This window comes from Archocentrus centrarchus, chromosome 17 (assembly GCF_007364275.1).
Source record: "Archocentrus centrarchus isolate MPI-CPG fArcCen1 chromosome 17, fArcCen1, whole genome shotgun sequence".
Taxonomy (NCBI): Eukaryota; Metazoa; Chordata; class Actinopteri; order Cichliformes; family Cichlidae; genus Archocentrus; species Archocentrus centrarchus.
Genome location: NC_044362.1, coordinates 9723189 through 9966981, shown reverse-complemented (window position 1 = coordinate 9966981; position 243793 = coordinate 9723189). Strand labels below are relative to the sequence as shown.

At 41.2% G+C, this 243793-nt stretch overlaps 17 protein-coding genes across 26 annotated transcripts; 11 read left to right on the top strand and 6 right to left on the bottom strand.

Annotated features, from left to right (window-relative positions):
* Window positions 1-1503: 1503 nt before the first annotated feature.
* Window positions 1504-4145, top strand: leprot (leptin receptor overlapping transcript). The gene is made up of 4 exons (XM_030751675.1): window positions 1504-1643; window positions 2001-2076; window positions 2249-2432; window positions 2611-4145. Exons 1-4 carry the CDS (start codon window positions 1628-1630, stop codon window positions 2725-2727), a joined length of 393 nt encoding a protein of 130 aa, XP_030607535.1. The 5' UTR covers window positions 1504-1627; the 3' UTR covers window positions 2728-4145.
* Window positions 4146-7551: 3406 nt separating this feature from the next.
* On the top strand, window positions 7552-58986 carry LOC115796485 (cAMP-specific 3',5'-cyclic phosphodiesterase 4B-like). 4 transcript variants are annotated; one of them, XM_030752910.1, is made up of 18 exons: window positions 7552-7684; window positions 9611-9679; window positions 21669-21810; window positions 27198-27445; window positions 33199-33393; window positions 33499-33535; window positions 33973-34043; window positions 34887-34936; window positions 46130-46242; window positions 52596-52689; window positions 54129-54337; window positions 54443-54541; window positions 55108-55272; window positions 55550-55649; window positions 55788-55942; window positions 56059-56181; window positions 56281-56463; window positions 56558-56929. In XM_030752910.1, the coding sequence occupies exons 3-18, from the start codon at window positions 21769-21771 to the stop codon at window positions 56927-56929; spliced, it is 2256 nt and encodes a 751-aa protein (XP_030608770.1). In that variant the 5' UTR covers window positions 7552-7684; window positions 9611-9679; window positions 21669-21768. The 4 variants fall into 4 exon arrangements, with proteins under 4 accessions (XP_030608770.1, XP_030608771.1, XP_030608772.1 ...); XM_030752911.1 differs by lacking the exons at window positions 7552-7684; window positions 9611-9679 and having other exon boundaries at window positions 21769-21810; window positions 56558-58986; XM_030752912.1 differs by lacking the exons at window positions 7552-7684; window positions 9611-9679; window positions 21669-21810; window positions 27198-27445 and adding an exon at window positions 28708-28898 and having other exon boundaries at window positions 56558-58986.
* A 13121-nt stretch (window positions 58987-72107) lies between these two features.
* fzr1b (fizzy/cell division cycle 20 related 1b) lies at window positions 72108-77828 on the top strand. 2 transcript variants are annotated; one of them, XM_030752126.1, is made up of 14 exons: window positions 72108-72349; window positions 72720-72901; window positions 73021-73122; window positions 73215-73278; window positions 73386-73513; window positions 73867-73949; window positions 74042-74225; window positions 74316-74381; window positions 74475-74577; window positions 74883-75064; window positions 75201-75434; window positions 76488-76592; window positions 76893-76985; window positions 77069-77828. In XM_030752126.1, the coding sequence occupies exons 2-14, from the start codon at window positions 72824-72826 to the stop codon at window positions 77108-77110; spliced, it is 1464 nt and encodes a 487-aa protein (XP_030607986.1). In that variant the 5' UTR covers window positions 72108-72349; window positions 72720-72823; the 3' UTR covers window positions 77111-77828. The 2 variants fall into 2 exon arrangements, with proteins under 2 accessions (XP_030607986.1, XP_030607987.1); XM_030752127.1 differs by lacking the exon at window positions 72108-72349 and adding an exon at window positions 72462-72600.
* A 117-nt stretch (window positions 77829-77945) lies between these two features.
* Window positions 77946-89903, bottom strand: LOC115795964 (importin-13-like). The gene is made up of 21 exons (XM_030752125.1): window positions 89817-89903; window positions 89188-89313; window positions 88392-89032; window positions 88175-88315; window positions 87937-88078; window positions 87694-87860; window positions 87423-87543; window positions 84964-85111; window positions 84592-84773; window positions 84483-84509; window positions 84139-84273; window positions 81428-81574; window positions 81203-81283; window positions 80947-81084; window positions 80741-80837; window positions 80617-80669; window positions 80469-80535; window positions 80265-80323; window positions 80071-80160; window positions 79747-79928; window positions 77946-78123 (listed from the first exon to the last, which is right to left on the bottom strand). Exons 1-21 carry the CDS (start codon window positions 89883-89885, stop codon window positions 78030-78032), a joined length of 2907 nt encoding a protein of 968 aa, XP_030607985.1. The 5' UTR covers window positions 89886-89903; the 3' UTR covers window positions 77946-78029.
* Window positions 89904-90370: 467 nt separating this feature from the next.
* On the top strand, window positions 90371-97239 carry LOC115796152 (mucin-5AC-like). The gene is made up of 5 exons (XM_030752424.1): window positions 90371-90721; window positions 91974-92264; window positions 93907-94182; window positions 94290-94456; window positions 96020-97239. The coding sequence occupies exons 1-5, from the start codon at window positions 90655-90657 to the stop codon at window positions 96062-96064; spliced, it is 846 nt and encodes a 281-aa protein (XP_030608284.1). The 5' UTR covers window positions 90371-90654; the 3' UTR covers window positions 96065-97239.
* Window positions 97240-97440: 201 nt separating this feature from the next.
* On the bottom strand, window positions 97441-99242 carry mgst3a (microsomal glutathione S-transferase 3a). 2 transcript variants are annotated; one of them, XM_030752426.1, is made up of 6 exons: window positions 99125-99242; window positions 98699-98816; window positions 98542-98615; window positions 98370-98427; window positions 98112-98184; window positions 97441-98033 (listed from the first exon to the last, which is right to left on the bottom strand). In XM_030752426.1, exons 2-6 carry the CDS (start codon window positions 98813-98815, stop codon window positions 97885-97887), a joined length of 471 nt encoding a protein of 156 aa, XP_030608286.1. In that variant the 5' UTR covers window position 98816; window positions 99125-99242; the 3' UTR covers window positions 97441-97884. The 2 variants fall into 2 exon arrangements, with proteins under 2 accessions (XP_030608286.1, XP_030608285.1); XM_030752425.1 differs by lacking the exon at window positions 99125-99242 and adding an exon at window positions 98947-99062.
* A 4232-nt stretch (window positions 99243-103474) lies between these two features.
* On the top strand, window positions 103475-110992 carry LOC115796337 (leucine-rich repeat-containing protein 52-like). The gene is made up of 2 exons (XM_030752685.1): window positions 103475-104524; window positions 110396-110992. The coding sequence occupies exons 1-2, from the start codon at window positions 103876-103878 to the stop codon at window positions 110713-110715; spliced, it is 969 nt and encodes a 322-aa protein (XP_030608545.1). The 5' UTR covers window positions 103475-103875; the 3' UTR covers window positions 110716-110992.
* Window positions 110993-119696: 8704 nt separating this feature from the next.
* On the bottom strand, window positions 119697-127859 carry LOC115795204 (protein zyg-11 homolog). 2 transcript variants are annotated; one of them, XM_030751020.1, is made up of 14 exons: window positions 127663-127859; window positions 126959-127124; window positions 125913-126709; window positions 125608-125748; window positions 124029-124205; window positions 123278-123342; window positions 122902-123001; window positions 122605-122655; window positions 122023-122184; window positions 121861-121908; window positions 121506-121706; window positions 121359-121411; window positions 120914-121011; window positions 119697-120710 (listed from the first exon to the last, which is right to left on the bottom strand). In XM_030751020.1, exons 1-14 carry the CDS (start codon window positions 127663-127665, stop codon window positions 120529-120531), a joined length of 2244 nt encoding a protein of 747 aa, XP_030606880.1. In that variant the 5' UTR covers window positions 127666-127859; the 3' UTR covers window positions 119697-120528. The 2 variants fall into 2 exon arrangements, with proteins under 2 accessions (XP_030606880.1, XP_030606881.1); XM_030751021.1 differs by having other exon boundaries at window positions 121605-121706.
* A 2000-nt stretch (window positions 127860-129859) lies between these two features.
* On the top strand, window positions 129860-139043 carry angptl1b (angiopoietin-like 1b). The gene is made up of 5 exons (XM_030750989.1): window positions 129860-130092; window positions 132772-133594; window positions 135378-135571; window positions 136714-136984; window positions 137896-139043. The coding sequence occupies exons 2-5, from the start codon at window positions 132787-132789 to the stop codon at window positions 138081-138083; spliced, it is 1461 nt and encodes a 486-aa protein (XP_030606849.1). The 5' UTR covers window positions 129860-130092; window positions 132772-132786; the 3' UTR covers window positions 138084-139043.
* A 4759-nt stretch (window positions 139044-143802) lies between these two features.
* tada1 (transcriptional adaptor 1) lies at window positions 143803-149032 on the top strand. The gene is made up of 8 exons (XM_030752305.1): window positions 143803-143890; window positions 144972-145063; window positions 145152-145217; window positions 145387-145481; window positions 146004-146216; window positions 146737-146888; window positions 147082-147238; window positions 148007-149032. The coding sequence occupies exons 1-8, from the start codon at window positions 143808-143810 to the stop codon at window positions 148157-148159; spliced, it is 1011 nt and encodes a 336-aa protein (XP_030608165.1). The 5' UTR covers window positions 143803-143807; the 3' UTR covers window positions 148160-149032.
* Window positions 149033-149561: 529 nt separating this feature from the next.
* LOC115796070 (transcription factor AP-1) lies at window positions 149562-151625 on the bottom strand. Its single transcript, XM_030752296.1, has one exon. The coding sequence runs from the start codon at window positions 151261-151263 to the stop codon at window positions 150304-150306; it is 960 nt and encodes a 319-aa protein (XP_030608156.1). The 5' UTR covers window positions 151264-151625; the 3' UTR covers window positions 149562-150303.
* Window positions 151626-155008: 3383 nt separating this feature from the next.
* fggy (FGGY carbohydrate kinase domain containing) lies at window positions 155009-165686 on the top strand. Its single transcript, XM_030752065.1, has 16 exons — window positions 155009-155109; window positions 155417-155615; window positions 157397-157508; window positions 158174-158325; window positions 158536-158624; window positions 158972-159087; window positions 159209-159337; window positions 160349-160452; window positions 160784-160891; window positions 161241-161302; window positions 161618-161780; window positions 162052-162126; window positions 162262-162382; window positions 162614-162708; window positions 165008-165069; window positions 165241-165686. The coding sequence occupies exons 2-16, from the start codon at window positions 155433-155435 to the stop codon at window positions 165320-165322; spliced, it is 1653 nt and encodes a 550-aa protein (XP_030607925.1). The 5' UTR covers window positions 155009-155109; window positions 155417-155432; the 3' UTR covers window positions 165323-165686.
* A 3835-nt stretch (window positions 165687-169521) lies between these two features.
* LOC115795947 (peroxiredoxin-6-like) lies at window positions 169522-173361 on the bottom strand. The gene is given in 7 exon segments (XM_030752102.1): window positions 169522-169944; window positions 170078-170182; window positions 170184-170224; window positions 170346-170493; window positions 172042-172157; window positions 172160-172197; window positions 172719-173361. Coding segments are annotated over 7 exon segments (669 nt in total). The 5' UTR covers window positions 172811-173361; the 3' UTR covers window positions 169522-169815.
* On the top strand, window positions 173189-177808 carry LOC115795946 (phospholipid phosphatase 6-like). The gene is made up of 2 exons (XM_030752101.1): window positions 173189-173692; window positions 176626-177808. Exons 1-2 carry the CDS (start codon window positions 173314-173316, stop codon window positions 177045-177047), a joined length of 801 nt encoding a protein of 266 aa, XP_030607961.1. The 5' UTR covers window positions 173189-173313; the 3' UTR covers window positions 177048-177808.
* A 368-nt stretch (window positions 177809-178176) lies between these two features.
* On the bottom strand, window positions 178177-180750 carry LOC115796219 (myocilin-like). The gene is made up of 3 exons (XM_030752515.1): window positions 180154-180750; window positions 179574-179678; window positions 178177-179458 (listed from the first exon to the last, which is right to left on the bottom strand). Exons 1-3 carry the CDS (start codon window positions 180629-180631, stop codon window positions 178656-178658), a joined length of 1386 nt encoding a protein of 461 aa, XP_030608375.1. The 5' UTR covers window positions 180632-180750; the 3' UTR covers window positions 178177-178655.
* Window positions 180751-192427: 11677 nt separating this feature from the next.
* dnm3b (dynamin 3b) lies at window positions 192428-218379 on the top strand. The gene is made up of 21 exons (XM_030752829.1): window positions 192428-192760; window positions 193242-193565; window positions 195499-195572; window positions 195797-195946; window positions 197212-197415; window positions 199596-199694; window positions 199925-200085; window positions 200451-200593; window positions 200752-200887; window positions 201582-201649; window positions 202347-202485; window positions 202633-202719; window positions 204077-204147; window positions 204356-204410; window positions 205973-206086; window positions 209966-210075; window positions 211993-212107; window positions 212695-212859; window positions 213000-213235; window positions 213337-213510; window positions 216645-218379. Exons 2-21 carry the CDS (start codon window positions 193405-193407, stop codon window positions 216685-216687), a joined length of 2505 nt encoding a protein of 834 aa, XP_030608689.1. The 5' UTR covers window positions 192428-192760; window positions 193242-193404; the 3' UTR covers window positions 216688-218379.
* Window positions 218380-221195: 2816 nt separating this feature from the next.
* Window positions 221196-236054, top strand: LOC115796005 (SUN domain-containing ossification factor). 4 transcript variants are annotated; one of them, XM_030752183.1, is made up of 24 exons: window positions 221196-221450; window positions 224670-224775; window positions 225075-225194; window positions 225487-225707; window positions 225812-225913; window positions 226051-226180; window positions 226272-226389; window positions 226486-226610; window positions 226727-226794; window positions 226888-226995; window positions 227217-227322; window positions 227766-227786; window positions 228252-228307; window positions 229038-229120; window positions 229404-229469; window positions 229583-229648; window positions 230436-230520; window positions 230930-232279; window positions 232388-232475; window positions 233877-233981; window positions 234351-234508; window positions 234755-234849; window positions 235006-235061; window positions 235391-236054. In XM_030752183.1, the coding sequence occupies exons 1-24, from the start codon at window positions 221392-221394 to the stop codon at window positions 235844-235846; spliced, it is 3948 nt and encodes a 1315-aa protein (XP_030608043.1). In that variant the 5' UTR covers window positions 221196-221391; the 3' UTR covers window positions 235847-236054. The 4 variants fall into 4 exon arrangements, with proteins under 4 accessions (XP_030608043.1, XP_030608044.1, XP_030608042.1 ...); XM_030752184.1 differs by having other exon boundaries at window positions 225484-225707; window positions 234758-234849; XM_030752182.1 differs by having other exon boundaries at window positions 225484-225707.
* Window positions 236055-243793: the final 7739 nt, after the last annotated feature.

Here is a 243793-nt window from a genome sequence, read left to right as displayed (position 1 = left end):
TATCTGGTGACTGCACTACATGATTTCCATCTGGACAGCAACAGCATGAGTCCACAAACATCTGGTCCGACTCTGTGATCACTCATGCCCTTTGAAGTCCTGTCCCTTTCTTCTGGTTTCATCTCCATATTACACTGAACCTGAGACACAACAAGAGGAAGGCCGGCTCGGGTTCATCTGAGGTCACCGTGCTGTGAGCTTTGATTTCGCTGACAATTCTCTAACTGTATCATCCTTGTTTTGGACATGTGATGCTGGCAAGACTTCACAAGTTTAAGACATAAATAAGGACTGACACTGCTGAGTCATCAGAATCTGTCAGTTAACAACACAATGTTACATTACAGACTGCAAATGGAGGAGGAAGTAAACTGAGGAGGAAAATAGCCTTTGCCTAAACCTAATCTCAGTAAACAAAATCCCATTCAAAACAGAATGATTACATTTGACCATTTAGATATACTGTAATACAGTGTATAAAATCTTACTAATAATAAAATCTTATTAGGCTGCATTACATCATTCAACATTGATGCCCAAGAAGCACAAAGTATTTTCATGGCTCTCGAGTGAAGTAAAATCTATAACGCAGTATTATATTCAGGGGTGTGTCGAGGGTTGAAATATGATTGGCCCCTCTGGGGCCTTCACACCAATGCCAAAGGACTAGAGTTTTGTTAATCTAGCAATGCCCAGTGCCGTTGGACGCCAGCATGTATAGGACCAGTGATGAAATGCATTTGAGTACATTTGCTCAAGTACTTTACTGAGCTGAAGTTTTAATGTACTTTATATAAGTATATTCATGTTATGCTACTTTCTCCTTTTACTGCAATATACTATGTGCAAATATAGTGCTTTGTACGCCATACTTTCTAAAGCTTTAGTTTCATATTGGTTTTGCATATTTGAAAATATAAATCTACTAGTGTACTCTGAAACAGACTCTATTAAGGTAACGGCACTGTGCAGCTTGATTTGCATTCCCCAGAGAACAACAGAACTGGCAGCTCTGCCACTGGTGCCAAGCTCTGTTCACAGATGATGATGCAAGCATCATAAGGTTTGGCCCGACATCTCCACACTCTGTCACGCCTGTCACATGTGCTCAGCATGAACCTGCTCTCATTTGTGATGAGGAACAGGTTCCACTGATGGGCCTGGCAGTCCTGTTGTTCTTGGGCGAAGGCCAGTTGGGCTGCATGGCACTGTGCTGTGAGCACAGGTCCCATTAAGGATGCTGAGACCTCATACTATGATCATGGAGACTTTGGTCAGAAACATGCACTTGAATCATTTAAAGGAGCAAATACCAACCCTGCTGCATAAATGCATAATTCTGCATAATGGCTGTTTTTAATTTAGGTATATTTTAAAACTGTAACTTTAGCAAGATTATGGCTTTTACTTAATTAAGAGTCTAACTAGTTTCTTCTCCAGTAAAGACGTTCAAACCCCAGACAGCCGCAGAGCTGCTGTAGCTTTAAGGCTGTCACCTGACCAAGAGAAGGAAAACCCGACGGAGGAAGCAGGAAGTTCCTGTACGAAGAAATCGAGCCCGAGCACGTAAACAGAGCACAAAGAGCAGCAATAAACACAAAGACGGGGTTTTCACACGTTAACCGCAATGGCAGGCATTAAAGGTACTTTTATTTAGGCTCTGCTGTGTCAGCCGAGAGTTGAGAATTAAGTGTTTGTGAAGTTAAAAGTTTGTTAGCCGAGTTTTCAACAGTTGCAAAAACCTTTGCTGTATCATATCGAAACTTACATCGATGTCGCAGGTCACTACGATTTGTTGCCAGCGATCTACGTTATCAGCTTAATAACCCGGTGACCTTTAAACAATAAAGTTGTTGCTTTTATTCACTGTATCTTAACTCTTAGTTTAGTGACAACACTATAGCGAATGCTACACGCCCAGCGTATATTTGCTTTTTATCTTGAGTCTCCAACAGCTCTGCCAGTCTGATTAATGTGGAGTTACTGATGTCTCCTTTTAGCACTGGTTGGTTTGTCCTTTAGTGGTGCTATTGGACTGACGTTTCTCCTGCTTGGCTGTGCACTGGAACAGTATGGGTGAGTTCTCCTTGTAAACGTAGACATATATTATTGTATGACATTGGCTTAAAGAAATAAAGAGCTATGAACTACGTCGTTCACAAATACTTTCAAATGAGTACTTCATCAGTTACGTGCACTTTCAAGTTGTGTCACTTCTTCTTTGTGATCATTTCACCATTTTTTGCAGGGTATACTGGCCGATGTTTGTCCTGATTTTCTACGTATTAAGTCCCATCCCGACCTTCATATCCAGACGCCTCAGTGATGACTCAGAATCCAGCAATGCATGCAGAGAGCTGGCCTATTTCTTAACAACTGGCATCGTGGTATCATCATTCGGACTCCCTGTTGTTCTGGCCCGTAATAGCACAGTGAGTTCTCTTGGCTTATTATAAAAGTTTTTGAGTTGATTTCCTCACAGTAACTACAGCAAAACATTTTACTGATCATATTAAATGAACATAAATTGATCCCTGGGTATATGTAATACATGCATTGTGAAAACAAATGTATGACAGTTGAAATCTAATGGCCGTTTCTGTCGTGCAGATCGAGTGGGGTGCCTGTGGATTGGTGATGACGGGAAACGCTGTCATCTTCCTCACCATCTTTGGCTTTTTTGTCGTGTTTGGAGGTGGGGATGACTGGAGCTGGGAGCAGTGGTAAAGTGTTTTTGGAAAGTAGACAGACAGAGATGGGTGGGTGGGAAGGTGGATAGTTGAATGAACAGACTGCAGACTGAGGGGCACATGTGTCCTGCGCTCAATGGGGGATGAAGCTGTAGTGTAGGCAGGAAAATGTCAAATGAAACCAGCGTGTTGTCATGCTGACTTTTATACTTGGGTGGGGATTGGGTTTGGAGATAACTATGTACCCTGTAATGTGCCTTATGTCTGGGATCAGGGAGAAACGGATGTCTGTACCCCTCTTATGCGCCATCAATATCCACATTAACCCATTTTTTTTTCTTTGTCTTGCTTTTGTTTCAGTTGCTAAATCTCCCTGCTCATTGCAGCTATCTGCTGTTTCATTATGCCTCAGTTAATCAATATCCTAAAGGGATCCTAAAGAGTAGCTCTATTGTGATGTATACTCCAAAGCTTACCGCATTATCTGTCCTCATTGTTTAAGGAAGGAGTTACAGCTTGCTTATTATGAGCACTATTTGATGTTTAGGACAGAGCGAGTTATATTAATCCATTGACAGCTAGTTACAGGACTCCTAATCAGGTAAAGATATATTTGCTTTTGTTTTGTTTTGTTGTTGTTTTTCTTTCTCAAGCATTACTTTTTGTTCTGGTGCAATTGTTTACATTTTCACCAAAGATCATTTCTAGACTGCAAAAATGGAGCTTATTCACCACTGATATATATAAATGTAAAATTTGTGCTCACCAGTAACAAGACCTTTAAAAGTGAGCCAAGGCAGATGAAAAACAGCTGTTTGTACGATCAGTCCAGAAAAAGTAGTGCATACATTTTATATTCCTGTACATGACAAAACAATCCATAAGCCTGACAGGATATCATGGTGTTATGGCATCATAAATTCTATTTTTTACATGTTGCATGGTAAATATTGTACGTTTGCTATTTTTGCCAAGTGCACTTTGTCCTAACGGACGACTTCTCTTGCATACTCATTCACAGATGCCTGCCTTAGACAATGTACCTTTCAGAGAGTCTTGGTGTGATTTATGCTTCACCACCAGGGCCCAGTGAAGTCTGTGACTTTAATTTAACATTGCATCCTCACATGTAATGTTGCCAGAGTCAGTAAATGATTAATAATGAGCTTCTGAAGTTTGATCAACCTGTGTCACAAAAACTGTCGCAGAAAACGTTCTGATAAAATCTCTGAGTTCCTAAACATCTGCTGCATGATTGCTTTTCAGGGGGGAAATGTTGTATTGTGTGTATGTAACTGACATGTTCAATTCCATCAACGGGAAACAAGTGTTTTCTCTGTTGTGACTCCTACCGATACTTTAAAGACACTAAGAAGTGCTTAAGAGCTCTGTAAGGGTGTTTTTTATAAGCTCCCATTTGCACTTTTCTAACATTGATTAAAACTCTCTGTGTAGTGAAGCAAATGCCCGGGCTCTGTCTTTCTGTTTACTGATGATGACTTGATGAGAACTTGTTTTTACTTGTGTACATCTCGCCTCTTGCCACTCCTGATGGCCGATGCATCCAATCAGACACCTGCACACTGTTTATACAGCAGAGCAGCAGCATTGGTTGTAGCAAATCTCAGAAAGTGTCTCCCGTGAGACACAAAATGGACAAGAAGCTGTGTGGGTGAGTGTGTTTTGGAATTATTTCCCTCTGGTTAAATTTGACAGAAACACCAAGTGTGAACGGCTGCCTATATTTTGCCTACGAGCTCATAAAAAAACATCTTTCTGCTCTCCTTTCTGTTTTGCTATTTCCAAACACACATGCATTAGTAATGAATGCAGATTGGCAACAACACCAGTTGTGAGCAAACTGCATAACAAAGGAGTGATAAAAGCCAGCATTACCTATTCAGGGTTAAATTGTATGCGATAGAAATCAACCACACAGCTGCACACCACTTGAATGGTTTAATTTCATTCTCTGTTCATGTGTGTCAAGATGCACCGGAGCTGCCTCACCAGTCTGAAATGAATGCATTTCCCCCACAAAACAAAAGGAACGCACACTCTTTGCAGATGAATTATTATTATTTATATGTAAAACATGCTGCCTGTCTCCACTAATTGCCTTTCGTATGAGAAAGGGCACAGCATGTATTGTTTATGGTCTAACGTTCCCACACGCAGGTTTAGTAGCTGTATCAGTGCTGCTGGGGAAAAGGCACTTATGAAAAGCAATAGCACAGTTGTATACGTGCAATGTATAATGTCTTTACTGCATGGAAATCCTTGGTTATGTAAACTTCAAGAAAATGAGCACAGGGTATAGATTATAGCGAAATGCCCCTGAAACTGGCAGAATAGCTGCGCAAAGATCTCAGGCGTGCTGCTGTGTGAAACACGATGAGAAGGCAGAGTCTTATGTGTTGATAGACTCCAGTGATGGAGAGTGTTACCATGATGAATTCAGCCAGCTGTGTGAGACAGTGCCAGCAGGTTGCACTTCTTGGGCACCCTGCAGAGAATTTTTAAGCCCAATTTAGACTGAGTTGGTAAATGAATGAGAAGCAGAGGCCTGAACATGGCTGTAAATCAAAACATGCCTTTTGTTAACATATTTTATGAAGAAAAGCTGTGGATTGATTGGTGAGTACTATTAACTGTTATATTTTGATAGCAGGAAGGACCTAATAGTCCTTCGATTACATGGGTGGGATTATTACCATGTGAATCGTGTCTTCATGCTCCCTAAGCTGACATCTTGATCTGATGTAAGTATCTGCTGAGGGAGACGCTGCTAGAAAGTGCTGAAGTCAGACTATATCTATACTCAACATAATCTCTCTGAAAGTGAGGCATTGAGAAGAAAAGAAAGATGAAGATGAAAAAGTGCCCAGGGACACCCATTCATCTCTCTTTCAGGACAGCTGTTGCCTGGCAACAACCAAGGCATCAAAATTATTCTAAAACACTCCTGAGTCTGCCCTTGAACACTACACAATGCAACACAGTTTTGAGCAACATAACAGTGCAACACACTGTGCAACATGCATACAATGTTTGTTAATGTGTGTTGCTGCAATACATTACACTGCCGCTGTGGTGGGTGGCAATGTCAAAGGCAGCACATTGTATTGTTCAGTGCAGAGACGTCAGCGCAGCAGAGCCTAGTTAAACGATGCAAGACCAAAAAGAACTGCGTAATGCAACAGTACAAAACACCACAGTGCAATGCAGCAAGGGGAAACACAATGCAATCAACAGTGCAGTAACACTACTGAAGATGAGTCTAACTAGAACAGGTGGATATGTATCTAAATACCTACTTTATACTGTAGAACAGTGGTTCTTAAAGTGAGGTCAGCAAAAATAATGATCCATATAGCATAGCAAATGTATATAGAGATTTATTCCCATAAAACAAGGACTTTTTTCCCCAATTACTTCCCTGCATGTGGCCTTTGGGCCAATGAAACTCATGTGATTGTAACATATTATTCAACACAAATCTAAAGTATTTGGTATAAATGCTCCAAATGACAGCTGATGGTGGAATTGTTACTGAGAAAAACTCTTATTCAGTTTTACAATCATGAGGTTGTCCGTGGAAAACTTTGTTCTTGCTCACTGGTCTGTAGAGACGTGATTCTGTTTGTAGAGACTGAATGTAAAAGATGGACATTAGCATTAGCATTTTATTTAGTTAGCATTTTGGCCACCACATGTTTGGGTTTTTTTTGGAGCCAGAAATGACAATATTTGGACAAGAGGATGTAATGCTAAATTCTCAGCTAACTAGCAGGCTTGGTTAGCATTCATAAACTGTATGGGTGCAACACACAAACATTGTGGAGGGATCTAGCTCAGTGAGTCAAACTAGAAAGGTGGCCTTTGGCGGGTCTCTAGCCACATGTCCACTGTATTCAAATATGATGGGGGAACATAGAGGCTTCCACAAACCAGTGCCCGCATCTATGTATTTTTAATGGATTCATTATAACTTCATGAGAATCCATCAATTTGTTGAACAATGTAATTACATACTAATCTATTTATATTTATGAGTAAAATTACTGAGTGTTCCCTCGAACCTTAACAAAGTCCAAACAGGTGAGTCCCTGAGCCTGGTTCTGCCAGAGGTTTATTCCTATTAAAAAGGAGTTTTTCCTTCCTGTTGCCAAGTGCTTGCTCACAGGGGTCATCTGATGGTTGGGGTTTTCTCTATATTACTGCAGGGTCTTTACCTTACAATATAAAGAACCTTGAGGAGACTGTTGTTATGATTTGGCGCTATATAAATAAAATTGAATTGAAAAATTGAATTGTAAACTTCCCTTATTTTCATCTAAACATTTAACTGCTGAAGCTGGGCATTTTAAGCTGGGAGTCTGTGGGGACTGATTCGCTTTTAGAGCAAGCCTCAAGAGTGAATTGGAGAAACTTTTTTTTTTTTTGCTCTTCTGCACTGGCTTCAGTCTATCTTTTATCTGGGGAGAGTGCAGCCATTCCAGCTGGCATGGGCAAAAGTACATCACAGACAGGCCCAGTCCATCACAGTACTACATCTAAATAGAAACTTATTTAGTAATTTTTTTTTCATAAAAATAAACACACTGTGAATAACTTTCACATTAACTCAGTATTTCCGACTGCTATTTAAGAAAACGATCAACATATGAGGCCTGTTAATGAAAGACACAGGGCCGGAGGGAGTTGTAGAACCATTAAACAGTAATCCATATCAAATGAGTGATGCCGGACAGGCAGCAGTAGTGTGGAGGACCAGAGGGCGTGAGCGCTGTGAAGCCATTGGTAAGCGGAAGGATTTGCGTCGTGGATGTTAAAGCCAATCGATGCGCTCTCGAGGTCGTGAAGGGGATCGAGCGCGAATGGCACAAATGGTGCCTCATAAAAGGGTGCGCGTGCCTGGAGAGCGGCGCAGGAACAGTGCGTACCGTGCAGCAGACACGAGCGCGTCTGAAAGCGGATAAAGCCTATCACCGGTAAGAGACCGCGTTTAACCGTTTTCTTATAGACAAACTCTGGATGTTCTTTAGCTTCCAGAGGGGGGAAAAACCTGTACCGACCTTATCATCTGCGCACTCTGATAGCTTTATGTTGTTTCCCCTCTCGAGCACTCAACAGTAGCCAACGCGACATTTTTGAAGTTTTGATAAATTTGCGCTGCATCCCTTGAAAGTATTTACGGGAAAGGATAATGAATTTAGTTATTTCAGACATTTGCAAACACTAATGTTTCGGGACGTTCAGGTGGCAGGTTTCCGTAATTTGAGCGGTACCGAGGCTATTCTCGGTGAAACGGTACTCGGGTTTTTTGAGTTGCACTAAAAGATCTTTTGATTTAGTCGTATCGCGCAGATTTCGTGTCTGTATGCTGGCTCGGTTCCTTATCTCTCTGATGGCTTGTTTTTGTGGGCATCTCCCTTCCTGTTCACAGTCGACTTGTTCAGTTGTTTTGTGTGCGCGTCTCGTTTGAAGCACTTTTACTGAGCGTAACGAAGTCTGCACAGATGTTTTTTTCTTCTTGCAGTATGACGAAGAGGTTAAACAAGGCAAACACATTCAAAGTTAATGATTTCTCACCTATTACAGCCGAGGAAGGAGAAACAAGTGAGTTTGATTTATGTCTGAGTTTGGGACAATTGAGAGAAAGCGAGTATTTGTGTGCTGTAGATGGTGTGATGGAAAGCCTGGATAGACCCGCATTAACACAGTCAGTCCATTTAGCAATGAAGTCAGAGAGGGATGAGGTCAGCCAAAGACGTTAGTTAGGCTCATTATTTTAACATGCTTGATAAATCGAGATCATATTCCGGTAGATTAATGTAAATATAGACCCGCAGGATTCATTGGGAACGACTCCAACAGTTTTCATCATTTTCCTTTGAATTTTTGTTTGTGCTGAACTTTGTGAACTTTAATTAAAGCCACCACTGTTTGTCAGTTTATAAAAGGCCTTCTTACCATCTTTCACAGCACTAAGTGGTGCACAGCAGTAACCTTTGATTGATACATGAATATCCAGCAGTAAAACTAACGCACCACACACGTGCTGTTACAGATGCACTGTGAATGCTATTGTAAGTAGAGCAGAAAATAGACGTCATTTGCACCATTTTATTCATGTCACAATTGTTAACATTGAAATGGACCTTCCAAAGTATTACCCCCCCCCCCCCACACACACACACACACACAAAACATTCGTTCAGCACTATAGCATTCATTCTTCTTTTTAAAAAAAAAAAAAAAAATCACTTTTTAGGACTGTGCTTTGGTTCTGCATCCCACACAGGCTCCCATATTACAGCACAGTAGTGACATTTCAGTGGAATGTCACAGATTGTTGTGTGTTAAATTTCTGAAATTCAGTTGCATTTCCCTTTAAGCCCTGCTAAAAACATTTGTGATGTCCGCTGGGTCATGGGACATGAATTTAACTGGCCACTGGTGCTTTTATTCTCAGGCAGTGCTGAAAAAAGAGGGCATGTACACTCAGTTTTTTTGTTAGACAGGCTGCCAGACTGATGACTCACTTAGTGGTTGCTTGGTTGGTGGTACTGGTGATGATGTTATTATCTCGCCTTTCCTGTCACTGAACAGGGATGTTTGACTGATGTTTGTTATCCTGGGTGGAAACTCCAGCTGATTGAGAACAACAGAAAGCACCGCATGTGTGCGATTGATTGCATAAGTGATGGACTGTGATTGTAATGGCAGTCATATGTTTCAAAATGGTATGATTCCCCTAAGAGATCACAGTAATAGCATGGACCCTTGGTGCTGATCTACAATCAATTGTGTAATTTCAACTTACCAAATAAGCAGTCAGCATTTTTTTCCTTCTCAAAGGTTTCACTGTGAAATGTGATCAGTGCAGCTATAATCCATACATTGTTTCTCTTCAGGTTGACAATTTGCTGACGCGAATTCCTGCTCCCCCTTTCACCGCTGCCTCAAGGAGGACAGCTTCATCTGTAAGTACACCTTTTCAGTCACTGAGAGGAAATATTTCCACTGATTTGTATGTAGAAGAAATCGGTATGGAGTATATTGCAGAGCTGCTTGTTGAAATTGGTGATTGAAATTTATAGCAGGTGCACAATACAGTGCAGTACTGTTAAAAAAAAAAAAGCGAGAGAAGCTCCTCTTATACTGTAAGTATTTGTAGAACTTTACATTTTTAGATTGCATTTGTGTTAGTTATTAATGTGATGTGTGAAATTATTTTTATTGAAAAAATGCATGCCTAATCCATTGCTCAGATTTCCTGCTTTTCTTAAATAATTTCTTAAAGCGTCTTAAATTATGACCTGAATATTCAGGGTTTTAAAATGTTGGCTACACAAATTAAGCAATTTCAATGAATCAGTTTTTAGATTCAGAATCAGCACAGGGCTTTTCCTGCAGCCCCTGCTAAGAAGTTTCAGTACTAAAGGAAAACGATCAATATTTTCTATCATTTTTACCCAGTGTTGTTAATGAGGGTTTCATTCACTCGAATAAATAAAAAATTATAGTATGTGGACAGACAATGCTTATGCGCATAGCTGCCTCTCAAAGGCCAATTCTCAGTCAAGAAAACCCTGAATATGCTAGCAAGCAATTAAAGAACTATTGGATAGTTCTTCCTTAGTTCATGTTGCAGTATAGATATTGGTATAGATACTGATGGGAAAGAGAAAATGATCGGTTTGTGGATCAGTTTCACGAGATAATATTGCAAACCTCTGTGTAAAGAATCTGTTCACTTCAACCAGAGAGGACAGATCAAAGCTTTACAGTGATTCATTTCTGTCTCCAGTGTCATCTGATGGATTTGCAGTTATGTTTACATGGACGTTGCCAATGATGACACTCACCAAAGGCCTGCTCAGTGCCCCCCCGAATCCTGCAAACTATGCCAAGCCTTCTGTTACTGCCTTACTCTCCAAGTCATTTGTTATTTTTCACTCTAAAAGCTTTAGTGTGTGTAGCTGGTACACCAAGTTTCCTCTTGTAAATGGATACTTGATGAAGAGCTGACACTGATGGTACTTCAATCACAATACCTCAGTGGATGTTATTAAAGCGATTTGAATATGATGAGATGATTAGAGCATCAGTGTGTTTTTTTTTCCCCCCAAAACTGGCACTTTCTCATAATTATTGGTGGGTTTGTCAGAAACTCTTAGCAGTGACTCATCCAGAGTCATAACTACCATGTGTCCAGTGTCCAATCCCACCAATTATGTATAATTTTGTTCTTTTTGTCTGAATCCATGACACCTAAGGCTCATGATGAAATAAACATTTTTTCATTTCTTTCATCTAAATATATTATTCTTGATAAATGCTAAAAATCATTCGTGGTAGTCTGCTAGTTAGACATGATAATGACACAAGGGTAATGGTAGGTTTCTTCTTTAAGCCAGGCATTCTTGCGTGAAATAGGAGCCTTTCAGCATTTATGCTTTTAAACCAATTAAATCAGTTTGTGAGACAACAAAGCTTGAAATCAGTCTGCCTCCCCTGTTACTGTTATTTGCAGTGCCAATATAACAAGCACATGCTCTGAGAGGAGAACAATCCTACAAGTAGCAACAGGCTCAGAGAGTCTGGCCTATCCATTCTCTCTCTCTGTGTCTCTGGCTTTCTGTGTCTGTACAGTAGGGCAGTGGGCTCCCTGCATGTGGCCTCCACAGTGACGTCATATTTCAGTTGCCACAAATTGATGTGTTGTTTCTCTCCCTCCTCAACAAACTCCTCTCAGTCTTTACTCGTCTGAAAAGCTCATTTCTGCTTGAATCTGCTTTTTTGCGCTGAATGCAAATGCAAGAAGTTTCCACTGTGACTTAGTTTAGAGTTCTCAGCTGAAAGGAAGAAATCTAAAATGAGAAGAGCTCATAAACGTCCTTTTTTTAAAACCCAAAGCAAATTTAGCTTTTGATTGAATTTTAAAAACTGTGCAAAACTATTAAATAGGTTGTAAATGAGAGGTTTCATAAATGTTTGTAACACATGTAGTTGTGTTATAAATGTAGTAAGCAGATGCAAAGATAATGCACAGTCGTAACCTTTCTTATGACATCTGCTTACAGACACTATCCATTATGGTTCTTTAAGAAACCACTGTTTATGCTACATCTAAGTGTTCATAGGTGGTGGCAACCATCTATGCAGCTCCAGACATCGTTCATCTCAGTATAATAAGAAAGCTAATGCACTTGTTGCATGCATTCACACAGTCTTCCTCAGCACTTTAAATGTGACTGACATCTTTACCAGAGGAACTTACACTCACCTTGAGTACATCTTTCTAGAACCAGGCTGGGCTCCCCTTTTCCTTCAGAACTTCCTTAATTCTTCATGGAATAGATTCAAGAAGGTGTTGGAAGCATTCTTCAGAGATTTTGGTCCATATTGACGTGATAGCGTCACACAGTTGCTGCAGATTTGTCAGCTGCAAGTCCATGATGTGAATTTCCCATTCTACCACATCCTAAAGGTGCTCTGCTAGATTGAGATCTGACTGGGGGTCATTTGAGTCCAGTGAACTCATTGTCATGTTCCAACAACCATGCCACGTTCAAAATCTCTTAAACTACCGTTCGTCCACATTCTGATGCTCACTTTGAACTTCAGCAGGTCGTCTTAGATATTTACGTTAATCAGCAATTGAACAAGCGTACCTAACAAAGTGGCCGGCGAGTGTATATCAAATGCTTCTCTTGTAAAGTGACCCCTGATTTGTCAGTATGATTATTTTCATGCTTAATCAATTGTTTATTTTGTTATCAAAATATTGATTTTTCTCCATGTACTTGTGTTATCCTACCAAATGTCCGAAAAGGATCAGTTTGTTGTTGTTTAAGGTGGAGACGAGCAGCATATTTGCTTGAAAATGACTTAAAAAGAGTAATAGTCTAAATGGTTACAAATTACTTTGAGCTAATCAGTTGCTTAGACTAAACATTTCAACATTGCCCAACTAGAAAATGGCCTCTGGCATATTTGTAATCTATAACAGTGTATGTTTATTCACAGTTGTAGACGTAATTATTTCAATGTGCTTTAAAGCCATAAGTATACACTGTAAACCCAGATTTTGATTCCACTTAAAAATATTGAGTTCATATTGCTTAAAATTACCTAGAATGTGAACATTACTTGTTAATGCTGAGTAGACTGTACCTTTTGATGGTCTATCTTATTGTAATCATGTGTTTGAGTTCAAACAACTTAATATCATCAAGTTCTGCACCTGCTAAAAATCTAGTTTATACCAGTTTTAACAGACTGGATTAATGCGCAGCTGCATGGTGGCATGATGGTTAGCAGCGCTACCTCACAGGTAGCCTACCATCTAGAAGGTCTGGGTTCAATTCTGGCTTGGCCCAGGCCTCTCACTGTTTGGATTAGTTGACATTTGGTGTTTTTGTTCACAACGTTCTCTCGTATAGTTTTTTTTATTGTTCCATGGACAAATGTTATTTGTAAATGTTAATGTACCAGCATTCAGCAGGGCTGAGTTTTATCATGTTTATTTACCAAATTTAAACAGACACAGTTCAGAAACTGTAAAAAATATCTGTGTTACTGGGCGGCATGGTGGCGTGGTGGTTAGCACTGCTGCCTCACAGCTAGAATAGTTATCTGATAGTCTGGGTTCAATTCCACCTTAGCCTGGGACTCTTGCTGTGTGGAGTCTGTATGTTCTCCCTGTGTCTGTATAGGTTTCCTCCCACAATCTGAAGACATGCAGTTACTGGGGTTAAGTTAATTGGTCTCTCTTAAGTGCCCACAGGTGTGAATGGTTGTCTGTGTCAGCCCTGCAACAGGCTGGTGACCTGTACGGGGTGTACCCTGCATCTTACTGCCTTGTCAGCTGGGATAGGCTCCAGCCCCCACCACCCCCACACAACCATGAAAAAGATAGGGGGGGGATTGATTGATCAAAATACATTTTATTTTTTCATGAACTATAAAAGATAAGTTTGGTCAATTAGAACATACAATTTAGTTCAATTGGAAATGGAGTAGTGCTTACTTAACAGGCTGAGTTAAATGAACTGTTTCATTACTTAAAAAATTTAAGGCAACGAGTTACCTTGGTTTTTTAAAGTAGATTATCCGGGTTTACAGTGTAAGGATACCTGCATGAAGTGCAACAACTGCTTTGTGTGTAGAACAAGCCTACACGCGCAGTGTGGGACGGCTGGATAAAATTAGAAAAATAAAACTGCCTAAAACTTGCTGCAACATTCTAGCAAGGATATTTCTTGCCCTGCGGTTCTTAACCTTATATATTTATACAGAATTAACAGATGAACTCTGTGCTGAAGGAGTCTGGCAAATATTGATTGGTATCATATTCTGCACTGTAGGAATTACATTAATATGGATTTTTCTAAACTGGTGCCTGAAGTACTTTTGTGAAAGCAGGAGTTCTTTAATCATATTCAACATTCTGTGATTGTCTGTTCAGTGAAGCCAGTGAGCTTATAAGTAGTTTCTGTACTTTTACTTCAGTTCTCAAGTAGATATTCCAGAAGTTCCAGACAAGAAGCAAGTACTTCTCACTAGAATACATGGTTTTCATTGAAATTCAGTTGGTAATCTTTAGATGCTAAATGTTTGAAGTTAGCCAGGAGATAATATTTGCAGTGGTGATTTGCATTAAGAATAACCACATCTAACTTTTGCTTGCCATTTTCTGCAGCTGCTCCATCTACAAAATGGCTTTTTTAGTGTCACCACAACGTGCACTATTTTCAGGCTTGTGCAAATATAACATAAGTAACCATAAAACTGTGCAAATAAAAGAAGAGAGTTTAGGGACTTTGTGTTCCAGTCGGCCTGATTTCTTTCTTTTTTATTCCTGCCGTCTGTTTGCTGTTAGAAGATTGTCAATAACGATTGCCTTAACCTTCAACTACATATCTGCAGGATTAGACTCGACAAATAAAGTGCGCAAATGCTTTTGAAATGCAGCACACAGTCACTGAAATATTTCATTTTAATCACTATATGATAACATATTGATGTCTTTCAGCTTAAATGACACTGCTGGCGACTTTGGCTTATTTCACTGAGATGAATTTCAGTTCTCTTTTAGTGATTTCAGTCTGCAATTTTAAATGTCAGTAGGAGCAAACATATTTTGGTTATATTTGTGAGGCAATAAAACGAGAGCACACAATCTCCTTTATTTACAGCCTGTGTGTTTAAATTGCTGCTCCCTAGGTTTGAATAAAGTGTATTCAGTAGGGTTTAGATGGCATAGACGTGGGCGGGCATCATAGTCAAACGGAACCTGGTGTCTTGACAGCTGTCTTGTCTTGTGACTAGTGATAACTTCTCCATTTAGCACTCACGCTTTGAGTATTTAAAACCTAAATAAAGATTAATTCACCACAGAATGGATCAAAGCTGCATAATAAGTAGATACCAGGTTCTTCAATTTGTGTTTCTTCTTCCAACAGTAAATCTGAAATCTCTTCACAGCTATCGTTTATGATTCATTACCGATTGTACAAGCCGATTGCATGGCTTCAGAAGTCTGCCTTGTTGGACTAGAAGTAACTGAATGTAATATTAACACAGTTTCACGCAGGATTTCTTTACCCTTCTTTGTTTTGCCACCACAAAAGATACCTTTGTGTGGGTGTCCAGCTGTTTGAAATTTATGACTCACCCTCCACAGATCTCCATTGTTCGTGGATGCTGTGTGACATAGATTAACTGGTCAGATGGGCGAATTTTGTCACTGCTCAATTACAGCCGTGCTGACCTCTGATGTAAAATATGTGTCAGAATTGCAAACGCTAGTGTTTGTGTTTGGATAATGAGCTTCCCATTTACCGTACATGCTATGACAACATTAAGGCAGCAAGCAGGGAAATTTGTGTTTATCACACAAACATTTCAAAGAAAATGTTGAGGTATTGTCTTAGCCTTGGCATCAGCTGCAACGTGTGCGCCACAAAAACTTAAACGTTGGCCATAACTCGAGAACAATGTGACCTAGAATGTTCAAATTCACACCATAGATGCATGTACTAAAAATCACCTGTAATGCAGTTCATCTGCTTTGGAAAATTTATAGTTATAGTTTGAGTAAAAACTTCTTAGGCACTTGTGTTTTATGCAAGAAGTAATTATTGTAAAGACAAGGCCGTCCATGGCCCTACCAAAAACAACATTGGTATTTTCTCCCTAATTCAATGATAACATACGTGTAGCACAATGATCTCTGGTTTGCTCTTCAAATCCATGCCAATCCTTACAATCAGCATCTCGAGTGCTCCCTCATGATCGTGCATTCTGGTAGCTTCTTCATATGAACAACCAATTATTTGTAGAGGTACAGACAGACCCCAGAGGATGACCTTTAGATGAGGCTGTGAGAATGTTTTTTAGTTTTTTCTTCTAGTAAGTGGAGACTGTGTTTGACTGTGTGACTGTTTGAAAGCTCTCTCGGGTTTTATGTTTAAATTCTCAAGTCTCAAAAGGCTTATTCCTTCCTTGGATGTATTGACAGAGCCTTAAGATTTTTCATTAAGACTAATGGCAAGGAAGAACACTTGAAAGTAATATTGCGACAAACATTTTTTTTTAACAAGGTTAAAAAAATGTAAGCCTGAGTAGTCAATTTACTGATCTCCTTAAGATACTGTCTAAAATATCTTCAAGGAGATACAATATTTTGACAAAAGATGACAATAAAAAGCAAAGTATTAGAATTACCATAATTTATCTGGTTTACCTCAGTAAAACAGTTAGTTTATATACATTATACAGCTGCCACGGTGGCCTTAAAATTAAATGAACTGACCTTTGTATTGACCACTGGGAACTAAAAGTACTTAGCCCTAGTAGATTTTGTGATTAGAAGTTCTACTTCTGTTTCAATCCGACATTTAAGCTTCTTTGGTTCAATAATATTTTTTGTTGCTGGAACTCAGCTGTTTTCCTGTTAGCGGTCAGGTTCTTGGAAATGCCACAGCTTTCAAAACAGCCTTTGACGCACAGAAACAAATAATTAAATAGTGGATGCCAGTGGTTCCCTAAGTCAAGAGTGCTGCGGTCCACTTAATAACCCTGAAAATCCCCCGGTCGTGTCCGATAGCACTGGCCTGTGAAATTTTTCCTGGCTAGGAGCCGGTCTTCACTGTCATCAAAATGAAAGAGGAAGTGATGCATTTCCTCAAAAATTTGATTAAAAACAACATAAAAAAAAAACAAACAAAAAAACACAGGCTGTTGGCTATAAATTGCCTATACTACCCAGTCATATGTAAAGTGCTAATGCCATTATGTGACCCACTTGCCACTGGGACACAAACTTCAGTACAAGAGCAGTAAATTTAGGTCAGAGTAATGAGTATTATCACAAACTAACCACCTCCTACCACCAGTTTTAATTCACTTTTTATGCAAACAAATACATTTCTATAAATCTGTAACTATCCACACTTGTGAGTAATTCAAACTGAATTTCTGTTATTACTGCGGGCCCACTTAGGGGAATCACTGGTGTATGCTCTAAATTTACAACAAGTGGTCTCATAGAGGCTGCCAAGTCCCATACTGTTTAAAAATGTATTCCGTTCATCCATCCATCCGTCCGTCCATCCATCATCATCCATCCATCCATCCATCCATCCATCCAGTTCAGGGTTGCAGGGGGAGGGGCTGGAGCCTATCCCAGCTATCACAGGTACACCCTGGACAGGTCACCAGTCTGTCGCAAGGCCAACACAGAGAGACTCACATCTATACAGCTACACTAAATTGAGACCTTTGGGCATATTGTACACTGAGCACATGCTTCTTTGCGTCTCTGAAGGAGTAAGGACACAGTGACCTTTTTTAGACTAGCTTTAAAACTATTGTGGGGTTACAAATATCTGTCATTTCTGGGCTTATATGGCACGATTCTGCATAACCTTTTACCATCTGTTTCCAGTCATTTTTCACTGAAATAGGCTTTGGCTTTCAGGTCTGCACATCCACTGGTGATCTGTAACAGCATGACCTTTAATGATTTGTTTATTAATGATGAAAGAGCATCATGGTGGCTCACCACAATAATTTATATGAAATTTCTGAAATTTTGATAACTGGGACAATTATAGTTTAGCACCTACTTAACAGAAAAAAAAACAAACTTTGCTTTTAGGGGCTAAAATGGTTTTCCATTAAACATTATACCTGCTAGTGAAGTCTCAGTCTTATCTTAATGTCACAATATCAGAATTGTAGTAGTAGAATTACACAATTATAAAAGCCATCCAGCAGTTGAAGGGGTGCAGGAACAAGGACGATATCAATGGAAAAATATTACACAATTCTCAATCCCCAATTTGGACCATGGTACAATCAGTGCAAGCTGTCTAAAAAAAGGTTTGCAACATGAATTTCAGAGTGACAACACAAAGAACTTCCATACCTGACACTTACTACTCTTACTGCCTTTCTTATCATCAAGTTGGGGAGCGCTATCGTGACAGCTACACAAGTTGCCATCTTCCAGTTGTAGTTTGTTCTTCTTCACTGTGTAAGGCTGGGCAAGACTTATACATATAGGTGCACGCTGCTCAGTTAAGTAGCAGAGGGGGTTGTTAATCAGTTTTCAGCTGTTTTGGTGTTAATGAAATTAGTAACAGGTGCAGTAGAGGGGCAACAATGAGACAACCCCCAAATCAGGAATGGTTTTATAGGGGGAGACAATATGTGCCATTGCCAGAAGGTTTGCTGTGTCTACTACCACAGTCTCAAGAGCATGGAGGAGATTCCAGAAGAGGGCCAGTTACTCTAGGAGAGCTGGGCAGGGCTGTAGAAGGGTCTAAAGAAGCCATGGAGAATAGTGGTGAGTCAATGATGGTCTGGGGAGGCATATCCTGGAGGGATCCACAGACCTCTACAGGCTAGGCAACGGCACCCTGACTGCCATTAGGTATCTGGATGAAATCCTTGGACCCACTGTCAGGCCCTGGACTGGTGCAGTGGGTCCTGGGTTCCTCCTGGTGCACAGAAATGCGCGGCCTCATGTGGCGAGAGTATCCAGGCAGTTCATGGAGGATGAAGGAATTGATACCCCTGACTGACCCCCCATGCTCGCATGAACTAAAACCAATAAAACAGTGGTTGCTAAAGTCAAGAGTGCTGTGGCCCATTTAAAAACCAGAAAACCCCCCCCCCCATCTGTCTTCTGAATAGTCATCTGATAGCGGCAGCCGGTAAAATTTTCCTGGCTAGGAGCCTGTATTCACTGTCATCAAAATGAAAGAGGAAGTGATGCATTTCCTTGAAAATTTGATTACAACAACATAAACACCACAGGCTGTTGGCTATAAATTGCTTATACTACCCAGTCATATGTAAAGTTCTAATGTCATATGTGACCCATATGCCACTGGACACATGTCTATACAAGAGCAGTAAATTTAGGTCAGAGTAATGAGTAATGTCACAAGCTAATCACCTTCTAGTTTTAATTGTCTTTTTTATATAAATTAATAATTTATATAAATATGTAACTGCACGCTTGTGAGTAATTTCAAACTGAATTTCTGTTATTACTGCCCCCCCCCCCCCCCCCCCCCCCCCCCCTGCAGTACCTTCGGGCCATGGCCCACACTTTGGGAACCACTGCAGTAGAACATTATGTTTTGGTCCATCTCGTGCTGCCAGGTTGCACCTCAGACTGTCCAGGAGCTCAGTGATGCTCTGCTACAGATCAGGGAGGAATTCCCCCAGAACACCATCATCATCTCATCAGGAGCATCCCCCAGTGTTGTCAGGCATGCTTACAATCATGTAGGGACATATAACTGAGTACCATTTGAGTTGCTGCCATGAACTTTTGGCAAAACGGACTAGCCTGCTGCATAATTTTTCCACTTTGACTTCAGGGTGTCTTTGAATTCAGCCCTCAATTTCGTTACATCACGTGACATGGCATCCTTTCATTCCTAACGCATTACCCAGTCGATATCAATATAGATATCCTGCATGCTTTATTTCCCATTGAGATCTGATGTATTCAAAGTGTTCTTTTTTTTGAGCAGTGTACTTAAAATAAATAAAGATTTATCACATAATAAACGTAAGTGCATTTATCACACCTTCAAATTCTTAAGCTTAGAACCAGAAGCTTCAGAGTAGTGCCAATAATTAGAATGTCCTTAGAGAGGGACAGGTGGACCCTGTTATGACAATAAGGGTCCTCTTTTTTTTTTTTTTATTGAAGTTGTCCTAAAGAACACTTAAAGGCTTTCAGGAGAAAAAGCTTGTGGATGCCTATGAGTCTTGCTGAAGATTTAAAAGGATCTCTAAATTATTTGAATGAGTCATTCCACTTTTCAGAAGAATCATCTAGAAGTGGCGTAGATTCAAACAACTGTCAATTTGTAGTAAAGAAGCAGAGTGCTGTATAAGTGGCAGTCAGTTTTCCATCATAAGAGAGGGAACTTTGAAGTCACTTTAACACCACACATATACTAGTTGATCTTTTTGAGCATCTATTAGCAAGGTTAAATCGCAGTTAGGAAATTCTCCTTTCATGCCATTTAACTTGGCAGCAGCTGGAGAGCACTAAAAGTCTCTCAGCAGTCCTACACAGACATTAACAGAAGGACACAGTGCCAGCCAAATTCAGGTTAATGTGGGTGCAACACTGTGGGGATCAATCATGACATGGAAAATATTGATTTATGCCTGTCACATTGATTAGTCAGTCATTTCTGCCTTGTGGTGATTTTCCACCAGCTGTGATCATTCTATAATTGATGAGTGTGTAGTCACTACATTCAGAGAAGCTGGCAGAGTGAACTGGGTTAAAAGCAAGTAGTCCAAGTGATACTCGCGCCAAAGCTAAAGAAGCTTGACCTTGGCCAGCTCCACCTCTCTGGACCTAATCAAGTGCCACTCCTTTGCTAACAGTAATGCCTGTCTGTTATCAGATAGAGACTTTAACCTAATGGGGAATAAAAGTGTCCATTGTTATGGTTGAGGTCAGAATAATAGGACCTACATAGATGCTGGCATTGCTGGTACACCACCATGTGCACCAATCTTTATTTCAGTTTCAGGGCTTTCTGATAGAAAGTTAGACTGTGGTTCAAACTTTAAGTGATTGTTAACTTGTTTTTTTTTTCTGTTTTGGTTTGTTGGGTTTGGCACAAACACTACTTAATTTGAATTAAATACACCATTTCACACCACATTTCCTTGTATGTGAAAGACTTTATGCCTTCTTACAGTTGCTTTTGTTTACACACTTAATATTTAAGAGGTTTTCCTACACTAGACGCAAGACTGGGAGGGTTGAGATGCTAACATAATGTAGAGCACACAATCCACAAGGGATCAGCACAAAGACGTGATCACATGCAATTCCGTGTCCATCCATCCTATAGTTGCTTCAACGAGGAATGTCACATTCAGTATGATGATGAAAGAAAGGGACCAGGCTTTATTCTTTGAGACCAAGAATGTCTGTAGAAAATTTGATGGCAACACATCATTGCTGAGATACTTCACTGTGGACCACGATGATAGACCAACTCAGTGGCATTGCCTCTCTAAGCCACTCTGCTAGCATAGATGAAAATGTTTCTAAAAGTGATTACAGTGGCTTTGGTATTAACACTGAACATGTGCTAAGCTTTACACTTCTGTTTTACACTTTCCTGCTTGATTTTTACTGCCTTCAAGTTGTGATGCCTTTCATTTTACTGCAGCATATTGTTCAAATGATGGCAATTGTAAAACAAGAAGAAAAGTAATATATTACAGCTCAGTTTCTTTGTATCAAAGTTGTAGCACTCTCTGCATGTACACCGTATAGTCAGCCTAAACTATTCAAGTCTGATGCAAGGCTAAAGCAAGTCTGACATCAACTGCAGACTGATTTACTATGATGGAGGCTATTGTTACTTTAACATTGTTCCCCACACCCTCCCCACTTCCCGTATGCAGGCGTACTGGTGAAGCTGCCCACAGCAGAAGAAGCAGGAACGACCTGCATTTTTGGAGGATCTGACACAGGGACAGAGAGTTTTGCTGAGTATCCCTCAGGATGAAGAAAAGTAGAAGTGCGCATGGAGTAACACCAGGTGATGTAAGTGCTGATTTTTCCCACCAACCATCTGTTAATTCATGAGCCCATCCATACATTCATTACCCTGCTACATGTAATTTCCTTGTATCTGAAATTCTATGTCTCACCTTTAAAGTTTGCAGTTCCACAGTTTTCTACATATTTTGTAATGTTTGATTTCTTTGTGTTTCCTTCTGAATAAACATACATTGAGCTCTAGCAAGAAAACACACAGGTGCAGTATGTCTGTGTGGCGGTCAGTGACTCATAAACAGATGACTGTACTGTACACAACAGACCACTATCTGGCAGAATACACTGCAGAGAGGGAGATGGTGTTTGTGTGTGTGTGTGTGTGGTGTGTGGTGTGTGTGTGTGTGTGTGTGTGTGTGTGTTCATGGTCAGCATGACGTGTGTGCGTGAGAAAGTGAATAAGATGGAGAGTTGAGTTTAGAAGTGAGAGGCAGAGTGGGAAGAGGATGAAGGTGTTAAAGACAGCTCACACTAGGGAAACATTTGGGGCAGAGACCGAATGGAAACCTGGATAAGAGGAGGAAGGACAAGGATCTGACAGAGGCCCATCTGCTTCTCCTCTGTGTCAGTGGTGTTTATTGCTGCGCAGGCAGGCCAGTTCATTTATGTTGACAATGTCCAACAGGAGCACAGAGGCCAAGTAAAATCCTGGATGGTTAAAGTTTTCCTGCTGTGATTGGCCTTCATAACCCTCTATCCTTTACGTATGTAAAAAGTATGATAATGGAACAATATTTAGAAACCTGCCTACTGCAAAACCTGCCCACTCTTTCAGTGTTGCTTGTTTCTTATTTAGCTGAATAGAAATATAGAACATAATGTAGTACAGTCATGTCAGGAAATAGATCATTTTTCATGTTTACTTTCATGCCAGCATTTTTCTCTAACAGTGGACAACATTTTTATATGTTCATAATAGGCCTGTCAAGCCCAGTTTGAACAAACATCTCATTAGACTTAATTTAGGAACAGCCTTTTGCCAAACCTTATTGTTGTCAGTCATTTCTTTCCCTTGCTACAGAAAAAACAAAACAAAAAAATGCACCACTGAATTCAATCAGTGAAACCACTACACCTCGATCATGTGGCTGATTGCAAACACAACAGGCTAAGTGTTGTTGTTTAGCGTTTCCACTGTTATAAATTGATGAAGGAAGTTGATGTTGCCTGCTTAAATACTCACTCACCGTCCACTTTGTTAGGTAGCTGCTTGTGAAGCAAATGTCTCATCAGCCGATCACATGGCAGCAACTCAATGCATTTTGGCATGTAGGCATGGTGAAGACGACCCGCTGAAGTTCAAAGTGAGCATCAGAATGGGGAAGAAAGGTGATTTAAGTGGCTTTGAACGTAGTGGTTGTTGATACCAGAAAGGCTGGTCTTGAGTGTTTCAGAAGCTGCTGATCTACTGACAGAAGTGACAGAAGACCACTTTGAGCTGATAGGAAGGTAAAGTAACTCGTTATTGTATCAGCTTTCCAATAAGCCGGTACTTGGCGCCACATTACCTGAGCTGCTTCTGATGCATGCTCCACGGCTGTGCGCTCAAACACTTGACAAGTCCAAACATCTTTGCCTCAACTTCGTCTTTATTGTTTGTGACAGACAATATGCAGTTCTTGTATCACTAGTTGAGCATTAGTTGTCAATGCTGACATACCTGACACAGACAACACGGTCAAAAACTGTTGTGCTTCCCCAGTATTGCACCTGAATGAATGAACCCCATTCCTGTATAAATGCAGCATCTCTGAATGCACAACATGTTGAACCATGAGGCAAATGGGTTACAATAGCAGAAGACCACACTGGGTGCCACTCCTGTCAACTGATAACAGGAAACTGAGGCTACAATTCACACTGGCTCAACAAAATCAGATAATAGAACCTGAAAAAACGTTGCCTGGCTAACCATGATAACACACCGTATCACAAAGCTCGAATCACCTCAAACTGGTTTCTTGAACCTGAATGAGTTCACTGTATTCAAATGGCCTCCAAAGTCACAACATCTCAGTCCAGTAGAACACATTTGGGATGTGGTGAAACATCAGATTCACATCATGGATGTGCAGCTGACAAATCTGCAATAACCGGGTGATTCTATCATATTAATATGGACCAAAATCTCAGAGGAATGTTTCCAGCACTTTCTCGAATCTGTGCCATCAAAAATTAAGGCAGAAAAAAGGGCTTCCAACCCCGTACTAGTGTGGTGTAGCTAATAAAGTGGCTGGTGGGTATACATCCTACACAGCAACCAGCTGGTGTAGCTGGTATGTGAGAATTTGGCTGTGGCAGTATTTTCACCAGTGCAAAAAAAAAATATTTTAGCCATAATATAATATATCCAAAGTCAACCAAGCTACGTCAGACTAGAATCTGCACTTCTTGGTGTTGCCAGCGGTATTCCCTCCAACTGTAATTTAGATTGGACATTTGTCAGAAAAGTGAAGAACAGACGCTGACACACAAACAAAGATTCCTTTATTTATTCAAGAGGTTTTTTTTGTTGTCTTTCATATGTTTGTTCTAATTCTGTCCGTTTTCAAGCTAAAGGTGTGTTTATTTGTTTCTCAGAAACGATTAATAGGTCATTGAGCTCAAATTTGCTATGCTGTACCATTCGATGGCTCCTACCTTTCTTTCAGATTCTATAGCACTCAAATAATTAAAGCAGATTCTTTTCTCCCCTTTTTTTGCTGCAAGGTTTAATAATTTAGTCACTACATAAAACGATGCTGTTAGAGCTTCACTCCTAAAGCCGACTCTTTTATGATCACCTTCTCCTAAAAGGCTTTTTGGAAGTGCCTCACAGAACACTGGAGTTGTTTCGGCTCTGCAGCTGAGGAAGCCCTTTCATCTTCACGGAGAAAACACCCACTCCACCTCTGTTTGACTCTGCAGCTGCACTACCTTCGTCTCAGATTCATTGCTTTCCCTTTCATCTCAGTGTCTTTCCTTTTATGACCATATTCCAACACATATTACAAATCTATGTTTACTAATCTTTTGAGCCCTTAAATTATCAACATCCTTACCTCGACTCCTGGCTTATACTGTGTATCCAAGGTAAATTGGCAGTTTCCTCTGTCTGATGCCAAGACAAGAGATCAGTGAATTCCATAAAATTACATAGTGAGACATCAGATGCAGTCAATAAACAATTAATAAATGATTTACTCAATAACGCTGGCATATTGACAAGAGACTGTGTAGTTCTCTGTTTGACAAGTGGTTTAGTGAATGGAACAGACCTGGATTGTTTGTCTGGACAGTTTGCCTGATTTAATTATCACCTGTTTTCCTGGGAGAGGAGGAATATATCTTAAAAAGACCGGAGCCATATATCACGCAAATTGCATTGCATAGAATGAGCGGGGGGGAGTCAAGAGCAGCGTGTTTACTGACAGTCAGAAAGGACCGCTGACTCCCACTCTGCCTGTGGTTTCTCCAGCAATCTCGTGTTCACTCTGTCATTCAGAGTCTTTTCCTTTCCTGTTCTCATTTTGTTTGCAGGGTACATCCCTGCTATTACTGTCAGTCACGTTGATTGGAAAGAGGAAATGAAATGACTTCATCCATCTGTCATTTCTCCCTTTAGACAGACAGCGATCTGTCTACACGTCAATGAAATAGTATCTATATTTTTTCCAAGCTCTGTGTGTGTGTGTGTGGCTGCCCTATAGTGCCTCTGATTGGGTTGTGTTTAGGGGGTTAGGTTGATGTGTGACTCATGATGAATGATATTTGGTTGGTTTAGGTGTGAGGAGTGAATCAAAGGTGCAGTAGGGCACGAGCCATTGAGTAAGTAACTTTTCCCCTCGTGCTATTTTAATTTCAACAAATGAATAAGTCTGTATTTTGTTATTTTTTTTCAGCACTCAGTTTTCATATTTCTATACACACAACTGAGCTTGCAGAAGAGGGGATGTGTGCAAAATTAAGTCATTACAGTTTTCAAAATTACAGTTTTCAAAATAGGACCTAGTGTTGCCTTTTCTGCTGGTCACTGGAGCACAACTGCTACACCTTAAGGCTGGACCTCAGTCATTTCTAAACCCTGGTTATGGCCCTGGTTTCATATCAAAATGGCAGCTGTGAAAACAGGTCTGTTTGAAGCCATTTAGAAACATTGTCATCATTACATAGCTTGTCCACTAGAGAGCACTAAGTTCATTTTTTAACTAAAAATGTTCTGTTTGTTCACAGTTCTCTTTAAAAAATAATAAGACTGCTGTTTATATGAAGCACTGATATTAGAAAATACACTGTGGGACAACAAATGAGTATTTGCCTCGAAAATCAGATACTGGTTGGGTTAAAGAGCCTTAGCGTTGGTAAACAGTGGAAGCTTTCAGTCTGGATCACAGCGAGGTCAGATTGCAGCTTCACGCCTTCCTCTTCTCGCACTAGTTGACTTGCTGTCAGCTTCTGTATTTCTCACTCTGCTTGTCTGTCCTGTGGCCACAGACATTAAAAAGAAACAAATACTGATTACCTCAGTCACATTCCAGGAATTCCTCAGTCCCTGTCCCTCGACCGCCCACACCCCCCATTATTTTTGTGCTCCGTATGCTGCCTGAAATCATCTGATGTGTTTAATTTCTTCTTGCATGCTGTGAACATAAACTGTTTGATATATGCAGAATGAGCTCTGGCAGCCTACTTCTGCTTTCTCAGAACCCTGACTTGTTTACAACCCATCATTTCAATGAATCACTCTGGGATCCACACCGGACCTTCACACTAAGGGAGCCACATTAAACATACAATTGATATTCCGCACGGCTTTATAGACGGATCCGCTGGCATCTTTGGTGTCAAGGTCCCAAACATGATCATTATTTATTTATTAATTTATTCGTATTCGTATTCAACGTGTTGGCAATAACCACGACTGGAAGCTTTATGTTTTGCAGTTGACTTAAAACCTGAAGCCTGAATTATCGTGAATTAGGCACAAATGGTCACCTGGGCTCGAGATTTAGTGGTCAGGGGTCACATGACTTCACAAAACACCTGTTTTGGCCACAACTCCTGCTACGTGTGCAAATTATGGCAAAATATAAAACAAAATATTTAATAAAGTAATGACATCTGTGTCCAAAAGGTCAAAAGGTCAGACATGGATGTTAACTGCAGTTTCACTGGCCTGCAGTCTTAATTCTAGTTCCATCCATCCATCCATCTTTGTTTTTTAAAACTAATTCTTTTCCATTGATTTTATTTTATCATCTTATTTGTAGGATTTGTTTTTGTCTCTCACAATCACACTGATAGTCACATTTTATCCATTTAACGTTTTCTCTTCCTTATGCCCTTCATGATTGTTTCATATCAAAGGTAATCATTCATTATCTCCTGTCTGTCAGGAAAATAAGGAGCCCGCTGTAGGACAGTTTTCCACAGGCAACACTCTCGGGGTGGAGGTGTGCAAAGTCCACAGGCGGTTTTCTGGCAATCTGCAGCTGCCTCCGTTGTCATGGCGACAGGCAGAGAAGGAGAGGGAAAGGGGAAGGCCACTCACACCAGAAGAAGATCCTGTGACCTGTACCAGACCCACAAGCCTGCCCATCTTCTCTCTGCCTCGCATCGACATCACGCAGGCTGACCCCGACAGGTGAGGCTCCGATAAACACAGTGATTCAGCACTCACACATTTTAAAAGGCGGCACTGATGCTGAGGGAAATATTATTTCCACATGCTTCTCAGTGTTTCTGCTTGCATTTTCAGATCTATAGTTTTTGCTTTGCTTCAGTAATAGCATGGTATTTTGAGAGCAGCAGCGCAGCTTGTGTGGCGGGTAACAGTGGGAGGCTGGTGTTTCCTCCCATCTAGAGCTGACATTAGGTTTGCAAATAAGCAACAAAGTTTGTATTTATGCATTTATTTCAACAGTCTTCAGCACCTTGGTTTCTTCTTCATTATAGTGATATTTTTAACCCTGTCCCCTTGTGACAGAACACACTTTGCTCATTTCTGAGGTTTCAGAATTTAACTGCAGTATAGTTTTTGGTTCCTAGGCTGAGGAGCAATAACAGACTGCTGGTCTGTGCAAGCATAAATCCATCCACACAGTGATGCAACACTCACACATTCATAGCCCTGGGGGGGGGGCCGGAGCCTGTCCTGGCATAGGGTAGAAGGTGGAGGTACACTTTTGACAGGTCGCTGGTCGATTGCAGGACTAATTGTTGAGACAGACAACAATTCATGCTCACATTCACGCCTGTGGCAAATTTAGTCACCAGTCAAACTAACATGCGTGACTGTGGACTGGGAGAAGCTGAAGGCTGAAGGCGGAGTACCCGGAGAGAACCCATGCAGACACGGGGAGAACACGCAAACACTTTTATGTGGCTGAATGGCAATTTTCCATGTGTATTTGATCAGTACTACACACAGTTCTGGCCTCTCTTCAGAGATCTGTTGTCTTTTGGATTTATTTTATCTGTTGTTCTGTGTATTATCTGTTGCTTTTATCTCTATAACACTTATCCTCTGGCCCAGTGCTTTTTAAAGGCATGGGCAGCATTTATCTGGATTACAGGTCAGGAGCAGGGAAACTTGTGCTCTGTTCATTGCACAACACTGGAGACACTCCATAACCTTTTGCTTTGTTTTTCAGCTACTTTTGAGTAGCCAATCAGCTTGTTGAGGCTTCTGTTCATGTCGATTAGCATTATCAATAATGAGGGATTGTCTGGACAGTATCAACCAATGAAAACTAATGATAAGTTTAGCCATATTTATTTGATTTGGTGGTTGAATATTTTAGTGCAGTATCATGAGTTCAGTCTCAGTGAAGTAAAGTACGCTGCCTTATGCCTTACTGAACTCCGTATTTTATTTAAAGGAAAGGCTTGTCACTGTCCTGCATCATACTTAGTTGTAAGGCGGACTCTGTAATGGAAGATAATGGAGAACTCAAAGGGCTCGGGTTGGGCCAGGCAGACCGTTGCAGTGATGCTTCTGGTAATCCTGGCCAGAAACTCTCACAGAGATCTTCTGGCAAGCAGGCAATGATCAAACGCCTTCATCGATACAGACGCTTCACTGTAGCCAGCGCATGGTAAGGGTTTCTTTTTCAGGAGTGCTTAGGAGAGCAAGAAATAGGTGGAATAGAGGAGTGAAACTCAAGTAGCTGTTCTGAGTTTGCTTTAATTGTCAGCTTTACTGTGTTTTTTAAGAGCTGCAGCAGGTAGTGGTGATGCTGGATTTATTCAGTACCTCATGCAGACCCTTATTTAGCAGCAGTTTATTTCAGGTTGTCAAAAATGTCCCTGCTCCAGGGTGAGTTAGAGCCCAGGAGAGTCAATCTTTTTTTTTCAGATGATTCATTGGTGTGGAAAAATACCCCGGAAAAAGACCCTGGAATAGCACAAAAAAGAATAAAGGCTATTGACAGGAAACAGTCCCCTTTGTGTCATAAATTACATGAAGAGAAGTTTATTTATATAGCCCAAAATCACGAGTTTATCACTGTGAGCTTGCAATAAAACACAGTTACAAAGAATATTTAAACAACACTTCATTAGGGCAAAAGTGTGAGACAAATCAGGAAGGCCAAAACAGGAGAGACTCCTCTCCTGGACCATCGTGAGTGTTGAAATATTCCGATGATGAAATTCACCCTTGGGGCATTATTTCATCACTAATGTTTCAGTTCTTCAAATATTTTAAAAAGTACACGCTGGGCAGAGTAGAGTGCCGGGACTTCTCTTCTGGGATGTACTCACATGGATGTGTGTTCACTGTGGTCACTCCTGTTGTTTTTTATAGACTGCAGCATAATTCTCTCTTCTGTTTCCCTTCTTAAATAAACCCTTCTGTTACTGCCACAATATCTAAATTGGGATTCATCAGAAAACAGGATTTACTTTTCTCAGTCATCCCCTGTGAACACCCGTCTTATCCAGTCCAAAAGAGTTAGCTTTGTATTTCCTCTCGAGAAAGTGTGTCAAAGTGAAAAAAAGCCTGCTGATCATACTTTAGAATAGAATAGAATAGAATAGAATAGAATGCCTTTATTGTCATTATACAGGATGTACAATGAGATTGGAGGGCCACTCCTGTTCAGTGCCATGTAACAGAAAATCAAACTCTCTAAAATGAAAATAAAAATATTATAAAAATATTATAATCTAGTATAATCAATATGATCGAGAGATATACAGAAATAAACAATGTGTAAAATATACAAAAAATAGAATGTATAAAAATATATACATACATACCTACATGGTGCATCTGTACATTGTAAAGAAAGTAAGTGCGTGTATACATATAATAATGAAGATGATGAATATTGCACTTGGTGAATGAATATTGCACTAGTGAATGAATACTGGATTATTACACAATATAGGAGTGATAGATATTGTTCAGTATGAATAATATAATATTGCACAGAGATGTGGGTGTTGCACAGTTACAGTGGGTGAGTGTGTGAGTTCAGGGTGGTGATTGCTCTGGCGAAGAAAACTGTTCCTGAGTCTGTTTGTTCTGGCTTTGATGCACCTGTAGCGCCTGCCAGAGGGCAGCAGGTCAAACAGGTCAAAGCCAGGGTGTGAGCTGTCCTTGATGATGTTCCTGGCTCTGCTGATGCAGCGGGAGGTGTAGATGTCCATCAGGGAGGGGAGAGGGCAGCCAACGATTCTTTGTGCTGTCTTGACTACCCTCTGAAGGCCTGACCCTGTCTGCCTCAGTGCAGCTGCCGTACCATACATACAGATACACCATACAGGTGTATCTGTATGTATGGTACGGCATACACCATACAGATACATCTGATCTAATTTTCCAGAGTTTAGAGTATCATGCACCTCCAGAAAAGCAATTTGACCTTATTTATGATTCACTTCCCCGCTATCACAGTGCTACTTAGTGAGTTATGTCCAGCTGGAACAGACTTATGAGAAAATCTGACATTTTGGTCAGTTCTACCATAAATTATCTTTGAATTTATTGCTAGTCTAGAAGTTACTCCTTCATTTTACTGCTCCGTAATCTCTTGTTTTTAAATGTTATTCAAAGCCTCAGATTGAATATTTCCAGGCTTCTGTGGAAATCCGATCCCACTGTATATATTTAAATAGGAAGGCTTTTAGTTAAAAAGTCCTCTCAGATAATTATAGAAGACTCTGGTTCTATTCAGTCTTCCAAATGTTAAGTCTAATAATACATCATCTTCTATTGGAAGTAGAGCATGGTAATAATGTTGGACATAATGTAGCTTTAATAATGCCTCTTATCCATTTAGCCTGCTAGTTTTCCTCTTTACTTCACAACATGGGAGTTGATGACCACACAGTCACACACAGATGATTTTTCTCATTTGGGAAAATGTATACAGTGTACATTAACTATAATCTCCAAAGTTGGCAAACAAATGAGAATCAGGATTTTCAACGTAATCCCGACGTCCCACTGTAAAGTCTTGTCGACGCTGTGTTTTAATACAGAGGGATAAAGGACAGGCGGTCAGATAAACAGAGCGACTGCTAGTCCTGTTTCCTGCGCTTCAGCCCAGATCTGCTTGCTGGCGTCTGCCAGGCCTACGTTATTCCCGCACGTGGCCTGTTACTGGACAGAGAAAGGGGGGCTGTGAGTGAGTGGATGAGTGAGCGGCCACAGTGTCACTGTTTTTTGTTGCTCGATGTGGAAGTGGAAGAGACGAAGAATGTTTCGAAGGTCTCCTAGGTGCAGAGCTGGGCATTTTGACTTCAGCGAGGAAGTGGTCAGCAGGGCACACCTCTCAGCTCCAAGGTGATGTTTCAGCAGTTTTATCTCCTTTTTCTTTTTTAATTCCTTTTTTTTTTTTTTATTGCAGTGAGTGTTTTATAGTATATGCCTATTTTTTTCTTGCTGCATGTCAATATTTTAGAACAGTAACTTCACTGGTAGGTTTCAACATGATTTCTTTTAACCTTGCTGTACTTTACCTTTACCTCACCTACACTGTACCACACAGTTGTTGAAAGTTCTGCAGTTTGTTGGGACCTAAAGAAATTGTGTTGATAAACTGCAGTTTCCTCCCTGGTTCGCAGAAAGAGATTAGATTGCTTTAGTTAAAATACGTTAATGTTTTGTGAAGCCAAATGATGCAAAAATGCAGCTGGTCGTCCTGCATGTGTGTAATCAGAGTTTTCACATTAATCTGAGCTTCTCTGGCAGAGGTGTGGGGGCCGAGTGTCTCAGTGGGACACGCGCCCAGTTAATCCCACATGTCGGAGAAATTAGAGAGGCGGGCTTTAATGTGGAGCAAAAGCGAAGTGGTGCTTCTAATTCAAGGGGACGAAATAAGATGTCAGTGTGGGTTTAATGTGCTGTATATGCACATTTATTCAGATCCGACTTGTATGAAAATATTGATCGAGTTAAGCTCAGGATTTAAAGAGTTATTTTTCAATTCACGGTTTGTGGCATCTGTTATTCCTGCCAGGCGTTGACAGCTTGACCTTACACCTCTAAACTCCTGTCCATCTGACCCAATCCTCTGGTTACACAATAGCTCATCCTTGTCCTCCTGCACAAACTCCATGGTGACAAACAGATTATATCTCTCTGTGCATCTGTGGTGGTTTGAATCAAACAATTATGGAGAGAGATTGCAGATGTTTACTTTTCTATGTGGATCAAAAAGCATGTTGGTTGGATTTTGCCCTGAACATAAGTTCTCTGCTGTTTCTGTTCATTTTTATTTATTTATTTTTTTACATTTTAAGACATATGAATATATTATTTTGGTATAGGCCACAAATTCTACAATATGGTCAATTTGTTAGACGCCATGTCCAAATACATTCATCTCAAACTCTGAGACAAGGTGCTTAAGATGTAGGTGGATACTCAGTTACAAACAGAGTTAGTAAAAAAAGCAAAAATATGCCTAGAAAATAAGGAGCCGCTCACTCTCGGCATATCATTTCTTCACTACAGAGTTTGAATGGAGCTGTCATGGACAGTGTTCTGGTAAGAAACAAACCAGACCAGCAGGTTACAGTAAAACCAACCCTGCTCGAACAGACAGTAAAGCATACTTAGTTAATGAGTATAATAGTTTTGTTTTTCAGCTGTGGATGAATGGATGAGTAATTATTTTAGGATTTATGCAACCATCTATTTCCTGAATAGGATTTGTCAGCATGTTGTGCAAGCCGGTGCTTAGTGGTAGATTACTGAACTTATTTTCGTCATGATGACGATTTAAAAGTCAATTCAGAATAAGACTGATGATGAATCAGACTTGGTTAGATTAATACTTTAAAAATAATAGGTTTAAGAACTTGTATTAATTTGTTGCTGCATTGTAATATATCAGATTCTGATATATCCCCCCCCCCCAATTGTTGTTTGCTTGCTTCTCTTAGTTTTGAAGGGGAGAATGGCCCATCAGTGTGCTGCAGCCCTTCAGACCCTCAGGCGTCCCCAGGTTCGGGTCTGGTTCTTCATCCCAATCTGGCATGCCACGGCCAGCGCCGAGAGTCCTTCCTGTACCGCTCTGACAGCGACTATGAACTATCACCAAAATCCTTGTCCCGAAATTCTTCCATTGTTGGAGAATTGTGAGTTGTTTTATCACAGCATTGTGACATTACACTCATCCATCAGATGGTTGTTTGTTTGATTGTTTGTGTAATTTTCTTTGCTTTCATTACCTTCAATTTCAGGCATGGAGAAGACTTGATTGTGACACCGTTTGCCCAGGTAAGAGCTTGTCATAGCTCAATAGATCAAGTACAAAGAACACTAGTTAGCTCATTACATAAAACACAATTTCTCCCAGTGGCTTTTGGATGCAAAGCCCCCACAGAGCTATACTGAACTCTTTGCCCCCTGGTGGCCATAAGGTAGTATGCGTGACAAAAGAACAATAATTGTCTACTCGGATTCACCAACTTAGAGATTCATTTAGAGATTCATCTATTGAGGAAAACAAGATAGAAATATTCAGTGTCAGATAAATTTACAGTACTTTGCCACCAGACTAGTCATAAGGTCACAGAATCACACTTCTTTATGCACTTTTTAAACACAAGGTCAAACATCTAAGTCAAGTAACAATAGTTACTCTTCATGTTCTCTATACTATTTTATTTTTGCACGTTCTTTCTCTGGGATCAATCTTTTTATTTTCTCTTTAGGTTCTGGCAAGTCTCCGGACTGTTAGGAACAACTTCACCACCTTGACAAATGTACAATGTGTATCTAATAAGTAAGTGGGCTTATTATCTTCTTGTTTTTATGACCATGTAATGCAGAAGGCCAGGTAAAGTTTCTGTACTGAGAGCTTTTCTGATCCACAATATATTTATTTATTTGTTCAGAAAAATCTGCATGTGGATTTAAATTTCTGGACCAATAAGCCACACCATTACAATCACATGGGGACCTCTGTTTGTGTCCTGTGATGTTTCCTACCACAAAGTAGGCAGCAGATCCTTTGGGTAATGCGGGATGAAGAATTGGTGGCTCTCTTGTTCTCTTGGTTATGTTGGTTGAGACATTCTTCAGCAGCTTTTGGGGTGTGGTGTTGCCAGTGGTGTTGCCACTGTATCAAGATAATCAGTGTTGTTGCTCATCGGTATCTGTTGAGGATGTCCTCCACTTGGGGGCACCAAAGCATCAGAAACATTTGTAATGTTATGGGTTTCTGAAGATGTCTCTCAAATAGAAATTCATGTGCTGGCAACACCAAACTGGACACGGTGACATTTAAATTCTAATTTTTGTTTTTATGAGAGGCACTGACTTAATCTTTTACATGGAAGTGCATGCACGCTTCTTGTGATCACTGAATTGGGTCAGTGGCTGCAGTTGCATCACATTTGTCATTTGTCAAAGATGCACACTGAGTCAATGTGATCTCAGAAAAGAGCGTCACTGTAAGCCTGACACTGGTTCAGGGAATCAAGGGAGCTGTTTTGTGTTTATGCAATGGCAGCATAACATAACATAAACTGTGGCTGAAACCAAATGAGAATAAATAAATAAATAATGGAACCATTTGTCGGGGCTCCCAATTCTTAAAACTTACTGAATTATTTCTGTGTTGCAGGAGGTCTCCTGCTACAAGTCAGCCCCATGTCACCAAAGTGTGTCTGTCGGGTAAGTGATAAGCCTTCCATTAGATAAGAGAAGAAAGGGAAGTTCACAGCCACCCTCATTGTGATGAGTGATTCTAGGAAATGTTGAACGCTGCAGTGTATATACAGTGTTAACTGCCTGTGCTGTTTATACTGTTGCAGATTTGCAATTTCTCAGATTTCAAATTCCAGGTTTTGATGCTTGTGAAAAACAATGCTCATTATCTTTCAAAAAGAAACCGTAATGCATTTGCAGAGATGAGGATTCTTGAGTGGGACTGAAGTCTGCACAGCTGTAAGCAAAAAGTAAAAAAAAAACATTTAAAGGAAGTTTCAAACACATAATATGGATGTGTCATACAGTGGATTACTTATTTCACACCTCTGTAGTGATAAATAGATTGTGCCTTTGCAAACACAGCACACATTTGCATGAGGGACTGTGTCCTCATGTAGATTTCCATATAAAACATTAAATTAGATGCAAGGTTAAAACATTATCTCTGACTCTTTTATCAAATGCAAGCAGCAATCTTTTGAGTTATTCATGAAGGAAAATATAACTTGTTAACACACAAACAATTCCTGTAAGGTGACATTTTAGAGGCACAGAAGGAAAACAAGTGTGAATACCACAGAAACATTTACATGTTACAGGTTCAGAACAGGTAGAATGCAACAAGTGAACAAAAGGAGGAGGGAGGTGTGGGTATTGGCATACCTGTCAAGTTTTTGTATTTAAAATACGGGAAACTAGAGGTCACTATATGACGTCATTACCTAATTTGCATAATTGTTAATTTGGATGTACTGTAGTTGCAATCGAGGCTGCAGGAGCAGAAAAACATCTTTGGAGAGACAAAAAGTGAAGAAAAAAAAAAGCACCATAACTATGTTTAGAACTACAAATAAACTTTATGAAATAACTTAATAACTTTAATGCTTTGCCTAGACCCACATTACATAGATCAATTTTGTCCCGTATTGTTTAATGTTAGAATATCATATTTAACGAAAACACTGTGACTGCTAATTACATTCAACTCTCATCCTTTATCTGGACCACTGTTGCCAACTTGTGTAAGAGAACTCGCTGTCGGCTGTCTCAAAGGTTGATAAAGGCCGAAGCGAGGACCGGGGATGAGAGCGGAGGGAGCGGGTGGGCAGGCTCGGTGTTTAAGTGAGGTTCGGGGGTTGGAGGGTGGAGACAAAGTGAGGTCTGAGCGATGCCAAAGTGTATGAAGGGACACAGTAAGAAGGCTTCATGTCCACAAAACATGGTGACAGCGGAGGATTTCGCTGTCGCTATATCGCTTTATGGGGCAAAAAAAACAAACAAACAAAAAAAAACGTTAAGTTGGCAACACTGAGCCCTAGCGCGGATTCCTTTACTCTACTAAACTAAACCGGAAACACGTCACCGAACTCTGTGAAAAGGGCGCACTGAGGTCCAGTTGTTTTTACGTCGGCACTAACCTAGTGATAGTGACAATTCAGTTTGGAGCGGCACAGAAATGCTTTTAAAAATGAAAATTGAAAACTGAAAATACGGGAAAATAAAAATACGGGATGACGCCGGGACAGAGGGGTAAAATACATACTTGACAGGTATGTATTGGTACTCGCTACACTGGTTCTTCAAGCTCAGTTGACGTCAGCATGGCCTACACATGGGTGCTCTCTACTTCCCATCAGCACAGATGGCCTGTGAGGAGTGTCCCACAGCAGGAAAAAAAAAAACAACACAACTGCGAGTCTCTTATTGTCCTTCCTCCTCCACACTTCTCACAAACCATGACCTCCAAGTAATCAGTGCAGAGTGAAACTATCTCTCTGGTTTCCATCATGACGCATGAGGAAGATAAAATAAGAAAAACAAATTTGAAACCTGAGACAAAGAACTCTTAAGTTTATATGCTGTATTTCTGGTCCTATCATATCACTGCTCTCAACTGTCTATATAGAGAGCATAGAGTACACCTGCCACTAAATAATGATTGTTTAGTTTGTTCAGGACGCAACTACTACAATTAACAATATCACAATGAAAGGTGCCATCATATCCTCCCTTGTGCTGCTTTCTGTCCCATTTTCCTTGACTCTTTGACCGGAAAAGGAGAACAGATTTTTCCTGTTTTGCCTCTCTGTTTTCAGTCAGGCAAAATCCCCAGTAGTGGAAAAGAAAGGGTACCTGCGTCTTTCTGGGCATGAGCTCAGCATAAATGAGTGCGCACTTACACACTCTGAATACCTCTATAAAGGGATTCAGGACGGACACAGCGAGGCTCAATAAAAGTCAAGAGAGAAGACGATGTGGTCGCACATGCACACAGTGGCGTCAAGACGGATCAGGAGGGTTACCAGATTGTTGCTGGGAGTGACGTACGAGAGAATGAAAACACAGTAAAGGTCAGAGAGAGAGAAAGAGATAATAATCTGGCAGTATGGGAGTAGCAGGAGCATATCAAATTGGATGAAATAAACAAAAAGAGCACAACTGTGACCACAGCCAGTGGGTGAAAGGGCTCAGTGAGTAGAAAATAAGAAGCAGGGGGCATACTAAGAATCAGCTCAGCAGCAAATGCGTCACTGCAGGCTGTTTACACTCTTAAACATCTTACTCCAGTAACGTGACAGGATTGAAGTTTTCCTTCATATGAGTTTGCAATTTATGATTCACTAACCAAACTGGCCCCCATCACATGCAGTCTCGTGAGCTCAGCAAGCAACAAAGAGCTCACTCTTCCCCTACTGATTCAGATTACAGGCTTAGCTCTATATCATGCCTGATAAATAGTACTTTTGAGATGTTGCTTGATTATGACGTCTTTGAAAGTCAAGGGCTGGTTAATCTCCAGTGATTATTGCTAGCATTAGCCACAGATGGTATGGATGCTGGGGTTAGTCATTTGTCTGAGAGAGAGATGTAAAATCTCATAATGTACTTATGAGCGAATGTTCACCTAGACTGTCCTTCAGATATCAGAAGGGATCACTGTTCAGGGTGGGCTACCTGTTAGCTTTAGACTGGGCTTGATGAGAGAAAACTATAAATGCATTACTGCTTACTTTGTGATGAAATTCCACTATTTTGCTTGATGTGCACTGTGTGCAAGTTTAGTATTCAACCTAGTAATTTTTACTTGAGTCCCCTCTTTCAAATCAATACTAATCTGGCTTATGCTGGAAGCTAAGACAAATTTTAAAAGGTTTGACAGTTCAGCCAAATGTTAAAGTAGTAAAAAGAAGTGTTACGTATAAGAATAAATGTATTCTCTATTTTCCTAAGACTTGGAAAGAAATATAAATACTCATTTCATATATACAAGTTAAACACACTTTTAAAAAATTAATATAAATATCCATGGAGGGTCACACAGACCTCTACAGACAAGGCAAAGCACCCTGGCTGCCATAAGGTGTCAGGATCAAATCCTTGGACTGTCAGACCCTACGCTGGTGCAGTGGGCCCTGCTTTCCTCCTGGTGCACAACAATGCCCACCCTCATGTGGTGAGAGTATTCAGGCAGTTCCTTGATTGGGGCCTTGACACTGTCAGGCATGCACACAAGCACGTGGGGGACATACAAGCTACTGAGTATCATTCTGAGTTGCTGCCATGAAATTTTGGCAAAATGGACTAGCCTGCTGCATAATTTTTGATTTTTGAGGTGTCTTTGAATTCCACCCTCTCTGTAAGTTGATCATTTTCATTTCCATCAAACCATGTGGCATCCTTTAATTCCTAACAAATTTAACCAATCCATATCAATACAGAGATCCAGCATGATTTATTTTTTGATGTGTTTTCAAAGTGTTTCTTTAATTTTTTTTTTGAGCAGTGTATAACGCCAACATAAGTAACTGGTTAGCTTAGCATAAAAGCCTGACTGTTCACAAAGCTCATAGCTCATTTATTAACATGCTAAATTACAAATTAGCCAGGATGCCATGCTGCAATTTCCTGCTGATAAAAATTAGATCTCTTATAAAGTATTTCATGCTTTTATGTTATTGTTACTTTTTGATACATTGGAGTTTTGTATCAGTTAAACCAGCCAGATGCGTTTTGGGGAGACTTTTTTCAGACAGAGACACTTTAGACCTGTTTCCACTAAAATCTCATAAAGGCATATTTTATTCACAATAGAACCCAGAAAACATACTAAATGTTTAACTGAGAACAGGTACCGTTTCAATTAAAAAAAAAAAAAAAGAGGTAATTTTGAATTTGATCGCAGGAACACATCTCAGAAAAGTTTGGACAGGAACATGTTACCACTGTATAGCATCCCCTCTTCTTTTAACAACGTTAAATGTAAATGTCTGTGAACAGAGGAGAGCAGCTGCGGGACTTTTGGGAGAGCAATGCTGTCCCATTCTTGTCTGAGGATTCTAGCTGCTCACAGGACTGCAGGCAGGCCAGTTCAGCATTTGGACTCTTATACTTTGAAGCTATGCTGTTGTAATATGTGCAGTATGCGGTTTATCATTGTCTTGCTGAAACATGCAAAGCTTATTGCTTAATGAAAAGTTACTGTAACTGGAGTACATAATTTTGAGTACAATATCCTTTAGGATACTGTTACACTGTATTGGACTTTTTTCAGTTTCAGTACCAATTAATGAAGTTTTCGTTTCTGCATTCCATGGCAGAAAACAGTGTAGCACCACTGCGTAATGATTCAACGAAAAGCCATTGGGCCCAAGAGTTAAATAATTAAAATATGCCTTTGTTTTGGGTTGCGTCAGGAAGGGCATCCTGCATACAAACTCTGCCAAATCAAACATGCGGAGCTACCCTCTATAGTGACCTCTTTGTGATGAGGGAAAAGCCAAAAGCAGCTTTTATTTTAAGTAGTTCTGTTTTTCATTTCATTTGTTGTCGCCAAAAAACAAAAAAAAAAAAAAAAGTCTGTCATTGTGAGATGCACATTTCAGGGGCTCAGTAAACCTGTTTCCAAGAATCCGGGGAAATGAATTCAACATAGCAGATGGCTGCATTGAGGCATACACATTCTTTGCTTTGATGGACACGTGACTTTGTGCGTAAACTGCAGGGCGTGGTTCCAGACAATGAGCATTACTCATTCATCTTTTGCCAGTTTTTGTAAACATGTCCAGGAAGATTAGTGATGATAGACCTAACTGAATCTAGTTATTCTGGTCATTTAAAAAGGAAGAATAATTTGTATCATTTACCACTAATTTCCTCTTTGATGAAAAGTTCCCTTTAAACTACAGCGGGAGAGTTGCAGTCAACATGTGCAGTTGTGTGTACAGTCATGGTAAAAGGCAAGTTCAAAAACAACACGGTGCAACGTGACATACAATGCAAATGCACTCAATTAATTGATTATCAGCAAGTGTGGCAGCTCTGTAAAAGCAGAAGTTTTGGCAGTTTGCTGGTCTGGAGTGTTCAGGTGTGTGTTAACACAATGCCAAGGAGAAAAGACATCAGCAATGACCTTAGAGAAACAACTGTTGTTGTCCATCAATCTGGGAAAGGTTATAACAATTTGATGTCCATCATTCTACAGTGGGTAAGATTGTTCACAATAGAACGTCCCAGCGGATTCACTCCAAGGTCAGACCGTGCAACGCTCAGAGAAACTGCAAAATACCCAAGAGCTGCATCTCAGACTTGGCAGGCCTCAGTTAGTTCATGTTCATGTCAGCACAATTAGAAAAAACTGAACAAGTATGGCTTGTTTGGAAGGGTTACCAGGAGAAATCTCACTTCTCTAAAAGAGCATGGCAGCAGGGTTTAGGTTTGCCAAAGTTGCATCTGAACAAACCCCAAGACTTCTGGAACAATGTCCTTTGGACAGACGAGACCAAAGCGGAGATGTTTGGCCATAATGCACAGCACAAACACCTCATACAACTGTCAAGCACGGTGGTGGAGGGATGATGCTTTGGGACCTGGACACCTTGCAGTCATTGAGTCGACCATGAACTCCTCTGTATACCAAAGTATTCTAGAGTCAAATGTGAGGCCATCTGTCTAACAGCTAAAGCTTGGCCAAACTGGGCCATGCAACAGGACAGGGATCCCAAGCACAGCAGAAAATCTAGAACAGAATGGCTGAAGACGAAAAGAATCAAGGTGTTGAAATGGCCCAAATTCCAGACCTCAACCTGACTAAAATGCTGTGGTGGGACCTTAAGAGAGCTGTGCATAAAAAAATGCCTGCAAACCTCAATGAACTGAAGAAATGTTGTAAAGAGGACGGTCCAAAGTTCTTTCTAATGTTCCAAATCAAATTTGCTTTTGCCCTATATAACTGAAAACATACTCGAATTCAGTGAAAGTTGCTGCAGGAGGCTTTTGTTTGTAGACTGCTTGTTGTATGAATTCTGCTGACCAATCATGTTTGAACTTTTGTTGCATGCAGGTAAACGGCTCATGTGCAAAGTAAATAAAGGGTTTAATTTCCAGAGTCACCTGCTATCCTCTGACAGTTTAGTTTTTCATTCAGTTTTTTCTTTGTTTTTAAATGATTTATCTGCCATAGCTGCAGCACTGATAAGGATGTTTTGAACCGATATCCATTATCTGTTACCTGGAAATCCATCTGCAAGTCCTGAGAAGTTGCCCCAGTGAATAAGTTAGCAGATTAACTGATAGATTCTCAGACTGAATCATTCCAAAACCAGTTTGGACGCTGTATAAAATGCAAATGAAAACTTAATGCAATGATTTAAAATGGTGAAAAAACTCCTGGTGAACAGACACACAAATGGATAGCAGAAGAGAAACTCAGCCAGAAGAACTGACCAGTCATTTTCAGTCTGGTCAGTTTGCTTCACTCATGTCTGCAGCAGCTACTCTGGTCCACAGCAGGAATCCATTTCAGGTTTTCCAGGCTCACAGCCAGAGGAGAGGATCCGGAGGGCTGGAAGCGTGCAGCCTGGTTAAGTATTTGAATTATGTCATTGACGTCAGCAGAGTCATAAACCTCCCTGCGGCCCTTCCCTCTAACTGGCCCGTGCCAACACAGCTCCATGGTGCATTGTGAACGAGCAGTCAAACAGGCCCTGATGAGGCTTTTGTGTGTGTATGTGTGTTTTTAAGCCTTTTGTTTTGATAGGCAATGAGGTTATTCCACAGTTGTAAACTGAAGCGACACAATTAGTGAGGCTTGTTTGTGAGAGAAGACCAAGAGTGGTGTGGTTTCGAGGGTTGGACCTTCTCTGATTGTCCACCGCACCTCACTGTCTTTAACCATTGTTACCTTAAAAGGAAAAACACATTCACAGCACTGTATAAAATCATCTCACATAGAGCACACCTTTCAACTCCTTATTCTTGTGACACCAGGGAAGCAATAGGTCTGTACTGTAACTTGTAACAATAGGCAAATAAGCATACTTTTCTGTGGCTCTGACAATTTTTCAAAGTTAGCATGACATTATATATACGCATGCATGCACATGCACTGAAACACTTGGAAAGATACTGAAATACAGAATGACAAACTTGCATATGCTTTTTTTTTTGGACTCCAAGACAGTTTGCACTACTGGGTTTAATTTCTATCGTACATATCACTGATAATCTAAGGACGTGCATTGTATAAAGAAAGTAAAAATACAGAATTTTTCCCAATTTTTAAAAAATTCTTAATATATAACTAATATATATAAATGATAAATTACATTATTTATGAGAGTATCGGTGTGCAAAACCACAATGTTGTTACATTTTAGTCATACAATACATTGTTCAACTCAGAAAATGTTCTGAATTCAAAGCAAATGATTGACACAAAGAGCAAAGGCTTTTGCAAGAGTAATCATGAATTTGCAAAGCGCTCTTTCCACCCTTCTCCCACTTGAACAAACTGACGTACATTGGTGGCGATACAATGGTAAATTATTGACCTGCCTCCTGTCTTAGCTCCACGTGCAACGCCAAATCAATAACAAACCACTGAATATGCGCGTGTTTCTGTGTCAAAGTGTGCATTTCTCCTTTGTGATGTGGTAAGGTCACGATGAGGAATGTGTGTTTGCGTACATGCAGATAGCTCGGATCTGTTTACATTTCTGACATTGGTGTCTTGAGCTGACCATCAGCTTTCTCTTTCCGTACTTGCCACACAAGACAAATTGGTAAATGAACTCAGGGCTTTTCAGCGTCACGATGAAACTGCATTAAAAACACTTTGTCAACCTGTAAAGCCACTCTCATACAGAAGCCCACTCTGGTCTTAATTTTTACCATAAAAGATACTGGAATTTTTTTCAGTGTTGTGCTTCTTAATATTAGTTAATCTAATTCATTCATTCAAATCTGTATACTGTGTTATGCAATAATAATGCTACCCCAACAATGCATGCACAAATATATCTTGAAAAGGGCCATTGTGCCACTTTTATAGTACTGCTACTACTTTTACTTAAGTGCATATTTGATCTGTCCATGGCAATTGTTGGTATGAGTTGAGACAGTGCAATTCTTCAGTCAGACACTGAGGAAAAACAGCTTATGGGGGTAGGTTGAGAACATAGAGAGGTGCAGTGTGAGGGGAATGTAAGTGGAAGGTGTTTTGGCAGAAATGGCGGTTTGGGACCAGCCCTGCTCGTTAGTGTGGTGGATGGCTCTTACAGAAGCTGGTTTGTGGCCCTACAGAGGAGAGATAGAGGGGAAAAAGGGGGAGAGGGGGAAGCAGACGGGGTCTGTCTGCACACTGAGGTCTGTTGTCCTCTTTGCAGCCTCCAGCATATGGCCAAAGCATTAGAAGTCACTAAAAAAAAAATGACATCCACTGAAAAAACAGGCTGGAAAAGTACCTCACACTCTGTCTGGAAGCAGGTTTCTCAGACTGAAAGTGCGTCACGCCACCTTTGACTGGTGACATTGTGAAATGTCAGCCCATTTAGTGCTGTATTTATGATCAACCAAAGGTGATGATGGGTTCAGCACTCCATCTACTCATACCGTGTGTGCGCATAACTTTGTTTTATTTAGAACTTCAGCTCATGCATCATTGTTATATGGCCCAACTAACAGAAGTGTGGCTCCAGATTTTCTAAAAATGTCACTTTTCAGAGATTGTCATTGTTTTAGTGATCTTTCTAGGTCAAAGCATCAGGAAACCAGCAAGCCTTTGTACAATAGTCTAAGTGTTTTACTCTTATAATGTTCTGGAGTCTGTCAGTGATTGAAGCTGCCAGCTTCAAAATGGCCTGAATCCCAATCATACAGACTTCGCCTATGAGCCAGTCCTTTGATGTTTCAAGGTGCCCAGTTAAAATGTCTAATGTCTGCATATGCATGCACCCTCATGTGAAGGAGCGAGGGCAGGATGTGGTCACACCTTCGTGGCAACATGTACTGCCCCTATGGACCAAGACAGCCGCACGCTGATGTATACCCACTGGCTTGTGCATAAGCTTTTTTGATGTTACACTTTCTGCTCTGTCAGTGACTTTTGCATGGATTGCATGCCAGTGGAGCCTGTGAATAAGCTGGTCGAGAAAACTTGGCATCCAGTTATGTCTTGTATTGCAGCCAAGGGTTCTTTGAATTCCCCAACCAGGAACTTAAGGAAATAAAAATTAGTCTAACCTGAGAAATGACACTAGTGGTAGCAGACGTGTAATATAAGGAGCCAGTGGCACGAGTTCCAAAATTCTGTGAGTGAACTTAAACAGCTGAAACTTCACTTTCTTCTGCGATTCAGAAGAATCCTTGTCATCATGTTGTTCTGTTTGCTTTCAAAGGTGAAATATTTCCTTAACTGCGCAACATTGTCTGGGGTTGCATTGAAGTTCTTTGTTCAACACTGGTGGTTCAAAATCTGTATGCCATCACTGCACTTTGAAGTGCTTTGATCCACTATATTGACGTAAATTGGGGAGTAGCACGCTGGCTGTCCTGTTGTGCTAAGCATATGGGGTAAATCTCTTCCATGTGTGAAGCTTTATGAAGTAGAGATCAGTCTTTTCCATAGAAAAAGGAAGGTGGGGAGATCCAGATGTGTCCAGCATTCACTCCCTCCAGCTAGAAATATGTTCAATCATTGGTATATTGCAGAGCGATACTGTTTAATTTGTTTCCTCGTGTTGTAACTTTGCAATGATTTTCTTGTAAACCACTCTTTTCCTTGTAAATACTGTGCGCCTACCACCTGTGAGTCATAGCTGCTAACGACAGAGTTATTTCACCAAATGACAGCTACGAGCAGTCACTCCACCATTCAGTAATTCCACTCCATGTTTTCTGGAAGTTTATGGCCAAAGAGGAAGTGCTTTGGTTTCTTTGGCACACGGTGTGGCCCTATCCTGGACTCCCCCCGATTCAGGGAGTCAAAATTTGCCTCTCGTGTTGCTTGTGCAAATACTAGTTTGATGTTTGATATAATTTTTTTCCTCCCTCAGAGAGGTTCAGAGAGGAGAGAGCCAGTTTGCGAAGCATGGTGGTGTGCTGTGAGCTGCTGCTGCAGATGCAGTTCACCAGAGTTCCTTGAAGTGGTCTGCATATTAGAAAGGAAGTCATTGGGAGTGAAGTGGCTTTGCAGCAGTGACAACATCCTCCTTCTCATGTTGTCTATGAAGTTCTAATGAAGTATCACAGAGATGCATTTGTTTGGATGTAAACACAGTGATGGGGATAAAAACTCAAATTATATGTGTCACTTGCACCAAAAGAAAAATTTTTTTCTTATTTAACTGTACTTGTATGTAAACACCATTTCTGTGTATTCAAAATGAGCAGGGGGTCACAGACACACCAACAGCAGGAGGCAGCAAACTACCTAGTCTGCATGCTACTTTTCCAAATGAGTGGTACTGAGAGGGGGATAAGTTAATGAGAGAGAGAGAATTCGAGCGACGGTGGGGGAACCAGACGCAATGGGAGGGGGTTTGCAGCACGCCCAAGAGGGAGGGAAAGAGGGGGTGCGCAGAGAATGAGGCTACAGACAGACAGAAAGAGAGAGTGAGTCGGCAAACAGACTAAAACCTCTGTTTGTCTGAGAAAACAACTCTCCTGAACTTTTGGAGGTGGTGGAGCAGAACAAGATGAAGGAGCTCTGTGTACACACCTCCTCATCTTCGTCTGCGTCTTCCGGAGGTTCTGCATGCCAGTGCCCCTTACGATCAAGCCACTCTGGGACACTTGGACCGCCACGCATGGTGTCCGGGGGATCGAGTATGGACATGGATCCTCTCAGACCTAATTACATGTCCATGTGTCTCTTGGCAGATGAGTCCTACCAGAAGCTGGCTATGGAGACCATGGAGGAGCTGGACTGGTGTCTGGACCAGTTGGAGACCATCCAGACTTACCGGTCTGTCAGTGACATGGCCTCCAACAAGGTAGGACAGTCTGGGCTATATGTTATTACATGTAATGAAGTTACCTGGATCATCCTACATCTATATGCTGATTTCTTTATTTTTCTTTCTTTATTTATTTTTTGAAAGCTAGTAGCCTGTCCTCTTAGATGAGATATTTAAAAGCACTACAAATTTTTTCTCATTTTTAATAATTCTCTTCAAGGGAAGCATGTAAGAGGGGACCCTGGGGAAAAAACTAGCATCTGGAACATTTTTTGATCAAAGGCCCAGTAGGTCATAAAAATGTTCAAGAGGCCAGTAGATTTTTATAACATCATAAAGCAACAATTCATTTCAAGTGTAAAAACCTGTCATGCATGTAGTACTGTGCTTCTTCCTGTAATCATATTGCACAATAAACTCTTGAATGCGTGCTTCACATCTGTTTTAACCACTGAAATAAAATAATGATCATTAGTCTGCCAAACCATAATTAAAAAGGATTTAAGTTAAACATTATAATTGTAACCTATATCTAATAGTATGCAATGCATAATTATTATAATTACCATCACCGTACATATTCTGTAATGTGCTCGCTGAAGTCATGATACTTGTGATGATGACTTGACTGGCCTATGGTGACCTGGCTGCCTGCATGTATCTGTATATAATTGCTCTTTGTTTCTGTGTGGTTGTGAATTTGCACAGTGTATGCAAAATGTAAAATACTTTTAGCCACACTGACGCATTTGCAAAGCAACAGCTGTTCTGCGGTAGTATATCAGCGTGCATCATCATTTTATGGATCTCTTGATAAAAAAGATAAAAAAAAAGTGTGAATAATATTTGCTTGGTTGCATAACTGCTGTAATGAGCTACCTGTTGCATTTGAATAGCATAATTACTTGTATTCCATAGAAAGGGCCGTGCCACTTGAATATCCTTACCTTGTTCAAACTACCTGAGACACATAGGTTGTTGTACTAATGGGTTGGGCTGATTTTAAACATTACCCAGATGCGTTTTTCATTCGTTTTAGTGCTGTGTTGATATTGGCTCACTTGTAAGCTGTAGCTCTGTGTGAGTTCATTTTGCAGGGCCCTTATTACTCAATGAGTTGCCAAGGCCAATTTGAAAGTACTAAAATTATTCTTCCTTATATTTCTCTTCTTCCACTTGCTACGGAAGAGGTGAGCTCAGATCTATATGTTCCATTATTAATTTCACAATTTAATGCCAGGAAAATAGAAGTGCAGCTAATAATTCTGGAAAGCTAAATGTGATGAAGTTATAGCTACTTCTTCTTTACAAGTGGCCAAGTTGAGCAAATACATTGTTTTTGCCATTTTAGATTAGCATGCTTTAACACAGAAATATTTTCTAATTATCACTGAACGTCAAGTACACTTGTGGCTTATTTAACATGCTCAGAATTTAACCCTTTTAATGGTGCTAAAGGAAAAGAGATTGCTGAGGTCACTTCAACGCATCCTACAGGAAAGCTGAATATCCACAAAAAAATAATTAAATACTAGTATGAATAAACTGATTAAAAAAAAAAAGTCTGTTCTCATCTGCTGGATCACCAGCGTGTTGTTTTAAGTATCTAAAAGTGCCAGCCTTCCAGTTTGGTTTTCCTGAGTTTAAACACACTGTGGTTCTCAAAGACTACACAAAGCAGCATTTATGAAGTAATTACTTCCCTTTGCTTTGATGCACATGAGCGTTTTTCTTTGTGCGCATTTCATTTATACAGAGCTCGACCAAATCGCTATACACTGCACATTATTGCTCAGCCTCCCCGCAGACAGCGGCGACTGTACGGCGACATCAGATTATAAACACCCAGGGTGGTGGTGTCCATTTCCGTCCGTATTCTACACTGTGGTCTGAGGGAGGATTGGGATGGGGAGGGGTGTTGTCAGACCATGATGGGTGACTCTGACCGTGACACCAGTTTCCTGTCTCTGTATTTCCTGCGCCTCCTCTTCTCTGCTCACTTGTTACTCGATGACAATAGTGTTTGAGTCTTAACAGACAGCTACATCCCTGGGTCTGTCAAGACAATGAGAAAAGGGCCCCCTAGGCCTGCAGCAGCGCAGCCGCTTGCTCAGTCAAACTGGGTACAGATTTGTAACAATATGAGTCGGTTCTGTTTTTGGCCAATGCTGTTTTTGAAAGTGCAGCGGGCAACAGTTTTATGATGTTACAGTTTAGTTTCAATGGTGTCCTACTTTGTTGTGCAGTTGTACAGGGATAGAAAGAAGCAATTTATTGGTCAATCAAGTTTTTATTGCAAAATTGGAATCAAATCCAGTGATGCTGTTGCACCATTTGACGCAAGTTTTGACAAAAAGTTTTTTTTATTTGTTTTTTTTTTTTTTTTTCTTCTTCACCAGTAGATGTAATTGAACCCACAATCAAACCCAGGGTGTCTCCCGTTTTGTGCTTCCAAGGGCGCAGGTGTATCCGGGGCTACAAGACCACACACCCTGCTGACCGCCAGCCTGGTTGCTGTGACCTCAGAGTGGGGAGCTACTTCCCTGCCCCTCACTATCATTAGCCTCGCCACACTTCCATGCCGATGCCGGTGACGGCCTTGGACAAACACTGCCATCTGAATCCAGTTAAAGGAGTTTAGTGCTTTTGCGGGTAGCATGCAAGCAAGCCCCCGAGCAGAACACAAGCGAGTAGGAAACTTTAACTCACGTGTGGTCACTTCAACTTTGAAGCGCCGCCGTCTTCATTGGGGAAAGAATGACAAAATTATTGAAACAGATGTAGTGGTGGGTCTGTAGCTGTACCAGGCGCAATGGACATTAAATTATAGTGCTGCGCTCCCATTTGACTGAAAGGGTGGTGAGGAGATCAGACGAGCTGCAGTGGTGATTATGGTGCTTAATCGTAATTAAAAAGTCTTACCTCTGTAATCTTCTGTTCATTCATCTTGGAAAATAAGACAAAACGAGGAGCACGAATAGAAAACATGTTTTCGCTGTAACCCTGTTCTTACCTGCTTCTGATCAGCGCCTTCAAGGAAATGTGTCTCTCTTGTGTTACTAAACAGTGTAAATTTGTTGGACATCATTCAGTCTGTGTTGACACTGTAAACTTATGTGCTCACTCTGGGGTTTGTTCGATTGCAGCGCTGTGGTGTTGCATTGTGGGGTCACGATGTTCCTAAGTAATCCCATTTCTGTCACTTTTGTTTTTTCTTTCATTTGATGTATCAGGAACTTTTACCGTGACAGCTAAACTTGTTATCGGGGACTTTTCTGTGATGAGCTCAGGTATGTTAGTAGTTTGCTGCCTCAGGCTATAGGAGGCACAACGTCTACCAGTAAATGATCTCAGGGAATTACTATATCAAGAAAAAAAAAAGGGAAGTAGGTGGGGACATGCTCGGGCCTGTATGGGAGGGAGGAGCCATCAATCTCCTGTTAGACTTTGTAGGCCAGTCAGTTAAGTCAGCTTTATTGCTATAAGTTTCCTGCCTGACGCCACTTCAGAAAAGAGAATAGAGAGAGGAAGAAGGCTGACTCACAGACACGCTGAGAAGAGTTAATGTGCTCGGACCTTTTTGCAGGATTTCTTTGTGCTGTGTTTGTTTTTTCGCTGAGTGACAATGGGACTATGCTGTTCTGAAAAGCAGAAGAAAAACTTTGAGATGCTTGCGAGTTGGAAAAAGGTGAGTTAGCTTTAGAGAGGCTTATTTTGTGCTGTAGGCGTACAGTATGCCATGTGGAGAAGGTGTTTTATTCAAGAATAGATTGATTGAGCTGAAGTAAGATTAGTTTCTTCTAAAAACATGAATAAATATGGAAATATGTGTTTTGCTTTTTAGTAATTACACTCAAAAATTTCCTGACTTATTTTGTTTTGGCTGTTTTTTTTTTTTGTTTGTTTTTTTCTGTGATTGCGTATTTGAAAAATATTTTTAAACACTTTTTTATCTTAATTTTGTTTAGGTGTTAATAGTATTTTAACTTGCACCCTAACATATTTACATAGCTCTTTTTTTGGCTCAACAGTGGCTCTCGTATGCACTTATTTGAAAATTCAAACTCGTATTTGGCAGTAGCTCATCATTGTGTGAGAGCAAACTGCTTGTTTGTCAGAGTTATGCAACTTCTCTCAGTTTGTCTGAAACTGAGACTCATTTGCTAACGTAAACGGATGTATGAGTTAATGCCGTGCCTTGAGCAATCTGGGTTACTGAGAACACTCGTAGCCTTGTCATCGATTGTATGCTGTTTTAGCTGAACCACATGACCCTCGGTGACTGACATGCAGCTGTGTGCCTGATGCAGTTCCTAGAGGTCACTCAAATCCACACAGCGCTGCATTAAAAAAAATCAATTACAAGCTCCCTTTGAACAGACTAAAGCTGGCTGATTCCAACTTTGATTTTTATGGACTGCCTTTGGCAGTCTGGGTTTTTAGTGCAGCCAATCCTTTGAAAGTGGATTTCAAGTTCCACAGTCAAGTAGATGTTAGTTGTCTGGTTGACAGTTAAAGTATTATATGGCTGTTGAGCCCAGAAAGTCTGGTTCAGTGTGAAGAGAAAAGAACTCATTGTAAGAGTGAATAAAAGGCCTGACAAAAAGCAAAATGACATTATTATTTTTTTTAGTGTTTAGTGAGTACTTTATCAGAAAATGGCTTTGAGTGCACATACTGTTATTGCAGAGTTTTCATAATTAATTTTGGGGGTTTGGGGTAAAAGTCTGTCTTTAGTTGGACATTGTGCTTCATGTTTTTAAAATTTTCTATCTAGAGCATCCCTGCTGTTGTCTTTGTGATAGGTTTGTTTATGTATATGATGCAATGCTGTGTTTTTAAAGTAGGGACCACCGTGATAACAGCGAAGGGACCATGTGATTCTGTTGCCATGGCAGTTGAGTTGCCATGCAGATGGTGGTACACCAATGGGCCGCAGACTGAAAACTCTTTCATCTGCTCGATACTGTGAAAAAAAATGAACACGGACTGAACTCTTTGCATCTGCCTGCTGTTTCACTCGTGTATTTAAAAAATATGCTTAGTTCTGTGTCTGTGTTTGTGTCTGTGTCTCATCATCCATGTGATAAACGCTCTGGTGCTTTGAAGCGTCACGTTGCGCAGTATGCTTTGCATCTGTTCTGCATTACTGTGCAGGGGGAGCATTTTAAGAGGAGAAGGGAGACAGAGGTGGGAGGGGGGGTTTCACAGAGCACAGGAGTGAGAGAGAAATAGCTAGAAATAGAGAGGAAGATGTGGGGGATCCTCCAAGCTCTCATTTTCTGCAGTGCTGTGCATGAGCATCAGTTGTTAGCAAGGGTGGGAGGCAAAAAGAGAGAGAGAGAGAGAGAGGCTCCACCAATCTGTGCCACAGGGAACTCTACAGCTATAGCGCGCCCCCATCTCTTCCTCCTCTCTGCCTTTTTCAGTCCCTCTTTTCCTTTTCTCCCTCTGCTGTGAGAACTGCCTTTCTTTCCTGACTTGCCTAATCTGGGCTTGGAAAGGCTGGATTTCCCCCTGCATGTTTTTTGGATGTAGGCGGGAGGAGATGGCCCTTTGAAGAAAGAGACAGAGGAAGCGACAGCCAGAGAAAAGGAAAGGGAATATTGATTATATCCAGGGGGATTCCATCACTCACGACAGTGGCGCATGATCCTTGATAACAATGGAGGACGCTAGGAGGAGGCTCGTTTGGCTGGGGATGTAGGGCTCCGCCACAGCTCCTCTCCAGAGACTTCGGCTGGGGCGTTTTTACCGTAGTCAACCGTTGGAACGCGGTGATTTGGTGACGCCTTGAGCTTCAGGCTGTAGGGCTGAGCTAAGCCTTGGGGGTCCACTCAGAGAGGAGCACTTACTGCTTCTGCTGAGGGGCTCAGCACTGCTCAGCACCATGCCTGAGGCTAACTACCTGTTCTCTGTGTCCTGGGGATACATTAAGGTGTGTCCCAGAGGAGATTTTCCATAAATGGAACTGTTTCCTTGCATATTGTCTGTTTTCTGTTATTGATGAAGTGCCTGGTTAATTCTGGATGCATTACAACATATTTTTCATCATGCCCGTGCTCAGTGGTTGCATTTATTGAGAAAACTGGCGTCGTTTGTTTCTCTAGAAAATGTGCATAAAGGAATTGTGAAATATGCATACTGTGCATTGCATGAGATTTGCTGAAATATGAAGCAGTCCTGATCAAGGAGACAGGGGAAGAATACACAAACCTAATATGGCGCATTAAATCCAGAGGACATGTTCCCATGGGACATGTTCCAGTGGAAAATAACAGGAAATGCTTTATTCCCCTGCTGAGAAACAACAGTCAGAATCATTTGATGGATGTGTTTTTTTGTATGAATCACATAACCTCATTAATATTTTATCTCTTTACTTCCAGTTCAAGAGGATGCTGAACCGGGAGTTAAGCCACCTGTCTGAGATGAGCCGATCGGGCAACCAAGTGTCAGAGTACATCTCCAACACCTTCCTAGGTGAGCACTGCAGCACATATTTATTCACAAATAGCCACACAGCCCTTGAAGTATGCTTTGCACCATCACAGAATGTGCTGTATGTACAGCTTCAGGGAGGCAGCATCCTTCAGGAATGCTGAAGGAGAGGTTGTGAGGTTACCCAAAGTATGTGCCAAGTAGTGGGGAAACTCTCAGCTGCTCTGCAACACTGCTCTTAAACCAGTCTGATCTGGTCTGAAAGAGAGACAGAGTCCCCTCGCTCTGACTGCAGAGATATGTGAAGGGAGGAGGGAGGGCTTTGTACTCAGGGAAGACTTCCCTCTGGAGAGATTAGGAGCAGTGAGTCGGAGAGAGGGAGGGTGTTTGTGTGCTTACAGTGCCATCAGGTTCAGATAGATGCTGCATTATTCATCAGTGGGACAGCAGTGGTTGCTTGTCTTTTAAAAAGCCTGGCGGCATTTCGTGACTAACAGCCAGCCAGCTCGCCAGCCCTGCAAACCACCCTGCCCCTCAGGTTTTCTACCCTCCCATCTAGCTCACCACCAGCATACAGCCAGACTGCCAGCTTATCAGGGTTCTCTGCCGACTAATGTTCTGGCTCTTAGTAGTAAACACATGCCTGTTTTCCTGCCTTGGAGGAGCAAAACATAAAAAAGAAAGAAATACAAGGTGCTGAATGCATGGGGGGGCTGCCTCTTTTTCTAACAATAGAAGTGGTGCGGTGATAGAAACAAATATGAAAGCTCAGCTCAGTTTATGTTTGAAGGTTTGCGGTTTTATCTGCATTGCAGCTAACACCTGTCAGGTGTAGCGAGATCATTTTCCTGTGCTTTGTGGAGGATGCAGCTGAGATTTTTTTTTTTTTTTTGGTCTCACTGCAGTTGCATGCAGTGCACATGTACAGACTGAGGGAGTCTCACGCACACACACCGTGTGCTTGCGAGAAATGTCACTCAGCTAATAAATGAGTCAGACGCACCCACTGAACCCGCATGCTTGCAGGTCCTTCGTCTAAACATTTCAATTTAGCATGAGCCAACTTTCCATGATTCTTTGTATTGTTATCACCGCATGGCTCAGATTCACAGAATGTGTGGACTATTGGCATATTTGTCTGATTGTCATGAAATCTCATTATTACATCTAGAGCCGTTGTGTCATACATACTCATCTCGTGTGATATTATTTGTTTTTGTTTTTTTGCCTTTACTGCTGTTATTAGTAGTGTGTTTTATTGCAGACGACAGAAATTCTGTTCGCTGTTGTCACATAAGTGTGAGAGGTCAACTATCGCACCATGTTGACTTTGTTTACTCAGTCCAGTAGCAACACAAGTCAGGAGGCTTATCCAGCTGTCCCTTGCAAATGAACTCGTCTGAAAACCACTTTTTAAAATCTTTTTTTTTTTTTTTAATATTCTCTTCTGAATTTTGTGTCTTTAATTCTATTTCCTCCAGACAAGCAGAATGAGCTGGAGCTTCCGTGTCCAGTTCCAAAGTCAAGGGAAAGGAAGAGGAGGCAGGGACAGCAACAGCAGCAGCAGCAACATGGTGGGATGATGACACAGATCAGCGGGGTGAGAAAACTCAGCCATACCTCAAGCATCTCAGGGGGTGCTGGAAATCGCTTTGGGGTCAAGACGGACCAGGAGGAACTGCTGTCAAAGGTAGGTGACACAGATTGATGGAAGAAAACCAAAACAAAACTGAAACTGTGTATGATATCTGTTGTCTCATGTGCTCAAACACTTAAATGTTGTCCTCCTTAACAGGACCTGGAAAACATCAACAAATGGGGACTGAATATTTTCAAAGTGGCCGAGCATTCCCACAATCGACCTCTCACATGCGTCATGTACACCATCTTCCAGGTTTGTCTTCAGCCTCAACTTCCATCCCTTAATCAGGAAAGAGTTCATACAAAGCGTGAAGCCATTCAAGCAAACAGAGCCAATGTCACTGTGTGCATCATGCTCTGTTAGGTTCAGCTGGAGGATCATAATTGCTTTGAAATTGATTTCTTGCTATAACTTATTGTGGCAGGAGGCAAAAGTGTTCATTTTTGAGCCTTTTCTCTATCATAGCTCCAGAGTGCACTCATTTGGGGTGTGCGTGTTTTTTAAAAGTTTTCCTTTTGGTTTAGAAAATTGCTGTGCTGCCCATTACGAACAACCTTTCCTGTTGAGGCCAAAAGATAACTTAAGCTTTATTACAGGTGCACCAGATGCTGCAATCAAAATGTTTTAGTAGCACCTAAATTATGTGCCAGTGCACCTGTTAGTGTGGAGCCCTGCCTAGTTTATGACTACCCATTCAATGAGTCAGAACTGGAACCGTGGTTAGTTTAGATGGGTAGACCATAGAGAAAATAATATCCTGTAACATGTTTAGCCACGAGTTTTATTTTCCTAATGTCCGTCCACACTGTTGCACGCAGGAGCGAGACCTGATGAGGACGTTCAAGATTCCAACGGACACCTTTGTGACGTTCATGCTGACCCTAGAGAGCCACTATCACTCCGACGTGGCGTACCACAACAACCTCCATGCTGCCGATGTAGTCCAGTCCACACACATCCTCCTGTCCACCCCTGCATTAGATGTAAGTCATGCAAAATCTATCTTACCTGATAGTTTTCTGTACTTTTAAGTGTACGGCATTTCCTGTTTAAAATGTGGCACAGTTAAAGTGTGCCGCCACAAGCCGCACCTTTTGCTCAAGCTGTTTATATTGATTTGCTGAGGTGAATAGCATCAGTAGAAAGTGCATACCAGAGAGGATGACACATGCAAGGATTGGCTTCTCAGAATAATACCTTACCTTGTATGGTCACATCTGTTAACTTATTTTTGCTCTACTTCCTTCTCTTCAAACACAGGCGGTCTTCACTGATTTGGAGATCTTGGCAGCCATTTTTGCAGCAGCCATTCATGATGTGGACCACCCAGGAGTCTCCAACCAGTTCCTAATCAATACAAGTAGGTCCAATTTTTGCACTCAGCGTCCATCAAAAAAGTCAACAAGAGTGATTTATTTGGTCTACATTTAGAAAATAGGCACAAATGTTTGCTTGGCTTAATGTTTAAATCTCTCTTCTTGTCATTTGTACATTTTAGACTCTGAGCTTGCTCTGATGTACAATGATGAGTCAGTGCTGGAAAATCACCACCTGGCCGTGGGCTTCAAACTGCTGCAGGAAGACAATTGCGACATCTTTCAAAACCTCACCAAGAAGCAGAGGCAGACGCTCCGGAGGATGGTCATAGAAATGGTGAGGAAATGTCTGCATATCTGTCTCAGGCAGCAAGCTGAGCAGTTTTCACAGCTTTTCTTTTTCTTGCTTTCTAAAATATATTAGATCATTTTTCATGTCTTGCTGTCTTCCAGGTTTTGGCAACCGACATGTCTAAACACATGAGTCTGCTGGCTGATTTGAAAACAATGGTGGAAACCAAGAAGGTCACCAGCTCTGGTGTCCTGATGCTGGACAACTACACAGACAGGATGCAGGTAAGAGGCAGACTAGTATGCACCCATGACACAAACACTGTTATATTTACTGTTGAGGGTGGAAAAAAAAAAGATGCTAAACTCTTGATTTTTCTGCAGGTTCTCCGTAACATGGTTCATTGTGCAGACCTGAGCAACCCTACCAAACATCTGGATCTGTACCGGCAGTGGACTGACAGAATCATGAACGAGTTCTTCCACCAGGGAGACAGAGAGAGGGAGAGGGGGATGGAAATTAGCCCAATGTGTGACAAACACACAGCTTCAGTAGAGAGGACTCAGGTAGAGAACATAGTCATCCAGCTCTCGAAATAAAACGTTAATATTGTGGTTATTTTTCATATTTACTGACATCCTCTCTGTTTGTCTTCTCTAGGTTGGCTTCATTGATTACATAGTCCACCCTCTGTGGGAGACATGGGCTGACCTGGTCCATCCCGATGCCCAAGACATCCTGGATACACTAGAGGACAACAGGAACTGGTACCAAAGCATGATCCCCCAGAGCCCCTCACCTCCTTTCTACACCAGTGATGGAGAAGGAGGACCTCATGGAGAGGTGGAAGGGCGGCCTGTAGCGAGTAAATTCAAGTTTGATCTAACGCTGGATGACCAGGAAGGACAAGGTGAAGACAGTGGGATGATGGACACAGCTGACAGTTGTGACAATGTAACATTACAGCATCATCCTTGTGACGAGGAAGGTGCAGAAATGACGACTTGTGACATCTCCCCGGCGGAAACATAGCCAAACTGGTGGCGTTCTTGGAGTGTAGCAGATTTTTGCTGAATTCATTTTATTGCAGTGGAGCAATCCTGCAATCTGGCTCTTGGGAGCTGCTTGGCGAAGAGGGCCTGACTGAATGTGGGGCACCCCTGCAAACGAGGCTTGGAAACCCTGCGGCAGTTTGTCTTTGAGCCCCCTGGAAGGGAGCTGGAAGAGTGTAGCCTCTGTTCTTTAAAGAAGGGACTACTGTGGGACTGCAGAGGCAGAGCCTAACCTCGGTTCTTTCAGACAAAGAATGTGAAGTGGACGTATGAATCCGTGTACTGGGACAAGTCTAAATTTCAAACTTGCACTTCAGGACATTTTTTATGTTCATTTCGATTCTTTGTATTGTGTCGAGATTGGATACAACCTGATATTATCCGGCCACAGCTACTGGTCAGCAAGTTATTTGTAACCCAGTAGTTTTTTTTTTAACACTTGTCTAAAAAGAGTAGTGTGCCTTTTTTTACAAGTGTGTCTTTTTTGTAAGTGTTTTTATAATTTATTGAACACATTCATGTAGCTGTAAAAATGTGTCAAATTTTCTATAGAAACGGACATAGCTGGTTCACACAGTCTTCCTGATGTTCTGGCAATAGTATAAACTTGTTCTTCACAAATGGATGTGTGTTCAAAAAAAATCAGCTGACTTCCCAGCACAATTTGCACTTTGTGGCACACAGTTAAACAAAGACAGCATCGGTAACTTAAAGGAGACACTGTAAAAAAACATGGCAAGCCAAATAATTTGATTTGATTTTTCCAAATAAGTAATTACATAAGCAATTAAATGACTCAGACTAGATTTTGTAAAAGAGGAAAAACTTTTTTTAAAAATTTTTTTAGTGCAAAAACATAAAACCCTCCAAAGATCCTGTAAGGAAAGCACTTTGTTTGATTCACTGCCTCCCCTCAAAAGTCTGATCACATTCCCAAAGAATAACTGGTGTGACAAGTCAAACTTCCGACCAGAAGTGAGATCGATCCCTCTCATCAAAAGCCAGTTATAGACTAAAATCTCATTAACATCATCCAAGATTAAAGTGGGAAAAAAAAAAAAAATTCATACCCAGGTTTTGTTTAAACCCATCCAGTGTGGAAAAACCGTCTCCGCCCTGTAATTCTCCTTTTCATCACCTCACACACACCTGCTGTGGTTAGCAGTATTCCATTCTCATGAATAGGCTGACTCATTTTGAACTTTGAATGACTTCAAGGTTGAAAGCGCCATTTAAAAAGACACCTGTCACTGACGGAATAATTGAATCTTGTAGTTTTCATTGCTGCACTTTGAATATGTCGACAGTTATGCAGCTGGTTGCTGATCTGTCCAACACTTCCTTAAAGGTACCACATTGTATGGTCATAATAAGAGGAGATCAGTTTCATGTTTCGTAATATGACATTCTCCTCGTGTGTGTGCGTGTGTATGCGTGTGCGTGCGTGCGTGCGTGTGTATGTATTTAAGTGGTCGCAGAGTTGCACAGTCCTGTTGCACCCAGCTGTGTTGTGCTGACCCTTAAGCTGTTTGTAACAGTGTATTTATTACCTTGTATATGTTAATACTGAATTGATAATATTCACTGTATATTTGTTATTTATATGCACTACCACGTGTCAAATCACATTTTGACTGAACTCGTTTGTTGGTCCATCCGTATATAGCAAGGTATATTGCTATGAGACCATAGCATAAAGTTATGCAGGTCAATTTTGACGATTTGCGAAGTATGTTTAGTTTGAAATTCCAGCCAGAAATGTTTGTACAGTGAAAGCCAACAGCGCCTCACACGAGGTGCAGCAGAAGCTTTTTAGTCCTTTTGTTCCTGGTGGATTTATGAAGGCTGGATATTTACTGCAGCATAATGTGTACGGTGACAGGTCATTGTACAGCTATAAGAATATTTGCTGAAATTTATAACATTGTTTCAAATGTATTTTTTCAGTGTTTTCTTCACAGTATACTGTAAAACGGTGTATGTTGTGCTCAGCAAATGTTTTCTATCAGATTATTAAAATGGGCATGTATAACACAATCTTCTTGTCTGAATGTTATTGGATTGCATCAGAGAAGTTTGTTTCAGTGCAATTAAAACCTTGTTAGTTTGGGGAAAGGTTCATTTCAGTTCAAATGTATTTATATAGAGTCACCTAAAGGCACATTATACAGTATAGAAATATGGTACAGTAAAAAATCAAAAATAAAAGAGCATCTTAGAAGTTTCTCAGAAGTAAACATGGGCAGAGGTTCACCAATCTGCAAAAAAATATGTTCTATACATATCCAGATGTATGTTTCAGAGATGGCCTTGCGTATTTCAGCAAGACAATGCTACACTGCATACTGCAGCTATTACAACAGTATGGCTTCATAGCAGAAGGATCTGGCTGCTGAACTGGAGTGCCTACAGTCCAAACCTTTCACCAACTGAAAACATTTAGAGGACCATGAATTAAGAATATGACACATGAGCCCCAGAACATTCCTTTCCCAAAAGCCCGGCAGCTGCTCTCCTCAGTTCTCAGACATTTACAAACTGTTGTTAAAAAAGAAGGGATCCTATACAGTGGTAAACATGGCCCTGTCCAAACTTTTTTGAGATGTGTTTCTTAAAATTGTACTGTTACATCCACTGACTTTTTAGCATAAGTGGGGGCTCATCTGGGATACTTGAATTATGGCTCCATTTAAATTAGAAACCTTTGTAAATGATCCTACGTTAGAGCAGCTTGATGCTTGCTGACTTATGTGCAGATGCTGTTCACTATGATATTCCTGTGTCTAGGTCTCTGATAAAGAAGAAGGAATAAAAAGGGTGACAGGTCAAAAAATAAAAATAAAAAAGGAATAAAAAGGGTGAGCTTTTACCAGCTGCTGTGGGTATTTCTGGACCTGCTGCTCACTTTGAGGCCTCTAATGGGAATGTGTTGAGTACCCCACCGCCGTTAAGCCAGATGAAGAAAAACCAGCTCCTTCACTTCCTCGTATTGAACCACTTTCTATTGATTCTTCCCATTTGTCTAATGTTGAAGTGCACTTAAAGTTTATCCTAGGTTATTGAAACTGAGGCCAAGGAGAGAGCACATAAGGATGAGTTTGAGTGTTCAAGTTAAACTGCTGTAAGCTTGAAGCTATTAGGAGACTGCCATCTTGAGTTGGAGTCCCAGAAGGGTGTCGCTGAGTCCTTTCCTGTGCCTCCTCAGCAAAGTCAAGAAGGTCCCACTGAAGCCTCTGTTGTGTCTCTTCCTTCAGCCTCAGACCCATCAGCGTTCAGTGTTAGTAGAAATATTGCTCTGGTTCCTCCACTTCAGGAAACTGAAGTGGAGGTTTATTTCAATGCTTTTGAATCCATTGCTGCCTTGCATCAGTGCAAGGATGTTTGGTCCCTTCTGTTGCAGTGCAAACTGGTTGGTAAGGCTCAAGAAGCTTGTGCATCTCTCTCAGTTGAAGATAGCCTTGTATATGACAAAGATAAAAGTGCCAACCTCAGAGCCTATGAGTTAGTACCTGAGGCATATAGACAGTGTTTTTGTGATAAAAAGAAAACCTCTTCATAAACATTTGTTGAGTTGGCCACAGAAAAAGGAAGTCTTTGACAGATGGTGTCTAACAAGCAAAGATACTCACACACTATGTGAGGTGTTGCTGTTAGAAGAGTTCAAGAACTGTGTCCCAGAGTGAACTATGTTGTATTTAAAGGTAACCACCCTACAGGAGGCTGCAGTGCTGGCAGAGGAATCTGCCTTAACCCTTAAGAATGTCTTTGTGAGCAAAAGTGATCATCAATCCATGAGAATCTACAGAAAAAAAGAGATTGTTTGTCTCTTGAACGTAAGCAGCACCCTCAACAAACAAAGTAAGTTAAAGTTTTTCTGAGCCCTTGGCTGGGCCAGATGAACCTGATGAGTGCTTTAAACCATTTGTCTTTGATGGATATGTGTCATTGACAGGGCTTGCTGAGTATCAGAAGCCAGTGAAAATACTGAGAGGCACCAGTGGTTCACAGTCATTTATCCTCTCCGATCTTCTGCCCCTCAGCACAGAGACCTCTTGTAATGCAAGCACCATAGTAAGAGGTATAGGGATGGCTTATGTACACTCCATCGTGTTAGTGTTGCATCAAAATTGATTTCTGGGTTCTTTGATGTGGCTGTGCGTCACTCTTTGCCTGTAAAAGGGGTTATTTTTTGGCTGATTCTGTGCTTGCACCTGTTCTGTCAGAGGATAAGCTGCCTCCTGCTGGCCCTTCAGAGCTCACACCCTCTGAACAGAACACTGCTAAAGCTAAAACTGAAAGCCTAGCCCAGAACGTTGATGCTTTAATTGCTCTAATTGTTTTTGCAGAAGCAACAGAAAGAGCAAGTGAGAAAAAGGCACATTCCTTTTTCTTAGAAGATGACTTGCTTATGTGGAAGCAGGTCTCCTGGCCTAGCTTAAGGCAGGAAAGGAAAGACGAGGACTGGGGTGTAGTACGTCAGATGGTAGTTCCTTAGGGGTACAGGCAGCGTGTTGCAGCTAGCCCATGAAAATCCATGGTCTAATCATTTAGCGGTCACAAAAACATATGACCATATCCTCCAATACTTCTTCTGGCTAGGTCTGAAAGCTGAAGTAGCTAGCTTGTATAAAACCTGCAGCATTTACCAAGTTGGTGCCAAGCCCAATCAAGTTGTACCACCTTTTACACTCAAATCCATCCCTGCAGTGGGTGAACCTTTTGAGCATGCGATTGTTGATTGTGAGGGGCCCACTGCCCAAAGCAAAATGCCACTTGCTTCCCTGAGGCAATTCCCCTCCGTTAAATTACTGGTAACCAAGGCTCTGCTGAAATTTTTTACAACGTTTGGAATTCCTGGAGTGGTGCAGACAGATCGAGGTACAGATTTTCAGTCAAGCAGGCATTACAGTCTCTGGACACTATGCATGTCCTCTGTAGTCCATACCATCCACAATTGTAGGGTGCACTAGAGAGGTGGCATGAGACACTAAAAGCAATGATGTGTAAATATTGCCTTGAGACTGAGAAACTGGGATGAAGGTCTGCCTTTCCTTCAATTTGCTGCTCGGGAGGCAAAGCAGGAATCTCTAAGTTTTAGCCCTGCGGTACTGATGTCTGGAGATAGTGTGCGAGGACTGCTGAAAATGTTGAAGGAACAATTGTTGTCTGTTAATACACCTCTTCAAACTAATGTCCTTGATTTTGTCACACAGTTCCAGGAACATTTACATCATGCTTGTTCTTTAGCTTTAGGGTGATATGAAAAGGCTGAGTGACAAAAAAAAGCTGTTCAGCGTTCTCTCCAGCCTGGCGACAAGGTGCTAGAGCTGATGCCCACAACTGGCTCAGCCCAGTCAGCGCAATTTGCTGGCCCATATGTAGTTAAGAGCAAGGTAAATGACCCTGATTATATCATTCACACTCCTGAATGGAGGCATCAGATGCGATTGTGTCATAATAGCATATTGATGCTATTTCACTCCAGTGAAGATGCCCCTGAAGATATCCATCCAAAAGAGAAACCCCTGGAATTCACTCCCCCTGCTTCAGTTTCTCTAGCTTTTTCTAGCTTTTTGCTGGGGGTGGTTTGAAACTGTGTGACACCCAGTAATGTGGTAGGGTGCCAAATTCAGCAATCCTCAATAACCTACCTCTCTTACCTCCTAGTTGGCCAAAAAAGAGGCCAAAAAAGAGGGACTGTGTTGAGGGACATTCCAACCCGTAACGTGTACTCAGATGATGATGTGGTATATTCATCCTGCTCGTCTGACCATATTGCCACTCTTAAGCTCAAAGGTAGATGCAATTTTGACCTATCCTATAACCACCACCAGATGTGAACTTTGGCAGTTTCTAGGTTTGGCTGCGTATTACAGGTGTTTTTGCTGCAATTTCTCATTAATAGCAGCTCCACTCACCCATGTGTGTAGTTCCAGCTGAGCCTTTTGTATGCACTACTGAGTGTCAACATGCTCCTGATGTCACCAGACTCTTCAAGTTGCAGGTGGATGCCAGTGCCACTGGAGCTGGAGCAGTGTTGCTACAAGATGGAGCAGATGGCATCAGCCACCCTGTGTCACATTTCTCAGCTAAGTTTAAACACCACCAGATGAACTGTTCCACCATTGAAAAAGAAACCTTGGCTATGCTCCTTGCCCTGCAACACTTCGAGGTCTATATGGGCTCCAGTGCAGACTCAGTTGCGGTGTATACCGATCATAACCCCCTGAAGTTCCTGAACCGCATATACAATCACAAACAGAGGTTGATGCACTGGGCCTGATTATCCCAAGGGTATATTCTTGATCAAACACAAGAAGGGTACAGATTGCATAATGGTTGATGCATTGTCCAGGGTGTAATGTGCACAATTTTGTTGGACATGATGATATGTTACGTATATACTTTATGGGGTTATAATTTTATTTTATTTTTTTCAGAGCCGCATTTATTCTTATGTGGGAGAGTGTTACATCCACTGACCTTTTGGCCACTTTTCCCAAAGAGAGTTGCGCTCCTCCTCCCTCTTTGCTCCAGGTGTTACCCACATGATTGTGATCATTTGTGAGACTGCACTGGGCTCTGATGTGTGTGGGGTTGTTTCAAGTATGATTGGTAGGGACTCCCTGCCATTTAATTTTTGTAGCATTTTTATCCTGTTTTCTGACCCGCCAGGGAGCTTAGATATTGTCTTTTTGTTTTAATCTAAAGCTCAGTTTTTTGCTTTTTTCTGGAAAGAGTGGGTGGATTTTTGTTTATTATTTTGGCCTTGGAGACTCTGGTGTTGTTTTGCTTTCTTTCTTATTCTCTCATTTCTGTTTTAATGACACATGTGTAAATAAATTATACAGTCATCTTGCCCAGAGACTCAGTTTGTGTTTTGGTCAGCTGGTTCATTGTTACACACCATGTGTTCCCCAGACTTTGCAGGTAGGAGGGTTGTAACGGGTACATTTTGTTGACTTTAAACATTTGATGTCTTTTGTGTTCTATTGTGAATGAAATGTGGGTTTGAGACTTGAAAATCAACTTTTTTGGAATTGGGGTTGCACAAATTTCTGACCAGAAATTCAAGATTGGCCTCCTTAGGCTGCAGGCCACAAGGGTGCAATGGCAGTGCTTCAGTGGGTAACATGCTATCCGCGCCAATGACATATTCCAACAATCGGTGTTTTCAAATCATGCAGTAATGTTAAAAATGAAATATTCATGAGCAAAAACATTAGACTGGTGGAACCTCTGCCAACACCGACAGAAGGAATGAAAGCATTTAGTCACTCAAAGTGAGAAAGCGTTCACATCTGATGCCCTAAATGATTTTTTATCAGTTCATATTCTGAGGAAATGCTGTAAATTGAAAAATTCAGTCTTATATGGTATGGTTACATTTTCCTTTGAAATAAAAGCTATTGTGCACCATTTTTTGTAGTACTTAGAGAGGAGAGTTACGAGAAATTAACAGAGGTCTTCTGTCACCTCATGAAATACCAGTCTTGCTAGAGCCTGCTGGATGTCCGGAAGCCAAATGAATGTTTGGCTTGTTGTCACGCGGCAAAATAAATTTGGAACAAGTCATACTTCTTTGTGATGGTGTTACAGGATCAATAAACGTCCAGAGTCACCAAAAAAAGGCAGCCAATTGTGCTTCACTGAGCTATATTCAAATGCACAGTTCATTTTTAGACAAACATTATCAGGCATTGAAATGATCTGAATCATAGCAAAAATATGCTCAGAGGAAAAACATCTAGAAGTGACAGAAGGAAAACAAACAACTTGATTCAGTCTTCGCTGGTGTCACTTCCCTGTGCTGACACCAGCGACTTCTCTTCCCGCTGATCTGAGGTCAGTGTAGCTTGGAGACCGAGGCGGCAATGTAAACAGGAAGGGTAGAGATAGTGATGCTATGTACTGGGCGCTCAGGGCATTCACTCTCCCATGGTTGTGAACACCTTGACCCAAACAGATAAACATCTGACTACGTGATCCACAGGAGGACATGCTGAGTAAAATGTACATGAAGTCAGAGATTGCTTTGACATAGTTCAGTTTGTGGGCAAGCATCACAAAACAAAGAAGGAAAAAATTAACTAATGACATTTACTGACGTGATCTACTGATAATTTTCATCATTCATGCTATGAATAAGCTGAAAAGGTCTCCTGACAATCTGTAATAATATTATTTATTTACTAAACTTTTAGGGTCTCAATAAACTTACAGTGCCAGTCTGTCTCAGCTCAGTTCCTGACATGACTCTGCTTCCCCTAAAATTCTGCCAGGTATTTTATTGCATTCGTCTGGTCACCAAGGTTTAAAAGGTACTCATTACTTAGCTATGAAAATTACCTGGTTGGACAAAACTGAGAAAGACTGGTCAAGAAGTCCTTTGTTCAGTGCACTATGTACTGTCTCCAAATATACAGCATTAACGAATCACTGGTTACATTTTCACCATGCTCAGAATGTTTCATTTATTTTCTTTGGAGTTTGTGGATGTCTAGATGACACCAGGAAACCTTAAACTATCGTCATCTTCCTTTAGATTCAGCAAAAAAGGAGGCAGCTGTTTATGGTAAACAGGGAGTAGCGTGCCGTGTTCCATGGTGGTGGTCCATACTGCCATAGCAATAGGCAGGGAGTTTGTTTGAAACTCTAACAGAAATCTTGTGGTTTGTTGGTGACTGACGTCAGCACTGGGTGGGTGGTGGTGGAGGGATGAAGGCGGCCTGCTCCGGTCTTTGACAGCAGTGTCTGTGCACTGTCTGGGTTCAGGCTGGGCAGGACGCTCTTACTGCCAGTGGAGCGAGTTGACAGCCACTCAGCGTCCGTTCTCCACTCTAGCAGCCAGGACCTGAAAGGGCCCACGGCCTGGGGCCAAGGCAGAGAGGAAGAGAACCACTTCCAGCAAAACAAACCTGCTCTCTACATATCCACTTTGTAAAAACAAATGCCTTCCTGGAGTTTCTCCTGGCCAGCTGCTGCTTGGTTTTAGTTGGGTTGACAGTAAGAAGTGAAGTCAACTGGGCATTCAGTGGGGGGTGGGTATGGGGTAATATGAGAATGGGGCATTCCAGGATAATTCAATAACTCTCACGGCTTGTGTGTGGATGGCATAGATCATCTCAGAGTGGCTGAGACAGATGGATAAGGAAGTGAGCTCAGAAGGACACTTCTTCTCCACTGCAGAATATGATGAATCTGGAAAAGATCAGATGAGGCAGCTAGCTTCCTCTAAGGCCTCTTGTATGAGCGCGTGCATGTGTGTGTGTGTGCTGTGTGTGTTGTCTTTCATGGATTCTAAAATGCAGGATTAGGACAATAACAGGATGTGTCCTTCCCAGAAAATGTCACAAATCATCCAGTTATCAAACGTGGCGGCAGTCATCGTAGATATGCCATTGTGTCTGTGAGTGTGGCTTTGCCTCTGCATGCAAATGCCTCAGCTACCTTCAGAGACATTAACTGTGTATGGCAGCAGTTATGTAATGCACTAACACATAAAAAATGTCAAAATATACCCCAAATATAAGGACTGTTTCTCTGAACTTTCCATGCATGGGGGGTTGAGAACTCTGAGCAGCACTAATGAGACGTCTCCTTTGAAAACATAGTGATATACGTGACAGTCAGCCGTGCAGAAGAATTACACTAACATGCTAGACGTGTCTTGGTAATTCTTTGTGAAAAAGAAGCACCTGTGAATGATACTTATTACATGAATGTGATTGTAAAGTAACCCTTGCATATTATCTCGCGTATAAGGCTGTCGTTGTCAGATCACATTCAACCCTGATGCATTTAAGGACAAAGCATCGGCCTGACATTTGTGCTGATTCCTCTGGGCCCTTTACCCAGAATGCAGCTTGCCTGGGAATTGCTCGGACATGGGAACGGAACATCCCTGTGGGGAAGGCAGCGGGCACGCGAGAGAACACTGTGAGAAGAGGGGGGAAAAAAAACATACATGCATACTCAAAGATGACACATTTGGTCACAGGCATGTATAAGGACACGGTGAAAACATTCTGACACCGTGAAAAAGTGTGACACTGAACGACAGAAGGAACCCAGTGACCCTGCGGGGGGGAAGACAAGAACCATCGATACTGGTTTTGTGCACACATACACAACAGAGCCCGTCCAAGCTTTTAGACAAACACAATCATTTTTATTCAGCTTAGATGTTTTAATTTCTAAACCATTTTTCTGCCACTGGAGCTAAACCTTGTGCTGCCTTTCTTACCAACTAATCAGCTTTGCTCTGTGAAATGTCGGCTCCATCATACATGGTCTTATCAAGACCAAACTGTAAACCGAATCAAGTTTAATCTGCGTGTTTTTTTTCTGATTTTGTCCAGATCGATAGCTGTCCTTATTTGACTCAAAGACACACACACACACACACACACACACACACACACACACACACACACACACACACACACACACACACACACACAGAAAGGGGGAGGGCATGCAGATCTGTAGCTCTGGTGTGTCAAAGTCAGTGAGTGCGTGGGAGGAAACGTTCAACATGAACTGCAGTGGCAGTCTGCAGTGAAGGGAAAAGAAACAGAAAAAAAAAGAGAAAAATAGTAGGGCCTGTACCACATTGTTTGTTGTGTAGACCCTATTTGAAGATACACAATAACCAGAATGTGTAGAGGTGAGATAATCTGCTACTATTAAAGGTCATTGAGAGCTTTGCCTCAGACTTTTACCTGAATCTGGCTGAGAGTCCCATGTTTTAATGTTTCACGGTTCAAACAGTCCAAACACATGTAAAAAATCACAGAAAATACAGTTCAAATAAGTAAATAATATTGGCTTTGTGTACCTGACTTATCAAACAACATGTGACACTGCCAACATGATTTCAAGATAAGATTGCTGTTTGACGGTAATGCCACGTCGCTGCATTCAACTCATTATGCATCAGCACAAACCTTTCCACAACAACCTTCTCTCTAAAAGCTCTCTGCCTGGAATAATGCTGAGTGTGCTTTCAACGCCTACAGTGTGACAAGTAAACTCTCTCTATTTTTTTTGTTTTTTCAATTTTTCATCATACTGAAACTGTTATATTTCTTGTCATCACACAAGAGATGAGATTAGTCAAAGTCCCATTGTTGTTTTGTTGTGAATTCCAGTAAGGATCTGAGAGCGTCACCGTCTGCACGCGCTGACCCAACTTCCTCTGTGCGCACTCAACAGCAGTGATAAGGCTTCAACTTCCCCCTCCACCCTGACTTGGGCAAACAGCTGCTCTGCACCCCCAGAGTCTGCCCTCCATGTCGGCATCGGGCCTGACTGCACGTTGCTCTGTGTGGACACGATGGAGGATGCAGATAAGACGGACTGTTGTGACTGGGCTGCCTTTAATGTAAAATGTGATCGTGGTTAGACTGGTTCTTGCAAGTAACCCTAGTGTTTGCATCCCTCTGTGCCTGCATGTATGCGCATGTATGGAATGAGTAGCACTGGGTCATGGAAAAGCACTCATATCCTCAACTTAAACAAAACATTATAGGGGTCCAAAAATACGTCATTACATGCATGTGCGAATCAAATCAAAGTACAGAATTATCATCACAATCTCTTTTAAGCATCAAAGTAAAAATACTCTTTCAGTAGAAAATGACGAGGAACTGGTGCCAAAACTGATTGCTGATGTTTGTAGGTGTTTTTTTTTAATGTCTAATTTCCTTGTTCATATTGGTAAATGAGATCTAGTCAGCAGGACTTACAAAGGGGTTATATATAAAATAATCTGTGTATTGTTGTACCTACTCTGTGTTCTCCATTCTAACCAATCCAGTCCTTTTTGGCCACTTAAAACATCTTTACAGAACAGTTTTGCTGTATTTGTTGCATTTTCTGCTGCCCTCTTGGCTCTTTACAAAAGACACATTTAATCTCAATGAGACTTTTTTCCTGGATTGTGACAGAAATGTTCTTTCTGGCTCAAAATGACTTGATATCATTCATGAGAGATATGATTATAACAGATTATAGGTCAAAAAAAGTCATTTACAACAGTTTTAACCACTTTCTGGCAGTTGATGGTTGCTTTTTTTTGGCACCAAGAATCTTTTCTGTTAGATGTGCAGCTTATTTCTACAACATTATACAGTTAGTTCAGTTGTTCCCAGCTTAAGGCTTCTGCACAGGTTCATAAGAGAAATTATAGAATGGGTGAGAAAGATGGAAAATAATGATTTCTCCATCCTAAATGGTACTTCTGAAGCTGTGGGGGGTATCAGGAAAAAAATTAATTGCTTAACAGTTGAGGCTTATAGAAATTAATAAATTGTGAAACAGCTAAATATATTAAATGTATATATTTATTTTAATTGCTGAATGTATATAAAATGCCAAAAAGCAGTGACTACAACATATAGATAAATAACAGAAGATTAAAGCAGTAGATAAATGTTACAATTACTTAGGATATAAGATGTAAATAATTAGCTTGTGCATAAACTCTTGAAATACATAAAACACAATAAAATCTGCCTAATATTGTGTAGGTTCTGTGATGCATTGGCAGCAGATCTTTTGGTTCCTGTGGCTCCTGCCTCAATGGAATTGGTTTGGTTCCAGTGCAACTTGCAGTGCTTGGCTGGATTGGAAAGTAGGGATTTAGGAGCTGAGTCAGCTCTGCTGGGCTTTTGCTTTGTGTTACTTTAGCCGTTCCTGAGACGTTTTTGCAGTGCCTTGTTGAATGCGACTGCTGATGGTGGGCTGCGCAGTAGTCTTGAATAGGTGTATGGGAGTCTGCAACAATGTTTAGGTAGATTATATGTGTCTAACTAAAAATCCACAATCAACTCTAGAACCTAAAGTTTCCCATTAAAATATTGCATTCACTGGAAAGTAGCGGAGCTACTTAGCTAAAAGTAATGGCTGACTGCTACGCTAATCTTTCCATATACAGCTGGAGGAAAAACTTTGTGAACCCTTTGGAATTACAGGAACATAGTCGAGGTCATTGGCACAAATTTCACCTGCTTCCAAGGTGCACAGAGAAGAACATAAAGTCTGAAAAGGTTAAAGCTCTTCATCTCGTAGTCATCATCAGGGATGACCTTCACATATTATGCATCAGCACACAAGTTCAATAACAGAGCACCACTCAGGTTCGGATCTGGAGGCCTTTCTCCCAGCCACACACCTCCAGATTTCACTTGTCATTGCCCTCATGAGCAGTTGAGGTCCCCCAGCAGGGCAATGGGGTCCTCAGATTGAGCACCTTCCAATACCCCACCCCCCCACCCCCACCCCCTTCCCCCCAACACACACACACATACACACACACATACGCACACACACACACTCAGAGACTCCAAGAAGGCCCATTCCTGACTCAAAGGGTGGAGAGAGCAACTCTCTTATCAAAAAGGCAAAAAGTCCAGTGTAGAGGTACCAAACATACAAGTAGACCCACCTCTGCCCACTGCCTCTGATCAGGGGCAACTTGAACAGTTTCAGTCTAGGACACTGGTTCTTGAGGTGTGCAGTGAGGTGAGCCTCATGCACTAACTCTAGTTCTTTCCCTAAATTTTTCTAAATAATGTACCACAGCTGTAAAGTTCTTGCACTTCACTTGACTGTCTCATTTTACTGATATTTTAAAGAAAGATTGTACTTTCCAATTCAAATATACTGGTATGCCATAGTGATTAAAAGACATTCAGGCCCTGAAGTAACAAATCATGATGAGGTTTTGATGTTATTGTGCACAGCCTTTGGGTCTAGATCAGCTTTTGCCCTATCTGTCCACAGGACAGAAGTCTTGTGCATCATCCAGCTGGACTTTTGCAAAACACAAAAATGCCATTTATTAGCATTATTCTTATTCAGTGATTGAGCAAAGATATTAACAAATTGTATTGGTTTGAGATTTGAAACTAAAAAGTACAGTGAAACGGAGCCATGAAAGTGAAGTTTAAGACCTTCAGAATTCAGGGAAACTCAAAAAGGGACTCAGACACAATCTAAAAACAGTGCCTGTGTGGCCCACACCAGATCTGCTGACATGTAAATGAAGACTGAGCGTCTCGCAGTATGTCAGAGGGCAGCTTGGCAGACAGCCTACGTGCAGCTCAGGGTGCAACCAAAGATGCCAATGCCTTGTCTCCACTCTACCATGCCTTGCAGTCTAATTAAAACCCTGACACAATAGTGGGGGCAGCTTTCCTTTCTCTGTTTCTTTTTATGCATTTTAGCTGTTCAGATCAGAAATCTCATATGAAAGAGCCCAGAGAATAGACCTTTGTCTGCCTGTTTAGTTTGCAAAGTGTGCTCCCCAATTTCTATTAAGTAAAGGGTGGAAAATTTTGCTTCACCAAGAACAAAAAGTAAGATCTTTATTCACTTTGAAGTCACACTCACAAGGGGGGGGGGGGGGCCCTAGCCAAGCATATGCTACCAGTACTCTAACAGCCTGACCCAAAAATGTTCGATGACTGCGCAGCTGGTGCACATGAGAGGTGCACTTTAAAAATTGATTTAAAAATGTTGATTTAAAATTTAGATGAGTATCCGGGTGGTCTGGGGAATTATTTCCCCTTGCACACCTCCATCTGGACACAAATATGACATTACATTTTGCATTTTCCTTCCTGATATGTGACCTTACAGCATGTTTGAGTATCAAAGTGGCAGTTTAAAACAAACATACCAACAAAAAAGCAAAAGAAAAGAAAAAAAAAGAAAAGAAAAAATCTTGAAGGTGACAAATATAAAAACTACCATAAACTATTGTTGTTTCATGAAATCAGGAACTATGACCAGGGTATCATATAGAATTTATATTCCAAAACAATTCATGAATATAAAAATCATGTTTACAAGCAGTTGTCATAAAATTAAATCAAGTTAAAAAAGAATGTTTCTCTTGGAATTATGGGTAAAGCATTATATTAATTTACTCATTTAATCACTGTTGTTTTTTTATGTTTTCCCTGTCTTGCAATTCTAGATTAAAACCTTCATCTAAAATTATTAGAAGAAAGAACCTGGGAGAATCACCCGGTGATTTTTTTCACAGTGCAACAGCGACACCCTATGGTCATAATGGCAATCACAGGCTACGCCTCCACAATGCAGTTAGAATGTGTCGCCAGCGGGCGTCACTGTTGAGTTGCACTTCGCTGACTGCACAGACAGCAGAAGTCAACTGAAGTATTTCTTCTACAGCTGATTCGGTCGCCATCTTGCTCACAACATAAACAACACCACCGTGTCCCGTTAGCGTTTGGGTGTACCGCTGTTTTTTTTGTTTTTGTTTTTGTTTTTTGTTTTTAGGAAGAAAACAACAAGTTATCCCGCCGCAGCGCCGATCCTTTCACAGGAAGATGATGTTTGACTTGGCCACCTGAGTCGCCATCAGTCGGTATGACAGTCGTCAGCTGATGAGCGTCGCTTGTAAATTGGTTGTTGTGTGCGCGAGCATGATGCCATGACAACGGTGCGGCTGTCATTAACGCACCCCGGAGCCTTTTTTTTTTTTTTTTTTACCTTGATATCCACCCGCTCCCAGCGAATTATAAACAGCTAATGCAGACTTGGCTTTGCAAACGCGTGTTAAAACCAGATGATCTTAGATGTGCTTACATGATGACTCCAGGCTAACCAGGCCGTTTGGTTTGTGTAGCCCAAAGAGCTGCTTGTGTGTGTGTGTCTTTGGACCGCGCACATTGCGGTCTGAATGGTTTGTGTTGTGAAATAAAGCTGACCCGTTTTTTTTTTTTTTTCCCCCACAGAGATGAGGATCCACTGCGGATTTCCTCACCGAGAGGGAGCGGAGGTTTAGAGGGGGGCAGGGAGAGCAGCAGAGGGGCCTTGCTGCTCGTCAGCCCCCGGAGAAATGGACCAAGAGTACGAAAGACGGCTGCTTAGGCAAATCAACCACCAGAACCTGCCTGCAGAGGCCCGCCTGACCAAGGTGAGGCACAGATATTTAACATGTTTCAGTATTGGTGCAGGCACACGTTACATTTGAGCGTGCTCATATATTGGCACCGATCTTAGTGGACTGCTTACGGTCTGTCTAATTCATCCTAGTGTTTGAGTGCTACCTGCAGTCCTGTCAGTGTGAAGTCAGGTGACCGCTTTATCCCTACTCGAGCTGGAAGCAACTGGAGCATCAACTTCCACTATGCCAATGTGAGAGGTGTTCCCTTTCTTATGCCACAAAAGCAACAGTGACAGCTCAGTAATCGTGGCCACTGGTGACATGCCTTTCCCTTTCTTGACAGGAGAACTGCCGCTCTCCCAGTCAGAACCATAAAGCAAAGGATGCCACTTCAGACTCAAGCAAAGGTCAGAAGGCCTTATATGTATACGTGCTATATCTATCATTTAAAGTCCAGTCTGTGCCTCTAACGTTAGTGTTTTCACCGCCGCTCTCACTGCCACCACCCCTCCAGACGCTGTGGCCTATGCTGCCCTGTTGAGGAACGAGCTGCTCGGGGCCGGGATAGAGACGGTGCCAGACCCTCACACAGAAGACCGGAGGCACGCGGTCCTCTCGCAAGACTCTCACAGTCTTTTTAGGGTAAACAAGAATGAGAGAAAATCACCCTTAAAGTTAATTTAAACTGACTGCTAATACAAAATAACTCAGAGTCTTATGAATAAATAATGCGGAACTACCCAGAAGCTTGTGGTGTGGCCCGTGGATGGTTGTGGTGGAGTATCCGTGACCCACTGTGTGAGATTTATGTCCGTCTCTTGTAAACATTTTGCCACATGTGTCGTGCTTTTATTTTGTAAGAATGGTAAGCATGAACTATAAAACTCTTCACTCCTGTATAACATGACAAATATCTCACCTTCAAGGTGGCCGTGAGTGACAACGACCGCATCAAAACTCGGTGACAGTTTGTTCATTTTGCTTCTTCTCTGCAGTACACTGTCCACACTAAGAGAGTGCCTTTCGATAGCGACAGTGAAGTCTCACCATACTCCCTTTCTCCCCTTAGTAACAAGAGGTATGAAATGTCTCGCACACGCTGCACACTGAGCGGATCAGGTGTTCGAGCCGTGCTTATTTTTGGTTAATGTTCCGTGTTTGTTTCTGTAGTCACAAGCTGCTCCGCTCACCCCGCAAACCAGCCCGAAAGATCTCCAAGATTCCCTTCAAAGTGCTGGATGCTCCGGAGTTGCAGGATGACTTCTACCTCAACCTGGTGGACTGGTCAGCGGGCAACCTGCTGAGTGTCGGCCTGGGAGCCTGCGTCTACCTGTGGAGTGCCTGCACTAGCCAGGTAGACTTAAAGAGGTGCTTGCAGACAAAGAGCAGAGTTCATGTGTATTGCACGGGGGAACTGGAAGTGCTTATTTTTTTGTCTAAACAGGTGACAAGGTTATGCGACCTTTCAGTGGATGGAGACTCTGTTACATCGGTGTGCTGGAATGAGAGGGTGAGCGTGCCATAACTGATTCTGCTGCTTATGTATGACAACATAGAAGGTACAGAGAGAAGGACAATAACATTTGGATTGCTCTGCTTTTAGGGGAGTCTGGTCGCTGTTGGGACCCACAAAGGTTACGTTCAGGTCTGGGACGCAGCAGGAGGGAGGAAGCTGACAAGTTTGGAGGGCCACTCAGCCAGAGTAGGTCAGTCAGAGCAGGAGCGATTGATTGATTTGTGCGTCTCTCACCAAAAAGCCATTTATGCTGCTGTTGTTATTGGTGGTTACAGCAATAACCCTAACTCTAAGCCTTTAAACTCAGGCACAGCTCTCTTTTTATCTGCTGCAGACTTCCACAGCAAAAACCAGTTTCTCAAACTTAATACACATCTTTGTTTTTTCACTTTTCACCAGCATTGATATAGCTGATATCACCTAAGAAATGTAGGATGCATTTTTGGTAGCTGCAGTGAAATAAGAGAACCTCCCCTCCTACCTTCTGTGCCCAAGGTGCCCTGGCGTGGAATGGGGAGCAGCTGTCTTCTGGCAGTCGAGACAGAGTGATCCTACAGCGGGATGTCAGAACACCACCGTCTGCTGAGAGAAGGCTGCAAGGTCACAGACAGGAAGTGTGCGGTCTCAAATGGTCTCCTGATCACCAGCACCTTGCGTCTGGAGGCAACGACAATAAGGTGAGGCAACTAAAACAGCTCATACTTAAGGAACAGGTTAGAATCTAACCTAAAAGTTCAAAGTAAGCCAATTCAGGCTTTATTGATTCTGTTAAAAAAAAACTGTTAAACTAAACATATCCTGCCTTTTGACCAGTTACTGGTGTGGAACAGCTCCAGCCTTCTTCCTGTGCAGCAGTACAGTGACCACCTGGCAGCAGTGAAGGCCATCGCCTGGTCCCCACACCAGCACGGGCTGCTGGCGTCAGGCGGCGGCACGGCCGACCGCTGCCTGCGTTTCTGGAACACGCTGACGGGTCAGGCTCTACAGAGCACAGACACCGGCTCCCAGGTCTGCAACCTGGCCTGGTCCAAACATGCCAACGAACTGGTGAGGAGCTGCACACACTCACTACAAAACACTCTAGGATGCGATGTCTGCGCAGCAGCATCTGGCTATAGATAATATCATCATGCTGTGTAGGCACAGTTTGTGAACACAGTAGCTCAAATATTAAATTAGCGAATTAGATTACATTTGGACAACTTAATATACACCCAGTTACTCGTGTGTGGTACGCCTGTGTTATGTATTCGGTTTAGCTGGAATTGTGACCATGATTTGCTGGTTTATGGTCATTTTTCATACTAGTTAGTGTTGGTTTTGTATTGAATTAAATTATTTTTGAAACAGTCCCTCAACTGTTTATATATGACAAAAAAACTGTATTTAATACAGTTTAATAAAACAATTCCAGCTGAAATCACCATGGGCACATAGTAGTTTATATATTTAATCCCATTTTTGTGGTTATCTCTTCCATGTCTTCAGAGAATTTTGGTTAAAAAAAAAAAAAACAGATTGGCACAAATATTCACTGGGACTCGAGGATGACCTGACTCCCAGGTGGTTACAGCTCCTTTTAAAAGTGTTAAACTGCCTTAAATGCACATTTACTAATAAAAGGCCTAAAAAGTATTAAAAATGTCTTAAATTCTGTTTAGATGACCTGGTTTTAGTCATAATAGAAAAAGAACTTCACACACAGTGCAGATAATTTAGATACATTGGTTACCAGTTGTAGCTCATGCCTTAAAAACACACAGTACAGCCATGTCAGATCTTCAGCTCCTGAAGATGATGAAGAGGAGGGCCTTGCTAGCCAGAATGCTAGTCTGCAAAAATGGAAAGATTTCAACTGTACTTGAAATCATAGTGCTCAGCAATAACGCCATTCCACTCAGGAACATAAGGGAAGATTGTGAGCATACCACATCAGACACTGTGGTGGTGACACTAATCTTTGGTGTTCGCTTATTTCTGCAAAATCTGCACTATATATACAATAAATCAGGACGGACACGGTTTCAAAGCTGCTGCTTGAATGCTCGGCAGAGGCACACCAGTGCGCGATGGTAACTGCAAGTTGTTCTTTGTTTCCAGGTGAGCACACACGGCTACTCTCAGAACCAGATCCTGGTGTGGAAGTATCCATCGCTTACACAGGTGGCCAAGTTGACCGGGCACTCCTACAGAGTCCTGTATTTGGTATGATTGCACGCAATAAATGAATCACAATTTGTGTTCAGTGTTTATGTAACTAGGCAGTGGCACTTTAGTAACATCCACACTTCCAGTGTTTGCACACAATTCCACATGTAGAGGCAGCAATGAGATGCTTGAATTAAGTAAGCAGCAACATACTGAAGTAAAACTATGTAAGAATCATCAGAGGAATGCACTTAAAATGACCTGTTTTGCAGAGTGCACTCTGTCATATTTAATGAACATTTAAGTTATTATTTGATGATTGTGCCACATTCTCCACTCCTGTTTTTCCCCTCCCAGGCTGTGTCACCAGACGGGGAGGCCATCGTTACAGGTGCTGGTGACGAGACACTACGTTTCTGGAACGTCTTCAGTAAGACGCGCTGTACCAAGGTACAGTAAATCAGCAAACAAGTAAAAGACACGTTGATATATTTTAATGTTCTTCACACTGTTTAATGTCTTTCTCTTCTCAGGAGTCAAAGTCAGTACTTAACCTCTTCACAAGAATACGGTAGTAAACGGCCCCGGGTCGGCACTGCCCTCAGAAGAAGCCTACTGGGCTGTGGTTGAAATGCACAGAGTCAACCGACGACACTCAGACTAGCTTCTCTGCACAAACTCTTAGTGCACCAACCTCCACTGCGACAGCAAAAATCCACGTTTTTCTATAAGAGGATGGAGCCAAAACTTCCACAGACAACTGCCATCCCTCACAGTGATGTCACTGATTCTAAAAAAATAACACACACACACACACATAAAAAAGAAACCAAGCAGTCTTTTGTCACAACTCATTGTCTGCTTCTAAAGTTGGTCTTGTTCTTTTTTTCTTTCTATTGTGGAAGTGATTAAGTTGTTTTCTTATCTATCAGCAGAAGTACACCTGTGCAAGAGTTCTAAGCTATGTAATGTAACGTGACATTTTTAAAAGGCTCTCCTTCCTAACAGAGAGAAGAAAAATCCTGGCCGGGGTGGGTGGGTTTCTATATTTTGATAATGTGTGAATGTGATCTACAGCAGTATGCAATAGAAATAAGTGAACAAACACCCGGTTGATCACGCAGCTGCAACAGATTTCCTTTTGTTTATTGTTGTTTTGTCAGTCGTCACAGAGATGAAGCACATGTACGGAACCTTGTGCATTCCTGCATATAGATACAAAAATGCCAACCTGACTCTTATTTCATTTTATCCCGCTTTAGATATTTTATTAAAAAACATGTTGCACAGAGACTCACCTATCTTAACAAAGTGTCCAGTTAATGTGTGTTTGAGAGCTGGTGCAATCTAAGTTTTCTTGTTTTCCAGTCGCATTGCTTAAGTCAGAGGTCTTATTTAGCACCGAGCATTTCTGAAACGGGACGAGCTGAGGGGCTTTCTCAAAGGCTTGGTGAGGAAGAAGAAGCTAGAATACTGCAATGCTGGCAGCTCTGGCTAGTAATCTGAGTATCCGGACCCCTGCAGACCTCGGCAGAGCAAAGCAAACTCCTTCACGATCTCCTTAACACGGCGCTTGTTGGTTTGTTCCCTGGGAGGAGAAAAGAGAAGAGACAGATTTAGAGTTTAAACTGCAACTAAATGATGACAGTGTAGTTTTATATCCTAATTTGGCATAAATAATACATAGAACATGACATGGAAGCACTTTTGTGTCTTGTGCAATCAAACAGTGGGTTTATAATGAAACATTTTCTAGCAAAATAATAGGCAATACATTTAAAAAGTTACTTTATGGAAATTAAGAACAAATTTGTGAGTAAAATGAGATTCCGAAAATAATTCTCGCTGGTGAGCTGAGTCTACCGATGCTGAAAGGTGGGAACCACAACTAGACAATATTCACTGTTAGGAAGCGATTCCCTGGATGCAAAGATCGGCGTGCACATGTGCTTTCGTGCTCAGGAGTTTCAGCTCAAAACACTTTGAGTGTGTTTCAGATATATTTTTTTTCTCTGAAGCCTAGCTTCGATTGGAAAATTGTTTAAAAAAAGACAAAAGTAGCTCCATATTTCATAGCTATAGCATCAACACAAGGGTGTTTGACATGTACAGCATCGCTCACTTATGATGTAATTTGCATAAATGTAAATTTTGCCCTGTCTTATACACCTGCCTGCTTTACAAAAGATTAGATGTTATCTGCAATTTTTACACACTCTCCCATTTTCAGAGACAAAAAATTAACTGGACCACTGACTGCAGTTTCACGGACAGGTGTTGCCCTCATTACTGCATGACAAATGAAGCAGACATCTGAAGTTGATTCAAAGTGTTAAATTTTTTTTTCTTTTTTTTTTTTTTTTTACAGATTTTCACTGTAATTTTAAATATCCAAAGAAATGTCAGTGCAAGTGAGGGAGGACGTTAGGCTGAAAAAGCAAATTAAACCTCTCAGAGAGACAGCACAAACTTAAAAAGAAGGAATGCACCGTCAGCTCAGCAACACCAGAAGGCCTGAAAGAGCACAGAAGACAACTAAAGTGGATGATCGCAAAATTAATTCCATGGTTAACAAAAATCGTATCCAACCAAGTCAAAAACTCTCTCAAGGAGGTGGATATATTGTTATCAAGATCTACAGTCAAGAGACACCTTCGTGAATATAAATACAGAGGATTTACAACACTTAATAACAGGAAGGTCAGATTAGACTTTAAAACATCTGGGGAAAAAATCACTGGACAGATGAAACCAATTTGAGAATTTATATGGTAAGTATCAAAAACAACCATTATATTTAAAATTATGTTAGTTTGTCCCTTTAATTTCAAGCCTCTGAAAATGTGGCATTGTGTGTACAAATGTCTGGAATAAAAAGCTAATGCTAAAATTTGTTAAACCTTTGAATTAAAGCTGAAAGCCTGCACTTCAATCACACCTTCACTGATTTAAAGTCCACTGTGGTGGCGTGCAGAGACAAAACTACAAAAACTGCATTTGTCCAACAAATTGTGGACCAAACTCTATTATTATGCTTAAATCACTAACCCTGAAAAACAGCTACTGTTACTCTACCACTTGGGGCTGTGAAGGGTTTGTTAGAGCATTTCTTTTTAACCAAAAAAAGCCGCCTGCGTGAATGTTAGATGTAAGTGAAAACCAAATAATGAGCCACGAGATGCTAAAAAGAGGAGGTAACTAAGTTCATTACCTTAGAAGCTGCTGACTGAAGGTATGCTTCTGCTCTGCAGTGACCTGGGCTGAGGGAAACCCTGGGGCCTGTAGTGTTTCTTTGAGCCACTGAGACAGCAGGGCTGGACAATACCTGTTCAGATTCAGCAGCACCTCAGAGAAGTGCTCGGTCAGACTGCGGGGAGACTCACCTCCAACCGCCTGAGACAGGAGGCAAAATGTACAATGTGTTGCAATTAAAAGACAAATTCAGTGCCAGAATGAAATAAGAAGAAAAAAAAAAAAAATCAAAGCAAGAGTTTAATAAGTTTAGGTGGGCGCTACGATACTGTTACTGGTTTACCTGTAGAATAGTCTCTGTCAGGAGCTTTCCATCCCTCTGCAACACATCACTGAGTGATGGCACATCTTTACAGCGACTCAAGAACTCCGTCTGCCAGGGATAGAGCAGAAAGGGTTGGCTATGAGGGGAGGAATTCAATTTGGACAAGGAACTTGGTGTAAACTGACACTGTGCACATTTTTATCTCAGCTTACAAAGAATTGGCTCGCAGCTTTTACTGTGGGTGTCTCTGGAAACTTGAGTGACAAAATCCCTGGAGACAAATGGGATAAAAAGATTATTAAATGACTGTTTCCACCAGTGGCTCACACAAAGGCACTTTTTCAAGAAATGTAAAAGCTCATGTAAGATTTGTTTTCATATGTTTGTATATTTCGTGAGTATGCAGTGATACTCACCACAGTAAAACAGTGCTTTAACATCTAACTGCTCAGACTGATACAAATCAGGCTTCCTTTTAAGAATCTAACAGATGAGAAGACACGGGTGTTGTGACTAAACAATGATTCTGTTAGACGCTTGAAAATATGCACAAGTTCCACCAACCTGAGCATGAAGGTCCATAAACGATTCTGCAATATCAGGATGATCCCTTGGACCTGCCAAGTAAAGACACCATGAGAAAAGTTCTGACTGAAAACAGGCGCATTTCCATGCAGCCATTTATTACCTTGCTGAAATATAGTGAGCGTGGTGGATGTTAACACTTCAGTGAGGCTTCTGATGTTAGAGATGAGATGCTCCTCTCCAGCAAATATGTGAACCATCTTTAAAGAAAACACAGAAACAAAGAGACTGACATCTGAGCCTATGAGAGTCCGTATCAAAGTCAGAAGAATAATACTTTAATTCTGGGTCATATATGCGGAGGTGTACCTGACGTGCCAGGTCCAAAGCCGAGGCTTGTGGGAAGGTGCTGTATATCTCCCCCAGCATCTCACTCAGCTGAGCAACCATGGGTCCAAAATCATGTAGGAGGGTTCGAACCGATTTGTCAAAAACCCCACACACTGCCTGGTGGAGGGGTGGGGTGCACAATGGGCATGTGTGAGTCATGAAATACACACACAAAGAAGGAAAGATAATGCACACACACACATATTTACGCAATAGGTAAAAAAAACCTTCCTACCTCTACCACCTCTGAGTCATGGAGCCATTTGCTGAGGATGGTCTGGATCAACGTGAAAACTTGTTGTAGCACAACAACCACCTAAGTTTCAAATGAAAATGATTTTTTTTTTACAGAAATAAAGATTTGAATATAAAAAAAATATAAGCATAAAGAAGAAGTTTTGGATATAAAGTTGGATATTTTGTACCCACAGGCATAGTGGTTGTTTTTCTCTGAACTTACTGGGTTTTGTGCGCTCTGGGGGGATGTGAGTCTGGAACTGGTTGCTCCCTCCAAGCAGTCTGCCTGCCTATTGATGTCCAGAGTGGTAAAGAGACTGGACAGCATCCCCAGGATGTGGATGATGGTCTGTTTATTAGTGGGATTAAGCTGTGGGGAGAGAGGACGTACATGGGTCTGGCATTTAAAGAACAAAACTTAGAAAGCTTACAAATAAAAGACACGTAACTGTCAAGTGTCAGAGTGAATCTGCTGTTACTGTCAAAGCTGTGTTAAGTATCTGAGTCTATGTGAAGAGATTTTTTTAAGACACAAACCCTGATGTTCAGTGGCACCCACTGACAGTGTCAAATTGCTCATTAAAATGCATTTTATCTGTACTCTAACCACTCTGCACTGCACTTACTGCTCTCTACAAAAGAAGTATTATTACTCCTACTAAATGCTTATTGTTAGTAATGTATGTTATATAACAAATAACCATTACCTGTCTGTGAATGTGCACTTTCATAATCGTTTTGTTTGTTTTCCCTGTGCTCTTTTCAGTGGTTTAAACTGGAGGGAGACGTGATTGGAAAAAAAAAAGGCTGATGTCACATGCTTTCATGCAGGATTATGCAACACTGCAATCAAAATGTGATGACAGTTGTGGGGTTTTAATTATAATAAAACACACACACACACACACGCACACACACACACACACACACACACACACATTCCAGGTGATGCAGAACTGCTTTGCTTTTTTTTAAAAATCTTACACTCTGAATGAAGAGCACCAAAAGAGTTTTTTGTTGTTTTGTTTTCCCCATGATTTAAAGAATTAATCAGATTAATCAGACACTAATATTTTATATATTTTACTTTAAATTTTCACCACCATTTAAAGCAGCAAGGTTTAACACAGCAAGGTCATGCAAACAATTTGTGGGCACAAGCAGCTCTACTATAATTATTCATTCAATATTACACTTGAGTTACACTGTAAGAATTTCCCCTGTTAGAATGAATGACTGCTACTGAGATTTGCCAGGTATTAATATACTGTTTATTGTTTGTTAACAGTATAACTAATGTAATCTAAAAATAAAATACAGTTGTCTGCTGTATATAATACAAGTTTTACACTATAACACTGTATTGATCATATACTAAGAGTCCTCATTGTTGGAGTTTGCACCCCATCCTAGTCTTTAGGCACAATGATGTGGACAAAAAGTGCACCTCATGATTCAGTAGCTTCTAGAACCACGTTTAGCAGCAATATCTTCCTGCATGACATTATCAGTTTTTCACATTGTTCTGGAGGATTTTCGGCCCATTCTTCTTTACAGCATTACTTCAGTTCATTGAGGTTTGCAGGCATTTGTTTATGTGCAGCTTTCTCAAGGTCCTGCTGCTTCATTTCAATCAGGTGGAGGTCTGGATTTTGACTGAGCCATTGCAGCACCTTTTTTCAGCCATTCTGTTGTGGATTTACTGCTGTGCTTGGGATCATTGTCCTGCTGTGTGACCCAGTTGAGCCAAGCTTTAGCTGTTGGACAGACGGCCTGACTCTAGAATACTTTGGTATATACAGAGGAGTTCATGGTTGACTCAATGGCTGCAAGGTGTCCAGGTCCTGTGGCTGCAAAACAAGCCCAAATCATCACCCCTCCACCACCGTGCTGACAGTTGATACAGTATGAGGTGTTTGTGCTGATCTGCTGTGTTTGTCTCCAAAGGACATTGTTCCAGAAGTCTTGTGGTTTGCTCAGATGCAACTTGCAGCTGTTCTTTTTACAGAGAAGAGTCTTTCTCCCGGCAACCCTTTCAAACAAGCCATACTTGTATAGTATTTTTCTAATTCTGCTTTTCTAATTTCTAATTTTGCCTTTTCTCTGAGGTCTGATGTTGGGATGAATTTGCTTGGACGTCCACTCCTGGGAAAATTGGCAGCTGTCTTGAATGTTTTCCACTTGTGAATAATTGTTATCACTGAAGAAAGATGGACTCCAAATTGCTTGGAAATGGCCTTATAACCCTTCCCAGATTGTTGGGCAGAAACTATTGCCTCACACTTGCTGATAATCAGTTAATAAAGTTCATTTGATTAGCAGCATCTGGCTACTACTTACCCTCTTAATTCTTATGGCTGAATAAAGATGTATGGCGTTTTTGACTGTATATGGTCATTGTGGTTGTGATAATGACAGCTTATAGCTGAAACCTGCTCATTTTGCCCTTTGATAAACATTTTGAATTTACATTAATAGGTGAATGCTGGTATTTTGTCTGTTCTTATTTTATCAAGACTGGTTTTCCTATAAATGTTTAAAATCCAGAGTTGAATACACTGCAATTTAGTAGCACAGACTTGATTAATCACTGTAGGAGTCTAAACCTTAACGCTGTTTTCAGACACATAAACACCAGAAAACTCAGCCACAAAAATCTTAAAGTCTTAACACAAAATAAAAGTACTTCTAAATTAATGACTTAAACCTAAACATTTACATTCCCTTGAGTCTTTGTGCATGCCAGAAAAAACCCCAACAAACTAATGATGCTGTAAAAAATGTGCAGTAACTTGCTGTTAGGAATTCTTCCCCAAAGGCTTCAACATTTACTACATTCAACTTTATTTCCAAAGAATAGCACATTACAGCATTTCATGTACTTTAACACCAGTTTGCTGTAGTGGATCATTATTTACACGTTTTTACATTTACCTCCTGCTGGGTCAGTGTATCCAGCTGCTGGATGTGAGGCGTGATGAGTGAGTGAAGTCGCCCTAAAATCTCCTCTGATGGCAGGGCGGACAGCAGGAAACCCAAACCCTGCATCAGCCACATGCACTGGCTGCTCTGCACACACACACACACACACACACACACACACACACACACACACACACACACACACACACACACACACACACACACACACACACACACACACACACACACACACACACAGATAACACATATAATAAAGTCTGCCCTCAGACAGGGAGGTATGGCCAGTGTTTTCAAAGTAATATGGGACTGTTGTATGTTTGAGGTTAGTATCTCACCTTGTGGACTTCTTTAACCAGTACATCCTACAAGAAAACAAATCACCACACAGTGTAAAAACACTCATAACCCTGATGATCTGTTGCTGTGCATGCTTTTGTGTCTGACCTGTGACACCGTCAGGATGTCCTGAGCGAAGGGCCCGAGGTCATAGCGGCACTCCCTGCAGATCCTTTTCAGTGTAGACACACTAGACACAGACAGCTCGGGCTTTGCGAGGCCCTGGAGCACCATAGGCAATATGCCACCCAGCATCACCGGGTGGTCAGCCAGCCACTCAGCAAGTGACCCTGCTCAACGAGGAATATTAAATTTACATTTGAGCATGAACTCAAATCCCAACCACAAATGCAAATCTACATCATAAAAGTAACTATCTTGAAAAGGTCTGCTATCATAGATTAAGAAAGAAAATACAACTAAACAGGAATAATTTGCTACAAGGACAATATTAAACAGGTGTCTGAGTGTACACTGTACCTATTGTGTACATCACAGTGTCGGCTAGTAAAATGTTGCTGATGTTGATTCTGGGGATCAGACCGATAAGACCAGGAATAACATCCGAGTAGTTCACATCTATGGTCTCAGCTATGGACTGGAAGCCAAATAACAGCGCCTCAGTGTCCTGAAGATGGAGGAAAACAGAGTTTGGTGTTAGAACAAAAGAATAATGGAATAATAGCTGAATAATTAAAACAGTAACAATAACCTTAATACTCACATTGAGTCAAACATGCCATTTACTTGAATTCTCTGTTGCTTAATGAAGGAGCAGTGCATTGCGCATGTTTAGCTCTGAAGTGTTTAAGTGCCCAGGATAAAAAGGGTGGGCTGTAGGGAAGACCTGGGTTTCTGCTATGCAACATTAACAATGCTACATACGTTACTGTGACTGCTTTATGGTTTTATTTTCTTTTTTAGTGTCAGCACAGTCACATTCTCTATGGGTTGCTTAGTTAAAAACAGCAATTCTTTTGTTTAGGTACTGAGAAAGACTAATGTCTGCCCTTGATGGACCTGGAAATCATTCACTCTTCCCAAAGGTCTTATTTCTGTTCTAATGAGCGAGCAGCAAGCCAATAAAGAGGCTGGTACCACGTCATCACAGTTTAATAGTAGGAGAAATAACAGATTCAAATCACCAAGTATCAATATTGATACTTGGTGATTTGAATCTGTTATTTGTGTTCTAACTCACAACTTAGTTGAAACTCAGAGATCTGCAATAACTGGAGGTTTATTAATACAGGGATGGTGAAACAACTTTTATCAGTCAACTTTCACCAATAAAAAATTATTAATGAGAGTTCTGTTTCCATTAGATGGTCATCCCTCCAATAATAACACACTGCTCAAAAAACCTAAAGGAACACACTTTGAAAACACATCAGATTGTATGGCCCCCACGTGCTTGTATGCATGCCTGGCAGCAGGGCTCCTAATGAGACGATGGATGGTGTGCTGGAGGATCTTCTCCTTGTTCTGGACCAGGGCATCACTGAGCTCCTGGACAGTCTGAGGTGCAACCTGGTGTTGGATGGAGTGAAACATAATGTTCTATTGGATTTAGGTCAGGGAAGCATGGGGGCCAGTCAGTGGTATCAATTCTTTCTTCTTCCAGGAACTGCCTGCATACTTTTGCCACATGAGGTCGGGCATTGTCGTGCACCAGGATGAACCCAAGACCCACTGTGCCAGCATACGGTCTGACAGTGGGTCCAAGGATTTCATCCTGATACCTACTGGCTGTCAGGGTGCTGTTGCCTAGCTTGTAGAGGTCTGTGAAAAACAGGGGCAGCTATTTAGCTGAGCTGATTAGATCAGTTCTTCTGCACAGCACTGGGATCAGCTGGTTTGTTACTGCACTCTAATTTCCAGTAGTTTTCCTGACTTAAATCAGTTAACTTCAGGGTTTCCACAAGGAGGAGAGACAGTAGAGAGGAACTGGGAAAAAGATAAGATCACGCCATGTTTTATTTTATTGCAACCCTGAATGATACCTACTTTACTTACTGGACTCAAGGATGGATAACAACCAATCAGGTAATTGCTATTAAATCATAACATTTACTCATCTTCTTAATAATTTTTTTCAAGCTGTTTTCTTATACATACACATGGATACTGTGGCTCATAACTGTTCATCAGTTTGCGTTTAAACAGCCCTGTCTTTCCAAATCCTCTCCACCTTGATGTAGAGTCTGCTGACATTATTTATGAGGGAGCTACTTTAATGGATGGTATTTTTGCCTCTTGCTTGGGTTGTTAATGCTTTTACACTTGGACTACCCTAAAGCAAGTCATTCACATTCAAAGACTGATTGTGTGTATGGGACACAAAAAAGAGACTCCCACCGAATCTGCAAACTTTCTGAATTAAAAGCTTTTAGAGTTTGAATGTAACTAAATAAATGTCTACACACACACGGTTTTAAATAATCACAAGTAACACTAAATGATGCTTTGTGACCTTTTTATATGGAAACAGTGCTGACTCTTGCAGTCTAAACCTGTTTTCTGGCATTTTAGCCTTACAGACTTATGATGTTGTCAAAAAAATGTCACATTAGCTGTCATACTACCTTAAACTGCTGCCTCCAGCTGTGTAAATCACATTTTCAGATGAGCAGTGTAAGTTGTTTTAAAAAGGATAAAAATAAAATATGCATATGAGTGTACTTTGAACTGTATTTTTACCTTTATTTATTAGATACATACATTATATGTATATGTGTGACTATTTTAGGAGAATGGAACCTGTTGTCTTCTATCTCTGTGGCTTTCTGAAGCATTCGAGCCACATGAGGAACACTAACTTGCATTTTTTTTAAGGTTTGTGTGGTTTTTAACAAGTAAAAGAGAATCACATTCCAGTAAATACAGCTAGAATACGTTTTCACATTAAATAACTGAACGGGAGTTATTCATGACATTACCTGCCACACTGCTGACTGCTGGGGATCCATCAGCAGTCTGCCAAGCCTGTCATAGAGGTTACTGAGCAGCTCTGCCCCCAGCATTTCATACACGTACATCAAAGTGTCAGAGATGTCTACCCTGTAGACCCAAGGAAACATATTTGTAAATTTGCTGTTGCATCAAAGAAAAACCGTCATTGTGTTTGACTGCAGCCACACAGCATAGCTCCTGAGTTGTGTCTGCCTTTAAATTTGAATCAAACTGAAATATTATTAAGACCAGTCTCACCTGTAAATACGAAACTGCTCTTTGTCATCAGATGACCAGGAGGCGTACTCCTCCTGGGATGGATAGTGGGACTTATGAAGCAGCACATCCACCAGTTGGAAGTAAACTGGCCTGTAAACCTGCAGGTAAACAGCCTGCTTCTCCTCCTCAAATGACAAAATGTCATCCTAGAAATGATAACAAGCTGAATTTGTAAAAAAATAGAGTCTTATGGACAACACATTAATACCTCAGTCTCCATACCTGCAGCGTGTACCAGAAGGTGAGTGTAAGGGAACTTGTGGTCTCATTAACTGGGTAGTGTCCAGGGATGCCCGTACAGAACAGAATCATGTTAACCAGAGCTAGATATTCTTGCCAGTGGTCCACCTGTTCCAACAGAACCCTGTCACACACAAACAAGTTTGAGAAATAAAAGGCAAATGACGGAGCCCGCTTACAGGATAGGGTGGTGTGTGTACTTATATGCTTCTATGTGTACCTGGAGTGTGTTTCCCCTAAAGCAACTGCAATTCGACAGATACCATGTGAGGTTTCCATGTTCCCATCTTGAGCTGCTGTCTTCAGCTGGTCATAGAGACCCAGCACCAGAGGCATCAGGCTCAGCAGAGCATTAATGTACCTGCACACAAATGATCTGAGTCATACAGCCATATGCTGGATGTCACCCAAGACCTAATCATCCAGCTGATTCTCACCTTTGGCAGTCAGGCTGTGAGATGGCGTTAACTATCGTCTCCACAGCTGTGTCAAACAGCTCTGGGTTGGACAATGCAGTGAAACAGTCCTGGACCAGTTCCTGGATTTCACCCAGTGGCACATCAAGTGCCACCCAGCTAGACAGACATCGAAGCACCTTCTCCTTCACCTGATTCGATGAGTCCTGGCTCTGCAGGAGCTGTCGCAGCAGAGGACACACTACTGGCCACTCTCCAGCAAGAGCCTCCCTCAGCTGGCCTCGTCGCGCTTGAGCCAGGCGGCCGCTCTGGAACTCCTCCGGAAGCACGGTGAGAAGCTCAAGCAGAGTGAGACAATGTGCGTGGGGGTCCTGGGAGGTCTTTGCTCCAGAGCCATCTTCAGGATCAGGTTTGTGCGGTTGGAACGCCCTCACCATGTCCGCCACCGGCTGAGACCAGGCCTGGGGAATTAGGTTAAGAGCCAAAGAGGCCAGGGCTACACACAGACGAGTCAGCACCATTTTGGGCCCAGAGGAGAACTGCAAGATATGGGTGAGCAGTTGTGTCCTGAGGCTCTCATGCTGGTCTGCGGTGAGGTCGCTCCAGTGACGTGAGATCTTGGTGTGGAGGGTGCTGGCACCAAAAAACTGAACCTCTGGGATCTGCAAAGAGACAGATTCACACACGGCTGCTTTTAGCGCAATATTCAACCAGTCTGTATTAATGGTTATGGTGTCTATGTTTGTCACAGAAAAAGTGGGAAATGTAAAAAAATGCAGTTGTGGAGATGGAGATGAAAAACAAAAAAACTGCAGACCCTGTCAGGGCTGAGCAGAGCCCAGCAGAAGTGCCAAGCCTGTGCAGAGGCCTGGGCCTGGGTCAGCCACTTCTGGGCTGCATTCTTATGCTCCATGTCTGGATCAAAGTACAGCTGGTAGAGAGCCTGGATGGAGAAAGACATACCAATGCAGAGAACAAAGTAAGCAATTAAAGAAGCCAAAGGGATATGGTGGGAATATTTTAGCACTTAAAACTAAATTTTAACTAGCATAACAACATTTACAGCAACCATTAATAATAATTAATAATGCTGGATGACCAATTGTTTGAATTTACAGAAAAATGTGTTGTCACAGCAACTAATCCAAAGCACATGTGTTAGTTATTATTAGGACAACAGGTGCTTATAACAGGCATCATGTTACAAATGGTACAGTTTGCCCAATCTCCCTACAGTGAGCAAACTACAGTTATTTACGTAATAAAACTGTTTTAGTAATCTGATATAAAATCATGTTTATATCAGCAAAATGTGCTGCAGTTCTTCTTCGCGACAAACATACTACTATTCACATTATCTTGCGTGCTTTTGAGGCATCACAGCCTGCAGACATAATTCAAACTCCCCAGTTAAGTGCATGAGTTTCGGCTAATATCCTAACTTACCGACTCCACATTCTCCACCGTTAACTCCAACTCCACCGGGCTGGCTCCCGGGTTGGCTGGAGGCTCCATCTGGCACAGGGAGGTTTCTTACTGTTGCTTCTGAATATCCTTTACAAATCAGAGCCTGATATTTTTTAAATAAATAATTAAAACGGTCACTCGTCGTCCTCCAAAGTGTGTCAGATGACGCTGAGAGAGGACGCAGCGGGTCATTCAGCTGTCCGTACGGCACACATGTGGGCAGTACGCTCAGCCATGACGACACACTGACCTCTGTGGGAATTGAAAAGTGGTTGGCTCACAGCAAACACTGACACACATTCAACTGTTGGTTCCTACAGACTAGTTTTAACAGTGAGCGTACGGTAATAAATAACGCAGTAAAACTTGTCAAAGAGCGCGTTCACTTCAGCGCCTCGCCGCTCTGGACAGGCGCTCCTGACGCACACAACTGCGCCTCTGACGCACTGATGTGTGATTGGTGCAGCAGAGCAAAAGCGACTGCAAACTCACGCGTTTTGGACAGTTCGATTTAGGCACGATTGGTTCTGAAAGGACGAACATGGAGATGAGAGGCGTAGCGTGAGTTTGCGGTGGTTATCAGCGAAACATTTTGCTCTTTAGAATCTGTTTCTTTGTGCTGCCACCCACAGCCGCCCGCATGCAGCCCCACCCCTGCTCCTCTTCTGCCCGACTCCCTCAGGATATTTTTAGAGCCGATGATGTGCCCTGTCAAATCGCGTAACGGAAACAACCCCAGAGCTACGGAACAGAGCTGCTGTGGAGAGGCCCGTTTTATTGTGATCTGCAGGAGGGGAAGCCTGCCGCTGCCGATGAGATGAAATTTGAAATGAATTTGGTGTTTTGCGTGTTGATTGTGCTTACCGGCTCATCGCAGACTAGAGGTAAGGTACCATTCTCTCTCTCTCTCTCTCTCTCTCTCTCTCTCTCTCTCCTCTCTCTCTCTCTCTCTCTCTCTGTATCTTTGGTTTGATGCGAACACTTCTGACATCCTGCTGACGTGAGTTGGATTCATAACTGATTCAACACTTGACCATTTATTGATCTGCTTGAACTAATGGCGAATGTAGCTGCACGTTGTTGGTTGCATTTCGATGTTTGTTAACTTTTTGTATTTGGCTCAGCACCTCAGCAGGATGTGTTCAGATGATTTAGATTTTCTTCTCATCGGCAAGGTGAGCGTCTCTCTCTCTGGGCTTACTCGTTTGATGAGGATGTCTGGATTTCACGCTACAGTGAACCTAATTTGATGCAAAATGGCACCAAATGCACATCAAAAACGGCAAGAAGCTCGAAATTAAAGGAGGGCTGCAGTGTGTTAGTTAACTGACAGATTGGAGTCATTTCCCGTGTAAAAATGCAAAAGAAAATCTGCGATTAGTTTCTTTATATTTTTCCCCGTTTCTTTTTATGATAGGAAACAATATCTCTGTAGTTTGGATACTGGAGCTGCGATTACCCTGCCAGCACTCCTAGGTGGGCTCCATATGGGATAAGCAAGGGCAAACATTATGGGCCCCATAAGGTTTTGTCCGCGGTTTCCATGGTGGCCCTACATGGGTTTGCCCAGATAGATTTTAACCGGCCCTGAATATGTGTTCACTGGAACCCAGACGGTCCATGCATACATGGGCTACGCATGGACCCTGCATGGGCCTCATGTAAGTCAACCGTCTGGGTCCCAGTGAACACATATTCAGGGCCGGTTAAAATCTATCTGGGCAAACCCATGTAGGGCCACCATGGAAACCGCGGACAAAACCTTATGGGGCCCATAATGTTTGCCCTTGCTTATCCCATATGGAGCCCACCTAGGAGTGCTGGCAGGGTATTAACCGATTAATCATCTTTTTACATCTCTTATTATCATAAATAGCTTTGAGCTGATAGAAACATACAAATAAAGCATTAAAAGATGTAACCTTGGCCTTTGGGAAAATGTGAAAATCAATTTTCACTATTTTTGTTAACTGTTTTCTATTTTGTACACCAAGTGATTTTTACATTTTACAGGCAACTTAACTACTGATTAATAAAGACTTTTATATTGTCTATGTGACAAGAATAATCACTAGCCAGGAAAATGTGTTTTAAAGTCTAAGTCTCTTTTACAGGACTTATCTTTTTGTGTTACAGGTCAGAGGAGTACTCTGCCCCCTCTCCTCACACCAGCCGCCTTCCTCAGTCATCCTGGAACCTCAGCATCTTCTAACCTGACAGTGGATCCTGGGAATGAGTTCTCAGAGAGCACACATAATCCTGCAGGCAGGAATGAATCCTCAGCTGAAGCCACAGCCCTCACTGAGACTGGAGGAACAGTCCGTTCAGAGACTCTGACAGATGCAGTGCTTAAAACCCACTTCTCTACAGCAAGCCTTGCAGCACCTACATCTCAGCACACAGACCTTGGCACTCTAACTCCTTCAGGTAATCAGCTTCATATGACTTGTCTTAAAAAGCTGCACCTTTATCATTAGGAACACAGAAATGATGGTCATCATAATTCTATAATGGTGCATCTATAATTTTCCAGTACAGTCTGTTTAATTTGACCAGACTAGAGCCTTAAAATAAAACTTCCCACACACTAAACACTGCCTGTTTGCAAACACAGACTCTCCTCTGAGGCTCAGTCCCTTTGCCAGCAGTGTTCCTGGAACACACTCCTCCCCTGACCCCCACTTGACTGGACTGAGATTGAGAATGTGTGTCGCAACCTCATTTAAGGGATTCCTTTTATAGATCAGATAAATATAACCCCCCTCAGCTGATGCTGTGTCACCTCTTTGAGACACACAGAAATAACATCTACAATAATGATGGAGCACTCTCACTAGTCACTTGCTGACCTGTTGTTGTTATTGCCCTGCCCCAGTACAATTATGTGGAGGTTGTGTGAGTTTTCTCCCTTTGAAAGCAGAAAATATTCCCACTCATTTCCCCCTAATGGCTTCATAATCCAATTAGAACACAAACATTTCTGTCTTTTATGCTTTTTTGTTAACAATATGCGACCTCCTGCATGGAATCGTTGCAGCACATAGTACAGTCTGTCTGTTATGCTGCAGAAATGTAGTCTGATAGTCACACCATGTGCAATGCTGCTTGGACACTTTCAATTCTCAGCCCTCCACTCAGTGTAGCCACATGTGCACAAGGTTAAACGAAATATACACACACTGAGAGAAAGCCATTGTTCCGCATATGTACACTCACCAGACACCTTATTAGGTACACCTGTTCAACTGCTCATTAATGCAAATATCTAATCAGCCAATCACATGGCAGCAACTCAGTGGATTTAGGCATGTAGACATGGTCAGATTTCTTGGCACACTTTGGGCCTACCTGAGTATCATTACTGACTGTGTCCATCCCTTTATGGTCAGCGTGTACCCATCTTCTAATGGTTGCTTCCAGCTCCGGTTTCTTGAACATGACAGTGTATTCACTGTATTTAAACGGCCTCCACAGTCACCAGATCTCAGTCTAGCTGAGCACCTTTGGGATGTGCTGTAACAGGAGATTCACATCATGAATGCGCACCTGACAAATCTGCAGCAACTGTTTGGGATCATTGGGATATATTCCAGTTCTTAAGCAAACAGTAGCTACTTATTAAATGTAGTTCCGTGGCTTTAAGCTGAGACCTCAGAGAGCTTAAAGCTGGTGGAAAGAAGTCTGCGTGGAAACCTATTATTTATCTGATTTAGCCACAAAGCTAGGAAGTTGCACCAGTGAGCGCCTCTGTGTGAGCACTGGTGCTTGAAAACAACGGTCATTAGCTTTGTTTTTAACAGGTTTTTTTTTTAGAAACATCAGGATTTACAGTGTTGAGTTATATTCACAAAGAACAGCACATTAATATGCAAAGTTTTCCTGTAGTTTGTACAGCATTTTGTCACAGTGTGGGACACAGAGGTCGCACAGACATAACAGCAGCAGCTTTAATGTCAGCAGGGCAGTGTGGAGTTACCTCTGGCTGCTGTGAATGCATTTCATTTCCTTTGAAGAATTCTCTGTACTGTTTTGAATTGATACAGCACTGCGCTCACATCCCCCCTTTCAGCTGCTGCAGGGAGCCTTTCATCAGCGCCGACTGTTCAGAGCACCACCCCTCGACACCCTGCAACTACTGAAGGCAAAGCCCCCCTGACCAGCCATTCCCTCCCCACCGTTTCATCTCAGCCAGCCCACACAGTACACAACACAAGCTTCACAGAGTCCACCTCCACCACGCGGCCACACTCTGAATCTCTGAACACAACCACCACATCTCCAGGTGGGGCCCTTAATGGCCCAATGCACGAGAAAGTCCCACCTGAACTTAATGTCGGGGATGAAGGTAAGGTTAGGTTTGGTGTGATGAGGGTGTTGTCTTCAGCGTATTCCTTTAAGTTATTTTGCCTTTAACATGACCTCTTTTCATGCCATAAATTCTGTATTATGTAGATCTCAAGGGGCCGCGGCACCGTTCCAACTCCCCTCTAGACCCTCTGTTGGCTGGTCTGCTGTCAGTGTTTATTGTCACCACAGCTATTGTCTTCGTCGTCCTCTTCCTCAAGTTCCGCCAGCGGAATAACCACCCGGAGTTCCATCGTCTCCAGGACCTGCCCATGGTAAGATACAGTGCAGTACCTTTGGAGGACCATTTTCACTAATTTCTTTTTTCTGTCTTAGAAGTCCCCCGACGTTACCAAATACCAAATCACCACATCATCTATTATGCACCGCTCAAATCTGCAACATTTTTTCAAGCTGTCAAGATGAAATATAACCCTTGAACTTGAGTGTTAAAATATCAACTGCAAGCAGAGACGACATATTGGAACATGACTTGGGCGCTAGCTAATTTCTTGATCAGGTGTTACTCTCAAGATGTGTTCTGGCTGATTAAAAATACAGTAAACCTTAGTAACAGAAACTCTTCACTTCTTTTTCAGGAGATAGATTTTTTTTCAGGTTTATTAGTACACATGAGAAGAAGTGAAATCAGAGGTGAAACAGGCACACGTAAAATAAAATTGCTCTGCAGTTTGCATCATATTATGTTGGCTCTGTACACTCACTAGTTACTTCATTTGTTACACCTGGCTAGTGCAGAGGTGAACCCCGTTTTACATTTCGAACTGCTTTCATTCTGTGTGGTACAGATTCAACAAGGTGCTGGAAACACTCCTCAGAGATTTTAGTTGATTTTGTCATGATAGCATCACACAGTTCCTGCAGATTTGTACCTGTGCATCCATGATGGGAATCTCCTGCTTACCACATCCCAAAGGTGCTCTGTTGAATTGAAATCTAGTGACTGTGGAGGGCATCTGAGTACAGCGAACTGATTGTCATGTTCAAGAAATCAGTTTGAGATTTGATCTTTGTGACATTTTATGTTATCCTGCTGGAAGCAGCCATCAGAAGACGGGTACACTGTGGTCATAAAGGGAGGGACGTGGTCAGCAACAATACCGTGACAACAGTAGGCTGTGACATTGTGCCAAGAAAATTCCCCAACACCACACGCCCAAATTTGTAGCCTCAGTTTCCTGTTCTTAACTGACAGGAGTGGCACTGTGTGTGGTCTTCTGCTGCTGGAGCCCATCTGCTTAAAGGTTTCATATATTGTGCATTCAGAGATGCTCTTCGACATACTCTGGTTTTACGAGCGCTTTATTAGAGTTACTGCTGCCTTCCTGTCAGTTACAGGCAGCCTGGCCATTCTCCTGATCTCTGGCATCAACAAGGCATTTTCAGTTAGACCACTGATGCTCACTGGATATTTACTCTTTTTTCAGACCATTCCCTGTAAAACCTAAAGATGGTTGTGTTGCAAAATTCCATTAGATCAGTACTTTCTAAAATACTTAAACCAACCAGCTTGGCACCAACAACCATGCCTTGGTCAAAGTATTTTAAATCACCTTTCTTCCTGATTCTGATGCTTGGCTTGAACTTCAGCAGGTCGTCTTAAACATGTCAACATGCCTAAATGCACAGAGTTGCTGCAGTGTCATTGGCTGATTAGACATGTCTCCAACAAGCTGTTCAACAGGTGTACCTAATGAAGTGGCCAGTGAGTGCTTATTTTGAATTGTGATCTCAATGCTATTCATGGTAATGCAGTCTCATATTCTAAGCAACTCTCTGGAGTACTGATATTTATTTTTTTTAAATCCCCTTTTCAGGATGATTTGATGGAAGACACACCACTCTCCAGGTACACCTACTGATACAAGCTCCTGTTCTGTCACTTCCACCTCTCAGAGAACGGGAGCAAATCTAACACCAAAGCAGGACCACTTTGGATGTGAGCAAAACTTTTCCCTGGAGGCAGAAGCATCTCTTCTGACGAGTTTCTTTTTGTGACTGAGAGCTTAGTGTTGGTGATTAAAAAAAAAAAAAAGTTAAATCAAGGATTCTTAATGTTTTAAGTGGGAGGTTTCAGAGTCACTTCAAATTTCTTCCACATTCCTTCTAAAGTTTTGGAGACCTTCAGTGTGGTAGGAACTTTTTTTTTCCTCCTCTCCCCCCTCTGAGGGAAATCAACAGCACCTCTGCACCCCTGAAGTATGCACAGCACTTTAATGTGACAATTAGTTACACTGCCCTCTAGGGGACACCTGAGGTAATGTGGCTCAAGGTCACATGAAGTCCTCCATTACACTATGAATAGAATGCCTTTATTTGTCATTATATGGAATGTACAGTGAGATTGGACTAGACAACCTCAGGTTATCTGTCAGTAATTATGACAGTAAGGCACAATGAAGGCTCGTGGGAAAGCTGCTCAAAACAATTATGATCCTTTGGTGACCAAATATTAGTGAAGTGCACTTTCAAACCAAAATGCCCAGTTGCACCATAGACTGTATAGTCTATGGGTTGCACGTGAAGCTAAGGTCTTGCAGAAAGTCTACATAAAAATTAAACAGATTTTACGATTCAAAAGCCATATGTTTAGAAAAACAGACACCAGCTCTGTTACGGTGGAAGCCACTTATTTTTTTTTTCCCCCCCCAAATTGTAATTTAGCCTAAATTACAAATACAGATATTTACTGTTGCAGCTGTTAATGTGCAGATGTGTTATAAAAGTTGTGGTCCGATGGTATAGAAATCTTGAATGTGGTGGTCACTTTTCCTTAATGAATGTTTATTCTGCCAGTGTTTACTGAGAAAATACCCGGCTAAGCTAAAATAATTACTTCAATATCTGTAAATTGTAAAACTCACTATAGGTGTTGTTCACACCCACATGCTTAAAATTGAGACAATAAAGAGCAGCACCGAAGGTGTTTTAAAGGTTCTGTGTTGGTTGGAATCACTAAAGCTCTATGCTTAGTGGGCATTATCAGCAGTAGTAGGTGTGCGAGCTTTTATGCAGTGTCATTGTTAGCTGTATAAATGCCAGTTTCTTGTCACATATGACTAGCTCAAAATTGAGTCTGCCTGTCCAGACAAGTAAGGTGGACTCTGAACAGTTACTCCAGAAAGAAAAACCACTCCCACTGTTAACAGGCCCACATATAAGCCAACACCTGATGAAAGATATTTATGACCAACAGTTAACAAAGGCATCGGTATCATAAGAAACAGGATAGTAGAAGTGGTGATTGGAGGTTTTTAATTATAAAACCAGTACATGACAAACCATTTTCAGTTACTCAGTGTATAAAGTTCTTTTTCAGCTGCACAACTGCATAAACATAAGGCATTTCTTCATCATTAACTCCAAACATGGAAGGTTAATTTCCCCTGGGGAGGTGATTTTTATTATTTTAGAAATTCAAGTGATATAATGAGCTTTGTTTCTAAATCAGGGTGCTGCTAAAAATGATATGAAGACAAACTGACAGCTCCTGCATGTTATAGAGTGCCAATCTGAATGCCCCACATGCAGTAATTCTAAATGAGTTTCTGAAGAACCAGTCAGATCACTTAGCACACCCGGCTTAGCCGGTTATAGATTAGAACACACTGCAAGTCTATGGTTTACACTTTGTATAGTGGTTGACTATAGTGGCCGAGTGAGTCCAGGCTGAAATTTTCCCTTAGAGACCGGGTGCAGGACCAGCATGGAAATGCCTTATCCGCGGGGGGCCCCTCCAGCCCAGCAGATGGCGCCCAAAGTTGACTGTGGTCAACATCATCCCAAGTAAGGCCAGATTTCCAAAAGCTCCCCTCATTCTTTTTTTAGGATCTGATTAAGATGGGAAGAACATTTAGGACCATGTTTTGTTTGTTTTAAGTGACAGACATGGACTGCCTAACACTTTACCTCCTGTAGAGTAGCCATGCGCATAAACCTCTCTGCTGATAATCCACACAACTCCAAGTCCACTGACTAGACGCTGCAAGAGCCACACAAACAAGCACTCAGATATAACAGGACTTGACACAGAGGTTACTCATTGCATACGATAATATAAAATAAAGTGAACATTTTCTGCTAAATTGTGCTGCAGTTACCAAAAATAAATTGTAACAGCTTGTTTGGGAAATGCTGGTTATTTGGTATGCTTATAGAAAAACTTACAGGGGAATGAAAACCGCCAACAGCCAGACAGAAAAGGAAGGTGGGGTAGAGCTCCAGGCTGGTGGGAGGTCACAAAAGCATGTTAATGTTAACCAGCTTTCCTTTTATCTATGAAGAGAGCATGGAGAGACATAAGCCGGTGTGTATGGATTCCATTGTTCTCTATACTTACGTGTTTTGGTGTGCACGCTGGATGCAGTTGAAGATGTTCCCAGTTTCTGGGTCGTCGCTGTACATCTGAGGATACTGCAAAGAATGACAAGGTTATTTACACAGGACAGCACCTTTCAACAGGTGACCTGCACTGGGCTCCATTTTTGAGTACTCACGTGCACATGGTACTTCTTCCGGGCTTTGCCTACTTTAATGGCCAGATGGGTAACCATTATCATACTGGCAACGCCAGTCAGCACCACATATCCATACTCCTTGGAAAGCACAACCATCCTGAAAAAGAGGAAAAGCATTGTAGCTCATTTCGAAAGTACTTCTTACAGCGTTATTTTACTAAGAATGGTAACAAGCGCTTTCTCGGATAAAAGAAAATGTTCTCCCTCTAGAGACCCTCTGTAATCACCCCATTATTATCGTGAACGCCTGAGGAGAAAGTTAGCTGAATAGCCACGGGCGCAGGGAAAGGACGTCTCAAAAACTAAAGGTCAAATGAGGAAACACCAGCAGCGCCATCATTCGTCGGAACAAGCTTGAAAGCGCACATCAAAACTAATAATAAAAACTAACACAGCACAGCGTACCTGAAAGCTGCAATCCAAGCTGTCAGCTGTAACACCAAAAAAAACACCAACCACACTGAAGTTTCCTTCTGAATATATATCCGCGTGCGTACGAGCTTACGTAACACTTACGGAGGGCGTGGCTTATAGCCCAATACAGTTTTATAGCTAATATGTGTTTAAAGGTTACCTGTAGATTCGGAAGCGTAGGCCGAAGCATTATTAAAAAGCATATATTAGCGGAAATAAAGACCCCTCCCACCACCACACAGGCTGCACATTAACCCACCTAAAATTACTCAAGTCTGACCATGTAGGCAAAATACTATATACGTGAACAAGACTTTTTTTTAAGTCTTGTGTGTAGCACTGCTCCACATTTTCTTAAATTGATCTGACATGCGCAGTAGTCCGCAGGTAAGGCACTGATAAGTTGCTCCTCAACAGGAATGACCAGCGTGAATGGACTTTACTATTAGTAACTTACAGATGACTTCACCTCCACTGTTGGCTGTTTTACAAGGGAAACATTGCCTTCCTGTTTTATTTTTTGAAAGCTTGAGGTACTAGTTAATCCAGTTTACGGGCCAATATACGCAGCCTTAACAGGACCTGATGACATTGGAAATATATAGGAGTGTTTTGAGGATTTCTTTCAGTGGCTGGTGCAGGGAGGGACCAAGGACAAGACGGCGGAGTAGGGGCAGGAAATAAGAATGTGTGACCAGAAAGAAATGCAATGTAGAAAAGTAGTGTAGAGACCATTGGAAGGGATTTTCAGGTGCATGTGCAGATATCGTAATACAGACCTCAATAAATGAAAAGTGGCTCTGCAATAGAGCCTCAAAATGGTTTGCTGTGATTTGCAAAGTGGCAAAAACAATTTAGACTTGTTACATAAGTAAAAGCACAATGATTTTCCTTAAGTAAAAGTAGAAAAATTTTAGCATTAAAATATCCTCAAAGGAGACAAAGTGAATGTACTCAGTATGCAGAATCATGTACCTGACTTATTGGATCGTGATTACTAATTTGTTGATTATGCACATCACTTGGAATTTTATTTATTTATTTATTCAACTTTTTGTGAATTGTTTTTCTTTTTGCACTTTTCTTTCTAATTTTCACAAATCCCAAATCTTTTTGAAAGGAAAAGCATAAAGTACAGCTTCTCTGCTCAGAAAAGCAGTGATTTCCTTTAAAGGACACATTCCAAAAAAAGAAAAAAGTGGATTTAAAATTACAATTTGAAGAAAAGATGATATGATAACATAAGGCTAGCCCCCTCCTCTTGAAAAACAGAGTTTGCTCTGGTCATCATGTTAAACACAGTGTCCCTTTATGTGACAACATTTACTGCAGAGTTAATCCCATTCTCACTTGGCATGCCAGACAGAGGTGCAAGCACAGTGTAGTTAATGATGGCCCCATTCGTTTGAAGTGCCTTATATCATCCATGTCAGTGAGCCAGTTCCCAATACCTGATCCAGAGAGCAGGTGTTTTTGGCTGGAGTGCAGCCACATAATCTACCCTGTGGTGAGATGAACAGGGATCTGACACACCAAGGTTTCCTGTATCAAATATCAGGTCATGCTGAGGTATGCAGACCACTTTTAGTGGTGTCATTGGGTCAGGGACATTTAATAATTTATATAACACCTTTACACACAAAGGTCAATGCCCAAAGGCCACAGTGAGTAAGTGACATTTCAACTGCTTTTTGAAAATGTTCAAAGACGGGGCATTGAGGAGCTCAAAGGGGAGCATGTTCCAGAGAGTGGGGGCACAGAAGGCTCTGTCCCAGAAGGACCACAGTCTGGTGAGGGGGGATGGAGAATAAGCCTTTAACAAAGGAACGCAAAGTCTGGGATGGGTGTAGGGGAGGGAGAAGAAGGTCAGATAAGTGCTGGGGAGCAAAGGCATGTAGGGATTTGTAGATGACTTGACCGTGAGCCAGTGGAGCTGCATTGGGGCATGGCGATGTGTTGCGAGGACTTGGTATGGGTTAGAACTCTGAGTTCTGAACATACTGCAGCTTGTACAGGGGTTTGTTAGGTAGACCAAACAGGACACCATTGAAATAGCCAATGCGGGAGGTGATGAAGACATGAATGAGGGCTGTAGAGTCTGAGAGTAAAGGCTGTAGTCTGGAGATGTTCTTTAGGTTGTAGAAGGCAGATTTAGTGATGGCTCCGATCTGTGATGAGAATGAAAGGGTGAAGTCCTGGATGACACACAGGTTGCTGACTTCTGAAGTTGTGAGATGAAGCATCCATCTACATTAAGATGAAGGTCAGCCACTTTCAGGAGCAGTGACATGGGAGCCACAGCAAGACTTCAGTTTTATTGTTGTTCAGTTTGAGAAAGTTGGTTTACATCTAGATTTTGATGTCATCCAGGCAGTCAACAAAGGAAAGAGGGAACTGAGGGCTTGGTGCCTGAGATACAGCCTATGATGGCAGATAATCTAACCAAGGCAGCATGTAAATGATGGAAAGAAGAGGTCCCAGGCCAGTATCCTCGATACATTCGGCAAGGGACTGATTTGTAAAATCTTTATAGATATTGCTGTTATGATAAGATGCCAGTTTAACTATAATTAGATGTTCTAATGAATGTTTATCCGTCTTTGTATGACCTGTAATGAAGGAACACTCAAAATAGATGAACCCACTTGTCAGTTCTTACAACAGAAACAGGTTCAACAGTGTAGATTAACTAAAGATAAATAGGGGGGTTCTTCCAGCTAGACCAAATTGAAAGGATTACAAAAACAGCTTTAAGCTGCAGCTCCTTCTTCCAATGTTTTGTACTTTTCTGCTATGTCACTGTAGATGGTGAAATACATATTGTAGGTAAAACAAAGAGTAAGATAGGCATGTAATGTGCATGACTGTACACGCTGAAGATTCCAAGAAAACAAATGAAGCCAAAGGGATATGTAAGAGCACATATGAAGGTATGGCAGAGATTATACTTTTTCAGGAATAATGTGAAGCCTGTATTTTGAAGTCCGGGTACCAGGTGAGGAACACCCAAACTTGGAATGTGCTTTAAAAATAATGGTTTCTGATATATGAGATGATTAGATTTTTTTTTTAAGTTCTCAAGGTTCTTAATGCCTCAAGACTTTATGTTTCTGTGGCCACAGCATTCCCTCTTATTTCCTATCCTTCATTTTATGCATATTCCCCCAAATTCATATTTGGAAGCTTTGGGATTTTGTCAAGAATTTAACTCTGAGTTTGCACAATGTTTGACTGAACTGGCTGAATTATGGCTGGGGTCCAGTTTATTATACATTTGTGCTTCCTGTATGATCATAAGTAGAGTAGATTAATGTAAACAGCTATTAAAAAAGGGCCTCATGCAATAGTTAGAAATTACACCTACAAAAATAGTGTATACAAAGATCATTACATGGGGGCTGTCTCTAGGAAACATTACCAAGTATTCGTCACTAGATGTCCTCATAAAGTCACTAAATATCCTTGACACGGAAACAGCTGTGTGGATTAAGTTCAGTCCACATGGATGGCAAGCGTGAAAAAGCATTAGGTTATACATAGGCCTCCTGCTCTGACACACCAACGCAGGGTAAAAGGCTTCCACTTTGTTTTGTTGATGTGCGTGAGTGGTCAGCTTTCAGCAGGTTGCTGACTGTCGGTTTGGGGTAGTTCCTTTCACGGACTGTCAGCGGCACATCTGTCCTCCTCCTCCTCCTCCATCATGCTGAGTCTGATTCAGCACTTCAACACCTACACAGAGAACCAAGAATAGAGACAGGGCTCATACTGAGACTAGAGAGAGAGGAGGAAAAACAACTGCTGCCTGAGACCACCTAGTACATTCTCATCTCAGCCCATCATCTGCTGGCTGTATACTGGGGAAAGTTTCATTTGGGTGGGTTGGCTCCCTCTGTGACAGTCACTAACACTGACACTGTTGTCAGTGACCCCACATACAGTGGAAACCCACGAGATGACATCCAGGTGCACCTGATCCCTGTTCCTCTTATGCATACCTGAGACAGGCTGATGAAAAGTAGGCACACTATCATGTCAACAAACAGATCTTTCCATACACACTCTCTTATATAAATGCAGCTTTTACACACAAACCCTCCTGTGGCATGTGAAGATGTAATCACTGCTCCTGTGCCAGCAGCTGAAGCAGTATAGGTCACCTTACACTAGGTGTCAACTGTGCACGGATTATACTTTGCAGGCTTCAATATTTAATGTTAGTCTTGCATTACCTCCACTGCTCAGACCTTCCACTCACGCTCCAGCTCACTCCCAAGCGTGAGATCACTCCGCAGCTCACCCCCCACCCCCACCCCCCTTCCCTCCGCGCATTTCAGTGCGCCCCCTTATTTGGATTCCGTTTCGGAAAGAGAGAGGATGGCAAACATGTAACGGAACGACTGACCGCGACCATCGCGAGCAGCGCAGCATCAAAGGACGGTGTGAGCTTTTACAATGTGCGAACAGCTGTCAGCAAAATACACTCAATAAATCAATGAAATGTGAAACAGCATGAGGGCATCTGGCTGTCAAGTCCAGCACAGCGGATGCGCGTCGGATCCAAAACCAACAGACAGGATGAACTGAGACATTACGCGCAAGAGGTTGCCACGGGCACGTTTAGGTTTGACCTCGGTGGAGATCATTTCTGGGACAAACAGCTTGCACGGTGAGGATGTATCAATGAAGAATGTAACTGCGACTGACTCTGTCCAAACAGGGTTGATGAAGCCCTCGGCGGTGTCATGCGTCTTGCCCCGCAGCCAAGCGCGCAACCCTTGCGACTTATAGTTCTACTCCTCCTCACTACAGGGGTCATCTCATCCCCGGTGCTCTCCACCGGCTGCCCAGACAGGTGCGTGTGTGATGACCAGCTTGTAGTCCAGTGCGCTGGGCAGCACCTGACCACCTTCCCAGTCAACTTGCCGCTGGCCACGCGGCAGCTTATCATCTCCAACAACCGTATCGCGGAGCTGCCGCCTCTCACGCTCAACTACCTCTCCGACCTGGTGTACTTGGACTGCAGCAATAACTCTTTGACGGAGATTTCTGAGTCCACATTTGGGAATCTACGCAAGCTGGCCTACTTGGACCTCTCCTTCAACACCTTGACCCGGATCGAGGACAGGACGTTCGGCCCCTTGGCGAGCTTGGTGATGCTGAGAATGACGGACAACCCAGGACTCTCCGAAATTCACCCGGATGCTTTTGCGGAGAACGCGGCCCTTCAGGTGCTTGATGTGAGCCGAAACAACCTGACGGTCTTCAACCTCACCTCTCTGATTGGGCTGCCCGCCCTGCGCTCTGTGGGGCTCAGTGGGAACCCCTGGAGCTGCGAATGCGACAACGAGGACCTCTGCTTGTGGGTCCATCTTGAGGGCTTCAAGTTTCAAGGTCTTGTCAGTTATCTACTCTATTTTCTAGCGAATCAGCAAAGAATGTCACTTTTGCTTTGGTAAGACGTGAAAAGGCCCCAGAGATCCAGTCATACACAAAAACTGTTAGTCCAATTAATTGTTAGATAATCCTCAGTTACATAAATTGGCCTTTTGCTGGTTCTTTCAGAAACAGACGATATCCACTGAAAAGATGAACAAAGTGTCTGTGCAACACATTTCATACAATAAAACCAGCTTTATTTAATGTTGATAAGAAGCACCTTAGAAATAAGAAAGCAACTTTAGCTGAAAAATCACGGTGACTCTCCCATATAAGTCACAGCAACTGCAACTAATTCTGTTTTAGGTTAAGATCATTTTTACTGTTATTTCATACAGCTATAGTTTAACCTATTATATGGTTCTGGGTAAAAAAAAAATTTAAAAAGCTGCTGAGCCCCCATTGATTTCTCTTTCTTCACATTCTCTGTCAAATGTAATCTGAAGGTAATTTGATAAAATGCTTTGGTGGTACTCATATGGACTTAGTTACTGGCTATTTCAAACAGTAGAACCAAACAGTAGAGTTTCAGGGGTCCTGGAAATCTGTGTGTCTGGAGTTGTTACCAACTTTGCCTGGTTGGTTGGGTAATCCAGCCTTGGTGTCCTCCTGCAAAGTGACAATTCATCAGCTGTGATGTTTTTCTTTATTCACAACTGTACACAATTAAAGTACTTATTCTTTGACAAAAAACATGTTCAAACATGATAGCAAAATGGCAGCAAATGTCTTTCTTTTTGACTCCCTCAAGAAAAGAATGACTCAGTGTCTTTTCAAGCACACGCAGAGGCTTAGCTACTGGATTTCCCTCACACCATGTCACTCCCTGTCATGTCTGCATCTCAGAGCACACGCAACAGAAAATATTCCTGTCATCTCCCACAGGTCCATCATTATTAATGGTAAAGTACAGTGTATATGAAAAAAAAAACATGGTATCTGTGCACACCACATGTGCTATTAGTTTACTAAGCTCGCTCCTTTCTCAGCTTTCAGTGGGATGAGACGCAGGTGACAGCAGTGGAGCGTGGCAGCAATCAGACTATCAAATAACAAAGAGGGTGAAAGAAGATTGTATGCAGGGATCCACCTACTTTGTCTTCTGGTGACTTTTATTCATCAATACCGCTCTGCTTTCTGCAGTTATGAAGGAAACAAGGTGTCATTATTTTAAATCTCAAAATAACTAATCAATCCATAGTCGTGATAAATAGATCATACTTGCACCATCAAATATCGATCCCCTTTGTTTTATTGCTGTCCAGCTGGTAAATGTGTCTGAGATTTGAGTTATTATGCTCATGCATTGGTGTGTCACTATGCAAAAGGGCAGCTGCTATTTATACTGTGACTTACTGTGCAAGAAGCCAGGCGCAATTCTGACACCATAGCTATAATACGACGGCCACACTTACTAAAAAGGCATCCCTCCCTCTCCCACACACACACACACACACACACACTATAGTTCATCATGCTCCCTGTGAAGCTTAGACTGATTCCAAAGCGAGTCCTGCAAGAGCTGTCCTATTTTTCTGCCTCTCGTTGCCTTTTGTCTAGCATAATTTGGAGTTGAGCCTCTTCCAGTGACAGCTGCCAGTGAGAGAGAAGGCGGACACATGGATACAAACATCTACACACAGTCTTTGGTAAACACTACAGAAACTGACACACTAGCGCAGATTACACATTGACTGATTTGTTCACTGAGACATTTAAACACGGACAAAACACACTTGTGTTGCGGGGGGTGAGGTGAGGTGTTTCTGGCTGGACAGACAAACATTTTAGAGACAGTTGTTTTTCAGCTGCAAGCCCTGGCTCCGGAGCCTTGTTGTCTCTCGTCTGGATCTCACCTGGTTCATGCAACACGGCTTGCTTGTCTCCTCGGTTTAGGAAATGCATCAAGCCCAAGCGAGAGACAGGGAGAGAGAGAAAGAGAGAGAGCAAACGAAAGAAATAAAGCCTCAGGAAGGAACCAACAGATTCTCCTCTGTCTCGCCTTCCTGGCTAGATTAGCACTCTCTCAGCTGTTATATAAGCAGAGCGTCTAGAAATAGAGCAGTGTGGATGGGGGAAGGAGAGAGGGAAAGCCCTCTCCTTTGATGTCAGACCCTTTAGGGGTATTGGGGGTGAAGCCATAAGGGTTTCCTTCCTAGCTGTCATCTCCCCCCCCCCCCCCCCCCCCCCCCCCCACACACACACACACACACGTACATCCACAACCGGTAGCAGACTCAGAAGATTGGAAACTTAAATCTCTTGCAGGCGCATACATGTACAGTATGTTAAGAGGGAGTGCACACTGTACATGTTTGTGTCTGCATGGAGGGGTGTCGGAATTGAGCAGCATATTGTGTGAGCAGTGAGAAGCAGCAGCCTCTGAGAGGATCAGAGCCCACTTTGAATTTTCCCTGCTATAAAGCTTAGAGAAGCAGAGCATCCTCGTGTTCTTCAGCTGCATGCTCATTTTTTGATCTTTGAGCCACATAAGAGCTTCGCTGAGAGTGAGAGCAGAGATTTCAACATAGAATGAATAAAATATTAGGAAAGCTTACATTTCAGTCACCCTGTGAAATGGAATTGTCAAGTAATTTGATTGAAAGCAACAGTATGATCCCTGTCACCCTCTGTCAAATCACACCTCCCACCAACCTGAGCCTGTTTTTATGTGTGTTCCCACTGAGCGAGTGAAATAGGTTGAAACAGCTGATAGTAATTGAGTGGGAACATTTGAAACAATTACGCAAAATGATAATTAAGCAGTTGATATGAAAATGAGATAGAAGTGATTAATAAAGCGGTGAATTAGTGTGAATAAATGAATATGCAGGGTAAATGATGAAGGAGCGAAAAGTAAGAAATACATCTGACATATATAAATATGATGATGAACAAGTACAATTGCTAAAAGTAATACATAAATAAACAGCCAATCCATCTTAGGTAATACCTTAATAATAAAAAAATAATCTTAATTGGTCTTAAAATTTGATAAATACAACCTCAACTGAAGAACAACACGTGACCTATTACACTGTGTCATTATTTATTTAACAAAAATTAAGCCAAAATGCAGAAGCAGTGTGTGAAAAACTAAGTACACCCTCACCACTTCCATAGAAATTAAGAGGTTAAGTAGCAGCCAGGTGCTGATAATGAAATGAACTTTATTAAGTGATCATCAGCGTGAGCTCCTCTATAAAAGCAGAAGTTTTTGCAGTTTGCTGGTCCGGATCATTCAGGTGCCAAGGAGGGAAGACATCAGCAGTGACCTTAAAGAAGCAATTGATGTTGCAGCCAGCAGTCTGGAACGGGTTATAAGGCCATTTCCAAACAATTTAAAGTCCAACATTACACAGTAAGAAAGATTTTTCACAAGCGGAAAATATTCAAGACAGCTGTCAATCTTCCCAGGAGTGGATCACAGCAAATTCATCCCAAGTTCAGACCACTCAAACACAGGAGCTACATCTCAGATTCTACAGGCCTCAGTTAGCGTGTTAAAATGTTAAAGTTCATGATGGTACCGTTAGAAAAAACTGAACAAGTATGGCTTGTTTGGAAGGGTTTCCAGGAGAAATCCTCTCGTCTCTAAAAGAACATGGCTTAGGTTTGCATTGCTGCATCTGAACAAACCACAAGATTTCTGGAACAATGTCCTTTGGACAGACAAGACCATAGTGGAGATGTTTGACCTTAAAGTGCAACACCAGGTTTGGTGAAAACCAAATATAGCAGCGCCTCATAAAAACTGTCAAGCACGGTGGTGGAGGGCTGATGATTTGAGTTTCTTTTGCAGTCACAGGATGTGGACACCTTGCAGTCTTTGAGTTTACCAGGAACTCCTCTATATACCAAAGTATTCTAGAGTCAAATTAGAGGGCATCTGTCCAACAGCAAAAGATTGTCATGGACTGGCTTTCCCAGAGCCCGGATCTCAACATTACTGAAGCTGTGTGGGATCATCTCGACAGAGAACGAAACAAAAGGCAGCCAACATCAAAGAGGAGCTTTGAATGTCCTTCAAGAAGGAGAAGAACTATTGCTGAAGACTGCTGAAAGAAATAACAAGAAAGCTGCCTGAGAGAGTTCAGGGTGTGAGAGGATTTATTGAAGCATAAAGGTGTCATACCAAATACTGGCTTTCAAGCATTGAATAAACGTAACTTGTATACTGTACTTCCATGTATGTGCACCTATTTCCCATTTTGGCTCAAGATTTTTGCACAGTACTACAGATAAAATATTTTCTTTACTACCACAATGTACTGTCTGTCATCAGCTATGAAACAATACATAATACAATGTAGTATTTACTAACACTATTTATTGGCAGTATGTGCAGTGAGGTAACTCTGCAGTCAGTGCAGTATCAATGTATAAAATGTTGACATTTTGGATGTGAAAATCCCTATATATATATATATATATATATATATATATATATTCTTTTTTCTGTATTTGTTAGGGTTTTGTATGTGCTAGAGTTCCATAGTGTACATTTCATAGCAAAAAGAGAACGTGTATTTTAAGGATGTTGGTGAGAAAATGGGGCTACTGGAAACTCTTCCCTGTGTAGAAACTTTCAAGTCTTTTTATCTCTCCCAGTGGGAATTCCTCCTAGTACAAAAGCTCTGAAAAAACACAGAAACCAATTAAAAACAGTGGCCTCATGGAGATGCCGCAGACTGCTGTGTTGCACTTTTTATGCTCACAGTAACAAAAGACTCAACCAGCTTTCAGGGTTATTTTCTAAAAAAAAAAGAAAAAAAAAACGTGCCTCTCTTGTGAGCTGCTGCAGTGCTCAAAACCATCATGTGGTGTGTTTAACTTTGGCTTTGAGGCCTTTAAAATTACTGTGCGTCCATCCAGTTTTCTGAAAAAGAAGTGACTCAATATTGTGTTAGGATATATGATTTCAGCAAGGTCTTAGGACTGTAGTTCAGTCATATCCACAGCCTGGTGATGAGAACCCTTTTTATCTCTGGTTTCAAGCAGACACAAAGGCTCAAGTCACTCTCTAATCCCGTGCAGGGAAAAGGAATTTGAATAATTCATCCATAATTTTTTATTGTTAATGTAATGCTGCACCAACAGCAGACTACTGTGGAGGGCAGGAAGCTTTGTAGTTTTCTGATATAAACAGCAGCGTTGTTTTGATCAATTTTTCTGCCTTTTATTTCTGCTGCTTTTTTTTTTTTTTAGCTGTGTGAATGTGAATGAGTTGCAGATATCCTCGTCTCAGGATGCTGCCATTTACAAATGTTGAGCAAAACAAATTGAACTAACATGCTTGAATTATTCAAAAGGATGCTCTTTTAATGCCACATGTACTATTTCATCCTTGCTGAAGTACTTTGCATTATGTCGCAACTCACACATCAAAGGATCCTTTAAATCATATGCTAATTAGATGGAAAGGTTTTACATACTGTGTGTCTGCTGTACGTGAGTATTTAGTTACAAATATTTAATCCTATAGAGAATTCTTGATTTAAAACCAGTTTATCCTGATTTATTGGTGCCACTACAGGACAGCTGTGATCTGTTTATGGTGTTGTTGCTGCACCAACAACCTTTTGTTTTGATATTTGAAAGAAAGAAAAGGAAAGAAGAAAAGAGGATCTTTGCTTTCCTGCATTTCAGTGTTCAAGATTCATTTCTTACAATCCAAAAAAAAACATATATATATATATATATATATATATATATATATATATATATATATATATATATATATATATATATATATATATGCTGATATGCTGGTCTGTCCTATGATTAATCCTCGTTGTTCCTTCTCGGTATGCTTTTGTGTGACAGATGAGGGCCAGACGGTGTGTGGCTCACCTGCTGACACACAGGGCCGTCGTCTTGGGGAGGTGGGCATCCAGCTGCGGACATTATGTCATCAGACACTGGGCTCCTGGGACTACCTTTTCTTTGTTGTCATCGGCTTTGTCATCTTTGCCGCTGGCACAGTGTCGGCCTGGCTGATGGGTGTCATCATGGTGCTCTATGAGCGCTACATCAAGAAGAAAGACGAGCAGCTCGAGATGGACGACGAGGAAGAAAGCGATGAGACAGGCCGCGACAGGAACGGCCATGACAATGGGAATTTAAAAACCTCACATACTGTTTAAAACAAAATCCCACCCCATTCGCCATGGATTCCCACAGTGCCTCCTTTCAGCTTCCGTGACTGCCTGAGAAGTCTAATGAAACTGGGTCCTTATAAAAGGCTCAGATCTGAAAAAGAATGGAGTACAGAATGTGTTTCTATCATTTTTAGCGGGCTTCCACGTGCTGTAACACACGTCGTGGTCGCCGTAGTGGAGGTCCCCAGTGCTTGGGTAACACATAGATTATATATGCAAATTTATGACTACATATTTTGTTAATTTATGTTAGAATACAAAACGCCCACCCTTGCCCCCCCCACCCACCCCCCTCCAAACAACCCATTTCAGCTGGCCTGTTTCATGAACTCCACATGAAAGCTGGATATGGTCACAGAGACATTTTTGATTGGTCTACAATTTTAGATCAGTTTAAAATAAAAGGACTGATTTTAAGGCAAAGAAAATTTTTAAGCTAAAAAGTAAGCTACCCCCAGGTTACCTGTGAACTGCGACCTGCACCATAGTAACACCAGTAGCAGCAGCTGACACAGAGAGAGAGAAAACATGGCTTACAGTTTGTGCTTTGCTGATGATATTGTGAACATTAAGTAGGGAAAGTGTTTTTTGTGACTGTGGTTGCTTCCCCCCCCCCCCCCCCCCCCCCCCCTCTTTTTCCAAATCAGTTTGTCTTTTTTATTGCTACATTTTTCACTGAATATTCACGCAAGATATTCTTGTTGCTTTGTTGCAGTTATTTGTTGCAGTTACTGGATACCAGAATTAAAGATGTTGACCGTTTGCTTGAGGATTTGCAGCTCAGTACGAGTGCACATTAGCATTTTCCCCAAAAAGGCCTTCACCTTTTTAATGACTGGCCTATAGACTACATTGTAGTGATATCATAAAAATAAAACTCATTCTCTTCATGCTGGATGGATTAAAAATCATAATGGTGAGAGTTAAAACTGATATTGAATTGTTTTTTAGGAAAAAAATACAGTTTAGGGCACAGAGAGATCTTGACCACTGTGAAAAATTAACAACACAGACTTTTTTTTTAATAAAAGACAGACATTTGCTGTCGCCATCTCAGTGTTCTGAAACCAGATGTGACAGGGAAGTGCTGGATCTGACTGAGACATGGAGGGGCACTGCACGCTCATACAGCAATGATTTATCACTCGTAAATCAGAGCTCATACTGAAGCATGTCCTTCTTTATTGTCCTTTTTCTTTTGTGGAGATTGTGATATACAGAATGAATATAATGCCATCTTCAATAAGACTTGAAACTAGCATTTGAGACCATACAGTCATTATGAAAATATTAATGAGGTAAATGATAATGGGAGCTGAAGGGCTGTTTTACAATCATTTTTTAAACAGCCGAACTTGTTTTTGCAACCTGAGGAGTTGCCCCCTACTGGCCATTAGAACGAATCCAGTTTAAGGCACTTTCGCATTAGCTTCATTTTTCAGAAACAGAAGTTGCATCTATCTTTTATACACAGTCTATGCAGCAGCAAGACTGAGTGCTGGCGCCTTCAGCACCGACACCTATACATTCATAGGTCTAAATATAACAGGAATCTATATTGAAAGAATCCTACCTAAGACAGTCAAGATAGTATGTGTGGATTCATTCAGACATCTAACTAAAGTCTGACTATTAGATCTAAGTCATAATCAAAATATCCATCCATCCATCCATCATAGGGTGAGAGGCGGGGTACACCCTGGACTGGTTGCCAGTCTATTGCTGGGCTAGCAGAGGGAGGCAGACAACTATTCATGCTCACATTCACACCTACAGCCAATTTAGAATCACAGAATAAACAAATTAAAATCTATTTGCTCAAACTGACCATCAGAGTACAAAAACATTTGCTGTTTCCAGACTTAATACTAAGCTAGGCTAACCATCTGCTGGCTTAATAGTTGGTGAGCAGGTACAAATGTGCCTGCCACTCAAAAAAAAAAACAACAAAAACCCCATAATTTTGTGTTACCACCTTTTTACATGTCTGATTTAAAGCATTTGCTACAAAAAATCCATAAAATCTTTTTTTGAATAAAATATAGACCCTTTTAAAGAGTGCATTTGTGCCTGTATATATGAATAAACAGAGTGCAGGATGTAGCTCTATGTGTGACTTTGCACAGTGAGAGTGTCAGTCTGTGCACCGGTGGGGCATGTTTTTGTACTGATGGTTCATCTTTCCCTCAATTATTAGCCCAGAAATAAACTACAGTGGAGGTATTTGTAATGAGGTTAGACAGTATTTGTGAAGTGGAGAGAGCTGACATGTGCCAACTGCTGAGATCTGTTTTGGCAGTGGGCCCCACTGGATGGCAAGTAAACAGGAGATTTTTACTTCAGCCTCTCTCTGTTGGGTTTGAGTGCAGTGTCCTATCTACTTCTGCATGCACTGTTAATGCACCAGAAAGCCTTACAGGGTATGTATATGTTCATTAAAGAATGAAATAGGGTTTACTGTAACACACAAAATATCCTATTTGTGATCATTTCATTATTTTAATTAGTTGGTAAGTGAATTAATTTTTTAATACTATTTATTGCTAATAAGACAGCAAATCCTGCCAGAACCCCCCCCCACAAAAAAAAAACAAAAAAAACAAAAACAAAAAAACCACAGAATTATTTAAGGCCAAAATGAACATTTGATGTGCTTCAGATTTCAATATGTTCCAATTTGCCATGTCACAATCCTTACATATTTTTAATAGTTATCTGGTATTGCACTCCATTGACCCTGACATGAATATTAATTTAGAAATAATCAGGAGGGGGGAAAAATCCTTGTTTGAACAGAGAAATCAGGCTGCCCATCTGTATGTGTCCTGTTTCTGTACAACCAGCTATGTCCCAGAATGATTCAATTATAAAAGACAAAAATAAAAGTTTCTGAGGGACATGAAAAGGATCAGACCGGCTGCATTTCCCAGTTCTGCAGTTCTTCAGTGTTTAGAGTCAGATGTTTGGCTGTATCCACGTTTAAGTCGCTCTAACATGTATGACATCTCAAAGTAGAAAAAAAGATTTCATGGATGACAGTTTAACAATAAATAAATAAATAAAAATCTGAATTACATCTACCTGCTAGCTTTGGTGCTCTGGTAAAGTCAAAGTCAGCCTGACACGGCAGAATTTGTGCACTAAAAGATGTGAAAGCAAAGCCGTTTTTATGAGCTGGAATTTGGACGATCTGATGCATACCTGTAATGCGATCTGCAGCTACTAGTGAGAAACCTTTTTTCACACATTTACTGGCACCTGCAGTCACACATTGTTGGGATTGGCCCAAAAAGGAAAAAAGCAAAAAAAAAAACCAACAAAAAAACAACAGTAGTGTTTTATCTGATGAAATGAAAGCATAATAATAGCAGAACATTCAGTATTAACATGTTATTTATGGATGCTTGAGTGGCGGTGTCACAGGGATTGTATTTTTCACTGTTATAGGACCTTTGTTACAGCAGGCAGTGTTCGCTGTAAAAACATGAAGGGTTCCCTGTTGCACTCTTTGCATAAATTTGGTGTTAGTAAAAGAAGAGAGCAAGTAAAACCACATATATGACACCCAGAAAAGATTTTATTTTTTTGTTGCTTGTTTTCCCTTTATATAAATATATATATATATATATATATATATATATATATATATATAGCCTGACTCATACTAGTATATATATAACTATGCATGTACCAATCAAAACATAATGGAACTTGTAAGCTGCCTACTTAAGCAGATGCCTGCGAACATTTCAACCCTCCGCTCCTGAGTGCTTCCACGGCTTTGGGTGTAATATTTGCATGGGTTCTGTCAGTAATGCGTTACATAATGTGCATGTCTAGTCAGGTCTGCGTGCTAAACTCTTATATATTCATACATGCATAAACTCAATTATTTTGACTGTGAGACTGTTAGATTCCGCTGCAGCTTAGTGATTAGGCCATGTGATGCCACAGGCAAGGGTGAGGGTGCAGACTGGAAATAGGATAGCTGGTTGCCCCAATTCATGTCAGCATAGTGACACACATGAAATGACAAGGAAAACCCACATCTCCCTTTCCTAATGCAAACGTACATGCTGCAGCTGCTGTTCGCTCACACAAGGTGAGGTTTTGAAAGAAAATAGCCGTCTATTGCACAGCAGGTGAATAAGCTGAATTTCAATTATATTTAAGTGGATGAAGTGAAATGGAACATTCTGCACCCCCCCATGCTTTACAGTCAACCCATATTTAGGTGCATGTATGAATGTGCTTAAGCACACAGAGACAAAAGCATTTGTTCTCCTCAGGGTAGAACAACTCTTATTAACACTTTGGTACTGACAGTGAGCACAACAGTGTCATTTTACATCACAAACATAATTGTTATAATTTTCTTTCTTTCTGATAGTAAAATAGGTAGATAGCTTTCCGTTGTCTATCTGATGAAAAGCCAGCAGCTCATTAGCATAGTATAAAAATAGAGGAAAACAAATAGCCCAGCTCTTGGAAGGAAACTAAACTGGCATAAAATAAAGCTAAAAAATTCAAGTGGGTTCAAAAAGGGCTAGATCAGTTAATTACTTATCTTTGATACGACAACAACGTTTTGGATATCATGCAGTGTTTCTTTTTTCAGATTAAAGCAACACTATGTAACTTTTGCTAAACATATTTGGCCTCTGTTGCCAAATATGGTAATTACAGGATCCTGGTGCATTAAATTCTGCTGGGCTTTTATGCAGAAACAGCATCACAACACAAGCCAGTATGTGAGGGGTACACACCAACTGGCACTGTTGTAACTAAAGTTGTACCAGAACAGGCATTCAAAGTGTAAGAGAAGCGATTCTCCTTATTCAAGGACCATCAAAGGGTTTAAAAGCTGCTATTTTGGTGTAAAATAAGTGTGCAATGCTCCTTTAATCAAAAATATAACATTCACTTGGTGGCTTGGGCTCAGGGACAACTGGCTGTAGCATCACATTAGCATACAAACACAAGTGGCAACAATCTTCTCATCTAACCACTGGCAAAACAGCAAATAGCGAGACAATGTTTCCCAGAATGCTGAACTGTGGCTTTGAAATATTGCAGTATTTAAGGCAACTGTAATGCTGGCCAGTAGATGCTTGTTTTTATGTTCGTATCCCAGCATTCAAAAGCCAAGCTGAAGTAGTGGTCAGGATGTGCTCCAGGACAGAGATGCGCCCAACTGGATATGGTCACATTACAGCTGTGACTGCGAGCCAATTCAGTGAATAGACAAGGAAATGCATACAGCTACTGGACGCAGAAGCTCCCGCAGCCCTGTTTCCTGCTCACATTTTTGCAGCATTGTGTGCAACCACTGAGCTGTAGGCAAACAGGCCAATGTAAAATGCCTGCAGACGGGAGATGTGGCATCAAGTAAGACTGGCTCTAACTGACCGTAATAGCCCTCTGACACATCTACTTATAAACATGCTCACTTACATACAGTCATGCACACACGCAGATAAAATAGGAAAATAATTCTTTAGTTATGGAACAGTGGAATGACACGCTAAACTTGGGGATGAGGGAAATATTTCCATGGAAGGGTGGAAATCTGGTGTCAGTGTTTCAGTTGTTGCGTGAGACTTTCATCATTAATCACTGCTGCATATGGGCGATTAATGTCATCTGAATACAACCTCCCATATAACTGTGCTAATCTAGGACATGCTCTGGGCCTGTAAAGAAAATGCTACAACTTATATTAAGTCAAATGTATTTCTTTTGCTTACATTTGTAAACATGCAGTGGAGTGCTCTTGTTTTATACTCCCATTTTGCTTTGATATTTTTGCTTTGATATTTTGTCATTTAACTTAATTTCTGATGACAATGAAACAAGGAGCAAGGGATCTGCAAAATACCTGTTTTTCACTAGTCTGGCTCCCCCATTTTCTCCATTGTGATCTCAGTACATTATCAATACAAATTATTTGTTGGCTGGGATTCATTGCAAAATAGTGTAATTTTTTGGGAGGATTTTTCTGTTATATACAATATATTTTCTATTGGAGATGATATTGACAGGCTCTACTTAGCCCTCCCCTGGGAAAGCGGCTATTGATTGATGGTAAAGAGTAAACCCCTGCCTCCACTTGGCAAAGAAGAGGATGGTCCTACTGCTGTTACACACTGTATTTCCACACAGGCTCAGAGGCCTGCCAACTCTGTATCCTTCCCCAGCAATAAAAGGTCATTTGAGAGGAGATGGTGTGTCCTTTTGTGCATCACAGTTCTGCCTGGAGAAGTGGTTTTTGTTTTTTTTTTCCTTTTGTTTTGTCTTGTTAGACGTCTCCTCTCCTCCTCTTCTTCTCTTTGAATGTGTTTTCTTCCTCTCTTGCTCTGTGGGTGTAGAAGGCTAGTCGGTGTCCAATTAGCTTCTAAGTCAAAAAAACCTGTAAAGCCAATAGGCACATGTGCACTGTGGAGACTGCTGCACACATGTGAACAGGCACACGCGTGCACACACACACACACACACACACACACACACACACACACACACACACACACGCACAGCTGGAGATGTGTTGCATTTTACATTAGTGCATTCTAGGCACCCGGACCAGTTCACAGTTGTTTTAATCCAATGGAGCTGGCTGCATAAGTGAGATAACGAGATGCTTACTCACACTAAGCTCCAACTCAAAAGCAGCACAATGGTATTTCAGACTGAGACAGGCACTCTGCAAACTGGTCTGCAGTATTTTTTGCACAAGCAACTGTTAAGCATGAAGAGGACTTTAATTTTCATTTGACTGGCTCTATTCCTCTTATCTCTTGCATGTCTCTTTATCCCTCCCTTGCTTTATTTATCTCATAAGATATTTTTGACCACATGGCCAATTTCTGCACCTGTCATTTTCCCTATAGACGTGCCTATTTCTAGCTTTTTGCCAGGCCCCATCCTTCTGTTTTTCTCTAAACAGAATACTTTCTTGCTGAGAGGTAGATGAATATCAGTACCGGCTGGTAAATACCAGCAACAGGTTAGCTTAGCGTTATACAAAAAACTATTAAAAAGTATGTCATATACTGTACACAAACCACTTCTAGCTTTCACACAGTCCTGCAAATTTTATATTTGCTGCAAATTAAATTTTTTTTTGTGACCTTCAGATTTACTTGTACTGTATGTGTGTGTTTTTTCCATTTTCACCATTTAAAATACTGCTTGGAGACCTTTGCACAAGACATTTAAGGGCAGGAACATGGCTGAGTGCAGATTATGTGAGGCTGGAAGTGGAAGCAGTGGAGAGATACCGGGCAGAAGTCTCAGGGGTCAAGTGAGGGCAAAGGAAAAAGGTTGGCATCCCCAACAATGCTTCGTTCCAGTAATTCCAATTGAAAACGGCTTTAATGTGTAATCACAATAAGCAGCTAATCATCTTTAAGTTAAATCAATAACAGATCTGACACCAAACTGAAGTCTTGGGCTCTCCGGAGACACGTGGGACAGTTGTGAAACCCAACACATCCCCATCACCAGACCAGAATAAGATGTAAAAATAAAACACACAAAAAAGAAAACACTTTTTTTTTTTTTTTAACTTTCACCTAATAAAACTAAAACTAACCAACTTAAATACAGAGTGAAATGCAGCCTCGTAACAATGCCAACACTGATTCTAAAAATCCACTGCAACCATATTTGATCCAACACAAATCTCCAAGCACAATATTGCTAAACAGTTTGAGTTTCACGTATTTGATGGCTGCAACTTTCAAAACAAACAAAAAAACCAACAACAACAGACAAACGATTGAGTTTTAACAATGATATACACTCTGATCCAGGAACAGGATTTTCCAGGACAGGATGTGTTGATTTTATGATCTAGTGAATTTGATTATAAAAGTAGGAGGACCAAGGACTACACTACATGGGCCTTTTTTATTTTACTTTTTTTAAATATCAGTTACTCATGATTTGGCAAAACTATTCATATTCACAAGTGGATGTTCTGCTCTGCACTGCCAGACTGGAGCTGTGTCACCAATTAAAAACAGTCCTAGTTTATGGCTGAATGGGTTACAGTTATTGTTTCTGGTTGCAACCTCATGGCTTCTGTTTGCCATGCAAATTTTAAAAAGACACATATTTGAACAGTCACTGAAGTGATGAGCCATGTGATGGCTTTAGACTTTGTCCTTATGGTCGTTTTAAAAGAGAAATCTCAGTCCTAGTGCTTTTACCATCACGTCATGATTTTTGAACACTAATCTCATGGTTTTGAAAGCAGTTTTCAGACTCTTGTACAGTGAGTACACATAGTGAGACATGAACATAACGCATGCTGTTAGATTCCTTCTTTCACATAAAAACTCACATATTCACATATTAAATGAGCATATATTTGTTTTAAATGAAATGTTAACATTTATAATGTTTTCAATTAAATATAGGGTTATATGATTTTTTTTTTTCTTTTTTATTTCCCCTGCTTTGGTCTGTTTGATATCGTCTGTCTGTTTCTTTCCCACATCACTTAAATATTGATAGGCTCTTTAAGCCACAGAAAGAAACTTTAGACCTGCAACAGTGCACACCACCATTGTCCTTCAGCTCAGTTCACTCCCTTTGCTTTACCTCATCACACGCTCTCTCTCCTGTGTAGACATATTACACCAGTGCAAAGTTAAGTTCCAGCACAACTGTAATAAAAACCCTGGAAAGAAGTGCCGGTTTTCCACCCTTCTCATGGCTTGAACTTCACACCATGCTCGCTGTAAGCCCTTTAACTTTTAATCCCACAGGACTGTCACTGTGATGTTAAAGTTTAGAAAGTGTGTCTCTGTTAAATGCTGTCCCTGGATCAGATTTTGTTCCTGTTTTCAAGCATACCGCATAATCTACTACGGGTAAGGTACTGCCTGATTTACAAGATATTCTGTTTAATAAATCCTGCAGGGTTGTTTGGTTTTTTTTAAGAAAAAAAAAAAAAAAACAGGTGAATCAGTGAATCAAGGCAAGCTGACACTTTAAAGTTGAGCAGTCTGGTACAAGTCAAATATTCACGAGCTTTTTAAATTCACTTTTCAAAAGAAATTATTAATAGCACAATTTATAATAGACACTCTAGATGCCTACAAGCAGTTCTGTCTTCCAGCTGTATTACATAAAACATAATGAATTCAGCATCGAGGATAGCAGGGAGGAAGAGAAAGAGACATGGAGAGGGAGCAAGTGAGAGTGAGAAGAAACACAGGGAGAGGACAGAAAAACAGCAGATTTAGACTCCTGGTATCTAGACACTCATTACATATGACCTGGAATCCATACATCTAATGCCTAAATATTTTACACAAATCCATCTTAAGGCCAAAACAGCCCCTAAACTACAGTACTAAAGCACCCCCCAGTGACAGGTTTGGGAATCAAAACTTTTAGTCAATCTTCAGTCTTTAGTTACAGTTTATTTTATCAAGATTATTATATGCTGTTAAATCCGGTATCAATTTTGACTGAAAACAGTGCAGATATTAAGTAGAGCATTTACTACTTTCTGTAAACAACAACTCAATATATGTCAACAATTTAAAACACAGATAACACAAATAACTTTTCACATTAAGCAGTTATACTCTCCATATTATATATATTATATATATATATATATGCACTATGTAGTTTATTTGATTAAACATTAATATAGAGGGTTAGCATCAAGTCTCTGCACCTTAATACTGCATCTGCTTTATGTGCAACCATATATCTAGCATATTTCAGACACAGCTCAAAGATAGAAAATCAAATAAAATCCTTTTTTTTTTTAAACTTCTGTCAAGAGCTTTGAGGTGCTGTCTGATTGTTGAATGCTCCCGCATGAATCTGATGTCGCTCTACCATACTCAAGATGCTGCCTGCTAGTCCTTTAATGTCACTGTGTGTGCTGGGATGTGCAGCCAAAGCTTTCAGAAGTTCAGTCAGGCCTTCCTTCTCCAGCATGCTGCTGTAGTGTGAAGCTGGAAGCATTGAGGAGAGAGGAAGCGATAAAAAGATGAAAGAGGGATAGAGCTCAAGTCCCAACACCACCTGACTATTAAAAAACCAAATAGCCTATAAAATATGATATTTTTGCATAAGTAAAACAATTTTTTTATATCAACTCATCACCCTGATAGTGTAACAACCCTTGGATCTCTACAGCTGTGATTGTGTGTCTTACTGTTTTGAGTGCAGACCAGATGTATGGCCCAGACTGCCCACAGCTGCACACCCGTGGGCTGACAAGGCTGAAGCAGAGGGCAAAATGGACGGAACGACCTGTAATATGATCATCATTAAGTAACCTCGTTTTTGTTTGCGCCAGATGCAATCCAGAGTATGTGCTACAAAAAATGATTCTGAATCACATTTAGGATAAAAACAGTTCAAGTAAATGTCCAAGGAGTTTAAGATCAGACCTGTATTACACTTAATAAATCAGCCAAAAACTGCAACTGCTGAGTGATGCAAAGAGAATTTAACCTGTATAACCTAATTAATGGGAAACTCTTTAAATAAAGTGTTAAGCAACATGTAGCTCACATCTGATGTTAAACTGGGCAGACTTCAATTGGCAAATTTCATTAAAAATAACTCATTCTGTTCTGTCTTTGCTTTCCTCTCACCTGTAAGACACCATTTCTCTCTCGAGATGGGTCCACGTCATTATGGAGTCATGCTGCATGAAAGAAAGACATACTGAAAGAAGCCAAGTGTGGATTTTACATGAAATGCAGCATCCAAAACACACACACACACACACACACACACACCAGCTGCTTCAGTACAGTGCTGCGGAGCTCATCCTCCAGGGTCCAGGCCTCTGGTCTGGAGGCAAGGTGCGCCAGTATCCCCCCTGCGAAGTAACGAACCTCGACATCCACCTGGGGGTCCTGCAGGAGACTGAGGATGTGCTCCAAAAGGTCCTCCTCCATCAGATCAGCCTGCAGCTCCTCCACCTCAGCAATGTTGTTCTGCAATACAGGGAGACAAATTATAGCAGTGACTGCAAAAATACACTATGGCATAGAGACATAAAGGGCAAGCATTATACAGGAACTGCTTTGTGTATGACTGGGATTGCCTACAGATGATTTCATTTATAAGTACAGTATATACAGTACCCACCAGGAGGCCAAGAACTTTGTGCTGAATAGAAGGTTCAGTGCAGTAGGACTGCAATGCAAAAGGAACAGCGTGAGAGGACATATACTCTTATGTTAACGCCTCTCTGTGAGGGTTCTTTTTTGTATCACTGCATCTATCTTTGTATTTTCTGGTCTCCTCTACCTCCAGAACCTCCTCGTACAGCTCCAATCCCTGGCACTCTATGAAATTGCGTGCTGCTACTGGCATCTCATCCGTCAGGTTCCACAGAGCACTCAGGGCAAACTTCAGAGTGGAGTCGACCACTCCAACCATGGCTTTCTGCTGCACAATAGCCAGCAGCTGCTGTTAGAAACAGACAACAAGATGAGAAAAATGACACAGGAAGAGAGAGAAAATGAGAAATGATATATTTTTTTGTAAAATAAATAATAGGAGAAATATTGTAAACATAGCAGGAAATGGATTAACTGGAGAAAATGATTCACATACTAACACGTGGCTTTAGACATAGAACAAAAGAAGATAACTAAGTGTGGAGAGCAGCCTGATTACCTGGACAAGAAGAGGTGACTGAAAGTAGAGTAAGAGCAAACTGAGTGGAGTGCATTAAGTGATTGAATGACACGGACATCAAGTAGAGGGGTGTATGCATTAAGTAATGGAAAATGGACAGGTGAGAAAGATGGTGAGAGAGAGGAAAACAGAGGGAGAGAATTAGAAATAAACCCATGCTAAGCTGGTACCCAGAGAGCATTAATGTACCTTCATTATAAAGATATCCTTGCTGAACTGTGCCATCTCCTCTGTGGACAACTGCACATAAAACAAATAGATAAGTGCTTCTTTTGAGTTTTATCCATTCTTCTAAATGTCAATCTAGAACTAGAGGGCACTTTTATCCCACAGAAAAACTGTCCACATTTAACTGGACTAAATGAAAGCATAAAGCCACCTGTTGAGACAAGTGTCACAGGGTTAGCTCTCAACAGGTAGGATTAAAAGGTGCCGCACTATTTTCCAGCAATGCACTAATGCACAGCGAGTGAGAAAAGTCTTGACCTTGGCCACCAGAATGGAGATGACAGCCACAGCCATCCTCTGTAGGGTCGGATCCTCGTGGCTGCTCAGCCAGTCAATCACCAGCATTGCTGCTAAATACCTAAAGCATGATCACAGTATGGATATAAGGAACACAGTATTACAAAAATATACCAGTGATGCACAGAAAAACCTTGGGAAAAGGTCAGTTCTTCGTTTTAACATCTGGAAGAACTATTTCTCTTGGCAGTTACATTTCAGGACAAAACACAATTCAGCTGGATTCCAATCTGATGGAAAAACACTATAGTGCCACTCTATGAGCACACTGATTATTTTGGCTACCGCCAGACCAGTGGACTCAGAAGTCATATTACGACTGACGGAAAGTACTAACTTGTCAAAAGGAACCTCCTGAAGGATGTAGTCGCTGCAGAGGGCCAGCAGACAGTTCTTTTGCACCTGGAGAGACGGTAACACACCATGAATTTAAGAAAAGTGCGTGTATGCAGTGTTATAGAGCAACTGCAAACACTGTTTAAACATGTCAGGAATTAAGCTGGTGAATGACAGCTCACCTAGAACAAAACCATTCTGTAGCACCTTTTGCTGCATGATATCATCATAATTCTAAAATCTGAAGGTGCTTTCACAACGGATGGGCCATGCACTGAAATCCATTATCTGAAATAATGGATTTCAGTGCATTCATTATCTTCAATGGCTTGCACCACACAGTGACACTCTGCTGCTGCGCCAAATAAAACCCAAGTTCACCACAATGCAAAGGTCAGGAGCTCTCGGGGGTCAAAGCTCAACATGTTTCAGCTTTGGCCCATGCCTGCTGCGATGCACGCTTACCTAGTAGAAATGAGGCATTCACCTGGCACCAGGCAGGGAAGGCAAAATGAGGAAAAGTTGATATCATGAGTCTGAATTATGGAACAAACACACATACACAGGTTTTCATCCAAATAGAGGTGCCTGGTGTATGTTTTAACAGTCAGGGTGCTTCTTGTTTTTAAAACTCCTAAAATACCTAATATTCTCTGACCTCTCTCTTCACCAGGGTGGTGAAGCCAGTGTTGAGTGGAACACATGCCATATCCTGTGTGAAAGCCCTTTGAGCCACTGAGCATACCCCTGACCTGCTGGTGGTTGGGGAATTTCTTCATGGTGTGCAAAAGTTGGGTGACAGTGGAGCTGAGCAAGCTGATGGGCATGGCCTCTGCCAGGTCCTGAGTGGTCAGGTTGAACACACACGCTGTGGCCACCAGGTGGACATGCAGGGAGGTGGGGTGGCTCTGCATCCCACTCACCACCAGCTATAGGATAACAAGACATCCATATATTAGTGGTTCCCAACCTTTTTCCATCTGAAATACACTCACAGCACTGTCAGATGAACTGAAGAAAAAAAAAAAAAAAAAGATCCTAAAAAAGTACCATTTTATGTTCAACTGATCTTATTTTCAACTGAATCTTGATGCCTTTCAGCTTATTTCTCAACTGTAATCAACTAATAATTGTTTCAAGCATCCATAACTATAAGCTCACGTCATCCATGCACCACTACTCTGAGCTTCTACTCAATTTAACAGCTATTCATTTCAATGACACATGTTTAGCTAACAATTTCATTTGCTAACAGTGTTTGCTAACTGTTAGCTATCAAGATTGATTGTTTATCCATACTTTTAATTTTTAATTCACAATTTTAGCTTATACTTTGTTACATTTTATCAAAAATATTTTATGACTCTTAATTCACAACTTTAGCTAGCTCTAAAATTATGAACAGGTAGCTAATAGGAATAGCTACTAGCTACACTATAAGCTAGCAATAAAACTACTAGTCATATTTTAATATTTTACAACTTTGCATTCATAATTTTATATAGCTAATTTATTTAATTCAACTGTTTATTCATGGTTTTATCTTACCATTTCAACTTTTAATTCATAATGTTAGCTCATACTTTAACTGTTACATTTTATCAAAATATTTTACAACTTTTTACTCATAATTTTGGCTGGCTCTCATATTCCAGCTCTTTATCGCTTTGGTTTATCAAAAAATGTCATTTTAACATAATTTTAAAATGCTATATTGAGCATTTAGTTACATTAACTAAATTTAAATCATTTTTAGATTTCTTTTGGCTGATAATTTCTTCTGGTTTCTGTTAGTAAATTTTTCTGCTCAAACTTGTCCAGGTCCACCTAATCTTTTTTTTATTCATTGTATAACAGTTGTGTTAACCTTTCCATGTACTTCCAGAATCTTGCAGAAATACTCCCTGGGGTTCACTGCATTACACAAACATGTGTAAACACTAACGTGCTTCAGAGTTATTAATGATTTGCGACTAATATCCAGTTTGTATGTGGCCTTGTTCAACTCTCAGCTCTGTTTCTCACTGCTAAAAACTACCCACCAATCCAGCTGTACAGTTGGACTGTACCATCTATCATTAAGGCTGTAATTGAAACTGCCTCATAACCTCTTCTATAGCATCTAAGTATAGTAATTAAAACATCAGGGTACTGGAAGTTAAAGCTGTAAAACTGGTAAAGTGGTTTAAAATAGCAGGGAACAAACAATTTCTGGAAAAAAAATTTGATATATATATTTTCTGACCAACAACAACCAACAAATTATCCTGTAGTTCTAGTTAAGATGTGTTGCATAGTAATGCAGTCAGTGTAAAAACCAGACCACAACACCTTCAGCACATCTGGCTGTGGTTTGTCAGTATCGATGGTTAGACTGTAGAGATGGGTGAGGGCCACTCGTATGAAACACTCACGGTCTCTGTACCTTCTGAGTGCCTCACACACCTGGTTCTCATCAGCCTCTCCTGTTACCTGAACACAAATACAGCAGATCAGAAGCTTCACAGAGACAGGAAATGCAGTGAGTACATTCAGAAAGTGTACAAAGACAGCCTCAAGTCAGAGATAAATGAGAAGCTTGCGCAATAATCGAGCTCATATTTCTACCACTGAATTCCCTGGGTAGTAATACTTACTTTTAGGTTTTTCTGTGTAGAAAGGAAGTCACAGGAGCTAACACCAGTGGCTAGCAGGCCCAAGAAGACCAGTCCACTTCTGGACTCCACAAAGGTTCTGAGTGCAGCTTCACTGATTCTCTTCCGCCCAGAGATATCTAAAGAAACTAATAAAGGGAGGACCTGGGGACTCCCCTCCAGAAGCTGCCGTGCTGTCTCATCTCCATCTCTTCCATCACTGTCCACAGCTAAATGGTCACCTGAAAAGTCCAGATGCTTGAGAGCATGAAGATGGCTAAAGACAGAGAGCAACTGAGCAGGGGACATATCCAGCTGCCGCAGTCTGTGGGCAATTAAAGATCTCAGAGTGTTTTTGCACGTGAGAAGGGCAGTAAAGTTTGAAATAGCACTGCAAGAAATATCCAGAGACTCCAGGTGAGGTAGAGTGCAGATATCCTCAAGGATAGCATCATTTAGGTCTGTGTTGGCAAGGTTTAGTGTTCTAAGGCCCCGCAAGGAGCTGAAGCCAACACGGACCCCACCATTTGCCTCCAGAGACTCCCAGTCCAGACGTAAACCACTGAGGGACAACCTCTGCAGGCTGGATCTGCACTCTGCGTTGGAGGCCAAACCTGAGACAACGTCAGCCCCAGTTAGACCCCCAACGACCCAGGAGGCATCTAGCTCCAGGAGCCGGTGAGGGCAGAGGGCCAAGCGGAAAGCTTCTGCAGACACCCGACAGCTCTGGATAGAGGCTCGGCGCAGGCGAAGTTCTTTGCAGTTTCGGAAAATCCCAACACTTGTGTCATTCAGTATCTCTTGCAGGGAGAAGCAAACAGAGGGACATTGTAGAAAAAAAGAAGCATCAGTTTAGACATACTTATGTTTGTGGAGTAGACTTTTCCTACTCTTGCAGTCATGCAAACTGTGAACTACTGAATGAGTTCACCTTGACTTCTTTAAGGCCTTGGAATAAGTTTTCTTTCCTCTAATTTGCCAAACAACTGCTACCACTCAGTAGCAGCAGGAAACTGATGTTTGTGGAGCCGTTTCAGTTTCTGACCTACCTTTAGCTGCCATGTGATTCAGTAGCTGGTCAGCCATCTCCTGCGGGAAGAGCGGGGCCCAGATGAGGCTCATGGAGCCGTCTGCTCGCATGCTGCACAGAGAGTTCAAGCTCCGACACACCTGAGCCAAGCAGAGGTCACAAAGCGTCGAGGGGCCCTCAGCATCCTGCAATAACATCACCATGTATCACTATAATCACATATCATAGAGGAAGTATATGCACATGTGCAGCTCAGTTCAAAAAAGGCTCACTTTACTAAAATTAGAAGAAAAATGTGATTTGTGATTCGACCAAAATACAATCATGATAGTTTTATTATATGCCATCATTCATAATTCTGTGACATAAATGTCTTTTTAAAGAGTTTTTTTTTTTTTTTAATTCTGATTACATTTAAAACATTTATCAAGTACACACAGACCCTCCAGTTGTCTGCATGTTCTTCCTCAGGCCTCAAACAGATCTACAGTGACACAGGATCTCTAACGTTAAGTCTAATTTTATCCGCAACAGCCGCGGCTCCGCTCACGAGCAAACCCTCGCCCCTCGTCACCTACGCCCCGCCGGTTTCTGGAGGGCAAAGTGGACAAAAGGAACTGCTCCTTTAACGCGGAACACAACCGACTGTTTGTGACAGAGTTGAGGTGCACGAAAATGTAACCCTTGCGACAATACATCGAAGGGAAATGGGGTCAAACTCACCATGCCTGAAAGTCCACAGGAAAAATAAAAAGTAACAGAAGTACGTCGTTCAGCTACTTTTTAAATCATTATTACTATGATTATGTATCAGATTCTTCCGTTTAAACGAACTGCGAATAATCAAATGTTTCTCTGTTTTGATTAAAGCTGCTAAAGTTTATCGTCGGACGTCAACCTTAAGTGTCAACTGTCACTGTCCGGCTTGTGATTGGTCAGTCCACGTAACGTCACCAAGGGCTTGACTCTGTATGTGATTGCGGGAGATTAATTACAAGCTTAGAGGAGTGTCCTTGAAAGTAGTGCAGGTGGAACTTTGACTGGATAGATACAAAACAGATCTATCTATCTATCTACAGTATCCTTGCACATGCAACACACACACCAATTACTACTAGTTTTGCTGATTTTTTTTCTTTTGTTTTGTTTCTGTCAGTGCTTTGTCTTCACACTTTGTCCTGTTGTGTGTTTGGTGTCACATTCCACAGCAAGAGAATTAAAAGTACAAAAAATTATTAACTTATTGAATAAATATTATATGGTACATATAATTATAAAATGCTGTCTTTTTGTTTGTATCTTTTTTGTTATTGTTTTCTTCAATCTGTCTGTGTACTTTTTTCACTGCTTTTTGCTGTGTTTCTGCATTCATGCACCTTCAAATACAAAAACAGCATCTGCAAAGGTGGAACTGGGTGGTAGTAAAGTGATTCAGCCACAAGGAGGGGCTCACAGTGAGAGGTGGATTTCATGTTTAACCAGAGTGACAGCTTTACTTCTGAAGTCAAACGTGAAGTTTCAAACACATAAATTATCCATAAATACAAAGGACCAAACCTCAGAGGAAGAGGGAAATTCTAAGGAACGTTTTCCTGCAAGAACGAAGTATGTATGTATGTGTGTGTGTGTGTATATACATGGTGGTGTTTACACACTGTATATTTTTAAATTCTGAGGTCACTCTTGCTTCAACTGTAACTTAAAGATGACATTTTACAGGTAAATGTTTTGCTTATTGACAAATGATTTCAAACTTATGAGCAAATTTAGAATATCAGTTCTGTTCTTATCCATTAGTCTTATCACAGATTTTTGATTTACTCACAAAAAACACTTCACAGAAAATACTACTACAGATCATTTATCCTCACAGACAGATAATCTAACATTTCTAACCATCTGTTGTGTTATTTTGGCAGATGATGCTGTACATACCTGCTCAGAACTCTGGCATTACCAAAAAAAAGAAAACAACTTATTTGGAAATTAAAGATTTACAAATTAAACATAAATGCTAGTCCTTTTCACAGAACTGTATTTAAAAAATGTTTTTAAAAATAAACTTTTTAAAAATTCTTATTTGCTGTAATTTTTCAGTTGGAGGCCCTTATTATAAATAACCCACCACGGTGAGACACACTCTGTCAATCACGCATAAGCAAATACATACCCTCACATGTGTGTGCGTCATACACGAGCACCCACACACTGAAACGCGTTCATACACACATTTCTACAATATGAATCCTGTCTTGATTGCTCAGAAGCAAAACTGTCCTCCCACACGCTGAAGTATGCCTCCCTACACAGAGAATCCCCATGCTTCAAAGCCTGTGCTTCCTCCCCAGTCCAAAACATTTAGCAGAGGGGCATTCTTTTTTTTGACTGCAAAGCCTGCCTGTGCATATTATCCTCATAACCAAATAAGCACAGCTGCCAATAGCTCTTGGATTGCCGCTAGAGAAACACACATCCCATATGGGGAGTAAACACAAGAGAAACGCTCACATCCAAAAACAGACCTCCTATTCTTATGTTAGAGCTACTGGATCGCCAGAATCACTCAGTCATTAGATTCGTGCTGATAGGAAACAGATTTGTGTGCAGTGTGAGAAGTAGTTAAGTGAATGAAACTGACAGATGAATGTGTGAGTGAGAGGGAGAAAGAAAAAGGCCATCAACTTATAAGCCTGACTGATGTGTTGCGTGTGTAGGAGACAGACTAACCCCGTAAACAAGATCTTATTAGGATTTAAAAGATGACAGGAAGACTAGTAGTTCACTAGTCACTGACTGGCAGCCAACTGGATTCATCACTTGTGGTGAAACTTTATATTAGGAGGAGTCTTACTTCTCAAACTGACATCAGAGGAGGAAGGCAGGGCCAAGCCTCTGCTCAGACTACAGGCAAAACCACACCATCAGCCCCTCTCGTTCTCTATATGGACCACCCTCCACTGTTCTCTTCCAGTTGACAGTTTTTGCTGGTGCCATAGCATAGCGTGCAGGCCATTAATCTCAATGAGAGCAAAGGCAGAGGGAGACAGAGAGTGAGGAGATGGGAATGGAGAAGCAGCAGAGGAGGCACAACTGAGACACCAAGCTGGGTTCTACCAGCAGCTCTTGGACCACAGATTGATCTCACCGACACAGGTTAGAGTTGTGCTTGTTTTTAGTTCTGTGAGTAGCTTATGAAATTTCAGAAATTGATGTCACAGCATTTATGTTTTTGAACTATGTGCACATTATTGAATCCTTAGGTCTTTTATGACTGCAAAATATGGAATTTTATGCAGTGTTCTCAGTATTAAATCAGTGTTTTTATAGATTAACATTTTAAAAAAGAGAAGTTCCTCTAGGCTTCAAATGGCTTTGAAAGGATCCATGGAAGGACTGTTAATCTCTTAAGTTAAATATGTGAGTATTTGTGTAAACCACTTGGCCATATTCACCATGAACGAAGTGCGTGTATAATGTTGTTTCCTCAGCAGACAGACTTAATCAGAGGCACCATCAGAATAACTTGTGGTTTAAATGTAAAAATCTGCCGGCCCGGAGCAAAAGCCACAACAAAGTTAGATCGGAAAAAAAGGAAAAAATTTTTGATTTGCACTGTATTTATTCTGTATGTTGAAATAACCTGTTTGATTGAATAGAAGGGACTCACATGCAGTGTTTGCAGTAATATAAAAGAAAATCCTTTAATTTAGGAGCTTACCGGTACACAGTGGTACCACTTAGAGTTAGTGGGTCATTTGGCAGAGTCCTCCTGGTTCCTCTCCGCTGGGGAAAACCAGCCACCACAAAGTTTGACCCGTCTGGTTGCAAGGATTATATTAATATAAATGAGGTGGCTAAATATGGTCAGGCCTGGCTCTGAGCAAGGAACACAGGGGAGAAAATAGCCTTTTAATAAGTGAAAAAAAATGGCTGCTGCGGCCAAGTTGATGAAGACCAGCAGGGTGTGAACGACAGAGAGAAACCTGGTGGTAATAACTGCAGATGAGATTCACAGCCGTGGCTGAGGAGCCTCTGTGTAAACACTGTCACTCCTGTCAGGCCAGAGCCTGTGAGATTCATATTGTGGGGCTGGAGACATACAGACGGGCCAATTGCCGAGCCTGAGATATTGAAGGGGATGACCTGTGACTACAGAAAGACATGAAAAACACACTCTCTGGGTAATAATAACTGACTGACTGTGCCAAGGTGTTTTTGAAGCCTGACACATGGCTCGGTTTCATTAAAACGCCTTTTCTTTTGCCATCTTATGGTTTGTAATCTATGCCAAATAAACAGAAGCTAGTCCCATATGTTGAGGCTAAAACAAACTAAAGCTTCATTTCTATCAATAAGGCTTTGTGCTTCATAAAAACACAAAAACTTTCCCTCGAGGCAAGCATGTTTTTTCCGACCAGGATGATAAAAGGGTACTGTTTTGCTACAGCAGCATTTTGAGCTTAGGTAATGCTCTGGGATCTGTCCCGTTTGCTGTGGTCAGGGCTCTTCAGTGCAACTAAACATCAAGTTAAGACCACAGAAATGATTCAGTGCCCCTGCTGTCTCTGTCTCACAATCATTAATTTCTGCCTCTCTGGCATCTGCAAAAAATCCTCAGTGGATTTGTTTCGGAGAGCATCAACGTGAAGCAGTTCATATTGTGCGCCTGTCAGAAGTGTTAGCTGAAGGTTACTTCAACTGATCCACCAGACTGCCTTCTGGTTGGATTTGGCTCGGCTGCTAAAGTCAGCCTGAAGCTGGCTCGCCATTATTGCTCCACTTCCAGAGCCAAGCCATGTTATTGAATACGAGAAGGAGGGCTCTTTCACTTAGCATGCACCCACCCCTGCTTCTTTCGTTGCGCTGTCAAAACCAATAAGATCAAAACACGAGGTTTCTTTCCAAAAATAGACTCCAGAAAACATTACTCATAAATCAGGAATCCCTTTTTCACCCTGCTTTTCTTAAAACGCGCCGATTTATCTTATTTGTCACCAAAACTCAAATGTATCTGTTTTCTAGCAGCTGGGAAGAAATGGCAGCAGTTCAAATGAGTCAGTGAAGCCCAATAACAACCACCTGCTGCTTTCTTTGCTCATTACTGAGATATAAATGTCTGCACCTCATAAAACAAAGACTGCCACTGGATGCGACCCCCTTAAATTACTTTCAGTATCATCCATGGCCTCAGTAACTCCATTTTCTCTCAAGTATTTTTTTTTTCTTTTGTCAAATTCCTCAGTTTGATCCTTTTAATTTTTCACATAAGCTAGTGGCGGTATGCTGAAAGACTATAGGGGAGATTTGCAGAAGGTCTGAGCCATGAGTCTACAGAAATATTAAAAACAGATCTCAGCACTCAGAATATCCACCCAGACACCTGATATGGACGTGGTAAGAAAGAGAACCTACGAGGGAATGTATTTAATATAGGAGTTAAAATAGCAGATTTGTGGTGACTAACAAACTGTTACTCCAGAGGGCTCACCTTGACTGTCTGCACATGCATGTGAAAACAGGTGTTTCTCAATTTTTACTTTGGTAAAATCAGTTTTCTTATAGTAGGCCTGTTAGAAGAAGTATCAAATAGAAATAGACGAGTGGTAAAGATAAATATCGTAACTAGCTAAAGCTCAGCCAGTTTCATTTTGATGCTTCCAAATTCCTCCTAGAAGCAAGTCCAGTTTTAAAGATTCACTCCTTGAGTTCCAGATACGGAGCAGGGAATTTAGAAGGAGTTGCAAGTCAAATATGGTGTTTTCATGGAAAACTATAGAATAACACCAACCTTATGCTTTATGTATTCAATGCATTTCTCTTTCCTTTTTGTAGGTCTGTACTCGTTTGATGATACAGAGAGGAAAAACCATGGAACCTGGAATGTGGACCATATTTATTCTGCTTGGTCTATCTCTCTGGAGCAACAGTCAAGCCTTTACCAAGAACCCCATCCTCTCCCGGATAAGAAGGGCTCCAGAGGCCAATGGAGAAAACAAGAAGTGCTCCTACACCTTCCTGGTTCCTGAGCAGAAGATCACAGGCCCCATCTGTGCCACCCGGGGTTATTCAACTGACAAGGATCGAGTAACGCGCCTGGATGTGGCCTCAGTGCGTGACCTTCTGTCTAAACAGCGCCGGGAGATGGAAACTTTGAAGCTAGTGGTGGACGTTGATGGCAACTTGGTGAATGAGATGAAGCTGTTGAGGAAAGAGAGCAGAAACATGAACTCCCGAGTGACCCAACTTTACATGCAGCTGCTCCATGAGATCATCAGGAAGAGGGACAACTCACTGGAGCTGGCTCAGTTGGAGACACGCATCCTTAATGCCACCACTGAGTCGCTGCGCCTGGCATCCCGCTACCGGGAACTGGAGGCCAAATATGCAGCCCTATCCGCAGTAGTGAATAACCAGTCAGTGGTTATTGGAGCACTGGAAGAGCGTTGTATGCAGGTGTATAGTCGCAGGCATGAGCATCCGCCCCTGGGACCTCCACTGGTGCAGGTGGTGCCTGAGAACATTCCAGTCAATGTGCCACGCTTCACGAATGAAATCCAGAGGTTTGCACGGGAAAGAGGCTCTCGCTCTGGACCATCACCCACAAGCGGCACCTTGGAGGTCCAGAAACCTCCTCAGAGAAACTTCAGTGCAGAAGGTTAGAAAGTTACTCATCCATCAGTTGATTCACCTCCATTCATTTAATCCCTGATTCAGTCACAAAATTCCAACACAGTCTTAGTAAAATGTAGTGCAACCATAAGAAAATAATAATCTGTGATTTCGTGTGATTTAAAGAACACAAACCAGGATGGAAATAAAAATGTTGTAATGTCTGAATAGGGGCATGCAACCTAAAGCAAAACAAAGAAAGACCTAACCAGTGTGATTTTGCTCATCAACAGAATTTCCTCAGACGTTTCGACTGCCTTCACCCAAGAATAATAAAGTGTGTTGAGTTTCAGTGCAGCTGTGTATGAAAGATCCTTTACAAGACTGTGCCACTGCATGTGAGATGTAGACAAAACTCAGGCTGGCGTTATAGGCGTCCTCCAAAACCACAAAGTAGAAGTAATTCTGTTATAAAAGTGAATAGACTGTACCTTTACCTCATTATCATAATGTGAATGACTTACTTGTCCTTTAATTAAACTCACTTCTACACCTGCTAATGATTAAAAATCTTATAATGAGAATGTTAAATTACTTTGAGAAAGGGCAGACATTATCAAAGAAGGCTTAATACGAAATCTACTTTTTACTACCTGAAATGAGGGAAAGTTTTTTCTTATTAAAGTGACTTAATAGGCCCATTCTGTTCTGCTGCTCTGTGAGTGACTTTGCAGACCTACAATACATATGTTTTCAATTATTCTGTGTGCTTGTGTAACTTTTTTCTTGTTTACTGTTACTTTGTTCCTGCAAATGCATATTTCATTTTCTGCCAGACATTGCCTTCCTCATAATGTAAACTCATTGCTGATGTGCCAGTGCTCTGACTAACTCTGCCCTAAAAACCAAAGTGCAGTCACATAAGTTTGGTCAAAACTGACTAGAATTAGACTTCTTATGCTATAGAGAAGTGTACTTTTTGAAAACAAGCCCACAAAACAAGTTAAAATAGAGAGGGGGAGCCTGTATATAAAAGATGGATGGCGCCAGTGATGTCACCCATTGAGCTGAGAAGTCTGTTTTTCAAGCTGAGTGTTTTCACTTTGCCGTCTTAGTTTGTTTTTTTTTAAAACCATGTGCCACAAGTGTCTGACAGTATTGACTCTGAAACTGAGAACCACTGCATGCCTATATGATAGCAACTTGTCAATCAAAAATCCTAAATTATACCCATTTTATTATCCCTCTGTAATCTAAATGAGGCCAGAGCTTACAAAATGAACATCATGGTGTATTCAGAAAAAACTTGAAACTAACAACTGAGATCATAAACTCAACAGAACAGTGTTTACTGAGGGCACAGATCAAGGGAGTCCAGGGCCCCTGCTTGCCGTTACAAAAACCCATGCACATGAACTGCACCGTAGCTAGGTTAGGCTAATAGTTAGTCTAAGCTAAAGCTAATTAGATTACTTTTCTTTGTTTTGTTTTGTTTTGTTTTTTTAAATTGTTTTGTGCATTAAAAAAAATCTATGGATCCTCCAGTGTCTAATTCAGTTTGTTGCATGGCATAAATAAGGCACTACCTAAATCTAATACTGAACAGTACTGCTGAAAGCTAACTAGCCTAGCATCAATTTAATTAACTGTCCAAACAGCCTAACAAGCCTCAACTTCAGAATTTTTTTTTTCTCAGCTTTAATGTGTATTCCACAGATTGTTGTCATTTCTAAGTAAATTCAAAAGTATTTTCTGTAAATCTGATGATTTTTACCTACAGAAACCTTGTTCTTGCTAACAGCATCCTCTCTTATTCTGCTTTCCTTCAGGCCCATTCAGAGACTGTCTTGCAGCCCAGGAGGCTGGCTACAGCACTAGTGGCATGTATCTGATCAAACCAGATGAAGCTGAAAGGCCAGTGCAGGCCTGGTGTGAACAGGATATAGACAACGGTGGCTGGACTGTCATTCAGAGCAGAAGAGATGGCTCAGTTAACTTCTTCAGGAACTGGGACAACTACAAGGTGATGACAATAACACTTCCCCTGCCCTGTCTCTTTTTCCCTCTTTTGGGCCAACCAGTGAATACTTGGCTTATCCAGAGATAACAGTGTACTGTTATATGACCCATCTAGAGGAACCACTGGAGCCTTTGAAACAATTCCCAGAGCCTGAATCTTGATGTTTTCACTTACTGTAAGCTCAGCAGCACCATTTGTTGGAGATCATTGGCTTTTATTTTCCCATTATGAAACATTAGTTGTCCCACTAGGAAGGTATGCTCAGCTGGAGCCAAATTCTTTCCAAACTGCTTTCCTACAGTACCTTCCTGGGTGGATGGTTGGTTGGCTTACTACACCACACCATATAGAGCCGTCTCATCAAAGCACAGAGAGATTGAGATTGAGTATATCACTGCTGGCAGCTTCTGCAGTCCAGATTTCCATTCAGCCAGCTCAGGGCTGGAAGCTAAATTGCTCTCTTCAACATTGATATACCTCTGTACTATCCCACAAAGCCACCACACACACACACACACACACACACACACACACACACACACACACACACACACACACACACACACACACACACACACACACACACACACACACACACACACACACCACAGAGGAGGCCCCAAACTCAAAGCCTACATCATTCATCATTTGCTGGCTCCCCAGCTAATCCACAATCACAAACCTCAACATCGTCTACCAAGTGAAGTGTTCTGGCGGCGCCTAGCCAGACATAGATGGCCAGTGGTTTTTCAACACAAGTGGCCAGGCCAGTTTCACCATTAGCAATGATCCAAGAGATCTGTGTGGTTTGAGCAATGAAGGAGAATTTTTGAAGACAAATGGGTTTTCCAGCATAAACTCTACAGCATGTCTTCCTTAGGAATTTCAAAGGTGGGATGGTATCCATACACCACAATGCTTTTTCTTTGTCATTTGTACTTTTTCATTTTTGCTCATCTACAGATTCATGTCATCAAAAAGAAATTTCTCTAACAGCCACTCATCCGCTTCCATAAGACCTTTCATGCTCCTAAATAATTCTCATGTTTCTAAACTCCTCAGGCAACCGCAGAACAAACAGTGTACATTACTTTCTGTAATCTTTTTTTTTTTGCAACTTCCCTTTTAATCTTCCTTTGACTCAGAGTGGCTTTGGCAACATAGACGGGGAATACTGGCTCGGCCTAGAAGGCATCTACGGCCTCGGGAGGCAGGGGGACTACAAGCTGCTGGTGGAGCTGGAGGACTGGATGGATAAGAAGGTTTATGCTCAGTACAGCAGCTTCCACTTGGAGCCAGAGAGCGAGGGATACCGCCTGCGCCTGGGCACCTATCAGGGCAATGCTGGGGACTCTCTCAGCAGCCATAACGGCAAACAGTTCACTACTCTGGATCGAGACAAGGATGCTTTCTCAGGTAAACAATACTTAATTGAGATCATTAAATGATTGGAATCTGCAGCCTGAGCGGTCCTAGTGATTGGTCAAAAGTCTGATCCCCTTGGGTAGCTTGATAAACATAACACCATCGTCTTTGGGTTTTCTGAAATTAGTAGATTAAAAAAGGAATACACAGTGATACGCTTGCATTTTTTCTAATGGCCAGCAGGGGGTGACACAGCTGGTTGTGAAAAGAAATCGATTATTAGAAGTTTACTACAAAATCACACAAAGGCTTACTTGATTTTTGGCCTCACTGAACATTTTCCTCATTTGGTTTATGGTCTCAATACCTAGTTTCAAGTGATATTCATCACAACATGATGTTCATTTTATAAATATCCTCATAATTACAGTAAAACAGTGTGATTTAAGGCCTGGCTGCTGTATAGTATGAGCATGTGGTGTCCTCTGTTTCTCAGTCAGATCCCTCTCGAGTAGCATCTGCTTCCAGAAAAGGTTTAAAAATTGCTGTCTATGTTCCCAGTGTCACCTGGAAACCTACAATAACTTGTGAAGCATTTAGCTCACCTGATAGAAAAAGTAAATAGTGGCAATCATTCACACCACCATTGTAATAATGTCACAAACTTACGAGCTAAAAAGTAGGTTGTTTGTTTGCAAATTTTAATATGAAAATGCGTGTGACTTGACAAGAACCAAAAATATTTAATTTTATGCAGATTAGAGTGTGACTTTCCTGGGATTTTCAGGGATTTAAAAAAAAATCAGCTTGGCACAACATCACATCATTTTGTCAAGAATGCAGTAATCCATCCGCCTGCAGGGGATTTCATTTATTACACTGATGTCTCCGAGGACGGTGCCAGGTATGTTACCTCACATTTTATCATTAAGCTAACCAATTCTTCTGTTTACCATCCACAGGGAACTGTGCCCATTTCCATAAAGGAGGCTGGTGGTACAACGCCTGTGGCCAAACCAATCTAAATGGTGTCTGGTACAACGGTGGTGTCTACCGCAGCAAATACCAAGACGGTATCTTCTGGGCCGACTATGGTGGAGGTTTCTACTCCATGAAGTCTGTCCGCATGATGATCAGGCCCATAGACTGAGAAGATTCCATAAGCCAGGCTGGTCAAGGGGCAGCTATGTATGTAGGCCAGGGCAAACTTGAAACTCCTTCTACATTGAGACTCTACTAGTCTAGATTGAAGATGGAAGTTACCAACCATCAGGCAGTGGCCTGTACCCTCTCCTATAACACATAGATTCTGTGTGAACGTTCTTCTTTTGATATCATAACTGATTCACACGTAGAGAGAACATATTCCTACATGACTATTCCTAGGAATAAATACTGCTCCTTTAACCACCTAATGTGTATGACCGAGAAGGTGAATTAAGACTATATGCCTACATTTTGTAGTAAAATAATGGTAGCTGTCTCTCTGATTAAGAAACCACAATGTTTTCTTATTAGTATATCACTTCCTGGAGCAGAGAAGCCGCATCGTTAGGGAACTTCAGTGGCTCCGATTTTGTTCTCAACGTTAGCATCACAGGCTCTTAATGCAGCTCTTCCTACCTCGCCAAGATAAACGTCTGGAGGAAACACTCGTGTATGGTATTTAACTTGCTATAGTTGCTGGTAGCTGGAAAAGACATTTTGTTACTACCTGTATAGATTTATTTAGGCTTTGTATTTACTTCCCGATGTGAAAGAGCAACACATTAATGAGTTGGGGTTCAATACATTTGATTAGATAAAAAAAAGAGTGGCGATTTTATTTTTAATCCCTACACTTAAAATGAAATGTATACTGCATGTTAAAGTAATTTTGTTCAAGTGCAGGAGACCAGAAGGGATAATTTATGTGTATAATTAAGTTATCATTACAGTGAAAAGGGCCAGGTGTCCTGAGGGAAATGGTAAATAATCCTGAAGAAAATAGGAGTAATTTCCTGCACTGTACGCGACAATCATTCTCTAAGTGTGCTTACACGTATGGAAATTGGAGTTATATGTTTTTCTCATTTGGCTGTTGATTAAACTTCAGTATGACTTTGTGAAATACAATCATTGTTGGGAGGGGGAAAAGAAAAAAAAATGGATTTCCGTTTTGTTTTGAGTGGTTTTTGAGCACGAAGAAAATGCCAACCAAGCGTGTTGAAAGTTACAGGCATTGGGACAGACAACGAGAAACACATTTCTGAAAGCCAGACAGAGAAGGAGAAAGGAGTAGAGGGTAGGGAGGGGAGGAGGAGGAGGAGATGGACTTGGATGGAATGGGTCCAAATTTCCAAGTTATTTTTTCCACCCAACCAATCCCCCTACCCCCTTAATCTTTCTTTCAAACACAGAGAAACATACATTCTTTCCACACAAAAGTGCTTGAATTGTATGTTTTTGTAATTTTTAAAAAAAAATCTTGCCCCGACAAAGTCACCAATCCCTGCACCCTCTAATCACTGGTATAGATGGAAAGCAGCATCCTTTTTGGGGAAGCCATCCCTGAGGAGAGGGGTGCAGAGATGTAAAATGATGGGGGCGCTCTGAAGAAATAACCAGCGTTGTTTCATCCACAACACACATTAAAGACAAGCAGCCTGTAGTCTTGGGATCTGAAAATAGGCTCACTTATTGTGCTCATTCACCGCAATGGCCTTCACACCCATGTCTTAAAAAACTTTTATAAAGCATGAAACATGAAGCAGGGACACGGGTCCAACTGCAGCTGGACATGGAAACATGTTTGTGGACATGTAAAAGTGCAGCTAATAAAAAAAAAATGGGACTGCGATCTTAAAATTAAACAGCAATAAAAGCTGAAGCCGATGAGTCACGATGCTTGGCACAACAATATTACACAACTAAGAGTCACTAAATGAGAACATTTAGGGGTCACTTCAGGGGACATTCTTGTTCAAGTGGTTTCAAAAGAGCTCTTTTCATGTGTTGGTTTATACTGTTCGCCGAGTCAAGATGTTTACTTGACTTGTTAGTTTTTAGTCAATCATCATGCTGGTTAAAAGTTGCTGTTTTCTACGGCTGATTCAAACTGGTGCTGTGAGTCTTTATAGAAGGATGTGCAAAAGAAAAAGTTCCAGTGAATTCCTGAACCAGTTTACAGCAGTTTGTGTTTGACAGTAATAGGAGTTGTCTGAAATCTCTCTGGCTCTGTTGGCTCTGTGTTGATGAGCCAGACCATCACACTCAAGTGGTGTCTATGGATGACTGGTTTCAAGCAAAGTCATCAGCACAAGGCTCACAGCCTGGATCACATGACTCCTTTTTTGTTCTTTTTTAACTATTGCCTGCTCCCTTTGACAGTCCAAAAAGAGCAAACTTAATGTCTTTGTGTCATCAATCTGTCTCATTAGAACCAAGTTCTGTTTCCTCAGAGTTTGCCTGCACACATGCCAATGTTAGTTCAGAAGATTGGATTTAGTTAGATCAGAATATCTTGTAAATTGAGATTAATGATACAACTCTTACGTGTCTCTAATAAATCTGAAACTATCAACCTGCCATAAAGACCAGAAAACATTCGCAGCCAGGATCAAAAGTTCTAAAAGCAGAGCGAGCAGATCCAAAGCTTACTCAATAGCATGATAGTCCCTATTTATTTACTATTGATCTTGCAAGCGATCAATAAAGTATCTAAAATGAGAAGTTGCATTTTTTAGGAGTAGTTACCCATTCTGGAACTGTGGAGCTACTGAATCTATGCAACTGTTTACTTAAAAAAGGATAGTAAAGAATTTTTTTTTTGTTATTTTTTAGTGATTCTTTTGATTTTAAGAAAGAGAATTTGTCTTCTGTATAAGTGTTTTCAGACTTTTCTCTGCTCAAACTTAAGTAAGCTTTGTTTAACTGCAATTGTAACTCAATCCAACTTTTTATTGATCTGCAGGCGGTAACGAGTCCTTATAAAATGACATGTCCAGCAGCCAATGGCTCAGATTTTTCCTTTGATTTGTTGCAGGTCTGATAATTCGTAAATACTGTAAAGCGTGCAGAAATGAATAACTGTGACCCGCTGACATATACAAACCCTTTTAACAAAGTGTAGGCCTGCACTGCTGAGAAGGTCAAGTGTAGGTTTAGACAGTCTTCTAGAAACTAGCCATCCTAGCACACTTGTTCTTTAAAACACTTTCCTGTGTGTTCATACAAAAAGTAGAAGTTCTGTCCATCCTCTGTCCGCCCTCCTCTGTTGACCATTAAGCAGCTTTACTGGATTCATTTCAATACAAATTTTCCCAGCTCGACCAAGGAAAAGGACCATGATTATAGTGGACCACCTTACTGTTACAAATCTGCCTCTAAAACTTCAGTGCGAACCACCCCACAGATCAGCCAGTGTGGGTTGCTCCATCACCACATGAGCGGTAAGTGTAGCCTTCCAATAACTTTGCCTATGATACACTGAACCCTCACATTTTAAACGGCCTCGCGGGGATGTGGAAATGCCTGATTAACCCACAAAAACCAACCCACTGCGCCATCTCACCCTGGAACCGTGAAGGTGACATCCTTGGCTCCAGCGAAGGGACCACACTCAGGCCTGCACCAACAAAAATACCTGGGCAGCAGACTGGGGATGGGTGAGCCCTGCTGCAGTGTGGTCCTGTGAGAACCACTGCAGGTTTCAGAAGTGAAAGCCCTCCTTGTCACTAAGTGAAGGTTCACTGTCTGCAAATTTCAGGCTGACAGTTCACTGCTGTTTTGCTATAAGACATCTGCTGTTGGGGGAATGTCCGTGAGAGTGACTCACTAGCCCTCAGAAGCTCACTTAGTCTCAGCAGCAAATCAGCAGACAGGATGTGGAGCTGTTTTCTTTGAAAATAAACTCCATGACTGATTTTTGCCCTAACTGGGACGGTTAAACAACTCCATAACTAAGTTTGTTGCTAAGTGCTCTTCTGATTTCAAGCTTAACAGACACTTGTTTGAGATGGATGATCATTTGGAGGGATCTGGAATGGCTCACTTTGCTGTGGATAGCTACAGTTTCCACTCTCCCTAAAACACACAGAAGAATGATACCACATTTAGCTGTGAAGCACACAAGCGGACGCTAAGGCTGGGGAAATGATCTTTATCTTACTGAGGCTTTTTGCCTCCGAACTAAGCAGCAAACACAACCCAGAGATAACAAACAAAAGGGCATGTGAGCCATGGAACATTTGCTCCTGGAGTTTCAGCTGCTTATTAGCAGACATTTAATCTGTTAAATACATGTATTAGTGATGAAAAATTCAGATGGTTTTCATTGTTCTTGAGTTTGGCATGGCAAGTTTGTTTATTCTAATAAAGCTGTGAAAGCCTTAAATGATCAAATGTTCATCCTTTGTGATGAAGTATGACCTCAGAACAGTGGGAATTACTCATGTAACTGAGGACCCACTAATAACCAACAGTGTGTCTTTATCTGTTCTGTGGTTGGACTTATTTTGATGAATGACATGAGTCAGATGCCTGTTCAGGCTTCAGAACCTCCTGGGTAGGCAGAGGCAAGGGGGCGATCGCCTTGATGACTCAACTGCTTTTACACCAAAGTTAAAAGAGTGAAAAACAAAAAGGGCCTCCCAGCCTAAATCTGCTTGAGAGAAGTGTCAGTCACAAAGGACAACATGTGGAACCACAGAAATGCTTTCTATCAAAAATCGCGGAAAAATTATTTTTCTAAATTTAACTGGCAACGGTACGGCTACATTTCTGGTGAAAGAAGAAGAAATCACTTCACAGATGGTTGCCGGCTGATATTATATCCACTGCATTCCAAAGTAGCTGTAGATGTGAGTGACTTTTGAACCGAGTTGGAATTTTAGTGGTTACAATGGAAAGTGCAGATGGACATGCTTCGTATTGGAAGGGAATTTCTGAGATCATTAGAAGTGTTACTTCTGGTCTAAGGGGGATCATAAAAAACCTTTAGTCAGCAAAATATTGGATGAGCCTAGAGCTTGAAAACGGGAAAATATGAAGTGTCTCTAACTTTGTTGCAAAAGGTTGCAACACTGCTTCTTGTTTATGTGAATTCTTTTAAAGGCTTGGATCACACTCTTCCTATTGGTCTTGCAGACTGACTCTGCAGCCGTTCTTTGTACACATTGGCTCAGGCTCTAAAGCTCTATCAGCTCATGAGGCCTGTGTTCTGAAATGAAGGGTGTTCACTGTCAAACATAAAGAGCTAAGATTTGGCCTGGCAAAAGGCAGATAAATCTATGCTGGCTTGGAATTATGAAAAATGCTGCTTCACTACTTTTGGGGGGCATCTTGACCTCTTTGTTAGGGGTATCAAACTCACAAGCTCAAAAGCAGTTTTATTCAGCTCTTCTGCTTATTCAAGTGGACACCAGTGGGAGAGGTTTGGCCTCAAGGTTAAAATACATCAACAATGTTAACCACGTCTCTAGAGAGCTTGTATGGCAGAAAACCTTGAAGGCAAACTTCTGTCATCATTAAAGATGTGAAATGATACCACACTGCCACCTAGTGCTGAAGCTGTTTTTAAACCAAACCAAATAGTTTATTTAGTTGAATTATTTAAATTGTCCATTTGTCGCCTCCCTTTTGTTGCATGATTGATTCTATGATTTAACCTAGCTTGGACGCCGTATTTATTTATTTCTGATTTGGTTTTTTTTCTATTTATTAGTTTTTATTTTCATATAACGAGTTAAATTTAAATAATCTCTAATATTATTCGCTAAGTGCTAGTCTCTGTATAGTGACATTTTCGATTCATTTTGTGAAGTATTTTCAACAATGCAGTAAAAGAAAAAAAGTAAGTTGCTGTCGCCGGGTAATGACGTAACTGTAGGCGTTTATGAACGCCATGGCGGCTCATGCTAGCGAGCTTGAGATTGCGAAGAAGAATTTAACGGATGCAATTGGAGATAATGTCAAACCGTAAGCGAATGGTTGTTTGTCTGCTTGTCTTTGTCCGCAGTTTTGCCTTTTTGTCCATTTCTTTGCCACTGAAATGAAAAATAACTAACATTAATTAACTGTGCCTTGTGCAAATTAGCATCTAGCTATCACCTGCTACATTTTGCAGCATTTCCATCTTTATTGAGACAGTATTGTAGCAGCTATTTTTTATGGTTTTTGTGTCTCTCCCCTCCGGTGGTTCGTAAGAAAGATGAGGTTAACTTTGAGCTTTATTAGCTGCAAGTACTCTAAGGTTATGGCGGGTTTTGTGCACATCCAGTTTGAAGATATTTTGATGTGAACCCCGAGTTAGCGAAAAATGAAACTTAAAAGACGACAAAATAAAGGAACAACAATTGAAATTCAATTAAAAGGTTAATAGCACATGCGTTAAGGTGGCGTAATGACGTGCAGGGCGTGCGTGTCCGGTGTTGTGCCAAAAGGTGATCGTCTGCCAAAAAATGATTTCCGATTTCTCTATGTGTTTTGATGTGTACTATCTTTGCTTATATTGGTAAATAGACTGTGGTCAACACGATTTATGAAGGGCTTCAATATAAAATAAAGAAATGGCCTGTTTTGCAAGTATCTTTATGACTCTGTATTATTGTATCTACATAATCAATCCAGTCCTTTTTGGCCACTTAAGCCATCTTATAGACCCATGATGTTGCATTTGTTGCAATTTCAGTAGCCGTCTTGGCCAGATCTCTCTTTAAAAAGACATTTTTAATGTCGGTGACGTTTTTACTCTGATAAATAAAGAATACAGAAAAGTCACTTTTGCAAAAATGTGAATGCAGCTTCTACCTTGTGACAGGAATGTTGTTTATGGCTCAAAATGACTTGATATTATTAATGACAGATATGTTTGGCATATGTTTCACAGATTATAGGCCAAAAAATCATTTACAACAGTTTAAAAACAGACAGTCATTTTTTTGACAGGTGATTGTTTCTTGGCACAACACCGGCATCACATCTTGTTTAAAATGCATCTGAGGTGTGGGAGTAGTGCTTTGCCCTTTGTTGATGTTTGCAGTTTGTTTCCTTCCTGCAGTTACTGGACAAACCTGAAGCTGTGGTTCAAACAGAAGATCAGTAAGGAAGAGTTTGACATTGAGGCCCGTCGTCTGTTGGCACAGGAGAATGGTTAGTGTCAAGGAACAACTCTGCTCTGTTGTGATGTTTAAAGTAGAAATTTAAAAATGTGTCTTATTCTGTGTTTCCTCGCTTCCAGTTCATGTTCACAATGATTTCCTCCTGGCCATTCTCACACGGTGCCAGATCATCGTCTCCACACCAGGTTTGTTTTGTTTTTTTTAATTAATATATGAGTTGTCTCTGAAATTATGGGTGAACTTGCACTTATATTAAATCTGTGTTTTATAACAGCTGACACCTTTTCTTTTTCTTTTTTATATCAATCCCATGGCCAATTGTGCATCTTGTTGTGTGTTCTTTTTGTCCTATAGAGGGTGCAGGGCCATTGCAGTGGCAAGGTGGCTGTGCTTCAAAGCCGGGGAAACCAAAAGGCAATAAGAAATGTTCCTCTAGACAAAAATTTGATGTAAGTCCTCATTCCCATTTTCATCACTGCAGGGGCTGGGTATGTTCAAGTTAACAACACTACTAAAATTTTAAACAACTGTTTCCCACAGATTTAGATTCTGTGACCAAAAGTGCACAAAATATTTTAGTCGCCAGGTACTGTGACCCACAGTTTCCAGTGCAAGTTATTCAGCTTCCTTTGTTGAGTCTCTCTGTGGATAAACTTTGACTCCACTGTGTTGGACTACAGCTGGTGATGATAATCCTCTGCAGCCTCAAAGAGCTCAGTGTAGTGGCACATGAACTGTTTCTCCACCTGCTGGAGCTTCTGGTTACAGTGGCCATGTGGAAAAAAGACTGTCATCACCCCCAGCAGTCCAAGACAGTGTAGCTGGAGTCTGTACAACTGTTGGACAAGAAGCAGATGAATCATGCTGAGGATTGCAGCAACCTCACCGACATACCAACTGCTAGGGAAACCACCCAAAAAGGTTTGAACAGTGGACTGACGATATCACTTGGATGCTTGTATGTCCTTCAGCATCGTTTCCAGCCTCAGAACCCTCTGAGCGCCGCCCAGCCATTCAGCCCACGAGAGACGGGAAGTGAGGAGGAAGAGCTGCGTCTCAGCGCCCACACTCTACTGCTGCCCACACGGGGCCAGCTGGAGGCTCGTATGATGGTGACTGCCTTTGAGCTGGGCTTGGATAACATCACAGAAGATGCCATCAACACCATGATCTATGCTGTGGAGGTATATAGTAACAGTTCAACAGAAGAATGGCAATGCAAACTCAAAATCTGAGAGAATGATTGTTCTGCTTCTCAAGTCTGACATTGTTTAAACACCCATGCAGGGGTTTAAATGATCAGAAAAAATATTTTCTGCATCACTTATTATGTAACACTGACAGCTTTGTTTTCTTTGGAGTAGAGCTCTGTAGCTTACTCACACCAAAATCTTTCTAGGGAAATTTACCCATCTGCTGTTGCCAAAAGCAGGAGGGACATCAGTTTTATTGTTTGAATCTGCATCCTTGCTGTTTGTATTATCCTAATGTTGAGTTATCAAACAAGTACATAACCAGACAGTATTTCCTCAGTGAGAGCTCTGTCTTGATTCCACTTATCAGAGTTCACTTGGATTAAACTACACAAAGCTAAATGGTGAGCCAATTTGCATCCCAAAGGGAATGTGACCTGTTCCACTGAGAGATGAATGGAAGCCTTTTCAGTCTGACCGTGCAATGACTCAGCGCTCTGATTTATTTCAGCACCATTTGAAAGACGTCCTGACTGCTGTAATCACCCGGAGAAAGGCGTATCGATTACGGGATGGCCGTTTCCCCTACGCCTTTGGCAGTGATGTCACGCCTCAGCCTTATCTGAAAAACAGTCTTGCTGCTTACCACAGCGTCACTGAATGGTAAGGACTCCAGACTTGTGAGCATTGTGTAGGTTCAGTATAGGAAAATGCTTTTGATACAGAATGATGTTTTTGGATCTCATTACTGTGGTGTAGCAACTTCATTAAACCTTTCTAACTTTCATCTCCGTGTCATTAGCTGTTTTCTTTTGCTGTCAATAAGGACTAATAGTATAATTTTTTTTTCTTGTAGTCCCCCACCAAGTGCTTCCCTCCCTGCGGGCCCACCACCGCAGGTGTCACCCGATGAGGCTGAGCAACAAGCTGTTCATTTGCTGGCTTGCTCTGCTGACAGTCTTCCTGCTCCACTCCCTCCAATCAGCATGTTTGATCTCCTCGAGGCTTTACAGGTAGGGAAATGTGCTCATGTACGTCACTGGTCCTAGCAACTTGAACATGCTTCACCCTGAGTTTGTTTTGAATGGCCCAGATGAAAAATTGTGATATTCCCAAGTGTGTGGCCAGAATTAACTGAGTTTTACAAATATAGCTGTTAAACATGTCTCCATGGTGCTACAAGTTTGGTGATTTGACCTCTGACCCTGTAAAATTTGATGCAACTTGGAAAATGTATGTGTGGAATTCTTCTCACTATCTTGTGAAGTTATGTAACAGTCCACGAAGGTTAGAGCCCAAACTTTGCATGTAGTCTGTAACAGAGCTGTTATAAACTGAAGTCATTTTTCCAGCAAAAATGCCAAAAAATTTACTTAGTTCAAGCTTCATTTGCTGCTGTTTTTTTTTTTTTTTGTCTTATAGTTTTTGAGTTGTGATTTAGAGAAAACAAAGCTTTTTGGGTTTTGGATATTTTAACAGGCAGTATTTGCAATTTTCTAACCAAACTATAAATTTAAGGAAATATTAAACTGAATTGCTAAACTGTTCATCTGCTTTACTTCCTTTTATGTGAACACAGCTATTAACATTCCCCTCTTTAAATACAAGTTAGTGTTAAAGGTTTTTGTCTTCATTTCTTACTCTCTTTGCTCATGTGGATAAACTTTATTATGGCATTTAATAACCCACTTTTATTGCTGGATTATTTTTTAAAGCTTTCTATCATTTAACCATGAGAATTTAAATGCTTTTCTCATCTCTGTGATGCTTGTCCAATGCAGGTTCACCACGGTGTGATGCCGTCTCACACCATGTATGCCCTCAACATGGAACGCATCCTGTCACGGCTTTGGCACCCCAGCCACGAAGAGCTAGAGCAGGACCACATCCACCGGCAGCGTATAGCTGCTAAAGAGGGCATGCTTGTCAGCTGAGAGCCACCAGCCACAGGACTGTGTGTGGACTGTGGGTGTTATCGGGAACCAAACACAAGAACAGCCCCCATATAGATATGTTGGAAACTCTGTGTTTAGGAACTGAAGGCTGTTTAAGACCTGGAAAAATTGTAATTGTGTTGCACAGAAAGATGGAGGATGAGTGAAGATGAAAAGAAGCTGTTGTCGAGACCAGAGCAGCCAGTCAGCTCCAGTGACCAGCTCCACCAGCTGTTTTCACTGGCAGAAAACCATCATTTAGTTTTAATTTAAAAAAAAATAAATATATATTGTGTTTAATTTTAGGTACACTGTGTGGCAGTCCAGCCCAGGATGCAATTGTAGAGTTTGTGCATAAGATGCCTTAATAGACTAAACCATGACTGAGTTGCCTCGAATTTATCTTTGTTCACATTGTCAGATATGCATCAGAACACCCTGTAAGGATGCAGAAAAGCTAATGTCTATTCCTTTAGTATTGTGTAAATAACAGGTTCACAACATGACATACAAGATTACAAGTATTTAAATGGTCATAAAAGTCCAGGACAGAACGTGCAGGTGTATTTATTTAATGGCTGATTAGATCTTGTCAGGCTGCAGTTGAGGGAAGCTGTGAGGACCTTTATCTAAACCAGTATACGAAGCCATATGTTAAAGATGGAAATGGTACTGCCATAACGGGTAAGTCTAGGGTGTGTCAGGCAGTGAGTAAAAACACCTGTGTAGGTTTACAGTAGGTCTGTAGGGTTTTTAAACTCTGCCAGTCAGCTGCTTCCTGGTCTCCTCATGAACAGATGTCCAATCAGTTGCCAGCTTTTGGTGTCACTGGTGGGCTGTAGTGCTTGTACAAAGTTTTTTTTTTTTTTTTTTTTTTTTTTTTTTAAATCTCTAAATACTTGAACATGTGCCCTGTTGTTCAGGTTAAATGTATAAAATGTATACATTTGTACTTTTTTCTACAAAAACTTATTTATATTACAGACAGTAGTTGAGAAAATAAATAAGAAAAAGATGCCTCCTTTTTACAAAGTCTCTTTTCTACACACTCCCTTCAAGTGTGTAAACAGATCTGCCTTTGCTTCATGGCGTTTCTTGTAAGAGTCACCAGCTGTAGTGGGAGGACGGTGACTGTGACGCGCACACGCACACACCCGTCCCAGCTCTCGCTCGGGACCTCTTGCCATATTTGGCTGCCTGCGGCTCACTTCCGACGCCTCGCTGTCCAATGGGCGCCCGAGTAGATTCGTCAACCATCGCGAGCGCCTCACCGAGCTGGTGACTCAGTCTCCCGTCCGCCCCAGTTTCTTCAACAACAAACCCTCAATGTAACACACTGCAACACTATCCAGTCACCTCCGGGCTCTTTGGTTACTAATTAAAAGGCACAACACACATGATGTCGCATGTCCAACACTTTATTTTCTCATATTTACAGTTAAGTGCTCAAAATACTGCGTACAAATATTACTGAGTGTTACTTGAGGTTTAACATGAGTTACACCTATATCGCAAAGTTGCATGATAAGTATTAAGAAATTAAGGCAGTTTTGTCAGTAAACACACCTGTGAATGTTTAGGTGACGGTGTGAACTTTTTTTTTTTTTTTGTTAGTGTTCTGTACATATAGTCGCTGGTGCATGGGATACTCAGTGCTTGACTCAGGTCTATATGCATACATTGCTACTTGACATAGTGAAAGGCTTGGTTCACATTGTGTCTCTGCAGTTTGATCCCGCACAATCCCTAACTCTCCTCCAGCTGGGGTGCAGGATGTGGGGCCACAGTCAGGTGACAAGGTGTGGACATTTTCCATTGCTGGTTTGACAGAGTACAGATTTCATTATGTAGTTTAAGGTGGAAATAAATGATAAAGACAAAAATGCCAGAAACAAGCCAGATCAGAGGTGCTGGTAGAGCAAAGGTTCCCTCTGAGTGCGCCTGTGCAATAACTTTGATGGCTTCTGCTCTCTAATAATTCACCGTAACAAGTATCTTGTCAGTCACCCTCCACGTGGATACAGTCTGAGCGGTTATTTAGGTGGAGAAAAATGCGCCTAGACTTCCCTGAAAGGCTGAACAGGCCGCTTTAAGCTGCATTTGGTCCCCAAGAAGTGTCCCTTGGTTCCTTTCCCCTTGGCAGTCTAGTAAGCTTGGAGCTGCTGCGTCAAAATGAGCTGGCAGCCGCTGTTAACGTGGTCCATCACCTTTTGTTTGAGCAGAGCCAGCTCGTCCCGGAGGACGTTGGCAGAGGAAACCAACTCCGTGTTTTGGCTCTTTAGGTTTTTGACCCTCTCCTCCAGTCGAGCGATCCTCTCCAGCTTCCTTTTCCGGCATTTGGACGCGGCCACCCTGTTCCTCATGCGCTTCCTTTCTGCTTTGATCCGCTCTTGGGTCTCCATGTCGATAGGAGAGAGCGGTGGGGTATCACCGGACATCTCCGGCACCGTCTGTGGCTCCTCTTTGAGCGCATGTAGCCGCGGGTGCTGCGCTGCCGCCAGCTGGTGGTCCATGTGGTTGTGGGACGGCTGGGGGGCGGCCGGGTAACTTGTAGGTGGCTGCCTCTCGCCGGCAGGTGCAGACGTAGAGCCTACGGCCCGAGTGAAACTGTTCAAGTTTGTGTACTCCGGCGGCTCCGTGCGCACCGTGCAGCTGTAGGGAATCCCGCCGCTCTCAGGCGCAGCGGAGCCGGATGTCATGCCGTTGGCCGACCCGGTCTGCGGGTCAGGTTGGGCAGCAGGTATCTGCTGCTGGTAGTGGAGCTCAGCCAGTGCCCTCACAAACCCTTCAGCAAAGCCCTCCTGCTCGTCGGTGATGTTCTTGGGACAGATGAACTGGGTCGGGGTGGGAGTTGTCAGCCCATTGCAGGACTGGATGATCAGTCTCTCCAGTTCAGGTGAGGCCAGCTTCAGTAACCCGACATCTGGGGACGTCAGGATGTCCATTGCCTTGGCGCCCAGATGAGGTTTAAAGTTTTTCGGGTCGTTTAGATTCAGGGTCATGGTTTGTTTGAGGGTTTTGGGGTTGAACCCGTACACCGCCGCCCCGTCATGCTGAGAGTTGGAGGCTTCCTCGTAGAATGTCGCTTCCATTTTTCTGGACATAAAGTTTTGTTCACCCTGAGGGAGTTCTCTTCTTTTCTCCTTAGAAAAAAAAAAAGTCCAAGGTCGACTGTTTACATAGGTCCCGTGACAGTCCGTTAACTGTATTGCGATAGAGTCCGCCTATTGTTGAAGTTCAACTCACTTGACAACTTTATGTCCTGGGAAAACTTTTCTTTGTGCGCTGTGCGCTCATCAACAACAAAAACTGTCCCCTCGCCGCCGAGTCTCTGTGTTTGTACACTCCAAATGTCCTCTGTGACTTATCGTCGCTCCCACAAAGTAAAAACAGTGCCTGAAAACGAGTAGTACTTTCTACACTTCCAACGTGGAGACGAACTTTATCCACCTCTAAGCTGCAGCTCGACTGAAAATAACAATGATGTCATTTCTACGACCTGTGATTGGCTGGAGACGGCTTGGTAGGCGGGATATGTCTAATGACATGCAGGTTGCTCTGACAACTGGCCATATCCCCGCCCACCGCGATGGTTTATGGGATTAGGTAATGCAGACAGTGGAGCAATGTACTCTGGGATTACGTAGTGTTTTTGAATATTTAGTTACCCGCTCAATTACTAGTTATCCCAAAGTGTGAATCGTGGGTCGGTAGAGATGAGTGCTGACTGGAAATTAATCAAGAGTATTTAAATAAGATTTTTTATAATAGAATATTATATAATAAAATATTATAATAGGCTGTGAGTTTCACAGACTCTAATATTAGGGCACATTTAGAACAAAGAGATAATTAAGATGCCTCAAAGTGCAGAAATTATGAAATTATCTGCATAGAAAGAACTAGACGGGATAGGAAATAGTGGGCACCGGTTGGCTGGTAAAACAGGGTTACAGACATGAGAGAACAAGAACCGGACCTGCATTAAGAGTGCTTTTGTTGCCCACACACGATGTGTTCATACAGCTGTGCATGTTTTAATTTTCTTAATGAGTTTTTGCAATGAGGAGAAGGCATGTGTCCTTAGTAATGCACATGTTTAATGGCAAAGCATGGACTCATGCCATGCAGTGTGTGTAAAGAAACAACATTCAAGATAACAAAGCTCAGAAAGAAAAGCACAAAAAGCTATTACATACCAGCAAATGAATATTTAAATATATAAATAGCCTATAAACACTTAATTATATTGTTGTATGGGTGATCCATATTTCCATACTTGTAATGTACAGTAGGCTATAAGATTTGTTACACTGATCCTAAAATGCAGCTTTAGCACTAATATTATCATATCGGAACAAACATTTATGCACAGTTACAGTCTCTTTTTCCTAATACCAGTGTCATATGATGCAATAAATCCCAGTTAGCTGCTGAGCCACAAAGTATTTTATGTAGCCAGTTACTTGTAGAAAAGCTGTGAGATCAGAAAAAAAACCCCAATTCTTCCAAGATGAAAACTTTTCCACTCTTTAAGGAACATTTGTATGTTTCCAGAGTAGCTTATTGGAGTTTCTCTCTCTGTTGTATTTGCTCAAGCAGAGGATGTCTGTCATGCTTTTTTGATGTGTGGCATAGAAGCTGCAAAATCCTGTGTGGCGTGAGGCAAATGTTTGGCATGACATGAAAATAAATAAATGAATAAAAACAATTAAAATGCAACTTTTTGTTTTTGTTTTTGTTTTAAACACTAATTAAACACTTGTTAAACACTAGACACCAGTAACTGTCTTCCTGCATTTTTACACATATTCATTTTTGCATTAAAAAGTCCTTCCATATAAATGAAGTTCTATTTTAGGTAAGATATGACCACAGATGTTATACGGAGGAGATATGCACTTAAAAGAATTCTGAATTGAAATCTATAGAAGAATTCTCTAACAGCAAAGGTGGTGTAACTTCCAGGGTCTTTTTAAAACCTTATATGGAGGGAAAGAAAGCAAATTTAACAACATTTTTTTATTAAATATTATTGTTATTTAGCTAAATTTGTCACGACTGATGTAACTTCCCCGTCGTGGGATCATTAAAGTTTTATCTTATCTTATCTTAAAATATAGTAAGGCCAGACTACTAAACCTCAGGTCACCTTAACACGAGTATGGACTAAGAAAAAAACATTAATTGACTGAATGATAACACATAACACAGATGAGGAGATGCCATGGTACGGACTGGATTTAACCTACTGTATGCATTGGCAGGTTGGCACAACCCTAACTCATAACAATATCTTGAGATATGTTTGTCATAATTAAACATAGTATTTGCTTGCACAAGTGCTTGTTTTGCACAATGACTGTAGAAAAACAACTGTCAAAATCTTTAATACAGTCACTGGTCTTGCAGCGTTAACCGCCCTGCACAGGAACATGTGTTCATTCACTCACATAGGCTTCATAGGTAAATGCAAAGCTGCACTAATGACAGATGCCTCTGTACAGCTACTGTCCAGTCTGTCTGGTCTATCCCATTGTATTATTTAACATGTTCTCCTCAAGTCAACTATAAATAAGTTAACAGTTCCAGACAGACAGGCTGGGATAACCAGAGCTGCCTGAGTCAACACTCTCCAGATGACGTTGTCTTCATGAGAAGGCTGTGCAACGCCCATTCTGAAGTAGAAACCTGCACTAGAATGCTTTTCTTTCTTTCTTTCTTTCTTTCTTTCTTTCTTTCTTTCTTTCTTCTTTCTTTCTTTCTTTCTTTTCTTTCTTTCTTTCTTTCTTTCTTTCTTTCTTCTTTCTTTCTTTCTTTCTTTCTTTCTTTCTTTCTTTCTTTCACTGGACCACTCTGTCTGTATCTCTGTCTGTGCACCTGTGTCAAGACCCACAGAGGAGTATTTTCCAATCAAACTATTGCTGTGGCCTGGCCATGCTTCCTGTTTCTCTGTCAGCCTTTCCCCTCTACCGGGTCGACAGGGTCGCCTTTAGATAACAGTGCTTTCCTCCTCACTGGCTGGGCCAGCTGTTTCCACTGCATGGAGTTTTCTAATCAGGAGCTGGTCCTGCCTGTCTCCCAACAGGCCCTGCTTTTGTTGTACAGAGGTGGGACAGTCCAGGGTTCACGGAAACACCCCTCCCCTCTCCTCCCCTTTATTAGAGCAAAAAACATGGAGTGGCTGTATATGCATGTGTTGATGTATCAACAGAGCAAAGTTTTGATTACCTTCAGGCGTAAACTTGAGGGACACAACACACACAGACACACACAGACACACACACACTGGCCAGTGAGAGAGACAGATGAGATTTCAAACACTGTCCATGCAGTGTTTGTTGAAGACCATCTGTTTCTTCCTGTCCTGCTGCTTGTTTTTTTTTCCCGTACTCCATCTCTGCTGATCATTCCTGGCCCAAACATGCCGGTCACATCCAGCGGCACTTCCTTTACACAGCTGCTTATCTCCTTCAATAACACAACAGGGTAAAGAGACAAGGTAGGATTCACAATGAAAAATGTGAAAAATTAGTTCTTGGAGTGTTTAGTGTCAGGCAGCTCTGGGTTGTATATTGTATATTATATATATATATATATATATATATATATATATATATATATATATATATATATATATATATATATATATATATATATATATATATATATATATATATATATATATCATAAATTATAAAAGCAAATGAAATTACAAGGATCCTTCATTACTATATATATATATATATATATATATATATATATATATATATAAAGGTGAAGTTCGTGACCTGCTTGGGAAGTGAGAAAAAAAAAAAAGCGACCGTAAGGTTTTTGACCGCTTCCACGTTCCGTCTAAAGCTCTGCTCTAACTCTGAAAGTACTCCGGTCAGAAGCTTGAACGATAAATATTAATGTTCTTCGCACTGAAATAAGATTTTGATCACTGGGTAAGTTCTGCGTGTTGTGTCAGTTTACGTACTCTCTTCCTCTTTGTGTTTTATCTGTATTGTATAAGCGCTAGCCTGTTATTGTTGGTGTAAACTCTGTCTTACTCGCTGCTGCTGCTGCGGCTGCACTTCACATACTCACGCACGCTAACCAAGTGCACGAGTATGCGAAGATGCTGAAAAGAAAACCCTTTTTCATAAACAGATGCACAAATTGCCTTAATAATGGCGTTTTTCGTTTAACCTGCTCAATGTCGACGCTGATAATGTAACCTGGTTAATAATAAACCTCCTCCCCCACATTCAGCTCAGCTCATCCCCTCATGGCAGAGATTTTTTATGTTGGTGTGGACGTGGGCACAGCCAGTGTGAGGGCTGCACTGGTGACCAGAGAGGGGCTGCTGAAGAGCGCTGCAGAAGAGCCCATCAGTATCTGGGAGCCCCAGTCTGACCACTATGTCCAGTCCTCCACTGAGATCTGGGAGACATGCTGCACAGTTGTGAAGGTAGGAGCGCTTAAATACGTGTCCACACATCTGAGCACAGATACCCCATGCGTGTTCATTTCAGGCCAATTTTAGAGTGGGCATGGATGGATGCCCCTTCCTGTGTCTGGTTCTGCCAGAGGCTTTTTCCTGTTGAAAGGGAGCTTTTCCTTCCCACTGTCGCCAAGTGCTTGCTCATAGGGGGTCGTCTGATTGTTGGGGTTTTCTCTTTATTGCTGTGGGGTCTTTACCTTGCAATATAAAGCACCTTGAGGTGACTGTTGTGATTTGGTGCTATATAAATAAAAACTGAATTGAACCGAATTGGATGTTAACTACTATAAAATTCACTGGATAGTTTTCTGTTTTTTGTTTGGGTTAAGTTAGCAGTCATAGGCAGTGCTGTGAAAAACTAAATCCACTTTTGAGAGGGTACAGGGAATTGAGAGGGTACAGTAAGTAGCAGCCAGGTGAGAGACATATAGAAATTTGATTACTTCAAGTTATTGCTGCTAAACGAGGTTCTGCAAGATGATGGGGTGGGGTGCGCTTAGTTTGTCACAGGACTGCATCGAGTCCTGTGACAAACTTTGTATTCCACATGACTGTATGTATATTGGCATTGCTGTATATGCTGTCCAGCTTGTGCTGATATAAAAACTTTTTTTTTTTTTTTTTTTTTTTTTTTTTACAAAGATGATAAAGAAAATTATGAAGAAATACTAAAATAGCACCATCACATAGTTTGTGCAGCAGAGCATCTCCAGCTCCATTGTTTCCAATACGCTCAGCACTATCGCACATGTAACGGAGTAGCATCACCCTGGGCAGCCAGTGGTCTGGAATTAAGCTGTGTGCTCCTGTTAGGCTGTAAACTAGTTTGTGAAATACATTGTTGAAAAGTTGCTAAATAAGACCCAGTCAGTTTCCTGTTGTACGTATAAAGAATCTTGGCCATATATCAGTATCACAATTTTTTTTGTACTTCCTAAATTGGCCCCAAAAATCCAGCATTGGGCAGACTCCACTCTTAATCACGGCGCGCTCATTTTGGCAATAGCTATCTTAAGTTAGGGGAGTTATATACTCTGCAGCTGGCAAATTTGGTAGATGACTTGTCTCTATGACAAAAAAAAAAGTAACATTACAAGGTTTTTCCTGGCTCAAAATGGGCTTTTGGGAGAACCACGGTTCATCCTCATATAGTTGAGGCAAAGTGTCTGTGTTACCTTAGTTAACAGAGGTTAATGCATCTTGCATCTTTACACATCAAAATGTGTTTTTAAGTGTTAATAAATTTAACCTTACTTAAAAAATAAATAATATATATATATATATATATATATATATATATATATATATATATATATATATATATATATATATATATATATATATATATATATATATAAAATATACTGATTGAAAATATTTTTAACCAGTATTGGTGATTTTCCTTGATTGGAAGCCAAAAACCTCTTTGGTTGGTGCCAATGTTTTCATATGCAGGAATAGCCCTGTATTAGACTCACAGTGTGCTGTAAGCCCATTAGATTATTTATTTACTTTTACAAATATGTATACATTTCTTTGAATAAATCATCACCATTTTCATATTAGCTGGGCTACTGAACAATCTTTTCTATGCATTGCCAGTTGTGAATCTCAAGCTCACATTCTGTCATTTAAGCTGCTGATAATTTGTGAAAAGCAGATGAGGACTGATGCCCTCTTACAGTTACAGTATATGTAAAAGCACTGATCGAATGTAATTTAAAAACTATTGTGTATATTTGTTACAGAAAGTTACTCAGGGTGTGGAGAAGAGCCAGATTAGGGGGATCGGCTTTGATGCCACCTGCTCTCTGGTGGTTTTGGACCAAAGCTTTCAGCCTGTGCCTGTCAGTCAGGATGGTAAGTGATTTATTTCATTGTTTTTTTTTTTTTTTTTTAGTCTTCTATGGCCTGATCAGTATACTTGGTAAGTGTTGGTTATGTAAGCCATGTTTTAATATGTCACCCTCCAGCTGAGCACTGCTTGGAAAAATGAATTTTGTGTGATACTTTATTGATCCTTTAGGGTAGTCGCCTCCTCCACAGTGAGGTCCAAGGTCATGGTCAGCTACGAAATAAAAGCCTGGAGCTGGCAGTGATTCATGTTTTTGCTTATTAAGCAAGACACAAAGAGCATGACCCAGATACTTGAGTCTAAATCAGGGGTGGGCAAATCCAGGCCTCGAGGGCCAGTGTCCTGCAGGTTTTAGATGTGTCCCTGATCCAACACACCTGAATCACACATAGAAGTCATTAGCAGGACTCTGGAGAACGTGACTGGGACACATCTAAAACCTGCAGGACACCAGCCCTCGAGGCCTGGATTTGCCCACCCCTGGTCTAAATGCTTGAATATATACTGCAAGATGACATCTCTCCATGACAACAGCTTTATGTATCATGCCTTAACAGATTAATTTAATCAAAATAAAATGACTTTGAAATACAGGGTGTACACAGTATTAGCTCTCAGGTGGCTGTTGCTCCTTTTTACTGGCGGTAATGTCCTGACATGCTTATCCCAGGTGACCCCCAAAGGAACGTGGTGATGTGGATGGACCATCGTGCCGCAGAGCAGGCTGCTCGTATAACAAACACAGGCCACAGGGTCCTGAGCAGGGTAGGAGGGGTCATGTCACCAGAGATGCAACCCCCTAAGCTGCTCTGGCTCAAAGAGGTGAGAGGTGAGCAAGGTCACCACTGATCTCTGCGTGTTTTATTGTTGTACTGGCTATTCAGCAAATACCTGGTGGGGTTATTTTTAATAACAATTTCAGCCTTGCATATCTTTCGATGGATGCTTGTCAGTCAGTTCATATCCGTCCAATTGTTGCTTATTGATCAGCAGTTCATTCCCACACATTATGCGTGTCTGTCTCTCTATCAGAACCTAAAGGAACACTGCTGGAACAAAGCCGCTCACTTTTTTGATCTACCAGACTTCTTGTCTTGGAAAGCAACCGGCTCTTTAACGAGGTGAGCTTTGCTAGACGATGTTGTGATTACTTACGTCTTTATCTGTGTCCAATGAAAAAGGACATGGGTTTGAAAAGGTTCACCACTGACAAACCTGGAAACTCTTGCTTGTAATAACATGTTTGCAGGTGTACTGTCGTACTGTCCCATTAAAAGCACTGATCTTGTTTCTATTCTCAGTTCTAGAGAAGAAATGTGGTCGTTCACGCTGAATTCTTTAAAATATGTGTTTTGTCATCAAAGTGTTTTTGATGCAGTGGTTCACAAGATACATGTATCAAAAGCATGCTGTTAAATATAGAGTGAATTTATTTGCCAGTTGATGTTTGTTGTCCAATGTTGCATAGGTCTTTGTGTACTCTGGTGTGTAAGTGGACCTACTGCCCTCCGGGAGGATGGGATGCCAGCTTCTGGACAAGCATTGGACTGGATGACCTTCTGGAAAATGACTTCTCCAAAATAGGCCAGAAAATTAAACATTTTATAACTCCAAATAATTTGTTAGTTTGACAGTCTGACCAATTATTTCTTAATCTTTTCAGTATTTGTCTTCTTTCATAAACTGTGGTCTACTTATAATCCAGGCAGCGTGACGTGTCCCCCAGGAAGTCCATTAGGAGAGGGCCTCATCCAGGAGGCAGCAGCAGATTTGGGTTTAGACCCAGGAACCGCAGTTGGTGCTTCTCTCATTGATGCTCATGCTGGAGGCCTAGGTATCAAATAATGAATCACACTGACTGGAAAACAAAAGTATTTTGGTGTCACGAGTAAGCTGACATTCCTCAGTTTGCAGCTCCTTTGTGCCATCCCACTGTCATACCTGTTAAAAGCTATTTAAAGGAAAATGGAGGCATAAAATCTAATGTCAATGAAGTCAATATTTTTGATGTGAACTGTGGCTCTTAGGGGGTCAAAATAAAGGTTCATCCTTTAGGGAGCATATATGTACCTAGTAAATTTTTTTTTCTGCAAAAATGTATTAAGTAGACTTTAATGTTTATTGGGTGCAAGTGTTGAATTCCACATGTGGCCGTGGGTTTTCAGTATCTTGTGTGCAAAGTTAAAAATTTAACTCTGGAGGAAAGTGAGAATAGAGCTACAAGGACGTCAACAACTAGAGTTTAGCAAGTGAGGACTGGGTACCCTTGTATGTGTTTCAGATTGGACATTCCCAGCTTTAATATTTTGGGAAATAAACAGAATAACAAACCTGCCTGAGATGTCAGTGCATTTCTAACTACTTTGGTGGCTTCAGGGCAACAGCTGATCTTCCTCAGGTTCAGCAATCCTAATCATCTGGTTTTGTGCTGTGAGTTGAACTCCCCGTGAACTCTTCCCTCTGACCTGCGACCGTGACCTCTGCCAATCACACATTGTTGCATCAGTCAGAGGTTACAACACTTTGCACCATTAGTTTCTGTCCATGTCACAGCGGTGCAGACTTACCTCCCACCTTAAACTCAAACCAGCTTGACAAACATTATTCCAGCAGTTAGTGTCACTGCTGAATGACACGTAAAGGTTAGAGCGCAATTTCAAATGGATTTAAAGCTTGCACTGTGCAGATCACTTGGATTATTGCCTAACAGCAGCTTTGAAACTTTGCATTAGATAACACCAAAAAAAAAAAAAACCTTAATTATTAAATACATTTTCTCCTGCAAAAAATAAACTCTGGCATTGACCAAACATGGTTAAAATAAATATTACCTTGGTCCTTCCAGGTGTGATCGGTGCTGACGTGAAAGGTTTTCAGTTGCCGTGTGAGGGCCGGCCGATCACCACACGCATGGCGTTGATCTGCGGGACGTCAACTTGTCACATGGCGGTCAGTGGTTCACTGCTGCTGTTCACCTGATTAGTGTTAACAGTTACACATAAAAAAAACTGCTGTTCATGCTGAGCGAAAACTTTGAGTTCACACGGTATGATGTGAACTCCAAGGTGGCCTTTGTGATATATATGAATATCTCTCCATGACTAATAAAAACCTTATGGATGATTAATCTCGTACGCACAGCCTCACATATCCTGTTGGTCAGGCAGTTTTTATTTTTAAAATATTTACCTCTCATGTCAGAGTTGTGTATGTGTCTATGAATTTGAAAATCATTCTTACAAGTATACAAAACTAATGAAAAGATTTCCCGTTTCATCAGATCAGTGAGCAGCCTGTGTTTGTGCCAGGAGTGTGGGGGCCCTACCTGTCCGCCATGGTGCCCGGACTGTGGCTCAACGAGGGCGGGCAGAGCGTCACAGGCAGGCTGGTCAGTCGGCTGAGATTTTTCTTTATCTTTTAAAACATTTTAGTCTCATAGCCGTTTGCCTCCTCCGCTGACAGAAATACTGTCGGCATCAAGGACACTAAATATAATAAATATATTTATTAAAGAAATTATAATAAAACTGTCAAGAGACACAAGGACTAGTTTTTGGAAAATAAATTTGATTTGTTCCCCCCCCCCCCTTACCTTTCACATTTAAACTGCTGCTTTGAGCTCATGCTTTTGACTTTTTACAAATTAAATGATTACATTATTAGTGAAGTCAGGTCATCACCAGCCATTTGTTGTGCTTTTCACTTGAAATGCACTGTATTGCTCTTTCCTCCCTCAGATTGACCACATGGTGAAGGGTCACGCCGCATACGCCCAGCTCCAGGAACAGGTTCAGCCGAGGTTAGCTGATGTTTTTAATGCTGTGCTTCCCAAAAAACGATTTTGCGCATCTGTCGTCCTCATCAGCTGGCATAGAATAATGTTAAGTAAGCTTTAGGAAGATTAGAAGCTCAGTCATGTTGTGCTTTCAGTGCAACCTGGCTATGCTCTAGAAGAATGGACAATTAAAGTGTTTGATATGCAGTATTTCACATTTACTGATGATTACATAAAGATTGCTGGTGTTGTCCAGCACGTGTCAATATAAATAATCTCAGCTGTCCTTTTCTGGCCAGTGCAAATTAATATATTATTTCTTTTAATTTGTCCTCCCAGGTTTCCTTTTACTGGCGAGAATATCTACAGCTACTTGAACAACCACTTGAGATCGATAGCTGACTCTGGGTCTGCTGTTGATCTGTTGGGGTCCAGCCTTCACGTGTGGCCCGACTTCCACGGAAATAGGTCACCCCTGGCTGACCCAACTTTGAAGGGCATGGTAAAGGCTTGACATTCCTTATGGCTTAGAGAATGATTTTTAAATACATAAAGTTAATTTCCCCCCCACTAACATTCCTAAACATTTGAATCATTTAACTTATTTTATGTTTGGTAACTACTGTAGCAAAAAATGTCTAAAAATTCCAGGAAAAAGGACGCCAGGGAACGTAGTATGAAAATGACTGTTTGCAATGAATCACTGGAGATTTGAGATGGGACCTAACCCACGATCACACCCTTGCTGATATTGTGTCATTACTGTTCTGCAGGTCGTTGGACTCTCCCTGTCCCAGACCTTAGATGACCTGGCCCTTCTCTATCTGGCCACCATGCAAGCCCTTGCTGTGAGTCTGATGTGTTTTGTGTTTCAAATGACTTCCTGTGTCTCAGACTGATACCCTAGCACCTTTAAGTACAAAGGAGGTTGTATTTGCTTTCTTGTAACTTTACTCCCGCTGTGTGTCCTCCTCTGGTTTCAGCTCGGTACGCTTCATATTCTGGAGGCCATGAAAGAGGCAGGACATGACATCAGAACCCTCTTCCTGTGTGGAGGGTTGAGCAAAAACAGCCTGTTTGTACAGATTCATGCTAATGCTACAGGTAGCAAATACCAATAACATGGTTAAATGCATATTTTTGTAACACAGTATGTGAATATATGCATGTACCAGGATGCACATACATGTAATTGATGTAAGAAGGGGAAAAAAAACCCCACAAATAAACCAAAACAAAAGCTGAACATTCAGGCAGAGAGGACCTGGAGAGAGGAGAAGGTAAAATAACATCCATGATAGCGTTAGCCCATTCTGTCTTCAATCTCATTCTCAGGATTGCCTGTGGTGCTGCCAGACCAGACGGAGGCTGTGTTAGTGGGAGCAGCAGTGCTGGGTGCATGTGCTTCACAAGACTACAGCTGTATACAGGTAAAGTGGCACACGGACACATAGAAAGCAACAAATCACAGCCCACAGGACTTGAATAACCTCACAGGGATGTGGCAGGAAAGGGTTTTGACATTTTATGCTTATATTTATTTGACAGCGGCTGGAAGAAGGAAAATATTCAGTGAGTGGCAGTTCTTTGGGTGAAAACACGATGATGCCAGAGGTCAGGGGAGAATGGCTTCAAGCTGACAGGAAGGCAGCATTAACTCAAATAAACACTCATTACAAACAAGGTAGAGCATCTCTGAATGCACAACACATTGAGCCTTGAAGCAGATGGGCTACAGCAGCAGAAGACCACAAGACCACACTGGGTGCCACTCCTGTCAGCTAAGAACAGGAAACTGAGGCTACAGTTCACACAGGTTCACTAAATTTGGACAATAGAAGATTGGAAAAAATGTTGCCTGGGCTGATGAGACTCGATTTCTGCTGCTTCATTCAGAGAGGGTCAGAATTTGTTGTAAACCACATGAAAGCATGGATCCATCCTGCCTCGTATCAATGGATCGGGCTGGTGGTGGTGGTGTAATGATGTGGGGGATCATTTTTTTGGCCACGTAGGACCAACTGAGCATCATTTAAATGCCACAGCCTACCTGAGTGTTGTTGTTGACCATGTCAATCCTTTTATGACCTCAGTGTACCCATCCTCTGATGGCTGCTTCCAGCAGGATAACGCACCATATCACAAAGCATCTCAGAGCATCTGAACATGACAATGAGTTCACTGTACTCCAGTGGCCTGCACAGTCACCAGATCTCAGTCAGCACCTTTGGGATGTGGTGGAACAGGAAACTCACATTATAGATGTGGCACTATAATGTAAATGTGGATCAAAATCTTCCAGCACCTTGTTGAATTTATGCCGTGAAGAATTAAGACAGTTCTGAAGGCAAAAGGGGGCCCAAGCCAGTAGTAGCAAGGTGTACCTAATGAAGTGTCCACTGAGTGTGTGCTAAAGTCACAGAGCCCCCAATTTATGAAATTAGTTGTTTCTGATATGTCACAATACCAATGCTTTCCTAAAAAATAAGTGTTATGAAGTATCCCAGGAGAAGTGCGCTGAAACAATATGGAAATTATTTTCTTATGCGAGTAGAGAAAGATTGTTTTATGTTTTGCTTTAAGAGCTGGCTTCTCACATACATTCAGTGAGTGTGTGATTGTATTGTAAGTTGTTCATTTAAATGATTTTGCAGTTTAACAGAATTAAATGAGCATCAGCATCTGTGAATGATTTTTAAAAATAATTTAATATTATTACATTATTAATATTTATTATTATTATTATTATTATTACATATAATTGATTAATTCAGTAAATATAATTATTATTAAATATGTTCCAGTGTAAAAAATAAAGGCAAAGATATTTGATATTTAATCAAAAGGTTTGTATTTGAAGAAAATCCTTTACTTCTGAAAATTGCTTTTAAATGGATTTTAGTGATTTAAAAAAAAAAATTCTAAAATTTTATTTCTTCATTATATTTCCAATATGGAAAGCATTTTTTTAAAGAGGCTGCCTCTGCCTTTTTAATGTAAGCTACACATACTCCAGTTTGTTAACAAAAGCTAACATAATTTAATGGCATCGTCTTTCTTTGTCAGCATCACAGAAGACTTCATGCTCTCCAACCACTTTCACAAGCTGAGCTGTTTTTATAAACTGTGTAAAATAGGTGGCATGTCCCTTTAATCCAGGTCAACTTGATATTTTAGTGTTTACTTTGCAGTATGCATTCTGTAGCAGTTTGCAGTCTAATCATTAAAGGCTGTAGCCTCATGGAAAGACACCAAAGGTCAAACATAACACAGGTTATGTCACATACTCACTGCCTCCATCTGCTGGGTGGAACCAAACTACAAAGCAATGCACTCTGCTGGCTTTCTGCTGCAGAAAAGTATGGATTAATATTTTGTCGGGTCAATTTATCATGTCTTTGTGTCTGAGCACCAGAACTCGTAGCAGCCTTTAAGCCAGACAGACTAAAAATAAGATGCTATTATTCAGACTAGGATGCACCTGTCAGCCCATTTGCAGCCATAGATAAGGCAGGCAGCTGTTTTTGTCTGAGCCTCCGAGCTGCAAACAGTCAACTGCATGGATTTGGTGGGTTTAGACCGTAGAGGGGCCCTGCACTGCATTAATCATAAACTGTGCCACAGCAGCCGGCTGCTGTTCTTACTATAACTGGGTCATGGCTGACGTGAAGCTGAATGAGTGTGCCATGATTTATTAAATGAAATTTGTCTGTGCTTCTTGTGTTTCAGGAGGCCATGGAGAAAATGGCTAAAGTGGGGAACGTCGTCCAGCCCGACAACGAAGTCCAGAGGTGAGCCGTTCTGCAATAGGAGAGGAAACGCTGAACTTTTGTATTTTTTTTGCAGTTCATAATTTATAGAGCTGTAGGCTGTTCAGATTTCACAAATCAAATCTGAAATATGCAGTCGGCATCAAACTCGCCTCATTATTTTCTTAATTTCTTCACTTTTTTATTTTCCAGCTTCTACAAGAGAAAGTACAGGGTGTTCCTGCAACTGCTCGCCCACCAGAGGGAGTACCGTGCCCTCATGAACCAGAGATGACGGTGCTGGTGGGAGGTCTCTGAGATGAAGCTCTCTCTCTATGAGGCAGTGATGACAAATCAAGAACAAGACGTCTTAACCTTGCAGCTTTTCTCAGTATAAACCATGGTTTTTAATTCCTTCAGTCACTCGAAGGAAAACGGTCTGTTTGTGGGGGTTTGGATGGTTCAGTTTTCATGTGACATTCAATCAGATACGCAGGACTTTAAATCAGGTGGCAGAAAATCTCTATGCAAGACAACATGTTGGCCGTCTGTGTTTTAGAGTCCCTGCTCCAAATTCAGGCTGAATAGAAGTGGCAGTTAAAGTCAAACATCGTGCACCGTCATCTTCAAATGCATTCCTAATAAATATTTAAAATGAATACTCCTTCCTGTCTCTGTCACTCCAACCTAACATGTCTGGTTAAATAAGCCAATGCCCTTCCAGTCAGTGACATTCATTTTTAAACTGCATGTCCTTTTGTTCTCTCTTCGCTGTATTTTATCTCTCTGTTTCCTGTTTTTAACACCTCCCTTGTCCTTAAATTCTCCCGTCTGCTGCTCACAGAGGGGAAGCCTGTTGCCAGCGTTCCCTGGATCAAAGTTGATAAGCTCTTAGCTGATGCTGTCAACCCGGTGAGGAGGGAACGCCAAATCCCACACAGCTGAGTTAACACTTCAAACAGAACTAACTTAGAATAGAGAGGAGGTCAGGGAGAGTGCTGATTGCAGCTGACAAACTCACAGAGGAGATCCTGGGCAGTGATGTCTGGTTAAGTTCAAGTGAAAATGAAAATGCATTATTTGCTAAAAAAATAAAGTTTTAGATTCCCTGTCTAAGTGGGGGGAAATGCAGTGCTTTTATTATGCATCATAAGTGAGTCATTACAGATGCAGTAAATCCAGTGAAATTAATTAATTTGTCCTGGACAAGTTATGCATCATTACTGTCAGTGATCAAATGTTGACAACTGCACACGTATTGCACAATATAAACATTTTAACTAAATTTAATTGTGTTTAATTATGCTGCTCTTGGAGGGGGAGAATGTGGTGTTTGTGGTGTGTTTGTTAACAATATTACAGCAAAATTACCAGTTTGATTCATACCAAATTTGCATGAAAGATGGCCAGTGACCCCGAGATCACCCGATTACATTTTTGCCATAATTAGGTCAAGGTCAGAGGTCAAGTTTTTTTGGGAAAATCTTGTGAACATCATAAATCGATAACGATGTCACCTGGGTTGCTCAAATTCACACCATAGACGCATCTACTAAAAATCTGCGACCTTGACCTCAAGGTAAAGGTCAAAGGAAAATTATTCACATGAACAGTAGGACCTGTGCTTTATCTCGATGATTCAGCGTTTTGGGAGTGACGCATTTGCAAGATGGACAAACGTCTGCAGCGGGCGGGTTTGTTGTGTCTGGCACAGCTAGTTTAAGCTTGTCATGCTCAGCTTGACACCTGTGAAGAGTAGGGTGAGGAAATTGTATGACTTACCTGCTTACATTTTGTTACAGCTAGCAACACTTGCTGATTATTCATTCAAATATGGTCACCTCCACCTACAAAAAACTAAAACGTCCAAAAATTTATAGCAATTAAACTGCAGTTCTTGGAGTTTTGGTCTCTATGGATGCTTTCTCCCTTTTTATATCTCATTTATTTGCATACTGTCAAGGCTCTTATTTAGGGTAGGGCTGCTTTAATTGACAAGTGTGTCAGCGCAGATAGTTATAGACAATGTCTGCTAGGCCTCACCTCAGCTAACACTGAGAGGGCCACTGAACTGGCCCTCTCAGTATTTTAATGGGATAAATTGACAAATAATGTGACCTGCTGTGTGGTACCGACCACTCAAGATCTTTGTGCTTCAGTTTTGCTGAGTGGCATTCTAGCATTTTATTAGTCTGTTACTTAGCTCCAGGCTACCCTCACCCCTACAATGCATGGATGAATGGATGATCTACACCAGGGCTCTTAAACTCCAGGCCTCGAGAGCCCCTGTCCTGCAGGTTTTAGATGTGTCTCTGCTTCAACATGCCTGAGTCAAATATAGAAGTCATTAGCAGGACCCTGGAGAACTTGACTGCATACTGAGGAGGGTAATTCAGCCATTTGATTCAGGTGTGTTGGATCAGGGACACATCTAAAACCTGCAGGACAGGGGCTCTTGAGGCCTGGAGTTGATCTACACTATATTGCCAAAAGTATTCCCTCATCCATCCAAATCATTGAATTCAGGTGTTCCAATCACTTCCATGGCCACAGCTGTATAAACCAAGCACATAAGCATGCAGACTGCTTCTACAAACATCTGTGAAAGAATGGGTCGCTCTCAGAGCTCAGTGAATTCCAGCGTGGTCCTGTGATAGGATGCCACCTGTGCAACAAGTCCAGTCGTGAAATTTCCTGACTACTAAATATTCCACAGTCAGCTGTTAGTGGGATTATAACAAAGTGGAAGCGATTGGGAATGACAACAACTCAGCCATGAAGTGGCTGGCTACGTAAAATCGCAAAGCGGGGTCAGTGCATGCTGAGGCACATAATGCACAGAGGTCACCAACTTTCTGCAGTTAGTCTCTACAGACCTCCAAACTTCATGTGGCCTTCAGATTAGCTCAAGGACAGTGTGTAGAGAGCTTCGTGGAATGGGTTTCCATGGCCGAGCAGCTGCATCCAAGCCTTACATCACCAAGCACAATGCAAAGGATGGCCCCTTCCTGTGACTGCACACCAGTGCACAAAGTAAGGTCCATAAAGACATGGATGAGTGAGTTTGGTGTGGATGAACTTGACTGGCCTGCACAGAGTCCTGACCTCAACCTGATAGAACACCTTTGAGATGAATTAGAGTGGCGACTGCACACCACAACATCCGTGTCTGACCTCACAAATGTGCTTCTGGAAGAAGAGTCAAAAATGGATTAAGAACGGGGTGTCACTCAAGTTCGTATGAGCATGAAGGCAGACAAGCAAATACTTTGGCAATAGAAGCGTATCTATGGACGGGTGAGCTGATTAAGACTGAGGGAACACGGTGAGTGTTGACTGAGGCGCTTCATGTGGCACTGCAGCGAGACATTGCCACACTCACACAGTGTGACTGTACCTTGCTTCATAACTATTCCGGCAGACAAGGATGTTAACCTGGGTGGTAAGGATGATAATGATTGAAGTGTGCGGTTGCACTAGCTGTGAAAAGTGGCGTAATCCCGGACATGTTGCAGCATGGGAATGTTTCTGTGGCCTGAATATTGAACTGCCAGCTGCCAGAGTGCGTCCATATTACTTGCCAACGGAATTCGTCATTGCTGTTGCTATTTGAATCCAGTTTGAATCAGCACACTGTTCGGTTTCCTCTATCATCTGACAAAGAGGCCATCCAGATGACTGTGGCTGTAGATAGTTTATGGATACTGATCACCCCCTGCAACACTTACTGGACATGAACATTTTCTCTAACGTCTGTTTCAACTCTGCTTCCACAGGGAAATATACAGAAAATCTTTACCACCCTATATCACAATACCAGCATTCATTTTAGATTTATTCTCCTTATTGTATCATATTTATCTTTTATGATGTATTGAATCACCTTCTTCATATTTTGTATTTCTATTAATTTGGGTTTTTTTTGTATTTTTTAAGCTTTCTAAGCTATTTTGTTCTGTGATTCTGTATTTTATTGAGAGAGTCGTTATTCATATCTTGCCTGCTGTAAACAATAATTTTTAAATTTGTGACAAAATTCTTATCATTATGAATGTTATTTAACACTAATTAATGGGTATATGTGTCTGTAAGTTGCACCCATAAACTTTATGGGTGCAACTTTCTAACCGAGCTTGCTTGGTTGCCTGATAACTTGGTCACTTCTGGCTCTAAAACACCAACATGGTGGCAGCCAAAACTCTTAACACCAAAACTTCATAATGTGGAAAACAGAAACCAGTGGGTGATGTCATAGTGGAAAAGTCCATCTTTTATGTACAGGCTTGTCTTTTATGGCAGGAGTCAGATGCACAGTTTCTCTGGTAAGTCCATTTTAGCCAAATGACTATGTCTATCTTTTATATACAGTCTATCTTTTACATACAGTCTGTGGTTTAATGACATCATAAACCTCTTACTTTTGAAATTGTGGAAACCAAAATATGATACCAACCATATTTCTGTTAAAAAATTGAAACTTATTTGGACACACTGTAGATAAAAATACTTTTATTTTCTTTAAATAGTAATCAATATATTTTCCCCTGACTGCTCCTTTATATCTTCTTAGAAAAGTGGGCAGAACACTGCAGCCTGTGTTATTGGATCTGTTCTAATTGTCTTAATTAGAATAATCTTATATCTTAAGGCACTGGTATTCATTCCATCCATTTTGACTGGACTAATTCAAAGCTGGGATGTCTGCCAACCAGGTGAGAGTGGCTGCATTAAAGTGCAGTCCATGGAACAGATGCAAGCATTGAATATCAGTGTCCTCTCTGCCTGTGCTTATGGCTGCGGTGTGTATCGCAGGTACTTCTTGCCAGAGGGCAGGTCTTTGGTGTAGACACCAGCTGGGAACAAAGAGGCCGCCTCTTCTTCAGACATACTGGGAGGGACCATCACACTGTTTCCAGGCTGGAGGAGGAGACACACAGCAAAAAGTCTGTTAGTCAGCTCAGCAGCTGGTCACGTCTTGCTGCTATATCTGTCCCATCAGCTGCTGGAATAATTGGCGGCAACAGAGGTCGCTCTCTAATGCGTGGCATACCTTCCAGTCGGCAGGTGTGGCCACTCGTTTCCCTGCTGTGAGCTGGAGAGAGTCCACCACTCTCAAGATCTCATCAAAATTGCGTCCTGTGGTGGCTGGGTAAAGCCAGTGACAGTTTCAGCCTTTTGTCAGGACCATAATAAACACCTAGATGAAAAAGGCGAGAGAGTTTGCCACTGAGAGGGATAAAATCTTCAAAAGAACGAGTGGAGATGAGACATAAAAGTTTTAAAAACAAATTTAGTCTGTGTATTTATGTCTCTCACACAGCGGGCAGTAAGGGGCATGCCATCTTTGTCCTTCTCATCTGGGTCCAGCATGCCCAGGGCAACTGCCAACTCCCGTTTGCTGTCCGCTATGATGGGAAAGGGCAGCGTGCAGCAGGCGGACTCCTCACAGTTGTAGGCCAGGATGTCCTATTCACACACAAGCAGAGACACAAGCCCTCCATTAGCTATGCAAAGCCAGTTTGAGTAGTGTCACAATGATTGAGCTCTGTTGTATACACACTGCTGCTCATGACATAAGTGTAGAGTTCTGGGATGTAAGGAGATAATCCCCCGCATGATTTAGAACACAATCATTTCTCTCCTTAATAAAATATGAAAGAAGTAGAGGATGTACAATACTCAGCAAGGCAACAATGCCTCTGACAGACAGGCTTTTTACCTTTACTAATGTTTTTTTTCTTTACCCCCAAAATCTAAATGTGAAATATGAGTTCATACAACCACTGAATGTGAGTGGCAACAAACTCACTCAGTCAGCAGTCTCAGTCAGCAGCCGCACAGCATCTCTACAGGAAACTCCACATGCAGGCAGCTTAATAACCACGAAAAGCCAGAAAGAAAAAAGGGCGTCCAACATTTTTTTCACAAAATTATGAAAACAAGCCAGTTGTAAGCCACTTTGTTTTTCAAAGTTTAGAACTGTTGTTGCAGGTTCGTTAACTAATCTTAAGGTGGTGTTTCTCAGACTGGTGTGGTCCACTACAGGTGGAAAGGGTATGGATGACCAGTGGAAATGATGGAGTGAAAATTAAATGAGTAAATATGTTCTAATCTTCTTTTTTTTTGCCAAATTTCTGTGTTTTATTGTTATCTGTGAAAATGTTGGGCTGTGAACTGTTTCGGGCTTCAGAATTGGGCATGCCAGAAATGTTTGAGGGCCACTGTCTCAAGCTAATATTGCTGGGCTTCATTGTTTTCAATAAGCATCAAAGAATGTTTTAGGTAAACATGATTCATAAAACCATCCCAGAGCAACAAATACATGTGAAATCTGAAGAAGGTAGATCGTGCCTATATATGTCCTTTGATGGAGCGGGGCTACTATTAAATGAGAACAGATGAAAATGAACTATTTCAAAGCTTACAGATTTTACTGTTAGCTGATGCCTGACGTGTGTCTGTGTGTGTGTGTGTGTGTGTGTGCGTGGGGGGGTGCACATGATTAAATATATTTCTGACTATAAAAGGGAGAGTAGAAAGGATACCAGCTGGTGCATAAACTCAATCAAAATGCAGGAGATGACAATGCATCTGACCCTCAGAAGTTCCTGTGTGAGGAACTGAGGCAGGTCTTTAACTGGTGGCGTCTCTGACCTGCATAGCTTGTTGTTCATTGTTCATTGCAGAGTGCGAGGTGCTAAAAGACAGTCAGTTTTTTTTTTTTTAATGAACCCAAAAGGATCCATTAATTTCCAGTGTGTTGTTAGAAACTTCTAAACACTGAATCAAATTTAGCCCGGCATTAATCCAGACATCTAGATGTCATCTGGCTTGCAAATCTCCTGCAGCCTGTTTACAGGACTGTTCATAGCTGGGAAGTCAGTATTCTGAATATCACTAACCACAAGCAAGCTTCACCAACAAGCATCGTCTTCTGCTATCTGTGTGTTTCCGTGTGTGTTGCTTCAAATACTTAAAGATGTGCTGACAAAAAAAAAAATGTAGTTACAGCACCTTGGCCCAGCCGTGGTGATCCTCCACACAGTCCACTGATAGGGCGATCACTTTAACATTGCGTTTACTGAATTCACTGCTCAGTCTGGCAACTCGGCCCAGCTCTGTGGTGCAACAGGAGTGTAGTCTCTGGGGTGGGAGAACAGGATTCCCCATCTGAAATGATACAGAGTAAGGCTGAGCCAGATTTCCTGTCATGGGGGTCATGCTCACAAACAGGTCTCATTGTGACCTGTTTCCTGTCATCAGACTGCACTCTTAATATTGCGTAATACTGCTTCTTCTTGATCGCTTTTGCATAGGATTGCAGGATGTGAATGTCTCAGAGTTGCCAGAAATGATGACAAAGCCCCCCTTTTTTTGGTCAGCCAGGTCAAACCTCAGCAGCTTGAAGTTTGACCTCAATTTGATTCGTTGAGCTTACTGATGCTATCAGCATTAGAAGACGTACAAATCTGATAACTGACAGGTATCCTGCTTCATTCCTAAGTGTTATTTTTATACACACTTGTCGTCATCATGGGCATGAAGGTCTAGATGCCACTTACAGTATTTAAAGCAGAAGAAACGGTGTCAGGAACTGCATCCCCCACTCTCCCCGCTCTTCTTAACTGACTTCTCAGTAAGTCTGTAAACCTGCACCCTAAAGCAAATCAATAATCAAAAGGTCTACTCACGAATCACCGAGAAATTCGTGGAGCTGAATTGTACCAGTGGTGGTCTCTGCCTCGAAATCAGGAAATACGTCTCCGAGCAGCAGCCCTGGCATACTGTGGCCGTAGTTTCGTCCGTTTTGCAGCAGCTCTGAAGACAGCGTGAAATAAAGAGAGGCCGGAACCGCGCACCCCACCGACAGCACGAAAGACCCAGTTTCGGCTCATGAAACTGAGCATTTCAGCGCAGTTGTCAGACCGATGTCCTGACAAGAATATATATACATTATATTGAAAAGTAGTCCAGAACTGTGCTATTTATTGTGAAATAAAAAAGGACAAAATAGTCAAACATTGTAGAGAAGTGGGCCATCTCATTCACCTGTGATAAAGTCTCCTCGGGGTGTCCAAATGTAACAAGAAAATTAAAGTCTAAAACTCAGCACCAGAGCAGTTTAACAAGCACGGTTTTGTGGATTCGTTTTTATCACGTGACAAGAGCAGTCCCGTTCTAAACTGGTACCACTGAACCCCTGTAAACTCGGCACGATGTTATGAGCGCAGCAGGATAGGTGGTCCATAAAGAAGAGCGGCTAAACTACCTAGGGCACTATCCAAAATGTCCTCACCAGGATCCAGACGGAATAGTTGCCGTGGAGCAGTGTGTGGAAGCCGGGCGACGTTTGAATACCAAGTCCGTCGCCGGAGCTCCAGCTGTTCTTACTTTGCATCTGGAGCGCAAACGGGAGACTTTTCCGTGAGTCTGAGCCAACCTATGTTTACCATAACGCTCAGGTTTTTGCTGGCGATAGATCTGTGGCTGTCCAAACGGCTCGGAGTGTGCGCCTGTGAGGGGTCTGCATGGGGCGGCATACGCCCCTTGGTCCGGCTGGTTGAGTTCTCCGGTCATGTCATCCCATGGCTCATCGGCGCCGTGTACACTCTGCTCCGTGGAAGAAGCGTGGAGGAGCAGGAGATCATGCTGAATTTGGCTTTGGGTACGTATATTTAGAGCAGACTTAAAGTTTGGGTTTCTGTTCTTATTGAAACAAAAAATATTTTCTGATTTAATAATAACGCTCCTCAAAGTCCACACTAATCAACAGACTAAACAATTTTAGGTTGATATGTATATTTTATACTCAATACTTCTGAGTATTGAGCACAGCGGCCTTATGTGGAAGCAAGAAGTGTCACAAAGTCAAACTGGCTTCATTTAGATGTCAGATGCTTGCGCAGCTTTATATTTATCACCACATTGAATGAAAGGCCAGTGCGTTACGCACGTGTGTGCCAAGGCCAAAGTGGAACCCATGGTATTCATAAGTGGCTCTGATGTTTGGTCAAAGCTAGACAATGTTAATGGCTCTTAATGTCTAGAGACCAAAAGCCGCACGAGTGCATCTAAGCGTCAATTAATGCATTAGCAGGAGCAGAGGGTGTTTGAGCGAGCAACAACAGCATGGCCGCGATGGAAAGTTTTCCTTTGGAGCTGGCTGGTATCTGATTCACAGGTCATAGCTGATGATGTATTTGCACGTGTAGATTATATTTGTGAACTGGCAGCTTTGAGTTCAAGTGCTGCGCTCTTATACTGTATTGTGTTGTGGTGAAATACCAGAGCTATTTCTGGCACATAAAAAGCCCAGGATGCCATGGAGATTTAGAAATAGTATATGATGTTGGATCAATCAGGAACTGATGAGGTCAAAGTTTCACAGGCTTTTTTACTTTTCTTTTCTAGATCAATAAATGGAGTTGGCTATATGTTTTTATTTCCGCCTTGCATAACTGCCTAAGGTATCACACAACATGTTTAAAATCTTTGCTGGATTCCACTGAAATAAAATACCACTTGACTTCAAAATATTTTGCAGAGTGCAAACTAAAGCTGCTATAAATGGTTCACTGTAAAATTTTATAAGTTGTTTTACTTGTAAAGCCTTACAAACATGGAAAATTGTATTCTCAAAAAATAAATAAATAAAAATAAGAGAGTCAACTCAACCAGAGTGAATTATTCTGACTTGTTTATGTTGCATGTGCAGTACACAACGGGGATAAATCACAAGGCCAGATGACAGAGGCAGACTGAGATTAACTGTTTTATTATTATGCATTTAACCTGGTTGCTCCCCCTGATAGAGCTCCACCCTGGTACAGTGTTGAACAGCCTCCTTTAATCCTGCTGTTATTCTTGCAGAGTCTTTCATCCAAACTGGGTAAAGAAGTAAAACAATCACCCAATAATTGCTCATGCTAATAGAACCTTGATTAAAGTGGCTCAAATGTTTCATTTGGATCTGTAGTTAATTGCCTCGTCCAGTATCTGGAAGAACCTAAAGCTGTGCTTTGAGCTATGCTATGCTTTGTTTTAAAAAACTGAAAACAGAAAGGGAGTGGCCACACTGGGTGACCTTTACCATAATGGTATACTGAAAACCTTTGAAGATCTTCTATACCAGTTTGAAATATCTAGATCTCGGTTCTTTAAATATCTGCAAGACCACTTCTGCTATCACGGATCTAATTTACAAGCTCCCAAAGCTGCTAAGCTCCTTGATACGGTACTTTTGAACTATGGGAAAGGCCATGAATGAAGTACCTGTATGTTATTCTCTGCTGATTCAGAGCCTGGACAAAGAAGCTTTTTCAGCTCCCAACAAGACACACGAAACTTTGAAATGAGATGATGAAGAATGTGACAGGATATTTAGGAACATCAACGGAATATCAAGGGATGCAAAAGTATGATTTACTCAATTTAAGGTTGTGCATTGATGATGTGAGTAGGGTCATTTACTCCGTGCTTTATAGTCGTGTAATAATTTTTGATAAACAATAAGAATCCAAAGTGGTATCATGCTCTGTTCTTTTTAGAGGATGTAAGGCTGAAGGGGTACCCTGAGTGCAAGAATAGATTGAGGAAATGGCGAAAGTTGCAGCATTTGAAAAGATGTTTTAAAACAAGTTTGAAGACTGGCTTATTATTCTGTGTTAATCATTTCATAGTACTGGACACAAAATGTGTTCATTACATCTGATGAAATGTGTTCATCATTTAAGAGAGATGACTTGTGTTGGGGTTAGGGGAGTGTGTATGGCTTTCTGTAATGTTGTCTGTGTTTTTTTTTTTTTTCTCTGTCTGTTCACACACTTAAAATGATTTGTGTGTGATAAGAAACAGTGAATTCATCTTTTGTTGCATTCCTGCGCCCCACACGCTGCACGGTTAGAGGAACACCGGTATCAGTAACAAACCCCACAAACACAGGAAACCACATCATGAATCCACAGTAAAGTCGAAAGGCAGCCTAACTGAAACAATGGCACACAGCACCGGTGAAGCATTTGGAGTTGAACACTATGTTTACTGCAAGTTTTGCCAGAAGTGTGCAGAAGTGTTCCATACCTGGCAAAATCAAGTACAAATCATTAAATTAATTAATTATGTGCAACTATGCTTCTCAGAGTTCATTTACAAAGCACAGCTAACTCAATATAAGTGAGAAAACTAATGTTTAAAAGCTTTAAATTAAGTTCAAGACACTAAGACCACTGTTTTCATTTACAGTATAAATATAGAATTTACTAAAGCTTTTTATAAATATATAAACAATTTAAGAATTTTCTAGTACAACACTTGCTTCATTTTTTCAGTTCTTTAGTAAGTTGGAACTTTTTAAAGAAAGGTTTAATACTACTACTACTAATAATAATAATACTAAACATATGCATATTTAATACAATCTTGTTGTTATTATAACACTTAATAAAACACTTTCTGCATGGATATCGTAGAAAGTAATGATGGTTCTGTATAAGTGAATAACACAGTTATACCAGCCCACAACAGAGAGCTGCTTTTTAGATCGATCATTCAGCCTGCAATTTTAGACCCATGCTGCATTTCTCTCCTTCCTCCCTACAGCTCTGATTTTGGATTTGCTGTTGGTCAGAATTGTGAAGACGCTGGTCAGACGTCGCATGCCTGCACAGAACCGCTCAGAGATCCTCTCCGCCTTCTTCGTGGAGCGTTATTCCTTTCCTTCGGGCCACGCTTCAAGGGCGGCCATGTGCGCCCGGTTCTTCCTTGCCCAGCTGGTGGACACAGATGCCATGCGGCTCCTGGTGGTGGGATGGGCCGCTTTGGTGAGCCTGTCCCGACTGCTGCTTGCAAGACACTATGTGACAGATGTGGGCTTTGGTTTGGCTATGGGCTACTGCCAGTACAGCCTGGTGGAAAGACTGTGGGTGACTTGGGACTTGCTGCAGGACATGCTGGTCGCTGGGCTGGGAGAAACACTGAACAGGGCTTATGATGGACTCTGGATGATAGATTGGAAACATTAGGTTAGGCTTAGGTGTGTGTGTGTGTGTGTGTGTAGGGACATTGTCTAGCATGAGTGTGTGCAATTCTGAGATTTCCTGTCATTGAAGTTACTTTGTGTACATACTGATACTTCCTCTGTATCAGTGTTCTGTATATTTCTTTGTGTTCTCTTTTGTTTTGAAGTAGGAATGTTGAACATTTTACCTCTATTAAGATGCCCGAGCTGCTTGTTTGCACATCAGTATTCATAATGCATGGACTTAATTTCACAGGCCTGAAACCAAAGCTGATTATTTTTTTGTTTTTATAAAAAGGAAGCTGTGTATCATTTTAAGATGGAGCTTTCTACTTTGCTGAGACTTTTTTTTTTGACTGAATGTGAACGCTTAAACGATCGTATAAAAATGAGGCTGCCGCCATACATGTGGTTCAGCAATGAGCTGCCACAATCCACAGTGTGTTTGTGTGAACACTGTTGTGAGGGAAGTCAACTCACACTCACCCAAGTTTCCATCAGCTGCTGCTGAGTCTCCTGACTGTCACTGTACGGTAATACACTCTATCTCATCTTACAGTGTTGGTAAACTGCTGCCACCACCTCCTTTTTAACATACAATGCAACTTTCAAATTAAACAATTGTTACAGAAATCCAAATAATATATGTTAACATGTTAAATAAGTTAAGACAGCATACATGATGGAATTGCATGCGCAGCCTACATGAATAGAGCTAGAAAGTTTGGTGAGTTGTGCTCAGGTTGCAAGGGAAACACGGGGCTAGTCAGATATTTTCAAGCAAAATTGCTCATTATTCTCCACTTTTATGATGCAGGTGAGTTGACATGTGTGTATCTGTTAGTGGTTTTATTAGTCCAATAAATGTGACAGAAGTAGCCTCATCTCTTTTAATTTCACATATATATATAATATATATATATATATATATATATATATATATATATATATATATATAGATATATTATATATATATATATATATTATATATATATACACACACACACCACGGATGAATGTGGGATGCAAACTTAGTTAAAACAAACTGTCGACCTACATACTGGAGAAACTGACCACTCAACTGTTTAGAATATCTTTTATTGTACAGGAGGAATTTTTTGTACCATGCTGTAAACATATGTAGTTCTGCTCTAAATTTTGGCATAGTAACTTGGTAGTCTATGATGATTAACTTGCGTTTTGAGGCAGCCTTAGTTGGCAGTTGAAAGAACTGCAGTTTTTGGCTTCAGCAGTCCAACAAGTGACTGCTTGGCTGTGATGACATTTTCAAAATGCAAACCAGTGGACACAAACTTTTTTCTATAAGTTTATATTTTAAATAAAAATAACATTTTCAGATTACAATTTTATTTCATGACTCATCAGTGACAATAATCACATGACCACATTAGACAGCTTTATGAATAGTTCTTTGTTGTCTTGACACAGCTTATTTACAATAATAATGCCACAAAAATATTTTAAAATTAAAAACACATTGAAATGAAATAATCTTGGTACATTGATCACTTGAAATGATTATTTATTTCATCTTCTGTGACTTGTAGCATCCACACAGTCCTGTTAACCACAGTCCTTCTTTGTCTCCTCTTTAACTCCTGCCATGAGTGGCCCTGCCCAGTCTGATGTCATAGGTGACCATGTGGAAGTTGTCCCAAGCGTACAGCTTCCTCTGCGCGTGGTTATAGTCCACCATGCTGTTGTAATGGTACTTGTTCTTGAAGGGCACCGCGACAGCTTGTCCCACACCAGTTGCTGTATCAAACACAAAGTTGATAGTGGTGTTGGGAGCAGTGTAGCTGGCCACTGTATACAAATGCCCACACACCATGAAGGCGTTGGCCACTGTGTTCTTCTTGATATTGGTCTCCCAGCTCTTCTTCACCTCCAAGCTCTTGGGGTCCAGCTGTGAAATCACAAATGCACCCCTTGCTTTGCTTGTGCTGTAGATGGCCCACAGACCCTGTTCATCCACTGCAAGGTCAATGTCAGTGTAGCCTCCCCAGGAGTAAGGGTGCTGGCCATGGAAACCAGCATTAGGCAGGTCCATGCGGGATGCCAGAGTCTCAGAAGCCAGGTCATAACGAACCAGGGTACGGCTGCGTTTGCGCTGATAGTAAAAGGAGCCTTGGTATAGGGTTGCCCCTGTGCTCTCCACAGGCTCTGGCAGAACCAGGACCTTCATAGGGAAACCTCTGGAGAACTGATCCATGTCCTCATATGCAAAGAGCTGACGCACATCTTTACCCACTGCATCAATACGCCACACAGTCTTGTTGGTGTACTGAGGGCCCTGAGGCTCTGGATCCTGCATCCACACACCATATTTCCCTGTGATACTCTCAGCTTTCCTGTGCAACACAGGATCTCCTACTGACACTAATTCTCCACAGCCTGAGAAAAAAATCAAATTACTCTTACTTCAATTTAGACCTTAATTTGCAAAAACTATGCATGCAAAACTATAATCGACAGGTCGATTCAACCATCAATATCAGTAAAACACTACCTGTGAAGTTGTGACTTCCTTCAAGAAATAGGTGGGATGCAGAGATCTCTGTCACCTCAGCTTTCATCTCCTGATATCCACTATTCCCAAAGTCATATGTGGGGTCTGGGAGAGACAGAATAAATTAAAAATTCTGAGCAAAACTTGGCAGAAAATAACACCTTAACTATTCAGAGTTGCATCAAAGTTGCAAGGTCTCAGTTTTTGCCTCAGAATGCAGCAGGTTGATACTCTAACCCTAAAAATAGTGACGAAAGCATAAAAAAGAGACTGTGTTGTGAATTCCTATCCCCTTAACCATGCACAGTTAACTGCAACGTGACCTGCTGCCTCTGTGGACTTTTCAATGCATAAGTCTACCATGAAGGCATTTATCCTGAAAAAGAAAAACATTAGAGCAGGCAACATTTGGGTAAAATATATTTCCTATTACATTCCACAAAAAGCTTTTGTTGAATGCCACACTATGTTTTTTTGTGGTTAAAGAAGAATGTGCTCTATTGGGATTATACACCTTTTAATTAGGAGAGTTTTTGATTTGTGTGATTTCCCTTTACTCACTGACTGGTACAGTACATACCACTGGCTGGCCTGTTCTCATGCTGAGTCCCCCCTGAGGTGAACGTCTGCTGGCAGGGTTTCTGCCTGAGGCTCTCTGCCTCCTGGCTCAGCTCAGCCAGCCTCCTCTGCAGCTCCTGGACCTGCATGTTCAGACGCTCCTTATCCTGCTGCAGCTGGTTTTTTTGCGCTGTAACCTGGGAGAAAGCTTCCTGGAGACCTTTTTCACTACTACCTCCAACCCCAGTCATGGTGCCTCCATCTACTCCTGTTAGGAGACGGCTGACCGATGCTTCGAGCAGGGTGAGCCGCGACAAGGCTTGATCCATCTCGGGTTTGCTTCCAGGGCAGCTGGACTCCTGTGGATTGGCCACAGTAAAAGTGTAATGACAACGTCCAGAAGGGTCATTGGAACGGTGAAGGGAGGCTCGGCCTTGGGCCTGGGTTTGGATTGACAGGAGTAAGCAGGACAAACAGAAGAGGAACACTTGGAGCCACATTTTAGAGCGCCTAACTGAGTCTTGTGGTTTGGAAAAGTTTGCACAGATGCAGTTGTTAAAGAGCTAGACCCTTTTGCTTTCTTAAGCTTGTCTCTTTCCACTTGAGTGTCGCTGGTCAGCGCAGGTCAACGTCTGAATCCCGGTAATGCTCCGAGTAGGATATTTATACAGTTAACTGTCAGGGAGTGGGAGGGGACGAGGAGTGTGTCAGAGAATGAAATAACCAGGGGGGTGTAGTGTTTGTGTAAAAGTCCACGTGTTTCTTTTTTGCTGGTGGTGGAGTGATGTGTGCAGAAAGGGCAAAAACAATGTGACAACCAGTGGAAAAATACACAAATTGCTGTTTGATTGCTCCTGTGAAGAATTCTTTCAGTGTGTCTCAGCAGTAGGTATGTCTCCGCAGGTTATTTTGACTGGACAGCATCTCTTTATGTGTCTAGCACATGTCAATGGCAGTGCTGTTTACTTCCTCTTCAACTGAGAGTTTTTCTCTTAAACCACTATGTGACTAACCACAAAATCCGTTTATGGCCTGGGTGTGTGGGTAAATTTGTGCTGAGAGGAAGCATTTAGCATGCCAACATTAAGCAGCCAGTCTCAAAACAAGGCAAGCTGGTCTTTCAGAAGACCTGAGGGTAGATTGGTACTCATCTGCCCCCACGACAGCTGAGCAGGATGTCTGGCACAGGAGGCAGTCTGGAATGGAGACTAATTCAAACCTCATATTTACCAGAACCTGCCACAAATCACTGATAAATTATCAGTATAATGTATAATAATCAGTATAATCATGCACTGTGCAGGCTGGAAAAAACTTGTGGTAAGCTACCTGGAGCCCGGTGTTTCAATCAAGAGATGACACTGAAAGTGTTTGTTGTCCTGTAAATACATACTTGCAAAGTGTGGTTATTGATGAAGTCAGCTCTTTTCAAGAAGCTTTGATTGGTTTGATCCAATTCTTGTTCACAACTTTCATGAAACCTTAGACGAAGCTCTGGAAGGATGCATGAAGCTGAAAAATGCTACAGAAACATTTATCAGTCCAAATAAGACAAAGCATTGATAAATGGAAGGAATTTAAAACTGTTGCTACTCTCACAAGGAGTAGACATCTGCCAGGAATCATGCCAAAAGCAGAACACACTTACCTGAAAAAGGTTAAAAAAAAAAAAGAACAGTGGCTGAAATCTTCACAAGGTATAAAATCTTCCTTAATATGAGGAAACACTCAGTATAAAACAATATTAATGGAAGAAAGGACAAACAACCAAAGAAGCATCTGGAATTGAGGCCACTGAAATCATCTGAAAACATGTTGCTCATGAAGCTAAATTTGTGCCTTGAAGCCTGAATGCCTTGCAGTTATTGAGGGATCAATGAATGCATTTAAAATTGCACATCCACAATGTGAAGTGTAGCAGAAGTTGGATGATGCAAAAAGAAATTAACGCAAAGCACACAAGTAAATCAACAGCAGAACTGATGAAAAAACCAAGACGTTCTAGGGACCTTCCAGCAGCTCTACAAGATACTGAATTTAGATATGGGACTTTTTGAAGTGTTCACTGCAACTGATTACTTATTGTGTTCACTTAAGGCATGAAACTTACAGCAGGTTGTGTGTTAGTTTATTCAGATTGTCTTTGTCTCAAAAATGGGACTTTGATTTTACAATTAATCAAAGCAGAAAACTGTTGCAACACTACACTGTCATGCAAGTGGCTCTTTGATCATAATGGTGATAAGGCACAACATTTGCTTTCTGGTTTTAAGCCATTTTGGATGCTCCTACAGCATGTTCCAACTGTCTTCATCTGATAGCTGGTTCTCTGAGAGGAAACAGTAACTACATCACCACTCGAGTCTAACACAAGTTTATTTACTGTAAATGTGCAAAAGCCATTGTTCTGGTTTCTGACGGTTCTGTTGGTTCAGTACTAAGTGTGTACTAAGTACTAAGTCTGTCACTGGACAGTAACCTGTAGGCTTTTTTATGAATGGGGCTTTTCTAAAATCCAGTGGTTCCTGCAGTGCATGTCAGATTATTGATTTGTAGTGGTTTGATGTTAAGCTGTGAGTCCTTGTAGGTATGGTTTCCTTGCATGCATGTCTCCTTTAGCTATCTGCTGACTGTTACAAAAAGCATCTTGATGATACGATCATCAAGCACTGACCCAGATAGTATTCACAGCCAAAGCAAGATTATCAGATTACTAACAGCCAACCATAGACTAACATGCTTTTAGGCCGACTTTATGGTAGCAGAGCACAAAAAAAAAGGTCTTAAGTTTGGGATTCACACTCATTAAACTGCACATCCTGGTTTTGATGGGTGGTTGTTGTCCTGAGGCCATTGTCTGGATGATACAGAGGGATGGTATCAAGGCCTTGCAGCCAGTGCTGTCAAAATTTAGAAAGAAAAAAAAATGCTGAGCAAAGAAGTGCAAACTTCAACCTAAGACCAATGTGACAGCTTTCAAAGTTACATTACAGTTTACTCTAGTCTACATCTTATAATGATAATAATAAAATACATTTGCCTGGTCATATGAACTTGGTTAGCATTTTTCTGTACACAGAAATAAGGTAATTAACTTACATAGATGCACTAGCCAGGCTGCTACTAACCATATCTGATGAGCATTGCTATGTTTCTGTCTCCCATGAAAGCAATCTATGAGTAATGAAGATAAAATGATTAACTTTAGTTAATTAAGGGGTAATGACAAAATCATAGATTATAATAAATAAATTATAGCAACATTCAAAAAGGGAAAGTTGATTTGCTTTTGTGACATTGCCATAAATTGTCCCTAACTAGGGGATAGTGATAGTCAAAGCAACACTGCACAATCTACAACCGTACTTAGGACTGTTTACCCTAACTCTGGCTGTTGCTTGAAGCCTGCAGCCAGGTTGCCAGATCACTACCCTAAATTTACTCCTACATCAGTAACCAAGGGAAGTTTCTGCTGTGTTAACTCAGGGTAGAATCAGACATGATGACAACAAATCAAAAGACTTTTTGAGTCAAATATCTGTATTTACAGGACATATTAAAACTGGTTAGCACTGGCTTTGTTAGCTTAGTCATTTTTGCTATTTAGCTAAGCTTTGGCTTTAAACTAGGGCTAAACTAAAAATATGAGCAGCTACATTATCGTAAAACAGCCTCAAAAAGCCCTGAAAACTCAAAATATCATGTGAATGTGACTGAATACATTTGTGAGTTTTCCCAACTTTTGACTCTTATTAACTTTACTGAGAGTTACATGTTTAAACAAAAGTTCTGCCAACTTGAATTTTCTTGTTTGACTAATTCGAATATTCTTGTGCAGGTTAACAATAAAAGTCTAGCTTCAAAGTTTTCATTGAGTGAACAATAAAATGTATAACTTCCTCGTCTCGCACTTAAAGCCTTATATGTCTTAGGCAAGTACACTAACTATGAAAGCACATAACAGATTATCTGGACAAATCACGGTTATTTATGTTGCTATGATTGTATTTGAAGAATACTGATTAATGAAACTAATCAACTATCACATAGTATTAGTATTCAAGTTCCCAGCCTTTGAAGTAAAGATTCAAAAACATCTTAAAGTAATAGTTTTCAGTTCAGCAGAGTGCTGGCTGATAACAATCAGGTTGCGGTTCCATCTTCCCTTATCGTGGCGCCCATGCAGAGCTGTTCAAGAGTTTTCAAGCACGCTGGTCTGATGAAAACTGTAATCTTTGTATATCGTTCACATCACAAGTAAAATGTAAATATGTACAGAATATGGAGCCTGTGGTAAAGTCTGCTTTCATGGGGTTTTCTTGTTTGTTGTACCTTCCCCCATAAAGAAATATTGTGGTATCAACAAAACCATGGCCTCACAGTGAAGGTATTAACTGTGGTTTTCGAGCATGGTTACCCCCTTAATATTCAGGGTTTGAAACATTCAATTACATTTTCAGTGATCAAGTGAAATGTCAGTGTTGTAGAAATTAAAAATGCCATAATTTTGTTTTTCAAAGGCAAAGAGAGCATGCATACTGAAGGCTAAAGTGTGTTAAACTGCAGGGTTTCCTCAAGAGAAAGTGAGTCTCTGTGGCAGTCTTCTGTGCAACTCCTTGTTACAAAGTTTTGAAAACAGTTGCTGCATGTGTGTTTTTGTGGACAGAAAAATATTGCATTTTATTAAAGTATTCAAGTTATTTGTAAGGACCAGAAACAACATGCAGAACCAAAGTGCATTTTACAGTTTATTATTCATACATCTTTTTTTTTTGGTGTGATCATACCTCAGCTCACACATATTATGTCATCTCCACAACACCCCCCCTTTGAAACACATTGCCACAGTACTGAATTTAGGCCATAAGTTTACCGCCATAAGCTTACCTTATGAATTGGTAGTATTTTAGCTCTTGTCTACTTTTCATTTATATATTTTGTTAATGTCTTCCAAAATATTTTATATGTATAACAAACAAAGAATCTGTTTTCAGGTGCACATCTGTGTTTAGTTCCACAAAATCAATTTACTGTTAATCTATCAGTTTTACGGTCCATGGAAAGTTACCAGTACTCCACAATGTTTTTACCACTGAGGTGTGTTTCTCTTATGTAACATAATGGCTCAGGCATCCTGTAAAAAGTGAGCGCCAGCTCCTTGGTTGGCCCCAGAGAGAAGAGAGGATCACATGGAGTACATAACTTTTTCCACAGGTGAGGTCACTCAATTAGTAAAGTCTGTGAAGCTGCATTCATGAGCAATGTTTCCAGCAAGAGTTGTTTATTAATGTGTTGCTCCTAAACATAATTTCCCCTTTAATTTCTCCCTTATTCCACGCTGCCTGATAACATTACTGTGAATATTGCATCTTGTTCCAGCTGGTTTCCTCATCATTGAAGCCATGTGATTTTTTCATTGAGGAAAACATTAAAGCCCAAGATTTCAGACACATTTATGGGTGTCAAATAGATGGGTGCTACTTTAAATAAACTTACATGGGTTAAAAGCAATATTAAACAGCAAAGAATGCACTTCCAATGACTCTGAATTATATAGCTGGGATTAAGAGAGTGAAATATTTCTTAAAATAGTGTTCCCCAAGTTTTAAGTTGTGACAAATTACATTAGAATGACTGATTAAAAGAAATGTGAGCCAAGATCAGAGGTTGTATTCCACCATGTCATCACTGATTTAACAAAAGCTAAGCCACAACGAGAAGCAGAGTGTGAAAACTAAGCACACCCCATGATTCAATAGATTCTAGCAACACCTTTAGCAGCAATACTTTGAAATAATCATTTTCTCTATGACTTCCTCAGTCTCTTAGTCTCTAACATTGTTGTGGAGGAATTTTGTCCTCTTTTCTTTGCAACTTTACATCAGTTCCTTGAGGTTTGTGGGCATTTGTTTATGCACAGCTATCTCAATGTTACACCACAGCATTTGTGTTGGGCTGAGGTCTGACCTTTGACTGGTTTATTGCAACACCTTGACTCTTTCTTTTTCAGCAAAACTGTTGCAGATTTGCTGCTGTGCAGCATGTGTGTAATCCTTGTGTGTCAGGCTTCAGGCTACACTTGGTTTTTAAGCAGCTGTTTCCTACTCTTGGATCTGTGTGATGTCCTAACTGTGAGCCTGGCAGCCCCACCCACCTGCTGTTCAAACCTTCTGTTTACAATTGGCAACCAATCAGAAAAAAAGTTAGTTTAAAGGAAGTTTGACCTAAAGGGAGATGACCTAAAACAGCTGATGGGGCTTGAAAAAAAATCTTATAATTAAGGATTATTTTGAACTGTGAATCAAAATACTCAATAGAGAGCAAAAATCAACTAAAAATGAGAATAAATATATGGAGATGGAAAATGTAGCGTGCATTTCAGCATTGACAGTAAAGAACATGTCTTAGAATAAACCAAGTATAAATCTACAGGCTGTTGCTATGGAGTGGAAATTTGTCTCTTGCTGAAAGTGAAATAAGAAGGCAAGTATAAGGATATAATTACAATATGTTTAGCTTAACTTAGTAAACAGGGAGTGTAATTTTGTCCAGAGATAACAACACAAAAGCCTCCCCCTCCCCCTCCAGCTCCACCAACACTGACTAAACACACAAAAACATCTCCACACAATCACAGTCAGAATGACAGTTTACCCGTTTACAGGTGGATATGTGCAGGACTGTGTTCCTCACTGATGTGCATACTGTTCTTACTAAAATGTTAACAGCTTTTCATTTTAATAAAAATCACAAATCAAGATGGGTAACACAATCAGATGAAAAGTTATTTTAAAGGCCCTTTGAAAATGCAAGTCCCAGAATCCTTGGCATGCAGTAGGATTGCCATTATCAACTTTGAAGGGACAGTTTAATGGCTGTTATTGCTTAAATTACATAATATTATGCAACAGGGGGAAAAAGGGAGGAATGAGGGGGCCGGGGACATTGGCATGACAGAGGAGACAGAAAAAAAAGAGAGAAACAATGTGATAGCTGAATCAGGACAGACATGGAAAACAAAACACTCCCCATCAGGACTCTACTGTATAATTTAGTGTTGAGCTCTGTGAGCAGGAAAGTGGGCTTGGAAACAAATGACGTACCTGTTCTCTCACGTGGAGTTCAAAACAGAGATGCATTTTTTCCAGTGGTCAGTGGAAAGCAAGTTCAAGAAACACCCACGCAGAACTTTCATCAGCTTTCCATAGTTGCATTTACAGGCGTGAAGTGCTGCGCAGCGCGCATTCATATGGGGAAGCTGCCTTTGTCTGGCATGCTGAAGTGCAATGCAATGCAGTCGCCAGAGTGGTGGTGACTGCTCAGTGGTTAACACCTTTAGCTGTACCTCCCACGTCATCGTGTCGGGGACATTTTAACAATGTGCCTCAGTGCTCTGACTCCAACTGCCGACTCCAAAGGCTTCTGAGAGCCTCAGAACGACAGTGAGACAGTCTGGATATTTCACATGTGTTGCGATACAAACTCAAATGAGGCAAGCATATTGATTTGTAGTAAGCATTGCTGGAGTATGATTAAAAAAACAGCTCAGTGCTGCAGTTCTGTGCTTTAGGGTTCACTGCACAGGCTCGACGGGGGAAGTCACTGTGAGGCGTTTTTAAGAATGTGAGGATATAATCACAGTGATCACACCTGACTCTCACAGCAGTGCAGTAGGTGTTGTTAGTGTCACAGGTGTTACACCAGACATTCTTATTACTCATAGAGACGGACTGGCACGGCTCCAGAGTCTCCTTCGTGAAAACACAGTTGCACACACAAGCAGATAAGAGCCAAATGGCATAACGCAGAAGTGATGCAACCTGTTTAACTCTAGGAGGCCTCTGCATCATAGGTGTGATGTATTTCTGCATGTCACAGCAGGGACAGGAGAGCGAGGGATGGGTCTCGTCTGGAGCATTAATTGTGGGGTAGATCATAGATCAGTCACGTTTGATACAGCGGGGAAACTCCTCCCATTAAGTGCACTGATGTCAACAGCATTGGTGTGAAGATTTTTGCTGTGGGTCGTTGCATATAAAATTAACAATTCTGACATTCTGCGCTCCTCAAAATCACTTTTTTGTACAATAACTTTAATGTGTTTAATGAAGCCATGCAAAATTTTGCCTTCATACTATGAACATTTTCCAAGTTACAGGCCTTCGAATGACATGGGCACAGGATAAAAATGTTTTACTGTTTAATTTGTGCTATTTTATTAAGCATTTTGAGCCCTCACAACTTATTAAGTACTGGAGACAGGTACATGAAAATTCCAAGGCTGAAAAATAAATTTAGACTCTGTTAAAAACTACAGCCAAAACACCCACACAAAGTGTCACAGTCTGAAACCAAAATCTTGTTTGATTTTTCATTTTTCTTATTATTTTTATTTTTAATTGGTGGTACTAAAATCAGACTATATAAGAAAATTATTTTGGCACAGAAGATGAGCCTGGTTGTCAAAATGCAGGTGTAAAGAGACCCTGATATAACTTGTTTTTGAGCAGTCACCTATTCCACACGGAGATATGGCACTTGAAAGTTTACCAAAATTACACTTTTTGAAGTTTTCTTGATCAGAAAACATATAAAACATGCTTGTTTCTGTTTTTCTGTGTCACAGACGTTAAATTGTTATAGCTTAGCCGCTCCATGAAACTAAACTAGCACCAGAAGCTCAAAACAAGAGTCAGCAGTAGAATAAGCTGCCTGGCACTGGCAGAGAAGATTTGACAAGTTTTTCATGGGAAATAAACAGGCTTTCCAACCGTATAAGATTTATTGCCAAGAAGCACTGTTACAGCAAAGAAATAATCGACCAAACACAAATTTTCTTATTTTCTTTGTGCTAAGTTTATATTATATCTCATGATATTGATGTTCAAAGTTAATTATAGAAAACAAGTGAGATTTTGACTTTACATTGTGACACTTGGGGTGGGTTCAAAATAGATTTGATGCAGTTTTCTATATACTCTGAGGGCCTGTAACTCAAAACATTGTCATCATATGAAGAAAAATACATTGTATGCAGCTTTAAAGATAACAATTAGAATTAGATGATTTAGATAAGCAGCTGAGAAAATGAATAGATCTTTTGTGGCATTGTGTTGCATACTGTAACTACACGGTATAAAAGTCATGGAATTCCTGTGCACTGCAATTCTAATAATACCTCCTGATGCATCGTCATTTCCAGGCGTGTTGTTTTTAAAGTATTTCTTTTAGGATTCCAGTTCCTTAAAGGTGTAGGTTCAACACATTCAGTAAATTCTTCTTTTCCTACCTACAATACCAGCCCTCATTCCATCTATGGTCTGGACAGTATGCAACTGTTTAAAGATGTGTTATGTAACAGCCCCCCACCCCCCGCTGATGATAGTTTAACAACAGGCTCCTTTTCCTTTGGTCCAAGGTGGGCTAGGATATGGCAATTGTATCATCAAACTACCTTGAATTAGTAAAATTAAGAAAATATGAGTCTAACCGCTACATTTTTTCCCTAAATCACTCAAATGGTTTGCAGCTTTCCTAAGTACAGACCCTGATTTATTTTCATCTTGAATAACAGAATAACTATGGCAAATCTCATGAGGACTTGCAGTCTCATTCCAAGAGAATGAAAGGGCAGCACCGAGTGAATTCCTTCCTAAGAAACAGATTTAATGCTGCATCAAACTGAACACATGTGTGGTGCTGTCTTTGGCTTCCTGTTGGGCTGTGCTGAACAGCACCTTGTGTTCTGGCAAATCTCAAACCGGATAAGATGAGGCCGTATTTCTGAGCTTAGATATGGTAAGCAGACAGCACCATCCTGTCCAAACGCTGTGATGCAGTCAAGCATGGGTAATCAATGATTCAAGGCCATGATGGAGTGGCTGATGGAGACCAGCATGCTGGTAACTACTCTCACTGTCCTCCCTTTGACCTGGAGCCAATAATATGTTCTCCACCAGCACTTGACCATCTGCCTCTCATTCAAAATATGCATATAATTACAAACAAATACACATGTCCACACAGACACACTATGGAGGACTAAAAGTGCCATAATAAAACATAAAGTATTAAATCCAGTAAAATAATCAGTCAATTAATAAATACGCCAAGTGTCCTAAGTGCCTAAGTTCTCTAGGGATAACAGGAGACAGCCATTTCTGTTGTGAGTAAGCCTAGCCACCAGTGTGAGTGTGTGGTCTGATATATGTGTTAAATCTATATAGAGCCGATCATCAGCATGTATACATGTGCGTGGTGTGCCTTGTTGCACTGCAGCACAAGTTGGCGGTACAGTTTGTAAGTGTAGGGAAGTAAATAGTGTGGAATGCAAAGAGAGGATAATAGAAAAATGAATAAACATTTGAAGATAAAGTAGTAAATAAATGGGGAAGTAATGCAAAAACAAAAACATGCAACATTTTATAAATTAACTAATGCTTCTATTTCATTTTTAGTCACACAGTGTAAATGGTTTAAGCATTTATTTAATTTATTTTTGCTTTGTTCATTTTTGTTTGGTAGTTTTTAATCTTCCACATTTTCACAAATTGTATTTTTTGTAGATATTGTTTTGTGAATATTTGTAACTGTACAGCTGTAATGTTGTTAAATTCTACTGTATAACAGGAAAGGGCTTTAACATGAAATTCAGGCACACCTACAGTGACAGTGAATGATATCAGCTTTAGTCATCATGTATATTCAGACTAATTATGTAAGTACTCATTCAAGCACAGAATAAAATATTGTGGACATTTACAAATACCAAATGTAAATAACATAAAATAAAATGTCCATAATGCTCTCCATAAACTTAATCTATATTAATTTTTATCTATTCAAACTACTCTGTGGCATCCTTGATGTTTCTGTTTACCAGGAAGTGGTACTATTTCTCCCAGCAACACAAACTTTTATAGGGGTGTTATTTTACAGTTTTATAGCCTATCTTGTCTTAAACAGATATACAGTAAATATTGACCTGCTGGCCCAGAGCCACAGTAGCTAGGCTCTAATAAATCATCCAGCTCTCATTTTCACAGTGCTACTACTGACCAGCAAGTACTGAAGAGACTGCCAGGTCTTGATCTAAAAACAGGCCCACCTGTATTTTTAAAGCTTACACACTGACCTGGAGACCAGCTCTCCTCTTGCCCCAGATTCATCAGGACACAGGAACTTTGGCAGGGGATGAAAGCGAAGGCTTGGGGAGAGAGAGACAGAGAAGTGTTGGATTGATGCTGTTACTGGATAGCCCTTCTCTCCCGTCCCTTCTCTGTCAGGTAAGGTCACAGTGTTCCACTTACATAGTTTTTGTCAGCGTATTTCCTGAAAACAATTCCTTTAATGCAGCCTTCTAGAAACACTGAAGACACAAAGATCTCAAGACCCTTAAAAAATAACTTTCAGCACTGAGTTTATTTCCATGACAATAACTTGGTGCTTCCTCCACTCTTTTCTTCAAGTAGCCCGATAGAAACACTGCACAGTTTTTTTTGTTTGTTTCCAATCTATGTAGCCTAATTTAATTTTCTTAAAAATCAAACCAGTAAATATAGGTCGTTACTGCCCCCTAGTGCTCACTACAGCATGACGTGCCTGTTTAGTGGACCCGGCTAGAAAGGCCTGGCCATGATGAAAAGGGCAAATCCCGCCTAAACCCCAAGATTTTGCTATAATTTACAAATAAAGGGGTCCACAGAGCTTTGCTTGCTATGGCTTTCATGTATGAGCTATCACGTTTCAGCAGAGGGCGTTTGAAAGCAAATTGGATTTCTTCTGAAAGCTGTTTATTATCGTTACCAGGCACAGATACTGTTCTCTGAGAGGTTAAGACAGAATGGCAGCGTCCTTTCCGCATGACCGCTTCCACCAGCCTCGGCCTGCGCTGACAATATGGGGCCAGGCATAACACTTTTGTGTCTACTTAAAGCAAACCCTTATGCGCTTTATATCACCAAGCCCGGTTTAAGTGTCATAAAGAATAACATTTTATTGCGCACAAGGAAAGGTGGGAAACTGGCTGCCGTGGCCTGTACCACGTCTGAAATGATAGATCAGGAAATTTACGACAGCTGGTTTCGGCTGCTACTGCGGGGTTCTGAAGGAGCGCATCCACCTCTTCTGTTGCAGCGATGCGCAGCCGTGCCGCATGAGTCACAACGGCAGAAATGGCACGGATGTAAACAGGGGGCGGGTTCAGGTAGGCCTAACCTGTACCTACCCAGCCAATGAGGCTCTGCGTTTCTCTGCCTCTGCTCCACTCCCGAGTTTGTCATTGGTCCTCCGCCGCGTCGATACGCTGAAGCAGCGAGGCGCAGCTTCGCAATTACACCGCGGAAAAAGAGGAGAGAGAGGGGGAAAATGATTAATCTGTCAAAGGCAAATTTGGGTTCGGGATGAGACCGCTCTGACATCTAGCCGAGCGTAACGAAGCCCCGCAGGCGAACACAATTAATGCACAGGAGTTTTAGACTAAGCCGATGCACCGCCGTAGCAGGTGGTGCTTGTATAATCGTCCAGGGTCTTGTCACTTGTCTTTGCTGCCTGATCTACGCGTCGTTTCAGCACTGGACAGCGACCGGGACCATCGGGCACTGAAAACACCGAAGGAATCCTGAGGCGGGGTAATGTCACAGCCACACAATAGCTCACAACAATCTGTCACTAGTCCTGTGCTATATATTTTCAGTGGTAGCTGTTTTCTATTGAATATCACCGTGTGTCCTCTCGCAGCGAAGGATGCTTTGTTGTGCATTTATTAAGCGCGAGTCGTGTTTGATTTGTGAAGCCTCCAGAGCACGGGATTGCGCACGGTGGCGATATGGAGCCTGTGGAGCTTCACTCACCAAATGCCCTTGAAAGTGTAGCCTTCGTGTGTCTCACAGTGATTGTGTGTGTGTGGGTGCTTTTGTGTCAAAGAGAGAGAAAGAGATACATGGGAAAGAGAGAACGAGAGAGAGAGAGAGAGAGAGAGAGATGCCGTTGTGGTTGTAAGCAACTGCGCAATTGTCTGTCCCTATCTGTTCATATCTCTTTTCTGCTCCCCCCCCCCCCCGTATGTTTCCTTCTTGGTCTCTTTCCCCTCTCTCTCCAATACTTCCACAGTCGGTCCGACCCTCGCTTGGCTCGGGGCAATGCGCGGCTAGATGACTTCACTACATCAACAAGCACCGCGGTAGTCCTGGACTAATATAGCAACGCCACATCTTCCCCCCTCCTATTCTCTCTCTCCATTCGCTGATCCCGAGTCCCTCCGTCTAAAGGCACCATGGGAAACCGTGGCATGGAGGACTTGATCCCACTGGTCAACAAGCTGCAGGATGCCTTCAGCTCTATCGGCCAGGCCTGCAACTTGGACCTGCCGCAGATCGCAGTGGTCGGCGGTCAGAGTGCAGGAAAGAGCTCTGTGCTGGAGAACTTTGTAGGCAGGTAAAATTGACCAACAGAAATAGGATAATCCCTTCTCCTTTGAACCTTAGGGATGACATAAGAGGCCTATGGGACCAATCTGTTTGTGCAGAGAGTTTGGACCATCTTTCCCCAGCTTTAAGTCACAGTTGAAGCACCTTATGTTCATGTACTATGCTGTGTGTGTGTGTGTGTGTGTTTTTATATACCACATAGCCATATCTTGTGGCCACCAACAGGGGATGGAAGCTTTATTTGGGTTTACAGCAGCACCTTTGGGGATTTGGCCCAATCAGCACCAGCTGCAGGAGGCCATTTCACAGCCCTAGAAATAACCATTTTTTCTATTAACCATATAATGATGGCATTATGGCCGGTTGTTGTATAAAATGCAGATTGCTGCATGTAACCTTTATAAAAGCAGCATCCTACTGTTCATGCAGAGGTGTCAACTCCCACTTCTCAAAACACACATGAATATTCATCATTTCACCCTGGATTTATATATGATTTTTATTTATTTATTTTGTTTGTTTGTTTTTAACTGGATAAGCATGAAGCCATGAATCGGAAAACATGAAATACATCCAGACTCCACAATGGCCTGCTGTCCAGTAGCTACTAGTCTGTTATCTGCTACAAGAATCTCACTCTTCTCACACAATAATGTGTTGCCATGGTTCCTTCATAACCCTGCATTTTAAAGAGATTGAAGATCTTTTAATTGACAGCTAATTATAGTGTCCCTCAATTTTCTATTAATAGAGATATGTGTTAATCACATACTCTCTGAATTTGATGAGAAATTGACTCTTTAAATTGATTGGGGATTGATTTAAAGGGCCCTAAAAAGGGGAGAAGCCTGTGAAACGAGCTGTGGGCTGTAATGTTTTCTGTGGCTCTGGAAGGATACCAGCAGGGTTATTTGAGCTGGGCTCAGATTCCATATACTTGAAAGCTTACATTAGAGCATAGGGTGGGGGCATTTACTTTTACAGCAGAATATTTTGCACGCAGGGAGGGTCTAATGAAATATACCATTTCATTACTGGTGTTTGTGAAGCTTGACCCATAGTACAAACTGAAAGTCAGTCTTTCTCTGCTGTGCTGATTCTGACCACTCTTTTTGACCCTGCTTGTCATTGTGAATGGAGGTGAACAACTAAATACCAAAAATGACTCTTTAACTACTATTTTTCTAAGCTTGCATCCCATTAGCTTGAATGTCTTTGTAACCAAATATTGCATGTCCTTACAAGCGCACAGTTCCAGATGGATGCATTGATTTAGTTCTGTTTCAGCCCTCATTGAGAGTCGTGATGCTGAGTAATGGTCCATCTGTCCAGCACTGGCTCTTCACTGTGCTGAATGGACAAGTAGCGGGCTTTAAAAAAAAAAAAAAAAGTATTCCACTTGAGGGACTTCCGAGGTTCAATATGTGTTAATAGGGTTCTTGAAAACAGACCTTAAAGCAAAAGAGGTAGACTTTTAGGTGTGTGGCATGCTTGCACGTGCATGCGCGTCACATGAGATAGTGAAGTCATCGTTTTTAAATGGGAAAGCTCCCCGTGAGCGATGTATCTCTGTATTTTGACCTGTTGTTTATCAGGTCAGGTTGTTCTTTACTGTTAGAGCACTGGGTTGCAGTAGCAGCAGCTGAAAGCCACAGGACATGTTTTACCCCCCCCCCCCCCCCCCCCCCCCCCCCCCCCCTTTTTTTTTTCCACTTGTTTTGAAATGGCTTACAGCATACTACATGAATGACACTGAAAGCTTTACACTAGCTGTCATACCATCATAACTGGTATAATTATAAGAAATTTGCCTTTCAAGACTTCAAAGGAAGAAACCTCAAAATAACATTATCATTATGCTATCTATAGCCACTCTTGGAAAGAGGTTTACGTTTGCTGCAGTTTGATGTAATGAGTTTTGATTGGCTGTCTGTCCTCAGAGACTTCCTGCCCCGGGGATCTGGCATTGTCACCCGCAGGCCCCTGGTTCTGCAGCTTATCAACGCTTCTGCAGGTGGGTGCACACAGTCACACACCCACACATGCTAGCATGCGCAAACACATGCACACAACACACAAATGCAGCCTCCTCCTCTTTCCTTTTTAAATGGTACTGCTTTTTTTTTTTCCCCCCCCTGGCTTTTATTCCCTCTCGCACTGGCATTATTTTCCACTCAGACACATGCAGCACAGTCATTACTAATCTCTGTTATACACTCTCCATTTTCATCCTCTCAGAATGGGCTGAATTCCTCCACTGCAAAGGAAAAAAGTTCACAGACTTCGATGAGGTTCGCCAGGAGATTGAGGGAGAGACGGACCGTGTCACAGGGGCCAACAAAGGCATCTCTCCCGTCCCCATCAACCTGCGGGTTTACTCCCCTAACGGTGCGAAAGGAATAACTCACCTTTCCTCTTTACACTGTCAAGTACCAATATGCAGTAACACCTCTGAATCAAACTAGAACGTGCCAAGCTGTGAGTCATCATACTCTTGTTCCTTAATTTCAATAGTTGGCAGATATTGCTCTTTTAAAACTGGGTCATTAGAAGCAAAGAAGATGGTTTTGCTAGTGAAATTGTTATGATGGATATGAATGAGTTACGATGATGTGAAGGGGAGGCAGCTAACCAGGCTCAGTGTTGATATGGTTGTGTAGCACATTCAAGTTTGTTTCTGCTGTTGTTGCCCTCAGATTGTTTGCACTGTTAAAAAGAGGCAACTGTTTATAACCACAGTCACAGAATTAAAGGGTTATGAAATAATAGACTAGATAATTCAGCTTTCCACCTTCTGTGACCTTCTGTCAAACTGATAATGTGAATTGCACATTATCAGTACAGTACATTATTATTCTTCAGTGAAGGTTGTGCTCCCATTGTGTCTAGTATACAGAATGGTATTGTAACAAAATCGCTGCAAAAGTTCAAAATGAGCCTTATGTATACTATAGGTGTCTTCTATGTGGAGATTCATGCATCAGTGAATTCAACTGTGTTGCACCAAACATTTTTTTAACATAAAGGTTAATTGTTACTAAATGCATATTTACTCAGGCTAGCAGTTAACTGCTGAGTAAGCTAGTGAAATGACAAACGGAGCCATCTCTCAAAGAAATATTGTAACCTGACCTGTTTAAATTTTAAATATGTCTAAAATGCTATTTAATAATGGAAACTGATAGAATACAAAACATTATTATTAATGTTTGACCATTGTGTCTGGTTGAGTTAGCTCAATCTCATATTTGCCTGAGAGTTAGCTAAGATTATTGTAAAGCCTTAGCACAAGAAATTGTAATTCACATTTTCAAAGGTCTTTGGTTCATGTCATCAAATGTTGGCTAATGTTAAGTTTTAACTGTGAACACTGGCTACTAAAAGCATCAGTCACAATGTATTTACTCATTCACTTTTTAGCTGTTAGCTATAATTTGCTGATTTATATTATGGTATCTCAGTGCTGCCTACATACTTAGTCACTGTTAAACAGACTGACAAATCCAGCCAAATGTTCTAATTTCACAGCATATGTTTTTTCAGCTGTACATGCAATGTTCAAGCTATAGAGAACCACCATAGCTAAGTGAATGTAGACTAGAATGTCAAAGGGCAATGGCCAGTTCTTATACTGCATTCCTCTGGTTGTGCAGTATTGAACCTGACTCTCATCGACCTTCCGGGGATCACTAAGGTGCCAGTTGGAGACCAGCCTGTGGACATCGAGCAACAGATCAGGGATATGATCATGCAGTTCATTACCAGAGAGAGCTGCTTGATCCTGGCTGTCACTCCGGCCAACACTGACCTGGCCAACTCTGATGCCCTGAAACTGGCAAAGGATGTGGACCCCCAGGGTAAGGCAAGGATGCTGGGGTAAGCACCAGATATTGGGAATAAAAGAGGCTGTAGCAAGGATGTAGAAAGAGAAACTGAAGGAAATGAAGTCAGTAGAAAGTGGCATTGTGGTTATTGGGCCAGCCTCAATAAGACATCGAATCTCTGTCAGCTGCAGGGTGGGTGCTCAGTGTCTGACCTTGTGCTGTGACTGCTCTGAATGTGGAAACAGGATTTCCCTGTAGGCAATGATCAAGTGTCACATTTTTATTAGAAATGAGGGGCTGAGAGGAGAGGAGAATGGAGATGAGAAATGCATGAATCAAAATCATAAACAAAGAAAGGAAAGGAAAAGATAGAAAGGGAAAAATGTCTTAAGTTATGTTGAAATAAAGTTTGACAGAAAAGGTGAGGGTAAGAAAAAGCTGGGTGAGATGAAAGGAAATGGCAAGAAAGGAGAAAGGAATCCACTTAATTTAATGGTCAAGAGTTTGACCTTCAGACAGGAGAGGAGAACAGAGCAGTGGAGACGAGGGTGAATTAGCTACGAAGAGGACTGGAGCAAAGTAACCTTGTGAGAAGGATGAATCATATCAGGCAAGATAAGCGAGGTGACTGAGTACAGGAGGTAAGCAGAAACAGAGAAATGATGCTTTAAATAGGAGAAAAGAAGAAGAACAAAGCAGAGCAAAAGGGAAGCAATAAAGGATACCGAGAGCTGGATAAAAAGCTGGATTAGAGCCCAGACCTTCATGAGCCCCAAATGGGAACATTTAGTATAATTGAGAGTAAACAATAAATATGTAGTTAATTATAATAGGAGGCAGATGTGCAATATAAGTTTTTTACCATATGCTCAGTGTGAGGACTGCATAATGTGGCCCTGTAATAAATACATGAAGACAAAACACTCACCAGAGTGGATTTTAGATAAAATAATCAATCTGTAATTGAAGTGCAGACTTCAAGCATTAAATCTGTGAGTTTCAAAAAATATTGCATAAACTGTTCAGTAATTACTGTCATTTTTATACAGATTTCCCCCATTTTCAGAGGCTCAAAGGCAATTGGACAGTTGACTGACAGCAGTTTCATGGCCAGATGAGGTCCATGACAAACATTACATTTGTATTTTATAGCTTTTCATTGAAATTTTTAATATGAGACCCAAAGAAATGTGTGTGCAAGTGAGGGAGGACATCATTGTGATGAAAACCCAGAATAAGCCTGACAGGTAGCAAAAACTCAGTGAGACAGCACAAACTTCAGGAGAGGCCAAATCGACGCTGTACTAGACAGCATAGCAACACCAAAAGGCCTGAAGGAGCACAAAAGACAACTGAGGTGGATGATTGCAGAATTATTTCTATGGTTAAGAAAAACAACATGACAACATCTAACCAAGTCAAGAACACTTCCAAGGAGGTATCAAGAGATGCTTTCATGAATGGAAATACAGAGGGTTTGGAATAAGGTGCAAAAGCCAGAAAACCTCTAAAAGAGATGGCAAAGTTCTGAAAAAATAAAGGGTTTGGACAGATGAAACCAAGAATGATGGGATGAGAAAAGTATGGAGAAGGAGAGAAACAGCTCGTGCTCTGAAGTACAACACATCATCTGTCAGACATGGTGGAGCCAATGTTATGGCATGGGCATAGCAGTAGCAGGATGGATTGTGAAGTGTACAGGGCTATACTCTCTGCTCAGATTCAGCCGAATGCTGCAAAGCTGATCAGACAGCACTTCACGGTGCAAATGGATAATGACCCAAGGCAATCTGCAAAGGCAGCCCAAGAGTTTCTCAAAGCAAAGAAATGAGATCTTCTTTAATGACCAAGTCAGCCACCTAATCTTAAATCTGGGTTCTACACTTCAGTCACTGTCTACAAAGGATTTTGCATAAAAAAACATTTATATTTAAAATGATGCTTACTTGTGAGGGATTGTGTATAAAAATGCCTGTAATTCCTAAATAATTAATGCAAAATTTTTGTTATACCCCTTAAATCTGAAAGTCTGCACTTATTGATTATTTGATTTAAAGTCCACTGTGGTGGTGTACAGAGGCAAAACTGCAAAAAATGTGTCTTTGTCCAACAAACTATGGATCTGTGTACTTAAAAAGAGAGACCCAATAATAATGCCTCGAAATGTCCACAACATCCTTCCTCACTCTATGACTTTTTGATGTCCTTTCCAGGTCTCAGGACAATTGGAGTGATCACCAAATTGGATTTGATGGATGAGGGCACAGATGCCCGCGATGTCCTGGAGAACAAACTGCTTCCACTTCGAAGAGGTGTGTTTGTTTTAAAGTGATCTATGCTAGCCAGCTTCTGTTTGGCTCTTGGCATTTCTCTTCTCCTACAGTTTCTCCACTCTCAAATGCTTTGTGTTCTTATTCTCATAATCAAATGACTGTCCAGGTTTTTATCTCCATTCTTGTGTTTGTCTTTATCTTACCAGTGTAGTCGCTACTAGGAGTCTCATTTTTGTTTTTTTTTTGTATTCATCTTTGTTTATTCCCAGGGTACATTGGAGTGGTGAATCGCAGTCAGAAGGATATTGATGGAAAGAAGGACATTAAGGCAGCTTTAGATGCTGAGAGGAAGTTTTTTCTGTCCCACCCAGCATACAGACACATGGCTGAGAAAATGGGCACCCCACGCTTGCAGAAAGTGCTCAACCAGGTGATCAAAGGCTCCCTACCAGTGCATTCCCACAGTCCACTCTGCATAATTAATAAGAGGGTGGCCTATTTTTTTTGTTTTTTTGGCTTCCATTGTACAGCACTACAATCAGTGTGGGAGATATAAGACTGTTAGGAGATGGAAAATACATGCTTTCTAGTTCAGCTAATAATTTATAAATTCACTGGAGGAGACATTTCACTCTGCCATGGTACTGAATGAGTATTTGGCTACATCCTCCTTGATTACAGTAAAATACACAGTCATGACAGTAATTATTCTGTATAGCAAAAAATGCAGATGATTTAATCAATGGAATCATATGATTTTAATGTGTTTCATATGGTGGTTTTGTGTCTCTAAAGCAACTCACCAACCACATCCGGGACACCCTGCCAGCTTTCCGCAGCAAGCTGCAGTCCCAGCTGTTGGCTCTGGACAAGGAGGCAGAGGAATACCGGGGATACCGACCTGATGACCCATCTCGCAAAACCAAGCAGCTGTTGCAGTCAGTACCCCATTTTTCCCACGGCAAAAGCATCTAGATTAGGTTTTGTTGGCAGAAAATGCATTTCCTGCAGAAATCCTATCTCTGTGTAGTCTTGTATTTTAGATATCAGGAATCATTGTTGATTTGTTTTTAATTTTTCCACTTTTGTGTTATAGGATGGTGCAGCAGTTCTCCGTGGACTTTGAGAAGAGGATTGAAGGTTCAGGGGACCAGGTGGACACAGTAGAGTTGTCCGGTGGAGCAAAAATCAACCGCATCTTTCATGAGCGTTTCCCCTTCGAGTTGGTCAAGGTGATATATTGAAGTGAAAATAAAATGCAATCACATGACCTGTTTCAAATACAAATAGTACCTTAAAATCATATTCATTCAGTCATCTTAACACCCATAGCCAGGATTTTAAAATGGCACAAAGCCTGAGCCCAGGCCCTTTAACACCCTCTTCCAGGAAACTGTGACCATTTAGAAGAAATAAAAGCTTTAAAATCATGTCTTTATGGCAGTTTATTTTTTTAACCCTCCCCCCTCGTCCTGCATTTTTCAGCTGAGTGCATGAGTGTCCGCATTATTTTTTCTTGTTTCAACATAATGATACTTACTCACATAAAAGTCCTCAAACACAGGAAACTGAATCTGGAGCAACAGAAACAGTGACACCTCTCATTTTTTTTTCTTCTCATTTTAACAAAATGTAAGTTTTGAAGGATGAATATGACTAAATTACATTTTTTGTAGCCTATTTCTTCCTTTATTTTCTTCCTCGTCTTCCTCCCTATTCCTCACGCACACTGTAATTCCCTCCTTTTTGTCTCTGTTGTGATTTACTTTTGAAAGATCCCCAAATAGCTTCACTATTATCAACATTTCTTCAAACTCAGAGTGCCGAGCGTTCCCTCTCTTTAATCTTTCAGCATGAAGAGCTCTTGCACTCTTCGTGGTGTCCCATCTATTACATTTTTTCAGGTTTTTTCTCTCTCTTCCTCAGATGGAGTGTGATGAGAAAGAGATGCGTCGTGAGATCAGTTATGCCATCAAGAACATCCACGGTATCAGGTAGGGGTTTGTCTACCAGGCTGGAATATGATACTGCCTAAACTAGTCTTTGTTCCCACAATCCCCTGTACAGTCCCATATCCTCATGCCAAAAGTGTTTCATGCCAGTTTTTCTCCATCAAGCACCCAGTTCCTCTAAATATTTGAGTCTGTGCTTTGCTACTGCTTACAGCTTTCTGACTGTGGCCAGAGATATTCACATTGGTATGGTGAAAAATTACCAACATTTTAGTTTGTGAAAAGGCCTGAAAGTATAAAGTTTGTATGAGAATTTATGAACTGGGGTGGAGCATGCCTTATTTTTATTATGTTCAGTCCTGGCTATGTGTGTTTCTATATTGATTCAGCAGTGGTTAGCCACTGGAACCAAAAAAATTGCCACCCAAGCGAGAGAGAATCTGACATTTAAGGCACCACCACATTTTGAGCCTGAATTCCTTCCAAAAACAAAAACAGGTCTGCAGTGACTCACATCAGTAAAACGATGGTAATGATCTATTTATTGTTGTAACCACATGTAAAGGCTGTGGTTGCAGCTCACTGAATCAAAACACAAATCAAAGGCAGGGATATATGTGGAACTAAAACATGTACTACTACTACTACTACTACTACTACCATTACATCAAAGGACATATCATCTAATTTTACAACTAATATCCACCATCTCTTTTCTTGTTTTCTTCGTGGAATTCAGGACTGGACTTTTCACCCCAGACATGGCGTTTGAGGCCATCGTGAAGAAGCAGATTATAAAGCTGAAGGAGCCTTGTGTCAAGTGTGTGGACATGGTCATCCAGGAACTGATTAACACTGTACGCCAGTGCTCTAACAAGGTAGCGCTTCTACTCATGGCCTTTCTTGTATTGCAATAATATTAGCAGCTTGACGTTTCAGGTTGAAATTTCATTTTTCTGTTATTTACTGTATTGTTTCACATTCATTACACAGAAGGAATTATAAGCTGTGTGATGTGTTTTCAGCTGGAATGCTTCCCCAGGCTGCGTGAGGAAACTGAGAGAATTGTCACGTCTCATATCAGAGACAGAGAGAGTCGGGCCAAGGACCAGGTAACATTTGTTATTCTTTAGTTAAGGTCATTTTTTTTTTCAGGGAAGTTATTTGTATTCTGCAAAGTCTACTCATTATCCAGCCTTTAATTTATTTCCATATTTGTTATTGTCTAAAATTACCAACAAGGCAACAATACCAAAAAATGCTATAAAATATCATATTTATACAAATAGTTCCTCGTTACTGAAAATACACCATCCTTCTTGAAAGTTGGAAAGAAGACTGATACTTTAGCAGAAAGATGGGAAACAAGAGGAAATAGTTTAGCTCTGTCCCAGTTCTAAAAAAAAGTTGGTGCTTCTGGAGCTTACTAATTAACACATTGTATCTCACTTGTTTAATTTGAAACTAAAGTGTAAAAATGACACATTTTGTTTTTATGTGCTATATAGCGCCAAGCTAGCTGTTTGGCTGTTTATATTCTTTATGCTAACATAGCTTAACCCGTCTGCTGCTCAAGCTACAAGCATCAACCTTCAGAGTTTGCAGTGTTGGTGTCTTCTGAAGCATTATAATGCAGATATTTGACAATAATATGGCTATTAGCAAGTGTCTATGTGTTTCTGATGTATCAATACAACCTACACCTGGCCAACCAACATTGTTAGGACTGGCTGAAACCTTAGCACTCTATCTTCTCACCCAAGTATGGTACTTCCAGCGCCAAGAAACCAACATGGTGATGGGCGAAAACTAAAATTTGAGACTTCTAAACATACAGTTATCATGATGTCACCCACTGGTTTCTGAAGTCCCATTTTGAAGCCTTGAGGCGAAGGTTGTCTTGTCACATCTGGTTTGTTGGTTGCAAAAAAAACAGATGTGACAAGATGGGCTGGTCTGTGAAACTGCACTCTCACTGGCTAACAACAACATTGTTAGCCAGTGAGAGTGCAGTTTCATACATTTTGAAACATAGAATGACCAAGATTTACAAACTAGACTCTTTTTTTTTTTTATTTAATACGAGCCAAAATGAGTGACTGAGACTACAAAATCAGCAGGAAACTGTTTTTCCCATAGATGTCTATAGGACCATAATTCTTTTTGCAACCACAGCTATCACCATCTGGTGGCCTTTAGATAGAATGCAGGTTTAAGGCAGTTCCACATTGGCTTCATTTTTCCAAACTGGAAGCCACATCCATATTTCATTCTGTCAGTGCTTCTAAACAGGGCTTCGCAAACCAGTGGGTGACATCACAGTGGCTATGTCCATTTTTTAAACATAGGCTTAGCTACATATTGACTGCACAGAAATTAGCGTGGTTTCAACTCAAGAAAGCGAGTGAGCATATTATTTCGCAATATGTCAGACTGATATGATGATAAACATTTTGTGTGTTTTTTCAGGTTCTGCTGTTGATTGACATCCAGCTCTCTTACATCAACACAAACCACGAAGACTTCATTGGTTTTGCTAAGTAAAGAGTCAATCCCCTAAGCGTAGCTCCACCATGACACATTCTTTAATATTGCTCATGTCAGGCTAGTAAAAACAAATGCTTAGAAACTCCTTTTTTTTCTTTTTTTTTCTAACCCTGTCATGTTTGTCACCTTCTCTTTTCTCTGTGTTTACCTTTTCTCTCCGCCTCGCCCTGCCATCTCTGTTTTGCCATTTCTCCGCGGCAGCGCACAGCAGAGGAGCAGTCAGACTAATAAGAGCCAGAGTTCAGCAGGAAATCAGGTGAGCATTTGTCAGGTCTCGTGTGTCAGACAGTGGAGGTCGAGGGAGTGCTGCACACCCACACAGCGGCAAGATGGCTACTGCAAAGAAAATACAAAGAGCTGAAATGAAAGAGCTCTTACGCAAAGTACTCTCTTTCATTTGAGTAAATCTTATGCATTGCACAAACTTTATGTTATATGCATTTTACCTTTGCATCTTTTAGATTGTATTATGACTTATTTCTCCTTTCGTCATGCATGTTGTATTATGTTTTAATTGGGCACCAGCTTTGAATGGTGTGTTTTATTTTTATTCATTTATTTACTTATTTTTATTTGCTTCCAGTAGTCTAGTGAAAGAATCCTTTTGGGTTCTATTACTTTTTGCCACCATCATCACTGGTGTTGTTGTTGTTGAGACATTTCCCTTTGTTTGAACCCCTCCTGTGTCATCAAGGTGCCACTTTGCATTTCATCCCCATCCCTTAGTGAGAATCTCAGCTGCCCTCTTAGCTGGGTGTCTGTTGGTGAGTATCGCTCATTGTGGGTTATGGTTTGCAATGTCATTTGTGCCTGCAGTAACACCTCAGCCCATTGTGTGGTGCTCTCCAGCACTGCCACATAAAAAAACCCCAAACATTTTCCCCCATTTTCCAATCCAACGGGTAAAGAGTGCTAATTGGCTGAGTATGCTTCTGTTGGGCAGAGGCCAATTCTTTCAAACAAGTTGCACTAGAAAATGTGACATTTTTTAGTGCCACACAGTGTCTAAAACCCCCACATCCCTTCCTGTTGTAGGCCTCCTCTCCTCCTGCATCAGGCCTGATCGTAAGAGTTTACTCTTTGATAATTGTCTACTTTCTAACCCCGCCTACACCCACCAAGGCCCACAGACTACAGGGGGTTACCAGCTAGACATGTAGTAGTGAAAAAAAATCTTTCACTACTGGCATGACTGTTAAACTAAATCTCTGAGATCAGATGTGTAAAAGTACACAGTTCCTTTTAGGATCCTGACATGGTTCCAGCTACAAAACAGCTCTCTCACTTGTGCCTAAGACACAAAGGCTTTGTAATGATTTGGGTAACCTCCTTAGTGAGTCTTAGGCGGTACAAGACTGACAGTAATCTAACCTAATAATCACTTGGCACCGTGCCCTCAGGCCTGTTTATGTAGGGCTTGTAGGGTTAATACACCACAGAAAACACACACACACATGCCTTATTGTGTGCTTGAAGCCCTAAACACAGTGATCACTTAACCAGCTAACACGGGCCTCTGCTTGTGGCATTGTGAGCACAGTGAATGACATCGCACTGACACACAGTCACATGTTAGACTCTGCAGTGAGTCACAAAGACCCAATGACACAACTAACCTGACCTTCACACACATTTCATCACAAGCTGTGCTTTGGTGATTTGCACTAATTTACAGTATCTGGACCTGTCTCGAAAAGCGGAGGAGTCAATTATTATTAGGACTGTGTCGTTCTCTTTCTTTCATGCATAGTTTATGTTTTTATTTACATTTTTGTCAGTGCATCTGTTTCTGATTTTCTGACCTCACCCTCCCCTCAGGTCATCCGCAAAGGCTGGCTGACCATTAATAACATCAGCATCATGAAAGGGGGAGCCAAGGAGTACTGGTTTGTCCTGACTGCCGAGAGCCTCTCCTGGTTCAAGGATGACGAGGTAGGTTTAAAACAGCTACAATCAGTATTGTTATGCAGTGTGATTTTAATGGCTCAAATGGCTGTAGTGAGGAGACCAGAGAGAATCGTTTCCTGACTTTGACGATCCCATCAGAATGGTTTTATGGGCTGGAATTTAACTGGTTCAGTATTGCCCTCTTAAGAGTTTTTTTTTTTTTTTTTCATGTAGGTTAAACCATATTTAAGACCTTTAGACTTTGAAGTTTTATGTTTAGCATGAAAGTGCTGACATTACATCACACATTTACCTCAATATATGCTGGGGTAAAAATAACTAAAGCTTAATGATAACAGCCTGATGTTATGCAAAAAGGAGAAGACAATCAACGTTATACATGCCAGTGGTGGATACGTGACTCAGATGTCTGATCAAAAATAATTTTATTTTTCATATTTTCCAATTATCGTTGAGAATATCAAATACAGACCAACAGTAGCATACTGGTTTTGTAGCTGAGCACACCATCTGTACCACAAGCCTGCATGAACAGGATGCAGCATTTGGTCCATCCTGCTGGCGTATCTTGGCGGGCTGATGTCTATCTGCCTGTCTGTGCCTGCTGTACAGGTTGGAGGATATTCTGCACAGCAAGTGTAGATAGGCAGACACACTGCAACTCCTTCAGCCAGTTGGTGTTGCTGCTGCTTGTTTATTGGGCCTCGTTTAGTTCCAAAAGGGATTCACAGTGTAGAGCATGTGTGCAAAAAAGAGGAATGCACAGAGACAGTGGCGTTCTCTGCAGCCTTCATTGTAACATATGTGCTTCCAATTCAGCATCTTTTGACTTATCCCGGGATAAGTTTACTATTTTTTTTTTTTTGAGCATTTAGGCATTGCTGAGCAGTATATCATCACCATGATGGAGCAGTTTACTGTGTGAGTCACATTTGGCCATAGTTCTGTCATTCACTCAGTCTTTCCATTCATCTTCTGTTTTGTCTCGGAGTTTCCCCTCTTTTCTCTCTTTCTTCTCTCCCCACCTCTTTCCACTGGGAGTTTAGGCATTCGCTTCTTCTTTGCAAAATTTGGAAGAGAACCAAATCCCAACCAAATGTTCACTCACAGACACCCAAAATATATGAACGCACACTCAGCCCCTTAGACAGCACATGGGGCTGCACTGCTCTGAGTCCAAAGATTGTCATTTGAGACGTTAGTGTGGTAATGTAGGAAATTATAGACTCCGCTGGCTTCGCCTTGTATATTTCTGTTTTACACTCTGTGAACTTTCTATAGTCCTGATTCACGTGCACTGCGTGGATACACATAGACACATTTGCACACCCACCCTCTCTTTTTTTCTCTCTCTCTCTCAATGTGCCTGGCAGTAACTTTGGAACTGCTTGCATTCTTGGCAGGAAAATTATAAGTTTGTAATCCAAACATGAGCCTCCAGTGTTGCGGTGAAGAGAAACCCCTCAACTCAATATCAGTACCCCACTCAACCCCCCACAACTCTCTGTCTGACCTTCAACATCCCTACCAGTTACTTAATGACAGTCACTTCTTTAATCCTTTATTTGCGTTACATGTCTCACAGTGAGCAGCAGAGCACCAGCACAAGATCTCAGCTAAATAAACTTAATCACTCGTAATTGATGCAATGGTTATGAGTATAGATCTTTGTGCACTGGGGTGTTTGCTGCCCCTTTATTTGCGTTATCGCACTTTTCCTACCAACCTTTAGTATTTAGCCTTTAACACCTTAGAAATCTGCTACAGATCCTTTGTCCTTTGCCTCACAGTCCTTCAGTTCCATTTTGACCACCCACTGAAATAACTTCCCCGGAGGTGTCTGACTGTATTTTCAAACTCCATTTGATTGATTGGCCCTTCGTTCCTTTGGCCTGTGTTTGATGCTTTGCAGCCACATTCGCTCCTCCCCCCTTACTTCCAGAGGACCACATCTTCATCAGAGCACCAGGCTAGCCGCCTGCACATTTACTCATTCATGCCATAAATTATGCAAACTTGTGGGTTACAGCTTCTGATTTGTTTGGGTATTTTTTTTTTTTCACATCTGGGCTGGAAATATTGATTTTTACACCCTGGTTTGTCAAAGCTGCAGTTAGTGTTGAAAATTGGTGATATATGTTTATTCCAAAAAAAGAAATGGAAAGGAAGTGGTGAGTGTTAAAGAGTGCACTTAGGACAAAATACAGATGGATACAGAACAAATACAGACTACAAACTGATTAAAAACAGTAAAGGGTGAGGAGGAAGCAAAAGATGGAAAAAAAAAAAGAAAAGCCCCAAAAAACACACGTCGAAGACCTGAAATAGAAAGAGAGAGGGAGAAAGAGACACAGAAAGACTGACAGAAGAGGGTCCATGCCCAGTCTAACCAATGTGCAGACTACTGTACACCAGTATGACAATGAACAGGTAGTCTGAACACTGGGTGGACGGAGCCGGAGTAAGAGCCAGGCCTTGTGCGCCGTTTTCTTGCTTTCCCAGATGCTCGCGGCTCTGTCGTCTGTGCCCTCCCTTCGCCTCTCTCCATTTTGGCAGCAAAGGATCCACTGTATCGAAAACTTTTCAAAAGTGCGATTTGTCTTGTCCGCGTTTGCCGCTTGCCCCTTTTGGTTTTTGGTTCACATCTCTTGTTTATTTGTTTTGGTGGGCGTTTAAGCTCAGGGTCCCCTCGCGGTCCGTTTTGGTCACGCCGGCCATGAAGAGTATCCAGCCTTGACGTGGCATATTCGCTCAGACGACCGGGACAGACTGGCTACACGTTCAGGGAGGGGATATTACAAAAAAGAGGGAAAGAGAAAGACGGGGGGAGTGAGTAAATGAGTGAGAAAGGGAGAGGAAGGGAGAGGAAGAGGGAGGGGACCTGTGTGACCATATATGGGTTGTAGTGACCCCTTGGGGAATACAACACAGAAGGGTCTGCAGAGTTTTCCTGTGTCGTCTTCTCCCGTCCTTATCTCCTTTAATTCTTACCTGCGAGCATCTAACACCACTTTCCAGACCGTCACACCAGATGTGGACTTTCTTCCGCAAGTCCTTTGCAAATCCACTTCCACGTTTCTTCGTCTTGGTCTCTCCTCCTCCTCCTCCTTTGGCCGCCATCTCTTTAACTTCTCCCTCCTTCACTGCTTCTCTGTGTGCTGCTAAGCACTACCAGATGTTGAGTTTTAACGCCAGGCTGTCATTTAATCTCTCTTGCTCTCTCTCTCTCTCCCTCCTTCAAAAAAAAAAAAAAAAATCAGGCAGGAAGTGGGCCCCTCTGGAATGGAAAGGAAAAATATTTAAAAAATATTGAGGGGGAGGGATAAAAGAAAAAAAAAAAGACAGTTAAGAAAAATGAAGGCCAGGATGAAAAGGAAGATGAAGATGTGTCACAGCTCCCCCTCGAATCTGCCACAGTCTGTGTGTCATCCACATCAGCGTTATATTTGAGCGTTGCATTATCTGGACCTCCTCTGCTTTTATATCAGCATTTTCTCCATCATAACCGCAACCAGAGTTTCCTCAGTCATCAGCTACCAGCTCTCCCCGGCAAAACGCACCGTGAAGAACGACTGTGTCTTGACCCACACTGTAATGACTTCCACATGTGCTCTCCTTCTCCCTTTTTCTTTCTCCGACCCCTCACCCCCACCCCCACCACCTTACCTCCCACTCTCATTTCTCCCCCATTCCTCCTCCCTCCCATCCCCCCTTACTCTTTCTGCACCCCCCCTCCTTTTTTTCCTCTCTCTCTTAAAAAAAAAAGCTGATGTCACCTTTCTCTTACCGATATCATATAATGCTGTTCTTTGCATGACAAATTAGAAAAACCCCAATGGGAAGCGAAGTGTTTTTGTTAGAAAAGTGATTGTGATACATACTTTCTGCTCTCCTCATTCGCAGGAGAAAGAGAAGAAGTACATGCTACCCCTGGACAACCTGAAGGTGCGCGATGTGGAGAAGAGCTTTATGTCCAGCAAGCACATATTCTGCATCTTTAACACAGAGTCAAGGTTAGCTGAAAGACCTTCAAATATCTGATTTTATCAACCTTTGTAATAGTCAGATTTGCAAATGACTGAACGAACCAGGACTTTTTTAGTACACGTACGTGCAGTAGATGAAGGCCCGTGTGCTGATGCAGAGGCTGAAATGTTTCAGATTATGTGTCACAAATACAGAGTGCAGGCTAAGACAAGCTGCAAGTATTTCCAATCAGTCTTTCTCAGTTTATGAAGTTTGACAGTTACATTTGATGTATATTTGATACTAACGCACAACATCACAATCTTTTATATAGCACACATTATAGGAAATTACTACAACAAACTGAGGTCCTTGAAGGTCTCAAATGTCTGATACACGTACAAAGTCTTACCTAAACTCTAGGTTATTGTTGCAGCGTGCCCCATAAAAGCTTTTATGGCAGTTTCTTTTCTTCATCAGATTTCCTGCTGAGCTTTAAAATGTTAAAGACTAAAAAAAAAAAAAAAAAAGCCTAGATGTCTGAGTTTTAAACACCTTTTGTAGCACAGGGAGCACTGATTACATATTTTAAATAATTTTCCATCAATCAAAAATTGCTTACAGTTTTACATTATCACAATTAAATCTTTGTTGAAACAGGTTGTGGGATAGATCTGATCTGGACAGGGGAGTATGCTACGAAGCGAGTTTGACATAGTCCGGCTTTCTTTCTGTTATCTGGCTTGACAAAACCTAAAACCCCAGTCAGAGAAAACAGATATCACGATGGTGGTTATCAACTTTCTTTGTTAAATCAGGCTTTCTGCTTCAAGCTCTGTGCGCGTTGACATGTAAAAAGGGACGTTTGATGTGTCATTTTATTCAACTCCTGCACAAAATGGACCAACTGAGCACCGCCTACTCCAATCAGAGGCATTATCAAAGGGACAGAGATTTATAACAATAAAATACAACACTGGTGCTGCAAACAAGACATGAGAGTAGGCCTAATGCTGCAGAAAATCATTAATTTGATCATCACAATTGCACAGAGCAATAAAATACGTGTATTAATATATTTAAATTACTGCTCAGAGCACTCTCTGCACTGCTGTTTAATTTTAACGTGATTGCTGCACATCTGAGGCCTGAAACTTTAAACTGTGCACACTTCACTACCCCATTAATCTTGCATACACCACTCAGATCTCTTTTTCAAGACAGGCTTTTGTATAATAACCTTAACAGGGAGCAACATCAATAATGCACAGAGGTGCAACTTCAGGCCAACTTTTAACAATGAAAAAAAGAACATGCAAGTATATACTTCCAGGAACATAAACCATTATTTAAGATAAAGTAGAGCCTTATAGAATAAACATACATTCCTGTTCCCTTTGGTTTGTTAAAGACCAACATCCCAGCTTTTTGTATGAAATGCAGCAGTGAGTGAGCAGCGTATCGGAGGTTATAAAATACAGCACACTGTGATGCATGGAATAAAGTGGCTTTAAGTCACAGGGAGAAGCATACATACTTAGACAATATCACCATAATAAAATGCAAAAAAAAAGAGTAAATTGTGCAACAATTTTATGACTAGCTGAAGAGAAACATGGTTTGTTTCTGTAATAGGAAAAAAAAAAAGTCTGTACCCTCAGTTTTCCACATGGGTCTTTAAAGGGAGTCTGGTATCCAGCCAGACTCCTACAGATTTATCAGCAGCAGCCAGCATGACAGGCTTGCATTTGGACAATAGGCTGGATACTCTTGGATTACTTAATGCAACTTTATGTTTGATAAGAACAATCTGAAATGAATCAGAAGATTGCAAAAGCCAGATTATTTAATGCAATACACTCCTCTACTTTGGTATGTGGGGTAATTTGATAATGGGGTAGCGTAGATTATGAGCTCTGTTCTTGCTTCCTCTCACACATGCCCTCCTCTGTCATGGTGCTCAGGAATGTGTATAAGGACAATCGCACCCTGGAACTGGCCTGTGACTCTCAGGATGATGTGGACAGCTGGAAATCATCGCTCCTGCGTGCTGGGGTCTATCCTGAGAAGACCACTACGGTTGGCAAACGCTAAATTAATTTATTGCCTTTCATTTCGTTTTTATGTCAAACCAGTTGCTGACAGCATGAGACTTAAGGCAGGTGGTAAAATAAAAGCATAATTTAAAAGAACTTGAGGTGAACAAAAAGTGATGCAATTGTAGCAAGTAAAAAAAATTCCAGTAGCTAACTAAATAAACCAAATGCAGAAAGCCAACAGGGATAGATACAGGAACTGGAGGGAGATTAGACTATGACCTGACAAAGACTCAGTGAGAACACACAGAGAATCTGCACAGGGCTAGCAAGGCACAGGTGAACTCAATCAAGACAATAATGAGGAGTGAATTAAAATTAAACTCAGAAACCCACATGAGCAACTAACCTGCACAATAAAATGGGGAGTAGGTTGAAGTAGAGAGACTAACACAGACAGGGCAACACAGCGAAAAAGAAAACACTAATAAACATAAGGCACAAATCACACTGTCACTGTTTTGTTCTCACATGTTAAACTTTAAATTAAAAAAATAATAAAATGTCAGTTCCATAATTTATAAGCAGCCAAACAGCACGGGCCTGATTGTTGCCTTTCTACATCTGCAGGTCGAGAGTGAGACCACCACCAGCACAGACAACTTCTCCATGGACCCTCAGCTTGAGCGTAAAGTGGAAACCATCCGTAACCTGGTGGACTCGTACATGGCTATAGTCAATAAGTGCATCCGGGACCTCATGCCCAAGACCATCATGCACCTGATGATCAACAATGTAATGTTCATTCATTGGGCTGTAGTTTGTTACTGTATTAAAGCTACTACTTATTCATTAATTATAGCAGGAGAACTGTGATTTTTCTTCATTTTCACAATTATAATTTTCTTTCTTCCACTACCTCTTTCTGCCACTAGGTGAAGGACTTCATCAATGCAGAGCTGTTGGCCCAGCTGTACTCTGCAGGTGACCAGAACGCTCTGATGGATGAGTCCCAGGAGCAGGCCCAAAGGAGGGACGAGGTGCTGAGAACCCACCAGGCCCTGAAGGAGGCGCTGGCCATCATTGGTGATATCTCCACCTCAACTGTAACCGTCCCCCTGCCTCCGCCTGTTGACACCTCCTGGGTGGGAGGAACCACTGGTGGTCGCAGGTAAAATGAAATTAGAGTACCCATGGAGACTGTGACCATTTGAAATAAAGAGAAATGGTGGTATTACAATATTCTGCTACCACATTCCTTGTCATCTGCAGGTCTCCTCCACCCAGCCCCACTGCTCCCAGGAGGATGTCTTCAGGCCAACGTCCAGCTCCTAGAGGGGCACCGCCGCCACCAAACCGCCCGGGACCCCTGGGGCCCTTCAATAACAGTGCTGACAGCCCTCAGGCTCCCAGCCGCCCAAACAGGGCCCCTCCTAGCATCCCAAGGTGAGTGCAGTCCTTACTTCCTGTTTTTATTGATATTTTTATGAGAGTGCAATTTATCTTTTGATTAATTAAATACTTTAGTTATTACCTTACTGAGTAAAATGTGGAATCACCTAGAAATTTTCAAATTTTATGACTGGATTTTAGAGATGTATACACACACACACACACACACACACACACACACACACACACACACACACACACATGCATATACATATATACTCACTGGCTACTTTATTAGGTATACCTTGCTTGTACTGGGGTGGACCCCCTTTTGTCTTCAGTAATACCTGGATTATTCATGGCACAGATTCAAATGGGTTCTGCAAACATTCCTCATTTTGGTCCATATTGACGTGATAGCGTCACAAAGTTGCTGCAAATTTGTCAGCTACACATCCGTGATGCAACCACCACATCCCAAAGGTACTCTGTTGCATTGAGACCTGGTGACTGTGGATGCTATTTGAGTACAATGAACTCATTGTCATGCTTGAGAAACCAGTTTGAGCTCATTTCTTACATCATGTGTTATCTTGCTGGAAGCAGCCATCAGAAGATGGATACATAGTGGTCATAAAGGAATGGACATGGTCAGTAACAACAGTCATGTATGCTGTGACTGACTTTTACTTGATGCTCAGTTAGTACTAAGGGACCCAAAGTGTGCCAAGAAAATAATCCCCTACACCATTAGACCACCATCACCAAACTCCAGTGTTGATACAAGGCAGGATGGATCCATGCTTTCATGTTCTTTATGCCAAATTCTGACCCTACATCTCAGTATTCCAGCAGAAATTGAGATTCATCAGACCAGGCAATGTTTTTCCAATCTTTTATTGTCCAATTCTGGTGAGCCTTTGCCTCAGTTTCCTCTTCATAGCTGACAGGAATAGCACCCGGTGTGGTTTTCTGCTGCTGTAGCCCATCTGATTCAAGGTTTGACATTTGTGCGTGCAGAGATGGTCTTCTGCATGCCTTGGTTGTAATAAATGGGTACTTCTCTTCTGACCCCTGGCATCAACAAGGCACTGTTGCCCAAAGAACTGACGATCACTGGATACTCTTTTTTTTTTTGTACCATTCCCTGTAAACCTTAGAGATAGTTGTGTGGCAACATCCCAGCACATCAGCAGTTTGTGAAATACTCAGACAAGCACCACGTTCAGTAACTTAAATCACCTTTCTGATGCATGGTTTGAACTTCAGCAGCTCATCTTGACCATATCTACATGTTTAAATCAATTGAGTCGCTGCCATGTGATTGACTAATTAGATATTTGCTTTAACGAGCAGATGAAGAGGTGTACATAACAAAGTGGCCATTGAGTGTATATCACAATATCATTGCATTTAAACCAACCACTCAGAAAAGTGCATTCCAGCTACAACTCTTCTTTATGTGCCATTAGAGTTTAGGCTTCTGTAGTAGTCACCTAACTATAGTTGAGGAGTTAGCTGCAGTGGGTGCCATTTACTATTGTACTGATTCTTCTTATAAGCCACGTTATACTAGTATTGGCCTAAAAATTCAGAAATACATGAGTTTTGGAATAAAATGTAATGTGAAACTAATTATTTGGAGAAGGAGGTTTGAGAAAATGTGCTTATAAGCTTTCTGACAATCTTTACTTGAATTTAGACTCTAATGCCCTTCACACTGACACCACTGCCATTTCTTTACTTTACTGTAAAGATAAAGTTAGCTGCTCTTTAAAGTTAACACAATCCACCATTAAGAACCTCTAAACTCATTATTTAACATGTTATGTCTAGTCATAGCTGTAAAAAACCAAAGCTTAAAAGAGATTTTGGGGTTAGGTATAAGACCTTGTAACAGAGCCAACCAAGCTAGCTATTTTTTTTCTTGTTTGTTTTTTGTCTCCATACTAGGCTAAGCTAACTTGCGGCTAGTGGTAGCTTAATATTTGGCGTACAGAAATGAACACAGTAAAATGAATACCTATATTCCAAACAGTGACGTGCGGTGAGGGTCGTGACTGGTGAGGCACTGACGTCATCACATCAGATTTACAAACATATAGCTTATTCACCATTTGATTGGCAACAGTTGTTTTGTTTAACATTAACATAGTCTGAAGCAAACCTTTTAGCTCCGGTGTTGGTCTTCCTTTAATTATTATCTTCTGCTTCGATTGAAAGTCCAGTTTAGAAAATTCTTTCAGTTGAGTTATGTAATCTTCCATGTTGAACATAAGGCCAAGCAACAGGAAAAACTAACTGGCCTTGCAAACTGTTTATGGTAGCTTGCCGCCGAGGAGTCGTAGAGTCCCTGGGATCACCAGCGCCCCCTACCATGAGGCACGAGAACTGCGTGCCTCACCTAGTGTCTCTTCGCAGCAGTTTCATGATCGCTCAACACAAGAATGCATTACACACACATACAGTTGTTAATGAAAAAAACAAAAAAAAAACTGTGCATTATATACACCAGCTAAAATATGGAAATTTAGTTCATATAGTAAAAGTGTTAGAACATTTTAATAGCCACATGCAAAGGGAAAGTAATCCGGTCTCACTGCATAGCATGCCAGCACAGTTAGTAGTCATTGGCAATGACTATACTGAGCCGCAATCCGTGGTGCGGCTCAGTATAGTCATTGGCAATGACTATACTGAGCCGCAATCCGTGGTGCGGCTCGCCGGGCTGGTGCCTCACCGTTCGTCTCTTAGTATTTGACCGGCAAATGCGAAAATTCAGCGATTTTGAAAAAACTAATCTAAAAATGGTGTAGTTAAATGGAAAAGAACTTTAAAATACAAATCACTGAATGAATATAACCATTTAATTTATTTTTTAATTTTATATTTCCACGATGACAGGTGAGGCCGTGCCTCACCTGCCTCCCCTGACTGCACGTCACTGATTCCAAAAAATGAAAAACCGTTCCAGTCAAAATCTCTACATTCCTTAGTACTTATTAATTTCCTTTTTCTGTATTTTGTTCATAATATAAAAAGTATCTTTTAAACTTATGTCAACACTAAAGGTTACTCTCTTCTCTTCCCTTCTTTTTTCATCTCATCTTTGGCCCTTTTTTAAAAATCATCTATCCTTCCTGCTGTATGGCTCCTTTTGCCACATCATTACCTGCATTTTTCCTTAGTCGGCGGCCCCCTCCATCTCCTACAAGACAAGTCCCTCCATAATCATCTAAAGCAATTCCCCATATCCTTATCTCCTTCCCTCATCCACTTCATCCCTCCACTCTTAGCCATGGCTCTGCTGTCCTGGTCTCTTCTTAGTGCAGACCCTGAAGTCTTTGACCCCTTTGACCCTTTGACCCTCAATTTCCTGCCAGGTGACGACGTCCATATATTTACGTACAATATGGTACTTGTCTTGTGGTGTATGTGTATGTGCGCTTGTTGCTCGCCTGTGGTCCAGGTTTGCTTAGCAGGTCCACTACCCAGTATCAGTCCCTGGAACCTCTTCCCCACCTACAAACCCTTTGCCAAGTCAGCCACCGCCCCACTTGCTGCTTCTACATGAAAATACGCTCAGCAGTTGTACTGCCCTACTCATTCCAAAATGCAGCATGGCACATAAGCTGCTTTTATTGCATGGGTGTGTGTGTGTATGTGTGTGTAGCGTGTGTGTGTGTGTGTGTGTGCGCGCATGTGTTTTGTGTGTATGTATATGGGGGAGGGACTAATTTGCCTATATGTAGGCCGAGTTTGATTTAGTATTGTATTAATTTATTGTATAATGCCCCCCTCCCCCCTATGTGTTAAATATCAGCTTGATGTTCTCTTAGGAACAGAAGTTGTATCTTAGTATATGTGTGAATATGCATTTTCGTGTGCGGATAACTCTGTGTAAGTGTGTGTGTGTGTGTGTGTGTGTGTGGGAACACGTGTGCATGTGCCGGCTGTCTGCACGTTTGTTGGCGTTTCAGTTTCTATTTGTTTTTCATGGTCAAAGCTGTTAATGATGAATCAAAAAACCCTCCGGGGTCAATTTAATGTTGGACTTTTGTGAGTTGTTCCTGTGTTGTAGTAGCAGCCATACACACATAGCAAGGCTGAGGAGCACCTTCAGTATTCTCTATATAGAAAACAGCCTCAATACTGCATTTAACCTCGTCATAGGTGTCCACCTGTGCTGTATCAATGGTCAACTTGTGACCCTTGCAGCCTTAAGCTTCGATCCAGATGCTGACTGTAAGACGAGCGGCAATGAAAAGAAAGAACACTTATTTAATGCGGCAGAACACGTGCTCATCCATTAATGAAGAAAGGACATGTTTTTACATGTTTCCATTTAGCCTTTTGCTCAGGTTTGAAACATGCAACTCCATGCATATCACGGCTAGCGCTCCTGTTTCCAAACTCTTCTAGTCTCTTCCGTTTTACTCGCCATCGTTGAAGCCGGCTGGTCAGCGTTTGCATCAGCGCTTAAGGTTGTATTGTCAATGTATAAGTGCTTCTCTGTCAGTTTGTTATTGTGTATGTGGGCCTAAACTGTGTTCTGATGTATATAAAGTAGGTAATGATAAGGCGATACTGTACCTGTGGACTATAAGACCTCATCAAGGATCCTAGCGCTTTAATCGTTCTCTATGTCTCTACTCACTAAATGCTCTCTTCTCTCTAATTTAGACTGCCTTACTGGCATGAACTACAATTCTGTATTGCCAAAGCTAAATGTAGAAGGAGATAAGTAAAGGTGATTTAAAAAAATAAAAAAACAAACTGCTGAAGACCAACAGCAAAACAGTTCCATTTGTAGTGAAATTGCATTGTTTAGCAAGAGGGCATAATGTTGAATTGGGGAAATGCATCAGTTGTTATTTTCTGTGTCTCTGTATCTCTCCTCAATAAACTTCCCCCTCATGATGTCATGCTTTCTCAGAGTCTTTATTGTTCGTTCGCAGGGTTTTGGCAAAGCACTAATGGATATTTATGGAGCTAGATTTAGTAGCTGATTTCTGCTTCAAGTTCACAAATATGATTCAAATATTTTGGCCAGAAGATGGCACTAATAAATTGTTTTCAGCACTTTTAGTGATTGTGAAGAAGGACTGAAGCAAAAAAGTTCAGGAGGATGAGCACACAACTATAAAATGAACAGGGGTGATTAGGCAAATTGCCAAAAAAATGTAGTGCATTCTCTGTCAACAGTGCTTAATGTCATTAAAGGATTCAGAGTCAATGTTCCATCATTTTGTTGTTGAACTCCACAATGCATACAAATACAATCCAATCAAGATCCTGTCTGTTGACAAATCGCCATTTAAAATACATGTTGGAAATAATTTTATACGAGATGATTTCATCTAGCTATTATTAATGGCCCTCAGCTAAATAGCGCTCCCACCACTTACAAATCCCACAATGCACTGCAAGAGCTGCCGCACAATCCAAGACCTTTTGCACTAATTGTCAGTGTTATCAATGACACATTGATCAGTGATGAGCGGACAAAAACATCGGTCAGCACTTTTTACAGCGACATTTAAGCTAAACCTGCAGCTTCAGGGACGGGACCGCATGATTACGCGTGTTCTTGTCCAAAGGAAAAAAAATCAGACCAGGTCTCCACCGCTGTGTTTGCAGCTGCACTTTTTTGCTGATAATCTGGACACACTGCACAGTTTATGCAGCATTTTTTCGACTGTGAAGCGCAGAAATTCACATCACAGTTTTTACCTGAAAAAAAAATGCAAATTTTCATCAGCTTGAAATATATTCATTTCCCCTGGTGTTATTTTTGAAGAAAAATATAAATTTATATTTTATTTATTGTGTTGAGGAAAAAGTTGCTGTATTCTGGCCATTCAAATTCATATTGCTGATTAAAATAATTTTTAAAATCCTGTTCGGCCCGCGACTCAGACTGTGTCTTAACTTTTGGCCCGTCCTGTGATTGAGTTTGACACCCCTGCTTTAGTACAAGGAGGTCGGTCAGTGACAGTTTCCTCTGTGTTCACCCAGGCCAAACATCTGTAATATGTGGGAAAGGGCTACACATCTAAAAGAACATCTAAGAGCAATAACATTGTCATTTTTGATGGATCACAGTGTTTTATTGCGGTTATCTGTTTTCTTTAACCAAACTAAAAGTTTGTTAAAGTTTCTAACCTTTTTTTTTTTTTGTAGAAAATGTATTAAAGTTCTGCATAGTTGGAGGTGTATGTAAGATAGATATCCTAAAACTTATTAACCTAAATGAATAAAACAGAGAAATATAATCTGGCACATTTTCTGGCACTAACAAGGTATTTAGTACGTTGGAGTTCAAATATCCGACTTTCAGGTACCACTGAACTATTCATTTTCTTCTGCTATAGGAATTTGCATGACCATACGACTGCACACTGCAGAGAATAAGCCTCTTTCTAGATGTTGAACTAACGTGAGTCCTATGAAAATGATTGTTTCACTTGTAGCCACGTGGTGGCAGCAGAAGACTAGATTAGCTTTCAACTGGGAGGAAAAAACCTCCAGTAAATGAATTTACAAAAATATCTGATTTTCATGCATTAGTAAGAAATTAATTGCTAAACTTTACGTTATTATGGCCACAAATAGAATTTAAATGAGTACAGAAAAATAAATAATAAATAAATAGGTAGCTAAACTAGGATACGTAAAAAAAGAATAAGAATACGCTAAAATAAACTAAAACTAAAAACAGGTATAGGAGCATTCTACTATAGCAGCAACAACTTGAAATTGTTTAAGGTGCGGTGGTGATAACAAATAGCAGCTGAATAGCAAGATCAGCCCTGTAATGTTAAAAAAAAAAAGGGCCAAGGACTAATTTTCTTTAAGTTCAAATGTGCACTAAATCATCCCCTCCTTATGATTTTTGTCCTCTTAATGTCCAAATATGCTTTCTATTATGACTGCCCACATGCCCTGTGGTCACACTAGCTAAAGTGCAGATCTAGTGACCATGGAGTTCTATTCATGGAAGAGATGATCCCTTTCATTTAGCACTTTAGTCACACGATGGCTCTTGGACTCGTCGCCTCTCGCTTTGCCTTTATCAAGGTGAGTTTCAGATGATCTTCTTGCTGCAAACGCTGCAGAGTTGAGCAGAGGGCTCCCTCTAGTGGCTGTAACATAAAACAGCATTCACTGCTGTCTCTAAGGGTATCTGCTGCACTGCAGGATATCTGATTGCAAAGTGAACCTCGCCACCGAAAATAACACGGAACACTTGATTCCGGATAATTGCGATGACCTGTTGAGATACAGATTGATATTTCTGATGCAACAAACGCACTGGTGTGCACAATTTGAGGTCACGTTACCCGTGACTGCGCCAAAAAGTATTGAATATATTTTGCATGAATGTAAGTTTCACTGTATTGAATTCAAATGGGGTTTTATTACAAGCTGTTTTTAAAATGTGAATGGTGCTATTTGGTAGACTAAGCTATTCAATGTATATACAAATGTTAATACATTTCTTTTTTTACGTGTTTTACAGTGCTTTGTCAATTTCCCTCAGCTGTTCACACTCCACATGATCGGTTTCACATTTATAACACTGCAGCCCCCCCCAATAAATTGTAATACTGTACTTCACTTCAAAGAGCTCAACAAAGCCCGGTGACAACGGCGTACAAAACGAGCGCTCCCAACGTACGCTCAGTTTGAACTGCGCAACAGCAGCGCTGCGTTTTCATTGGACAGTTCAGTGATGACCCGGTAGCAGGCTGTATGTTTAGGGGGAGGTTACAGTAGTTAGCATCACACTTCACCAGTGAAACTGCCAGCGTCAGCTTTGTTAAGAGGAACCAGCGGATCAATGTATGTTATATACCGCTGAGAAGACCGTAGACCAAAAGGATAAAACGTTTCCGTGAGCGCGGGGAGGATGTCTGTCCCGGCAGGAGAGGGATGACGATGACACCGCTGTTGTGGCGAATTGTGTTACTGTGGCTAGCTGTTGTCTTTTGGTGAGTTGGTTTAATGGGACCACATTTAAAAATACCACTGCTGTATCGCTGGAAAACACAGAGTATGAAAACCGTCAAACAGCCCGAGTAATATATTACCCCGAGGTTAACATTAAAGTGCCGTGTCTGGCTAGCCTGCGTGAGCTTTGTGGTGTGATGTGGCACCTGGCTTACTTCTTACTTGTTGCCAGGCGAGTTAGCTTGAGTAGCTGACTACTGAGCAGCTAACTTTAAAGCAGGCTAGGGTAACGGTAGCTTTAGCTAATGAACGAACAAGTGCTTCTTTATTGACCTTATGTAGTTTTTCACCTCATGAAAATGTTGCGGTCTAGGGGCTGGGTCTGATTTGACTTTTAGCAGCCCGTGAAGCCTGTTTAAGCTCTAGCTTAACTGCAGCCTTTATAGAAGAGACTCCTGACCAGCAGCCTGGTTTACACTCATACACACACACACACGTTAATCTGCTCCGTGTTCGTCCCTGACTGCTGATCCCCACAGCCCATACTGTGTCAGATCTGACGTTAGGCGACGTTACACAGAGCTGGTTCTTCAGCTGCTGACAGGATTATGGGCCTTACACGTCAGTCATGTATGTCCTCTGGAAAGCCTGAGGTTGTTAGGTCTGTGTAAATCTGACATAACGCAGTGAAACCAACATAGAGACAGAGATTAGGGTGACTGTGGGTTCTAGTCGTGATGTTAGAGGATGGTAGCAAACCATCACACACGCTGCCTGCTGTGCTTCAGACAGAAGGGGAGGGAGGGATATGATGTAATAATTTAAGATATAGTGGTGATGTTGGCATGGCCTACTTTCACCAGAATCAGTTTAGCTCTCTTTTTAGAGAGAGGGGCTGTAAGTAAGGCTGTCTTTGCTCTTTTAATGTTTACCAGTTTGCTATAGTAGTGCAGTTGTTGTCTGTGATTACTTTACCTCATGAAATAGTTGTTTAAGTGTTAGTTGCTGATGCCAGTAGAGTAGAATAGAATAGAATAGAATGCCTCTATTGTCATTATACAGGATGTACAATGAGATTGGAGGGCCACTCCTGTTCAGTGCCATGTAACAGAAAATCAAACTCTCTAAAATGAAAATAAAAATATTAATATTCAAAGAGGTTCACAGCTTCAGAAATGTCACAGCAGGAAGAGTGCACGATTCCCTTCATCATGTTAGAGAAACACTGCGATTAGTACTGTTAAATAGTTATGGTATGGTGTTTAACATGAGACCCATTAAAAAAAAATTAATAACACGAGACCCATAAAGTTGATATACTGTCATCTGGTATCTTATCATATATTCATTTTGGCAGTTTAGCCGAAAGTTTTCATACATTTCAGAATAACTTTGCTGGAAAAATGACTATCAAGCAAAAGGCAGGTCATAAAACAGCATGCAGGTGAAATCATACTTTATGTCATTTCTTCCTATCAGATTCACATATCAGACATGTTTCCCAAGGACAGTCTGAGTGATGGCTATTATTATAGAGTGAACACACATACATGATCTTTGCACTTTTGGGAGACGTGTTTGTTTCATTGGCAACGGCAGTCAGCAGCTCACTCACTTTTTTTTTTTATGGTGTTGCATAGCCACTGCTATCACTTAAACACTGAATCCTGTGTTTGGCAAATCCCACATTATTCAATCCATTTCACTTCTTTAAAAATCATCATATACAGTTTATTGTGTAATACAAAAGTATAACAGTTTAGTTGTAAGGCCGAGCATATGTTTGGTCTTTGAATGTGATTGTGACGGTTTTGTCTGTAACTAGATGGTTATTTAGCTAGCTGCGCCTCAGCACCACTGTTGCACCTTTGGGGTTACAGTGTGGTAGAGGACTTTCAGTTAGAAAACAAATGCTCTGTTTTTCAGAGTGTTTATTACTAGTCCAAATCAACACAACAGCAGTGCCAGACAGGCGAATGGCCAAGTAAAGTACCCGACAACAATCCAGAATAAAATCCATATAATGACCTGGACTGTTGCCAAGTCACTGTTAGAGCATGGTGTTTGGGGACACCAGTGTGACATTCCTGCAGCTATTTCAAGGCTTGTTACTGCAATTTATTGTTGTTTTCTGCCAGGAGTGGAGAGTCACTGTGACCCTGACCATTTTTCTTATTTATTTATTTTGCGATTGTCATCCAACAGAACCGTAGGGTTCAAAATAAAGAAATATTTTAATATACAGTTGTATCCAAAATTTCATCACACTTGGACAAATACATTTTGAACTGAAGAGAAATGAGTATGTTTAGGAATCATTTTTTTCAAGTTTGGCCTTTCCCTTTCTGCCCAGCAGAAAGCAGTTTTCTTGCAAACTTCCGCAGCTCCCTTTGCCAGCTATATTTGTTCTGAATGACATTTTAGACAATGGAAATTGCAAGCTGCAAAATGCTTTTTATAGACTTCACCTGCTTTGCAGGCGTCAGTGAGCGTCATCTCTGTTGGTTGCATGGATCCCAGCTTTGGAAATGTCATCAGCTGACAATCCTAATGGCAGCTTTTGGCCATTTACAAGTCATTAGTTAATTAGTTAGGCCTAGCACTTTATAAGTGAAGAGGCTTTGAAACCTTTGCAAAGGCCACAGTGACTTTTTGTTCCAGTATGAGCACGTGTGAAGAAATGTTCTTTTTTTTTTAATTGTTGCTTGTTATTCAGAAATATGCTCAGTCTTCTGACGTAGTTGTCATTCACACTTAATGATTGTGTTTTTACAATAACTGGATAAAACATTTCTATCACTAAATGGTGATAGATGCAGTTTAAGCAGGAAACCAGCCACAATTAAAAAAAAACAAAAAACATTAGGCTATAAAAAAGCAGGTCCCATAGACAGATTGAGTAATGTACAGCTTGTTTGAGGTGTGTCTTTTGGCGTTGAAAGCATTCTCTGGCTCTGCATACAGATAAGATAAACTAATTCCTTGGGGTATGGCCACATGAACACTCAGTGTGTCACACTGTGTCATTGGGCTGCAGCTTTCTTCGTTCGTGACTCACTAGCTTAAGATAAAAGTTTTGTTTTGTTTGCTTCTTTCCAGAGTTTTAAAAGTTCCACATATCCTTATAATCTGAGCTTTTATTCTCTTCCAGAGTCCAGGACATTTTCTGCAGCACATAATGAAGTGACACCAATTTTCAAAACAGACTCAGTGGTGTTGTGGCACTAATTGTCTTTCACTTTGTCTCACTGATACCACAGTTGCTATGCTGGTTGCACGGATTTGCACCAAGAGGCCCAGAGCCCTGTGCCTTCAAAGGACATCAGCTCAGAGGAAGAGCCTCAGGAAAACACTCATCATCACAAGGTAGCAGTGCAGTACTATCCCAGCACCCATCTCATGGCTCAGACATTTTACAGGTTGATGTGGCGAATAGCTTATGTGACCATGCACTTCACTGTATTTTGTTTTGTTTATTAAACAACACTGGAACAGCCATGCCATGCTAGATATGTATCAGATTAGCATTATCTGAATATACGGACTGAGTACATTTTTTTTTTTTTTTTTAGCAGCTCCCTCAAATTTATGGTTGTTTTGGATTCTGTGACCAAACAGCCACTTTCATCAGTGACAGTAATATCTCTGCATTGTGTTGTGACTAGGTCGAGGATCGCCTGATCACACCTGGCCCATCTGAATCGGAAAATGAGCCACCGACAGAAGACGGTCATGTAAAAGAGGAGCAGGTGCCACACGAGGTGGACCAAAATGAATATGCTAAGGTATAATACAACTGCAGCATTCATTTATATTTATTACTATAAAGACTTTGTGCTATGATACATGCATACTGCATGCTGGAATGTCAAAAAACATGTTTTTGCTTAGAGTACTAAAGATTTTCCATCTTGGCTTCATCCAGAGCAGTACAGAACTTTCAGACCAAGATAAGCAATCAAAGTCCTGGATGTTCATTTGGAGCTTTAAGTGTTTCATTGATCAGTCCATCTCTGGTAAATGGGCCAAACATATTATCATTGCACTCAACAGCTCAAATATCTCTTTATCCAGCAGACCTTTGAAGCAGAGGAGCCGGCTGTAGAGGTAGAGCTGGAGGCAGACAAAGGAATATCAGATCCTGAGCACAGCTCTGAAAGTCAGCACACAGAAATCTCCGTCACTCGAGATCAGGAACATGCCTCCCCGCTGCCTTCCCCCGACTCTGCCACTGGATTTTCTGCTGAGACTAACGACAGCCCCAACACAGTTAATCTTGAAGACGGCATCCCCAAGGGGCAAGTTACTTTTATAAAATCTCATTGCAGACATTTGTTTCATTTTATGTTCCTGCTTAAATGCCCCCCCCCCCCAATATCTAAAATGTATTTTCTCATTTCAGTGTCCCGGGTGATGCCTTAGATGTAGCTGCTTCTGAGGTCAATGATTCTGACCTTCCTCCAGCTGAATGTGAGGAAGAGAATAACCCATATGACAATGACAGGTAGGTGCAGTTAAAGTTTCCCCTTTGAAAAAAGGATCCGAAATCATTGTGAGAATGACAACCTCAAAATATAGTTAAAATTAAATCTTGACTCTCTTAAACAAGGCAACAATGCATTTTTTGTTTTGTTACTACAGCAGCCCTCCAATTGTTCTGGAGAACACTTCCAATGCTCACACCGCAGGTACTAAAACCCAAACCGATCTTCCTGTGAGTTCTTCGCCTGTTCACCTAGAAGCCAACGTGTCACACAAACTGAAAGAGCAGGTAAGGACCTCGGATTCAGTGTGAACTATTTTTCCTCTTACACCAGAGGAGGTGTCCCAGCTCTCATTTTTTTCCTCATTATCTTTGTCAGGACTTGAACTCCCCTGGCACCACAGACACAGATTCAGCTGTGAACAGCAAAGACCCCGAGGACATCCCTACTTTTGATGAGTGGAAACGCAAGATGATGGAGGTGGAGAAAGAAAAAAGTAAGCTCAGAATATGAGATCTGTATTTGTAATGATTTCTGTATTAGAGGAAACTACAGAAGTGTGATTTTTTTTTTTTTTTTTCCCTCCCCATAGCTCAGTATACTCACACCTCCAACAACGGGGGTTCTCATACAGTGAAGAAGGTCCAGAAGAACTTCAATAACTACGCCTCAGTGGAGTGTGGAGCTAAGATACTTGGTGCTAACCCAGAGGCTAAGGTATAAAATGATGCTTATGTTTTCCATTTGCCCGACGTAAAATCTGCCTGTCCTGTTTGGGTGTTGACGCAGTGACAAATGAAACTCATGCTGCTGTGTTAATCTGTTCCATACAGAGCACTTCAGCCATATTGAAGGAGAACATGGACTTATACATGCTAAACCCCTGCAGTAATAAAATCTGGTACGTACTATAAGTGCATCTCCTTCTCTCTGTCCACAAACGAGTCAGTTCTCTGTTTGTCTCCCTCTAAACCCCATTTTCTCTGATTCTCAGGTTCATTATTGAGCTCTGTGAGCCCATCCAGGTGAAGCAGTTGGACATCGCCAACTTTGAACTCTTCTCTTCTACTCCGAAAGACTTTCTCGTCTCCATTAGTGATAGGTATCTACAGTGGCTACTAAATATTAATACAACAGCTATGATGACAGTGTATCATCTTTTCAGTATTTTCTAAAAGTGACTGCATTTTATTAGGACAATTATATTTTCAAAAGTAATCACACTTTTGTTCTTTCCGTGTCATAATTTCCAGTCACACCAAGCTGCTCGAGCTACCTGGTATCCACTAAAACTGAAAAATGTATTTGACTGAATTTTTGCAGATACCCAACAAATAAGTGGCTAAAGCTGGGAACCTTTCACGCCAGGGATGAACGCACGGTTCAGAGCTTCCCATTGGATGAGCATCTTTATGCAAAATATGTGAAGGTAACCCCTGTATTTATTTATATTATTATTATTAGTAGTAGTAGCTACTTCTTTTACTTCCATCTTTATTCTCTGCTAAAGTGCTGCAAAACAGTTGCTGTATTCTTGCAGCACAGTTACATTTTGAACAGGATGTTTTCTGAATATGTTTATTTGAACTACTTTTTCATTTGCTTTGGTCTGCAGAGTTTTCAGACTGGACTGTAGGAGGTCTTTCCTTTGTCTCTGGTGTAGCTGATGTTTTCCATTTTTCTTGATTAAATTTGCCAGCCATGTCCCTTAAATGAATGTGGCCTGGTTATTTTGAAAACTTTGTGCTATAGATGGTGTTGCCATTTGCTTGAGTAACTCAGATGAAACCAGCATACTTTCTCTTGTCCTGTGTTAAATGCATGCTGACATCTCTTTAATATTTCTCTTTTTTCCTTTTTGTCTTGCTTCAGATGTTCACCAAGTACATAAAGGTTAGCCTGCCCTTCTTGTAGTGTTCTGTGGTTGGGTGAACTGAATAGTAAACGTGGAGGGGAATGCACTTTGTGTCTAAGTGGTGTGATCAGCATTAAACAGAATCAGATCTAACTTGCTGTGCTACCTGCAAACTATTGTAATTCAAGAGACTGCTTTTTCAATATGCTTATTTCAGACTTTTATGAACATTTGATAACCCACAATAATGAAACCCATCAGCTGTCAATCAAATAATCAAGCATTTTCCATTGGATTATGTTCCTCAATTTGTTTCATATTTACTTACACAGCCTGTCAACAGATCAGTGTCTCACTGCACTAACTGACTTTACCACAAAATCAGTGCTTTGCTGTTGTTAATAACTCTGTAATGCTATTGAAAATCTTTTGAAATGGGTTTTGTGCGGTTTTTAAACAACTTATAAAATATCAATCTTTTTTTTTTTTTTTTCTTCCCCCAGGTAGAGCTGGTCTCTCACTTTGGCTCTGAACATTTCTGTCCCCTTAGTCTCATAAGGTATGTGACCAGGAACAATACCTCCTCCTAACACCCATCTTTATAAATTTTTAACATGGTCACACATTTTTCGTTAGGGTTTTGTTGGGGCTTTGTGAAGCCATTCCAGAAGCTTAAAGTTATCCTGCTTTATCCATTCCAAAACCACTTTGAATGTGTGTTTGGGGTCATTATCCCAATTGTATCACAGTTGCAACCACATAACTGTCAATATGAGGTGAGGTTGAAGAATTTAGAGGTAGTCCTCCTCTTCCATTATTTCATCCACTTTGTACAATGGCAGCAAAATGGCTCCAGATCATGATGCTACCACCACCATGCTCAACAGTTGGTACAATGTTCTTAGGTCTGAAAGCCTCACCTTTACTTCTCCAGATGTACCTGTTGTCATTGTGGCCAAATAGCTCAATCTTTCTTATCTGACCAGTTTTTCTCCAGAAGGCATTTGGATTGTCCATGTGGACAGCTGCAAGTCAGGCTTTAAGATATAGATTTTGAAGCAGGGTTTCTTTCTTGGTCAGCACCCTCTCAGTTTTAAGGTCATTAAAGGTGTATGCTGTACAATCTTCCCACCCTGGAAAAAGAACAGTTCAAAGAAATCATTAAAAGCTCCACATTACCACAACATTCTTGCCCACGATGAATATATATAAACTTCTGACTGTAACTGTATATTACTTCTGATGTGACTGTGGTTATAGAATGATTTGGATCCTTGTTTCTATGCCAGGGTGTTTGGCACAAGCATGGTGGAAGAATATGAGGAGATAGCTGATCCCTCAGAAAGGCCAGATGATCAGGACGATGAATTGGGTAAGAATAGAGGATGTTGTAGCTAAAAATAAAGTCCATTGAATTTTGCTGTTTTGTTAAATACATTCACCCAACCTGTAAGTGCAGCTTGCTCAGTACAGTTTGAGAAGAATGATGTTGAAATTGACCTGTTAATTTATGTATTTATTTTTTGAAGTTTTGTGTAAAAATAAATGCATTTTATAGTAGCTTGTTTGTGAGCTAAAAATTTGTATTGATTATGAGAGGACTTTAATTTATTGCATCTGTACGAAAGCTTTTAATGAAATAATACCCCCTACAGATTATCCCTCTGGATTGGCACCTGGTGAGGTCAAATTATCCAAGAATCTAATTGGATCAGCGAAAGGCAAGTCTGATTTAAGTGAATGTCTACAGGATGAAGAAGAGTATGTTTATCTCAAGCACACATTATTTTTTATGTCAACTTGTGACTCTGTTGTTGTTTTTTTTTCTCTTTAGATGCTATTTTGAATATGGTAAATAATATTGCTGTCAATGTTCTTGGGGGAGGCCAAGAGATGAATGGTATGAATAACATGCATGCATACTAATGTGCTACTCTTTTCTTATTTTACTTCACCCACAATATACCTAAATAAAAGTAACCCTTTCCAAAAGGTTGGGGTGCTGTGGAAATGCAAATGAAAAACAACCTGTCGATTCAAGTTAAAACCTCACCGTGCAAATAAACATATTTAATGGTCCCTGGAATATTTGTAAATCATGGAATCTGCATCCCAGACCAACAGCCAGCATCCTTGATGTTATGGTGTGCGTTAATGCACACAACATGTGAAACCTTTACATCTGTATAGGTGCTATTAATGCCCAACAGTAGTTACAGGTTTTGGAGGGATGTATGCTTCCATCCAGACAGTGTGTCTCTTTAAGGAAAGTCCTTTCATTTTCCAACCAGACAAAACCAGTTCAAATCTTATATTAAGCAACCAGGAAATAAGATTTTGATTCCAAAACTACAACAATTATTCTCACAGTGGTTGAGGGAACAAAGTGTTGTCTGCATTAAATTCAACATGAGCAGACATTTGTCAAGAAAACAATATTTCTTAATTTCAGCATTTTATACTGTATGTTGTACTAGGTTTATTTCAAATATAGGCTTTAAATAATTTTCAAAGCGTTGCGCTCTGTTTTTTTTTTTGGAAAATAAGTTATAAAGGCTTTTATCTTTTCAGTCTTACAGTGTCCAGTAATGTGGAGCTTATTACCTTTTGTTGATTAAAATGTTGACTATGACTAATTTGTAATTTTGCAGCTTGTCATTATTATTATAATTTTTTTTGTTTTTCAGGCAGCCTTCCATCGCAAGAAGTGAACCTAACTGAGCCATCACAGCAACTTGAAACTACCACTGAAACCACTACTACTACTTCAGTGTGAGTGCCTGTCAGGTTTACTATTGTACTGCCTCTGGACGCCTGTGTCACCTGCAGTGTAATAGAAAAACCATCATCATCTTTTTTTTTTTTTTTTTTTTTTTTTTTGCCCCCTAAAATCTATAAACTGATTCTGATGTGTAGAAATGGGCCATGCTGGTACTGTTTTCAGTCGAACAAAGCCTTTCAGAACTTTCAGAGATCCAAACTGTATTTATAGTGTTAGGAGGAAAGAAAAATGTTGAATATTAAAGTCATAAAGCACATCTCTGAAAATTAACATAAAACTGTTTCAGTAAAAGAAATGATGGATAAGTTGTGGTTTTATATTCTGCATGTATGTCTACTGGAATAAGTCTATCACGGCTTTTGTGCCTCACTGTATTTAATATTGTCCTTCTCTCTCTAGTCCAGACTCTGAACATGTGCAGATTTCACCAAACACTGATATGCCTGAAACCGTTCCCCGCTCTGCGGAAAACTCTGTCCTAGAGACATCGTCCACATCTGATGGCAGTGAACAAGAGCTCCCACCCATGGAGGAAAAAATTGTTCTTCCTTTAGAGAAAGATGAGGAAGAACATATCAGCTCCACAATCACTCTTCTGGACAAGGAGGATGACTTGGAAGAGGAAAAAGAGAAAAGGGATCATCATGAGAGACAACAAGAAAGCTTAAACTACTGCTCTCCACTTTCTTCTACGTGCTCTTGTGCAGCTTCTCTTCTGGAGTATTTCCAGCTGCAGTGTTCAGCCTCACTATCCAAAAAAAGGAAATGCCAAGCAGCGGAAAGAAAGCAAATCATTTCTTCCACCCAAACACCATCTTGGCACCAACCTCTACATTCATCTGCCCATCCTGAACCTCAGCAGCAACCAAGTGAGGTACATCAGCTCCAAGACAAAGAACAGGCTTCTGAGCAGGAGCCAGAGAGTGAAGCTGTAGAATCAGAAGTAACACAGCCTCCAGGGAACACAGAAGAATCCGTATCTGAACCTCGTCTGCTGGAGCCCAGTCAGACCTTGAACGTCCCCAAACTCAGTGCTGCTGATTCATCTGTAGCCAAGCCTACCCATATTGTAGAAACACCACAGCTGTCTACTGTGGAGCCAGCAAAGGAGCCAGGACCAGACAAGAGCCAGGATGTGCTGGAAGAAGAGATGCACATTGAGCCTTCAGCCTCTCTCAGTAGCTCTGTCCTTGTAAAACCAAGCACCAGTGCCACAGCGGACGACGCATCAGTGGCACCACCAGAGGAGAAGCCAGACATTGATGTGACTCAAGTAGAAAAAAATGTCCTCATCCAAACCCAGGATAAAACGGATCAATCTCCAGTTCTTGTACCCACTGCCTCCCCTCATTTAGAACAGCAGCCTGACTCAGCTGTTGGACCTGAAAGTGGCACTGCTTTTTCTGAGGTATCCCAGCCTGTTCCAGAAACTGTCACGGAAACTGAGCCTTCTGGTGGTCATGCGGTCATCACTGATATGAAAATGGAGGATTTTGCAGATGACATCGCAGCATCTTCGAGTGGCAACGATCAGTTACCTCGCCCCTCCTCTCCAACTCCTTCTTCACCCACCTCAGCATCTCTCTCAGACATCTATGCAGATCCCCCTAATGGCACAGAGCAGAATGGGAACCCAGTGCACAGCTCCAGCCAGAAAGAATCTGTGTTCATGAGACTCAACAATCGCATCAAGGCCCTGGAGATGAACATGTCACTGAGTGGGCGCTACCTGGAGCAGCTTAGCCAGAGGTGAGGAAGGAAGGACAGGAGCAGTGCAGAAAATAAAAGCAGAAAGAGATTATTTGTTAATGACCTGAGGTTACTGTGATCTTAAGACCCCTGTTTTTAATTTTTAAGGTATCGAAAGCAGATGGAGGAGATGCAGAAGGCTTTCAACAAAACCATCATTAAACTCCAGAACACTTCCAGAATTGCAGAGGAGCAGGTAAGCAATAAGCACATCATTTTCCTGCAGAGATACAGGAAATTCTTTGATTTCGAGGAGGCTAATCCAAAAAATCTTTTCCTGTCTTTTCATAATGCACTTGCTTTGACTGCAGAACAGCCAAGTACTTGAAGTAGTTGCCTCCAAGCTTCAGATGTGTTTTTCCAAAAGCTCTTTGGGATTCAAGTTTCACTAATCAATATTTTCTATTAGCAATGGCTCAAATACTTACAAATCACTGGCTTTGCAATTCCTCCCAACTCAACACGGAATTCAGCTCATTGTTTTGTTTTTACGGACCATTAACTTACCATTTTACTCTTATCAACTGATGAAGTTAGAAAGAGGCTGAATGAGTCTATTGGAGATTTATCAGGTGGGCAGGAACACAACTCCACATGAATGCTAATGTTGCTCCGTATTTGCAACATGAGAGACTTTGAAACCAGGTACCTTCATCTCAAATGCTGTCTGAAAAAATATTCAGAAGGCTTTATAAGAAAAAAAATGTTAGTCTTTTCTTAAAACATATGTTATCTATCTATCTAAATAAAAGAAAAAAAAAGCTTTTCTAAATCAGCATACATGGAAAATTGCAGGGTAAACTGTTTTATCAAATTTTCTACCTCATCTCCACCATGTAAACGCTCAAACCTTTTTTACAGCTTCAGTGTGTTTGAACAGTTGGTTGCTCGTTATGAACGGGAGAGTGTGTCCAAACTTTTGACTGGTATTGTATCTCATCCACTAATCTGTTATTAGGCTTTATTCTGTGCCCAAATAAATAATCAAAGCTCTATGGCACTTGGGCCTTGTTTTCTTTCACTGTTGAAAGTATGCCTACTAGTACAAACTGGGGACAGTACTTACTTTCACAGGTTGCTAACCTACATAGTAACAGCACGGGCCATTGTAAAGAACTTTATAGAAGAAACTGTCACTTAGTATTTTTTTTAAATTAATATTTTCCACCATGATTGTGTTAAAAGAAAGTTGATTATCTGAGGATATAAGACTTAATGTTTTAACCCCTTACTAAAACATGTATTATGTGGTGCAGGTAAAATAGTCTCCAGTTTCAGTGGTTGCAGCAAGAGGCTGTACACTCTTAAGGGAGTGTTTGTCAGTAGGGGAGGGCATACATTGTACTGTAGCACTAAAAGAAAAGTTAGGTAGAATCATGTGCTTATGGTCTCTGTAACTGTTTTATTTTGAAAGTACAGGAAAACTCACTTGGCACAGATATCAGCAGCCAGTTGCTGCCCGCAGTAACCTGATTGTCTTGTGATCATAGTTGAATTAACACGTATTGTACCCTAAAACACTTAGTCGTCATACTTCACTTCAGTGACGTGATCCTGTGTGGTTGGATGCTAATATGTTGCCCTTTTACTCCCATAGGACCAACGTCAGACTGAATCCATCCAGCTGCTGCAGGGTCAACTGGAGAATGTGACTCAGCTGGTTCTCAACCTGTCTGTCAGAGTCAGCCAACTGCAAAATGAGGTAGATACAACACTCCAGGCACAAAGCCGTCATCTGCAGTCAGTCTGCCTTATACCAAATTGAGTAAATTCAGTCTTTTCATAGGACAAAGTCATTAGGATGCACTGGTACTTTTGCCCATCGGGTTCTTTTGCATGAGGAGAAACTGTTATGCTGCTATGTGCTTTAATATTTAACCAACTTCATAAATACACCTGTCAGTGTTCTTTAAAAACAATATTGTACAAAGGGTGCAGGGCTGGATCTTTGTGTTAAGTGGGTGAAATCTTCTGATTGTTTAACATTGTATTGTGTTTTTTGGTCACACTTGTCTCTGACCTCATCTTTAACATGTTAGACGTTGCTTATAGTCAATGTCCTGTGTTCCAGGTGTCAGACAGGCAGAATTACCTGCTGCTGTCTCTTGTCATGTGTTTGTGTGTCGGCCTCCTACTGTGTGCCAACCACTGTCGCATCAACACTGTACCTCCAACCACAGAACCAGAGCCCCCAGCGTCTAAGAGCTACACCTACTTCTGTCCTGAAAGGTACAAACACAGATACAGTTTATGCCACCTGACGGCACAAGTGGAAATAGGAGAGCATTTCAAATGGGCTGTCAGGAGCTGTTAGGAGAGGTTACAGTGCAGTGAATGACTTTTACTCATTAGGACAGTTTGATACAGTTGTTCATCAAGAAGACGGCAGCTGGAAGCTTTAATCACAGACTGATGTCTTAATAAAGGTGCTGTGTGGTATCTTTTCTATTAACCATTACTGTACTGGATCCTTAGCAGGCAGTTGTCATGCTGTGATGAACTGGGCTTGAAGAGGAGTGCGTCCTACCCACTCATACACTCTGAGTCATTCCAGTTAGCCACCACTGAAGGTAAAGTTGCACCACATAAACAAGTTACTCTAATCATAATAATAATAATGATAATAGAAATTTGTAAGAATCTGCTCAATTTTGTTTTCTTTTCTCAGATGTTTAATTAATAATTGGAAATCAGTTGGTTAGAAATAATTTTTTTTTGCACAACAGGTCCAGAAATGCTGCATGCAGAGGGAACACAGAGTCTTTGTCCAGTAAACAGAAAGGTGTGTAATCGCTGTTGCAGTGTGGATTGTGAGGGAAAAAAATAAAGTGTTGAAGTGTTATCCAGCATGCTTGGTCAGTATTATGGTATATCACGGTTTTTAGAAATTCTGAACAGTATGAGTTTCTACACTGTCAAGTGTATTAAGCTTACAGGGAGATGCAATATTGAGTATTGTTGAAACTCAGTGAGGTGTGAAAGATGATGAATATGCAGCTCGTAAACTGAATGTTTGTCTTTAGTCCCCTTGATGAAGCCAACAAAGAAATGAAAGAGGGGAGCCTTTTTCACTTCAGAAAGCTGCTTCTGCCTTGTTCTTTTCTTAAACAGAGGAGACGTCGTAAGATGAAACTCATCGAGAAGGTGGAGACCCTGAAACCCTCCTTGCATTCTGCTCCTGAACTGTGCAATGGAGACGTATGCAACGGAGCACCTGTCACCACAAACCCCATCCCCCTTACAAAAAGTTTGCTTCAACCTACCTTTAGAGACTCGCCATCAGAGGGCAGCTCAGAGGGCTCTTCTCATTCAGATGACCCCTCTTTCTGTGGGATCACCGCAGCCTGCCCTCGAATCTGTGATGGCCTCCCTCCACCCAAGACCCGAGCAGAGAAACGGGCATGGCGACGCAGGCGTCCCAAGCCCAGCTGCGCGGTGGTGGATTTTCTTCACGCTCCACAGAGGGACAAAAGTGAACCATTGCCCATTTCTACCATAGAAGACATCATGAACAGGAAAACAGAACAAAGCTCTAAGACATTTGTCACGCTCTCAGGTCCTGTCTAACTTAAAAAGAGACAAAAACAGCACTCCTCTTCACTGACTGCTCAACTCCTTCAAAAAGAGGATGGCTGTTTACTTCTGTAGCCAAAGGCAGCTTTAAGCTTCAACATGAGACAATGTATTTGCTCAGTGTTCATTTTATTTTCATGACCACTGTTCAGTTCTTGTCATGTGTATTTGTAATACTTCAAATCAAAGAAATGTCTTCCCAGCTTTCCATTAAAGCTTTTTCTCTTTTGGTTGTGAATACTGAGTGTGACCATTAACACTACAAGTTTAGCTTTTTTGTTGTCTGGATGCTGCACAAATCTGAACACAGAGTCACAGTTTGTGTTCTTGTTTTTGAAGTAATTCCAGTCTTTAAAACACCCAGCTGGATATCATGTGATCAAGAACGGAATCTACCAGGAAGTCAGAAACATTCATTTGGTGTAGCTAATCCATTCGTCCATCCATTCTCTTCCACTTACCCGGTTCAGGGTCACAGGGGGGCTGGAGCCTATCCCAGCTGACATAGGGCGAGAGACAGGGTACACCCTGTACAGGTCCCCAGGTTGGGCTAACACAGAGAGACAGGCAACCATTCATACCTATGGGAAATTTAGAGTGACCAGTTACCCTAACCCCAGTAATCCACGCAGACACGGGGAGAACGTGCAAACTCCACACAGAAAGGCCCAGGCCAAGGTGGAATTGAACTCAGGCCTAGATCCAGGTCTAGATGTCATTCTCGCTGTGAGGTAGTAGTGCTAACCACCACTTCACCGTGCTGCGGTGTAGCTAATATATATATATTCAAAATAAAAGCAGAGTCATTTATACAAAATAGAAAATGTTACTGAAAGCTTGATTCTGTGAAATCTGGACTTAAATCTATTTAGAAGTGTATACAAAAATTTTTTTTGGGGGGGGAATGCTTAATTCTCCCTGTAGTGTATAAAAGAGACTGCTGTTCCTGATTTTCCTTCAGAACTGACTTAATTCTTTATGGCAACCATTCCTCAGATTCTGGCCCATATTTACATGATGGCATCACACAGTTGTGTTCATGATGTGAATCTCCTGTTCCACCACATCCCAAAAGTGCTCTATTGGGTTGAGATCTCGTGACTGTGGAGGCCATTTGAGTACAGTGAACTCATGTCCAGAAAGACAGTTTGTGATGATTTGAGCTTTGTAACACGGTGTGTTATTCTACTGAAGGCAACCATCAGAAAAGTGGCACACTGTGGGCATAAAAGGATGGACGTGTTAAGCAACAACACTGAGGTAGGCTGTGGCATTTAAAAGATGCCTAGTTGGTACTAACGGACCCAAAATGTGCCAACAAAATATCCCCCGTACCACTACACCCCACCACGACCACCAGCAGCAGCAGCAGCTGCTTGAATTTTTGATACAAGGCAAGATTGACCCATTCTATCATGTTTATGCCAAATTCTCAGCCTACCACCTGAATGTGGAGGCAGAAATTGAGTCATCAGACCAGGTAACATTTTTCCAATTTTCTGTTGTCTGGTTTTGGTGAACCTGTGTGAACTGTAACCTCAATTTCCTGTTCTTAGCTGAGAGGTGTGGCTCCTGTGGTGTTCTGCTACTGTTGTGCGTCTGTTTCAAGGTTCAGTGTGTTTTATGCCCAGATATGCGGTTCTGCCTTGGTTTTAACAAGATGTTATTTGAGTTACTCTTAATCTTCCTATCAGCTCAAGGCAGTCTTGCCATTCTCTTCTGACCTCTGACATCAACAAGGTATTTTTGTCCAGAGTTCTGCCGCTCACTGGATATTTCTGTTTCAGACTGTTCTCTTTAAACCCTAAAGATGGTTGTGTGGGAAAATCACAGTAGGTCAGCATTTTCTGAAATACTCAGACCGGCCCATCTGGCACCAACAACCATGCCACATTCAAAGTCACTTAGATCACCTTTCTTCTCCATTCTGGTGAACAGTTTGAACTTTAGCGGGTCACCTTGATCATGTCTACATGCCTAAATGCACTGACCTGCTGCCATGTGATTGGCTGATTAGAGATTTGCTTTAATGAGCAGTTGAACAGGAAGTACCTAATGAAGGGGCAAGTATAACGTTCGTTTTGACTTTCACTTTTTGGTTTGCTTTAGCTTTTAAATGTTAAATTCTCCCCTTTCATTTTGCTGCATTGTTGAGTCATCTGTGAGCTGCAGTTCAGGAATCATGCACTACGTTTACACTCATGAAATTTATGAGCACACCTACTAGAGTAGAATAGAGCTTACATTAAATTCCAAGCGATGTTGCAAATGCTTTTAGGATCAAATTAAAATTATTTGCTGCAATGGATTTGAGCTCAGACCTTCTGAGCTGAAAGCATCCACTTCACTGAAGTACTGAGAGCAGGTCAGTGAGTCCTGGCCTCAGGAGTGATGATCTGCCGTTGACCCTGTGCCTTGAGTGCTGGAGGAGAATAATGTTACCTTTGCAATCAGTGTGACACAGAATTACCCCAGTGAGATAACTCTGAGTATCAAAAGGTTCTGCTTAGCAGGCTGTGATTGATGACTAGTGTTCGTGTTGGCATAATATGTTGTGATTGTGCTGCTTGTGTATACAGTACAATAGCCAGTTGTGGTTGATTGCAGTAAGAGGAGTGTGGTGTTATATACGACAAGGGCACCTAATGGACGTTAGCAAAATGGGTGAAACTGCTTATCTAATAAGGCACAAAAATGGTTGATTTATGGGACTTGACTTTCATGTGATTGACTGTTTTCCTCTGATTCTTCTCATTAGTGATTAATTTCACAAGTTTTCACAGCCTTTAAAAAGGGATAATATATTGCAGTTGATGCTAATGGAGCTCGGAGAAAACACGCATACATGCAGACAGACAATATATATCATATAAATAGGCAAAGTAAGAAAACCGCAAACTGTGTCAGCGCTGAATTTAACAAAATATGTTCATAAACTTTACACTGAACCAGCTTGCACCACTTCTTCTTCTTCTTCTTTTTTTTTTTTTTCCCACAGCACAGTATTGTTAATAGAAATAACGAAAATGCCACCCAGGTCTGCCAGTAATATCAAGCTGAACTGCAGTAACCCCCCCTTATGTAAGTGATTATTCGTTCTGTCCAGCAGGGGGCAGCGTGACATTAGCGTAAACCTCCACTGGGTCATTTTTTTGATGGACCATCACCATCCATGTGATGAGTCATCACTCAGGATAGAAGTAAATTAGTTCAAGGGCTAATAGGCTGCTGCTCTCCACAATACGAACTCATTTGCTTGTGCCTCTATAAAGCCGGTGAAAGTGGCGTCCCTTTTATCGTGTTTGTGCCGTTATTAAATGCGCTCGTTAGACGCTCCAATAAGAAATACTCGTCTAAATGCGCTCCCTGTTTTCTCCTGCGCATTTCAAGTGCTTTTTAGATAAAATAGAGCACCGAGTGAAAATGTGTTTGAAGACATCTTTTGATGTGAAACCCCGAACCGGATGCACATGTTATGGCCCCATTTAGTTTTTCAAGTTAAACAAAACAAACAAACAAAAAACAACAACAACAACAGCAAAATAAATAAATACAAATACAGGATTATTTACTTTTCCACACACTGACTTTTGCTTATGGTGGTCAGGCTCAGTCAGAGCCATGGTGGACGGTGAGAAATTAGGTTAAAACCTCTTTATTCATATGACCTGGTTGGGTAGCAAGAGCCTCTCAGAGATAAGCGTGATGCTTATGCCCCCCCCTCCATTTTGTTAACAGAATTCCTAGTTTTCTCTTTGCTCTGCCTCGTCCCAAAGATTATCTGCAAATGCAGGGCTGCAATCCTCTTTTCCCAGGCACTATCCGAGGTCTGTCATGGATGGGATATTCTCAGTCTCAGTCTATGCTTTTATTTTGGTCTACAGGTGTCAGCTCAATCCTCTTCCTGGCAGAATTTCTTTACACACTATAAATATTAATAAAAGGAGCACTTTGGCCATGAGAACTGTTATTCCTGTTGCGCTCGTATTTCCTCGAGTCATTTTTGATGTAACGCTGGATTTACGAAGCCCAAGGATGAGTACTTATTTAGCCTTTCTCATAGACTGTATAGGAAAGATGGATGTAGCCACCATAATGTCACTCATCAGTTTGTGAAGTTCCTTTTGTTTTAGCATTTTGGCCATTGCGATGTTTGTTTTTTGGAGTCAGAAGTGACCACATTTGGAAGAGAGGGTGGAGAGCTATCAGCCAACACGAGCAAGCTTGGTTTTAAATACCCGCTAATTACTGCTAATTAAAACACAAATAAAATACTGGAGTTTCACAAACCAAAAATGGAGCACAAAACTCTTTGACTGGCCAGTGGTGTAATGAATGAAAGCACAAAGCCACATTATTTATCAGATATTTCATTACAAGTGTTCTAAAATGCACTCTAAACACAAACAGTGTGTGCAAATGCTATTAGGATAAAACAGAAATTATTGGCTTTTACACTCAAAGGGTCTTTGGAACTTTTGCTATAGCCACTGTAAATTAGGATCAGCCTTTGTGGCTTGATTGTAGCTCTTCTTTTTCTAAAGACTCCCCCAGCCCTTAATGTGAGGTTCTTAAATACCCCACTGGGGGAAAAAAAAAAAGTGGGACCTTTGCATTAACATTCAAGTGTATCTGGATGTCTGGGCTGGACAAAATGTATCCTAATCCAAGCCCTAAATGCAGCATAAAGTATTATCAGAATCTAATCAGCGCTACCTGACTGCTACGTACTGTACTTGTTTGATATTGATCACACTGCAATCAGACTCAGCCAGGGGGGTAAATGCAGTATGCAGTTAGAACTGTTTTATATTTTATATCCAGAAAATAATGGCAGAGCGTAAATGTTTTGGATGATCTAAGACACCATCTAATTTCAGCCACTTGAGTGTGTCGGGGTGTGTGTGGGTGAAGATTTATTTGACTGTTCTCAGAGACCCTAAGTGCTCCCTTGTTCTTTTAAAGGGCAAACACTCTAACCTCCTCTCTCTATCTCTCCATTACCTGATTTGCCTGTCTCCACGTTTTTGCTACATCTCAGTATTGACCCACTCACACCTTTAGCTTTATTTTCTTTCCCCCACTGCTCCTACTCCTCTGCTACCTCCTCTTCTCCTCTTTTTCTTTCACCATGCGTGCTTCTCACTCTCAGCGTGGGGGGGGGGGGGGGGGGGGGGGGGGGGGGTATGTTAGTGTAGAGTGGAGGATCCCATCAGAGTGAATGTATGCGATTGGAGGAGAGTAATCCTCTGTGTGCTTTGCTTTCTTAGATTTTCTTTTTTTTTCAGAGGGAAGTAGAGGGGGTTCTTTGATGTTCTGCGGATACCATTTGAGACTGAGGCATTAAACGCGGATTTACAATTTCTGTCATAGATTCTCCCATCCCCTCGCTCCACCGTCCTCATGAATCCTCATTCCCCCTTTTTGTCTTTAAGTTGCACATCTCATTTTATTACATGACCCACCGTTTGCTTGCCTTCTTTTCAGCTGTGATGATAATAAACACATTTATAGTTGTGATTTAAGGAGCAGTTACATCTTCTTCATGGTCAGACTATAATGGCATTGTGACATGGCCGTTTAGCGGGGTGCTTAGCAAGAGGCCGATAAAACGTTGGCAGCCACTTGAAATCAATTGGGCCATGCCTTACTCTCAGTAAGCCCACCGTCACAGAAGTCCTATTACCGCGTGCTTGTGATTAAGCCCGGTGTGTAAGGCGGGAGAAGCCCTTCAAAAAGCTGTAGCAGACGTGCCACATTTGATAAGTCTTTGGTTGGAGATGTATGTATATGAATAACAGCCTCCTCCAGCTTCTGCTTAATGTTTCATGGACTTATTTTATCTGCATCTCTCTCTGTCATCTGAGATTTGCTGCTGTCTGATGTGACACACAGAAGCATTAGGTGCTCCTTGAGATCGTCTGACACAGAGACTCCAGACTTTCTGAGGGGCAATAATGGATATGCTCTCACACACACATCCTGCATTCATGTGGCAAGAGTGCCGACGTGGATATACAGTACTGAGTCAACCGTGTTCACACGCAAAGCCCACATGGGTGAGACACAGCTGAGACACACTCGCGCGAAGATGAGATGTGACATGTTGACTAAATACATGATAGGATGCACACAGTTCAGCCTGAAGTAACGAATGATCATGCGTGACGTGCACTTTCACAGAAACATCCAGACTAACCTTTCCTCTGCTGATGAATGAGTCACAACCCAGATGCCAAAGGTGAGCTTACATGGTGTGTGCCTCTCACTGTAGCCAATGTATATATGATAAAACCACATCTTTCATGCCATATCTTTGTTTTATTTTGGAACTCAGTATGAATCTTTTTTCCTATGGACGACCTCAACTAAATGATTTTTCACTGTCAGTGACAGAGGGCAAACATACATGTTGAAGTGAACTCACATTCACCACAGTGGATAATCTGCCTCCATCTCACCCTATCCCTCGCATCCTTTTCTTCCCCTCCCTCTCCCCCTCCTCTGCCTTTGGCCAGCAGTGGCACAGTTTCCACAGGCACCCTGCTGGTCAGCGGCACTGGTGGTGGCCCTGACCAGTCTGGTATGGAAATCTTACTGAGGTTCTGCAAGTTTGCTTTGGCAATGATTTTATCCCGGATGCCCTTCCTAACACAACCCTCTCCTTTACTGAGCTTGTGACTGCACTAGGAGTAGGTTTGGTTATGGACCCCTGTTTGGACACCACGCGGCTGGGTTAGAAATGATTCTGTGTACTGTGTAATTCATGTTTTTATGACTATTATTGTGTATCATCCAAGTATTTGAACAAATTTTATTTTTATCCTTTTAGCAGTATTGTTCATTGAAACTTTTAAGCCTCAACCTGAAGTGACAGTGGGAAGCATCTCTTGAGTTTTCATGTCTATGTTCTGTTGTTTTGGGGTTTAAAGCCCAATTTATAGCACTGCATTGACTCTCCGTGGTGTAGCTGCATTCCTCTGCCATCACAAGTGAATGTGAGGGCTCACGCTGGATGTGGAGCTAATAAATCATGATGAGCAGGAAGGAGAACAATGCAGGATGAAGAGAGGACTTCAGAACATGATCTGAGTCCATATATGCACTGTCAGAGCTATGAAGATGAAAAAAAACCAAAAAAAAAAAAACCAGCATGCATCTGTATTAGCAGAATACCAGCCATTTCATCAGCATGCTAGGCAAGCTAATACACTTAGGTTTTGTTCCACAGAGGTATTTTCCTTGTGGTAATCAATATACTGTGTTTACCACCAAACAGACAGGTGGAGAAATCTGCATTGCTGTGATGTGTAGTTACATTTGTGGGATGGTGCATGTCAGGCTAAGGTGCAAACGCTGACCCCATGTGTTTAGCCAGCTTGAACTATCTTGAAGTTTGGCATCTGTCATCTATCCTCTCTTTTTGTTCAACTTTGAGAATGGCATTATTACATATGACAATGTCCTTAGTGTACCTTTTGAGAAATACAGCTAAGATGCCACATTAAAAACTTCTTACGTGCTCGGAGTTATTCGTTGAGTCTGAAATGTTGCATTTAAAATTAACCACCACTTCGAATAAAAGTCACTCAGTTTATGCTTGCTCCGTTTGTTTAGCTGCTGCAGATACATGCCACAAGCTCATCGACATCTACATGCATGAACACATGAAAGTGACAAGAATGGAAAGAGGGTGCACGTTAAGTGGTAATGTGGTGATAAATTTCCCTACTTCCTGATGCATCTTGACAGCATCAGCTACAAGGAATGCCAGGCGGCACCACAGATGTATTTATTTAATCAAAGGTACGAAAATGCTGTACACAGTTGCACAGTTTCCAACCAAGCTTTACACTCTGCCGTTCAAAAATAGCTTTAAAATACTTTTTTTTTTTTTTTTAGAAATTCCTCAATGCTTAACTTAGAGAACTCCTGTACAGG

Bases quoted from the DNA above. Each gene is read 5' to 3' on its own strand.
- leprot (XM_030751675.1), top strand. The intron at 2,077-2,248 runs GTGAGTTCTCCT...CATTTTTTGCAG, and splicing joins TGTGCACTGGAACAGTATGG to GGTATACTGGCCGATGTTTG. The intron at 2,433-2,610 runs GTGAGTTCTCTT...TCTGTCGTGCAG, and splicing joins TTCTGGCCCGTAATAGCACA to ATCGAGTGGGGTGCCTGTGG.
- LOC115796485 (XM_030752911.1), top strand. From the start codon at position 21,769: ATGAAGAAAAGTAGAAGTGCGCATGGAGTAACACCAGGTGAT. The intron at 27,446-33,198 runs GTGAGGCTCCGA...TGCTTCTCTTAG, and splicing joins ACGCAGGCTGACCCCGACAG to TTTTGAAGGGGAGAATGGCC. The intron at 33,536-33,972 runs GTAAGAGCTTGT...TTTTCTCTTTAG, and splicing joins TTGTGACACCGTTTGCCCAG to GTTCTGGCAAGTCTCCGGAC.
- fzr1b (XM_030752126.1), top strand. From the start codon at position 72,824: ATGGACCAAGAGTACGAAAGACGGCTGCTTAGGCAAATCAACCACCAG. The intron at 75,065-75,200 runs GTGAGGCAACTA...CCTTTTGACCAG, and splicing joins CTGGAGGCAACGACAATAAG to TTACTGGTGTGGAACAGCTC. The intron at 76,593-76,892 runs GTATGATTGCAC...TTCCCCTCCCAG, and splicing joins CCTACAGAGTCCTGTATTTG to GCTGTGTCACCAGACGGGGA.
- LOC115795964 (XM_030752125.1), bottom strand. From the start codon at position 89,885: ATGGAGCCTCCAGCCAACCCGGGAGCCAGCCCGGTGGAGTTGGAGTTA. The intron at 84,510-84,591 runs GTCAGACACAAA...GTTTTCTTGTAG, and splicing joins ACATCCTGACGGTGTCACAG to GATGTACTGGTTAAAGAAGT. The intron at 81,575-84,138 runs GTAAATGTAAAA...CTCTCCCCACAG, and splicing joins ATACACTGACCCAGCAGGAG to CTTAATCCCACTAATAAACA.
- LOC115796152 (XM_030752424.1), top strand. From the start codon at position 90,655: ATGAAATTTGAAATGAATTTGGTGTTTTGCGTGTTGATTGTGCTTACC. The intron at 90,722-91,973 runs GTAAGGTACCAT...TTTGTGTTACAG, and splicing joins CGGCTCATCGCAGACTAGAG to GTCAGAGGAGTACTCTGCCC. The intron at 94,183-94,289 runs GTAAGGTTAGGT...TGTATTATGTAG, and splicing joins ACTTAATGTCGGGGATGAAG to ATCTCAAGGGGCCGCGGCAC.
- mgst3a (XM_030752425.1), bottom strand. The intron at 98,616-98,698 runs GTGAGTACTCAA...CATTCTTTGCAG, and splicing joins GGAAGAAGTACCATGTGCAC to TATCCTCAGATGTACAGCGA. The intron at 98,185-98,369 runs GTAAGTTTTTCT...TGGCTCTTGCAG, and splicing joins TTGGCGGTTTTCATTCCCCT to CGTCTAGTCAGTGGACTTGG.
- LOC115796337 (XM_030752685.1), top strand. From the start codon at position 103,876: ATGCGTCTTGCCCCGCAGCCAAGCGCGCAACCCTTGCGACTTATAGTT. The intron at 104,525-110,395 runs GTCTTGTCAGTT...TTTGTGTGACAG, and splicing joins TGAGGGCTTCAAGTTTCAAG to ATGAGGGCCAGACGGTGTGT.
- LOC115795204 (XM_030751020.1), bottom strand. The intron at 126,710-126,958 runs GTAGGTCAGAAA...TCTCCCTGCAAG, and splicing joins GAATCACATGGCAGCTAAAG to AGATACTGAATGACACAAGT. The intron at 120,711-120,913 runs GTAAGACACACA...CAATGCTTCCAG, and splicing joins TCTGGTCTGCACTCAAAACA to CTTCACACTACAGCAGCATG.
- angptl1b (XM_030750989.1), top strand. From the start codon at position 132,787: ATGATACAGAGAGGAAAAACCATGGAACCTGGAATGTGGACCATATTT. The intron at 135,572-136,713 runs GTGATGACAATA...CCTTTGACTCAG, and splicing joins GGAACTGGGACAACTACAAG to AGTGGCTTTGGCAACATAGA. The intron at 136,985-137,895 runs GTAAACAATACT...TACCATCCACAG, and splicing joins AGACAAGGATGCTTTCTCAG to GGAACTGTGCCCATTTCCAT.
- tada1 (XM_030752305.1), top strand. From the start codon at position 143,808: ATGAACGCCATGGCGGCTCATGCTAGCGAGCTTGAGATTGCGAAGAAG. The intron at 143,891-144,971 runs GTAAGCGAATGG...TCCTTCCTGCAG, and splicing joins ATTGGAGATAATGTCAAACC to TTACTGGACAAACCTGAAGC. The intron at 146,889-147,081 runs GTAAGGACTCCA...TTTTTCTTGTAG, and splicing joins TACCACAGCGTCACTGAATG to TCCCCCACCAAGTGCTTCCC.
- LOC115796070 (XM_030752296.1), bottom strand. From the start codon at position 151,263: ATGTCCAGAAAAATGGAAGCGACATTCTACGAGGAAGCCTCCAACTCT.
- fggy (XM_030752065.1), top strand. From the start codon at position 155,433: ATGGCAGAGATTTTTTATGTTGGTGTGGACGTGGGCACAGCCAGTGTG. The intron at 159,088-159,208 runs GCCAGAAAATTA...CTTATAATCCAG, and splicing joins AAATGACTTCTCCAAAATAG to GCAGCGTGACGTGTCCCCCA. The intron at 162,709-165,007 runs GTAAAGTGGCAC...CTTGTGTTTCAG, and splicing joins AAGACTACAGCTGTATACAG to GAGGCCATGGAGAAAATGGC.
- LOC115795946 (XM_030752101.1), top strand. From the start codon at position 173,314: ATGTCCTCACCAGGATCCAGACGGAATAGTTGCCGTGGAGCAGTGTGT. The intron at 173,693-176,625 runs GTACGTATATTT...TCCTCCCTACAG, and splicing joins CATGCTGAATTTGGCTTTGG to CTCTGATTTTGGATTTGCTG.
- LOC115796219 (XM_030752515.1), bottom strand. From the start codon at position 180,631: ATGTGGCTCCAAGTGTTCCTCTTCTGTTTGTCCTGCTTACTCCTGTCA. The intron at 179,679-180,153 runs GTATGTACTGTA...TGTCTCTCCCAG, and splicing joins TGAGAACAGGCCAGCCAGTG to ACCCCACATATGACTTTGGG. The intron at 179,459-179,573 runs GTAGTGTTTTAC...TTTTTTTCTCAG, and splicing joins AGGAAGTCACAACTTCACAG to GCTGTGGAGAATTAGTGTCA.
- dnm3b (XM_030752829.1), top strand. From the start codon at position 193,405: ATGGGAAACCGTGGCATGGAGGACTTGATCCCACTGGTCAACAAGCTG. The intron at 204,148-204,355 runs GTAAAGAGTCAA...TCTCCGCGGCAG, and splicing joins GACTTCATTGGTTTTGCTAA to CGCACAGCAGAGGAGCAGTC. The intron at 212,108-212,694 runs GTTGGCAAACGC...CTACATCTGCAG, and splicing joins ATCCTGAGAAGACCACTACG to GTCGAGAGTGAGACCACCAC.
- LOC115796005 (XM_030752182.1), top strand. From the start codon at position 221,392: ATGACGATGACACCGCTGTTGTGGCGAATTGTGTTACTGTGGCTAGCT. The intron at 226,181-226,271 runs GTAAGGACCTCG...TATCTTTGTCAG, and splicing joins CACACAAACTGAAAGAGCAG to GACTTGAACTCCCCTGGCAC. The intron at 228,308-229,037 runs GTATGTGACCAG...TTTCTATGCCAG, and splicing joins TGTCCCCTTAGTCTCATAAG to GGTGTTTGGCACAAGCATGG.